The sequence below is a fragment of the Eleutherodactylus coqui genome, chromosome 4 (genome assembly GCF_035609145.1).
Source record: "Eleutherodactylus coqui strain aEleCoq1 chromosome 4, aEleCoq1.hap1, whole genome shotgun sequence".
NCBI lineage: Eukaryota > Metazoa > Chordata > Amphibia > Anura > Eleutherodactylidae > Eleutherodactylus > Eleutherodactylus coqui.
In genome coordinates, this window is record NC_089840.1 from 164,634,797 (window position 1) to 164,923,154 (window position 288,358).

At 47.2% G+C, this 288,358-nt stretch overlaps 1 protein-coding gene across 1 annotated transcript; it reads right to left on the reverse strand.

The window, feature by feature from the left end:
- Positions 1-14,361: 14,361 nt before the first annotated feature.
- On the reverse strand, positions 14,362-205,015 carry CXCL12 (C-X-C motif chemokine ligand 12). The gene is made up of 4 exons (XM_066600347.1): positions 204,926-205,015; positions 167,959-168,076; positions 166,499-166,585; positions 14,362-20,435 (listed from the first exon to the last, which is right to left on the reverse strand). Exons 1-4 carry the CDS (start codon positions 204,984-204,986, stop codon positions 20,420-20,422), a joined length of 282 nt encoding a protein of 93 aa, XP_066456444.1. The 5' UTR covers positions 204,987-205,015; the 3' UTR covers positions 14,362-20,419.
- Positions 205,016-288,358: the final 83,343 nt, after the last annotated feature.

Consider the following 288,358-nt stretch of genomic DNA (forward strand, 5'->3'; position numbering starts at 1 on the left):
AGATGAGGATGTCATCTGTTGAACCGCTAGAAGTGAGGGAACCTTTGGTGATGGTAATATGTGATCTGTAACCTTTTAGGTAATAATGTAACTTGCTATCTTTATACTTTGTTATGTAACATCTGCAACCTTTATGTTTTGTATATAGCTATTATCACTTGTATATAGATATTATCCTTTGTATATTAGATCCGATAGTTTACAAACGTAGGACAATTACTCATCACTATGCTCAATTATCATTTGGTTTTAATAAATTCTTATTGTTAACCCTTTTATAGTGTCTTACTCTCTTTAAAGCGTAATCTGAACTTAAGTCTTGCTCCTTGCAGCAATACAAGGCTATATAGGCAGTGGACTTTTTCCCCAAAATTGAGAAAAAATACTATATTTGGGCTGCCTGTGACCGTCTTCAGTTTACTGCGTGTCTGCTGGGGGTTGTAGTCGCTAATTAATACCCAGCTTTGTGCATAATTTTGTTCTGGCTGCACTGTGCTTTCAATAACCACAGTCATCCTCCAACAGGGAAATCCATATACAGGCTATATAGGCAGTGGGCTTTTTCCCAAAAATTGGGAAGAAATACTATATTTGGGCTGCCTGTGACCGTCTTCAGCTTACTGCGTGTCTGCTGGGGGTACTAGTAGTCGCTCATTAATACCCAGCCTTGCGCATAATTTTTTCTGGCTGCACTGTGCTTTCAATAACCACACTCATCCTCCAACAGGGAAATCCATATACAGGCTATATAGGCAGTGGGCTTTTGTCAAAAAATTGGAAAAACATACTATATTTGGGCTGCTGTGACCGTCTTCAGTTTCCTGCGTGTCTGCTGTGGGTACTAGTAGTCACTCATTAATATCCAGCCTTGTGCATAATTTTGTTCTGGCTGCACTGTGCTTTCAATAACCACAGTCATCCTCCAACAGGGAAATCCATATACAGGCTATATAGGCAGTGGGCTTTTTCCCAAAAATTAGGAAAAAATACTATATTTGGGCTGCCTGTGACCGTCTTCAGTTTACTGCGTGTCTGCTGGGGGTAGTAGTCGCTAATTAACACCCAGCCTTGTGCATAATTTTGTTCTGGCTGCACTGTGCTTTCAATAACCACAGTCATCCTCCAACAGGGAAATCCATATACAGGCTATATAGGCAGTGGGCTTTTTCCCAAAAATTGGGAAGAAATACTATATTTGGGCTGCCTGTGACCGTCTTCAGTTTACTGCGTGTCTGCTGGGGGTACTAGTAGTCGTTCAATAATAACCAGCCTTGCGCATAATTATTTCTGGCTGCACTGTGCTTTCAATGACCACAGTCATCCTCCAACAGGGAAATCCATATACAGGCTATATAGGCAGTGGGCTTTTTCACAAAAATTGGAAAAAATACAATATTTGGGCAGCCTGTGACCGTCTTCAGTTTACTACGTGTCTGCTGGGGGTACTAGTATTCGCTCATTAATACCCAGCCTTGCACATAATTTTTTCTGGCTGCACTGTGCTTTCAATAACCACACTCATCCTCCAACAGGGAAATCCATATACAGGCTATATCGGCAGTGGGCTTTTTCCCAAAAATTAGGAATAAAATACTATATTTGGGCTGCCTGTGACCGTCTTCAGTTTACTGCGTGTCTGCTGGGGGTAGTAGTCGCTAATTAACACCCAGCCTTGTGCATAATTTTGTTCTGGCTGCACTGTGCTTTCAATAACCACAGTCATCCTCCAACAGGGAAATCCATATACAGGCTATATGGGCAGTGGGCTTTTTCCTAAAAATTGGAAAAAAATATTTGGGCTGCCTAGGACGTCTTCAGTTTACTGCGGGTCTGCTGGGGGTACTAGTAGTCGCTCATTAATACCCAGCCTTGCGCATAATTTTTTCTGGCTGCACTGTGCTTTCAATAACCACAGTCATCCTCCAACAGGGAAATCCATATACAGGCAATATAGGCAGTGGGCTTTTTCCCAAAAATTGGGAAGAAATTCTTTATTTGGGCTGCCTGTGACTGTCTTCAGTTTACTGCGTGTCTGCTGGGGGTAGTAGTCGCTCATTAATACCCAGCCTTGCGCATAATTTTTTCTGGCTGCACTGTGCTTTCAATAACCACACTCATCCTCCAACAGGGAAATCCATATACAGGCTATATAGGCAGTGGACTTTTTCCCCAAAATTGGAAAAAATACTATATTTAGGCTCCCTGTGACCGTCTTCAGTTTACTGCGTGTCTGCTGGGGGTAGTAGTTGCTAATTAATACCCAGCCTTGCGCATAATTTTGTTCTGGCTGCACTGTGCTTTCAATAACCACAGTCATCCTCCAACAGGGAAACCATGTACAGGCTATATAGGCAGTTGGCTTTTTCCCAAAAATTGGGAAGAAATACTATATTTGGGCTGCCTGTGACCGTCTTCAGTTTACTGCGTGTCTGCTGGGGGTAGTAGTTGCTAATTAATACCCAGCCTTGCGCATAATTTCTGGCTGCACTGTGCTTTCAATAACCACAGTCATCCTCCAACAGGGAAATCCATATACAGGCTATATAGGCAGTGGGCTTTTTCCCAAAAATTGGGAAGAAATACTATATTTGGGCTGCCTGTGACCGTCTTCAGTTTACTGCGTGTCTGCTGGGGGTAGTAGTCGCTAATTAATACCCAGCCTTGCGCATAATTGTTTCCTGGCTCTGCTGTGCGTTCCGTAAGCGAAGTCAGCCTCCAACCACAGGCCAATAAGCGGCACATTTAATTACAGCGTTCAGTTTCTGCTCTGCTCGTAATACACCATGCTGAGCGGTAGGGGTAGTCCTAGAGGACCTGGACGCAGGCGAGGACGCGGAGGCCCAAGTCAAGGTGTGGGCACAGGCCGAGCTCCTGGTCCAGGTGTATCGCAGCCGACTGCTGCGCGATTAGGAGAGAGGCAAGTTTCTGGGGTCCCCAGATTCATCTCTTAATTAATCGGTCTACGCGGTAGACCTTTATTAGAAACTGAGCAGTGTGAGCAGGTCCTGTCATGGATGACAGAAAGTGAATCCAGCAATCTATTGACCACCCAGTCTTCTACGCCGTCCACAGCTGCAACTATGAATCCTCTGGCTGCTGCTCTTCCTTCCTCCCAGCCTCCTCACTCCATGAAAATGACACATTCTGAGGAGCAGGCCGACTCCCAGGAACTGTTCTCGGGCCCCTGCCGAGATTGGGCAGCAATGGTTCCTCTCCCACCGGAGGAGTTTGTCGTGACCGATGCCCAACCTTTGGAAAGTTCCCAGGGTCCAGGGGATGAGGCTGGGGACTTCCGGCAACTGTCTCAAGAGCTTTCATTAGGTGAGGAGGACGATGACGATGAGACACAGTTGTCTATCAGTGAAGTAGTAGTAATTTCAGTAAGTCCGAGGGAGGAGCGCACAGAGGATTCGGAGGAAGAGCAGCTGGACGAGGAGGTGACTGACCCCACCTGGTTTTCTAAGCCTACTGAGGACAGGTCTTCAGAGGGGGAGGCAAGTGCAGCAGTAGGGCAGGTTGGAAAAGGCAGTGCGGTGGCCAGGGGTAGAGGCAGGGCCAGTCCGAATAATCCACCAACTGTTTCCCAAAGCGCCCCCTCGCGCCATGCCACCCTGCAGAGGCCGAGGTGCTCAAGGTGTGGCAGTTTTTCACTGAGAGTGCAGACGACCGACGATCTGTGGTGTGCATGGTTTGTCACGCCAAGATCAGCCGGGGAGTCACCACCACCAGCCTCACCACCACCAGCATGCGCAGGCATATGATGGCCAAGCATCCCACAAGGTGGGACGAAGGCCGTTCACCGCCTCTGGTTTGCACCACTGCCTCTCCCCCTGTGCCCCAACCTGCCACTGAGATCCAACCCCCCTCTCAGGACACAGGCACGACCGTCTCCCGGCCTGCACCCACACGCTCACCTCCGCTGTCCTCGGTCCCATCCAGCAATGTCTCTCAGCGCAGCGCCCAGCCGTCGCTAGCGCAACTGTTTGACCACAAACGCAAGTACGCCGCCACACACCTGCACACTCAAGCGTTAAACGTGCACATTGCCAAATTGATCAGCCTGGAGATGCTGCCATATAGGCTTGTGGAAACGGAGGCTTTCAAAAACATGATGGTGGCGGCGGCCCCGCGCTACTCGGTTCCCAGTCGCCACTACTTTTCCCGATGTGCCGTCCCAGCCCTGCACGACCACGTCTCCAGCAACATTGTACGCGCCCTCACCAACGCGGTTACTGCCAAGGTCCACTTAACAATGGACACATGGACAAGCACAGGCGGGCAGGGCCACTATATCTCCCTGACGGCACATTGCGTGAATTTAGTGGAGGCTGGGAACGAGTCAGAGCCTGGGACAGCTCACGTTCTCCCACCCCCAGAATTGCAGGCCCCAGCTCGGTGCTGCTATCTGTGGCAGTGTATGCTTCCTCCACTAGACCACCCCCTCCTCCTCCTCCTTCTCCTACGCAACCTCTGTCTCGCAATCAAGATGTGTCAGCAGCAGCACGTCGCCAGCAGTCAGTGTTGCGCGGCGTGGCAGCACAGCGGTGGCCAAGCGTCAGCAGGCCGTGCTGAAACTACTCAGCTTAGGAGAGAAGAGGCACACGGCCCACGAACTGCTGCAGGGTCTGACAGAGCAGACCGACCACTAGCTTTCGCCGCTGAACCTCCAACCGGGCATGGTTGTATGTGACAACGGCCGTAACTTGGTGGCGGCTCTGCAGCTCGGCAGCCTCACGCACATGCCATGCCTGGCCCACGTCTTTAATTTGGTGGTTCAGCGGTTTCTGAAAAGCTACCCACGCTTGTCAGACCTGCTCGGAAAGGTACACCGAGTCAGCGCACATTTCCGCAAGTCCAACACGGACGCTGCCACCCTGCGGACCCTGCAACATCGGTTTAATCTGCCAGTGCACTGACTGCTGTGCGATGTGCCCACATGGTGGAACTCTACGCTCCACATGTTGGCCAGGCTCTATGAGCAACGTAGAGCTATAGTGGAATACCAACTCCAACATGGGCGGCGTAGTGGGAGCCAGCCTCCTCAATTCTTTACAGAGGAGTGGGCCTGGTTGGCAGACATCTGCCAGGTCCTTGGAAACTTTGAGGAGTCTACCCAGATGGTGAGCGGCGATGCTGCAATCATTAGCATCACCATTCCTCTGCTATTACTGGGTGTATACACTGCTCGACCCACGGTATAAGGAGAACCTTTCCACTCTCATACCCGAAGAGGAAAGGGGTTCGAGAGTGATGCTATACCACAGGACCCTGGCGGACAAACTGATGGTAAAATTCCCATCCGACAGCGCTAGTGGCAGAAGGCGCAGTTCCGAGGGCCAGGTAGCAGGGGAGGCGCAGAGATCAGGCAGCATGTACAGCGCAGGCAGGGGAACACTCTCCAAGGCCTTTGACAGCTTTATGGCTCCCCAGCAAGACTGTGTTATCGCTCCCCAGTCAAGGCTAAGTCGGCGGGAGCACTGTAAAAGGATGGTGAGGGAGTATGTAGCCGATCGCACGACCGTCCTCCGTGACGCCTCTGCTCCCTATAACTACTGCGTGTCGAAGCTGGACACGTGGCGTGAACTCGCGCTGTATGCCCTGGAGGTGCTTGCTTGCTAACCAAAGCGATTAATGGGTTTCACCTGCCCTCTTGGTTGGGCATGGGCAATTTTTCTGAGGTACATTAGTACTGTTGGTACACCAATTTTTTGGGGCCCTCGCCTACAGTGTAATCCTAGTAATTTTTATGGGCTTCGCCTGCACTCATGGTACAACAAGGTGTGTGGGGTTGGCCTACACTTTTGCTACATAAATGTAACTGGGGCCTTGTCTATACTGCAGCTACTGAAATGTAAAAGAGACTGTAATCTCCCTAAACTGCTGCAACGGGAATGTTACTGTGGCCTGTCTTGACTGCTACTACTACTGAAATGGAACTAATACTGTGCTCCGCCTATACTGCTGCTAGTGATATGTTACTGGGGCCTGTCTAGACTGCTACTACCACTGAAATGGAACTAATACTGTGCTCCCCCTATACTGCTGCTAGTGATATGTTACTGGGTCCTGTCTAGACTGCAACTACTACTGAAATGGAACTAATACTGTGCTCCCCCTATACTGCTGCTAGTGATATGTTACTGGGGCCTGACTAGACTGCTACTACTACTGAAATGGAACTAATACTGTGCTCCCCCTATACTGCTGCTAGTGATATGTTACTGGGTCCTGTCTAGACTGCAACTACTACTGAAATGGAACTAATACTGTGCTCCCCCTATACTGCTGCTAGTGATATGTTACTGGGGCCTGTCTAGACTGCTACTACTACTGAAATGGAACTAATACTGTGCTCCCCCTATACTGCTGCTAGTGATATGTTACTGGGACCTGTCCAGACTGCAACTACCACTGAAATGAACTAATACTGTGCTCCCCCTATACTGCTTCTTCGGAATTGTTACTGGGGTCTGTCTTGACTGCTACTACTACTGAAATGGAACTAATACTGTGCTCCCCCTATACTGCTGCTAGTGATATGTTACTGGGGCCTGTCTAGACTGCTAGTACTACTGAAATGGAACTAATACTGTGCTCCCCCTATACTGCTGCTAGTGATATGTTACTGGGGCCTGTCTAGACTGCTACTACTACTGAAATGGAACTAATACTGTGCTCCCCCTATACTGCTGCTAGTGATATGTTACTGGGGCCTGTCCAGACTGCAACTACTACTGAAATGAACTAATACTGTGCTCCCCCTATACTGCTTCTTCGGAATTGTTACTGGGGCCTGCCTTGACTGCTACTACTACTGAAATGGAACTAATACTGTGCTCCCCCTATACTGCTGCTAGTGATATGTTACTGGGGCCTGTCTAGACTGCTAGTACTACTGAAATGGAACTAATACTGTGCTCCCCCTATACTGCTGCTAGTGATATGTTACTGGGGCCTGTCTAGACTGCTACTACTACTGAAATGGAACTAATACTGTGCTCCCCCTATACTGCTGCTAGTGATATGTTACTGGGGCCTGACTAGACTGCTACTACTACTGAAATGGAACTAATACTGTGCTCCCCCTATACTGCTGCTAGTGATATGTTACTGGAGCCTGTCTAGACTGCTACTACTACGGAAATGGAACTAATACTGTGCTCCCCCCCCCCCCTATACTGCTGCTAGTGATATGTTACTGGGTCCTGTCTAGACTGCAACTACTACTGAAATGGAACTAATACTGTGCTCCCCCTATACTGCTGCTAGTGATATGTTACTGGGGCCTGTCTATACTGCTACTACTACTGAAATGGAACTAATACTGTGCTCCCCCTATACTGCTGCTAGTGATATGTTACTGGGGCCTGTCTAGACTGCAACTCCTACTGAAATGGAACTAATACTGTGCTCCCCCTATACTGCTGCTAGTGATATGTTACTGGGGCCTGTCTGGACTGTTACTACTACTGAAATGGAACTAACACTGTGCTCCCCCTATACTGCTGCTAGTGATATGTTACTGGGGCCTGTCCAGACTGCAACTACTACTGAAATGAACTAATACTGTGCTCCCCCTATACTACTTCTTCGGAATTGTTACTGGGGCCTGTCTTGACTGCTACTGCTACTGAAATGGAACTAATACTGTGCTCCCCCTATACTGCTGCTAGTGATATGTTACTGGGGCCTGTCTAGACTGCTAGTACTACTGAAATGGAACTAATACTGTGCTCCCCCTATACTGCTGCTAGTGATATGTTACTGGGGCCTGTCTAGACTGCTAGTACTACTGAAATGGAACTAATACTGTGCTCCCCCTATACTGCTGCTAGTGATATGTTACTGGGGCCTGTCTAGACTGCTAGTACTACTGAAATGGAACTAATACTGTGCTCCCCCTATACTGCTGCTAGTGATATGTTATTGGGGCCTGTCTAGACTGCTACTACCACTGAAATGGAACTAATACTGTGCTCCCCCTATACTGCTGCTAGTGATATGTTACTGGGGCCTGTCCAGACTGCAACTACTACTGAAATGAACTAATACTGTGCTCCCCCTATACTGCTTCTTCGGAATTGTTACTGGGGCCTGCCTTGACTGCTACTACTACTGAAATGGAACTAATACTGTGCTCCCCCTATACTGCTGCTAGTGATATGTTACTGGGGCCTGTCTAGACTGCTAGTACTACTGAAATGGAACTAATACTGTGCTCCCCCTATACTGCTGCTTGTGATATGTTACTGGGGCCTGTCTAGACTGCTACTACTACTGAAATGGAACTAATACTGTGCTCCCCCTATACTGCTGCTAGTGATATGTTACTGGGGCCTGTCTAGACTGCTACTACTACTGAAATGGAACTAATACTGTGCTCCCCCTATACTGCTGCTAGTGATATGTTACTGGGGCCTGTCTAGACTGTTACTACTACTGAAATGGAATTAATACTGTGCCCTCCCTATACTGCTGCTAGTGATATGTTACTGGGTCCTGTCTAGACTACAACTACTACTGAAATGGAACTAATACTGTGCTCCCCCTATCCTGCTGCTAGTGATATGTTACTGGGGCCTGTCTATACTGCTACTACTACTGAAATGAACTAATACTGTGCTCCCCCTATACTGCTGCTAGTGATATGTTACTGGGACCTGTCCAGACTGCAACTACCACTGAAATGAACTAATACTGTGCTCCCCCTATACTGCTTCTTCGGAATTGTTACTGGGGTCTGTCTTGACTGCTACTACTACTGAAATGGAACTAATGCTGTGCTCCCCCTATACTGCTGCTAGTGATATGTTACTGGGGCCTGTCTAGACTGCTAGTACTACTGAAATGGAACTAAAACTGTGCTCCCCCTATACTGCTGCTAGTGATATGTTACTGGGGCCTGTCTAGACTGCTACTACTACTGAAATGGAACTAATACTGTGCTCCCCCTATACTGCTGCTAGTGATATGTTACTGGGGCCTGTCCAGACTGCAACTACTACTGAAATGAACTAATACTGTGCTCCCCCTATACTGCTTCTTCGGAATTGTTACTGGGGCCTGCCTTGACTGCTACTACTACTGAAATGGAACTAATACTGTGCTCCCCCTATACTGCTGCTAGTGATATGTTACTGGGGCCTGTCTAGACTGCTAGTACTACTGAAATGGAACTAATACTGTGCTCCCCCTATACTGCTGCTAGTGATATGTTACTGGGGCCTGTCTAGACTGCTACTACTACTGAAATGGAACTAATACTGTGCTCCCCCTATACTGCTGCTAGTGATATGTTACTGGGGCCTGTCTAGACTGCTACTACTACTGAAATGGAACTAATACTGTGCTCCCCCTATACTGCTGCTAGTGATATGTTACTGGAGCCTGTCTAGACTGCTACTACTACGGAAATGGAACTAATACTGTGCTCCCCCCCCCCCTATACTGCTGCTAGTGATATGTTACTGGGTCCTGTCTAGACTGCAACTACTACTGAAATGGAAATAATACTGTGCTCCCCCTATACTGCTGCTAGTGATATGTTACTGGGGCCTGTCTATACTGCTACTACTACTGAAATGGAACTAATACTGTGCTCCCCCTATACTGCTGCTAGTGATATGTTACTGGGGCCTGTCTAGACTGCAACTCCTACTGAAATGGAACTAATACTGTGCTCCCCCTATACTGCTGCTAGTGATATGTTACTGGGGCCTGTCTGGACTGTTACTACTACTGAAATGGAACTAACACTGTGCTCCCCCTATACTGCTGCTAGTGATATGTTACTGGGGCCTGTCCAGACTGCAACTACTACTGAAATGAACTAATACTGTGCTCCCCCTATACTACTTCTTCGGAATTGTTACTGGGGCCTGTCTTGACTGCTACTGCTAATGAAATGGAACTAATACTGTGCTCCCCCTATACTGCTGCTAGTGATATGTTACTGGGGCCTGTCTAGACTGCTAGTACTACTGAAATGGAACTAATACTGTGCTCCCCCTATACTGCTGCTAGTGATATGTTACTGGGGCCTGTCTAGACTGCTAGTACTACTGAAATGGAACTAATACTGTGCTCCCCCTATACTGCTGCTAGTGATATGTTACTGGGGCCTGTCTAGACTGCTAGTACTACTGAAATGGAACTAATACTGTGCTCCCCCTATACTGCTGCTAGTGATATGTTACTGGGGCCTGTCTAGACTGCTACTACCACTGAAATGGAACTAATACTGTGCTCCCCCTATACTGCTGCTAGTGATATGTTACTGGGGCCTGTCCAGACTGCAACTACTACTGAAATGAACTAATACTGTGCTCCCCCTATACTGCTTCTTCGGAATTGTTACTGGGGCCTGCCTTGACTGCTACTACTACTGAAATGGAACTAATACTGTGCTCCCCCTATACTGCTGCTAGTGATATGTTACTGGGGCCTGTCTAGACTGCTAGTACTACTGAAATGGAACTAATACTGTGCTCCCCCTATACTGCTGCTTGTGATATGTTACTGGGGCCTGTCTAGACTGCTACTACTACTGAAATGGAACTAATACTGTGCTCCCCCTATACTGCTGCTAGTGATATGTTACTGGGGCCTGTCTAGACTGCTACTACTACTGAAATGGAACTAATACTGTGCTCCCCCTATACTGCTGCTAGTGATATGTTACTGGGGCCTGTCTAGACTGTTACTACTACTGAAATGGAATTAATACTGTGCCCTCCCTATACTGCTGCTAGTGATATGTTACTGGGTCCTGTCTAGACTACAACTACTACTGAAATGGAACTAATACTGTGCTCCCCCTATCCTGCTGCTAGTGATATGTTACTGGGGCCTGTCTATACTGCTACTACTACTGAAATGAACTAATACTGTGCTCCCCCTATACTGCTGCTAGTGATATGTTACTGGGGCCTGTCCAGACTGCAACTACTACTGAAATGGAACTAATACTGTGCTCCCCCTATACTTCTGCTAGTGATATGTTACTGGGGCCTGTCTAGACTGTTACTACTACTGAAATGGAATTAATACTGTGCCCCCCCCCCCTATACTGCTGCTAGTGATATGTTACTGGGTCCTGTCTAGACTACAACTACTACTGAAATGGAACTAATACTGTGCTCCCCCTATCCTGCTGCTAGTGATATGTTACTGGGGCCTGTCTATACTGCTACTACTACTGAAATGAACTAATACTGTGCTCCCCCTATACTGCTGCTAGTGATATGTTACTGGGGCCTGTCCAGACTGCAACTACTACTGAAATGGAACTAATACTGTGCTCCCCCTATACTGCTGCTAGTGATATGTTACTGGGGCCTGTCCAGACTGCAACTACTACTGAAATGAACTAATACTGTGCTCCCCCTATACTGCTTCTTCGGAATTGTTACTGGGGCCTGCCTTGACTGCTACTACTGAAATGGAACTAATACTGTGCTCCCCCTATACTGCTGCTAGTGATATGTTACTGGGGCCTGTCTAGACTGCTAGTACTACTGAAATGGAACTAATACTGTGCTCCCCCTATACTGCTGCTTGTGATATGTTACTGGGGCCTGTCTAGACTGCTACTACTACTGAAATGGAACTAATACTGTGCTCCCCCTATACTGCTGCTAGTGATATGTTACTGGGGCCTGTCTAGACTGCTACTACTACTGAAATGGAACTAATACTGTGCTCCCCCTATACTGCTGCTAGTGATATGTTACTGGGGCCTGTCTAGACTGTTACTACTACTGAAATGGAATTAATACTGTGCCCCCCCTATACTGCTGCTAGTGATATGTTACTGGGTCCTGTCTAGACTACAACTACTACTGAAATGGAACTAATACTGTGCTCCCCCTATCCTGCTGCTAGTGATATGTTACTGGGGCCTGTCTATACTGCTACTACTACTGAAATGAACTAATACTGGGCTCCCCCTATCCTGCTGCTAGTGATATGTTACTGGGGCCTGTCTATACTGCTACTACTACTGAAATGAACTAATACTGTGCTCCCCCTATACTGCTGCTAGTGATATGTTACTGGGGCCTGTCCAGACTGCAACTACTACTGAAATGGAACTAATACTGTGCTCCCCCTATACTGCTGCTAGTGATATGTTACTGGGGCCTGTCCAGACTGCAACTACTACTGAAATGAACTAATACTGTGCTCCCCCTATACTGCTTCTTCGGAATTGTTACTGGGGCCTGTCTTGACTGTTACTGCTACTGAAATGGAACTAATACTATGCTCCCCCTATACTGCTGCTAGTGATATGTTACTGGGGCCTGTCTAGACTGCTAGTACTACTGAAATGGAACTAATACTGTGCTCCCCCTATACTGCTGCTAGTGATATGTTACTGGGGCCTGTCTAGACTGCTACTACTACTGAAACGGAACTAATACTGTGCTCCCCCTATACTGCTGCTTTGGAATTGTTACTGGGGCCTGTCTTGACTGCTACTATTACTGAAATCAGCGGTTGGGCAGCATGTTACCCAGGAGAAGTGGCAGCGGAGTGTCATGCAGGCAGTGATTGTGCTTTGTTGGAGGTAGTTTGGTGCTTAGCTAAGGTATGCCTTGCTAATGAGGGTTTTTCAGAAGTAAAAATTATTGGGGGGGCTACTCTTGCCGCTATTGTGGCTTAATAGTGGGACCTGGGAACTTGAGATGCAGCCCAACATGTAGCCCCTCGCCTGCCCTATCCGTTTCTGTGTCGTTCCCATCAGTTTCTTTAATTTCCCAGATTTTCACAAATGAAAACTTTAGCAGAGCATAGGTCCCATACAAAAATGCTCGGGTCGCCCATTGACTTCAATGGGTTTCGTTACTCGAAACGAACCTTCGAGCATCGCGGGACGTTCGACTCGAGTAACGAGTACCCGAGCATTTTGGTGCTCGCTCATCTCTAATCAACACCAAAGTACTATACAAATAAGATGAAATGGTTGATTGTTGCAAGAGAAATACCCATAGCTGCTCCATTACAGAAATCCTGGAGAAAGGAAATGAAACGCACATTGAGGTGCCTCATTGCTCAATTGGTGGGTATTTTCCAGTATGTGGTTTTGACTTGACTTTCAGTTAGCTGACTTTACTTATGTGCAGTATTCAGCTATACCTGGTGAAGTTAAATACCAGGGCTTGGTCTAAAACGGTAGCGATCAACCTTATTCTGGTTCACTACCTATAATGCCTACGTACTCTACAAGACGTCCCAGGGAACGTACACTTTCCTGCAATTGAGCGTCTTCTGTTTGAGACCACGGCACCTAATCAAGCTTATGAGTCTTCGGAGGTGCGAAGGTTTACAGAGTGCTATTTCCTACACCCCATTCCTGCCATTAAGGTACAAAAATATCCCCCCAAAAGGTAGAATCATAGAATGGTTGACTTGGAAGGTACCTCCAGGGTCATAGGGTCCAACCCCCTGCTCAGTGCAGGATTTACTATATCATCCGAAACAGATATTTGTGCAGCCTCTGTTTGAACACAGGATGTTAGATTTGCAGCAAGCATGGGAGGAGGAGGGATACCCAATATTGTTGCCCCATGCATCCATCCCAACCACGCCTCCGTAATTACCCGTTTTGAGAAATTTTACACGGTTTTTCATTATTAATTTTATCTAAGATATAGATATTGCCAAAAATGTTGTAGGGATATTCTTTTTATGGAGTCAATTTATTTATTTTCTTCTGCACAAGTGTGCAATGGGGCCTGGATATGTATTCAGTTATGCCCTGAAAGTCAATGTGTGTTCCCTCCATTATAGGCCCAGCCATGTGTCCACTAAGCAGATAGGGGCTCCAATAGGGGTATTGCTGAACACAGAAGAACCACTAGGATACAATTTGAGGTGTATCTACTGAGTTTCCCTGCCTGTTTATACTTTTTTTTGTATGAACAAAAAAAAGTCTTGAAATTTACATATTTGTAAAAAATAAATATATTTTTTCACTTGTTTTATATTAAAAACTGTAGGATCAAAATTCTTACTTCACCTATAGATGAATTCATTAAGGGGTCTAATTTTTAAAATGGGGGTACTTATTGGGATATCTATCATTCTGACACCGATGAGCCTTTGCAATCTTGGCTTGGTGTAGGTAAACAAAATGCTCCAGAAAATGTTAATAATTAATGCTAACTTTGTACGTCTCTTAAATGATTAAAAACAAATGTACAGTGTGTTTGCACATATTTGACTTATTGCCATTGAAAATGTGGGAAAATGACAGATAACTATAACTTCAACTTATTTTTGCCTTAACATCATATAAATGATACAAACCACCAATCATGCTGATCAAATGTGAATTATTGTTTCTTAAACAGTCAAAGATAAGAAAATGCTTCTTTATTTGGTACATACCATACAAGTATAAGTGCACAGGTAAATATAAAAATTAAATGTATTTTTATATAAAAAGTATACAATATAGGTAGGAAAAGATTACAAAGATGGTGGGAGCTGCCGTTGTGCTACCAGGAGTCTTTGTTCACATTATCTGGGAAATCTAATGCATGGAACAATGCACACAAGGAGCAGAATGATTCTCTCTGTTGACACTTATGTGCAGGTTGGTACACGCAGAGCAAAAGTCCCACATCAGGAGTTCAGTGCAAAGTGATACAACATGTCTTCTCTGATGCCTGTAACTGTCACTTACATTGTACATCTGTTGGAACTAGATTTACTGTAAAGGCTGGTCAGCTGTCATTTCTTTCTAGTTAGTACAGTACATGGAAAACAACAATTCTGAAGCATCTTTCAGTACAACTCGGCACTGCGCTGTTACTCTCTTACTCTTCTTGGAAATAGGTCAATAAATTGACAATTGGCGATTACTGTTCTGCTTGTAAATTGTGGTGTGCCCCTGTATTCTCTGAAACTGTCCATTCCACAATATACTGACAAGAGGAATGGTTTCACCCAGTTGTCAACTTATTCATACATTCCAAGAAGAATGGCAGAGTTCTAAGTAGAGGTCTTCTACTGCTTGATCACAATGTGTTTACTAAAGTTGAAAATTTGACTTGAACAGACAAGACAGCTGAGGAGTTCTGTTTCATGAAACAGATGTATGGTCTCTGCAGGGCTGTTACTCTTCATGTCAACTATTATTTACTAGGGCTGAAATTCTCCGGAATTCCCTTCAGATTACTTTATGATACTTGGCTGCCATCTTTAGTGTCCTATGAACTTCATTATTTATAGCCGACAATATTTATTTGAATGTTTTAAACTTTCTGAACCTTTAAATACAATATTAATATTACTTGAACTATCAGCACAATTGTATTTTCTTATATGAGACTAGATAAGTAATATATATGTAACACTACACTACTTATGAGCTTGCATGCAAGAGATGGAGAACAATTTGCTCTGCATGTACCAACCAATATCTTAGGCCGGGTTCCCATATACCTGACCACCATTTGCCTTCTTTTCCTCTCCAGCGTTGTAGTAAAAAGTTGGGGGTTAAACTGATCCCACAACTGATCCCGTAGTTTCTATGGAACAATTCAAGCATCCAGCACATCAGATTTGATACCGGACACAACTGTAATATGGGGTCCCGGCCTTAGAGGATAAACTTGTGATTGGAATGGTTCACATTTATTGAGGTTACAGTGGATTCAGTAAAACACAGAAAATGAACATATTGCTATGGCAGTGCATTCTTTCCATAAATCCAGTGCTTTTTAGTATATTTTCAGGTTTATAACATGATTATGGCTTACAAGGTTTAGTAGAAATTGTTTACAATGGCAAACAAAGCATTTATATCCATGATTAACTGTATATTAGAGCATCAGAACCTACAGACATCACTACAGCAAGAGCATTCAGCTGCACCTCATCACATATTACTCGCATTGTAGTTCTTGGGGATATGAATATTTCAGACACCTTTTTTCTCAGAACTTTCATGTGAGAGGAGTATGAAAAGGATGGTAAACTTGTTTAGGGGTGAGCAGTTTACATAAACCACATAGAAATAAGACAATAATGGGTGAGAATTGGAGACTACATTTGGAACCTGCGTACAAGGGTCTGCACACCATGTCTGTAGTATTACTGCTCCAGGCTGTTCTTGTAATAGTTGTAGCATGTTATATGATCAAAGCCGTTTTTGCAGAACGAAAGTTGCTTTTTTGCTTACGCATCGGCATATTTTACTGTACTTTTTCCACACGCAAGGCATGTGCATTTGCGTGCTGCAAAAAAAATATGCATCGATTGAAATGGCTAATGTGTTCCTGATGTATTCTTTTTCCTGCGCAACTACGCAGTGTTTCACTTATCTCCTAGCATACTGCACATATTTGCACATCTCCAATGACTTCTATGGGGACTTTTGATGCAAAAATGTGGGGGTTTTTGCATGACTGAAATGCACAGGAAAATTCACACATGTGAACAAACGCATTGAAATTAATGGATTCTATGCACTACAAAATTGCACAAGCAAATTTTGCATTCACAATTGTGAGCAAATTTGCCTGTGTAAAGCCAGCCTTAGCCTGTACAATAAAGCCATGTGCATGGAGCATGTAGTGTAGCACACGGAGTGCCTACATGTTCATGCTGTGGTATGGTTATGTATGCCATGTACGGTACTATAGATATTCTCATCCAGAAGATAAGGATCCCTTCTTCTTACAAGAAACGATGGGGCGTTCTACAATCTCTGTTAGATTCTGTATAAATATGGCAGAAAGACAACTGTAGATGCTTCTATATGGAAAGGGAGTCTACATGGAAGCACAGGATTGCTTTATAGACCGTTATCAGTATTAAGGGTCTATACAATTTAGCACACATGGAGCCAAAATATGGCTTTACTGGTATTTGATATAGGGGAAGGAAGGGTACTCAGGTAAAGAATGTTAAGAAACTATGAATTAGGCGGTTTGCAAAATGTAGTTTCTGATACATTTCCAAAAGGAATGAAAAGAAAAAGTCTTTCATGAATTTAGTTCATATTAGAATTCTGGCTTTGGCTAAAATCAGTGACAGGAAGTCTAGAGAATGTCTGTCCCCACAATTACTACTTTATTTCAGACATCTTAGAAATATTTCTATGGAAATCTGTACAACATTTATGCTTACTAGTCTTCTAAAATGGAACTTACTGGCTGCTGAAAGAGTGAGCTGCTGTTTAACCCATTACAACTACAAGTAACACTGAGCACCACGTTTTATCTCACTCTCCTCTACATCAACGTAGAAGTACTCATATGCAATCAGTTTACATTTCCTGCTATGCATTGCCTCACAGGTATAGAAGGTAAAACAGCCAAAGGATCTTTACCCCTTCTCAGACTGATGACTTTTTACTTAAACCTATCCACAACACAAGTTTTATCTCCAGAAGTTCTTATTACAATCTGTCCTATACTTACATATCTTTGAATCAGCAGCCTGTGACAGAAGTACTAAATAATGGAAGTCAAATACATTACATAATTAGTGTTGGGCCACTAGCTATGTAATGTATATGACTTCCATTATTAAACAGCTGGCAGGTTTTTTTTTGTCAACTCCACCATAAACTTGGCCCGGTGTACAAGGTTTTCAGTGGTAAGTCAAGAGAAGAGTGGAGCGACTCCTATTATAGATGATATCCTAATATTCAAAATAGGTTTTGTAGAATAGTTTAGTAGGATGCTGCCAGTCCAATAACCATCACTGTAGGCAATGGGGCATAGAAATGCCTAATTGTAAGAAGGAAAAAATAATTGATCGTGCACACTACCCCTGTAATGTAAAGCACCTGAAAGCACAGGGATTAACCCAATTTCTTCTTTACTAATTAAATTAATGCCAGCACAAATAACGCATTTCCTTAGAAATGGCCAGAAAGAATACAAGATGTTACTGGAAATTCATGTCCTGTACTACCAGGGAAGAAGGAATGGTGGGTTTCCTATTTAAAAGACCTTAAAGGGGTGTTCCTAGTTCCCCAATTAAGATCGTTCATTCTATAATGAAGAGTTATACAGTTAGGTAGTATCTATGCATGAAATCTTCACAGTTTTCCATAGACTTGATTTTATATAATGGGAGACGTCATTTTGATGGAAATCTTAGATGAATACAAAGTTCATGGCTTATTACAGTTCAGAGGTGGTTCAGTGTAGGCCATGGATCAGCACAGATTCCTGGAGACAATTCACATGAGCGAATGAGTATCTAAAGAATGGGCGTTGTGTATTTGCATGCGCATCTGCGTATTTTATTGGGTTTTTTTGCATGCAAATCGTGCGCAATTGCGCCTGCAAAAAACACATACCACTGCTCTCTGTTTCATGAGTTCAAAAAGATCAATGTGCAGAAAAATAAAGCTTGCTGCATATTTTTATGCACAAATGAAATATGCACGTGCGAACAAACTGACTGAAATCAATGGGTTGTATCTTCTGGTGCATGTGCAAATTTTATGTGCGCAAACTTTTTGTGCCCAAATACATCCATGTGAATCGGCCTTAGACTAGATTTACTGTACAGTAACTGAAACAATGTGCTTTGAGAAGGCTCTATGGGTTTTCAGCCTCTGTTCCCAATTAAGTGATAGCAAACAAAGATCTTGGAAGTGGTGAGGAGCAGAGACAAAGGATTTGAAAAGGCGCAGAACGTTTTATTTTACAATAATTAATCTTTATTTGCATAAACTGGGCGACCGTTTTCAAGTGCAATCTATGAACCATGGCCAATGCCATGCACATGTCTCTCAGTGCAAACATAGTTATGATGTGAAAGAGGAACAGGGAATTGAATTGAAAAGTCTTGCTATTGAGTACCCATATTATCCCTGAAGTAACGATAGTAGTGTGAAACATTATTACAGCCTATTAATTGGAATGTCTACTTTCTGCTTTACTCGGGATCCCTTCACCAACCTTCAGTCACTTTCTCATTTCCATCTGATTTTAATTCTTTCTCCAGAAATAGATACTAGTGGAATGAAGAGCTGAGGCATTTGGGGGAAATACCGATAAGAAATGGGTTGCAAAATGGAATGCAACTAATGCTGATGAATTGCTAAAGGATTAAAAAAACGAATGAACAACAGATGCTAAGGATTACTATTGAGGCTTTGCATTGCTGGACTACCGTAAATATATATTTGTTCGTACTGCCAAAATCTAATGCATGTTCTTCGTTATTCGGTATCTCAGATTTTGTTTAATTAAAATAATGTAAGCCAAATTTATGGATTGATATCAATGTTTCCAATACTAACACTATTCACACCATCTGTTGTAACATGTATTAGGCCCATGCTAGTGAGTCCCTATAAGGCTGTGATTAGATGAGCGTGTTTTTTTGAGTGCCTATTTGCGCAAAAGTTGAAAATGCGTGTATGAGCAAAGTTTCATATGCACAGCGCATTAAACTTTGCCTGTTCACTGGAGCAGCTGCTCCACGAAGATCCCCTCATCACTGAACACTGTCACAATGTTCAGTGATGATGGGACTCTCTGCTGTGACAGCTGTGACAGCTCCAGCGAGTCTTCTCCCCAGCTCTCTTCTGAAGCATTTCTTCTGGTCGGGCATTTTAAAATCCCCGCCTCCTGGAAGTGCTGCCACTGATTGGCTGAGCGCAGGGACCAATCACAGCCATTCAATGGCCAAAAGCATCTTTTCAATGCCTTGCTGTAAGCAGTGGGGAAGCTATTCCGTGTGCAGGAGTTTCCATCAACTCCTACTCCCATAGAAGTCAATGGAAACTCTGGTAAAACGCGCACCTATGTCCTATCTTTTTTAGGTGCATGCTGTTTTGTGCTGCTAATTCCGCACAAATGAACGCTTCTATAAGAACCCATTTGTTCTTTTAGAAGTGGGTATTATACGCGCGCAAAACACACACTCGTCTGGCCGAGCCCTAAATTAGAATGGATCATTTGGCCTTTCTAGATGTTATCTGCCCCCTTGTCTGAGATATGATGTATGTAATATTACTGTTATGATTGAAATAAGGCCAATCATTTAATTGGACCAGAAAGACCAAAAATAACAGGTTTAAGTAACTTCTTCCTATTAAATATGCAAAGGGAAGGTTGGCAACAATGAAGGTATTTCTTGCTTTTCACTTTTTACTGATCTCCACCTTTTTAACCCTTTTCCCGATCATCCCTGTACAAGGCTTAAGTGCCATTAATGAAGAACAAAATTTTAAATCTTAACTTATCAGTGCAGCTGTCCAATCTGTTAACATTGTTGGATTGACAAGTATCAAGTGCCCATCTCTCTCACTATATATATAAAGTAGAAGCACAGTATGAAGTGGAGTACTGTGTGCAGTTGGAAGCATTTGGCATATTTGGAAGGGATCAGTGCGGGATAATACGGTTGACAAATGTCTTCTGAGCCGCACCTGAGGGAGAGTTTAAGTTTTCACCTTCCTGTTGGTAAAGAAGAAACAGTTGGTAAGAAAAGGATTATATCATATAAATGTTAATTAGGCAATGGCTACACATGTTATAGTAGAATTATATATTTTGCTCTTCTATTTATTTTTTTCAGTTTGACTCTGATTGATCTATAAGTGTGGATGCACATGTAACAATATTTTACACAATTTGCCACAGTGAATGTGCAACAAAATTCGGATTTGGAAATTGCCTTGCCATAGACTTTCAGTACATTTTACTGGAAAAGGTAAAGTTCGCAGCATATACCCAAGGTATCGCTATGCACTGTATGTTTTATCTTCTCAGCCTTACTAAATATTTGAGGCTATTTCCCTAAACACGCTATAAAGCCCGCAGTGCAATAATAGTCAGAGGCACCATATCCAGGATACACATTTGAACTCATGCTATTATTGTATTCTATGGCCGAGGGCATGGACTGCAGCCAAATCATAGCATTTGCCATCAGAAAAAATCCTAGTGTCATTAATGAGGATACTAATGGTAAACATTATTCTAACCTTTTCCATGAATATTGTATGATGGACCTAAACAAGAAAGGGACAACCCCCAATATGTACATAGTTTAAACTGCCTAATCTCTGTGACGTACATGAGCTGCAGTTTGCTATGAAGAGACACCTGCTGCAAACCACCATGATTGGAGCTAGCTGCAGTCACTGCTGTTTAATAACTTACATGCATTCTCAATGTTGACTGCAGTATGTAAGACGTACGTCGGCCACTGGGGGGGATGTCCCTATTCCTACTTATCATCACCCCCCACCCACCCCCGGAATGTGATTGCAGAGTGCCAATGGTTGCCATGGTATTCCTGGGCCAAGTGAATGCTCCCTGGGTTGCCATGTATTTTACCCTATTAAGCCCTGCCTATGTACTGTGTCCTACAAAAAATGATCAGTCACACACCTCTATCACTGTAAAAATAAAAAACTTATGACGCTCAGACTGCGGTGGCAAAAAAAATAGTTTGTATTTAATAAAAGGGTTTTAATTTTTTTAAGTAGTAAAACCTAAAAAAAAAATTATAAATGGAAGGTAGTTAAAGGGTTAAGCAATATTTTTCCATTAGTTCACATAAGAATTAAGAAACAATTTCTGCATTTTCCTTACAAATGGAAGTGATACAATTACTTCCTTATAAATTAAACATTTCCTGCATGTTTACATAAAGAGACATTCTATGTATGTATATATAGAAAATATTCACAGCTTACATAAATGTTCCAAGACAATAATATGCTCCGATCTAATGGTCTATTTCACAACACTGTGTGTGGTATCGTCTATAATATGACTGCAGTATGATTCCTTTTATAAATAGTTTCTATCCATTAAACAATGAAGTCACACAACTAAAAATAAGGCTCAAAGACAAAAGTAATCACATTCTATCATCTTTACAGTTAGCTGTGCTTCCAATAATGCAGAGGTGTCAAACTAATTTTCACCAAGGGCCACATCAGGCTTATGGTGACCTTCAAAGGGCCGATTGTAAGGCCGCCTGCAGACGGCTGGGTCGGATCCTGCTGTGAGAATTCTCGCAGCGGGACCCGACCCGTGCCCCTACAGGAACCAGCGCGGCACTCACTTGCTCCCGCGGCTCCGGCACTGTGATGTGCCAGCTGCCCCGCACAGAAATAAAGCATGCCGCGATTTCTTTTCTGTGCGAGATGTTGCGCAGACAAATCGCAGCCGTCTGCATAGGATTGCGTTTTCTAACGCAATCCTATGGCAGCTTTCACGGGCGGAAATTTTGCAGGAAATCCCGCCGCGGAATTTCTGCCTGTGTACAGGGGGCCTAAGACAGTATAGTTAGGGGTTGTTCACACAAGTGTATTTGCGTACATAATATGCAGTGAATAGAAGCCATTGATTTCAATGAGTCATTCACATGATGTATATTTTCACACAGCATGACCTATTTTGTTACATACTACACACCCCAATAGGTCATTGAAGTGAATGGGCCGTGCAAATACGTGGTGAATTCGCAGGAAACCTATGTATTCACTGCATATTTGCGCACCATTTCAGTGGGCCCATCTGCATTCCTTTGTACGTACGCAATTATACAGGCATAAGCGATTTATGATTGCGCAAATACGCAGCGTATTACAATACAATTACACCCATGTGAACGAGGCCTAATAGTGACCCTGATAGTGGCCCCAGTAAAAATAACGACCCCACAGTGGCCCAATTAGTAATATTAACCCCCATAACAATGTTATAATTATAAGCCCCCCTAGTAAAAAAGCTCCCCCCTCCGTAATAATATTAACCCCCTCAGTAATAAGCCCCCACCTCAGTAATAATAATAAGCAGCCTCCCCCCAGTAATAAGCAGCCCCCCCAATCATAACCAGCCCCCCAGTAATAACCACCCCTCACCCCAGTAATAACCCCCCAGTAATAACCAGCCCCCTCCCCCAGTAATAACCAACCCCCTCCCCCAGTAATAACCAACCCCCTCCCCCAGTAATAACCAGCCCCCCTACCCCCAGTAATAACCAGCCCCCCCAGTAATAAGCAGCCCTCCCCAGTGATAACCAGCCCCCCAGTAATAACCAGCCCCCCCGTAATAAGCAGCCCCTCCCCCAGTAATAAGCAGCCCTCCCCCCAGTAATAAGCACCCCCCAGTAATAAGCACCCCCCCTCAGTAATAATCAGCCCGCCCAGTAATAAGCAGCCCCCCAGTAATAAGCAGCCCCCTCCCCAGTAATAGGCAGTCCCCCCCCCAGTAATAGGCAGCCCCTTCCCCCATAATAGGCAGCCCCTCCCCCAGTAATAGGTAGCCCCCCAGTAATAGGCAGCCCCCACTCCATATACTTACTTTCTTCTGCCTGTCAGCGTCGCTCCCTCTCTGCTTGCCCTGAGCCCGGCGCACACTGACGTCAGTGTGTGTGCCCAGCAAGCTTCCTCCCCGAGTCCTCTCCTGCGGAACTAATGAGCAGGGGACTCAGGGAGGAGGATCCTGGCTGCACACTGACGTCAGTGTGCGCCGGGATCAGTGGCAACAGCGCGATTACCAACGGGGAGCTGCGGCACCCCAGCTGGTAATCGCTGCAGTGGTGAGCGGCGTCGGCACGCCACGAGCCACATAACACGAGGCAGTGGGCCGGATTCGGCCCGCGGGCCTTGTGTTTGACACATGTGCAATTATGTATGGAATGAGCGCTCACTGTGTATTACATAGGCATTCTCCAAATTGAAAGGTGAGAAAGAATAAAAACACAATTACAAATCTGTGTTTCTTCTGTTATGATAATAACAGTTGTAACTAACAATAAAGTAGACAAACTAGAAGTAATGATGTCTGAGGAAAACTAACAGGAATTACCTGGTTGGGTATAAAACTGTTACTGGGCGCTGAACTTACAGGGTTACAGTCTGTTTAGAAGGGACAGTAGAAAACAGAAAGGGGCAGGGGTTTGTCTTTATGTGAAATCCTGTTTAATAGCTGAGAGCTGCCCCTGATTGGTCCTTGCGCTGAGCCAATCAGAGGCAGCACTTACTGAATTCATGAATGGGTGAGTGAGAGCTGCCTCAGATTGGTGAGGGCTGTGACCAATCAGAGGCAGCCCATTCAGCAGGCGGGGATTTTAAATCCCTGGCTGCTGAATACTACACAGAGCAGTTCAGGAGAACTGCCGGCCAGCCGCGACTGAACTCCGGCTGCAGGGACAAGGTGAGTATATATATTTTTTTTATTTTTACACATTCTTGGATGTTTTTCAGGGAAGGGCTTATATTTTTAAGCCCTGCCCGAAAATTCATGCCGCGCTCGCCGGCAGCCAATTGCTTTCAATGGGGCCGGCTGTATTGCCGTCTCCATTGAATTCAATGGGCGAACATCGTTCTTCTCTGCCACAGCTGTTACAGCTGTGGCAGAGGAGAATGATCTTTGGAGTACATGTTCTCAATGGGGTCTGCTGCCGCCGGCCCCATTGAGCGCACTTATAGAACACAAGGAATCGCAGAACGCAGATTGGCGCAATCTGCGATTCCTCGTGTCCTATAATTTATCGGACATCCGCATAAAAAGCGGCCATGTGACCGATGCCATTGCAAAGCAATGGTTCTATATATGCGCAGATCGTGCGAAAAAACGCCCGTCTGACCAAGGGCTGAAAGTGTTGGCCCTTTAATAAATAATGCAGGAACAATTGTAGAGGGTGATGAGGAGAAAGCAAATCTATTTAAAAGCTTTTTCTCTAGTGTGTTAACAGTCTAAAGCCCCATTTACACTGAAAGATGATCGCTCAAAAAACGCTCAAACGACAGTTGGAGTGACATTTTTGAGCGATCATCTTTGTATAAACTCTGAAGTAGCTAATTAGCTATTTAAGAGTTAAATGAAGGCAGAGTGGGACACCACTGACATCTCTGAGAACAGCAGCTGCTTTGTGTATGCAAACAGCTGGTATCCTGCTGAGAAGTCTGAGTGGAATACCAGCTGAAAGCATGCTATCAGAAGTATCCCACTGAGAACTCAGCATGCAACGCTGATAAGAGTCATCACTGATTTTTAGCTTGCTAAAAATCAGCGATGAACTAATAGTGAACAAAAAGCGCACAATGGCAGCGCATTTAGACGCAACGCTGATTGCTCAAAAGATGGCTTTTGAGTGAATTTAGTGCAATAATCGTTGTGTCTAAATCGGCCTTAACCCAGGAAAAAGTGCAGAGCTATCTTAAAAAGATTAAAATAGACAAATTGCCAGTCCTGGTGGCATACACCCCCGGGTTCTAAAGGACTTAAGCAATGACTTGTTTCTTATATTTAGGGACTCTATAGTGACAGGGTCAGTTCCACTGGATTGGCGCATAGCAAATATTGTGATAATATTTAAAAACTAGAGATGAGCAAGCACCAAATGCTCGGGTGCTCGTTACTCGAGTCGAACTTTCCGCGATGCTCGAGAGTTCGTTTCGAGTAACGAACCCCATTGAAGTCAATGGGCGACTCGAGCATTTTTGTATATCGCCCATGCTTGCTAAAGTTTTCATTTGTGAAAATCTGGGAAATTCAAGAAAGTGATGGGAACAACACAGAAACGGATAGGGCAGACGAGGGGCTACATGTTGGGCTGCATCTCAAGTTCCCCGGTCCCACTATTAAGCCACAATAGCGGCAAGAGTGCCTCCCCCCCCCCCTCCCAACAATTTTACTTCTGAAAAACCCTCATTAGCAAGGCATACCTTAAGCTAAGCACCACACTACCTCCAACAAAGCACAATCACTGCCTGCATGACACTCCGCTGCCACTTCTCCTGGGTTACATGCTGCCCAACCCCCCCGCACGACCCAGTGTCCACAGCGCACACCAAAGTGTCCCTGTGCAGCCTTCAGCTGCCCTCATGACACACGCGGGCCTCATAGCCACACCACCCTCATGTCTATTTATAAGTGCATCTGCCATGAGGAGGAACCGCAGGCACACACCGCAGAGGGTTGGCAGGGCAGGCAGCGACCCTCTTTAAAAGGGGCGGGGCGATAGCCCACAATGCTGTACAGAAGCAATGAAAACTCCAATCCTGTGCCACCTCCGTCAGGAGCTGCAAACGTGGGCATAGCAATGGGGAATCCATGTGCCACACAGTATTCATTCTGTCAAGGTGTCGTATAGCTCAATCCACACTGCAAGGGGAAAGCCGTCAGCGCTCTGCCCCCTACCCAAGTCAGTCAGTGCCTTTGTGCCAGACAGGTCAAAAACCGCAATGGGAACTAAGTTTGCACCAACAGCATAGGTGGGTCCTAGGAAACCCAAGGCATGAACCAAAAATTGATTTGAGCGGCCAAACATGGCAGACTTGCACCGTGCCCACGGCATAGGCTTCGGCCCACAGATTCAGCAATCCTAGGCTGGAAGCGGACTTTCACTGCACCCAGGACATAGGCCTCTGCACAAACCCTCAGCAATTGCGTGCCTACAGCGGACTCCAATGCTAGCGTAGCTGTGCATGTCTCATTAGCGCTGTATTGATCCTGTAGTTTGTCCCAATGCAGTGCCCCGGATAGTAGAACTAATGTCAGATTAAATACAGGTGGGCTTCGGCCCACACTGCATGCCCCAGTCTGACCGGGGTTTTTAATACATAGACACAGGCAGGTACAAATCCCTAATGTGAAGTCCGTGTGGACCCAAAGCATGGGTGGCTCCCTGGAACCATAAACAAATCCCATTGCAGTGCCCTGGACAGCAGAGCTAACGTCAGATACAATATAGGTGGGCTTCGGCCCACAGTGCATGCCCCAGTCAGACTGGTAATATGTACCTTAACAGTAACCGCGTTGGTGGGAATGTGGTGGCGACTGCGTACCTAGTAGCGCGGTTTATTTAGTTGGTTTTCGGAATGTGGCCAGGATTAAGTGGGCCGTGGCGGGGGGATGGTGGGGGGGGCTCTCTTGTTGTGTCGTTAAAGGTGAAATTCTTGGACTGCCACCAGATGGACCAATGCACAGGTATTTGCCAAGAATGTTTTCATTGTTGGAGGAGAAGGGGGATGTTTTTGAGGCACTACATGTCCTCTCCACGTCTCCGTGGTTATATGCACCTTAACAGTAACAGCGTTGGTGGGAAATGGCCTCGCCGCCATCATGTCTTTGGAAAGCCTCCGTTTCCACACCCCAGTGACATAGCATTAGCAGCGGTATAGGCAGAGCCCAGAATTAGTAACATTTCAGCGGTAGCATTAGGGACAGGCCCCAGTAACATATCACCAGCAGCATTATAGGGGGAGCACAGTATTAGTTCCATTTCAGTAGTAGTAGCAGTCCAGACAGGCCCCAGTAAGAATTCCGAAGCAGCAGTATAGGGGGAGCGCAGTCTTAGTTCCATTTCAGTAATAGTAGCACTCAAGACAGGCCCCAGTAACAATTCTGAAGCAGCAGTATAGGGGGAGCGCAGTCTTAGTTCCATTTCAGTAATAGTAGCACTCAAGACAGGCCCCAGTAACAATTCCGAACCAGCAGTATAGGGGGAGCGCAGTCTTAGTTCCATTTCAGTAATAGTAGCACTCAAGACAGGCCCCAGTAACAATTCCGAAGCAGCAGTATAGGGAGAGCGCAGTCTTAGTTCCATTTCAGTAATAGTAGCACTCAAGACAAGCCCCAGTAACAATTCCGAAGCAGCAGTATAGGGGGAGCACAGTATTAGTTCCATTTCAGTAGTAGTAGCAGTCAAGACAGGCCACAGTAACATTCCCGTTGCAGCAGTTTAGGGAGATAACAGTCTCTTTCACATTTCAGTAGTTGCAGTATAGACAAGGCCCCAGTTACATTTATGTAGCAAAAGTGTAGGCCAACCCCACACACCTTGCTGTACCATGAGTGCAGGAGAAGCCCATAAAAATTACTAGGATTACACTGTAGGCAAGGGCCCAAAAAAATTGGTGTACTAACAGTACAAATGTGCCTCAGAAAAATTGCCCATGCCCAACCAAGAGGGCAGGTGAAACCCATTAATCGCTTTGGTTACTGTGGCTTAATTTATAACTAGGCCTGGAGGCAGCCCAGTTAAACGAAAAATTGGTTCAGGTGCAAGTTTCAATGCTTTAATGAGAATTGAAACGTATAAACATTGTTTACAAAAGTTATATGACTGAGCCTTGTGGGCCTAAGAAAAATTGCCCGTTCGGCGTGATTACGTGAGGTTTCAGGAGGAGGAGCAGGAGGAGGAGGATGAATATAATACACAGATTGATGACGCTAAAAGGTCCCCGTTTTTTAAGGATGATAGAGAACGATGCTTCCATCCGCAGGTGCAGCCTACGTATTGTTTATGTACTGCTGCTGTCCGCTGGTGGAGAAGAGAAGTCTGGGGAAATCCAGGCTTTGTTCATCTTTCTGAGTGTAAGCCTGTCGGCACTGTCAGTTGACAGGCGGGTACGCTTATCCGTGATGATTCCCCCAGCCGCACTTAACACCCACTCTGACAAGACGCTAGCCGCAGGACAAGCAAGAACCTCCAGGGCATACAGCGCGAGTTCAGGCCACGTGTCCAGCCTCGACACCCAGTAGTTGTAGGGAGCAGAGGCGTCACGGAGGACAGTCGTGCGATCGGCTACGTACTCCCTCACCATCCTTTTACAGTGCTCCCGCTGACTCAGCCTTGACTGGGGAGCGGTGACACAGTCTTGCTGGGGAGCCATAAAGCTGGCAAAGACCTTGGAGAGTGTTCCCCTGCCTGCGCTGTACATGCTGCCTGATCTCCGCGCCTCCCCTGCTACCTGGCCCTCGGAAACTGCGCTTTCTGCCACTAGCGCTGTCGGATGGGAATTTTACCATCAGTTTGTCTGCCAGGGTCCTGTGGTATAGCATCACTCTCGAACCCCTTTCCTCTTTGGGTATGAGAGTGGAAAGGTTCTCCTTATACCGTGGGTCGAGCAGTGTGTACACCCAGTAATCCGTAGTGGCCAGAATGCGTGTAACGCGAGGGTCACGAGAAAGGCATCCTAACATGAAGTCAGACATGTGTGCCAGGGTACCTGTACGCAACACATGGCTGTCCTCACTAGGAAGATCACTTTTAGGATCCTCCTCCTCCTCCTCCTCCTCCTCCTCCTCAGGCCATACACACTAAAAGGATGACAGGCAAGCAGCATGGATACCCTCAGCAGTGGGCCAAGCTGTCTCTTCCCCCTCCTCCTCCTCAACGCACTGAGATATAGACATGAGGGTGCTCTGACTATCCAGCGCCATACTGTCTTCCCCCACCTCCATTTCCGAACGCAAAGCATCTGCCTTTATGCTTTGCAGGGAACTTCTCAAGAGGCATAGCAGAGGAATGGTGACGCTAATGATTGCAGCCTCGCCGCTCACCATCTGGGTAGACTCCTCAAAGTTTCCAAGGACCTGGCAGATGTCTGCCAACCAGGCCCACTCTTCTGTAAAGAATTGAGGAGGCTGACTCCCACTACGCCGCCCATGTTGGAGTTGGTATTCCACTATAGCTCTACGCTGCTCATAGAGCCTGGCCAACATGTGGAGCATAGAGTTCCACTGTGTGGGCACGTCGCACAGCAGTCGGTGCACCGGCAGATTAAACCGATGTTGCAGGGTCCGCAGGGTGGCAGCGTCCGTGTTGGACTTGCGGAAATGTGCGCTGAGCCGGCGCACCTTTCTGAGCAGGTCTGACAAGCGTGGGTAGCTTTTCAGAAAGCGCTGAACCACCAAATTAAAGACGTGGGCCAGGCATGGCACGTGCGTGAGGCTGCCGAGCTGCAGAGCCGCCACCAGGTTACGGCCGTTGTCACATACGACCATGCCCGGTTGGAGGCTCAGCGGCGAAAGCCAGCGGTCGGTCTGCTCTGTCAGACCCTGCAGCAGTTCGTGGGCCATGTGTCTCCTATCTCCTAAGCTGAGTAGTTTCAGCACGGCCTGCTGACGATTGGCCATCACTGTGCTGCCACGCCGCGTGACACCGACTGCTGGCGATGTGCTGCTGCGGACACATCTTGATTGTGAGACAGAGGTTGCATAGGAGGAGGAGAAGGGTGGTTTAGTGGAGGAAGCATACACCGCCGCAGATACCAGCACCGAGCTAGGGCCCGCAATTCTGGGGGTGGGTAGGACGTGAGCGGTCCCAGGCTCTGACTCAGTCCCAGCCTCCACTAAATTCACCCAATGTGCCGTCAGGGAGATATAGTGGCCCTGCCCGCCTGTGCTTGTCCACGTGTCCGTTGTTAAGTGGACCTTGCCAGTAACCGCATTGGTGAGGGCGCTTACAATGTTGCTGGAGACGTGGTCGTGTAGGTCTGGGACGGCACATCGGGAAAAGTAGTGGCGACTGGGAACCAAGTAGCGCGGGGCCACCGCCATCATGTCTTTGAAAGCTTCAGTTTCCACAAGACTATACGGCAGCATCTCAAGGCTGATCAATTTGGCTATGTGCACGTTTAAAGCTTGAGCGTGCGGGTGCGTGGCGGCGTACTTGCACTTGTGCTCAAACAGTTGCGCTAGTGGCGGCTGAATGCTGCGCTGAGAGATATTGCTGGATGGGGCCGAGGACAGCGGAGGTGAGCGTGTGGGTGCAGGCCGGGAGACGGTCGTGCCTGTGTCCTGAGAGGGGGGTTGGATCTCAGTGGCAGGTTGGGGCACAGGGGGAGAGGCAGTGGTGCAAACTAAAGGCGGTGAACGGCCTTCGTCCCACCTTGTGGGGTGCTTGGCCATCATATGCCTACGCATGCTGGTGGTGGTGGCTCCCCAGCTGATCTTGGCGCGACAAACCTTGCACACCACAGTTCGTCGGTCGTCTGCACTCTCAGTGAAAAACTGCCAGACCTTTGAGCACCTCGGCCTCTGCAGGGTGGCATGGCGCGAGGGGGCACTTTGGGAAACAGTTGGTGGATTATTCGGTCTGGCCCTGCCTCTACGCCTGACCACCGCACTGCCTCTTCCAACCTGCCCTGCTGCTGCACTTGCCTCCCTCTCTGAAGACCTGTCCTCAGTAGGCTTAGCAAACCAGGTGGGGTCAGTCACCTCATCGTCCAGCTGCTCTTCCTCCGAATCCTCTGTGCGCTCCTCCCTCGGACTTACTGCAATTACTACTACCTGAATGATAGACAACTGTGTCTCATCGTCGTCGTCCTCCTCACCCACTGAAAGCTCTTGAGACAGTTGCCGGAAGTCCCCAGCCTCATCCCCCGGTCCCCGGGAACTTTCCAAAGGTTGGGCATCGGTCGCGACAAACTCCTCCGGTGGGAGAGGAACCATTGCTGGCCATTCTGGGCAGGGGCCCGGGAACAGTTCCTGGGAGTCGGCCTGCTCCTCAGAATGTGTCATTGTAATGGAGTGAGGAGGCTGGGAGGAAGGAGGAGCAGCAGCCAGAGGATTCAGAGTTGCAGCAGTGGACGGCGCAGAATTCTGGGTGGTCGATAGATTGCTGGATGCACTTTCTGCCATCCACGACAGTACCTGCTCACACTGCTCATTTTCTAATAAAGGTCTACCGCGTGGACCCATTAATTGTGAGATGAATGTGGGGATGCCAGAAATGTGCCTCTCTCCTAATCCTGCAGCAGTCGGCTGCGATACACCTGGATCAGGAGCTCGGCCTGTGCCCACACCCTGACTTGGGCCTCCGCGTCCTCGCCCACGTCCACGTCCTCTAGGCCTACCCCTACCCCTCAGCATGCTGTATTACCAGTAGTGCAGAAACAGAACGCTGTAATTAAATGTGCCGCTTATTGGCCTGTGGTTGGAGGCTGACTTCGCTTACGGAATGCACAGCAGAGGCAGGAAAGAATTTTGCGCAAGCCTGCTGTAACACTTAGCTGGTTGCGTATGAATTAGGACAACTACCCCCAGCAGAGACGCAGTACAGTCAGGACGGTCACAGGCAGCCCAAATAGATTTTTTTTCCCAAATTTTTTTGGAAAAGCCCACTGCGTATATAGACTGGATATGTCTTTCACTGTGCCTGCCTCACCACCACTACTGGCCGTGGACTATGTAAAATTACTGCAGACTGTTTCACTCTGGACAGGATGACAGCGGTGATGTAAGAGGCAACGCAGAGGCAGGAAAGAATTTTGCGCAAGCCTGCTGTAACACTTAGCTGGCTGCGTATGAATTAGGACAACTAGCCCCAGCAGAGACGCAGTACAGTCAGGACGGTCACAGGCAGCCGAAATAGATTTTTTTTTCCCAAATTTTTTTGGAAAAGCCCACTGCGTATATAGACTGGATATATCTTTCACTGTCCCTGCCTTACCACCACTACTGGCCGTGGACTATGTAAAATTACTGCAGACGGTTTCACTCTGGACAGGATGACAGCGGTGATGTAAGAGGCAACGCAGAGCCAGGAAAGAATTTTGCGCAAGCCTGCTGTAACACTTAGCTGGCTGCGTATGAATTAGGACAACTACCCCCAGCAGAGACGCAGTACAGTCAGGACGGTCACAGGCAGCCGAAATAGATTTTTTTCCCCAAATTTTTTTGGAAAAGCCCACTGCGTATATAGACTGGATATGTCTTTCACTGTCCCTGCCTCACCACCACTACTGGCCGTGGACTATGTAAAATTACTGCAGGACGCAATGCTCTGGACGCAATGCTCTGCACGGCCGATATACAAAAAAAAAATGTGCAACACTGCAAAAAGCAGCCTCAACAGTACTGCATACGGTCAGATGTGGCCCTAAGAAGGACCGTTGGGGTTCTTGAAGCCTAAAATCACTCCTAACGCTCTCCGTATAGCAGCTCCGGCATCAGCAGCACTTTCCCTGATCTTGTCAGAATGCATCTGTGGCGAGCCGCGGGAGGGGCCAATTTATATACTCGGGTGACACCTGATCTCGCCAGCCACTCACTGCAGGGGGGTGGTATAGGGCTTGAATGTCGCAGGGGGAAGTTGTAATGCCTTCCCTGTCTTTCTATTGGCCAAAAAAGCGCGCTAACGTCTCAGAGATGAAAGTGAAAGTAACTCGAACATCGCGTGGTGCTCGCCTCTAGTAACGAGCATCTCGAACACGCTAATACTCGAACGAGTAACAAGCTTGGACGAGTACGTTCGCTCATCTCTAATTGGCATCCAAATTTTACATACGGAATCTAATTCTCTCACTTCCTGATGTCATCTATATATATAAAATTGAATGTATGCGTGTGTGTCTGTCTGCGTGCGTGTCTATCTGTGTGTCTTTCTGTCTGTTTGTCCTTTATGCGCTACTACACCATTCATCCGATCACCATAAAACTTTAGGAAGTTGTTGAGTACACTCCGGGGAAGATTATAGGCATAGCAAATCTATCCTATGATAAATGGCGCGCGTGTGAGCGTCGTCGACAGTTACGCACCCCCCCCCCTCGTGTAGATCGTTCGATTTCCATCATTACAACTAAATCTCTCACTTCCCAATGTCGTAGAAACATGAAATTTGGCACAAGCATTGATTATGTCATAAATAGGAAAAGTTAATAGGTCCCAACTCGATTATTCAATTCTAAGCGCAAAAGAATTAGCGTCCAAATTTTACATACGGAATCTAATTTTCTCGCTTCCCAATGTCATAGAAACTTGAAATTTGGCACGAGCATTGATTATGTCATAAATAGGAAAATTTAATGGGTCCCAGCTCAATTATTCAATTCTAAGCGCCAAAGAATTAGTGTCCAAATTTTACGTACGGAATCTAATTTTCTTACTTCCTAATATCATTGAAACATGAAATTTGGCACGAGCATTGATTATGTCATAAATAGGAAAAGTTAATAGGTCCCAACTCGATTATTCAAGCCTAAGCGCAAAAGAATTAGCATCCAAATTTTACGTACGGAATCTAATTCTCTCACTTCCTGATGTCATCTATATATATAAAATTAAATGTATGTGTGTGTGTCTGTCTTCGTGCGTGTCTATCTGTGTGTCTGTCTGTTTGTCTTTTATGCACTACTACGCCATTCATCCGATCGCGATAAAACTTTAGGAAGTTGTTGAGTACACACCTGGGAAGATTATAGGCATAGTACAACTATCCTATGATAAATGGCGCGCGTGCGAGCGTCGTCGAACAGTTACGCCCCCCCCCCCCGTGTAGATCGTTTGATTTCCATCATTGCCACTAAATTTCTCACTTCCCGATGTCGTAAAAACATAAAATTTGGCACGAGCATTGATTATGTCATAAATAGGAAAAGTTAGTAGGTCCCAACCCGATTATTCAATTCTAAGCGCAAAAGAATTAGCGTTCAAATTTTACGTACGGAATCCAATTCTCTCACTTTCCAATGTCATAGAAACTTGAAATTTAGCACGAGCACTGATTATGTCATAAATAGGAAAAGCTAATGGGTCCCAACTCAATTATTCCATTCTATGCTCCAAAGATTTAGCATCCAAATTTTACGTACAGAATCTAATTCTCTCACTTACCGATGTCATTAAAACTTGAAATTTGGCACGAGCATTGATTATATCAAAAATAAGAAAAGATAATGGGTCCCAACTCGATTATTCCATTCTAAGCGCCAAAGATTTAGCATCCAAATTTTACGAACGGAATCTAATTCTCTCACTTACCGATGTCATTAAAACTTAAAATTTGACATGAGCATTAATTATGTCATAAATAGGAAAAGCTAATGGGTCCCAACTCGATTATTCAATTCTAAGCGCCAAAGAATTAGTGTCAAAATTTTACGTACGGAATCTAATTTTCTCACTTCCCAATGTCATAGAAACTTGAAATTTGAGACAAGAATTGATTATGTCATAAATAGGAAAAGTTAATGGGTCCCAACTAGATAATTCAATTCTAAGCGCAAAAGAATTAGCGTCCAAATTTTACGTACGTAATCTAATTCTCTCACTTTCCAATGTCATAGAAACTTGAAATTTGGCACGAGCATTGATTATGTCATAAATAGGAAAAGTTAATGGGTCCCAACTCGATTATTCAATTCTAAGCGCAAAAGAATTAGCGTCCAAATTTTACGTATGGAATCTAATTTTCTCACTTCCCAATGTCATAGAAACTTGTAATTTGGCACAAGCATTGAATATGTCATAAATAGGAAAAGTTAATGGGTGCTAACCCGATCATTCAATTCTAAGCGCCAAAGAATTAGCGTCCAAATTTTACGTACGAAATCTAATTCTCTCACTTCCCAATGTAATAGGAACTTGAAATTTGGCATGAGCATTGAATATGTCATAAATAGGAAAAGTTAATGGGTCCCAACTCGATTATTCAGTTCTAAGCGCCAAAGAATTAGCGTCCAAATTTTGCAAACGGAATGTAATTTTCTCAATTCCCGTTGTCATAGAAACAAAAAATTTGGCATGAGCATTGATTATGTCATAAATAGGAAAAGTTAATGGGTCCCAACTCGATTATCCAATTTTAGGTGCAAAAGAATTAGCGTCCAAATTTTACGTACGGAATCTAATTCTCTCACTTTCCAATGTCATAGAAACTTGAAATTTGGCACAAGCATTGATTATGTATTAAATAGGAAAAGTTTATGGGTCCCAACTCAATTATTCATTTCGACGCGCAAAAGAATTAGCATCCACATTTTACATACGGAATCTAATTTTCTCGCTACCCAATGTCATAGAAACTTGAAATTTGGCATGAGCATTGATTATGTCATAAATAGGGAAAGTTAATGGGTCCCAACTTGATTATTCAATTCTAAGCGCCAAACAATTAGCGTCAAAATTTTACGTACAGAATCTAATTTTCTCACTTCCCAATGTCATAGAAACTTGAAATTTGGCACGAGCATTGATTATGTCATAAATAGGAAAAGTAAAAGGGTCCCAACTCGATTATTCAATTCTAAGCGCAAAAACATTAGCGTCCAAATTTTACGTACAAAATTTATTTCTCTCACTTCCCAATGTAATAGAAACTTGAAACTTGGCACGAGCTTTGAGTATGTCATAAATAGGAAATGTTAATAGGTCCCAACTCGATTATTCAATTCTAAGTACAAAAACATTAGCGTCCAAATTTTACGTTCAAAATCTAATTCTATCACTTCCCAATGTCATAGAAACTTGAAATTTGGCACGAGCATTGATTATGTCATAAATAGGAAACGTTAATGGGTCCCAAGTCGATTATTCAATTCTAAGCGCTAAACAATTGGTGTCCAAATTTTACGTACGGAATCTAATTCTCTTACTTCCCGATGTAATTTGACACGGGCATTGATTATATCATAAGTAGGAAAAGCTAATGGGTCCCAACTCGATTATTTAATTCTAAACGCAAAAGAATTAGCGTTCAAATTTTACATGTGGAATTTAATTTTCTCACTTCCTGATGTCATATATATATATATATATATATATATATATATATATATATAAATGAATGACTGTCTGTCTGTTCTTTATGCATTACTACACTATTCATCCATTGTATGCGCAAAAGAATTAGCGTCCAAATTTTACGTACAGAATCTAAGTCTCTCACTTCCCGGTGTCATAGAAACATGAAATTTGGCAGGAGCATTGATTATGTCATAAATAGGAAAAGCTAATGGGTCCCAACTCGATTATTCAATTCTATGCGCAAAAGAATTAGCGTCCAAATTTAACGTACGGAATGTAATTTTCTCACATAGAAACTTAAAATTTGGCACGGGCTTTGAATATGTCATAAATAGGAAAAGTTAATGGGTCCCAACTCGATAATTTAATTCTCTGCGCAAAAGAATTAGCATCCAAATTTTACTTACGGAATCTAATTCTCTCACTTCCCGGTGTCAAAGAAACTCGAAATTTCGCAGGAGCATTGATTATGTCATAAATAGGAAAAGTAAATAGGTCTCAACTCGATTATTCAATTCTATGCACAAAAGATTTAGCGTCCAAATTTTATGTACGGAATGTAATTTTCTCACATAGAAACTTACTATTTGGCACGGGCATTGAATATGTCATAAATAGGAAAAGTTAATGGGTCCCAACTCGATTATTCAATTTTATGCGCAAAAGAATTAGCGTCCAAATTTTACGTATGGAATCTAATTCTCTCACTTCCCGGTGTCATAGAAACTCGAAATTTCGCAGGAGCATTGATTATGTCATAAATAGGAAAAGCTAATGGGTCCCAACTAGAGATGAGCGAGCACCAAAATGCTCGGGTGCTCGTTACTCGAGACGAACTTTTTGCGATGCTCGAGGGTTCGTTTCGAGTAACGAGCCTCATTGAAGTCAATGGGCGACCCGAGCATTTTTGTATATCGCCGATGCTCGCTAAGGTTTTCATTTGTGAAAATCTGGGCAATTCAAGAAAGTGATGGGAACGACACAGCAACGGATAGGGCAGGCGAGGGGCTACATGTTGGGCTGCATCTTAAGTTCACAGGTCCCACTATTAAGCCACAATAGCGGCAAGAGTGGGCCCCCCCAACAACTTTTACTTCTGAAAAGCCCTCATTAGCAATGGATACCTTAGCTAAGCACCACTCTACCTCCAACAAAGCACAATCACTGCCTGAATGACACTCCGCTGCCACTTCTCCTGGGTTACATGCTGCCCAACCCCCCCTGCACGACCCATTGTCCACAGCGCACACCAAATTGTCCCTGCGCAGCCTTCAGCTGCCCTCATGCCATGCCACACTCATGTCTATTTATAAGTGCGTCTGCCAGAGGAACCGCAGGCACACACTGCAGAGGGTTGGCACGGCTAGGCAGCGATCCTCTTTAAAAGGGGCGGGGTGATAGTCCACAATGCTGTACAGAAGCAATGAGAAATCCAATCCTGTGCCACCTCCATCTGGAGCTGCACACGTGGGCATAGCAATGGGTAACCTATGTGCCACACACTATTCATTCTGTCAAGGTGTCTGCATGCCCCAGTCAGACCGCGGTTTTTTATAAATAGTCACAGGCAGGTACAACTCCGCAATGGGAATTACGTGTGCACCCACAGCATGGGTGGCTCCCTGGAACCCACCGGCGGTACATAAAAAAATTTCCCATTGCATTGCCCATCACAGCTGAGGTAATAATGTCATGTTTAATGCAGGTGGGCTTCGGCCCACACTGCATGCCCCAGTCAGACTGGGGTTCTTTAGAAGTGGACACAGATGCATTTACAACTCCCTGTGGACCCACAGCATGGGTGGCTCCCTGGAACCCACCGGCGGTACATAAATATATCCCATTGCATTGCCCATCACAGCTGATGTTACGTCAGCTGTAATGCAGGTGGGCAAAAAATTAATTGGATTACACTGTAGGCGAGGGCCCCCAAAAATTGGTGTACCAACAGTACTAATGTACCTGAGAAAAATTGCCCATGCCCAACCGAGAGGGCAGGTGAAACCCATTAATCGCTTTGGTTTATGTGGCTTAATTGGTAACTAGGCCTGGAGGCAGCCCAGTTAAAATAAAAATTGGTTGAGGTGAAAGTTTCAACGCTTTAATGAGCATTGAAACGTATAAAAATTGTTTAGAAAAATTATATGACTGAGCCTTGTGGGCCTAAGAAAAATTGCCCGTTCGGCGTGATTACGTCAGGTTTCAGGAGGAGGAGCAGGAGGAGGAGGATGAATATTATACACAGATTGATAAAGCAAAAAGGTCCCCCTTTTGGATGGTGATAGAGAACGATGCTTCCATCCACGGGTGCAGCCTTCGTATTGTTTATGTATCGCTGCTGTCCGCTGGTGGAGAAGAGAAGTCTGGGGAAATCCAGGCTTTGTTCATCTTGATGAGTGTAAGCCTTTCGGCACTGTCGGTTGACAGGTGGGTACGCTTATCCGTGATGATTCCCCCAGCCACACTAAACACACTCTCTGACAAGACGCTAGCCGCAGGACAAGCAAGCACCTCCAGGGCATACAGCGCGAGTTCAGGCCACGTGTCCAGCTTCAACACTCAGTAGTTGTAGGGGGCAGAGGCGTCACCGAGGACGGTCGTGTGATCGGCTACGTACTCCCTCACCATCCTTTTACAGTGCTCCCGCCAACTTAGCCTTGACTGGGGACCGGTGACACAGTCTTTCTGGGGAGCCATAAAGCTGTCAAAGGCCTTAGAGAGTGTTCCCCTGCCTGCGCTGTACATGCTGCCTGATCTCCGCGCCTCCCCTGCTACCTGGCCCTCGGGAATGCGCCTTCGGCCACTAGCGCTGTCGGATGGGAATTTTACCATCAGTTTGTCCACCAGCGCCCTGTGGTATAGCATCATTCTCGAACCCCTTTCCTCTTCGGGAATGAGAGTGGAAAGGCTCTCCTTATACCGTGGGTCGAGCAGTGTGTACACCCAGTAATCCCTAGTGGCCAGAATGCGTGTAACGCGAGGGTCATGAGAAAGGCATCCTAACATGAAGTCAGCCATGTGTGCCAGGGTACCTGTACGCAACACATGGCTGTCCTCACTAGGAAGATCACTTTCAGGATCCTCCTCCTCCTCCTCTGGCCATACACGCTGAAAGGATGACAGGCAAGCTGCATCTGTACCCTCAGCAGTGGGCCAAGCTGTCTCTTCCCCCTCCTCCTCATGCTCCTCCCCCTCCTCCTCCTCCTCCTCTGGCCATACACGCTGAAAGGATGACAGGCAAGCAGCATCTGTCCCCTCAGCAGTGGGCCAAGCTGTCTCTTCCCCCTCCTCCTCATGCTCCTCCCCCTCCTCCTCAACGCGCTGAGATATAGACATCAGGTTGCTCTGACTATCCAGCGACATACTGTCTTCCCCCGCCTCCGTTTCTGATTCCAAAGCGTCTGCCTTTATGCTTTGCAGGGAACTTCTCAAGAGGCATAGCAGAGGAATGGTGATGCTAATGATTGCAGCATCCCCGCTCACCATCTGGGTAGACTCCTCAAAGTTTCCAAGGACCTGGCAGATGGCTGCCAACCAGGCCCACTCTTCTGTAAATAATTGAGGAGGCTGACTTCCACTGCGCCGCCCATGTTGGAGTTGGTATTCCACTATAGCTCTACGCTGCTCATAGAGTCTGGCCAACATGTGGAGCGTAGAGTTCCACTGTGTGGGCACGTCGCACAGCAGTCGGTGCACTGGCAGATTAAACCGATGTTGCAGTGTCCGCAGGGTGGCAGCGTGCGTGTGGGATTTGCGGAAATGTGCGCAGAGCTGGCGCACCTTTCCGAGCAGGTATGACAAGTGGGGGTAGCTTTTCAGAAAGCGCTGAACCACTAAATTAAAGACATGGGTCAGGCATGGCACGTGCGTGAGGCTGCCGAGCTGCAGAGCCGCCACCAGGTTACGGCCGTTGTCACACACGACCATGCCCGGTTGGAGGCTCAGCGGCGAAAGCCAGTGGTCGGTCTGCTCTGTCAGACCCTGCAGCAGTTCGTGGGCCGTGTGGCTCTTCTCTCCTAAGCTGAGTAGTTTCAGCACAGCCTGCTGACGCTTGCCCACCGCTGTGCTGCCACGCCGCATGACACCGACTGCTGGCGACGTGCTGCTGCTGACACATCTTGATTGCGAGACAGAGGTTGCGTAGGAGGAGGAGGAGGGTGGTTTAGTGGAGGAAGCATACACCCCCGCAGATACCACCACCGAGCTGGGGCACGCAATTCGGGGGGTGGGTAGGACGTGAGCGGTCCCAGGCTCTGACTCTGTCCCAGCCTCCACTAAATTCACCCAATGTGCCGTCAGGGAGATATAGTGGCCCTGCCCGCCTGTGCTTGTCCACGTGTCTGTTGTTAAGTGGACCTTGGCAGTAACCGTGTTGGTGAGTGCGCGTACAATGTTGCGGGAGACGTGGTCGTGTAGGCCTGGGACGGCACATCGGGAAAATTAGTGCCGACTGGGAACCGAGTAGCGCGGGGCCGCCGCCGCCATCATGCTTTTGAAAGCCTCCGTTTCCACAAGCCTATACGGCAGCATCCGTAGGCTGATCAATTTTGCAATGTGCACGTTTAACGCTTGAGCGTGCGGGTGCGTGGCGTCGTACTTGCGCTTGCGCTCAAACAGTGGCGCTAGCGACGTCTGGACGCTACGCTGAGAGACATTGCTGGATGGGGCCGAGGACAGCGGAGGTGAGGGTGTGGGTGCAGGCCGGGAGACGGTACTGCCTGTGTCCTCAGAGGGTGGTTGGATCTCAGTGGCAGGTTGGGGCACAGGGGGAGAGGCAGTGGTGCAAACCGGAGGCGGTGAATGGGCATCGTCCCACCTTGTGGGGTGCTTGGCCATCATATGCCTGCGCATGCTGGTGGTGGTGCCTCCCCAGCTGATCTTGGCGCGACAAAGGTTGCACACCACTGTTCGTCGGTCATCAGGCGTCTCTGTGAAAAACTGCCACACCGTAGAGCACCTTGACCTCTGCAGGGTGGCATGGCACGAGGGGGCGCTTTGGGAACCAGTTGGTGGATTATTCGGTCTGGCCCTGCCTCTACCCCTGGCCACCGCACTGGCTCGGCCTGTGCCCACACTCTGACTTGGGCCTCCGCGTCCTCGCCCGCGTCCACGTCCTATAGGCCTGCCCCTACCCCTCAGCATGGTGTATTAGCAGTAGTGCAGAAACAGAACGCTGTAATTAAATGTGCCGCTTATTGGCCTGTGGTTGGAGGCTGACTTCGTTTACGGAACCCCAGGAAATAATTTGGCGCACGCCTGCTGTAACACTTAGCTGGCTGCGTATTTATTTGGAGAACTAATACCCCCAGCAGACACGGACCCAGAACACTGAGCACAGTGACAGGCAGGCCAAATAGATTTTTTTCCAATATTTTTTTGAAAAGGACCACTGCGTATATTCAATATATAATATATGTCTTCTGGCCCTGCCTACACAATTCTGTCCCTGGACTGTGTCACGGAACTGCAGTGTTGCACTGTTATTAACTGCAACAGAGAGGTGATTTCAGAGCCAGGAAATAATTTGGCGCAAGCCTGCTGTAACACTTAGCTGGCTGCGTATGATTTTGGAGAACTACTACCCCCAGCAGACACGGACCCAGAACACTGAGCACAGTGACAGGCAGGCCAAATAGATTTTTTTCCAATATTTTTTTGAAAAGGACCACTGCGTATATTCAATCTATAATATATGTCTTCTGGCCCTGCCTACACACTTCTGTCCCTGGAGTATTACTGCAGGGCGCAATGCTCTGCACGGCTGATATACCAAAAAAAAAAAAATGTGCAACACTGCTAAAAGCAGCCTCCACAGTACTGCACACGGTTAGATGTGGCCCTAAGAAGGACCGTTGGGGTTCTTGAAGCCTACACTAACTCCTAACACTCTCCCTACAGCAGCTCCAACACGATACCACTGTCCCTCAGCTATGTCACAACGCATCTGAGGCGAGCCGCGGGAGGGGCCGATTTTTATACTCGGGTGACACCTGATCTCCCCAGCCACTCACTGCAGGGGGGTGGTATAGGGCTTGAACGTCGCAGGGGGAAGTTGTAATGCCTTCCCTGTCTTTCAATTGGCCAGAAAAGCGCGCTAACGTCTCAGAGATGAAAGTGAAAGTAACCCGAACATCGCGTGGTACTCGTTACGAGTAACGAGCATCCCGAACACGCTAATACTCAAACGAGTATCAAGCTCGGACGAGTACGTTCGCTCATCTCTAGTTGTTATCTCGATATATAAACCGAATGTATGTATGGCTGTCTGTCCGTCTTCGCAGCAACGTGCGACGGGTAAGCTAGTCTGCAATAAAACCTATTTATTCTTCTATCAATAATTAACCTGTTTTAAATATTTAGCATGTACATTTCAGCAGCTAAAATGCAGCTGACTAAAATACTTCTTTGGTAATTGTTAGAGACATGTTTTCACAACTAATGCTAATCTGTTAGCCCTTATCCAGTCTTTGATATGTAGCTAGTTAAGCACTAAGTAGTAACCTAAGAAAAAAGCAGGTAGAAGATGAGGAGGAATAAGAGGGATGTTGGGATTTGTAGTTTGGCTGGCACTCACATCTGCATAACACCTGACAAAGGAAAGACATAGGCCAAGGAGAAGGACAATAAGAAATGTAACCTGCCCATCATGTTTCATTGCTCTATCACAAATCACAAGATATTCTTCTCTTCTGATTCTGCCAAAATGCTAAAAATGAAGATTTTTTTATTCTCCAGTTTTGTTTTTCACTTGTACATATTATTTTATTTTTACCCAAATCATCCCTATTTAGAAAGTATTCCATGATTGACAATGCTGCCCAGAGTATCCCTTATTCCTTGAACAGGCAATTGAGGGTGTAAACTAGTGCATGAGAAACATAGTAACATAGTGTGTAAAGCTAAAAAAAGACAAATCTCCATTCAGTTCAACGTATTACTGATCCAGAGTAAAGCCAAAGAAAACATATAATGGAAAAAATTAATTCCTGACTCCAGTCTAGTAATAGGAATAATACCCAAATCACCAAACCTTCTGAGTAATAAGTGATACAACATGTAATATTGTAACACTCAAGAACGGCGTCCAGGCCCCTCTTAAACTTTTATCATATCACCATCACCACGTCCTCAGCAGAGAGTTACATAGTCTCACTGCTTTTAAAGTATAGAACCCCCTTATATGTCCATGTAGAAATCTTCTTTCCGTTCGATGTAGAGAGCGTGCCCTTGTTACAGTCCTGGTTATAATAGATGATGGGAGATCATATATATATATAGTTATTAGAGCGCCCCCTTGTTACAGTCCTGGGTTGGGGCACTCTAGTAACTCTATAGACATATTAGGGGTCAGTACAGAGATCTCTGCTATCATCTATTATACCCAGGACTGTAACAAGGGGGCGCTTTAATAACTATGTATAGATATATCAGGGGTCAATATAGAGATCTCTTCCTTCATCTGTTATACCCAGGATTGTAACAAGGGGGCGCTCTAATAACTATGTATAGATATATCAGGAGTCAATACAGAGATCTCTCCCATCATCTGTTATACCCAGGATTGTAACAAGTGGGTGCCCTTTACATATAGAGTAAAGAAGGTTTCTACACTAACATAGAAGGAGGTCTTTACTATAATAGCCGTGAGAATAGGGCTTCTACCTCATTTGGGATTTTGCCTTCCTCTAGATCAACACGGTGGGGTAATAGGCTGAACTAGATGGACATATCTCTTTTTTCAGCCTTACACACTGTGTTACTATGTTAATATGATGCTAGCATACAGAAAGCATGAAGAATTACACAGCTGCATAGATGAGACTGCTTTTTATAAGCCAGCATGTGGCAACCAGATGGGACTTGATATTATTAAAAAGTTGAACTTTTTCCCATAACTAAGCAAATTTAAACCTAAAATTAGGCAGCGGCCAACAAACTTGAGAGCTTGTTTTAAATAAGGGAGGAGAAAGGGGGCAAGAAAAAAATAGAATTTAATGAAGAGCTCGTAAATGGAGAGAATATGCCACATGCTAACTGATATGTCTCTGGTTGTTAGTTCAGCCCATAATTTGAAAGGAAATTGTATATCCAGTGTTACAATTACAGTATAGAAATATCTAAGGAACTGTAATCTATCCTTAAATACGGATTGTGTTTGGTTTCTGTGTAGTTACTAAAGAAAATAGATCCACAAATACATTTATTTGATAATGAAGGGGTGTTAAAGCCCTTTTACACGCTACGATTATCACTCAAGATTCGTCCAAACGTCCGAAAATGAGTGATAATCGTTACATGTAAAAGCAGGCACTTTTCGTTCGAACAATAGATTTTAGTTAAACTTAAAATCCATCCAGCAGCTGAAAGACTGACCAAATACATTTTATTTGAATGTGTTTCACTCATCTTTCAAAAGACTCCACAAAGTTCTTCCCACTGCATGTTTATACTAGCCAGGAGAACAATGCAATCTGCCAGCAACCCAGGAGGAGAACAATGCAGTCTGTTGGCAACTGCAAGGAGAACAATGTACTCTGCAGGCAACCATGTGGAGAACAATGCAATCTGCCAGCAGCTGTTTGCATAGCTGGGTGTGTGTTTAAACACACACTGGGCTCTGCAACCAACTCATACAGGTCCTTTTACATGTAAATGAAGATGATCAAGTGTTAATAGCCATTACACTTTATGCAGATAGATCGCTAAATCTTTCAATCCTTTGAAAAATTATTGTTGCGTGTCAAAGGGCGTTTAAAGGAGATGTCTCGAGGAAGCAGTTAATTTTTTTTTTTGCCCAGTCCCCCCCATTAAACACACATTACTAAGCCCCCCTGTAAATGACATTTCTAGCTGGTTCGTACTTACCGTTCCAGCGTTTCAGCAAGTTATAAAAGTTTCCTCAAGATGGCCGCCGGCTCTTTCCCCGTCGCTCGCTGCAGCCCGACGTGCGCGCTCCCGAGACGCCGCCAGCTGTGTCTCCATGGCAACCGGACGCATCGCAGCCGCCGACCAGACGCCCCGCAGCCGCCGACCAGACAGCAGGTAACCGGCGCTAGCCCCCGGCTCCCCAGCGCTAGCTCCCCCGGCGCAGCGACAGCCCCACCCATCGCAGCGACAGCCCCCCCGGCCTAGCGACAGCCCCCCCGGCCTAGCGCTAGCTCCCCCGGCGCAGCGACAGCCCCCCCGGCCTAGCGCTAGCTCCCCCGGCGCAGCGACAGCCCCCCCGGCCTAGCGCTAGCTCCCCCGGCGCAGCGACAGCCCCCCCGGCCTAGCGACAGCCCCCCCCATCGCAGCGACAGCCCCCCCGGCCTAGCGCTAGCTCCCCCGGCGCAGCGACAGCCCCCCCGGCCTAGCGACAGCCCCCCCGGCGCAGCGACAGCCCCCCCGGCCTAGCGACAGCCCCCCCCATCGCAGCGACAGCCCCCCCGGCCTAGCGCTAGCTCCCCCGGCGCAGCGACAGCCCCCCCCCATCGCAGCGACAGCCCCCCCGGCCTAGCGCTAGCTCCCCCGGCGCAGCGGCAGCCCCCCCGGCGCAGCCCGGCGCAGCGGCAGCCCCCCCCCGACCCATCACTTACCTGGGAGGCTTCTCGGGGCTGCTGGGCTGGGCTGGGCTGGTCTTCTCCGCTGGGCAGCTCCAGTTTCTGCACCTTCCTCTAACAGAGGATGGTGCAGAATGGCCGCTTCAGCGCGCTCCCGAGCAGTGACAGCTCGTCTGCGCATGCGCAGAAGAGCTGTAGCGGGGAGCACACTGAAGCGGCTCGTGCTGAATGGAGAAGACCGGACTGCGCAAGCGCGTCTAAAAAAGCAAGCTGCCAGCGAATTTAGACGGAACCATGGAGACGAGGACGCTAGCAACGGAGCAGGTAAGTGGAATAACTTCTGTATGGCTCATATTTAATGCACAATGTACATTACAAAGTGCATTAATATGGCCATACGGAAGTGTATAACCCCACTTGGTTTCGCGAGACCACCCCTTTAATAGATTAATTTAGAACTTTATTCCCTCCTAGAACATGAACAACATGTTAAATTTTTCAGATTATAAGAGCCAATTCACACGGACATAGTTTGGTGCAGTGTGTTGTATGTGCATTGCATAAATTGCATATGGCACCATTATAGCTAATGTAGCTATTCAGACGACTGATTTGTCATATGGACCAATGGTCCATGGGTAAATAAACATTGCATGTCATATTCTTGGCCATTTTCACAGATGAGGGTAGGACATGGCCTGTGAAAATGGCCGAGAATACGACATTCAATGTTTTTTTTCCCCAGGAACATCACGGACATAGACGCTGTCTGGGCGCTGTGCACTGAAAATTATCCCCCAGTCTGTATGGACACAACTCACATATGGCAGGAAAAAAAGTTTCAATAAAAAGTCCCCATGTTTTATATCCCATAGTCAGGGGGGCGGCTAGACTCCCCTGACTGATTCTTTAATGATCATGCACAGTACTTACAAAGGTATAATGATAATGCAAGTTCCAGCACTGACCTTGCTTCATCTGATTGGTCTCCTTTTACAATTAGTGCTGTCTCTCTCCAGGATTTAGAGCCACACTTAAACTGGAGCGTAACTGTCGGTAGCTGCCATCTTGTTTTAGTGGCACTTTGCTTACAAACACATTCACCGGGCTTTACTAGTAGCAGACCATAAAATTATTTCCTGGAGCTGTCTATGGCATCTGATGTCTTCCCTGGGCAAGCCCCCTGTGCCACAGAAGATCTTCCTCTCATAATCCATCGTCTGCAGCTCAGCACTGGGCAATATCCTCTTTCACAAGATATCGCCACAAGAAAATCACAGTGATATCGCACCAGTGGTCTGTGCGATATCGCTGCATATTCTCGCAGCGATATCGCGATTTTGTGGTGCTACATTTCTGCAAATATATATATTTAAGCCCTACCCCCAAAATAAGGCCTTGTTGCAGTAAAAAAAAAAAACACCCCAAAATAATACATCACCTCAAAAGCGCTGTCAGCTCCAGAGCTGGTCTCCTCTGCAGCAAGGGAACTTGTGTTTAGTCTTCTGACAGCCCTTCTGGGTTGGAGGATAAAACTCCTCGCCTCCAGGAATGGCTGGCTGTGATTGGTTCACAAGCGCAGTGGCTCAGCCAATCAGAGCCGACGCTTGATGAACCAATCACAGCCATTCAATGGGCTTCACATACATGCAATTTGTGTCCCACTTCTGGGTGCATTCAGACGTTGTGCAAATGCTGTTGAAAAACTGCAGTGGAAATGTTTGCTATTAAAGTAAATGAGATTAAAGCGAATCCTGTGCAGAAAAAAACTGCTGCTGATTTTTATCTGTAACTGTACGCAGTTTTGCTGTGTTTCCGCTAAGGAAATTCAGCAACGAAACCGCAGCCTTTTTGCAATGTGTAAATGCACCCTCTAGCTATATGCTGCAGGATCAGACAGCTTTGTACATTGTGTAGTTGTGGTCGAGTGGTTAAGGTGATGGACTAGAAATCCATTGGGATTTCCCCACGCAGGTTCAAAATTCTGCTGACTATGCTTACATGTGTCTGGGATGATTTTGTGGTCCTGCAGGGAGTTGGATTGGATGAACCTGGAGGTCCCTTCCTTCTGATTGTACAGAGACCCAGGTTGACACTGCAGGCTGAGTGCCATTCACTTCAATAGGACTCATGTGATAATGTACAGAGCTGTCTGCTTTCTGCAACTAAAAGCGAATCTTTTCATCCGAGTAGTCAGTTACTCGGAAAAAGTGGTGCTCGAGTGCAAAAACGCCATAAACGAGTAGGTTCGCTCATCTCTACCCGAGACCATAAAAAATACCCAACTGCTACTAAATCCTCTCCTAGGAAAAAATAATGTTCAATGTTCATTTGTTCATATTTTGTTTTAATTCTATAGAAATGATTGTTTTAAATAAAAATGCATTACTCTTAGGCCCAATGTCCACTTGCACACACGGATTCCACTGCTGAATCCCGCAGCGGAATCCCTGTGTGCCTGCAGACATTGGGAGAAAAATAGGTTTTCTTAGCATTTCGGCTCCCGCACGTATCTCCTCTGCGCCGGCCAGATCTTCTTTCTTCAGCATGGCAGATGCGTCCGGATGTGCCGGGGAGATGACGGACGCATGCGCAGTGCATTTTTTCTTTTTTAGAATATCCTGCTCTCCCGCGGAATCTGTGGCACAGCCAAAATGACAGCTGTGGCTGTGCCGCAGATATGACAGCTTCAATGGAGCATGCTGTGATTTTCTCACACAGCGTGCAACCCGCACGACGGGAGAGAATGGCATTGGCATTCTTTTAAATCATTTGCAGATGCTAATGCATCCCTTTGGGCAGCTTCAATTTGCTGATCTCCCGTGCGGGTGACCTGCGTTGATTCCAGAAATCAAAGCCACAAGTGGACATTGGACCTTATAGGAGTTGTGTGCATTATTTAGAAAAAAACTAATATTTTTTACATTTCTCATGTTATTTCGGGAACTTTTTGGAATTACCTATTAGGAAATTTAATTCAGTATGTTTTTAAACAATTGCTGGGGTTGCCTGGATGTGTCCACATAAATTTCTCTAAGAAATAATAAAATGGTCGAGATAGGGAAGAGTATACCGCTTTTGAACTAAACATTGTGTAATACATATACTATGTTCCAACTTTAAGGTATTGGAGTCGCCTAGCAGTTGTCCAAATGAGCTGAAGTGTTGCAAAGCCTGTTTTTTGTTGTTGATTGGAACAGGATTAAGGGGTGGGAGCAGCAAAAGTTTAACTTTCGGGAAAATTACCTATAGCTAAGCGCCGCCCGTCAGCTGTTTTTTTTTTCCCAAAGTAAAAAACCCAAATTTTGATAACCACTCTGGTCTGATATATGCTTCTCGAGTACTGGTGCCCAAAACTGTGCACAATATTCCATGCATGGTCTCACCAGTTACAAAGACGGGGAATACAGAAAGACAAAAGTACAAAAATTTCAGAACCACGGTTACATAGTAATCAGTTGATGGAAACAATATGCGTGAGGGTCCTGCACCAATTAGCTTACATACTACAACAGCAAGGGGAAAAGAGAGGAAGTTGATATTGTATTTTACGACTAGAGATGAGCGAGCACCAAAATGCTCGGGTGCTCGTTACTCGGGACGAACTTTTCGCGATGCTCGAGGGTTCGTTTCGAGTAACGAACCCCATTGCAGTCAATGGGCAACCCGAGCATTTTTGTATATCGCCGATGCTCGCTAAGGTTTTCGTTTGTGAAAATCGGGGCAATTCAAGAAAGTGATGGGAACGACACAGCAACAGATAGGGCAGGCGAGGGGCTACATGTTGGGCTGCATCTCAAGTTCCCAGGTCCCACTATTAAGCCACAATAGCGGCAAGAGTGCCCCCCCCCCCCTGCACTGTCAACATAAAGATCGTTCTCCTCTGCCATAGCTGTAACAGCTGTGGCAGAGAAGGACGATGTTTGCCCATTGAATTCAATGGAGTCGGCAATACAGCAGGTTCCACTGAAAGAAATGGGCTGCCGGCGATCGCGGGATGAATTGTTGGGAAGGGCTTAAATATATAAGCCCTTCCCTGCAATTCATCCAGAAATGTGTTACAATAAAATATATACCGTATATACCGGCGTATAAGGCGACGGGGCGTATAAGACGACCCCCCAACTGTCACCTTATACGCCGGGAATACAGCGGAGCAAAGAATAAAAATCATTACTCACTTCTCCTGGCGTTCTGCGGTGCTGCTGCAGGCTGTTGCTCCCTCCTGGTCCCCGGCAGAGCATTGCTTTCTGGACGCAGTGGTTGAAATCCCCGCCTCCAGAAACACACGTGCCTTCAGCCAATCACAGCCATTCAATGACATCATTGTCATTGGCTGTGATTGGCTGTGACATATTCTATGGTTAAAATGATAAATTCAGAATATTGTTGTTTCAGGTTAAAATTTCATAATACTTTTATGTTTTTAACTTTTGAACCATTTTACGTTATTTATTGGCCTTGAACTGTGTTGATGACAAAAATAACTGGATATATTGAGATGTTCTAAAACCTTTGACCAGTAGTGTAGTTTGGCTAGATCAAGAGGAGGAATTGTATAAGATACAACCACAAGCTATAGAATGACTTAGAAGAGAGAAGTTGCAGAAACCAACAATGATGACCATAAACTTGGTTCAAGCGATAGAGGGATAAATGAATTCAGGTAACAAAGCTAAACGAGCAGGAAGGAAGCGCAACCAAAAGGAAGCCTGGAGGGAACATTTCTTCTTCCGGTGTAGAGGGCCAGGGCATATCACTCAAGATTGCCCTGTCTGCTGGTGTTGCACCACTCTAGGGACCTGGCAATCTAGCGTCCACCCCATCCCCAATGCAGATGGTGAGAGCGGTTTTTATAATCCGACAGCATAAATAGAAATGGAGTAAACAAAGAAAGTGGCAAGCTGCAGGAGTGACGTATATACATGCCAGACATTCAAAAGTACTAATATGGGGGCGTGGCCTGGACGGCACCGATGGCGGACAGCTTATAGTGCGCTCCGCTTAAAATTCTCACCCACTGCAAAACCAAGCGACTCCAGAGGGAAAAGCAGCACCTAAAAGCTACCAGAAGAATCACAGTGGGCAGCGATGTCACGGAGGAGAGCAGTAAAACCGGGACCAAGGCGTCTAACTTATTTCTTCTTGGCACGCAGGGAAGAGGAGGAGAGGATAATGAAGGATGCGTCAAGCAGAGCAGGGAGCAGTGAGGAGACGGAGGCAGCGGGCTGGCGAGACCCTGCACAGAGAAGAGTCGGTAAGCGGGCTTCCTCCTGCCCTTCATCTCCCCAACACTTGCAACATCCACTATTAACAATAACACAGAGCGTACAGAGTGTGCAGGGGAAAGGTAAAATGGCCGCCCGTTAGCAAGATGAAGAAGGAGAACGGCTCAGACAGCACTGCACCAACTCCTCTATCCACTCAGCCAGAGCAGGGAGAAAGAAATATGGCCACAGATTCTCCCTCTTGTAGCCCAGAAAAAAGAAAACCAAAGAGAGAGGGAAACACACATGATCTCAACTTACAATATAATAGTGAAGAAGGAGACTCTTCTTATCCCATACTTAATGTTGAATGCACCAAACAGCCTCAGAAGTTTTCATTAGGGATATGGTGCTGGCCCTAAGAGGTTCCCTAAAAAAGGACCTAAATGAAATCAACACAAAATTTAACACTGCGATTACGAGTCTGGGTGACAGGGTGGACCACCTAGAAAACAAAACCAGTGAAATTACAAGCTCACACAATGAGCTTATTGACGCCCACTACATAAAGTTTAGAGGGATACCGGAAACAGTGAAACCGGAAGACCTCAACAAATACGCCCAAGATCTTATAAAAACCCTCCTACCAAACTCCAAACCAGAATAACACATCCTAGATAGAATTCACAGACTCCCTAAACCTCGAAATATCCCTGAAAATGCTCCCAGAGACGTGATCGCCAGAATTCACTTTTTCCACATCAAAGAGCATCTAATGAAAATTTCAAGAAATCTGAAGGAACTACCCCAACCATATGGCAACATTAAGCTGTATTCCGATTTTTCACAGACCACTATGTTAGCACGTAAAAAATTCCTACCCATCACTGCAGTGCTTAGAGAGCATAAAATCCTCTATGGATGGGGCTTCCCGACCAAACTAATTATAAATAAAGATGGAATAACCAACACAATTCCAACATACGAAGAGGGCATATCCCTGCTGGAAAAGTGGAGACTCCCCCTCCCTACGTTAACAGGGACGGTCCCAAAAACAAGCTCCTAGAGCTAACAAACACCCACTAACCCGCCGCTATCTGAAATGTTCTTACCAACCTCGATTACAATGGGGTTCCTCTGACCAAAAAAGAAGAAAGGGTGCCGCCTGATTATGGCTGAACTTTTTACACCCCAACACATGACCTCTTCGATATGGGCTTTGGTTGCCACCAAACCCCGAACAGGTCCGTTTCTGTTACACTATGACAAGTTGGCTACTTACTAGAGATGAGCGAGCACCAAAATGCTCGGGTGCTCGTTACTCGGGACGAACTTTTCGCGATGCTCGAGGGTTCGTTTCGAGTAACGAACCCCATTGAAGTCAATGGGCGACCCGAGCATTTTTGTATTTCGCCGTTCCTTGCTAAGGTTTCCTTGTGTGAAAATCTGGGCAATTCAAGAAAGTGATGGGAACGACACAGCAACGGATAGGGCAGGCGAGGGGCTACATGTTGGGCTGCATCTCAAGTTCACAGGTCCCACTATTAAGCCACAATAGCGGCAAGAGTGGGCCCCCCCCCTCCCAAAAACTTTTACTTCTGAAAAGCCCTCATTAGCATGGCATACCTTAGCTAAGCACCACACTACCTCCAACAAAGCACAATCACTGCCTGCATGACACTCCACTGCCACTTCTCCTGGCTTACATGCTGCCCAACCGCCCCCCCTCCCCCCCACAGCGCACACCAAACTGTCCCTGCGCAGCCTTCAGCTGCCCTCATGCCACACCACCCTCATGTCTATTGAGAAGTGCGTCTGCCATGAGGAGGAACCGCAGGCACACACTGCAGAGGTTGGCATGGCTAGGCAGCGACCCTCTTTAAAAGGGGTGGGGCGATAGCCCACAATGCTGTACAGAAGCAATGAGAAATAGAATCCTGTGCCACCGCCATCAGGAGCTGCACACGTGGGCATAGCAATGGGGAAGCTATGTGCCACACACTATTCATTCTGTCAAGGTGTCTCTGCATGCCCCAGTCAGACCGGGCTTTTTAATTCATAGACAAAGGCAGGTACAACTCCCTATTGTGAAGTCCCTGTCGACCGACAGCATGGGTGGCTCCCTGGAACCCACCGGCGATACACAAAAATATCCCATTGCATTGCCCAACACAGCTGAGGTAGTAATGTCGTGCTTAATGCAGGTGGGCTTCGGCCCACACTGCATGCCCCAGTCAGACTGGGGTTCTTTACAAGTGGAAACAGATGCATTTATAATTCCCTGTGGACCCACAGCATGGGTGGGTGCCAGGAAGCCACCGGCGGTACATAGAAATATCCCATTGCATTGCCCAACACAGCTGAGGTAGTAATGTCGTGCTTAATGCAGGTGGGCTTCGGCCCACACTGCATGCCCCAGTCAGACTGGGGTTCTTTACAAGTGGACACATGTAGGTTAAACTCCGTGTGCACTTACAGCATGGGTGGCTCCCTAGAACCCACCGGCGATACACAAAAATATCCCATTGCATTGCCCAACACAGCTGAGGTAGTAATGTCGTGCTTAATGCAGGTGGGCTTCGGCCCACACTGCATGCCCCAGTCAGACTGGGGTTCTTTACAAGTGGAAACAGATGCATTTATAATTCCCTGTGGACCCACAGCATGGGTGGGTGCCAGGAAGCCACCGGCGGTACATAGAAATATCCCATTGCATTGCCCAACACAGCTGAGGTAGTAATGTCGTGCTTAATGCAGGTGGGCTTCGGCCCACACTGCATGCCCCAGTCAGACTGGGGTTCTTTACAAGTGGACACATGTAGGTTAAACTCCGTGTGCACCTACAGCATGGGTGGCTCCCTGGAACCCACCGGCGGTACATAAAAATATCCCATTGCATTGCCCAACACAGCAGATGTAACGTCAGCTGTAATGCAGGTGGGCTAAAAATTCATTTGATTACACTGTAGGCGAGGGCCCACAAAAATTGCTGTATCAACAGTACCAATGTACATCCAAAAAATTGGCCATGGCCAACCAAGAGGGCAGGTGAAACCCATTAATCGCTTTGGTTAATGTGGCTTAAGTGGTAACTAGGCCTGGAGGCAGCCCAGTGTAACGAAAAATTGGTTCAAGTTAAAGTTTCAACGCTTTTAAGAGCATTGAAACATAAAAATTGTTTACAAAAATTATATGAGTGAGCCTTGTGGTCCTAAGAAAAATTGCCCGTTCGGCGTGATTACGTGAGGTTTCAGGAGGAGGAGCAGGAGGAGGAGGAATATTATACACAGATTGATGAAGCAGAAATGTCCCCGTTTTGGATGGTGAGAGAGAACGATGCTTCCATCCGCGGGTGCAGCCTACGTATTGCTTAGATATCGCTGCTGTCCGCTGGTGGAGAAGAGAAGTCTGGGGAAATCCAGGCTTTGTTCATCTTGATGAGTGTAAGCCTGTCGGCACTGTCGGTTGACAGGTGGGTAAGCTTATCCGTGATGATTCCCCCAGCCACACTAAACACACTCTCTGACAAGACGCTAGCCGCAGGACAAGCAAGCACCTCCAGGGCATACAGCGCGAGTTCAGGCCACGTGTCCAGCTTCGACACCCAGTAGTTGTAGGGGGCAGAGGCGTCACGGAGGACGGTCGTGCGATCGGCTACGTACTCCCTCACCATCCTTTTACAGTGCTCCCGCCGACTCAGCCTTGACTGGGGAGCGGTGACACAGTCTTGCTGGGGAGCCATAAAGCTGGCAAAGGCCTTGGAGAATGTTCCCCTGCCTGCGCTGTACATGCTGCCTGATCTCTGCGCCTCCCCTGCTACATGGCCCTCGGAACTGCGCCTTCTGCATGGGTCGAGCAGTGTGTACACCCAGTAATCCGTAGTGGCCAGAATGCGTGTAACGCGAGGGTCACGAGAAAGGCATCCTAACATGAAGTCAGCCATGTGTGCCAGGGTACCTGTACGCAACACATGGCTGTCTTCACTAAAAAGATCACTTTCAGGATCCTCCTCCTCCTCCTCTTCCTCCTCCTCAGGCCATACACGCTGAAAGGATGACAGGCAAGCAGCATGGGTACCGTCAGCAGTGGGCCAAGCTGTCTCTTCCCCCTCCTCCTCATCCTCCTCATGCTCCTCCTCCTCCTCCTCCTGAACGCGCTGAGATATAGACAGGAGGGTGCTCTGACTATACTGTCTTCCCCCGCCTCTGTTTCCGAGCGCAAAGCGTCTGCCTTTATGCTTTGCAGGGAACTTCTCAAGATGCATAGCAGAGGAATGGTGACGCTAATGATTGCAGCATCGCCGCTCACGACCTGGGTAGACTCCTCAAATTTTCCAAGGACCTGGCAGAAGGCTGCCAACCAGGGCCACTCTTCTGTAAATAATTGAGGAGGCTGACTCCCACTGCGCCGCGCAAGTTGGAGTTGGTATTCCACTATAGCTCTACGCTGCTCATAGAGTCTGGCCAACATGTGGAGCGTAGAGTTCCACTGTGTGGGCACGTCGCACAGAAGTCGGTGCACTGGCAGATTAAACCTATGTTGCAGTGTCCGCAGGGTGGCAGCGTGCGTGTGAGATTTGCGGAAATGTGCGCAGAGCTGGCGCACCTTTCCGAGCAGGTATGACAAGTGGGGGTAGCTTTTCAGAAAGCGCTGAACCACCAAATTAAAGACATGGGCCAGGCATGGCACGTGCGTAAGGCTGCCGAGCTGCAGAGCCGCCACCAGGTTACGGCCGTTGTCACACACGACCATGCCCGGTTGGAGGCTCAGCGGCGCAAGCCAGTGGTCGGTCTGCTCTGTCAGACCCTGCAGCAGTTCGTGGGCCGTGTGCTTCTTCTCTCCTAAGCTGAGTAGTTTCAGCACGGCCTGCTGACGCTTGCCACCGCTGTGCTGCCACGCTGCGTGACACCGACTGCTGGCAACGTGCTGCTGACACATCTTGATTGCGAGACACAGGTTGCGTTGGAGGAGGAGGAAGGTGCTTTAGTGGAGGAAGCATACACCGCCGCAGATACCACCACCGAGCTGTGGCCAGCAATTCTGGGGGTGGGTAGGACGTGAGCGGTCCCAGGCTCTGACTCTGTCCCAGCCTCCACTAAATTCACCCAATGTGCCGTCAGGGAGATATAGTGGCCCTGCCCGCCTGTGCTTGTCCACGTGTCCGTTGTTAAGTGGACCTTGGCAGTAACCGCGTTGGTGAGGGCGCGTACAATGTTGCGGGAGACGTGGTCGTGCAGGCCTGGGACGGCACATCGGGAAAAGTAGTGGCGACTGGGAACCGAGTAGCGCGGGGCAGTGCGGGTGCGTGGCGTCGTACTTGCGCTTGTGCTCAAACTGTGGCACTAGCGACGTCTGGACGCTACGCTGAGAGACATTGCTGGATGGGGCCGAGGACAGCGGAGGTGATGGTGTGGGTGCAGGCCAGGAGACGGTAGTGCCTGTGTCATCAGAGGGTGGTTGGATCTCAGTGGCAGGTTGGGGCACAGGGGGAGAGGCAGTGGTGCAAACCGGAGGCGGTGAACGGGCATCGTCCCACCTTGTGGGGTGCTTGGCCATCATATGCCTGCGCATGCTGTTGGTGGTGCCTCCCCAGCTGATCTTGGCGCGACAAAGGTTGCACACCACAGTTCGTCGGTCGTCAGGCGTCTCTGTGAAAAACTGCCACACCGTAGAGCACCTTGACCTGTGCAGGGTGGCATGGCGCGAGGGGGCGCTTTGGGAAACAGTTGGTGGATTATTCGGTCTGGCCCTGCCTCTACCCCTGGACACCGCACTGGCTCGGCCTGTGCCCACACCCTCACTTGGCCCTCCGCGTCCTCGGCCACGTCCACGTCCTCTAGGCCTACCCCTACCCCTCAGCATGCTGTATTAGCAGTGATTTGATTTCACAGGCAGGAAAGAAATTGGCGCAAGCCTGCAGGCCAAATATAATTTTTTAACTTTTTTTAAAAAGGAAAGGCCCACTGCCTCTAGTGAATGAATAATAAGTTTAATAACTGTGTTGCGGCCCTGCAAAAGTGTCACAGAACTTTACTGTTGCAGAGTTATTAACTGCAGCAGAGCAGGTATTTCCCAGGCAGGAAAGAAATTGGCGCAAGGCTGCACTCAACCGTAACTGGTTGCGTCTGATTTTTTTACGTTCTCCACGCAGCACACACGTACCCAGAGCCCTTAGGACTGACAGAGGCAGGGCAAATATACTTTCTTCCCTTTTGTTAAAAAAGAAAAGGCCCACTGCGTCTATTCAATGACTAATATAACTGTGTTGCGGCCCTGCAAAAGTGTCACAGAACTTTACTGTTGCAGAGTTATTAACTGTGGCAGAGCAGGTATTTCCCAGGCAGGAAAGAAATTGGCGCAAGGCTGCACTCAACCGTAGCTGGTTGCGTCTGATTTTTTTACGTTCTCCACGCAGCACACACGTACCCAGAGCCCTTAGGACTGACAGAGGCAGGGCAAATATACTTTCTTCCCTTTTGTTAAAAAAGAAAAGGCCCACTGCGTCTATTCAATGACTAATATAACTGCGTTGCGGCCCTGCAAAAGTGTCACAGAACTTTACTGTTGCAGAGTTATTAACTGTGGCAGAGCAGGTATTTCCCAGGCAGGAAAGAAATTGGCGCAAGGCTGCACTCAACCGTAGCTGGTTGCGTCTGATTTTTTTACGTTCTCCACGCAGCACACACGTACCCAGAGCCCTTAGGACTGACAGAGGCAGGGCAAATATACTTTCTTCCCTTTTGTTTAAAAGGATAGGCCCACTGCGTCTATTCACTGAATAATAAGTTTAATAACTGACACTGTGTTGCGGCCCTGCAAAAGTGTCACAGAACTTTACTGTTGCAGAGTTATTAACTGTGGCAGAGCAGGTATTTCCCAGGCAGGAAAGAAATTGGCGCAAGGCTGCACTCAACCGTAGCTGGTTGCGTCTGATTTTTTTACGTTCTCCACGCAGCACACACGTACCCAGAGCCCTTAGGACTGACAGAGGCAGGGCAAATATACTTTCTTCCCTTTTGTTAAAAAAGAGAAGGCCCACTGCGTCTATTCAATGACTAATAACTGTGTTGTGGCCCTGCCTACACAATTCTGTGCCTGTAGTATCAATGGAGGGTGCAATGCTCTGCACCGCCGATTTTGAGAAAAAAAAAAAGCAACAAAGCTAACAGCAGCCTGCACAGTACTCCACACAGTTAAATGTGGCCCTAAAAAGGACCGTTGAGGTTCTTGAAGGCTACACTCACTCCTAACACTCTCCCTGCCTAAGCACCACTTCTGTCCCTAATACCGGGTGCAATGCTCTGCACTGCCGATTTTGAAAAAAAAAAAAAATTAGCAACACAGCTAACAGCAGCCTGCACAGTACTCCACACAGTTAAATGTGGCCCTAGAAAGGACCGTTGAGGTTCTTGAAGGCTACACTCACTCCTAACACTCTCCCTGCCTAAGCACCACTTCTGTTCCTAATACCGGGTGCAATGCTCTGCACTGCCGATTTTGAGGAAAAAAAAAATTTTCTCCACTGCTAACAGCAGCCTGCACACACGTAGATGTGGCCCTAAGAAGGACCGTTGGGGTTCTTGAAGCCTACACTCACTACAAACACTCTCCCTACAGCAAATCCAATAGAACAGCACTTTCCCTCAGCTAACTCACAAGACATCTGAGGCGAGCCGCGGGAGGGGCCGACTTTTATACTCGGGTGACATCTGATCGCCCCAGCCACTCACAGCAGGGGGGTGGTATAGGGCTTGAACGTCACAGGGGGAAGTTGTAATGCCTTCCCTGTCTTTCAATTGGCCAGAAAAGCGCGCTAACGTCTCAGAGAGGAAACTGAAAGTAACCGGAACACCGCGTGGTACTCGTTACGAGTAACGAGCATCCCGAACACCGTAATATTCACACGAATATCAAGCTCGGACGAGTACGTTCGCTCATCTCTACTACTTACACATTGAAATCCGACAGTCATGTTTTCAATTGTTCAGTTCTACTTTCTTTCTTCTCTCTTTTTTCTCAAAACAAGAACCGGTCTCAGGATGGTTTCTACCCTATCGTTTTACACCACCGCTTTACTCAGATCCTATCAATGCTCTCTATTGGAGACAGTAATGAGGTACCAAAAAGCTTTGTCTCCAAATTCAAATGGACATAAACCTGCTATCCCTAAACGCAAGGGGGGCTAAATTCACCTTTCAAGAGATCGGCCTTATGGAGAGAGACTTCCATTTCCAAAGTGGATATTCTCTGTGTGCAAGAGACTCATTTTGCCCTAGAGAAAGTTTCTGCTATAACGCACCCTAGATTCTCCAGAATCTTCCTGGCTAATGCCACCAAAAAGAAAGCGGGAGTACTGATAGCTAGAGATGAGCGAACACCAAAATGTTCGGGTGTTCGTTATTCGGAACGAACTTCCCGCGATGCTCGAGGGTTCGTTTCGAACAACGAACCCCATTGAAGTCAATGGGCGACCAGAGCATTTTTGTATTTCGCCGATGCTCGCTAAGGTTTTCATGTGTGAAAATCTGGGCAATTCAAGAAAGTGATGGGAATGACACAGAAACGGATAGGGCAGGCGAGGGGCTACATGTTGGGCTGCATCTCAAGTTCACAGGTCCCACTATTAAGCCACAATACCGGCAAGAGTGCCCCCCCCCCCCTCCCAACAACTTTTACTTCTGAAAAGCCCTCATTAGCATGGCATACCTTTGCTAAGCACCACACTACCTCCAACAAAGCACAATCACTGCCTGCATGACACTCCACTGACACTTCTCCTGGGTTACATGCTGCCCAACCGCACCCCCTCCCCCCCACAGCGCACACCAAAGTGTCCCTGGGCAGCCTTCAGCTGCCCTCATGCCACACCACGCTCATGTCTATTTAGAATTGCGTCTGCCATGACGAGGGACCGCAGGCACACACTGCAGAGGTTGGCACGGCTAGGCAGCGACCCTCTTTAAAAGTGGCGGAGCGATAGCCCACAATGCTGTACAGAAGCAATGAGAAATAGAATCCTGTGCCACCGCCATCAGGAGCTGCACACGTGGGCATAGCAATGGGGAACCTATGTGCCACACACTATTCATTCTGTCAAGGTGTCTGCATGCCCCAGTCAGACCGGGCTTTTTAATTCATAGACACAGGCAGGTACAACTCCCTATTGTGAAGTCCCTGTCGACCCACAGCATGGGTGGCTCCCTGGAACCCACCGGCGGTACACAGAAATATCCCATTGCATTGCCCAACACAGCTGAGGTAGTAATGTTGTGCTTAACCCTTTCCAATCCAATTTGTATATGGTTTTCCTAGGGGGCTTACTCTTTTTCTGCCGTTATACAACGGCGCTATATGCTGGCTAAAGCCAGTACTGCATGAGCTGACACGTAGGATAGGCTCCGACAGCAGAGAGGCTGGCAATATACAGTAAGAGAACCCCGACGGACGTCTACCAACAACGGAGCTGTACAGCCTTAAACCCTAATGTCTTCACAGGTCACACAGTGGACTGGAAAGGGTTAATGCAGGTGGGTTTCGGCCCACACTGCATGCCCCAGTCAGACTGGGTTTCTTTATAAGTGGAAACAGATGCATTTATAATTCCCTGTGGACCCACAGCATGGGTGGGTGCCAGGAAGCCACCGGCGGTACATAGAAATATCCCATTGCATTGCCCAACACAGCTGAGGTAGTAATGTCGTGCGTAATACAGGTGGGCTTCGGCCCACACTGCATGCCCCAGTCTGACCGGGGTTCTTTACAAGTGGACACATGTAGGTTAAACTCCCTGTGGACCCACTGCCTGGGTGGGTGCCAGGAAGCCACCGGCGGTACATAGAAATATCCCATTGCATTGCCCAACACAGCTGAGGTAGTAATGTCGTGCGTAATACAGGTGGGCTTCGGCCCACACTGCATGCCCCAGTCAGACTGGGGTTCTTTAGAAGTGGACACATGTATTAAAAACTCCGTGTGCACCTACAGCATGGGTGGCTCCCTGGAACCCACCGGCGGTACATAAAAATATCCCATTGCATTGCCCAACACAGCTGAGGTAACGTCAGCTGTAATGCAGGTGGGCTAAAAATTAATTTGATTACACTGTAGGCGAGGGCCCACAAAAATTGCTGTATCAACAGTACTAATGTACATCCCAAAAATTGGCCATGGCCAGCCAAGAGGGCAGGTTAATGTGGCTTAAGTGGTAACTAGGCCTGGAGGCAGCCCAGTGTAACGAAAAATTGGTTCAAGTTAAAGTTCCAACGCTTTTAAGCGCATTGAAACTTATAAAAATTGTTCAGAAAAATTATTTGAGTGAGCCTTGTGGCCCTAAGAAAAATTGCCCGTTCAGCGTGATTACGTGAGGTTTCAGGAGGAGGAGCAGGAGGAGGAGGAGGAATATTAGACACAGATTGATGAAGCAGAAATGTCCCCGTTTTGGATGGTGAGAGAGAACGTAGCTTCCATCCGCGGGTGCAGCCTACGTATTGCTTACGTATCGCTGCTGTCCGCTGGTGGAGAACAGAAGTCTGGCGAAATCCAGCCTTTGTTCATCTTGATGAGTGTTAGCCTGTCGGCACTGTCGGTTGACAAGCGGCTACGCTTATCTGTGATGATTCCCCCAGCCGCACTAAACACCCTCTCCGACAAGACGCTAGCCGCAGGACAAGCAAGCACCTCCAGGGCATACAGCGCTAGTTCAGGCCACGTGTCCAGCTTCGACACCCAGTAGTTGTAGGGGGCAGAGGCGTCACCAAGGATGGTCGTGCGATCCGCTACGTACTCCCTCACCATCCTTTTACAGTGCTCCCGCCGACTCAGCCGTGACTGGGGAGCGGTGACACAGTCTTGGTGGGGAGCCATAAAGCTGGCCAGGCCCTTAAAGACTGTTGCACTGCCTGGGATGTACATGCTGCTCGATCTACGCACATCCCCTGCTACCTTGCCCTCGGTACTGCGCCTTCTGCCACTAGCGCTGTCGGCTGGGAATTTTACCATCTGCTTGTCCGCAAGGGTCCTGTGGTATAGCAACACTCTCGAACCCCTTTCCTCTTCGGGAATCAGAGTGGGCAGGTTCTCCTTATACCGTGGATCGAGCAGTGTGTACACCCAGTAATCCGTCGTGGCCAGAATGCGTGCAACGCGAGGGTCACGAGAAAGGCATCCTAACATGAAGTCAGCCATGTGTGCCAGGGTACCTGTACGCAACACATGGCTGTCGTCACTAGGAAGATCACTTTCAGGATCCTCCTCCTCCTCCTCCTCCTCAGGCCATACACGCTGAAAGGATGACAGGCAATCAGCCGGTGTACCGTCAGCAGCGGCCCAAGCTGTCTCTTCCCCCTCCTCCTCATCCTCCTCATGCTCCTCCTCCTCCTCCTGTACGCACTGAGAAATAGACAGGAGGGTGCCCTGACTATCCAGCGGCATACTGTCTTCCCCCGCCCCCGTTTCCGAGCGCAAAGCAGCTGCCTTTAAGGTTTGCAGGGAATTTCTCAAGATGCATAGCAGAGGAATGGTGACGCTAATGATTGTAGCATCGCCGCTCACCACCTGGGTAGACTCCTCAAAATTACCAAGGACATGGCAGATGTCTGCCAACCAGGCCCACTCTTCTGAAAGGAATTGAGGAGGCTGACTCCCACTGCGCCGCCCATGTTGGAGTTGGTATTCGACTATAGCTCTACGTTGTTCATAGAGCCTGGCCAACATGTGGAGCGTAGAGTTCCACCGTGTGGGCACGTCGCACAGCAGTCGGTGCACTGGCAGCTTAAAGTGATGTTGCAGGGTGGCAGCGTCCGTGTGGGACTTGCGAAAATGTGCACAGAGCCGGCGCGCCTTTACGAGCAGGTCTGACAAGCGTGGGTAGCTTTTCAGAAAGCGCTGAACCACCAAATTAAAGACGTGGGCCAGGCATGGCACGTGCGTGAGGCTGCCGAGCTGCAGAGCCGCCACCAGGTTACGGCCGTTATCACACACGACCATGCCCGGTTGGAGGCTCAGCGGCGCAAGCCAGCGGTCGGTCTGCTGTGTCAGACCCTGCAGCAGTTCGTGGGCCGTGTGCCTCTTATCGCCTAAGCTGAGTAGTTTCAGCACGGCCTGCTGACGCTTGCCCACCGCTGTGCTGCCACACCGGGCGACACCGACTGCTGGCGACATGCTGCTGCTAACACATCTTGATTGCGAGACAGAGGAGGAGGAGGAGGAGGGTGCTTTAGTGGAGGAAGCATACACCTCCGCAGATACCACCACTGAGCTGGGGCCCGCAATTCTGGGGGTGGGTAGGACGTGAGCGGTCCCAGGCTCTGACTCTGTCCCAGCCTCCACTAAATTCACCCAATGTGCCGTCAGGGAGATGTAGTGGCCCTGCCCGCCTGTGCTTGTCCACGTGTCCGTAGTTAAGTGGACCGTGGCAGTAACCGCGTTGGTGAGGGCGCGTACAATGTTGCGGGAGACGTGGTCGTGCAGGGCTGGGACGGCACATCGGGAAAAGTAGTGGCGACTGGGAACTGAGTAGCGCGGGGCCGCCGCCTCCATGATACTTTTGAAGGACTCCGTTTCCACAACCCTATACGGCAGCATCTCAAGGCTGATGAATTTTGCTATGCGGACGGTTAAAGTTTGAGCGTGCGGGTGCATGGCGGCGTACTTGCGCTTGCGCTCCAACAGTTGCGCAAGCGACGGCTGGACGGTGCGCTGAACTACACTGCTGGATGGGGCCGAGGACAGCGGAGGTGAGGGTGTGGGTGCAGGCCAGGAGACGGTAGTGCCTGTGTCCTGAGAGGGGGGTTGCATCTCAGTGGCAGGTTGGGGCACAGGGGGAGAGGCAGGGGTGCAAACCGGAGGCGCTGAACGGCCTTCGTCCCACCTTGCGGGGTGCTTGGCCATCATATGTCTGCGCATGGTGGTGGTGGTGAGGCTGTTGGTGTTGGCTCCCCGGCTGAGCTTTGGGCGACAAAGGTTGCACACCACTGTTCGTCGGTCGTCAGGCGTCTCTGTGAAAAACTGCCAGACCTTAGAGCACCTCGGCCTCTGCAGGGTGGCATGGCGCGAGGGGGCGCTTTGGGAAACACTTGGTGGATTATTCGGTCTGGCCCTGCCTCTACCCCTGGCCACCGCACTGCCTCTTGCAACCTGCCCTGCTGATGCCCTTGACTCCCCCTCTGAAGACCTGTCCTCCTGAGTAAGCGTTGCACACCAGGTGGGGTCAGTCACCTCATCGTCCTGCTGCTCTTCCTCCGAATCCTCTGTGCGCTGCTCCCTCGGACTTACTGCCCTTACTACTACCTCACTGCAAGACAACTGTGTCTGATCGTCATCGTCCTCCTCACCCACAGAAAGTTGTTGAGACAGTTGGCGGAAGTCCCCAGCCTCTTCCCCCGGACCCCGGGAACTTTCGAATGGTTGGGCATCAGTGACGATAAACTCCTCTGGTGGGAGAGGAACCGCTGCTGCCCAATCTAAGCAGGGGCCCGAGAACAGTTCCTGGGAGTGCTCCCGCTCCTGAGCAGGTGTTATTGTAGTGGAGTGAGGAGGCTGGGAGGAAGGAGGAGCAGCAGACAGAGGATTCGGATTGGCAGCAGTGGACGGCGCAGAACTGCGGGTAGACGATAGGTTGCTCGAAGCACTTTCTGCCATCCAGGACAGGACCTGCTCACACTGCTCATTTTCTAATAACCGTCTCCCGCGTGGACCCATTAATTGGGCGATGAATGTGGGGACGCCAGAAACGTGCCTCTCTCCTAATCGCGCAGCAGTCGGCTGCGACACACCTGGATCAGGAGCTTGGCCTGTGCCCACACCCTGACATGGCCCTCCGCGTCCTCGGCCGCGTCCACGTCCTCTAGGCCTACCCCTACCCCTCAGCATGCTGTATTACCAGTGATTTGATTTCACAGGCAGGAAATAAATTGGCGCAAGACTGCAGGCCAAATATAATTTTTTCCCTTTTTTGAAAAAGAAAGGCCCCACTGCCTCTAGTGAATGAATAATCTAAGTTTAATAACTGTGCTGTTTTCCTGCTAATGTGTCACAGAACGTGAGGGTAGCAGAGTTATTAACTGTGGCAGAGCAGGTATTTTTTTTCCCAATTAAGGAAAGCAAATGGCAAAGCCAGGAGTAAAACGTAGCTGGGTGCGTATGATTTTTAAAGGTGTCACACGCAGCCGACACGTGTCCACCGCCCTTAGGACGGACAGAGGCCGGACAAATAGAATTATTTTCCGTTTTTTGGCACCAAAAGGCAGCACTGCGTATATTCTATGAACATGAGAAGTTTAATAACTGTGCTGTGTCCCTGCTAATGTGTCACAGAACGTGAGGGTAGCAGAGTTATTAACTGTGGCAGAGCAGGTATTTTTTTTCCCAATTAAGGAAAGCAAATGGCAAAGCCAGGAGTAAAACGTAGCTGGGTGCGTATGATTTTTAAAGGTGTCACACGCAGCCGACACGTGTCCACCGCCCTTAGGACGGACAGAGGCCGGACAAATAGAATTATTTTCCGTTTTTTGGCACCAAAAGGCAGCACTGCGTATATTCTATGAACATGAGAAGTTTAATAACTGTGCTGTGTCCCTGCTAATGTGTCACAGAACGTGAGGGTAGCAGAGTTATTAACTGTGGCAGAGCAGGTATTTTTTTTCCCAATTAAGGAAAGCAAATGGCGAAGCCAGGAGTAAAACGTAGCTGGGTGCGTATGATTTTTAAAGGTGTCACACGCAGCCGACACGTGTCCACCGCCCTTAGGACGGACAGAGGCCGGACAAATAGAATTATTTTCCGTTTTTTGGCACCAAAAGGCAGCACTGCGTATATTCTATGAACATGAGAAGTTTAATAACTGTGCTGTGTCCCTGCTAATGTGTCACAGAACGTGAGGGTAGCAGAGTTATTAACTGTGGCAGAGCAGGTATTTTTTTTCCCAATTAAGGAAAGCAAATGGCGAAGCCAGGAGTAAAACGTAGCTGGGTGCGTATGATTTTTAAAGGTGTCACACGCAGCCGACACGTGTCCACCACCCTTAGGACGGACAGAGGCCGGACAAATAGAATTATTTTCCGTTTTTTTGCACCAAAAGGCAGCACTGCGTATATTCTATGAACATGAGAAGTTTAATAACTGTGCTGTGTCCCTGCTAATGTGTCACAGAACGTGAGGGTAGCAGAGTTATTAACTGTGGCAGAGCAGGTATTTTTTTTCCCAATTAAGGAAAGCAAATGGCGAAGCCAGGAGTAAAACGTAGCTGGGTGCGTATGATTTTTAAAGGTGTCACACGCAGCCGACACGTGTCCACCGCCCTTAGGACGGACAGAGGCCGGACAAATAGAATTATTTTCACTTGTTTTCCCACCAAAAGGCAGCACTGCATATATTCAATGAATAATAACTGTGTTGTGGCCCTGCCTATACAATTCTTTCCCTGCAGTATCAATGGAGGGTGCAATGCTCTGCAGAAGCGATTTTGAGAAGCAAAAAAAAATGCAGCACAGCTAACAGCAGCCTGGACAGTACTGCACACGGATAAATATGGCCCTAGAAAGGACCGTTGAGGTTCTTGAAGGCTACACTCACTCCTAACACTCTCCCTGCCTATGCAGCACTTCTGTCCCTAATGCCAGGTGCAACGGTCTGCAGAGGCGATTTTGAGAAAAAAAAAATTGCCACTGCTAACAGCAGCCAACACACAGCTATCAGTGGCCCTAATAAGGACCTTTGGGGGGTCTTGAAGCCTACACTAACTACCAATTCTTTCCCTACAGCAGCTCCGGTACAAACAGCACTGTCCCTCATCTAAATCACACGGCATCTGAGGCGAACCGCGGGAGGGGCCGACTTTTATGTTCGGGTGACACCTGATCTTCCCAGCCACTCACAGCAGGGGGGTGGTATAGGGCTTGAACGTCACAGGGGGAAGTTGTAATGCCTTCCCTGTCTTTCAATTGGCCAGAAAAGCGCGCTAACGTCTCAGGGAAGGAAGTGAAAATAACCAGAACACCGCATGGTGTTCGTTACGAATAACGAACATCCCGAACACCCTAATATTCGCACGAATATCAAGCTCGGAAGAACACGTTCGCTCATCTCTACTGATAGCCATAAAGCCATCTGTGGACTTCCAGCTTATCAAAGAAGTATCAGATACTGAAGGATACCAGGATACCTAATCCTGATCTGCAAAACTGAAGGTCTTCTCTTGACATTAGTCAACATATATGCTCCTAACTCCAAGCAACTAAAATTCCTGAATGGAGTGATGAAGAAAATAAAGAAAATTCAGCAGGGCAGTTTGCTCTTGTGTGGAGACTTTAATGTTACAGCAGACGATACTCTGGATACTAGCTTTCAGGGCAGAGGAAGGGGTTCGACTTTATCATCTTGGACCCATAACGCAAACCTGTTTGACTCGTTTAGATGTTTGAATGCTGACTCCAGGGAATACACTTTTTATTCTTTTAGACACAAATCATTCTTCATAATCGACATGTTTCTGGTGGACTTTTCAATACTAAAAAGAGTGAAGGAATCAAAAATTGGGACGACATCTTGGTCAGATCATGCCCCAATAACACTCAAACTGAAGCTAGGCCCTCAAATCCCATCTTTTGGAAATTGGAGAAACAACATATTCCTAATGAAGGAACCCAAGTTCCAAAAGAAAGTAGAAACAGCATTGGAAGAGTATCTTAAATTTAATGACTCCCCAGAGATGTGTCGATTCATCTTGTGGAACGCCCATAAATCCGTAATTAGAGGCGTTATGATCCAGCAGGGCTCTATCTATAAAAAAGAAAGGGACAATTTACTTAAAAATACCCTAACACAACTAGCAGATATAGAAAAAGAGTTATCTCAAAGCCCAACGATGGATTTACATAATAGTCTGGTTGAAACAAGATTAAAAGTACGAAACATTCTCTTAGACAAACACGAAAAAAAAACTAAAATATCTCAAATCCTCTTTTTATATTAATAATAGAGATGAGCGAACGTACTCGTCCGAGCTTGATACTCGTTCGAGTATTAGCGTGTTCGAGAAGCTCGTTACTCGTGACGAGTACCACGCGATGTTCGAGTTACTTTCACTTTCATCTCTGAGACGTTAGCGCGCTTTTCTGGCCAATAGAAAGACAGGGAAGGCATTACAACTTCCCCCTGCGACGTTCAAGCCCTATACCACCCCCCTGCAGTGAGTGGCTGGCGAGATCAGGTGTCACCCGAGTATTTAAATTGGCCCCTCCCGCGGTTCGCAACAGATGCATTCTGACATAGTTCAGGGAAAGTGCTGCTGGTGCCGGAGCTGCTATAGGGAGAGCGTTATGAGTTATTTAAGGCTTCAAGAACCCCAACGGTCCTTCTTAGGGCCACATCTAACTGTGTGCAGTAGTGTGGAGGCTGCTTTTTGCAGTGTTGCACATTTTTTTTTTTTTTTTTGTATATCGGCCGTGCAGAGCATTGCGTCCTGCAGTAATTTTACATTGTCCAGGGCCAGTAGTGGTGAGGCAGGGACAGAAGACATATTTAGTGTATATAGGCAGTGGGCCTTTCCAAAAACATTTGGGAAAAAAAAATCTATTTGGGCTGCCTGTGACAGTCCTCAGTGTACTGGGTCTCTGCTGGGGGTAGTTGTCCTAATTCATACACAGCCAGCTAAGTGTTACAGCAGGCTTGCGCAAAATTCTTTCCTGCCTCTGTGTTGCCTGTTACATCACCGCTGTATTCCTGTCCACAAGTGTACTGGGTCTTTGCTGGGGGTAGTTGTCCTAATTCATACGCAGCCAGCTAAGTGTTACAGCAGGCTTGCGCAAAATTCTTTCCTGCCTCTGTGTTGCCTGTTACATCACCGCTGTATTCTTGTCCACAAGTGTACTGGGTCTCTGCTGGGGGTAGTTGTCCTAATTCATACGCAGCCAGCTAAGTGTTACAGCAGGCTTGCGCAAAATTCTTTCCTGCCTCTGTGTTGCCTGTTACATCACCGCTGTATTCCTGTCCACAAGTGTACTGGGTCTCTGCTGGGGGTAGTTGTCCTAATTCATACGCAGCCAGCTAAGTGTTACAGCAGGCTTGCGCAAAATTCTTTCCTGCCTCTGTGTTGCCTTTTACATCACCGCTGTATTCCTGTCCACAAGTGTACTGGGTCTCTGCTGGGGGTAGTTGTCCTAATTCATACGCAGCCAGCTAAGTGTTACAGCAGGCTTGCGCAAAATTCTTTCCTGCCTCTTCTGTGCGTTCCGTAAGCGAAGTCAGCCTCCAACCACAGGCCAATAAGCGGCACATTTAATTACAGCGTTCTGTTTCTGCACTACTGGTAATACAGCATGCTGAGGGGTAGGGGTAGGCCTAGAGGACGTGGACGCGGGCGAGGACGCGGAGGCCCAAGTCAGGGTGTGGGCACAGGCCGAGCCAGTGCGGTGGCCAGGGGTAGAGGCAGGGCCAGACCGAATAATCCACCAACTGTTTCCCAAAGCGCCCCCTCGCGCCATGCCACCCTGCAGAGGCCAAGGTGCTCTAAAGTGTGGCAGTTTTTCACAGAGACGCCTGACGACCGACGAACAGTGGTGTGCAACCTTTGTCGCGCCAAGATCAGCTGGGGAGCCACCACCACCAGCATGCGCAGGCATATGATGGCCAAGCACCCCACAAGGTGGGACGAAGGCCGTTCACCACCTCCGGTTTGCACCACTGCCTCTCCCCCTGTGCCCCAACCTGCCACTGAGATCCAACCCCCCCTGAGGACACAGGCAGGAGTGCCTACCGGCCTGCACCCACACCCTCACCTCCGCTGTCCTCGGCCCCATCCAGCAATGTCTCTCAGCGCAGCGTCCAGACGTTGCTAGCGCAACTGTTTGAGCGCAAGCGCAAGTACGCCGCCACGCACCCGCACGCTCAAGCGTTAAACGTGCACATAGCCAAATTGATCAGCCTGGAGATGCTGCCGTATAGGCTTGTGGAAACGGAGGCTTTCAAAAGCATGATGGCGGCGGCGGCCCCGCGCTACTCGGTTCCCAGTCGCCACTACTTTTCCCGATGTGCCGTCCCAGCCCTGCACGACCATGTCTCCCGCAACATTGTATGCGCCCTCACCAACGTGGTTACTGCCAAGGTCCACTTAACAACGGACACGTGGACAAGCACAGGCGGGAATGGCCACTATATCTCCCTGATGGCACATTGGGTGAATTTAGTGGAGGCTGCGACAGAGTCAGAGCCTGGGACCGCTCACGTCCTACCCATCCCCAGAATTGCGGGCCCCAGCTCGGTGCTGGTATCTGCGGCAGTGTATGCTTCCTCCACTAAACCACCCTCCTCCTCCTCCTCCAACGCAACCTCTGACTCGCAATCAAGATGTGTCAGCAGCAGCACGTCGCCAGCAGTCGGTGTCGCGCGGTGTGGCAGCACAGCAGTGGCCAAGCGTCAGCAGGCCGTGCTGAAACTACTCAGCTTAGGAGAGAAGAGGCACACGGCCCACGAACTGCTGCAGGGTCTGACAGAGCAGACCGACCGCTGGCTTTCGCCGCTGAGCCTCCAACCGGGCATGGTCGTGTGTGACAACGGTCGTAACCTGGTGGCGGCTCTGCAGCTCGGCAGTCTCACGCACGTGCCATTCCTGGCCCATGTCTTTAATTTGGTGGTTCAGCACTTTCTGAAAAGCTACCCACACTTGTCATACCTGCTCGGAAAGGTGTGCCGGGTCAGAGCACATTTCCGCAAGTCCAAGACGGACGCTGCCACCCTGCGGACCCTGCAACATCGGTTTAATCTGCCAGTGCACCGACTGCTGTGCGACGTGCCCACACGGTGGAACTCTACGCTCCACATGTTGGCCAGACTCTATGAGCAGCGTAGAGCTATAGTGGAATACCAACTCCAACATGGGAGGCGTAGTGGGAGTCAGCCTCCTCAATTCTTTACAGAAGAGTGGGGCTGGTTGGCAGACATCTGCCAGGTCCTTGGAAACTTTGAGGAGTCTACCCAGATGGTGAGCGGGGATGCTGCAATCATAAGCGTCACCATTCCTCTGCTATGCCTCTTGAGAAGTTCCCTGCAAAGCATAAAGGCAGATGCTTTGCGCTTGGAAACGGAGGCGGGGGAAGACAGTATGTCGCTGGATAGTCAGAGCACCCTCATGTCTATATCTCAGCGCGTTGAGGAGGAGGGGGAGGAGCATGAGGAGGAGGGGGAAGATACAGCTTGGCCCACTGCTGAGGGTACCCATGCTGCTTGCCTGTCATCCTTTCAGGGTGTATGGCCGGAGGAAGAGGATCCTGAAAGTGATCTTCCTAGTGAGGACAGCCATGTGTTGCGTACAGGTACCCTGGCACACAAGGCTGACTTCATGTTAGGATGCCTTTCTCGAGACCCTCGCGTTACACGCATTCTGGCCACTACGGATTACTGGGTGTACACACTGCTCGACCCACGGTATAAGGAGAACCTTTCCACTCTCATACCCGAAGAGGAAAGGGGTTCGAGAGTGATGTTATACCACAGGACCCTGGCGGACAAACTGATGGTAACATTCCCATCCGACAGCGCTAGTGGCAGAAGGTGCAGTTCCGAGAGCCAGGTAGCAGGGGAGGCGCAGAGATCAGGCAGCATGTACAGCGCAGGCAGGGGAACATTCTCCAAGGCCTTTGCCAGCTTTATGGCTCCCCAGCAAAGACTGTGTCACCGCTCCCCAGTCAAGGCTGAGTTGGCGGGAGCACTGTAAAAGGATGGTGAGGGAGTACGTAGCCGATCGCACGACCATCCTCGGTGACGCCTCTGCCCCCTACAACTACTGGGTGTCGAAGCTGGACATGTGGCCTGAACTCGCGCTGTATGCCCTGGAGGTGCTTGCTTGTCCTGCGGCTAGCGTCTTGTCAGAGAGGGTGTTTAGTGCGGCTGGGGGAATCATCACGGATAAGCGTACCCGCCTGTCAACCGACAGTGCCGACAGGCTTACACTCATCTAGATGAACAAAGCCTGGATTTCCCCAGACTTCTCTTCTCCACCAGCGGACAGCAGCGTTACCTAAGCAATACGTAGGCTGCACCCGCGGATGGAAGCATCGTTCTCTATCACCATCAAAAACGGGGACCTTTTTGCTTCATCAATCTGTGTATTCTATTCATCCTCCTCCTCCTCCTGCTCCTCCTCCTTAAACCTCACGTAATCACGCCGAACGGGCAATTTTTCTTAGGCCCACAAGGCTCAGTCATATAATTTTTGTAAACAATTTTTATACGTTTCAATGCTCATTAAAGCGTTGAAACTTTCACCTGAACCAATTTTTATTTTAACTGGGCTGCCTCCAGGCCTAGTTACCAATTAAGCCACATTAACCAAAGCGATTAATGGGTTTCACCTGCCCTCTTGGTTGGGCATGGGCAATTTTTCTGAGGTACATTAGTACTGTTGGTACACCAATTTTTTGGGGCCCTCGCCTACAGTGTAATCCAATTAATTTTTTGCCCACCTGCATTAAAGCTGACGTTACATCAGCTGTGATGGGAAATGCAATGGGATATATTTATGTACCGCCGGTGGCTTCCTGGCACCCACCCATGCTGTGGGTCCACAGGGAGTTGTAACTGCATGTGTCCACTTCTAAAGAACCCCAGTCTGACTGGGGCATGCAGTGTGGGCGGAAGCCCACCTGCATTTAATCGGACGTTACCTCAGCTGTGATGGGCACTGCAATGGGATACATTTATGTACAGCCGGTGGGTTCCAGGGAGCCACCCATGCTGTGGGTGCACACGGAATTCCCATTGTGGAGTTGTACCTGCCTGTGACTATTTATAAAAAACCGCGGTCTGACTGGGGCATGCAGACACCTTGACAGAATGAATAGTGTGTGGCACATCGGTTCCCCCTTGCTATGCCCACGTGTGCAGCTCCTGATGGCGGTGGCACAGGATTATATTTCTCATTGCTTCTGTACAGCATTGTGGGCTATCGCCCCGCCCCTTTTAAAGAGGGTCGCTGCCTAGCCGTGCCAACCCTCTGCAGTGTGTGCCTACGGTTCCTCCTCATGGCAGACGCACTTCTAAATAGACATGAGGGTGGTGTGGCATGAGTGCAGCTGAAGGCTGCACAGGGACACTTTGGTGTGCGCTGTGGACACTGAGTCATGCGGGGGGGTTTGGGCAGCATGTAACCCAGGAGAAGTGGCAGCGGAGTGTCATGCAGGCAGTGATTGTGCTTTGTTGGAGGTAGTGTGGTGCTTAGCTAAGGTATGCATTGCTAATGAGGGCTTTTCAGAAGTAAAAGTTGTTGGGAGGGGGGGCACTCTTGCCGCTATTGTGGCTTAATAGTGGGGCCTGGGAACTTGAGATGCAGCCCAACATGTAGCCCCTTCTACGAATCCTGGTACAACCTCAATAGGGAACCATCTCTCCTGCAATCGTCTGAAAAAGAGATAAACCGCTTCCTGGCATCTATCCATCTCCCAAAACAAGACAGAACCCAACTTGACAAACTAAACGCTAAAATCTCTACACATGGAATACTTAAAGTAATTAACAACTCTAAAACAGAAAAAGCTCCGGGACCAGACAGGTTTACCAATGAATATTATAAAACCTTTAAAACCCAACTAGTCCCCCTGCTAACAGATGTCTTCAACAAAGCTATGATAACAGGATATCTCCCTCCGGAGATGTTACAAGCTAATATAGTAACAATCTCTGCGCAACAATGACACTAAATTCTATGCTAAAATAATAGCTCTACGACTTCTACAAATTACTGCCGATCTCATACATAGTGACCAAGCGGGCTTTGTCAAAGGGAGACAAACCTCGGATGCCACCAGAAGGTTGTTGGATGTACTGGAGGAGAGGGATGCCTCTCGAACGCCTTGTCTGCTTCTCACCCTGGATGCGGAGAAGGCGTTTGACAGGATTCATTGGGGGTACACCTTCTCGGTGCTGGAAAAGATGTGGTTTGAAGGAGCAATCCTAGGGGCCATCCAAGCGTTATATAATAAGTCCTAATTAATGGGGTTGTATCCAACTGGTTTAAAATCACAAACGACACGAGACAGGGGTGCCCCTTATCACCTACTTTATTTGTTCTAACTATCGAACCCCTGGCAGAAGCAATCCGCATGGAAAGCAAAATTAGGGGAGCCTCTCTCTCTCACAGACAACACAAAGTAGGTTTTTTTGCCGATGATGTGATCTTGATGTTGACATCCCCCTTAGAGTCTCTTAGAGCGGCTTCTGAGATACTAACCCACTTTGGAAGGATCTCATATTATAAAATTAATCCATTAAAAACCAAAATTCTAGCGATCAATATATCGTCTAAGCTTCAATCCAAAATTAGAGAAGAATTCCCATATGAATGGGAGCCACAAGGCACACAATACCTGGGAAAAACAATTACAACTTCCTCAGAACAAACTATGGCCCTTAATATCAACTCTTTGATAGACGAAATAGAACAGTGCCTAGGACACGATAATAGAGTAGAATTTTTATGGGTGGGACGAATCGTTATTTATAAAACGATGGTCCTCCCAAAAATCCTCTACAAATTTTTCACCATCACAACTAAATGTCCTACAAAACTCCTTAGGAGATTACAAAAACAACTACTGTCCTTTGTCTGGGGTAACAGGAAACCAAGGGTGGCAGCATCAATAATGTACAGCCCCAGGAGATTCGGGGGAATGGGAGTCCCAAACATAGAGGCATACTACAGAACAAATATTCTCATGCAATTAAGAGCTTGGTGTATCCCACACCCAGGGATTAGCTGGCCAAATATCGAACAAAGTACCCTAGGGAAAAAATCCTCACGCAACTTATTGTTAGCTACAGCCTTAGACCTAAAAATAGAGATTCCGGGAAACCCGTTTATAAATGTAGCCATTGATACTTGGAGGCATTTACTTCAAGTTTCTAGAAACCACTCCCCTAGAAAATCAGTTTCCGTTCCAATAGATATAGCGGAATTTTGGTCCACCAACCTAAGCACTCAAAGTTGGAGGATTAAAGGTATCAAATCACTAACAGATATAGTGGATAAAGGAAAACTGAAATCCTTCGAACAAATCAAATCTGAATACAATCTACCAAACAGAGAGTATTTTCTGTATTTACGAATTTGTAGTGTTTGGGCCTCACTCCCAACTCTAAAACTTTCACTCCCATCATACCTCCACAGATTCTTATTTGACCCCCCTCCTTACAAATTAAAATTCAAATTTGTATATGAGATCCTCTGTGAGGGAGATAAATCTGACTTTTATTCACACAAAAAAGCTCACCTTCTAAATTGGGAGAGAGAATTGGGACTCTCCTTCCCTGTTGACCAGTGGAACAGAGCGCACAAGTGGGTAACCAAGGCCTCATTGTGCGCTTCTCTAGTGGAGGTCCACTGCAAGGTTATTACAAGATGGTACAGATCCCCGGTTAGGCTTTCTGACTTCTTCTCCAACTACTCTAATAAATGCTGGAGAGAATGTGGAGGAAGAGGTACACTAATGCATATTTTTTGGAGCTGTCCCTCCATACGGTCAATTTGGCAGGAGTTTACTCTCCTCATCAAAAAATTAACAGAGATAAGAGTTAGCCTCTCACCAGAGCTAGCATTATTCCTAATAGGCATTAAGGAGATCCCAATAAGACATAGAAAACTGATCTCTCACGGTCTCCTCTCCATAAAACTATTAATAGCAAGGTACTGGAGAACGACCTGTATACCTACACTATTAGATCTAACACAGTTACTTTCAGAACACTGTATTTACGAAAAAATCTTTGCATATAGGAATGATACGTTGAAACAATATATGAAGACAATATATGAAGACTTGGGAGCCCTGGTTGGATCATTTTCAACTAGAGAATTTTAAGCCCTAGATTTGACTGAAGAGAGTTATTTGGTAGCGGAGTTTTCTTATATCCAGACTCCATTTATTCCCTCAATCTGGGGGACCAAACCCAAAGATTGAGGGTTTGGTCCCTTAGGGGCTCATAGGATGAAGCTTTAGGATCACGAAATAGGAACCTCAAAGATGTAAGACTGGTTCTTAAACTTTCCTTTTTTTTCTCGTTCCTTTCCTCCTCTTACTCTTCTCTTATATCTTTAATTACATTCAAAAGTTTATCCCTTTCTTTCTTCCTTTTTTCGAGATAATTAATGTTAATTATATCGAATCAATAATATTGAATGGCATAATGATTGATTCCTGCATTTAATGTTCTATCGTCAATGTATGATATTTTTCTTGCATGATATACGATGTTATACAAGATTTTCCTTCAATAAAAACCATTGAATGATAAAAGTACTAATATGAAAACTTGTAATATTGTCTGTAAATGTGTAAATGTTGGAGAAGATAACTAAATTATTCCTTCCGGTACAGGGCATAATTTTTTTTTACCAAACTATGTCTGCGAGCATTAAGAAATACTGAATAGATAAGTGCGTGGGAGGCTACTAACATTGTACTGATTTGTGGGAGAAAAGAAGCCTTTGCCAGCTATGAGATAAATGAAGGACAAAATGTGGTTTTCTCTCAGCGCTGATCCTCCTTTTTTTCTACATTTTGTCTTGACAATCTTTTTTACTGAATATTTTTGTTTCGATCATGAAGAATGTGCGGTTTTGATGTTTTTTCATTTGCTTTTGATTTGTTCATTAGTGTTTTTTTTTAATAAAAAGTTTTTTCATGAAAGTGTATATACGTGTGAGCAAAAGTGTATGTGTGTCTGATTTTTGTGTAAACCTTTAAGCTAGTTTCACATGGCTGAGCACAATATCAGGCCGTGAAACTCGTCCCGATATTGTGCTCCGGAATGTGCAATGTACCCGTGGATGAAAGGTATTTTTGTGTCAAAACGCCTTCCATCACTTCAGTAGAGTTGCAATCATCTGGCTGCTGGCATGGCTTGATAGGCAATCTGCAATGGCAGCCATGGGGGCTTTCAGAATGCCCCCGGCATCCATAGTAATCACACAACATCCCGCAATCTCACTGGCACACCCAAACATCAATTGGGTCATTTAAAATCTGCTGTGAGATTTGGCAACATTAAAAGTGTTAACAGCTCCACTCAGCGGTGCTACTGATCAGAACTGTTGCAGGTGGGTATCAGCTGTATGAAATAGCCGGCACCCACATTGTATTGAGTGATATCAACCCTCAGTCCTCCTCCATACAAACCCTGAATCTCCAGGATGTAAATGTATGCCCTGTAACATTAAGGGGTGAAGTGTTACATTTGAAGATGAAAGTGTAACAAATGAAGATATATGATGAAACAAGATTGTTCAGAGATTTATGTTGAATATATCCCAATAAATCATAAGGTTTGTTAGCCCTATGTGAACTTTTGTGAGATCTGTTGTTGCCATCAATTTTTAAGTGAGTGAATTTATTAAAAAATAAAATAGAAACTGTGTCCCCCTACCCCTCTGACATGTGCTCTATATTCTATTGTAAATAAAATATGGTTAGATTAAATTTCCAAATTATTGTACTCTTTTTTCCTTAACATGCATATAATTTAAACAGCGTCCCAATTTTTTTGATATTGCGGTTGTATATTGCTAATCAAAAAGCTTTGATGGGGGTCATGGCCTGACTGCACACTGCGATTGCTGCTCTCTTCTGATTGCTGACTCCCTTCTACTTTACTCTACAGCACACTCATAGGATACATACTCTGAGAGCTACGAATAGTAAGTGTCTGGCTTACTTCTTTGCTGCCCACAGCTTCCGGCAAGACACAGGGGCTAAGGCTTGCAGTTCTTCATTCCCTGGCAGCTCCCATAATAGTGAGGGTGCTCCGCTCCTATCCCCAGAAGGCTCACCTGGGCCTCTGGCAGTGCATGGCTCTGTTTCCCCAACAAATTGGGTGAGTAATAAAGGGCATGGGCACCAAATAAACATCTCCCCCCCCCCCCCAAGTCTGTCAAGATGGCACCAAAACATACATCTCCATCAAGAGCAGCTTATTCATCTAGACAAACAACATCCCAGGCTGGAGTAGTCTGTATCTCTCAATACCTGCTTCCAGAAAACTTGGAACCCCTACTAATGTTCCAACTTCCAATCATAGGCTTTCATCAAGAAGATGGTTACAAGAGGATCTATACAAAAATGCTTCAGGCCACCAATGTAACTATATCTAAACCAGGCAAGTTATCGGATTCCCCAGCAAATCTCAGGTCAATTACTTTGCTCATCTGTGATACCAAGATATATCCTAAATTATTAACACTGAGACTTCTCACAGTTTTTCCTTTTATTATACACTAGCTTACCCGTCGCGTGTTGCTGCGAAGACAGACAGACATACATTCTTTCGTTTTTATATATCTAGATAACAACCAATCACAGCGCAGCTTTCATGTTACCTCAGTGGTATAATATATAACAACCAATCACAGCGCAGCTTTCATGTTACCTTAGCAGTAAGAGAAATAACAACCAATCACAGCGCAACTTTTATTCTGCCTCAGCAATATAAAAAATAGCAACCAATCACAGCGCAGCTTTCATGTTACCTCTGCGGTATTATATATAGCAACTAATCACAGCGCAGCTTTCATGTTACCTCAGTGGTATAATATATAACAACGAACCGCAGCACAGCTTTCATGCAACCTCAGTAGTATAAGAAGTAGCCACCAATCACAGCACAGCTTTCATGCAACCTCAGTAGTATAAGAAGTAGCCACCAATCACAGCACAGCTTTCATGTTACCTCAGCAGTATAAGAAATAGCAACCAATCACCGCACAGCTTTAATTTTACCTCAGCATTCTGAATATCCAGCAATTGTCTTGCGAAACGTTCGGCGGATGCATCATTTTGTAGTTGAACACGCATCCCGTTGCTCGTAATGCCTTTTGCTTTCGTGCTTGAGATGGAAATCAAACGATCTTTGTCTGGGGGGCATAACTGTCGACGATGCTCGCACGCGCGCCACCTATCGTAGGATACGTGTACTATGCCTATAATCTTCCCAGGAGTGTACTCAGCAACTTCCCAAAGTCTCATGGCATAAAGGACAGACAGACAGACATTCATTTATATATATCAGGAAGTGAGAAAATTAGATTCCACATGTAAAATTTGGACGCTAATTCTTTTGCGCATAGAATTGAATAATCGACTTGGGACCCATTAACTTTTCCTATTTATGGCATAATCAATGCCCGTGCCAAATTTCAAGTTTCTATGTGAGAAAATGACATTCCGTACGTAAAATTTGGACGCTAATTCTTTTGCGCATAGAATTGAATAATGGAGTTGGCACCCATTAGCTTTTCCTATTTATGACATATTCAATGCCCGTGCCAAATTTCAAGTTTCTATGTGAGAAAATGACATTCCGTACGTAAAATTTGGACACTAATTCTTTTGCGCATAGAATTGAATAATCGAGTTGGGACCCATTAGCGTTTTCTATTTATGACATATTCAATGCCCGTGCCAAATTTCAAGTTTCTATGTGAGAAAATTACATTCCGTACATAAAATTTGGACGCTAATTCTTTGGCGCATAGAATTGAATAATCGAGTTGGGACCCATTAGCGTTTCCTATTTATGACATAATCAATGCCCGTGCCAAATTTCAAGTTTCTATGTGAGAAAATTAGATTCCGTACGTAAAATTTGGACGCTAATTCTTTGGCGCATAGAATTGAATAATCGAGTTGGGACCCATTAGCGTTTTCTATTTATGACATATTCAATGCCCGTGCCAAATTTCAAGTTTCTATGTGAGAAAATTACATTCCGCACGTAAAATTTGGACACTAATTCTTATGCGCATAGAATTGAATAATGGAGTTGGGACCTATTAACTTTTCCTATTTATGACATAATCAATGCTCGTGCCAAATTTCAAGTTTCTATGACATTGGGAAGCGACAAAATTAGATTCCGTACGTAAAATTTGGACGCTAATTCTTTGGCACTTAGAATTGAATAATCGGGTTGGGACTCATTACCTTTTCCTATTTATGACATAATCATGGCTCGTGCCAAATTTCAAGTTTCTATGACATTGGGAAGTGAGAGAATTAGATTCCGTACGTAAAATTTGGACGCTAATTCTTTGGCGCTTAGAATTGAATAAGTGAGTTGGGACCTATTAACTTTTCTTATTTATGACATAATCAATGCTCGTGCCAAATTTCAAGTTTCTATGACATCGCGAAGTGAGAGAATTAGTGGCAGTGATGGAAATCGAACGATCTACTTGGGGGGGGGGGCATAACTGTCGACGACGCTCGCACACGCGCCATTTATCGTAGGATAGTTTTACTATGCCTATAATCTTCCCAGGAATGTACTCAGCAACTTCCCAAAGTTTCATGGCGATCGGATGAATGGTGTAGTAGCGCATAAAGGACAAACACACAGACAGACAGACAGACAGACAGACGCATACATTCAATTTTATATATATAGATAATGATCAAGTGGGCTTTATGAAAGGCAGGTAAGATGGTACCAGGAGGATAATAAATCTCATTGCAAGAGCTGAGCTCTCTTGTATGCCTTCTCTGCTCCTTGCTTTGAATGTGGAGAAGGCACTCAACAGATCACACTTGGACTTCACATTTGCAACATTACGTAATTTAAAAAAATATATATATCTTTGAAGTGACACCAGCCTTTTATAGTTCCCCTTCTGCAAAAGTTATTATCAATGGTGTTGTCTCCAAATCATTCCAAATATCCAATGGAAACTGCCAAGGGTGTCCTCTATCGCCCCATTGCTATTTACTTTAGTAATGGAACCCCTCGTGGAACTGATTAGAACAAATATTAATATCAAAGATATTTCAACGGGACAAAGACTTCATAAAATAGGATTATTTGCAGATGATGTGATGGTAATATTATAAGACCAACTGCCATCTTTGGGAGTACCACATGATACCTTACTTCAATTCAGTTAAGTTTCCCATTATAAATTAACTATAAACACATCTCAAATTCTAGGAATTAACATTTCTGCTCCACTTAAAGACTTTATTCAACGAGCATTCCCTTTTCAATGGCAACCAAATGCTTGAATCTTATCTGGGAATAAAGCTTTACTACCCTCCATGCAACCTCGTTTCAGTCTATTTCCTACCATTGCTTTCTACCCTTCAAACAGAACTCAGCCTTCTCACTAAACACAAGCTGTCTTTAGTTTGCCACATTGTACTCTACAAAATGTTAATTTTCCCAAGAATCCTCTACTATTTTTGCACTATAATCATTCTCATTCCCTAATCAATCATAGCTAAATTTCAAAAATAGCTGTTGAGTTTTATATGGAATAACAAAAAAACAATGGAAGCTTCCACCATTATTTATCTCCACTGAAAACAAAGAGGTTTGGGAGTACCTAATTTATGGGTACCATTCTATAATTCTAAACCAATTCCAGCCCTGGGGCTCTAGCTGGCTCTCCTTGGAGAGTCATTTTAATGAAAATAGATAATTATGGTCACTATTGTTAGCCTCTACCATACCCAATCAAACTCCTGAGCTAAATCCCTCACTTAACCCTCTCCTAGGGTCTCCTTCCATGACTGCCTCTATTTAATCCTCACATTTTTGTTCTTATGGATTGGCATGCTCTGTCAAGAAAATAATAACCAACCTTTATATAAAGACCTTTGAATATTTTATCCCCAACGTATATATTGGCTAAAAAAGAGGTATCACTTCCATTTCGGACATTATAATTTATGGTGGAAGTAAAACCTTCTCAATACTAGGTGAACTATACAATATACCACTTAAGAAAGGAGCATATTTGGCTATATTTATGAAAGGCTTTAAGACCTTTTAGGCCACTCTCACACAGATGTTTTTTTCTGCAATTACTGCAGGATTTTGAACACCGCAGTAATCGTGGTAGACGCTCCCATTGATTTCAATAGCACCTCGCGGACATGTGCTCGAACGCGGACCTTTCCGGTACCGTGACTTTCAAGCCCTGTCTGTACTGTTCATTGTGTTTAGCGCACCTCATCAATGATGAGGTGTGCTAAAGCCACTATTAGAGGCAGGAATGCAGCCTCCGAAAACAAAACTGGAGACATGGGAGATTCCAAATGGGCATATTTTTTTAATTAGTAGAAGGATCTAGGTGGTAATATTTCCCTGGATTAGTGGTATACACTATCTGAATGCTCTAACAAGTCTTCTCTATGCGCTTCCCTTCGACAAGTACATTATAAATTCCTTACCAGATGGTACTATACCCCATTAAAGCTTGCAAATGTTTTCCTGATTCTACTAATCTATGCTGAAGAAACGGTGCACACATCAGTTCTATATATCACAACTTTTGGGACTTTCCCATATTCCTATATTTTTGAAAAGATGTGTTTTCCCTAAAAAAAGAAATTACAGGTGAAATCATTACTATGAATTAGAGATGAGCGAGCATACTCGCTAAGGACTCGCTCAAGCGAGTATTGTCCTTGGCGAGTACCTGCCCACTTGTGAGAAAAGATTTGGGTGTCGGCAGGGGGCAGGGAGCAGCGGGGGAAAGCGGGGTGGAATGGGGAGAGAGATAACTCTCTTTCTTCCCCCCGCTCACTCGCGCAACACACCACTCACCCCCGCCTTTTCTCACGAGCGGGCAGGTTCTCGCTAAGGACAATACTCGCTCGTGTATGAATCCTTCGCTAGTTGTACTGTTAGACATTAAATCAGTCTCCCCGTCTTCCAGAAAACTGACTTGTCACATTCTTCTCACTTCTAAATGTCTCCTAACTAGAAACTGAAAATCTACGACTATTAATGCTTTAATAACCAAGATCTCTGAACACAATGTATATGAAAATCTCCTTGCTATTTGAAATAACAATCTGCAGAATTATTATTTAATGTGATTTCCTTGGCTTCAATGTTTTTCTTTAGAACTCTGCCTTTCCTTAAGTTTTCTCTTCCCCTTACTTATCTTCCCTTATTATTAGAGATTCACGTTCTCTTATTTTAACTTCCAGAGGCTGATCCTCATAGACCAACATACCTCGCAGACCCAGAGGCCATTTTCAAGCTTCTAGGTGCCATAGCAACCCATTAGGACTCTACAATCACATTGCAGGGGTCCGATGGGTGAGAGGGGGAGCCCTTTCCCTCAGTCAGCTCTTTACATGCCACAGTCACATTGCAACAGCAGGGGTCGGCGGTTTCTTTAGTCCCCACTGTAAGAGCAAGTGCGGGGCTCTCATCCGACAGCTGGGCAACTGCTTCCCCTGGCATGGGATATCCATGCCAGACTTCTGAGGCAACACCATAAAAAGGTGTATGCATTAGAATAAGGCCACTTAATGGCTACAATCAAAAGGTGAATAGGCGGTCGTTAAGGGATTAAGGTATTAATTCTTAGCATCATAGCTCAAAACACACACTAGCAGCTCACTAGTTAACACATTTGAGTCCAGTAATACGAGTAGTGTTATAAGCTGCTGTTCTGAAAAGCTGCAGACTTGGCCTGAGCTATGATTTAACTCCACTAGTCCAGAATAGAATTCAAGAAATTCTTAATTACACACAAACTGGACACCTATTTTGTTGTTAGGCTTTTTAAGTGCAAATTTCTCATTTAACCTTATCTAATTTTCCAACAAAGAAATATTTAGCCTTAAAGCTAGCTCTACTGTTGACACTACATTCACAAGAGGGGAATAAGAATTTGGGTTTTTATAAAGAACTAGCTTACCCGTCGCGCATACATACAGACATACATACATTTGTTTTTATATATCTAGATAACAACCAATCACAGCGCAGCTTTCAAGTTACCTCAGCGGTATAATATATAACAATCAATCACAGCACAGCTGTCATGTTACCTCAGCGGTATAATATATAACAACGAATCGCAGCGCAGCTTTCATGTAACCTCAGTAGTATAAGAAGTAGCAACCAATCACAGCACAGCTTTCATGTTGCCTCAGCAGTATAATATATAGAAACTAGAGATGAGCGAACACGTTCGGCCCCGCCCCTTTTTCGCCCGAACACCGAACTTTGCGAACACTTCAGTGTTCGGGCGAAAAAGTTCGGGGGCCGCCGTGGCAGCGCGGGGGGGTGCGGCGGGGAGTGGGGGGGAGAGGTAGAGAGAGAGGGCTCCCCCCTGTTCCCCGCTACTGCCGCCCGCGCCGCCGCGCATCTCCCCGCCCCCCGGCGGCACCCGGACACTTACGCGCGAACACTGCAGTGTTCGGCAAAGCGGGTGTCCGGGTGCGGATGTGTCCGTAACGGACACGTTCGCTCATCTCTAATAGAAACCAATCACAGCACAGCTTTCATGTTACCTCAGCAGTATAAGAAATAGCAACCAATCACAGCACAGCTTTCATTTTACCTCAGCATTCTGAATATCCAGCAATTGTCTTGCGAAACGTTCGGCGGATGAATCATTTTGTAGTTGAACACGCATCCCATTGCTGGTAATGCCTTTTGCTTTCGTGCTTGAGATGGAAATCAAACGATCTTTGTCTGGGGGGCATAACTGTCGACGATGCTCGCACGCGCGCCACCTATCGTAGGATAGGTGTACTATGCCTATAATCTTCCCAGGAGTGTACTCAGCAACTTCCCAAAGTCTCATGGCATAAAGGACAGACAGACAGACATTCATTTATATATATCAGGAAGTGAGAAAATTAGATTCCACACGTAAAATTTGGATGCTAATTCTTTTGCGCATAGAATTGAATAATCGACTTGGAACCCATTAACTTTTCCTATTTATGGCATAATCAATGCCCGTGCCAAATTTCAAGTTTCTATGTGAGAAAATTACATTCCGTACGTAAAATTTGGATGCTAATTCTTTTGCGCATAGAATTGAATAATGGAGTTGGGACCCATTAGCTTTTCCTATTTATGACATATTCAATGCCCGTACCAAATTTCAAATTTCTATGTGAGAAAATGAGATTCCGTACGTAAAATTTGGACGCTAATTCTTTTGCGCATAGAATTGAATAATCGAGTTGGGACCCATTAGCGTTTTCTATTTATGACATATTCAATTCAGCGCTGAGCCAATCAGAGGCAGGTCTGACTCACACCCCCTTCACACCCACTGCCGGCCGCAGCGGCTGAACTCCGTCTGCCGGGACAAGGTAAGTATATATATATTTTTTATTTTAACACATTTCTGGATGAATTGCAGGGAAGGGCTTTTATATTTAAGCCCTTCCCGACAATTCATCCCGCGCACGCCGGCAGCCCATTGCTTTCAGTGGAACCTGCTCTATTTCTGGCTCCATTGAATTCAATGGGCAAACATTGTTCTTCTCTGCCACAGCTGTTACAGCTGTGGCAGAGAAGAATGATTTGTCTTCTATATGTTCTCAATGGGGTCGGCGCTTCTGCCGCCGGCCCCATTGAGCGCATATAGAGAGGAGAACAGGAATCGCAGATCGCAGATAGGTACGATCTGCGATTTCTGACTATGGCCTAAGAAGGACCGTTGGGGTTCTTGAAGCCTAAAATCACTCCTAACGCTCTCCCTATAGCAGCTCCGGCATCAACAGCACTTTCCCTGATCTCTGTCAGAATGCATCTGTGGCGAGCCGCGGGAAGGGCCGATTTATATACTCGGGTGACACCTGATCTCGCCAGCCACTCACTGCAGGGGGGTGGTATAGGGCTTGAACGTCGCAGGGGGAAGTTGTAATGCCTTCGCTGTCTTTCCATTGGCCAGAAAAGCGCGCTAATGTCTCAGAGATGAAAGTGAAAGTAACTCAAACATCGCGTGGTACTCGTCTCGAGTAACGAGCATCTCGAACACCCTAATACTCGAACGAGTATCAAGCTCGGACGAGTACGCTCGCTCATCTCTAATAACAACGAATCGCAGCACAGATTTCATGCAACCTCAGTAGTATAAGAAGTAGCCACCAATCACAGCACAGCTTTCATGTTACCTTAGCAGTATAAGAAATAGCAACCAATCACAGCACAGCTTTCATTTTACCTCAGCATTCTCAATATCCAGCAATTGTCGTGCGAAACGTTCGGCGGATGCACCATTTTCTGGTTGAACACTCATCCCGTTGCTCGTAATGCCTTTTGCTTTCGTGCTTGAGATGGAAATCAAACTATCTTTGTCTGGGGGGCATAACTGTCGACGATGCTCGCACGCGCGCCATCTATCGTAGGATAGCTGTACTATGCCAGTAACCTTCCCAGGAGTGTACTCAACCACTTCCCAAAGTCTCATGGCAATTGGATGAACGGTGTAGTAATGCATAAAGGACAGACAGACATTCATTTATATATATCAGTAAGTGAGAGAATTAGATTCCGTATGTAAAATTTGGACGCTAATTCTTTTGCGTTTAGAATTGAATAATCGACTTGGAACCCATTAACTTTTCCTATTTATGACATATTCAATGCCCGTGCCAAATTTCAAGTTTCTATGTGAGAAAATTACATTCCGTACGTAAAATTTGGACGCTAATTCTTTGGCGCATAGAATTGAATAATCGAGTTGCGACCCATAAGTGTTTCCTATTTATGACATATTCAATGCCTGTGCCAAATTTGAAATTTCTATGTGAGAAAATTAGATTCCGTACGTAAAATTTGGACGCTAATTCTTTGGCACATAGAATTGAATAATCGAGTTGGGACTAGAGATGAGCGAACGTACTCGTCCGAGCTTGATGCTCGGGCGAATATTAGCGTGTTCAGGATGCTCGTTACTCGTAACGAGTACCACGCGAAGTTCGGGTTACTTTCACTTTCATCTCTGAGACGTTAGCGCGCTTTTCTGGCCAATTGAAAGACAGGGAAGGCATTACAACTTCCCCCTGTGATGTTCCAGCCCTATACCACCCCCCTGCTGTGAGTGGCTGGGGAGATCAGATGTCACCCGAGTATAAAAGTCGGCCCCTCCCGCGGCTCGCCACAGATGCCTTGTGAGATAGCTGAGGGACAGTGCTGTTGGTGCCGGAGCTGCTATAGGGAGAGCGTTAGGAGTTAGTGTAGGCTTCAAGAACCCCAACGGTCCTTCTTAGGGCCACATCTAACTGTGTGCAGTAGTGTGGAGGCTGCTGTTAGCAGTGTTGCACTTTTTTTCCAAATCGGCCGTACAGAACATTGCGCCGTGCAGTAATACTACAGGGACAGAAGTGGTGGTTAGGCAGGGAGAGTGTTAGGAGTTAGTGTAGGCTTCAAGAACCCCAACGGTCCTTCTTAGGGCCACATCTAACCGTGTGCAGTACTGTCCAGGCTGCTGTTAGTTGTGCTGCATTTTTGTTTTTGCTTCTCAAAATCGCCTCTGCAGAGCATTGCACCCTCCATTGATACTGCAGGGAAAGAATTGTATAGGCAGGGCCACAACACAGTTATTATTCATAGAATATACGCAGTGCTGCCTTTTGGTGCAAAAAAACGGTGGACACGTGTCGGCTGCGTGTGCAACCTGTAAAAATCAGACGCACCCAGCTACGTTTTACTCCTGGCTTCGCCATTTGCTTTCCTTAATTGGGAAAAAAAATACCTGCTCTGCCACAGTTAATAACTCTGCTACCCTCACGTTCTGTGACACATTAGCAGGAAAACAGCACAGTTATTAAACTTCTCATGTTCATAGAATATACGCAGTGCTGCCTTTTGGTGCAAAAAAACGGAAAATAATTCTATTTGTCCTGCCTCTGTCCGTCCTAAGGGCGGTGGACACGTGTCAGCTGCGTGTGCAACCTGTAAAAATCAGACGCACCCAGCTACGTTTTACTCCTGGCTTCGCCATTTGCTTTCCTTAATTGGGAAAAAAAAAACCTGCTCTGCCACAGTTAATAACTCTGCTACCCTCACGTTCTGTGACACATTAGCAGGAAAACAGCACAGTTATTAAACTTCTCATGTTCATAGAATATACGCAGTGCTGCCTTTTGGTGCAAAAAAACGGAAAATAATTCTATTTGTCCTGCCTCTGTCCGTCCTAAGGGCGGTGGACACGTGTCGGCTGCGTGTGCAACCTGTAAAAATCAGACGCACCCAGCTACGTTTTACTCCTGGCTTCGCCATTTGCTTTCCTTAATTGGGAAAAAAAATACCTGCTCTGCCACAGTTAATAACTCTGCTACCCTCACGTTCTGTGACACATTAGCAGGAAAACAGCACAGTTATTAAACTTCTCATGTTCATAGAATATACGCAGTGCTGCCTTTTGGTGCAAAAAAACGGAAAATAATTCTATTTGTCCTGCCTCTGTCCGTCCTAAGGGCGGTGGACACGTGTCGGCTGCGTGTGCAACCTGTAAAAATCAGACGCACCCAGCTACGTTTTACTCCTGGCTTCGCCATTTGCTTTCCTTAATTGGGAAAAAAAATACCTGCTCTGCCACAGTTAATAACTCTGCTACCCTCACGTTCTGTGACACATTAGCAGGAAAACAGCACAGTTATTAAACTTCTCATGTTCATAGAATATACGCAGTGCTGCCTTTTGGTGCAAAAAAACGGAAAACAATTCTATTTGTCCTGCCTCTGTCCGTCCTAAGGGCGGTGGACACGTGTCGGCTGCGTGTGCAACCTGTAAAAATCAGACGCACCCAGCTACGTTTTACTCCTGGCTTCGCCATTTGCTTTCCTTAATTGGGAAAAAAAATACCTGCTCTGCCACAGTTAATAACTCTGCTACCCTCACGTTCTGTGACACATTAGCAGGAAAACAGCACAGTTATTAAACTTCTCATGTTCATAGAATATACGCAGTGCTGCCTTTTGGTGCAAAAAAACGGAAAATAATTCTATTTGTCCTGCCTCTGTCCGTCCTAAGGGCGGTGGACACGTGTCGGCTGCGTGTGCAACCTGTAAAAATCAGACGCACCCAGCTACGTTTTACTCCTGGCTTCGCCATTTGCTTTCCTTAATTGGGAAAAAAAATACCTGCTCTGCCACAGTTAATAACTCTGCTACCCTCACGTTCTGTGACACATTAGCAGGAAAACAGCACAGTTATTAAACTTAGATTATTCATTCACTAGAGGCAGTGGGGCCTTTCGTTTTCAAAAAAGGGAAAAAATTATATTTGGCCTGCAGTCTTGCGCCAATTTATTAGCTGCCTGTGAAATCAAATCACTGGTAATACAGCATGCTGAGGGGTAGGGGTAGGCCGCGGCCGAGGACGCGGAGGGCCAAGTCAGGGTGTGGGCACAGGCCGAGCTCCTGATCCAGGTGTGTCGCAGCCGACTGCTGCGCGATTAGGAGAGAGGCACGTTTCTGGTGTCCCCACATTCATCGCCCAATTAATGGGTCCACGCGGGAGACGGTTATTAGAAAATGAGCAGTGTGAGCAGGTCCTGTCCTGGATGGCAGAAAGTGCTTCGAGCAACCTATCGTCTACCCGCAGTTCTGCGCCGTCCACTGCTGCAAATCCGAATCCTCTGTCTGCTGCTCCTCCTTCCTCCCAGCCTCCTCACTCCACTACAATGACACCTGCTCAGGAGCGGGAACACTCCCAGGAACTGTTCTCGGGCCCGTGCTTAGATTGGGCAGCAGCGGTTCCTCTCCCACCAGAGGAGTTTATCGTCACTGATGCCCAACCATTCGAAAGTTCCCGGGGTCCGGGGGAAGAGGCTGGGGACTTCCGCCAACTGTCTCAACAACTTTCTGTGGGTGAGGAGGACGATGACGATCAGACACAGTTGTCTTGCAGTGAGGTAGTAGTAAGGGCAGTAAGTCCGAGGGAGCAGCGCACAGAGGATTCGGAGGAAGAGCAGCAGGACGATGAGGTGACTGACCCCACCTGGTGTGCAACGCTTACTCAGGAGGACAGGTCTTCAGAGGGGGAGTCAAGGGCATCAGCCGGGCAGGTTGCAAGAGGCAGTGCGGTGGCCAGGGGTAGAGGCAGGGCCAGACCGAATAATCCACCAAGTGTTTCCCAAAGCGCCACCTCGCGCCATGCCACCCTGCAGAGGCCGAGGTGCTCTAATGTCTGGCAGTTTTTCACAGAGACGCCTGACGACCTACGAACAGTGGTGTGCAACCTTTGTCGCGCAAAGCTCAGCCGGGGAGCCAACACCAACAGCCTCACCACCACCACCATGCGCAGACATATGATGGCCAAGCACCCCGCAAGGTGGGACGAAGGCCGTTCAGCACCTCCGGTTTGCACCCCTGCCTCTCCCCCTGTGCCCCAACCTGCCACTGAGATGCAACCCCCCTCTCAGGACACAGGCACTACCGTCTCCTGGCCTGCACCCACACCCTCACCTCCGCTGTCCTCGGCCCCATCCAGCAGTGTAGTTCAGCGCACCGTCCAGCCGTCGCTTGCGCAACTGTTGGAGCGCAAGCGCAAGTACGCCGCCACGCACCCGCACGCTCAAACGTTAACCGTCCGCATAGCAAAATTCATCAGCCTGGAGATGCTGCCGTATAGGGTTGTGGAAACGGAGTCCTTCAAAAGTATCATGGAGGCGGCGGCCCCGCGCTACTCAGTTCCCAGTCGCCACTACTTTTCCCGATGTGCCGTCCCAGCCCTGCACGACCACGTCTCCAGCAACATTGTACGCGCCCTCACCAACGCGGTTACTGCCACGGTCCACTTAACTACGGACACGTGGACAAGCACAGGCGGGCAGGGCCACTACATCTCCCTGACGGCACATTGGGTGAATTTAGTGGAGGCTGGGACAGAGTCAGAGCCTGGGACCGCTCATGTCCTACCCACCCCCAGAATTGCGGGCCCCAGCTCGGTGGTGGTATCTGCGGAGGTGTATGCTTCCTCCACTAAAGCACCCTCCTCCTCCTCCTCCTCTGTCTCGCAATCAAGATGTGTTAGCAGCAGCATGTCGCCAGCAGTCGTTGTCGCGCGGTGTGGCAGCACAGCGGTGGGCAAGCGTCAGCAGGCCGTGCTGAAACTACTCAGCTTAGGCGATAAGAGGCACACGGCCCACGAACTGCTGCAGGGTCTGACACAGCAGACCGACCGCTGGCTTGCGCCGCTGAGCCTCCAACCGGGCATGGTCGTGTGTGACAACGGCCGTAACCTGGTGGCGGCTCTGCAGTTCGGCAGCCTCACGCACGTGCCATGCCTGGCCCACGTCTTTAATTTGGTGGTTCAGCGCTTTCTGAAAAGCTACCCACGCTTGTCAGACCTGCTCGTAAAGGCGCGCCGGCTCTGCGCACATTTTCGCAAGTCCCACACGGACGCTGCCACCCTGCGCACCCTGCAACATCACTTTAAGCTGCCAGTGCACCGACTGCTGTGCGACGTGCCCACACGGTGGAACTATACGCTCCACATGTTGGCCAGGCTCTATGAACAACGTAGAGCTATAGTCGAATACCAACTCCAACATGGGCAGCGCAGTGGGAGTCAGCCTCCTCAATTCCTTTCAGAAGAGTGGGCCTGGTTGGCAGACATCTGCCATGTCCTTGGTAATTTTGAGGAGTCTACCCAGGTGGTGAGCGGCGATGCTACAATCATTAGCGTCACCATTCCTCTGCTATGCATCTTGAGAAACTCCCTGCAAACCATAAAGGCAGCTGCTTTGCGCTCGGAAACGGGGGCGGGGGAAGACAGTATGCCGCTGGATAGTCAGGGCACCCTCCTGTCTATTTCTCAGCGCGTACAGGAGGAGGAGGAGGAGCATGAGGAGGATGAGGAGGAGGGGGAAGAGACAGCTTGGGCCGCTGCTGACGGTACACCGGCTGATTGCCTGTCATCCTTTCAGCGTGTATGGCCTGAGGAGGAGGAGGAGGAGGATCCTGAAAGTGATCTTCCTAGTGAAGACAGCCATGTGTTGCGTACAGGTACCCTGGCACACATGGCTGACTTCATGTTAGGATGCCTTTCTCGTGACCCTCGCGTTGCACGCATTCTGGCCACGACGGATTACTGGGTGTACACACTGCTCGATCCACGGTATAAGGAGAACCTGCCCACTCTGATTCCCGAAGAGGAAAGGGGTTCGAGAGTGTTGCTATACCACAGGACCCTTGCGGACAAGCTGATGGTAAAATTCCCAGCCGACAGCGCTAGTGGCAGAAGGCGCAGTACCGAGGGCAAGGTAGCAGGGGATGTGCGTAGATCAAGCAGCATGTACATCCCAGGCAGTGCAACAGTCTTTAAGGGCCTGGCCAGCTTTATGGCTCCCCACCAAGACTGTGTCACCGCTCCCCAGTCACGGCTGAGTCGGCGGGAGCACTGTAAAAGGATGGTGAGGGAGTACGTAGCAGATCGCACGACCATCCTTGGTGACGCCTCTGCCCCCTACAACTACTGGGTGTCGAAGCTGGACACGTGGCCTGAACTAGCGCTGTATGCCCTGGAGGTGCTTGCTTGTCCTGCGGCTAGCGTCTTGTCGGAGAGGGTGTTTAGTGCGGCTGGGGGAATCATCACAGATAAGCGTAGCCGCTTGTCAACCGACAGTGCCGACAGGCTAACACTCATCAAGATGAACAAAGGCTGGATTTCGCCAGACTTCTGTTCTCCACCAGCGGACAGCAGCGATACGTAAGCAATACGTAGGCTGCACCCGCGGATGGAAGCTACGTTCTCTCTCACCATCCAAAACGGGGACATTTCTGCTTCATCAATCTGTGTCTAATATTCCTCCTCCTCCTCCTGCTCCTCCTCCTGAAACCTCACGTAATCACGCTGAACGGGCAATTTTTCTTAGGGCCACAAGGCTCACTCAAATAATTTTTCTGAACAATTTTTATAAGTTTCTTTGCGCTTAAAAGCGTTGGAACTTTAACTTGAACCAATTTTTCGTTACACTGGGCTGCCTCCAGGCCTAGTTACCACTTAAGCCACATTAACCAAAGCGATTAATGGGTTTCACCTGCCCTCTTGGCTGGCCATGGCCAATTTTTGGGATGCACATTAGTACTGTTGATACAGCAATTTTTGTGGGTCCTCGCCTACAGTGTAATCAAATTAATTTCTAGCCCACCTGCATTACAGCTGACGTTACCTCAGCTGTGTTGGGCAATGCAATGGGATATTTTTATGTACCGCCGGTGGGTTCCAGGGAGCCACCCATGCTGTAGGTGCACACGGAGTTTTTAATACATCTGTCCACTTCTAAAGAACCCCAGTCTGACTGGGGCATGCAGTGTGGGCCGAAGCCCACCTGCATTATGCACTACATTACTACCTCAGCTGTGTTGGGCAATGCAATGGGATATTTCTATGTACCGCCGGTGGCTTCCTGGCACCCACCCATGCTGTGGGTCCACAGGGAATTATAAATGCATCTGTTTCCACTTATAAAGAAACCCAGTCTGACTGGGGCATGCAGTGTGGGCCGAAACCCACCTGCATTAACCCTTTCCAGTCCACTGTGTGACCTGTGAAGACATTAGGGTTTAAGGCTGTACAGCTCCGTTGTTGGTAGACGTCCGTCGGGGTTCTCTTACTGTATATTGCCAGCCTCTCTGCTGTCGGAGCCTATCCTACGTGTCAGCTCATGCAGTACTGGCTTTAGCCAGCATATAGCGCCGTTGTATAACGGCAAAAAAAGAGTAAGCCCCCTAGGAAAACCATATACAAATTGGATTGGAAAGGGTTAAGCACAACATTACTACCTCAGCTGTGTTGGGCAATGCAATGGGATATTTCTATGTACCGCCGGTGGCTTCCTGGCACCCACCCATGCTGTGGGTCCACAGGGAGTTTAACCTACATGTGTCCACTTCTAAAGAACCCCAGTCTGACTGGGGCATGCAGTGTGGGCCGATGCCCACCTGCATTATGCACGACATTACTAGCTCAGCTGTGTTGGGCAATGCAATGGGATATTTTTGTGTACCGCCGGTGGGTTCCAGGGAGCCACCCATGCTGTAGGTGCACACGGAGTTTTTAACACATCTGTACACTTGTAAAGAACCCCAGTCTGACTGGGGCATGCAGTGTGGGCCGAAGCCCACCTGTATTACGCACGACATTACTACCTCAGCTGTGTTGGGCAATGCAATGGGATATTTCTATGTACCGCCGGTGGCTTCCTGGCACCCACCCATGCTGTCGGTCCACAGGGACTTCACAATAGGGAGTTGTACCTGCCTGTGTCTATGAATTAAAAAGCCCGGTCTAACTGGGGCATGCAGACTCCTTGACAGAATGAATAGTGTGTGGCACATAGGTTCCCCATTGCTATGCCTACGTGTGCAGCTCCTGATGGCGGTGGCACAGGATTCTATTTCTCATTGCTTCTGTACAGCATTGTGGGCTATCGTCCCGCCACTTTTAAAGAGGGTCGCTGCCTAGCCGTGCCAACCCTCTGCAGTGTGTGCCTGCGGTTCCTCCTCATGGCAGACGCACTTCTAAATAGACATGAGGGTGGCGTGGCATGAGGGCAGCTGAAGGCTGCGCACGGACACTTTGGTGTGCGCTGTGGGGGGGAGGGGGGGCGGTTGGTCAGCATGTAACCCAGGAGAAGTGGCAGCGGAGTGTCATCCAGGCAGTGATTGTGCTTTGTTGGAGGTAGAGTGGTGCTTAGCTAAGGTATCCATAAGGTATGCCATGCTAATGAGGGCTTTTCAGAAGTAAAAGTTGTTGGGAGGGGGGGGGGGGGCCCACTCTTGCCGGTATTGTGGCTTAATAGTGGGACCTGTGAACTTGAGATGCAGCCCAACATGTAGCCCCTCGCCTGCCCTATCCGTTTCTGTGTCATTCCCATCACTTTCTTGAATTGCCCAGATTTTCACACATGAAAACCTTAGCGAGCATCGGCGAAATACAAAAATGCTCTGGTCGCCCATTGACTTCAATGGGGTTCGTTGTTCGAAACGAACCCTCGAGCATCGCGGGAAGTTCGTTCCGAATAACGAACACCCGAACATTTTGGTGTTCGCTCATCTCTAATAAAAACCCCTCCTTTATAGAGATACATTATGAAAGCCTCACATCCCTTGTACAAGTAGTGCACATATAGACACCATCTAAGCCAACCTTTATGCCCATATTATAAATTGACTTGTATTTAGAGATGAGCGAGCACCAAAATGCTCGGGTGCTCATTGCTCGAGTCGAACTTTTCGCTTTGCTCGAGAGCTCGTTTCGAGTAACGAACCCTATTGAAGTCAATGGGAGACTCGAGCATTTTTGTATATGACCGATGCTCCGCATAGGTCTTCACTTGTGAAACTCTGGAAAACATTTGAAAGTCATGGAAACACCACAGAAATGGATAGGGAAGGGCAGGGGCAGCATGCAGGGCTGCATCTCAGGCTCCCAGGTCCCACTATTAAGCCACAATGGGGGCAAGAGTCTGCCCCCCCCCCCCGCCCCCCGCCCTAACAATTTTTACTTCGGACAAACCCTCATTAGCAAGGCACACCTTAGCTAAGCACCACACTACCTGCAACGAAACACAATCACTGCCTGCGGGTCACACCTCTGCCTCTTCTCCAGGGTTACATGCTGCCCAACCCCCCACACAACCCTGCGTCCAGAGCGCACACAAAAGTTTCCCTGCGCAGCCTTCAGCTGCCCTCATGCCACACGCTCGCTTCATAGCTACACCACCCTCATGTCTATTTCTAAGTGCGTCTGCATTGAGGAGGAACCGTAGGCACACACTGCAGAGGGTTGGCAGGGCCAGGCAGTGACCCTCTTTGAAAGGGGGGGGGGGGGGGGCGATAGCCCGCAATGAAGTTGAGAATCGATGATAAATTGACGTACCATCATCATTCCAATCCCGTGTCCCCTCTGTCGCAAAATGCTCAGGAGCCGCAAACGTGGGCATAAAGGGGACTCAGGTGCCAGCCCAGCATTTCTACACATCTCCACAATGCAGCAATACTCTGTGTGGGAAGTATGTGAGCGGGCCCTGGGTAAGGCTCGGTCCCAGCAAACACCTTGTGTGGCCCAAGGTGCCACTAGTGACATAGCAATGGGAAATCCATGTGTCCACACACTACTCATTCTGTTTGGGTGCCGGATACCTCATCGACTACGCAAGGGGAAAGCCATCTGCACTCTGCACCCTACCCAAGTCAGTCAGTGACTTTGTGCCAGACAGGTAAAACACCGCGATGGGAAGTCACTTACAGCATAGGCGAGTCCAAGGAACCCAAAGACAGTAATAAATATGAAAAAAATCAGAGTGCCCAAACATGGCAGACTTTCACTGTGCCAAGGACATAGGCCTCTGCACAAACCCTCAGCAATCGCGGGCATAGAGTGGACTCCGATGCTAGTGCAGCTGTGAACATCTCATTTCTGCAGTATCGCTCCTCTTGTTTGGCCCAAAGCCGTGCCCCGGATAACTGTGGTAACCTGGGAGAAAATACATATTGGCCTCGGCCCACAATTCAAGATCTTGACCGTACCGTGTTTTCGGTCGCTTTTAAATAAAGTTTTTATTAATGAATATATGGAACACCCAGAGCGTTCCATGTGATGTAGTTCTAATTGATACTACCAGTGACGTAATTGTGGGACAGGAGGGGTGTTTCCCACACCTCCTACCTTTCCCTAGGGAGCAACCTTGATTGCTGCTTTGAAAGCATATGGAAGCATTTCAGTAGACTATTTAAAGACCTGCTTTGTAATACTTGTATGTATGTTTATTTTTGAGCTTGAAAAAGGCGATTGTACTCGCCAAAACGCGTCGCTCGTATTTATGTAAATAAATTTAATTATATTTACACTTTTCATCTTTTATCCCGATGAGCGCAAAAGCAGCTTTTTTCTTTTACTATTGCCATCTATCAAGCACCGGACAGGTGCCTGTTTGCTGTGTACTCTTTTGCTGCTCTCCGTCATGCTGCGGATGTGGGAATAAAGGAACCTGTGCAAAGGCTTCCTGGACATCGGTGCCAACAGGGTTTATCAGGCTGATTTCCCCGTCAGGCACCAGGTGAGTGAATATTGGCTCATTGCATTATACTGTTTTAATCACCTGGCGCGTCCCTGACCTACTCTTCATAGGCAGACCCCTGTAACATTTCTGTAGCAGAAGTATAGGCAGACCCCAGTAACATTTCTGTAGTAACAGTATTGGCACACCCCAGTAACATTTCTGTAGCAGAAGTATAGGCAGATCCCAGTGCCATTTCTGTGGTAGAAGCATAGGCAGACCCCTGTAACATTTTTTGTAGCAGAAATATAGGCATACACCTGTAACATTTCTGCAGCAGCAGTATAGGCAGACCACTGTAACATTTCTGTAGCTGAAGTATAGGCAGCCCCCTGTACCATTTCTGTAGTAGAAGTATAGGCAGACCCCAGTACCATTTCTGCAATAGAAGTATAGGCATACCCCTGTAACATTTCTGTAGTAACAGTATAGATAGAGCCCAGTAACATTCCTGTAGCAAAGGTATAGGCAGACCCCTGTAACATTTCTGTAGAAGAAGTAGAGGCAGACCCCTGTAACATTTCTGTAGCAGAAGAATGGGAAGACCCCTGTAACATTTCTGTAGCAGCAGTATAGGCAGACCCCTGTAACATTTCTGTAGTAGAACTATTGGCAAACCCCAGTAACATTTCTGTAGTAACAGTATAGGCAGACCCCAGTAACATTTCTGTAGCAGAACTAAATGGAGACCCCTGTAACATTTCTGTAGTAGCAGTATAGGCAGACCCCTGTAACATTTCTGTAGCAGCAGTATAGGCAGACCCTAGTACAATTTTTGTAGTAGAAGTATAGGCAGACCCCTGTAAGATTTCTGTAGAAGAACTATTGGCAGACCGCTGTAAAATTTCTGTAGCAGCAGTATAGGCAGACACCTGTTACATTTCTGTAGCAGAGGTATAGGCAGACCCCTGTAACATTTCTGTAGCAGAAGTATAGGCACACCCCAGTAACATTTCTGTAGCAGAAGTATGGGCAGACCCCAGTAACATTTCTGTAGCAGCAGTATAGGCACACCCCAGTAACATTTCTGTAGCAGAAGTATAGGCAGACCCCTGTACCATTTCTGTGGTAGAAGCATAGGCAGACCCCTGTAATATTTTTTGTAGCAGAAATATAGGCAGACACCTGTAACATTTCTGTAGCAGAAGTATAGGCAGACACCTGTAACATTTCTGTAGCTGAAGTATAGGCAGACCCCTGTACCATTTCTGTAGTAGAAGTATAGGCAGACCCCAGTACCATTTCTGCGGTAGAAGTATAGGCAGACCCCTGTAACATTTCTGTAGTAACAGTATAGGTAGAGCCCAGTAAAATTTCTGTAGCAAAAGTATAGGCAGACCCCAGTAACATTTCTGTAGTAGAAGTATAGGCAGACCCCTGTAACATTTCTGTAGCTGAAGTTTAGGCAGACCCCTGTAACATTTCTGTAGCTGAAGTATAGGCAGACCCCTGTACCATTTCTGTAGTAGAAGTATAGGCAGACCCCAGTACCATTTCTGCGGTAGAAGTATAGGCAGACCCCTGTAACATTTCTGTAGTAACAGTATAGGTAGAGCCCAGTAACATTTCTGTAGCAAAAGTATAGGCAGACCCCAGTAACATTTCTGTAGTAGAAGTATAGGCAGACCCCTGTAACATTTCTGTAGCTGAAGTTTAGGCAGACCCCTGTAACATTTCTGTAGTAGCAGTATAGGCAGACCCCTGTAACATTTCTGTAGCAGCAGTATAGGCAGACCCTAGTACAATTTTTGTAGTAGAAGTATAGGCAGACCCCTGTAAGATTTCTGTAGAAGAACTATTGGCAGACCGCTGTAAAATTTCTGTAGCAGCAGTATAGGCAGACCCCTGTACCATTTCTGTAGTAGAAGTATAGGCAGACCCCAGTACCATTTCTGCGGTAGAAGTATAGGCAGACCCCTGTAACATTTCTGTAGTAACAGTATAGGTAGAGCCCAGTAACATTTCTGTAGCAAAAGTATAGGCAGACCCCAGTAACATTTCTGTAGTAGAAGTATAGGCAGACCCCTGTAACATTTCTGTAGCTGAAGTTTAGGCAGACCCCTGTAACATTTCTGTAGCAGCAGTATAGGCAGACCCCTGTAACATTTCTGTAGCAGATGTATAGGCAGACCCCTGTAACATTCCTGTAGCAAAGGTATAGGCAGACCCCTGTAACATTTCTGTAGCAGCAGTATAGGCAGACCCCTGTAGCATTTCTGTAGTAGAACTATTGGCAGACCCAAGTAACATTTCTGTAGTAACAGTATAGGCACACCCCAGTAACATTTCTGTAGCAGAAGTAAAGGGAGACCCCTGTAACATTTCTGTAGAAGCAGTATAGGCAGACCCCTGTAACATTTCTGTAGCAGCAGTATAGGCAGACCCCTGTAACATTTCTGTAGTAGAACTATTGGCAGACCGCTGTAAAATTTCTGTAGCAGCAGTATAGGCAGACCCCTGTTACATTTCTGTAGCAGAGGTATAGGCAGACCCTGTAACATTTCTGTAGCGGAAGTATAGGCAGACCCCAGTAACATTTCTGTAGCAGAAGTATAGGCAGACCCCAGTACCATTTCTGTAGTAGAAGTATAGGCAGACCCCTGTAACATTTCTGTAGCAGAAATATAGGCAGACACCTGTAACGTTTCAGTAGCAGCAGTATAGGCAGACCCCTGTAACATTTCTGTAGCAGCAGTATAGGCAGACCCCTGTAACATTTCTGTATCAGAAGTATAGGCAGACCCCTGTAACATTTCTGTACAAGAGGTATAGGTAGACCCCTGTAACATTTCTGTAGCAGCAGTATAGGCAGAGCCGAGTACCATTTCTGCAGTAAAAGTATAGGCAGACCCCTGTAACATTTCTGTAGCAGCAGTATAGGCAGACCCCTGTAACATTTCTGTAGTAGAACTATTGGCAGACCCCAGTAACATTTGTTTAGTAACAGTATAGGCACACCCCAGTAACATTTGTGTGGTAAAAGTAGAGGCGGACCCCAGTAACATTTCTGTAGTAAAACTAGAGGGGGACCCCAGTAAGATTTATGTAGTAAAAGTATAGGCAGACCCCTGTAACATTTCTGTAGCAGAAGTGAAGGCAGACCCCAGTAACATTCCTGTAGCAAAGGTATACGCAGACCCCTGTAACATTTCTGTAGCAGAAGTATAGGCAGACCCCTGTAACATTTCTGTAGCAAAAGTATAGGCAGACCCCAGTAACATTTCTGTAGCAGCAGTATAGGCAGACCCTAGTACAATTTTTGTAGTAGAAGTATAGGCAGACCCCTGTAAGATTTCTGTAGCAAGACTATAGGCGAGCCCCTGAAACATTGGTGTACCATGTGTGTAGGTGAAGTCTGGAAAAATTAGTTAGATAACAGTATAAGCGAGGGCCAGAAAAATTAGTCTACAAAGAGTACAAGTGTACGCTGAAAAATTTATCAACCGAGAGAACAGGTGAAACCCAGAAATATTTTTTAAAGTTACAGCTCGCTGTTGCTTAATTTGCAACAGAGCCAGGAGACAGCTCAGTGAAAAAAAATGGTTTCTGGTAAAGTATTAATAATTTTGAAACTTTGAAAAATTGTAAAAAAATTGTAAGCAGAGCTTTTTGGGCCGCAGAAAAATTGGCAGTTCAGCGTGATGACATGATGTTTTAGGAGGAGGAGTCTGAGGAGGAGGACTAATATCCAAAAGTGATTGACAAAGGTAATTCCCCTTTTTTTCCGGTGATAGAGAATGCTTATTTATCCGGTTGCAGCGAAAAGAATCTTTAGGTACCTCTGCTTTCCGCCGCTCGAGAAGAGAAGTCTGGGGAAATCCAGGCTTTGTTTATCTTTATGAGTTTAAGCATGTCGGCACTGGCAGTTGACAGGTGGGTACGCTTATCCGTTATGATTCCCACAGCTGCACTAAACACCCTATCTGACAAGATGTTAGTGGCAGGACAAGCCAGCACCTTCAGGACGTACAGCGCAAGTTCGTGCCACGTGTCCAGCTTTGACACCCAACAGTTGTATGGAGCAGAGGCATCCCGGAGGACGGTGGTACGATTCGCTACGTACTCCCTCACCATCTTTTTACAGTGCTCCCTCCGACTTAGCCTTGACTGGGGCGTGGTGACACAGTCTTGCTGGGGAGCCATAAAGCTGGCAAAGGCCTTGGAGAGTGTTCCCCTGCCTGCGCTGTACATGCTGCCTGATCTCCACGCCTCCCCTGCTACTTGGCCCACGGAACTGCGCCTTCTGCCACGAGCGCTGTCAGATGGGAAGTTTAGCATCACTTTTTCCACCAGGGCCCTGTGGTATTGCATCATTCTCATACCCCTTTCCTTTTCGGGAATGGGAGTCGAAAGGTTCTCCTCGTACCGTGGGTCGAGAAGGGTGTACACCCAGTAATCCGTGTTTGCCAGAATGCGTTTAACGCGAAGGTCACGAGAAAGGCAGCCTAACAGGAAGTCAGCCATGTGTGCCAGGGTGCCAGTACGCAAGACATGGCAGTCCTCACTAGGAAGATGACTTTCAGGATCCTCCTCCTCCTCCACAGCCCATATACGCTGAACAAATGAGAGGCAGGCAGCATGGGTACTCTCTGCAGTGTGCCCAGCAGTCTCTTCCCCCTCCTCCTGCTCCACCCCCTACTCCTCCTTATCCAAAACGTGCTGAGATATAGACATGAGGGTCATCTGGCTATCAAGCAACATACTGTCATCCCCCGTCTCCTGCTCCAATGGCAAGGCGTCGGCGTTTATGCCTTGCAGCGAACTTCTCTGCACGCATAGCAGCGGGATGGTAACGCTAATGATTGCAGCATCGCCGCTCACCACCTGGGTAGACTCCTCAAAGTTTCCAAGGACCTGGCAGATGTCTGCCATCCAGGCCCACTCCTCGGTAAAGAATTGGGGAGGCTGACTACCACTATGCCGCCCATGTTGGAGTTGGTATTCCACTATTGCTCTACGCTGCTCATAGAGCCTGGCCAACACGTGCAGCGTAGAATTCCACCGTGTGGGAACGTCGCACAGCAGTCGGTGCTCTGGAAGATTAAACCGATGTTGCAGGGTCCTCAGGGTGGCAGCGTCCGTGGTGGACTTGCGGAAATGTGCGCAGATGTGGGGCACCTTGCCGAGCAGGTCAGACAAGTGCGGGTAGTTTTTCAGAAACCGCTGAACACCAGATTGAAGACGTGGGCCAGGCATGGCACGTGCGTGAGGCTGCCGAGCTGCAGAGCCGCCACCATTTACGGCCCTTGTCACACATGACCATGCCCGGTTGGAGGCTCAGCGGCGAAAGCCAGAGGTCGGTCTGCTCTGTCAGACCCTGCAACAGTTCGGGGGCCGTGTGTCTCTTGTCACCTAAGCTGAGTAGTTTCAGCACAGCCTGCTGACGCCTGCCCACCGCTGTGCTGCCGCACCACACCAACCGCTGGCGACGTGCTGCTCACACTTCTTAATTGAGAGGTAGAGGTTGCGTAGGAGGAGGAGGAGGGGGAAGGTTTAGAGGATGTGGCATAGACCGCCGCAGATACCAGCACCGAGGTAGGACCCGCTATTCTGGGTGTGGGTAGGATGTGAGCGGTCCCAGGCTCTGTCTCGGTCCCAGCCTCCACCAAATTCACCCAATGTGCCATCAGTGAAATATAGTGGCCCTGCCCGCCATTACTTGTCCATGTGTCTGTGGTTAAGTGAACCTTCCCAGTAACCGCGTTGGTGAGGGCACAATTTATGTTGCAGGAGACATGCTGGTGTAGGGCTGGGACGGCACACCAGGAAAAATAGTGGCGACTGGGGACCGAGTATCATGGGACCGCCACTGCCATCAGGTTTTTGAAAGCCTTCGTTTCCACAAGCCTGTACGGCAGCATCTCCAGGCTGATTAATTTGGCAATGTGCACGTTTAAAGCTTGTGTGTGCATGTGCGTGTCGGCGTATTTGCACTTTCGCTCCAACTCTTGTGCTAGCAACAACTGAACGCTGCGCTGAGAGATATTGGTGGATGGGGTCGAGGACAGTGGAGGTGAGGGTGTGGGTGCAGGCCGTTAGGCGCTCGTGCCTGTGTCCTTAATGGGGGGGCTGGATCTGAGTGGCAGGTTGGGGCACAGGGGAAGAGGCAGTGGTGTGACCCGGAGGCTGTGAATGGCCTTCGTTGCACCTTGTGGGGTGCTTGGCCATCATATGCCTGTGCATGCTGCTAGTGGTGAGGCTGGTAGTGGTGGCTCCCCGGCTGATCTTGGTGCGACACAGGTTGCACACCACTGTTCGTCAGTCGTCCTCGCTCTCACTGAAAAACATCCACACCCTGGAACACCTTGCCCTCTGCACGGAGGCTTGGCGCGAGGGGGTGCTTTCGGAAACAGTTGGGGGATTCTTCGCTCTCGCCCTGCCTCTACCCCTGGCCACCCCACTGCCTCTTTCAACCTGCCCTGCTGCTGCACTTGCCTCCCCATCTGAAGACCTGTCCTCAGTAGGCTTAGCAAACCAGGTGGGGTCAGTCACCTCATCGTCCAGCGGCTCTTCCTACGAATCCTCTGTGCGCTCCTCCCTCGGACTTACTGCCCTTACTACTACCTCCCTGATAGACAACTGTGTCTCATCATCATCATCCTCCTCACCCACTGAAAGCCCTTGAGAAAGTTGCCGGAAGTCCCCAGCCTCATCTCCCGGACCCCGGGAACTTTCTAAAGGTTGGGCATCGGTCACGACAAACTCCTCAGGTGAGAGAGGACCCATTTTTCTCACTCATGTCAGGGACCCGAGAACAGTTCCTGGGAGTCTGCCTACTCATCAGAATATGTCATTTTCATGGAGTGAGGAGGCTGGGAGGAAGGAAGAGCAGCAGCCAGAGGATTTGGAGTTGCAGTCCCTAAGCCGGGAGTAGTGGACTGCGTAGAAAACTGGGTGGCCGATACATTGCTGGATGCATTTTCTGCCATCCACGACAGGACCTGCTCACACTGCTCTGTTTGTAATAAAGGTCTACCACGGGGACCCATAAATTGTGCTATGAAGCTGGGGACCCCAGAAACTTGCCTCTCTCCTAATCCCGCAGCAGCCGGCTGTGATTCACCTGGACCAGGAACTTGGCCTGTGCCCACACCCTCACTTGGACGTCCACGTCCTCGACCCTTACCCGTGCTCCTTATCATGGCGGATTACAAATAGAGCAGGGCCCAAATAAATTACCCCACTGTACAGCACTGACAACTGGGCCTTAATTCAGCGCACACAGAGACTTGTAGATAGCGGAGGCTCTATGCTGTGACTAGGAAAAAAGTAACCCGCTGTTTTGCGCTGATACCTAGGGGTAATTTACTGCTCGCAGAGACTTGTAGATTATAGAGGCTGTGTGAAGTGGGAGAAGACTGTAAAGCCAGTGGATAGTGCTGGTAACTGTGGCGATCTCAACCCCTATCAACGGAAATGGTATTGTGAGACACTCTGCACAGCGGCTGAGCTGAAATACTTTGCAGTGTCCCCGGTAATATTGCAGTACTGTTTAGCGGTGAGACCGCTGTTTAATTCACTGCAGACAGAGAACACTATAAATAAGTATGGAATTATTTGCGTCCACATTCACGGTGAGAGTGGTATTTTAATGCAAACTCCAGCCAGAATAAAAAAAATTACAGAAGGCTGCACACAGGCCTAGCTGCTCAGTAGTATAATGGAAGCACTACAACTCCCATCAGCCACCCAGTAAAATGCACACGGTCAGATGTAGCCCTAAGGCCTTAGTCACACGGGCGTTTTTTCACGCGATTTGCGGATCGCATGACGGATGCGCATCTGCAAATCGCGTGACCGGTGCGCGCAAGTCGCCCGCAAATCGCCCGAAAATCTGCTCCTAGCCGCGTTTCATTAGAAACGGGCCGGAGCTGTCCAGCGCATTGCATTCAATGGAGACGGCAATAGAGCCGGCTCCATTTAAAGCAATGCGCTGCGGGCGAGCCCGGGATGAATTGTCGGGAAGGGCTTAAATATATAAGCCCTTCCCTGCAATTCATCCTAAAATGTGTAAAAATAAAAAATATATGTATACTTACCTTCTCCCGGCAGCCGTCCTGCAGTGGGTGTGAAGGGGGTGTGAGTCAGACCTGCCCCCTGATTGGCTCAGCGCTGAGCCAATCAGAGGCATGTCTCACTCACACCCATTCATGAATTCATGAATGGATGTGAGTCAGACCTGCCCCTGATTGGCTCAGCGCTGAGAGGCAGCAGTCACTCACCCATTCATGAATTCATGAATGGGTGTGTGAGTGAAACCTGCCTCTGATTGGTCAGGGCTGTGACCAATCAGAGGCAGATTATTCAGCAGGCGGGGATTTTAAAGTCCCGCCGGCTGAATAGTGCCGAGAAGCAGTTCAGGAGAACTGACAGCGGCCGCGGCTGGACTCCGGCTGCAGCGGAAAGGTGAGTATACAATTTTTTTTTATTTTAACACATTTTAGGATGAATTGCAGGGAAGGGCTTATATATTTAAGCCCTTCCCGACAATTCACCCCGCGCACGCCGGCAGCCCATTGCTTTCAATGGAGCGGCTGTATTGCCGGCTCCATTGAATTCAATGGGCAAACATCGTTCTTCTCTGTCACAGCTGTTACAGCTGTGGCAGAGAAGAATGATTTGTCTTCTATATGTTCTCAATGGGGTCAGCGCTGCTGCCGCCGGCCCCATTGAGCGCATATAGAGAAGAGAACAGGAATCGCAGATCGCACATAGATGCGATCTGCTATTTCTGTTCTATAATTTATCGGACGAGCGCATAAAAAGCGCTCATGTGTCCGATACCATTGCAAAGCAATGGTTTTATAAAATCGCCGGACGCATGCGCATGCGCAAATCGCGGCTAAAAACGCCCGTCTGACTAAGGCCTAAGAAGGACCGTTGGGGTTCTTGTAGACAGGATCCTACACTATCACTTTCCCTATCTCAGCAGTACTTTCCCTATACTCTGTATAATAGATTGCAGACTGAGAACGCTATAGCTGTAATGGCCTGCACAGCCCGAGATGAAAAATAGAAAAGACTGGAAGCCAGAAGCAGCCGGAAACAAGCAACCGTAGCACTGCAGCCCCCTCTAGCAATCAGTGGGGTTTTAGCAGCGGGACTTCCACTGATCAATGTCCCTATGACATGTCAAAAGTTCTCAGAAAATTTTGGTACAATTTAAGTAGTCCTCTGCATGTACTGCTACTAATAAAATGCAGGTTTCTCCTAAACGTCTGTACAGATCCACACAGACGACATATCACTGCAATCAGTGTGATAGGCTCTACCCCATGCTGCCCGCAGAGAGGAATGCAAAAATATGATGACAGAGACTCTTTATGGGTACGTTCACATGTAGCGGAAAATGCTGCCGCATCATTTTCACGTCAAAAATCGCATTAACATCTTCACTACTAGTACAGATACATCGAAGATTTCACCCTTTCAATGAAAGGGGAGAAGTTTGCTGCAAATTCACCCCAAAATCTACATCCAAATCCGTACCATCATGTATGTTCATGAAGCAGAATTCACTGAAAAATTTTCTATGTGAATTCCACCTAAAAAAAAAAGCATCGAAATCCACATTTCTGCATCAAGAAGTGACATGACGTGGAAACTCATGTAAGTGCTATTTTCTGCATTGAAATTCCGCATGTCGAATTTGCCCATTTACAGAACAAATTCTGCATGCGGATCTCTGCCAAAAACCACGGCAAAAGTCTACATATTTTTATGCAGTTTTGAGGCGGAAATCCCTGTGGAAAGTTCCACAGAGTTTCTACCTTGTTAACTTACCCTAAGGGTAAGGTCACAGGAAAACCACACAGACGTGGTTTTACTACAAATCACTTTCAAATAGATTGTTAATAACCACACAGGTTTACGGGCAAAACTGTTGTTCACCTACACAGCCATTAACAAGCAATCTGAAAACTGTGCTGTTTTACCATAAATTTGTATGTTAACGTCATTCTCGGTCATGCCGTGGCCATTACGTACCACTAATCCCCACCCGACACTTTCTCTTTATACTCATGTATGTCGGTGGAGACGGAGACACCCTGTCATTGAAGCGTATGAATAATGTGGCATCTTCCAATTTATGAAGAGGTCAGCCACTAGAATGATTTTCTGGGGGTCCCCGGACGCCCCAGTTGACACTTGATTTACTATACTTGGTAGAGTTCTCGGTGGAAAGTTTAGCTCATTCCAAGTTTTGCGATGGATCCGTGGATCTCTATGTATGTACGAGTGACAGATGTGAGCTTGTCTACGAAATGGAGACTTTTAGACTTTTTGCAAACTTGCTGCATTTTCCATCAGCTTTTTTTTCTAGCCAAAACCAGAAATGGATCTAAAACAAATCCAAATACACAATCTCAAATAAGAAAAACGCTCACCTCCAAATACACAATTGTTGATTCCAAAATGTGAACAAGATCCTATCCCCACATTACAGTCTTGGCTATAGGGAACACAGAACTTGGGGTCACACCTTGTCCTGAAGGGGCCCAACAGCTCTTTACAACGTATGAAGTTGTGAATATTAGAATGGCATATGATTGTCTGCAGCCTTCTTACTGATTTTGCATCAGGGCTATGGAGATTCAAACTGGAATTCTTACCAGAATGGAGATTATTGTACTTAAATTCATTTTCTTTCTATTAAAAATGATTTTGTTGTTTTTTGTGACTCTGCATTCAGATTTAGAAGACACATTTATATACATGATGTAATTTGACACATTCAAACTAAGGCTGGGTTCACACGGGACGGATTTGCTGCGGAAATTCCATGCAGAATTTTCTGTGTGGCAAATCCGCCCGCGGCTCCTAATCCCGGGATTAGCCAGTCATGTGGACGAGATTTTGCAAAAATCTTGTGCACATGGGGCGGCCAATCTGTTGCGGCAAAGCTGGGTGGAACCGGCGATGCGGCGTGGAATTTCAAGTCACAGCATGTCATTTCTCTTTTTTTTCCGCTGCGGCCTCTCTCCTCTCTATGCGGCCGAACCACTCCAAAACCCATGGCAAAATGTCGCGGGCTTTGAAGCTGTGCTTATCCTGCAGAAATCTCACAGTTTTTTGGTGTGGCCAAACCGCAAGATTTCTGCGGCATTTCCGTCCTGTGAGAACCCAGCCTAAGGAGGAAATTTACTAAGACTGGTATCTCCAACGCCGGTCTCAGTATGATTTCCCCCCTGTGTAATATATAAAGAGCTATACGGCTCTTGATGTATTAGGTGCATCTCAGTACCTCTTTGTAGTGTATGTTAGCGCGAGTGGGTCCTGTGCAGGAATTTGCAACTTTTTAACTTCAGAATTTTGGCATGAAAGCTTTCAGAAAGTTCCCTCCTAAGTCCATTAAACCTACCCAATGTTTTCATAAGTTTAATTGAATTGAAGTACTTACAGAAACGTAGTCCACTATATCATGTAATTAATGTGGTTTCATCTAGTCTTAATGCTTGAAAAGTTTAAGACTCTTGTGATTTAGGCTCAGTGGTTAGCATTGTTGCCTTGCAATGCTGAATTTCTGGGTGTGTTACTGACCAAGGACAACATCTACATGGAATTTGTCTATTCTCTCCGTATTTGTGTTGGTTTGCTCCAGGTGCTCCACTGTCCTGTTACACTCCAAAAAACATCTAATTGAGATTCCAAGCAGGAAACTATGGACCATATAATAAGCACAGAGGATTAGCAAAGTTCTACTGTATTAAACAATACGTGTAACAAGAAAGCTCAGTCATTCCTGAGGTTGGGTTCACACGTAGCAGTAGCATGTTACACGGCTAATTACTGTAGTGAAAAACCATTCACGTTTTACCATTTATTACCCTGTTTTGCTAGAAGTCAAAGTCTGACCTTCTAACATGACTTTACTTGTGAATGACGAGGAGCAAAAATTCCCAGTCTACATAGTGATCTTTTCCATCTGGAGAAGACTCTGATTTTGGCTTATATTCTCATTCATGTTACAAGGACTGTTAAAAGTTTTGACTTTGACTTATAGGGAAGCTGTCTTCCAATAGCAGTGCTGTTAAGCCTTGTACCGTCTACCTTTTGGAAACCAAGTTTCCCAGAGGAGCATTGCATAGCCTATGCCTCCTCATGCCTCCTTTCATCTATTGCATGCAGGCTGGTAGCCCGCCTTCTAATACCTAGGACTGGGACTGTTATGGTGGTAATTATGTCTGTGGTTGTGTGAATTTTACAGGTGGCGGACATTTTTTGACATGTTTCACTTGCAAAATTGTGTCATGGCTAGCCACATCAAAAAACACAACAGTTTGCAGTATAATGCACAGGAGTTTTGCCATGCTGTAAGCACATAGCTCGCTATTCAGGATCCAGCCCAAATAACCGGAAAAGAACAAACCAGGGAAAATGCATCTTCCTCTGTAGCTGATGGCCTTTTGTTTCCAAGGACTCTCCAGTTGTTGTTATGTACGGAGTTTATTACATGAGCATCGCTCCTGAAAGCTGCTATTAAGGCATGATTTGATTGAAGGCTTGTGATTCGGCTTTGGAAATGAAGATCTGTCCGTGATGTTCATTCTGCTTCATCTTGCAAGGCTGTTGTCATTATTTTGAGTGTGGATATTTTGATTGTGGCTGACTATACAGTTAAAGGGGTTGTCTCGCGCTGAAACGTTTTTTTTTTTTTTTCCATAGGCCCCCCGTTCAGCGCAGGACAACCTCAAGGGATGTGTTAAAAAAAAAACATATTACTTACCCGAATCCCCGCTCTGCGACGTCTTCCTTCTTCCTTCTTCTTCCTTCACCAAGATGGCCGCCGGGATCTTCACCCACGATGCACCGCGGGTCCTTTCCCATGGTGCACCGTGGGCTCTGTGCGGTCCATTGCCGATTCCAGCCTCCTGATTGGCTGGAATCGGCACACGTGATGGGGCGGAGCTACAATGACCAGCTCTCCGGCACGAGCGGCCCCATTCACCAGGAAGAAGACCACACAGCGCAAGCGCATCCAAAAAAAGCAAGAAGCAATTAGACGGATCCATGGTGACGGGGACGCTAGCAACGGAGCAGGTAAGTGAATAACTTCTGTATGGCTCATATTTAATGCACGATGTACATTACAAAGTGCATTAATATGGCCATACAGAAGTGTATAACCCCACTTGCTGCCACGAGACAACCCCTTTAAACTTCTTACTAATTATACAGACATCAAGGCAAGAATTTACAAAGAAAAATGCAAAATCATCAACAACCAAAAATGAAATGAAGGGGATTCCATAGAGCAGAATTCTGTTGTCTGGCTTAGTAATCAAACATTACGCAACACTTATCCATCAACAATCCAGGTATGGCTTCTTAGCGCGTTACATCACACCATTTCGCTATATTACTGAAAATAGACCAATAAACTAGCAATTACCATTCTCCTTCTCAATTGGACAGCTCTCTACCCGCCCTGACCAGATAGTTGTAGGAACCTCTCAGTGAATATGGGGAACGGGAACATCTAGTTGTCAGTTTATTCCCAATAGAAATAATAGAAGAATGGCACCACAAAGAGTTCTATTCAAAAGAGTTGCTCCATAATTGATATTTTATTGGAAATATGAGCAATCATTGAAATGACAGTAATGAGAAGTCCTCTGTAATATCTACTCTTAGAATTCTGTGAAAAAGTAAAGACATCCCTTGCAAGGTTTGTGATCATAGTACGTACACATATGTAAGCAGCATCTTTCCAGGGGGTATGCTTACTTTTTTGCATGACTGTACAATACAATGCTGCAGTAATTGTGCCAGATTAAGGGAATAGTCATAAGCACAGCAGGGCACAATCATAAAACTGCCAGTCTGTTAAATGGAACTGACAAAAGCACACGCAGGTACGGCGCTATCAACAGGCATTTGAATGTCATTTTCTGCATGTTTTTCCCATGGCAGACAGTTTTCCATTTGTAGTTTGTTTTAAGTGTGACCCAAATTGATAAAATAAGTGCAACTAATAAAAAAAAGTATTAGGGGCCTTTTACACGAGACAAGATAGGCTACCCAGTACACCGCAAGCCGAAATACGCAGGAAACCTGCATACTCGCAAAAGCAATGAGATTGTGTGCATTCTTTTTAAGGGCATGACTACATTACGTATTTACACGAGACAGAAGACAGCCAATGGGCAACAAAACTCTGGGCCACAGCGTATTCCAGCCCATCAGTACACTGTGTATCCGCATACACCCCCAAGGTGGTGAAAGTTATGGGGGTCTTGTTTAGGTCATTAGCATTGTAATAATTATAATTGTTTAGTAAATATTGCTTTCTGATGCTTTAGATGCATCTTATTCTGTCTTACAGACATTGTCTTGGGTTTAATTGAAAATTAACTGGCTGGTTATGAAAGTGTTAAGCTCGTTCAAAAGTCTTAGTAGCACATCATATAGAACCAGGACCAGGTGTTCCTGCAAGTCTCTGTTACTGTCCTGTATGTGATGTTATAACTAAATGCCTGTGACCTCTGCAGCCAATGAGCTGGCAGTAACTGGCTGCATTAGTCACATGTTAGGCCTTGTTCACATGAGCGTTATTTTGCACGCATCCATGCTGGTCACAGTGCTCAGCCAATCACAAGCAGCGCTCAGCCATTCATTTAATTCAACAGAATTCATCAGACACAGCCCTTTCAGAGAGAGCTTCAGTACAGTGCAGGGAAGCCAAGCAGCTAGATGCACTGAGCCTGACAACGTCGGAGAGGTGAGTATATTTTTTAAATTTTTTCTACACAAGCTAGGGATGATTTTCAGGGAAGGCGTTATATTTTAAGCCCTTCCCTGAAAATCACTGCAGTGGTTGCCGGCATCCCATTGCTTTCAATGGGGCCGCCAGCAGCCCCCAACTTATTTTGTTAATTTCTGACATTGAACTCCTTGAATGGGGTTGTCCCACTTCAAGCTGTTTTGCTGCAGGAAGCAGACAGCTCCATACATTTACAGTGGCCCAAGTTAGCACTGCAGGAGTCCCATTCATTTCACTAGGATTCAGTCTGCAGTGAAGGGATTGTACAGTAAAATACGAATATTTGCTGATAATACAAAACTGCTTAAAGAAATTAACACGAGAAAGGACAGAATGCGGTTGCAAATGGATCTGCATATGTTGGGGGCAAAAAAGTGACAGATGAGGTTTAACACTGATAAATGTGAGGTTCTGCACATGGGTAGAGGAAATGCATGTCACCATTACACACTAAATGGGAAACCACTGGGAACACTGACATGAAAAAAGACTTGGTGATTTTAGGTAACTGTAAGCTTAACTAGAGCAACCACTGTCAGGCAGCTGCTACCAAGGGAAGTAGGATCATGGGGTGCATCAAAATAGGTCTAGGGGCGCATGACAAGAACACTGTTCTTCCTCTTTACAAGTCACTGGTCAGACCACACATGGGATATTGTGTTCATTTTTGGGCACTGGTACTCAAGAATACATATCAGAGCTTGAGCAGGTACTAGGGTGGACATAAATTAATAATTGGAATGGGCGGACTGCAATACTCAGAACTGTGAGTATAGCAAGGGGCATCTTCTACGTCTAGAGGAAAAAAGTTTCTACACCAACATAGAGGGCGGTTCTTTACTGTTACAGCAGACTATTTTTTCCCTAAAATTAGGAAAATTGGCTTCTACTTCATTGGGTATTCTTGCCTTGCTCTGTATCAACATTGCAGACTGTTAGGCTGAACCGGATGGACAAGTATTTTTTTAGCCTTATATACATTGTTACTATGCAGTACCAACTCAGGGCACTGTGCAATATATATTAAGCTGCCTGTTTCCTCCAGCAAATCAACTAGAAGTGGGACAAGCCCTTTAATGGAATAGTGACCCAATTTTTGTGAATATTAGTAGTGATTATACTGTCACTTGATGTACTATGTAGACTGCACATTTTAAGCAAGAAAAGAGTAATACTAGATATGTATAAGGGTATGGTCTCATTTAGTGGTCATCACATGGTCAGGTCATGTCTTGGTTGTATCCGTGATGCAGTCAAGAGCCCTGCCAGTGATGCAAGTCCAAGCAGTTTGCAGATTATTTAAGTGTTCAATGGCTGTAGGTTATTAATGTTCAGCAATTAACAATGAATACCTAGTGCACAATTAACCCCTCGAGTACCACGCCCGGAAATTTTCCGGGACGAGCTCCACTGCCCATAGCGATATAGCCCAGAAGATTTCCGGGCTATGTATCACTATGGGAGCTGCAGAGCACAATGCCACAAGCGGTGACATTGTGCTCTGCCTGAACAGACCCACACAGAGGAGTTCAGAATTTTGAAATAAGAAGCAGGAAGATATTGCCGATCTGCCGGCAATCTCCCGCCTTTAATTTTAAACTCCTGCACTAGTTTGTATATAGGTTGCCATAGAGACCATCGGCTTGTCAGAAGCAAGCCGATGGTCTCTGTGGCAGGGAGAGCTGGTGTTTGGCTGTCAGAGGACAGCCAGGCACCAGCTCTTACAGCTGAGATCAGAGAAAACCTCTGATCTCTGCTGTGTTAACCCTTTAAATGCTGCAGTCTATGTGACTGCAGCATGTAAGGGGCTGTCACCATTGGATCCCCGGAATGTGATCAGGGGGTCCTGATGGGTCTCTGTGAAAGTCCCGTAAAGGGACAAAAAAAAAAGTTTAAAAAAAGTTTTAAAAAAAGTTAAAAAAATTATTAAAAAAATAAAAACAAAAACACTTGTCTCCCTTTACTTTGTAAAAAATTAAAAATAACATTACACATATGGTATCCCTGCATCATAATGACACAGAGAAGGAAGTTAGTACATTATTTAACCCCTTAATGACACAGCCCCTTTTTTTCTTTTTTCCCCATTTCTTTTTTTCCTCCCAGTTTAAAAAATCATCACTCCTTTATTTATCCATCGACGTCACTGTATGAGGGCTTGCTTTTTTGTGGGATAAATTGTATTTTTCAATGGTGCTATTTACCATACCATATAATGTTCTGAAAAAACTTTTACAAAATTCTAAGTGGAGTAAAATGAAAAAAAAATGACATTCCGCCATTTTTCGGTGCGTTTTGTTTCTACGGCACACAAACTGCAACAAAAGTGACATGATAACTTTATTCTATGGGTCAGTAGTAGTACGATTGCTACAATACCAAACTTGTATAGTTTTTTTTTGCTGTAGTACTTGTATTTTTTTTCAAAGACATTTACTTTTTAAAAATTATTTTCTGCTGCATCTTCTGCGCACAATAACTTTTTTATTTTTCCATCGACATACTTGAGAAAGGGCTTATTATTTGCGGTATGTCCTGTAGTTTACGTTATTGCTAATTCTGAATACATACGACTTTTTGATTGCTTTTTATTGCATTTTTTTTCTGGGAGACAGGGTGACTGAAAAAGTCCATTTGAGGCGTTCTTTTTTTTTTTTCAGACTACGTTCACCGTGTGGGGAATAATAATGTACTACTTTGATAGATTGGACATTTACGGACACGGTGATACCAAATATGTATTTTTCTTTTATGATTTACATTTTTTTATTATAGATATGGCAAAAGGAGGATGATTTTAACTTTTATTACTTTTTTTTAGGTGTGAAAAAGTCGTGAAAAAGAAAAAGAAACTATTACAATTTGGTATTGGCATAATCGTACTGGCCTGTAGAATTACATCAATATATTATTTATACTGCTCAGAGAATGCAGTGAAAAATAAAAATAAAAAACATGCCAGAATTACAGATTTTGTTAATCTTGCCTCTAGAAAAAATGGAATAAAAAGCTAGCAAAATTTTACATGCTCAAAAAAAATTAGATAAATGAAGACTGGAGTTCATCCCACAAAAAACACGGCCTTCTAGAGCTCTGGCAATGGAAAAATAAAATGATACGGCTCTTGGAATGTGGCGACAGAAAAGCAAACCTTTAAGAAAAAAAATGTTTTTAATGTACAAAAATAGCAAAACATTAAAAAAAACTGTATAAACTTGGTATTGCCGGAATCGTGTTATCACATTATTTATTCTGCACACTGAAAACATGAAATCGAAAAAACAAATGGCAGAATTTCTGTCTTTTTCCCCAATCTCCCTACAAATTTTTTTTACAAAAGTTATGCAATACATTATATATACCCAAAAATGATGCCATAAAAAAGTACAACTTGTCCCGCAAAAAACAAGCCCTCATATGGCTGTGTCAATGGAAAAATGAAAAAGTTATGGCTCTTGGAACGCGACTTCAAAATTAGTTGAAATTAAATGATTAGACCATTTAAAAAACCTGCCCTGGTGGGTCTGACAGGGGGGTAAAAAATCTGCCACTTAAGGGGTTAATTCTTTTACAAGCACCACAGACTTGAACAGCTCTCAAAAACTTTGCTACTGCAACCAAAATAGGCATGGATGCACTGCAAAAGCCATGCGGCACTGCACCCTTAAAAAGACATAAAACATCTGGAGAAGGTTCGGGAATTTAGAGGATTATTATTTTAATATAAAAGTCTGGTGGAAGGGTTCTGGTTCTACTTATAGAGAGCACCACAAAGGTGTAGGGAGTCTTATATAAGCCAATGCAATTATTGCTTGGTTTATATCCCTAGTCATATTACAAGGCCTGTGAAAAGTCAGATATTGACTCATAGGGTAACTGCTATTACAATAGTTTGTGCTTTGTAGGAATATTACTCATTTGCAAGGCATTGTGCAAAAAAACCAACAAGAATTGTAACCAATTATGGACGCAGAATATTTATTTATTTTTTGCTTCTCCTCCCAACTTAAAAAAATCTGAAATAATTTCATAGCTGTCTGTGGGCTTGTTGTTGTTTTTTGTAGGAAGAGTTGTATTTTACATTGGTACTATTTAATGTACCATGTAATGTACCATATACTGGAAAACTATTAAAAATTTATAAGTGAAGAAATAGAAAAAAATGCAATTTAGCAATCTTTGGGGGGGGGGGGGGAGTGTTCTATTTATGGCATATAAACTGCGACAAAAATGACATAACTTTATTCTGTGGGTCAGTACAATCATGACAATACCAAATTTATTTAGGTTTTTACTGTACTATTTTTAAAAAATAAAATATCTTTAAAGAAAAAAAAACAGAAGAGGAGCAGAAATATTATATTGCAAACATAAGTCAGCGTGCGAGCTGTATTCTAGTGTACTGTCTTCTAGAGTGTGCTGTGTCTTTTGATTAGGGATAAAAGTCATTTACTGCTTATCTATTTGAATTTTTGCACATATTACTGGGTGACAGAAGGAAGGGTAGAGAGAAGAGATCCAGGGAGACTAGTCCTGAACTGACACACGCCAACATGTTTGCAAAGTTGGAAAATGAGGGGGATGCCATTACAGGGTTGGCACTGCTGCAGCACAGCATGCCCTCTGACTGCCAGGGAGATCACTGTTCCTGGCACTAATGACAAAGTTAGAGGTACATGGAAGGTCCTTTAAAATAATGTCATGGAACTAGGATATAAGCTTAGGGCAACAACCTCCACAGTAGTATTTTCTGAAATACTACCTGTACTACGTGCCACACCAGAAAAGCAGCAGGAAATTAGGGAGTTAAACAAGTGGCTCTAGAGTTGGTGCAGGAAGGAGGGGTTTGGGTTCCGGGAAAACTAAGCTGACTTTGCTGTTGGCTACAGGCTCTACTGTAGGCATGGGCTGCATCTCAATGGGGAGGGGCAGCTGTGCTAGAGGAGAGGATGGCTAGAAAGTTGGAGGAGTGTTTAAACTAAGGAGTGTTAAACTAGGGGAGGGCAACCAGAGTAATAAGTTAAAAGACAGTGTAGACAGTGACCCGAGACTAAGTAACGGAAATTAGGGGTGGAGAGGTGGGAGGGGTTAGTAACTGCAGAACAGTTAGTAGGGATACACTTAAATTAAAGAAGGACCAAAACCTACTTAACTGTAAGGTGATATAATGCTGGATGTCTGACCAATAAGGGGACTAATGCTAGAAGTCTGACTAATAAGGTTTACGAACTAGAAGCAATGGTGTCTGAGGAAGACTGCAACATAGTGGGAATAACGGAGACCTGGTTGGACTTTACCTGTCCGGATATAAACTGTTAAGCGGAAACCTGCGGATCTCATAAAGGTAACAACTTCCAGTCCATAACTAAAGGTAATTACCTTACCCAACTTGTACAGGATTCAACTAGAGGGATGGCCATTTTGGACTTAATATTAACCAACAGACCTAACAGAATAACAGGGGTGCAGATTGGGGGCACCTGGGAAATAGCTACCATAATATTATACATTTCAACTTGTCTTTCAGGAGGGAGTTTTATTGGGGAGCTACAAATATACTAATCTTTAGGAAGGCAAAGTTCTATCAGCTCAGAGAGGTCCTTAACCTTATTGATTGGGACAATGTCCTCAAAAATTAGAGTACGGACAATAAATTGAAAACATTTAAAAACATCCAAATTACTTAATGTGAATGATTCATACCTTACAGACTAAGGGCTCTTACCCACGAGCACATAAACAGTAATGGCAATTTTACGCCTGCTCCATATAAGCGCCTGAATGGGCGTTTTTCCGCGATCATGGCCAGCGATTTCTCATCCATTCACACAACCACAAGCGTCATTTAAAAAAAAAAAAAAAAACACCACACCCTGGAAAACCCTCTCTCTGCCAAAATCCTCAGGATGCCTTCCAGTGCCTATATAGAGGCACCTGTAAGCTTTTCACACCATTGGAGGCTGCAAAAATGCCTCCCCCTCCCTTCTCTTTCTCTGCTCCCATAGGAGTCTATAGGACCCGCCGGCGTAAATTGGTCAAAACATAGTTCCAGAACTATGTTTTGGCTGAACATATATGCACTGGCTGCATATATGTTCTATTTTTTGTGCTGCTGGCGTATTTATGCACCATATAATTGCCTGTGTGAACGACTGCATTGGAAACCAATGCTTTACATGGGTACCGTATATGCGTCTGGGTGTGAAAACACGGTGTATATGCGCTCGTGGGAATAAAGCCTTAGAAATAGGAATAAACCAATGTGGCTTAATAAAGATGTAAAGGGGGCAACAAACAGCAAAAAGAAAGTGTTTAGGCTACTAAAGCAAGAAGGTAGTGAAGAAGCACTAAAACCTATAAGGAAGAAAAATAAATTGTGCAAAAATCAGATAAAAGCAGCAAAGATGGAGACAGAGAGACTTATTGGTAAGGAGAGTAAAACTAACCATAAAACTAACCATAAACTGTTCAACTATATAAATAGTAAAAAGATTAATACAGAAATAATGTACGAAAAATTGTAAAGGGTGATGAGTAGAGATGAGCAAGCACCAAAATGCTCGGGTGCTCGTTACTCGGGACGAAATTTTCGCAATGCTTGAGGGTTCGTTTCGAGTAACGAACCCCATTGAAGTCAATGGGTGACCCGAGCATTTTTGTATATCGCCGATGCTCGCTAAGGTTTCCATTTGTGAAAATCGGGGCAATTCAAGAAAGTGATGGGAACGACACAGCAACGGATAGGGCAGGCGTGGGGCTACATGTTGGGCTGCATCTCAAGTTCCCAGGTGCCACTATTAAGCCACAATAGCGGCAAGAGTGGGCCCCTTCCCCCCCCCAACAACTTTTACTTCTGAAAAGCCCTCATTAGCCATGCATACCTTAGCTAAGCACCACACTACCTCCAACAAAGCACAATCACTGCCTGCATGACACTCCGGTGCCACTTCTCCTGGGTTACATGCTGTCCAACCCCCCCCCCCCCCCTGCCACCGCCATCAGGAGCTGCACACGTGGGCATAGCAATGGGGTACCTATGTGCCACACACTATTCATTCTGTCAAGGTGTCTGCATGCCCCAGTCAGACCGCGTTTTTTTATAAATAGTCACAGGCAGGTACAACTCCGCAATGGGAATTCCGTGTGCACCCACAGCATGAGTGGCTCCCTGGAACCCACCGGCTGTACATTAATGTATCCCATTGCAGTGCCCATCACAGCTGAGGTAATGTCATGTTTAATGCAAGTGGGCTTTGGCCCACACTGCATGCCCCAGTCAGACTGGGGTTCTTTAGAAGTGGACACATGCAGTTACAACTCCGTGTGGACCCACGGCATGGGTGGCTCCCTGGAACCCACCGGCGGTACATAAATATATCCCATTGCAGTGCCCAACACAGCTGATGTAACGTCAGCTGTAATGCAGGTGGGCTAAAAATTAATTGGATTACACTGTAGGCGAGGGCCCCCAACAATTGGTGTACCAACAGTACTAATGTACCTCAGAAAAATTGCCCATGCCCAACCAAGAGGGCAGGTGAAACCCATTAATCGCTTTGGTTAATGTGGCTTAATTGGTAACTAGGCCTAGAGGAGCCCAGTAAAAATAAAAATTGGTTGAGGTGAAAGTTTCAACACTTTAATGAGCATTGAAACGTATAAAAATTGTTTACAAAAATTATATGACTGAGCCTTGTGGGCCTAAGAAAAATTGCCCGTTCGGCGTGATTATGTGAGGTTTCAAGAGGAGGAGCAGGAGGAGGAATATTATACACAGATTGATGAAGCAAAAATGTCCCCGTTTTTGATGGTGATAGAGAACGATGCTTCCATCCGCGGGTGCAGCCTACGTATTGCTTAGGTATCGCTGCTGTCCGCTGGTGAAGAAGAGAAGTCTGGGGAAATCCAGGCTTTGTTCATCTTGATGAGTGTAAGCCTGTCGGCACTATCGGTTGACAGGCGGGTACGCTTATCCGTGATGATTCCCCCAGCCGCACTAAACACCCTCTCTGACAAGACGCTAGCCGCAGGACAAGCAAGCACCTCCAGGGCATACAGCGTGAGTTCAGGCCATGTGTCCAGCTTCGACACCCAGTAGTTGTAGGGGGCAGAGGCGTCACCGAGGACGGTCGTGCGATCGGCTACGTACTCCCTCACCATCCTTTTACAGTGCTCCCGCCGACTCAGCCTTGACTGGGGAGCGGTGACACAGTCTTGCTGGGGAGCCAGAAAGCTGTCAAAGGCCTTAGAGAGTGTTCCCCTGCCTGTGCTGTACATGCTGCCTGATCTCCGCGCCTCCCCTGCTACCTGGCCCTCGGAACTGCGCCTTCTGCCACTAGCGCTGTCAGATGGGAATTTTACCATTAGCTTGTCCGCCAGGGTCCTGTGGTATAGCATCACTCTCGAACCCCTTTCCTCTTCGGGTATGAGAGTGGAAAGGTTCTCCTTGTACCGTGGGTCGAGCAGTGTGTACACCCAGTAATCCGTAGTGGCCAGAATGCATGTAACGCGAGAGTCACGAGAAAGGCATCCTAACATGAAGTCAGCCATGTGTGCCAGGGTACCTGTACGCAACACATGGCTGTCCTCACTAGGAAGATCACTTTCAGGATCCTACTCCTCCTCTTCTCCTCCTCCTCCTCCTCCTCCTCCTCCTCCTCCTCCTCTGGCCATACACGCTGAAAGGATGACAGGCAAGCAGCATGTGTACCCTCAGCAGTGGGCCAAGCTGTCTCTTCCCCCTCCTCCTCATGCTCCTCCCCCTCCTCCTCCTCCTCAACACGCTGAGATATAGACATGAGGGTGCTCTGACTATCCAGCGACATACTGTCTTCCCACGCCTCCGTTTCCGAGTGCAAAGCGTCTGCCTTTATGCTTTGCAGGGAACTTCTCAAGAGGCATAGCAGAGGAATGGTGACGCTAATGATTGCAGCATCCCCGATCACCATCTGGGTAGACTCCTCAAAGTTTCCAAGGACCTGGCAGATGTCTGCCAACCAGGCCCACTCTTCTGTAAAGAATTGAGGAGGCTGACTCCCACTACGCCGCCCATGTTGGAGTTGGTATTCCACAATAGCTCTACGCTGCTCATAGAGCCTGGCCAACATGTGGAGCGTAGAGTTCCACCGTGTGGGCACATCGCACAGCAATCGGTGCACTGGCAGATTAAACCAATGTTGCAGGGTGCGCAGGGTGGCAGCGTCCGTCTTGGACTTGCAGAAATGTGCGCTGACCCGGCGCACCTTTCCGAGCAGGTATGACAAGTGTGGGTAGCTTTTCAGAAACCGCTGAACCACCAAATTAAAGACATGGGCCAGGCATGGCACGTGCGTGAGGCTGCCGAGCTGCAGAGCCTCCACCAGGTTACGGCCGTTGTCACACACGACCATGCCCGGTTGGAGGCTCAGCGGCGCAAGCCAGCAGTCGGTCTGCTCTGTCAGACCCTGCAGCAGTTCGTGGGCCATGTGCCTCTTCTCTCCTAAGCTGAGTGGTTTCAGCACGGCCTGCTGATGCTTGCCCACCGCTGTGCTGCCACGACGCGCGACAACGACTGCTTGCGACGTGCTGCTGCTGACACATCTTGATTGCGAGACAGAGGTTGCGTAGGAGGAGGAGGAGGGTGGTTTAGTGGAGGAAGCATACACCACCGCAGATACCACCACCGAGCTGGAGCCCGCAATTCTGGGGGTGGGTAGGACGTGAGCGGTCCCAGGCTCTGACTCTGTCCCAGCCTCCACTAAATTCACCCAATGTGCCGTCAGGGAGATATAGTGGCCCTGCCCACCTGTGCTTGTCCACGTGTCTGTTGTTATGTGGACCTTGGCAGTAACCGCGTTGGTGGGGGCGCGTACAATGTTGCGGGAGACGTGGTCGTGCAGGGCTGGGACGGCACATCGGGAAAAGTAGTGGCAACTGGGAACCGAGTAGCGCGGGGCCGCCGCTGCCATCATGCTTTTGAAAGCCTCCGTTTCCACAAGCCTATACAGCAGCATCTCAAGGCCGATCAATTTGGCAATGTGCACGTTTAACGCTTGAGCGTGCGGGTGCGTGGTGGCGTACTTGCGCTTGCGCTCAAACAGTGGCGCTAGCGACGTCTGGACGCTGCGCTGAGAGACATTGCTGGATGGGGCCGAGGACAGCGGAGGTGAGGGTGTGGGTGCAGGCCAGGAGACGGTAGTGCCTGTGTCCTCAGAGGAGGGTTGGATCTCAGTGGCAGGTTGGGGCACAGGGGGAGAGGCAGTGGTGCAAACCGGGGGCGGCGAACGGCCTTCGTCCCACCTTGTGGGGTGCTTGGCCATCATATGCCTGCGCATGCTGGTGGTGGTGGCTCCCCAGCTGATCTTGGCACGACAAAGGTTGCACACCACTGTTCGTCGGTCGTCAGGCGTCTCTGTGAAAAACTGCCACACCGTAGAGCACCTTGACCTCTGCAGGGTGGCATGGCGCGAGGGGGCGCTTTGGGAAACAGTTGGTGGATTATTCGGTCTGGCCCTGCCTCTACCCCTGGCCACCGCACTGGCTCGGCCTGTGCCCACACCCTGACTTGGGCCTCCGCGTCCTCGCCCGCGTCCATGTCCTATAGACCTACCCCTACCCCTCAGCATGGTGTATTACCAGTAGTGCAGAAACAGAACGCTGTAATTAAATGTGACGCTTATTGGCCTATGGTTGGAGGCTGACTTCGCTTACGGAACGCCAGGATATAATTTTGCGCAAGCCTGCTGTAACACTTAGCTGGCTGCGTATGAATTAGGAGGACAACTACACCCAGCACAGACCCAGAACACTGAGGACAGTCACAGGCGGCCCAAATAGATTTTTTTCCCCAAATGTTTTTGCAAAGGCCCACTGCCTATATACACTGTATATGTCTTCTGTCCCTGCGTCACCACTACTGGCCCTGGAGTATGTAAAATAACTGCAGACTGTTGCACTGTGGACTGGAATACAGTGGTGATGTAACAGCCAACACAGAGCCAGGAAATAATTTTGCGCAAGCCTGCTGTAACACTTAGCTGGCTGCGTATGAATTAGGAGGACAACTACACCCAGCACAGACCCAGAACACTGAGGACAGTCACAGGCAGCCCAAATAGATTTTTTTCCCCAAATGTTTTTGGAAAGGCCCACTGCCTATATACACTGTATATGTCTTCTGTCCCTGCGTCACCACTACTGGCCCTGGAGTATGTAAAATAACTGCAGACTGTTGCACTGTGGACTGGAATGTGATGTAACAGCCAACACAGAGCCAGGAAATAATTTTGCGCAAGCCTGCTGTAACACTTAGCTGGCTGCGTATGAATTAGGAGGACAACTACACCCAGCACAGACCCAGAACACTGAGGACAGTCACAGGCAGCCCAAATAGATTTTTTTCCCCAAATGTTTTTGCAAAGGCCCACTGCCTATATTCAATAAATATATGTCTTCTGTCCCTGCCTCACAATATATGTCTTCTGTCCCTGCCTCACAATATATGTCTTCTGTCCCTGCCTCACCACTACTGGTCCTGCACTATGTATAATTATTGCAGGGCGCAATGCTCTGCACGGCCGATATACAAAAAAAAAAAAATGTGCAAGACTGCAAAAAGCAGCCTCCACAGTACTGCACACAGTTAGATGTGGCCCTAAGAAGGACCGTTGGGGTTCTTGAAGCCAAAAATACTCCTAACACTCTCCCTATAGCAGCTCCGGCACCAACAGCACTTTCCCTCCTCTATGTCAGAACAAATCTGTGGCGAGCCGCGGGAGGGGCCGATTTTTATACTCGGGTGACACCTGATCTCGCCAGCCACTTACTGCAGGGGGGTGGTATAGGGCTCGAACGTCGCAGGGGGAAGTTGTAATGCCTTCCCTGTCTTTCTATTGGCCAGAAAAGCGCGCTAACGTCTCAGAGATGAAAGTGAAAGTAACTCGAACATCGCGTGGTACTCGTCACGAGTAACGAGCATCTCGAACACGCTAATACTCGAACAAGTATCAAGCTCGGACGAGTACGTTCGCTCATCTCTAGTGATGAGGAGAAAGCAAATCTAGAACTTACCTCCAAATAGAAGCTGATCAGCTTCTATGAAGAGGTAAGTTCTAGAATGGATTGAGGACAGTCATTAGATCATTACTTTCCCTAAGGCTTTAGGCAGAAAAGTGGCAGGTGAGGTTTAGCATTAATAAACGTAAGGTTCTGCACATGGGGGAGAGGAAATACATGTCACCATTACATGTCACAATTACACACTAAATTGTAAACCACTGGGGAACACTGACATGGAAAGGGACTTGGGGATTTTAGTCAACTGTAAGCTTAACTGGAGCAACCAGTGTCAGGCAGCTGTTGCCAAGGCAAAAAGGATTATGGGGTGCATCAAAAGAGGTCTAGGGACACATGATAAGAACATTTTTTTTCCCTCCCTACAAGTCACATGGAATACTGTGAACAGTTTTGGGCATCGGTACTCAAGAAGGACATATCAGAGCTTAAGCGGATACAAAGGTAGGCAACTAAAGTGATGCATAGAATGGTTGGACTACAATACCAAGAGAGGTTATCAAAATTGGGGTTAAAAAATGACTGCTGAGGAGTGCTCTAATAGCTATGCATAGATATATCAGGGGAAAGTACAGAGATCTTGCCTATCATCTATTTTTACCAAAGACTGTGATTGTAACAAGGGGGTGCTGTAATAACTATGCATAAATAAATCAGGGGTCAGTACAGAGATCTCAACTATCATCTATTTATACCCAGGACTGTAACAAGGGGGCACTCTAATAACTATATATAGATATATCAGTGGCCAGTACAGAGATCTTTCCCATCATCTATTTATTCCCAGGACTGTAACAAGTGGGCGCTCTAATAACTGTGTATAGATATATCAACACATTACAGAGATCTCTCCCATCATCAAAATACTAACAACCACCTGTCTGTGAGTGACTGTGTGAGTTAAATGTGATGATGTTACCATCATGTGATCAGTCACCGGGGCTCTAAGCTCCGCCTCTGATCACATAACGCTGATATCATCACAGGTCCTAAAACATGCAGAGCCTGAAGCAACCGTGTGCTTACAGGAACTGGTGATTGATCACATGATGGTGACATGTGATCACATGACAGGTCATGTAAGCACAAGTCTGCTGACCAGCTCTGCAGGTTTAAGACCTATGACCAATTCCAATCCCTTTTCATTACATTATATTAATTATGTTATTATTTTCCTATGCTACAATGTGCTTATTTTACTATGCTACTATGCTTACTATGGTGGTCACACCAAATATTGATTAGATGTAGGTTTATTTTTTGTTCATTTATTTTGCATTTTGTTACTATGTTACTATTAACCTTTCTTTTTTAAAAATCATTCTTACTTTGCAGCATTTTTCCATACATACCTAAAACTTTTACACAGTCCTGTTTTTGCTGTAATGCAGAAGAAAAGCTTTCTGTATGAAGGGATACATAATTGAGTGGTTTTATATTCAGTGTTAGGACTCCTGCACACTGCGTTTTTCTTGCGCACTTTTTCACGCGATATTGCTGCGTTTTTTTTAATGCAATTGTCAATGGGACTTTCTAATGTTAAAAACACATTGCACAAATATTGCAAAGCACCAACTTGCGATGCGTTTTTAACATTAGAAAATCCCACTGAAAATCGCATGAAAAGAAACGCAGCGATATCGCGTGAAAAAAACGTGCAAGAAAAACACAAGTGAGCAGGAGCCCTTAATGTTATGTGTGTTCATTAGCTATTTCTTTGTATGCCATGATTTTCTTCAAGCTCGTGAAATATGCAACAGGTTTCTGGCAGTTGAATACTTTTGTAAACCAATAACATGACTTGTTAAAATAATGAGCATGCCACGAATGCTTGATATGTGACGGTCGCACTTCTGTAGTCCTCGACCATCAGGAAAATGGGGGTCCCACAGCCACCATACCGTAGTTTACATAAAATATAAAGGAGAAGGTGGCCCTCCATTGCGGTCTACTCTCAACTGAATTCTGTGGAAACTGCAGAGGGCATACATCAGGGACATGGGCCCCCTGCTTCTAATACTTGAGGGTCCTGTAGGGAAGACTTGCACCTACCATGACTTTATAACAATAAAAGTGTTGAAAAGAGAAACATCTCTTTGAAATAAACAAACATATAGTTATGTGATGAATTGTACACAGTGTATGTCATAAAATATGTATATATCAGCCTCCTCAGAGAATATATGAAATTTTTCCAAGAGGTACTGAAAGTTGATCTAGGAAGATTTCCTCCTATCTTACAACTATTTTTATCTCCCATGGTGTGATGAGTTATGAAAAACACCATCTAGCAGACATGGCGGTGCATGCAACCGAGAAGATCTACTTTTACAATATAGATATTACTTGTAGCGAGCTGACAATGTGTATCCTGTAGAGATGAGCGAGCACCAAAATGCTCGGGTGCTCGTTACTCGGGACGAAATTTCCGCGATGCTCGAGGGTTCGTTTCGAGTAACGAACCCCATTGAAGTCAATGGGCGACCCGAGCATTTTTGTATATCGCCGATGCTCGCTAAGGTTTTCATTTGTGAAAATCGGGGCAATTCAAGAAAGTGATGGGAACGACACAGCAACGGATAGGGCAGGCGAGGGGCTACATGTTGGGCTGCATCTCAAGTTCACAGGTCCCACTATTAAGCCACAATAGCGGCAAGAGTGCCCCCCCCCCCCCCCCGCACTGTCAGCATAAAGATTGTTCTTCTCTGCCGCAGCATTAACAGCTCTGGTCGATTTTCGGGCGATTTTCGGGCACCAGTCACGCGATTTGCGGCTGCGCATCCGTCATGTGATCCGCAAATCGCGCAAAAAAAACGCCCGTCTGACTAAGGCCTTAGTCAGACGGGCGTTTTTCGCGCGATTTGCGCATGCGTCCGGCGAATTTTTATCGGACACATGAGCGCTTTTTATGCACTCGTCCGATAAATTATAGAACAGAAATCGCAGATCGCACCTATCTGCGATCTGCGATTCCTGTTCTCTTCTCTATATGCGCTCAATGGGGCCGGCGGCAGCAGCGCCGACCCCATTGAGAACATATAGAAGAGAAATCATTCTTCTCTGCCACAGCATTAACAGCTGTGGCAGAGAAGAACGATGTTAGCCCATTGAATTCAATGGAGCCAGCAATAAATACAGCCGACTCCATTGAAAGCAATGGGCTGCCGACGATCGCGGGATGAATTGCAGGGAAGGGCTTATATATTTAAGCCCTTCCCGACAATTCATCCCGCAATCGTCGGCAGCCCATTGCTTTCAATGGAGTCGGCTGTATTGCTGGCTCCATTGAACTCAATGGGCTAACATCGTTCTTCTCTGCCACAGCTGTTACAGCTGTGGCAGAGAAGAATGATTTCTCTTCTATATGTTCTCAATGGGGTCGGCGCTGCTGCCGCCGGCCCCATTGAGCGCATATAGAGAAGAGAACAGGAATCGCAGATCGCAGATAGGTGCGATCTGCGATTTCTGTTCTATAATTTATCGGACGAGTGCATAAAAAGCGCTCATGTGTCCGATAAAAATTCGCCGGACGCATGCGCAAATCGCGCGAAAAACGCCCGTCTGACTAAGGCCTTAGTCAGACGGGCGTTTTTTCGCGCGATTTGCGGATCGCATGACGGATGCGCAGCCGCAAATCGCGTGACTGGTGCCCGAAAATCGCCCGAAAATCGACCGGAGCTGTCCAGCGCATTGCATTCAATGGAGCCGGCAATACAGCCCGCTCCATTGAAAGCAATGCGCTGCGGGCGAGTGTGGATGAATTGTCGGGAAGGGCTTAAATATATAAGCCCTTCCCTGCAATTCATCCAGAAAAGTGTTAAACTAAAAAATATATATATATATACTGACCTGCTCCCGGCCGCCGGAGTTCCGCGCGGCCGAACTGCAGTGGGTGTGAAGGGGGTGTGAGTCAGACCTGCCCCCTGATTGGCTCAGCGCTGAGCCAATCAGGGGGCGGGTCTGACTCACACCCCCTTCACACCCACTGAGTGGGTGTGAGTGAGACCTGCCTCTGATTGGCTCAGCGCAGAGCCAATCAGGGGGCAGGTCTGACTCACACCCCCTTCACACCCACAGCAGGACGGCCACGCGGAACTCCGGCTGCCGGTAGCAGGTCAGTATATATATATTTTTTAGTTTAACACTTTTCTGGATGAATTGCAGGGAAGGGCTTATATATTTAAGCCCTTCCCGACAATTCATCCCGCAATTGTCGGCAGCCCATTGCTTTCAATGGAGCGGGCTGTATTGCTGGCTCCATTGAACTCAATGGGCTAACATCGTTCTTCTCTGCCACAGCTGTTACAGCTGTGGCAGAGAAGAATGATTTCTCTTCTATATGTTCTCAATGGGGTCGGCGCTGCTGCCGCCGGCCCCATTGAGCGCATATAGAGAAGAGAACAGGAATCGCAGATCGCAGATAGGTGCGATCTGCGATTTCTGTTCTATAATTTATCGGACGAGTGCATAAAAAGCGCTCATGTGTCCGATAAAAATTCGCCGGACGCATGCGCAAATCGCGCGAAAAACGCCCGTCTGACTAAGGCCTTAGTCAGACGGGCGTTTTTTCGCGCGATTTGCGGATCGCATGACGGATGCGCAGCCGCAAATCGCGTGACTGGTGCCCGAAAATCGACCGAAAATCGACCGGAGCTGTCCAGCGCATTGCATTCAATGGAGCCGGCAATACAGCCCGCTCCATTGAAAGCAATGCGCTGCGGGCGAGTGTGGATGAATTGTCGGGAAGGGCTTAAATATATAAGCCCTTCCCTGCAATTCATCCAGAAAAGTGTTAAACTAAAAAATATATATATATATACTGACCTGCTCCCGGCCGCCGGAGTTCCGCGCGGCCGAACTGCAGTGGGTGTGAAGGGGGTGTGAGTCAGACCTGCCCCCTGATTGGCTCAGCGCTGAGCCAATCAGGGGGTGGGTCTGACTCACAGCCCCTTCACACCCACTGAATGGGTGTGAGTGAGACCTGCCTCTGATTGGCTCAGCGCAGAGCCAATCAGGGGGCAGGTCTGACTCACACCCCCTTCACACCCACAGCAGGACGGCCGCGCGGAACTCCGGCTGCCGGTAGCAGGTCAGTATATATATATTTTTTAGTTTAACACTTTTCTGGATGAATTGCAGGGAAGGGCTTATATATTTAAGCCCTTCCCGACAATTCATCCCGTGATCATCGGCAGCCCATTGATTTCAATGGAGTCGGCTGTATTGCCGGCTCCATTGAATTCAATGGGCTAACATCGTTCTTCTCTGCCACAGCTGTTACAGCTGTGGCAGAGAAGAATGATTTGTCTTCTATATGTTCTCAATGGGGTAGGTGCTGCTGCCGCCGGCCCCATTGAGCGCATGTAGAGAAGAAGGACCGTTGGGGTTCTTGAAGCCTAAAATCACTCCTAACACTCTCCCTATAGCAGCCCTGGCATCAACAGCACTTTCCCTCAGCTAAGTGAGAACGCATCTGTGGCGAGCCGCGGGCCGGCAGATTTTAATACTCGGGTGACACCTAATCTCGCCAGCCACTCACTGCAGGGGGGTGGTATAGGGCTTGAACGTTGCAGGGGGAAGTTGTAATGCCTACCCTGTCTTTCTATTGGCCAGAAAAGCGCGCAAATTTCTCAGGGAAGAAAATGAAAGTAACTCGAACATCGCGTCTCGAACACCCTAATACTCGAACGAGTATCAAGCTCGGACGAGTATGCTCGCTCATCTCTAGTATCCTGGAGTCTGGGACTTAATAGACATAATAAAGGCAGTTTGCAGTGTTTACTTGCTAGTAAATTGCATACAATAATTATGCATTCATTCACGGGTGTACATAGAAGGGAGGCCACATAGCAAAAATTTAAATTGGGTCCGTTCTAATGTAGGTTGATGTCTGTACACTTGTGTGCCAACATTATAGGATTTATGGAGAAGGGCTTGCTGCACAAGTCATCATCCATTTAAATTCACTCTTTAGGAGCTATATAGCCACTAGATGGGCTTCATCTATTGCATTTAATGGGAGGCCAGAGTGATGTGGTCAACCCAGGTCACTGTGCTATGGTCAGTGCTTTCTGCTTCCTCTGCTGACAATACCAGGCATCAGCTGATCGGCAAGGATCTGAGTGGCAGGTTCCTGCATTTCTTTTATTGAATTTCAGTCATAAATAGACAAACTAAAAAGTTTCCTGAAAAACCCTTTAATTCTTATAGAGGGAATTGCAAACTTATTTGTAGTATCGTATCTACGTAATAAGCTTGGTCCTGGTATCATCTCTATGTAGTAAATGTTAGGATTATTTTAGAACTTTAGGTCAGTTTCAGATGAGCATATTGTAATACGTGCGTAAAATGGATCCGTATTACAGACATGTTACAGATGACATTACAACTGTATATTATCAGTATTTCAGCACTATTTGCCTCTGTATGTTTTATTTTTAAATAGACAAAGAGAAATCCATATTTGCCCAATAGAAAATAATAGCAATATGGAGGCAAAAACTGAAAAAATAGGTCATGTTGTGTTTTTAAAAAATGGTCATGAAAAATTTGTCTATAGGAATACATACATAGATTTACATTCTCTGTACTACAGTCCATAAAATGGACCAAATATGGAGCTAAAATATACTCATCCAAATGCCACAGTAGACTCGTCGGGGAGGCACACAATTTTTTCATACAGTTCTGGGCCCTTACTAGTCTTAAACCACTCCTACTGTCTACCTATTGTCTAAAGAGAATTTGGTTCAAAGCATTAACAATAACCTACAAGGCTGTCCGCAGTCTGTCCTCTGCATATACCACTGACCTAATCTTCCAGTAGCTCCCTTACCATAATCTGCAATCCTCACAATGCTCTCCTCTTGTCGCACAGTTGCCCCTGGAACTTGCTTTTTTCATGACTTCTCTATTTGATGAGCGAGCCAAATTATCACTTTTCTGTATTTTAAAACTGCACAACTTAAAAAGTAGCATTAATATGCAACAATAATAATAAAACAACATAATACAAATGACTAGAGATGAGCGAGCGCACTCGTCCGAGCTTGATGCTCGTTCGAGCATTAGGGTGTTCGAGATGCTCGTTACTCGAGACGAGCACCACGCGGCACTCGACTCCATTACATTTCCTTCCCTGAGAAATTTGTGCCCTTTTCTGGCCAATAGAAACACAGGGAAGGCATTACAACTTCCTCCTGTGACGTTCCAGCCCTATCCCACACCCCTGCAGTGAGTGGCTGGCGAGATCAAGTGACCCGCGAGTACTTAAATCTGCCCCGCCGGCGGCTCGCCACAGACACACGCTAAGAGAGATCAGGGAAAGTGCTGCTGCTGCTGCTATAGGGACAGTGTTAGCGTCTTCAAGAACCACAACGGTCCTTCTTAGGGCCACAGCTCACCTCGTGCATTACTGTTGTGGCTGCTGTGAGCAGTTTTGCACAATTTTTTTTTTTATGTATATCGGGCGTGCAGGCTATAGCGTTCTCAGGCTGCAGTCTGTACTTGAGTATAGGGGCAGTATTGGTCAGGCAGGAACAGTGGTAGTGTAGAATCCTTTCTACAAGAACCCCAACGGTTCTTCTTAGGGCAACCTGTGACCGTATGCATTTAACTCCATGGTTGCTGGGAGTTGTAGTACCTCAGTATTGCACAGCAGAGCCTGCATGCAGCCTTCATTTAAACATTTTTCTGTCCACACTTTGCGTTGCGTCAGTTTAGTCTGCCTCTAAGTGTATGCCAAGAAACCACACATTTTCTACAACGCTCTGTGTTATACATGTGCTGTCTCACAAGTGCACGGTGTGCCCGACGCCCATAGATTGAAAGTGCAATACACACTGCATAGCCTCAGCCTGCATTGCATAGAAAAATAAGGAGATTTTTAAAAAAATTCCTTTTTACGGCTACTGGAGACCCAGTGCATCTGCCTGCGTGGCCTGTGGAACTTATCGTCCATCCAAACTGCATAGTTCACAGCTAGGCCTAAGTGCAGCCTTCATTTAAACATTTTTCTGTCTGCACTTTGCGTTGCCTCAGTTCAGTCTGCCTCTAAGTGTACGCCAAGAAACCACACATTTTCTACAACACTCTGTGTTATACGTGTGCTGTCTCCCGACGCCCATAGATTGAAAGTGCAATACACACTGCATAGCCTCAGCTTGCATTGCATAGAAAAATAAGGAGCCTTCCTTATAAGTTATCTCTGCCTTCATTTTGCGTTATATTACCGCTGGCAGCCACCAACTGCGCGGCAATAATTCACAAACATTTTTACACCGCTCTGTCTCTGCTCGACTCTTAATCCAGCATGCTGAGGGCTAGGGGTAGGGGCAGAGGACGTGGACACGGTCGCGGTCGAGGATGCAGAGTCCCAAGTGAGGGTGTGGGCAAGGACGAGTTCCTGGTCCAGGTGAATCGCAGCCGGCTGCTGCGGGAGTAGTAGAGAGGACAGTTTCTGGGGTCCCCAGCTTCATATCGCAATTTTTGGGTCCACGTCGTAGACCTTTATTAAAAAATGAGCAGTGTGAGCAGGTGCTGTCATGGATAGCAGAAAGTGCATCCAGCAATCTATTGACCACCCAGTCTTCTACGCCGTCCACTGCTGCAACTCTGAATCCTCTGGCTGCTGCTCCTCCTTCCTCCCAGCCTCCTCACTCCATGAAAATGACACATTCTGAGGAGCAGGCAGACTCGCAGGAACTGTTCTCGGGCCCCTGCCCAGATTGGGCAACAATGGTTCCTCTCCCACTTGAGGATTTTGTCATGACCGATGCCCAACCTTTGGAAAGTTCCCGGGGTCCAGGTGATGAGGCTGGGGACTTCCGGCAACTGTCTCAAGAGCTTTCAGTGGGTGAGGAGGACGATGACGATGAGACACAGTTGTCTATCAGTGAGGTAGTAGTGAGGGCAGTAAGTCCGAGGGAGGAGCGCACAGAGGATTCGGAGGAAGAGCAGCAGGACGATGAGGTGACTGACCCCACCTGGTGTGATAAGCCAACTGAGGACAGGTCTTCAGAGGGGGAGCCAATTGCAGCCGCAGGACAAATTGGAAGAGGCAGTGGGGTGGCCAGGGGTAGAGGCAGGGCAAGAGCAAATAATCCACCAGCTGTTTCCCAAAGCGCCCCCTCGCGCCATGCCAGCCTGCAGAGGCCAAGGTGCTCAAAGGTGTGGCAGTTTTTCACTGAGAGTGCAGACGACCGACGAACTTGTGGTGTGCAATGTTTGTCGCGCCAAGATCAGCCGGGGAGCCACCACCACCAGCCTCACCACCACCAGCATGCGCAGGCATATGATGGCCAAGCACCCCACAAGGTGGGACGAAGGCTGTTCACCGCCTCCAGCTTTCGCCACTGCCTCTCCCCCTGGGCCCCAACCTGCCACTGAGATCCAACCCCCCTCTCAGGACACAGGAACGACCGTCTCCTGGCCTGGACCCACACCCTCACCTCCGCTATCCTCAGCCCCATCCAGCAATGTCTCTCAGCGCAGCGTCCAGCTGTCGCTAAGAGAATCGTTGGAGCGAAAGCGCAAATACGCCGCCACGCACCCGCACGCTCAAGCTTTAAATGTCCACATAGCAATATTGATCAGCCTGGAGATGCTCCCCTACAGGCTGGTGGAAACTAAGGCGTTCAAAAACATGATGGCGGTGGAAGCCCCGCGCTGCTCTGTCCCCAGTCGCCACTATTTTTCATGGAGTGCCGTCCCAGCCCTGTACGGCCACGTCTCACGCAACATCGTACGCACACTCACGAACTCGGTTACTGGCAAGGTCCACTTAACAACGGACACGTGGACACTCACAGGCGTGCAGGGCCACTATATCTCCCTGACGGCACTTTGGGTGAATTTAGTGGAGGCTGGGACCGAGTCAGAGCCTGGGACCGCTCATGTACTACCCACCCCCAGAATTGCGGGCCCCAGATCGGTGCTGGTATCTGCAGCGGTGTATGCTTCCTCCACTAAACCTTCCTCCTCCTCGTCCAACGCAACCTCTACCTCGCAATCAAGACTTGTCAGCAGTAGGAGGTCGCCAGCAGTCGGTGTCGTGCGGCGCGGCAGCACAGTGGTGGGCAAGCGTCAGCTGGCCGTGCTGAAACTACTAAGCTTAGGAGAGAAGAGGCACACGGCCCACGAACTGTGGCACGGTCTGACAGAGCAGACCGACCGCTGGCTTTCCCCACTGAGCCTCCAACCGGGCATGGTCGTGTGTGACAACGGCCATAACCTGGTGGCGGCTGTGCAGCTCGACAGCCTCATGCATGTGCCATGCCTGGCCCACATCTTTAATTTGGTGGTTCAGCGGTTTCTGAAAGGCTACCCACACTTGTCGGACCTGCTCGGCAAGGTGCGCCGGGTCAGCGCACATTTCCGTAAGTCCAACACGGACGCTGCCACCCTGCGCACCCTACAACATCGGTTTAATCTGTCAGTGCACCGACTGCTTTGTGACGTGCCACACGGTGGAACTCTACGCTTCACGTTGTCCCGGCTGTATGAGCAGCATAGAGCTATAGTGGAATACCAACTCCAACATGGGCGGCGAAGTGGGAGTCAGCCTCCTCAATTCTTTACAGAGGAGTGGGCCTGGATGGCAGATATCTGCCAGGTCCTTGGAAACTTTGAGGAGTCCACCCTGATGGTGAGCGGCGATGCTGCAATCATTAGTGTCACCATTCCCCTGCTATGCCTGTTGAGAAGTTCCCTGCAAAGCATAAAGGCTGATGCTTTGCGGGCGGAAACGGAGGTGGGGGAAGACAGTATATCACTGGATAGTCAGAGCACCCTCATGTCTATATCTCAGCGTGTGGAGGAGGAGAAGGAGGAGGGGGAAGAGCCTAAGGAGGAAGAGACAGCTGGGCCCACTGCAGATGGTACCCATGCTGCTTGCCTCTCATCCATTCAGCGTGTATGGCCTGAGGAGGAGGAGGATACTCAAAGTCATCTTCCTAGTGAGGACAGCCATATGCTGCGTACAGGTAGCCTGGCACACATGGCTGACTTTATGTTAGCATGCCTTTCTCGTAACCCTCGTGTTAGACGCATTCTGGCCACTACTGATTACTGGGTGTACACACTGCTTGACCCACGGTATAAGGATAACCTTTCCACTCTCATTCCTGAAGAGGAAAGGGGTTTGAGAGTAATGCAATACCACAGGGCCCTGGTGGACAAACTGATGTTAAACTTCCCATCTGATAGCGCTAGTGGCAGAAGGCGCAGTTCCGTGGGCCAAGTAGAAGGGGAGGCGCGGAGATCAGGCAGCATGTTCAGCGCAGGCAGGGGAACACTCTCCAAGGCCTTTGCCAGCTTTATGGCTCCCCAGCAAGACTGTCTCACACCTCCCCAGTCCAGGCTGAGTCGGAGGGAGCACTGTAAGAAGATGGTGAGGGAGTACGCAACCGATCGTACCACCGTCCTCCATGATGCCTCTGCTCCATACAACTACTGGGTGTCAAAGCTGGACACGTGGCCCGAACTCGCGCTGTATGCCCTGGAGGTGTTGGCTTGCCCTGCGGCTAGCGTCTTGTCAGAGAGGGTGTTTAGTGCAGCTGGGGGAATCATCACGGACAAGCGTACCCGCCTGTCAACTGACAGCGCCGACAGGCTTACACTCATAAAGATGAACAAAGCCTGGATTTCCCAAGACGTCTCCTCTCCACCAGCAAACAGCAGCGCTACCTAAAGACCTTTGTCAATCTATGTATGATATTCGTCCTCCTCCTCTGCCTCCTCCTCCTGAAACCTCACGTAATCACCGCAAATGTGCAATTTTTCTGTGTGCCAAAAGGCTCATATAACTTTTCTAAATAATATATATCTGTTTCAATTCTCATTACAGCATTGAAACTTCCACCTGAACCAATTTTTATTTTGACTGAGCTGCCTCCAGGCCTAGTTAAAAATTAAGCCACAGTACGCTATTGGTGTATACTAGAGATGAGCGAACACCAAAATGTTCGGGTGCTCGTTATTCGGAACGAACTTCCCGCGATGCTCGAGGGTTCGTTTCGAACAACGAACCCCATTGACGTCAATGGGCGACCAGAGCATTTTTGTATTTCGCCGATGCTCGCTAAGGTTTTCATGTGTGAAAATCTGGGCAATTCAAGAAAGTGATGGGAATGACACAGAAACGGATAGGGCAGGCGAGGGGCTACATGTTGGGCTGCATCTCAAGTTCACAGGTCCCACTATTAAGCCACAATACCGGCAAGAGTGCCCCCCCCCCACCCCCTCCCAACAACTTTTACTTCTGAAAAGCCCTCATTAGCATGGCATACCTTTGCTAAGCACCACACTAGCTACAACAAAGCACAATCACTGCCTGCATGACACTCCGCTGCCACTTCTCCTGGATTACATGCTGACCAACCGCCCCCCCTCCCCCCCACAGCGCACACCAAAGTGTCCCTGCGCAGCCTTCAGCTGCCCTCATGCCACGCCACACTCATGTCTATTTAGAAGTGCGTCTGCCATGAGGAGGAACCGCAGGCACACACTGCAGAGGGTTGGCACGGCTAGGCAGCGACCCTCTTTAAAAGTGGCGGGGCGATAGCCCACAATGCTGTACAGAAGCACTGAGAAATAGAATCCTGTGCCACCGCCATCAGGAGCTGCACACGTGGGCATAGCAATGGGGAACCTATGTGCCACACACTATTCATTCTGTCAAGGTGTCTGCATGCCCCAGTTAGACCGGGCTTTTTAATTCATAGACACAGGCAGGTACAACTCCCTATTGTGAAGTCCCTGTGGACCGACAGCATGGGTGGGTGCCAGGAAGCCACCGGCGGTACATAGAAATATCCCATTGCATTGCCCAACACAGCTGAGGTAGTAATGTCGTGCGTAATACAGGTGGGCTTCGGCCATACTGCATGCCCCAGTCTGACCGGGGTTCTTTACAAGTGGACACATGTAGGTTACACTCCCTGTGGACCCACTGCCTGGGTGGGTGCCAGGAAGCCACCGGCGGTACATAGAAATATCCCATTGCATTGCCCAACACAGCTGAGGTAGTAATGTCGTGCGTAATACAGGTGGGCTTCGGCCCACACTGTATGCCCCAGTCAGACTGGGGTTCTTTAGAAGTGTACAGATGTATTAAAAACTCTGTGTGCACCTACAGCATGGGTGGCTCCCTGGAACCCACCGGCGGTACACAAAAATATCCCATTGCATTGCCCAACACAGCTGAGGTAGTAATGTCGTGCATAATGCAGGTGGGCTTTGGCCCACACTGCATGCCCCAGTCAGACTGGGGTTCTTTAGAAGTGGACACATGTAGGTTAAACTCCCTGTGGACCCACTGCCTGGGTGGGTGCCAGGAAGCCACCGGCGGTACATAGAAATATCCCATTGCATTGCCCAACACAGCTGAGGTAGTAATGTCGTGCGTAATACAGGTGGGCTTCGGCCCACACTGCATGCCCCAGTCAGACTGGGGTTCTTTAGAAGTGGACACATGTATTAAAAACTCCGTGTGCACCTACAGCATGGGTGGCTCCCTGGAACCCACCCGCGGTACACAAAAATATCCCATTGCATTGCCCAACACAGCTGAGGTAACGTCAGCTGGAATGCAGTTGGGCTAAAAATTAATTTGATTACACTGTAGGCGAGGGCCCACAAAAATTGCTGTATCAACAGTACTAATGTACATCCCAAAAATTGGCCATGGCCAGCCAAGAGGGCAGGTGAAACCCATTAATCGCTTTGGTTAATGTGGCTTAAGTGGTAACTAGGCCTGGAGGCAGCCCAGTGTAACGAAAAATTGGTTCAAGTTAAAGTTCCAACGCTTTTAAGCGCATTGAAACTTATAAAAATTGTTCAGAAAAATATTTGAGTGAGCCTTGTGGCCCTAAGAAAAATTGCCCGTTCAGCGTGATTACGTGAGGTTTCAGGAGGAGGAGCAGGAGGAGGAGGAGGAATATTAGACACAGATTGATGAAGCAGAAATGTCCCCGTTTTGGATGGTGAGAGAGAACGTAGCTTCCATCCGCGGGTGCAGCCTACATATTGCTTACGTATCGCTGCTGTCCGCTGGTGGAGAACAGAAGTCTGGGGAAATCCAGCCTTTGTTCATCTTGATGAGTGTTAGCCTGTCGGCACTGTCGGTTGGCAAGCGGCTACGCTTATCTGTGATGATTCCCCCAGCCGCACTAAACACCCTCTCCGACAAGACGCTAGCCGCAGGACAAGCAAGCACCTCCAGGGCATACAGCGCTAGTTCAGGCCACGTGTCCAGCTTCGACACCCAGTAGTTGTAGGGGGCAGAGGCGTCACCAAGGATGGTCGTGCGATCCGCTACGTACTCCCTCACCATCCTTTTACAGTGCTCCCGCCGACTCAGCCGTGACTGGGGAGCGGTGACACAGTCTTGGTGGGGAGCCATAAAGCTGGCCAGGCCCTTAAAGACTGTTGCACTGCCTGGGATGTACATGCTGCTCGATCTACGCACATCCCCTGCTACCTTGCCCTCGGTACTGCGCCTTCTGCCACTAGCGCTGTCGGCTGGGAATTTTACCATCAGCTTGTCCGCAAGGGTCCTGTGGTATAGCAACACTCTCGAACCCCTTTCCTCTTCGGGAATCAGAGTGGGCAGGTTCTCCTTATACCGTGGATCGAGCAGTGTGTACACCCAGTAATCCGTCGTGGCCAGAATGCGTGCAACGCGAGGGTCACGAGAAAGGCATCCTAACATGAAGTCAGCCATGTGTGCCAGGGTACCTGTACGCAACACATGGCTGTCTTCACTAGGAAGATCACTTTCAGGATCCTCCTCCTCCTCCTCCTCCTCAGGCCATACACGCTGAAAGGATGACAGGCAAGCAGCCGGTGTACCGTCAGCAGCGGCCCAAGCTGTCTCTTCCCCCTCCTCCTCATCCTCCTCATGCTCCTCCTCCTGTACGCGCTGAGAAATAGACAGGAGGGTGCCCTGACTATCCAGCGGCAAACTGTCTTCTCCCGCCCCCGTTTCCGAGCGCAAAGCAGCTGCCTTTATGGTTTGCAGGGAATTTCTCAAGATGCATAGCAGAGGAATGGTGACGCTAATGATTGTAGCATCGCCGCTCACCACCTGGGTAGACTCCTCAAAATTACCAAGGACATGGCAGATGTCTGCCAACCAGGCCCACTCTTCTGAAAGGAATTGAGGAGGCTGACTCCCACTGCACCGCCCATGTTGGAGTTGGTATTCGACTATAGCTCTACGTTGTTCATAGAGCCTGGCCAACATGTGGAGCGTAGAGTTCCACCGTGTGGGCACGTCGCACAGCAGTCGGTGCACTGGCAGCTTAAAGTGATGTTGCAGGGTGCGCAGGGTGGCAGCGTCCGTGTGGGACTTGCGGAAATGTGCGCAGAGCCGGCGCGCCTTTACGAGCAGGTCTGACAAGCGTGGGTAGCTTTTCAGAAAGCGCTGAACCACCAAATTAAAGACGTGGGCCAGGCATGGCACGTGCGTGAGGCTGCCGAGCTGCAGAGCCGCCACCAGGTTACGGCCGTTGTCACACACGACCATGCCCGGTTGGAGGCTCAGCGGCGCAAGCCAGCGGTCGGTCTGCTGTGTCAGACCCTGCAGCAGTACGTGGGCCGTGTGCCTCTTATCGCCTAAGCTGAGTAGTTTCAGCACGGCCTGCTGACGCTTGCCCACCGCTGTGCTGCCACGACGCGCGACACCGACTGCTGGCGACATGCTGCTGCTAACACATCTTGATTGCGAGACAGAGGAGGAGGAGGAGGAGGGTGCTTTAGTGGAGGAAGCATACACCTCCGCAGATACCACCACCGAGCTGGGGCCCGCAATTCTGGGGGTGGGTAGGACATGAGCGGTCCCAGGCTCTGACTCTGTCCCAGCCTCCACTAAATTCACCCAATGTGCCGTCAGGGAGATGTAGTGGCCCTGCCCGCCTGTGCTTGTCCACGTGTCCGTAGTTAAGTGGACCGTGGCAGTAACCGCGTTGGTGAGGGCGCGTACAATGTTGCGGGAGACGTGGTCGTGCAGGGCTGGGACGGCACATCGGGAGTAGCGCGGGGCCGCCGCCTCCATGATACTTTTGAAGGACTCCGTTTCCACAACCCTATACGGCAGCATCTCAAGGCTGATGAATTTTGCTATGCGGACGGTTAACGTTTGAGCGTGCGGGTGCGTGGCGGCGTACTTGCGCTTGCGCTCCAACAGTTGCGCAAGCGACGGCTGGACGGTGCGCTGAACTACACTGCTGGATGGGGCCGAGGACAGCGGAGGTGAGGGTGTGGGTGCAGGCCAGGAGACGGTAGTGCCTGTGTCCTGAGAGGGGGGTTGCATCTCAGTGGCAGGTTGGGGCACAGGGGGAGAGGCAGGGGTGCAAACCGGAGGTGCTGAACGGCCTTCGTCCCACCTTGCGGGGTGCTTGGCCATCATATGTCTGCGCATGGTGGTGGTGGTGAGGCTGTTGGTGTTGGCTCCCCGGCTGAGCTTTGCGCGACAAAGGTTGCACACCACTGTTCGTCGGTCGTCAGGCGTCTCTGTGAAAAACTGCCAGACCTTAGAGCACCTCGGCCTCTGCAGGGTGGCATGGTGCGAGGGGGCGCTTTGGGAAACACTTGGTGGATTATTCGGTCTGGCCCTGCCTCTACCCCTGGCCACCGCACTGCCTCTTGCAACCTGCCCTGCTGATGCCCTTGACTCCCCCTCTGAAGACCTGTCCTCCTGAGTAAGCGTTGCACACCAGGTGGGGTCAGTCACCTCATCGTCCTGCTGCTCTTCCTCCGAATCCTCTGTGCGCTGCTCCCTCGGACTTACTGCCCTTACTACTACCTCACTGCAAGACAACTGTGTCTGATCGTCATCGTCCTCCTCACCCACAGAAAGTTGTTGAGACAGTTGGCGGAAGTCCCCAGCCTCTTCCCCCGGACCCCGGGAACTTTCGAATGGTTGGGCATCAGTGACGATAAACTCCTCTGGTGGGAGAGGAACCGCTGCTGCCCAATCTAAGCAGGGGCCCGAGAACAGTTCCTGGGAGTGTTCCCGCTCCTGAGCAGGTGTCATTGTAGTGGAGTGAGGAGGCTGGGAGGAAGGAGGAGCAGCAGACAGAGGATTCGGATTTGCAGCAGTGGACGGCGCAGAACTGCGGGTAGACGATAGGTTGCTCGAAGCACTTTCTGCCATCCAGGACAGGACCTGCTCACACTGCTCATTTTCTAATAACCGTCTCCCGCGTGGACCCATTAATTGGGCGATGAATGTGGGTGACACCAGAAACGTGCCTCTCTCCTAATCGCGCAGCAGTCGGCTGCGACACACCTGGATCAGGAGCTCGGCCTGTGCCCACACCCTGACTTGGCCCTCCGCGTCCTCGGCCGCGTCCACGTCCTCTAGGCCTACCCCTACCCCTCAGCATGCTGTATTACCAGTGATTTGATTTCACAGGCAGCTAATAAATTGGCGCAAGACTGCAGGCCAAATATAATTTTTTCCCTTTTTTGAAAACGAAAGGCCCCACTGCCTCTAGTGAATGAATAATCTAAGTTTAATAACTGTGCTGTTTTCCTGCTAATGTGTCACAGAACGTGAGGGTAGCAGAGTTATTAACTGTGGCAGAGCAGGTATTTTTTTTCCCAATTAAGGAAAGCAAATGGCGAAGCCAGGAGTAAAACGTAGCTGGGTGCGTCTGATTTTTACAGGTTGCACACGCAGCCGACACGTGTCCACCGCCCTTAGGACGGACAGAGGCAGGACAAATAGAATTATTTTCCGTTTTTTTGCACCAAAAGGCAGCACTGCGTATATTCTATGAACATGAGAAGTTTAATAACTGTGCTGTTTTCCTGCTAATGTGTCACAGAACGTGAGGGTAGCAGAGTTATTAACTGTGGCAGAGCAGGTATTTTTTTTCCCAATTAAGGAAAGCAAATGGCGAAGCCAGGAGTAAAACGTAGCTGGGTGCGTCTGATTTTTACAGGTTGCACACGCAGCCGACACGTGTCCACCGCCCTTAGGACGGACAGAGGCAGGACAAATAGAATTATTTTCCTTTTTTTGCACCAAAAGGCAGCACTGCGTATATTCTATGAATAATAACTGTGTTGTGGCCCTGCCTATACAATTCTTTCCCTGCAGTATCAATGGAGGGTGCAATGCTCTGCAGAGGCGATTTTGAGAAGCAAAAAAAAATGCAGCACAGCTAACAGCAGCCTGGACAGTACTGCACACGGTTAAATATGGCCCTAGAAAGGACCGTTGAGGTTCTTGAAGGCTACACTCACTCCTAACACTCTCCCTGCCTATGCAGCACTTCTGTCCCTAATGCCGGGTGCAACGCTCTGCAGAGCCGATTTTGAGAAAAAAAAAATTTGCCACTGCTAACAGCAGCCAACACACAGCTATCAGTGGCCCTAATAAGGACCTTTGGGGGGTCTTGAAGCCTACACTAACTACCAATTCTTTCCCTACAGCAGCTCCGGTACAAACAGCACTGTCCCTCATCTAACTCACACGGCATCTGAGGCGAACCGCGGGAGGGGCCGACTTTTATGTTCGGGTGACACCTGATCTTCCCAGCCACTCACAGCAGGGGGGTGGTATAGGGCTTGAACGTCACAGGGGGAAGTTGTAATGCCTTCCCTGTCTTTCAATTGGCCAGAAAAGCGCGCTAACGTCTCAGGGAAGGAAGTGAAAGTAACCAGAACACCGCATGGTGTTCGTTACGAATAACGAACATCCCGAACACCCTAATATTCGCACGAATATCAAGCTCGGAAGAACACGTTCGCTCATCTCTAGTGTATACTGTTACTACTGTAATTTTACTAATACTGGGCTCTACCCATAATGCTTCAACGGAAATGTTACTGGGGCAGGTCTATACTGCTATAACAGAAATGTAACTAATAGTGGGCTCTGCCCATACTGCTTCTACAATAATGTTACTGGGGTCTGACTATACTGCTACTACTGAAATGTTACAAATACTTTGCTCTTCCTACACTGCTGCCAGGGAAATGTTTATCTGCTGCTTTGCTCATACTGCTTCTACGTTACTGTTACTGGGGTCTGTCTGCACTGCTGGAACTGAAATGTGACTGGGGCATGTCGCAACTGATACTACTGAAATGTTACTGGGGTCTGTCAATACTGCTGGAACTGAAATGTTACTGGGGTCTGTCTAGACTTATACTACTGAACAGTTACTGGGGTCTGTCTGTACAGATACTAGAGATGAGCGAGCACCAAAATGCTCGGGTGCTCGTTACTCGAGTCGAACTTTCAGTGATGCTCGAGAGTTCGTTTCGAGTAACGAACCCCATTGAAGTCAATGGGTGACTCGAGCATTTTTGTATATCGCCGATGCTCGCTAAGGTTTTCATTTGTGAAAATCTGCAAAACACAAGAAAGTGATGGAAACGACATAGAAACGAATAGGGCAGGCGAGGAGCTACATTTTGGGCTGTATCTCAAGTTCCCAGGTCCCACTATTAAGCCACAATAGCGGCAAGAGTGAGACCCCCCCCCCCCACTGTCAGCGTAAAGATCGTTCTCCTCTGCCACAGCTGTAACAGCTGTGGCAGAGAAGAACGATGTTAGCCCATTGAATTCAATGGAGCCGGCAATACAGCCGACTCCATTGAAAGCAATGGGCTGCCGGCGATCGCGGGATGAATTGTCGGGAAGGGGTTAAATATATAAGCCCTTCCCTGCAATTCATCCAGAAATGTGTAAAAATAAAAAATATATATATACTTACCTGGTCCCGGCAGATGGAGTTCAGCGCGGCAGGCTGCAGTTCTCCTGAACTGCTCTAAACAGCTGTGAGTAGTATTCAGCAGCCGGGGATTTAAAATCCCTGCCTGCTGAATGAGATACCTCTGATTGGTCACAGCCTGACCAATCAGAGGCATCCATCACTCACACACATTCATGAATTCATGAATGGGTGAGTGAGGGCTGCCTCTGATTGGCTTAGCGCAGGGACAGCTGAGAGCTGCCCCTGAGCCAATCAGAGGTAGCCCTCACTCACCCATTCATGAATTCATGAATGGGTGTGAGTGAGGGATGCCTCTGATTGGTCAGGCTGTGACCAATCAGAGGCATCTCATTCAGCAGGCGGGGATTTTAAATCCCCGGCTGCTGAATACTACTCACAGCTGTTCAGAGCAGTTCAGGAGAACTGCAGCCTGCCGCGCTGAACTCCGTCTGCCGGGACCAGGTAAGTATATATATATTTTTTATTTTAACACATTTCTGGATGAATTGCAGGGAAGGGCTTATATATTTAACCCCTTCCCGACAATTCATCCCGCGATCGCCGGCAGCCCATTGCTTTCAATGGAGTCGGCTGTATTGCCGGCTCCATTGAATTCAATGGGCTAACATCGTTCTGCCGGGACCAGGTGACTATATATATATTTTTTATTTTTACACATTTCTAGATGCCGGCAGCCCATTGCTTTCAATAGAGCCGGCTGTATTGCCGGCTCCATTGAATTCAATGGTCAGTGCTCGTTTAATCGAGACGAGTACCGCGTGGTGCTCGTCTCGAGTAACGAGCATCTCGAGCACCCTAATACTCGAACGAGCATCAAGCTCGGACGAGTATGCTCGCTCATCTCTAACAGATACTCCTGAAATGTTACTGGAGTCTGTGTATACTTATGCAAATGAAATGTTAGTGGGGTCTGTCGTCACTGCTGCCAATGAAATGTTACAGGGGTTTGTGCATACTCTTACCACTGAAATGTTAATAATTCTCGGCTCTGCCTATACTGCTGCTACTGCAATGTTACAGGGTAGTGGAAACGGAGGCTTCGCAAAGACATGATGGTGGCAAGGCCGCGCTACTAGGTTCCCCAGGCGCGACAAATTTGCAGCGACGCGGTCACTGGTAAGGTGCATATAACCACGGACACGGGGACAGGACACGTACTGCCTCAAAAACTTCCCCGTCCTCCTCCTCCAACAATGAAAACATTCTTGGCAAATGCTTTCACAGTGGTCCGTCTGGCGGCAGTCCAAGAATTTCACCTTAAATGACACAATTAGAAAGCCCCCTACCACGGCCCACTTAATCCTGGCCACATTCCGAAAACCAACGGAATAAAACCGCGCTAATAGGTCCACAGTCACGACCACTATCCCACCAACACGGTTACTGGTAAGGTGCATATAACCACAGACACGGGGACAGGACACATACTGCCTCAAAAACTTCCCTGTCCTCCTCCTCCAGCAATGAAAACATTCTTGGCAAATGCTTTCGCAGTGGTCCGTCTGGCAGCAGTCCAAGAATTGCACCTTAAACGATACAATAAGAAAGCCCCCCACTACGGCCCACTTAATCCTGGCCACATTCCGAAAACCAAGGGAATAAAACCGCGCTAATAGGTCAACAGTCGCGACCACTATCCCACCAACGCGGTTACTGGTAAGGTGCATATAACCACGGACACGGGGACAGGACACGTACTGCCTCAAAAACATCCCCGTCCCCCGCCTCCAACAATGAAAACATTCTTGGCAAATGCTTTCGCAGTGGTCCGTCTAGCGGCAGTCCAAGAATTTTACCTTAAACGACACAATAAGAAAACCCCCCACCACGGCCCACTTAATCCTGGCCACATTCCGAAAACCAACGGAATAAAACCGCGCTATTAGGTCCACAGTCGCGACCACTATCCCACCAACGCGGTTACTGGTAAGGTGCATATAACCACGGGGACAGGACACGTACTGCCTCAAAAACTTCCCCGTCCCCCGCCTCCAACAATGAAAACATTCTTGGCAAATGCTTTCGCAGTAGTCCGTCTGGTGGCAGTCCAAGAATTTCACCTTAAATGACACAATAAGAAAGCCCCCTACCACGGCCCACGTAATCCTGGCCACATTCCAAAAACCAACGGAATAAAACCGCGCCAATAGGTCTACAGTCGCGACCACTATCCCACCATTGCGGTTATTGGTAAGGTGCATAAAACCACGGACACGGGGACAGGACACGTACTGCCTCAAAAACTTCCCCGTCCTCCTCCTCCAGCAATGAAAACATTTATGGCAAATGCTTTCGCAGTGGTCCGTCTGGCGGCAGTCCAAGAATTGCACCTTAAACGATACAATAAGAAAGCCTCCCACTAAGGCCCACTTAATCCTGGCCACATTCCGAAAACCAAGGGAATAAAACCGCGCTAATAGGTCAACAGTCGCGAGCACTATCCCACCAGCGCGGTTACTGGTAAGGTGCATATAACCACAGACATGGGGACAGGACACGTACTGCCTCAAAAACTTCCCCGTCCCCCGCCTCCAACAATGAAAACATTCTTGGCAAATGCTTTCGCAGTGGTCTGTCTAGCGGCAGTCCAAGAATTTCACCTTAAACGACACAATAAGAAAGCCCCCCACCACGGCCCACTTAATCCTGGCCACATTCCGAAAACCAACGGAATAAAACCGCGCTAATAGGTCCACAGTCGCGACCACTATCCCACCAACGCGGTTACTGGTAAGGTGCATATAACCACGGACACGGGGACAGGACATGTACTGCCTCAAAAACTTTCCCGTCCCCTGCCTCCAACAATGAAAACATTCTTGGCAAATGCTTTCGCAGTGGTCCGTCTGGCAGGAGTCCAAGAATTTCACCTTAAACGACACAATAAGAAAGCCCCCCACCACGGCCCACTTAATCCTGGCCACATTCCAAAAACCAACGGAATAAAACCGCGCTAATAGGTCCACAGTCGCGACCACTATCCCACCAACGCGGTTACTGGTAAGGTGCATATAACCACGGACACGCGGACAGGACACGTACTGCCTCAAAAACATCCCCGTCCTCCTCCAACAATGAAAACATTCTTGGCCGAAGCCCACCTGTATTTAATCTGACGTTAGCTCTGCTGTCCAGGGCACTGCAATGGGATCTATTTATGTACCGCCGGTGGGTTGCAGGGAGCCACCCATGCTGTCGGTCCACACGGACTTCACATTATTGAGTTGTACCTTCCTGTGTCTATGCATTAAAAACCCCGGTCAGACTGGGGCATGCAGTGTGGGCCGAAACCCACCTGCATTTAATCTGACGTTACCTGAGCTGTGCTTGGCACAGCAATGGGATTTATTTATGTACCGCCGATGGCTTCCTGGGACCCACCCATGCTGTGGGTCCACACGGACTTCACATTAGGGAGTTGTACCTGCCTGTGTATACTTATAAAAAAACCCAGTCTGACTGGGGCATGCAGTGTGGGTCGAAGCCCACCTGCATTTAATCTGACGTTACCTCAGCTGTGCTGGGCAATGCAATGGGATTTATTAATGTACTGCCGGTGGGTTCCAGGGAGCCACCTATGCTGTCGGTCCACACGGAGTTGTAACTGCATGTGTCTACTTATAAAGAACCACAGTCTGACTGGGGCATGCAGTGTGGGCCGAAGCCCACCTGCATTTAATCTGACGTTACCCCAGCTGTGCTGGGCACTGCAATGGGATTTATTTATGTACTGCCGGTGGCTTCCTGGGACCCACCCATGCCATGGGTTCACACAGACTTCACATAGGGGATTTGTACCTGCCTGTGTCTATGTATTAAAAATAGAGATGAGCGAGCACCAAAATGCTCAGGTGCTCGTTACTCGGGACGAAATTATCGCGATGCTCGAGGGTTCGTTTCGAGTAACGAACCCCATTGAAGTCAATGGGCGACCCGAGCATTTTTGTATTTCGCCGATGCTCGCTAAGGTTTTCATGTGTGAAAATCGGGGCAATTCAAGAAAGTGATGGGAACGACACAGCAACGGATAGGGCAGGCGAGGGGCTACATGTTGGGCTGCATCTCAAGTTCACAGGTCCCACTATTAAGCCACAATACCGGCAAGAGTGGGCCCCCCCCCCCAACAACTTTTACTTCTGAAAAGCCCTCATTAGCAATGCATACCTTAGCTAAGCACCACACTACCTCCAACAAAGCACAATCACTGCCTGCATGACACTCCGCTGCCACTTCTCCTGGGTTACATGCTGCCCAACCCCCCCCCCCCCCCCCCGCACGACAGTGTCCACAGCGTACACCAAATTGTCCCTGCCCAGCCTTCAGCTGCCCTCATGCCACGCCACCCTCATGTCTATTTATAAGTGCGTCTGCCACAGGAAAAGCAGGCACACACTGCAGAGGGTTGGCATGGCTAGGCAGCGACCCCCCCCATAAAAGGGGCGGGCCGATAGTCCACAATGCTGTACAGAAGCAATAAGAAATCCAATCCTGTGCCATCTCCATCTGGAGCTGCACACGTGGGCATAGCAATGGGGAACCTATGTGCCACACACTATTCATTCTGTCAAGGTGTCTGCATGCCCCAGTCAGACCGCGGTTTTTTATAAATAGTCACAGGCAGGTACAACACCGCAATGGGAATTCCGTGTGCACCCACAGTATGGGTGGCTCCCTGGAACCCACCCGCTGTACATAAATGTATCCCATTGCAGTGCCCTGGACAGCAGAGCTAACGTCAGATGAAATGCAGGTGGGCTTCACACTGCATGCCCCAGTCAGACTGGGGTTCTTTAGAAGTGGACACATGCAGTTACAACTCCGTGTGGACCCACAGCATGGTTGGGTACCAGGAAGCCACCGGCGGTACATAAAAATATCCCATTGCATTGCCCAACACAGCTGAGGTAGTAATGTCGTGCTTAATACAGGTGGGCTTCGGCCCACACTGCATGCCCCAGTCTGACTAGGGTTCTTTACAAGTGGACAGATGTAGTAACAACTCCCTGTGGACCCACAGCATGGGTGGGTGCCAGGAAGCCACCGGCGGTACATAAAAATATCCCATTGCATTGCCCAACACAGCTGAGGTAGTAATGTCGTGCTTAATGCAGGTGGGCTTCGGCCCACACTGCATGCCCCAGTCAGACTGGTAATATGTACCTTAACAGTAACCTCGTTGGTGGTAATGTGGTGGTGACTGCGGACCTGGTAGAGCGGTTTTATGTAGTTGGTTTTCGGAATGTGGCCAGGATTAAGTGGGCCGTGGCGGGGGGATGGTGGTGGTGCTCTCTTGTTGTGTTGTTAAAGGTGAAATTCTTGGACTGCCACCAGACGGACCAATGCAAAGGTATTTGCCAAGAATGTTTTCATTGTTGGAGGAGGAGGGGGATGTTTTGGAGGCACTATGTGTCCTCTACACGTGTCCGTGGTTATATGCACCTTAACAGTAACAGCGTTGGTGGGAAATGGCCTCGCCGCCATGTCTTTGTGAAGCCTCTGTTTCCACACCCCAGTGACATACCATTAGCAGCGGTATAGGCAGAGCCCAGAATTATTAACATTTCAGCGGTAGCATTCGGGACAGGCCCCACTAACATATCACTAGCAGCAGTATAGGGGGAGCGCAGTCTTAGTTCCATTTCAGTAATAGTAGCACTCAAGATAGGCCCCAGTAACATTCCCATTGCAGCAGTTTAGGGAGATAACAGTCTCTTTCACATTTCAGTAGCTGCAGTATAGACAAGGCCCCAGTTACATTTATGTAGCTAAAGTGTAGGCCAACCCCACACACCTTTCTGTACCATGAGTGCAGGCGAAGAACTTAGAAATTACTATGATTACACTGTAGGTGAGGGCCCAAAAAAATTGGTGTACCAACAGTAGTAATGTACCTCAGAAAAAATTGGCCATGCCCAACCAAGATGGCAGGTGAAACCCATTAATCGCTTTGGTTAATGTGCTTAAGTGGTAACTAGGCCTGGAGGCAGCCCAGTTTAACGAAAAATTGGTTCAAGTTAAAGTTTCAACGCTTTTAAGAGCATTGAAACGTATACAAATTGTTTAGAAAAATTATATGAGTGAGCCTTGTGGCCCTAAGAAAAATTGCCCGTTCTGCGTGATTACGTGAGGTTTCAGGAGGAGGAGCAGGAGGAGGAGGAGGAATATTATACACAGATTGATGAAGCAGAAATGTCCCTGTTTTGGATGGTGAGAGAGAACGATGCTTCCATCCGTGGGTGCAGCCTACGTATTGCTTAGGTATCGCTGCTGTCCGCTGGTGGAGAAGAGAAGTCTGGGGAAATCCAGGCTTTGTTCATCTTGATGAGTGTTAGCCTGTCGGCACTGTCGGTTGACAGGCCGGTACGCTTATCTGTGATGATTCCCCCAGCCGCACTAAACACCCTCTCTGACAAGACGCTAGCCGCAGGACAAGCAAGCACCTCCAGGGCATACAGCGCTAGTTCAGGCCACGTGTCCAGCTTCGACACCCAGTAGTTGTAGGTGGCAGAGGCGTCACGGAGGACGGTCGTGCGATCGGCTACGTACTCCCTCACCATCCTTTTACAGTGCTCCCGCCGACTCAGCCTTGACTGGGGAGCGGTGACACAGTCTTGCTGGGGAGCCATAAAGCTGTCCAGGGCCTTAAAGACTGTTGCACTGCCTGTGCTGTACATGCTGCTCGATCTCCGCACCTCCCCTGCTACCTGGCCCTCGGAACTGCGCCTTCTGCCACTAGCGCTGTCGGATGGGAATTTTACCATCAGCTTGTCCGCCAGGGTCCTGTGGTATAGCAACACTCTCGAACCCCTTTCCTCTTCGGGAATGAGAGTGGAAAGGTTCTCCTTACACCGTGGGTCGAGCAGTGTGTACACCCAGTAATCCGTAGTGGCCAGAATGCGTGTAACGCGAGGGTCACGAGAAAGGCATCCTAACATGAAGTCAGCCATGTGTGCCAGGGTACCTGTACGCAACACATGGCTGTCTTCACTAGGAAGATCACTTTCAGGATCCTCCTCCTCCTCCTCCTCCTCCTCAGGCCATACACGCTGAAAGGATGACAGGCAAGCAGCATGGGTACCGTCAGCAGTGGGCCAAGCTGTCTCTTCCCCCTCCTCCTCATCCTCCTCATGCTCCTCCTCCTCCTCCTGAACGCACTGAGATATAGACAGGAGGGTGCTCTGACTATCCAGCGACATACTGTCTTCCCCCGCTTCCGTTTCCGAGCGCAAAGCATCTGCCTTTATGCTTTGCAGGGAACTTCTCAAGATGCATAGCAGAGGAATGGTGACGCTAATGATTGCAGCATCGCCGCTCACCACCTGGGTAGACTGCTCAAAGTTTCCAAGGACCTGGCAGATGTCTGCCAACCAGGCCCACTCTTCTGAAAATAATTGAGGAGGCTGACTCCCACTGCGCCACCCATGTTGGAGTTGGTATTCCACTATAGCTCTACGCTGCTCATAGAGTCTGGCCAACATGTGGAGCGTAGAGTTCCATCGTGTGGGCACGTCGCACAGCAGTCGGTGCACTGGCAGATTAAACCTATGTTGCAGGGTGCGCAGGGTGGCAGCGTCCGTGTGGGACTTGCGGAAATATGCGCAGAGCCGGCGCACCTTTACGAGCAGGTCTGACAAGCGTGGGTAGCTTTTCAGAAAGCGCTGAACCACCAAATTAAAGACGTGGGCCAGGCATGGCACGTGCGTGAGGCTGCCGAGCTGCAGAGCCGCCACCAGGTTACAGCCGTTGTCACACACGACCATGCCCGGTTGGAGGCTCAGCGGCGCAAGCCAACGGTCGGTCTGCTCTGTCAGACCCTGCAGCAGTTCGTGGGCCGTGTGCCTCTTATCTCCTAAGCTGAGTAGTTTCAGCACGGCCTGCTGACGCTTGCCCACCGCTGTGCTGCCACGACGCGCAACACCAACTGCTGGCGACGTGCTGCTGCTGCTGACACATCTTAATTGCGAGACAGAGGTTGCGTTGGAGGAGGAGGAGGAGGAGGGTGCTTTAGTGGAGGAAGCATACACCGCCGCAGATACCACCACCGAGCTGGGGCCCGCAATTCTGGGGGTGGGTAGGACGTGAGCGGTCCCAGGCTCTGACTCTGTCCCAGCCTCCACTAAATTCACCCAATGTGCCGTCAGGGAGATGTAGTGGCCCTGCCCGCCTGTGCTTGTCCACGTGTCCGTTGTTAAGTGGACCTTGGCAGTAACCGCGTTGGTGAGGGCGCGTACAATGTTGCGGGAGACGTGGTCATGCAGGGCTGGGACGGCACATCGGGAAAAGTAGTGGCGACTGGGAACTGAGTAGCGCGGGGCCGCCGCCGCCATCATACTTTTGAAGGACTCCGTTTCCACAACCCTATACGGCAGCATCTCAAGGCTGATAAATTTGGCTATGTGGACGGTTAACGCTTGAGCGTGCGGGTGCGTGGCGGCGTACTTGCGCTCCAACACTTGCGCTAGCGACGGCTGGACGGTGCGCTGAGAGACATTGGTGGATGGGGCCGAGGACAGCGGAGGTGAGGGTGTGGGTGCAGGCCAGGAGACGGTAGTGCCTGTGTCCTGAGAGGGGGGTTGGATCTCAGTGGCAGGTTGGGGCACAGGGGGAGAGGCAGCGGTGCAAACCGGAGGCGGTGAACGGCCTTCGTCCCACCTTGTTGGGTGCTTGGCCATCATATGTCTGCGCATGCTGGTGGTGGTGAGGCTGTTGGTGGTGGCTCCCCGGCTGATCTTGGCGCGACAAAGGTTGCACACCACTGTTCGTCGGTCGTCAGGCGTCTCTGTGAAAAACTGCCAGACCTTAGAGCACCTTGGCCTCTGCAGGGTGGCATGGCGCGAGGGTGTGCTTTGGGAAACAGTTGGTGGATTATTCGGTCTGGCCCTGCCTCTACCCCTGGCCACCGCACTGCCTCTTCCAACCTGCCCTGCTGCTGCCCTTGCCTCCCCCTCTGAAGACCTGTCCTGAGTAGGCGTTGCAAACCAGGTGGGGTCAGTCACCTCATCGTCCTGCTGCTCTTCCTCTGAATCCTCTGTGCGCTCCTCCCTCGGACTTACTGCCCTTACTACTACCTCACCGATAGACAACTGTGTCTCATCGTCATCGTCCTCCTCACTCACTGAAAGGTCTTGAGACAGTTGCCGGAAGTCCCCAGCCTCATCCCCCGGACCCCGGGAACTTTCCAATAGTTGGGCATCAGTGACGATAAACTCCTCTGGTGGGAGAGGAACCACTGCTGCCCAATCTGAGCAGGGGCACGAGAACAGTTCCTGGGAGTCTTCCCGCTCCTGAGCATGTGTCATTGTAGTGGAGTGAGGAGGCTGGGAGGAAGGAGGAGCAGCAGACAGAGGATTCGGATTTGCAGCAGTGGACGGCGCAGAACTGTGGGTGGACGATAGGTTGCTCCAAGCACTTTCTGCCATCCACGACAGGACCTGCTCACACTGCTCATTTTCTAATAAAGGTCTCCCGCATGGACCCATTAATTGTGCGATGAATGTGGGGACGCCAGAAACGTGCCTCTCTCCTAATCGCGCAGCAGTCGGCTGGGATACACCTGGATCAGGAGTTTGGCCTGTGCCCACACCCTCACTTGGCCCTCCGCGTCCTCGGCTGCGTCCACGTCCTCTAGGCCTACCCCTACCCCTCAGCATGCTGTATTACCAGTGATTTGATTTCTGAGCCAGGAAATAAATTGGCGCAAGCCTGCTGTTAAACTTAGCTGGCTGCGTATGATTTTTTTTACGTTCTCCACCCAGCACACACGTACCCAGAACGCTGAGGACTGTCAGAGGCAGGCCAAATAGAATTTTTTCCCTTTTTTTTTAAAGGAAAGGCCCACTGCGTATATTCAATCAATAATAAATGTGTTGTGGTCCTGCAAATGTGTCACAGAACTGCAGTGTTGCAGTTATTAACTACAGCAGAGCGGTGATTTCCCAGGCAGGAAATAAATTGGCGCAAGCCTGCAGGCCAAATAGAATTTTTTCCCTTTTTTTTAAAGGAAAGGCCCACTGCGTATATTCAATCAATAATAAATGTGTTGTGGCCCTGCAAATGTGTCACAGAACTGCAGTGTTGCAGTTATTAACTACAGCAGAGCGGTGATTTCCCAGGCAGGAAATAAATTGGCGCAAGCCTGCAGGCCAAATAGAATTTTTTCCCTTTTTTTTAAAGGAAAGGCCCACTGCGTATATTCAATCAATAATAAATGTGTTGTGGCCCTGCAAATGTGTCACAGAACTGCAGTGTTGCAGAGTTATTAACTACAGCAGAGCGGTGATTTCCCAGGCAGGAAATAAATTGGCGCAAGCCTGCTGTTAAACTTAGCTGGCTGCGTATGATTTTTTTTACGTTCTCCACCCAGCACACACGTACCCAGAACGCTGAGGACTGTCAGAGGCAGGCCAAATAGAATTTTTTCCCTTTTTTTTTAAAGGAAAGGCCCACTGACTATATTCAATCAATAATAAATGTGTTGTGGCCCTGCAATGTGTCACAGAACTGTAGTGTTGCAGAGTTATTAACTACAGCAGAGCGGTGATTTCCCAGGCAGGAAATAAATTGGCGCAAGCCTGCAGGCCAAATAGAATTTTTGCCCTTTTTTTTAAAAGGAAAGGCCCACTGCGTATATTCAATCAATAAAATATGTCTTCTGGCCCTGCCTACACAATTCTGTCCCTGGAGTATTACTGCAGGGCGCAATGCTCTGCACGGCCGATTTGGAAAAAAAAAAAAAAGTGCAACACTGCTAACAGCAGCCTCCACAGTACTGCACACTGTTAGATGTGGCCCTAAGAAGGGCCGTTGGGGTTCTTGAAGCCTACACTAACTCCTAAAGCTCTCCCTATAGCAGCTCCGGCACCAACAGCACTGTCCCTCAGCTATCTCACAAGGCATCTGTGGCGAGCCGCGGGAGGGGCCGACTTTTATACTCGGATGACATCTGATCTCCCCAGCCACTCACTGCAGGGGGGTGGTATAGGGCTGTAACATCACAGGAGGAAGTTGTAATGCCTTCCCTGTCTTTCAATTGGCCAGAAAAGCGCGCTAACGTCTCAGAGATGAAAGTGAAAGTAACCCGAACATCTCGTGGTACTCGTTACGAGTAACGAGCATCCCGAACACGCTAATATTCGCCCGAGCATCAAGCTCGGACGAGTACGTTCGCTCATCTCTAATTAAAAACCCCGGTCAGGCTGGGGCATGCAGTGTGGGCCGAAGCCCACCTGCATTTAATCTGACGTTACCTCAGCTGTGCTGGGCACTGCAATGGGATTTATTTATGTACCGCCGGTGGCTTCCTGGGACCCACCCATGCTGTCGGTCCACACGGAGTTGTAACTGCATGTGTCTACTTATAAAGAACGCAAGTCTGACTGGGGCATGCAGTGTGGGCCAAAGCCCACCTGCATTTAATCCGACGTTACCTCAGCTGTGCTGGGCACTGCAATGGGATTTATTTATGTACCGCCGGTGGCTTCCTGGGACCCACCCATGCTGTGGGTCCACACGGACTTTACATTAGGGAGTTGTACCTGCCTGTGTATACTTATTTAAAAAAAACAGTCTGACTAGGGCATTCAGTGTGGGCTGAAGCCCACCTGTATTTAATCTGACGTTAGCTCTACTATCCGGGGCACTGCATTGGGACAAACTACAGGATCAATACAGCGCTAATGAGACGTGCACAGCTACGCTAGCATTGGAGTCCGCTGTAGGCCCGTGATTGCTGAGGGTTTGTGCAGAGGCCTATGTCCTGGGTGCAGTGAAAGTCCGCTTCCTGCCTAGGATTGCTGAATCTGTGGGCCGAGGCCTATGCCGTGGGCGTGGTGCCAGTCTGCCATGTTTGGCCGCTCAGATCAATTTTTCGTTCATTTCTTGGGTTTCCTAGGACGCACTTATGCTGTTGGTGCAAACTTAGTTCCCATCGCGATGTTTGACCTGTCTGGCACAAAGACACTGACTGACTTGGGTAGGGGGCAGAGCGCAGGTGGCTTTCCCCTTGCAGTGTCGATTGAGCTATGTGACACCTTGACAGAATGAATACTGTATGGCACATGGATTCCCCATTGCTATGCCCACGTTTGCAGCTCCTGACGGAGGTGGCACAGGATTGGATTTCTCATTGTTTCTGTACAGCATTGTGGGCTATGGCCCCGCCAATTTTAAAGAGGGTCGCTGCCTGGCCCTGCCAACCCTCTGCAGTGTGTGCCTCCGGTTCCTCCTCATGGCAGACGCACTTATAAATAGACAAGAGGGTGGTGTGGCTATGGGGCCAGCGTGTGGCATGAGGGAAGCTGAAGGCTGTGCAGGGACACTTTGATGTGCGCTGTGGACACTGGGTCGTGCGGGGGGGGGGGGGGGGGTTGGGCAGCATGTAACCCAGGAGAAGAGGCAGCTGTGTGTCCCGCAGGCAGTGCTTGTGCTTAGTTGGAGGTAGTGTGGAGCTTAGCTAAGGTGTGGCTTACTAATCAGGGTTTGTCCGAAGTAAAAATTGTTGGGGGGGGGGGGGCACTCTTTCCGCTATTGTGGCTTAATAGTAGGACCAGGGAACCTGAAATGCAGCCCAGCATGTTGCCCCTCGCCTGCCCTATCTGTTTCTGTGTCGTTTCCATCACTTTCTTGGGTTTTGCAGATTTTCACAAATGAAAACCTTAGAGCATCGGCGATATACAAAAATGCTCGAGTCGCCCATTGACTTCAATGGGGTTCGTTACTCGAAACGAACCCTCGAGCATCGCGGAAAGTTCGTCTCGAGCAACGAGCACCCGAGCATTTTGGTGCTCGCTCATCTCTATTACCTGACTTAAATTCTGAATATTCATACTAATGGCAATAATTAAGAATTAAAAAAGACATTTTTTGCTAAAGGCACAAAGGCACTGCCGTCTTGTCCATGTGCTGTTTCTGTTATTGCAGTTTATCCAAATTTCCACATTCACGTCAATAGGGCTGAGTTCCAGAACCAGTCAAAGCCCATGGACAACAGTGATGTGTTTTAGGGGAAATTGTTATACATATATATATATATATATATATATATATATATATATATATATATATATATATATGTAGTCATTTTTTAATAATTCCATTAAGAAAACTTAAAAAAGTGCCGCATTAACAGAATACAATTTTTAATAGCAAAGACTACAAACAAATAACTTATTAGCTCTAATAGCAAATTCATGGATAAGTTAGTGAAGCGCTGTTAAAGAATAGGCATAGGTTGAGTAGAAACTTGTAAGAGAGAGAACATGTATTAAATCTGATGGAGTTTTCAGGATTGAATAGGCAGACAAACTTTTAAAAGCATGAGGCAAGAATTAAAAATAAACAATTTATTTTATTTCTGACACAAAGTATCAAAATGAATAATGTGCATTTTTTCTTTCATTTCCATACAAATATAAAAAAATATATATAACAAGGATAACAGTCGAAGAATAATCTGATTAAAAAAGATTATACCTATTTAGGAAGAAAGCAAAGGTCAGAAGCTGCACTGAGTACAACAATCTTGAATAATGGGGTTTCTCTGTTTATTTCATGGCAATGTGATTCTTTATGACTTAAATTCACTCTGCAGCGCTGCTATCTGCGCTGATCTTGGCGCACATTGTGACGTAAGTGTGCAGCCGGAATCCTCCTCCCCCTCCCCCGACAACTCCTACTTGGTTCTGCGAGAGCAGGGGGAGGAGGTGTCCAGCAGCACACTGATGTCAGTGTGCACCTGCGATCAGTGCTGCTGGAGGGTGCGCCGGGCAGAGGAGGGGCGGCGCTTCCACGAGGAGGGGGGGAAGGATGTGGGTCTCGGGGGTGGAAATGGGGGGCCACTGTGGGATGTCACTATTATACTGGGGCAGCTGTGGAATGTCACTATTACAAAGGGGGCCGCTGTGGGGTGTCACTATTACACTGGGGGCTGCTGTGGGATGTCACTATTACATAGGGGTCCACTGTGGGGTGTCACTATAGCAAAGACTACAAACAAATAACTTATTAGCTCTAATAGCAAATTCATGGATAAGTTAGTGAAGCGCTGTTAAAGAATAGGCATAGGTTGAGTAGAAACTTGTAAGAGAGAGAACATGTATTAAATCTGATGGAGTTTTCAGGATTGAATAGGCAGACAAACTTTTAAAAGCATGAGGCAAGAATTAAAAATAAACAATTTATTTTATTTCTGACACAAAGTATCAAAATGAATAATGTGCATTTTTTCTTTCATTTCCATACAAATATAAAAAAATATATATAACAAGGATAACAGTCGAAGAATAATCTGATTAAAAAAGATTATACCTATTTAGGAAGAAAGCAAAGGTCAGAAGCTGCACTGAGTACAACAATCTTGAATAATGGGGTTTCTCTGTTTATTTCATGGCAATGTGATTCTTTATGACTTAAATTCACTCTGCAGCGCTGCTATCTGCGCTGATCTTGGCGCACATTGTGACGTAAGTGTGCAGCCGGAATCCTCCTCCCCCTCCCCCGACAACTCCTACTTGGTTCTGCGAGAGCAGGGGGAGGAGGTGTCCAGCAGCACACTGATGTCAGTGTGCACCTGCGATCAGTGCTGCTGGAGGGTGCGCCGGGCAGAGGAGGGGCGGCGCTTCCACGAGGAGGGGGGGAAGGATGTGGGTCTCGGGGGTGGAAATGGGGGGCCACTGTGGGATGTCACTATTATACTGGGGCAGCTGTGGAATGTCACTATTACAAAGGGGGCCGCTGTGGGGTGTCACTATTACACTGGGGGCTGCTGTGGGATGTCACTATTACATAGGGGTCCACTGTGGGGTGTCACTATTACTACTGGGGTCCGCTGTGGGGTGTCACTATTATTACTGGAGGCCGCTGTGGGGTGTCACTATTATTACCGTGGGCCACTGTGGGTTGTCACTGTGATACTGGAGGCCACTTTGGGGTATAACTGTGATACTGAGGGCCACTGTGAGGTGTCACTGTGATACTGGGGGCCACTGTGGGGTGTCACTGTGATACTGGGGGCCGCTGTGGGGGGGGGCACTGTGATACTGGGGGCCGCTATTGGGGTGTCACTGTGATACTGGGGGCCGCTATTGGGGTGTCACTGTGATACTGGGGTCCACTGTAGGGGGTGGGGGTCACTTTGATACTGGGGGCCGCTGTGGGGGGGAGGGTCACTGTGATACTAGAGGCCGCTGTGTGTGTGTGTGGGGGGGGGGGGTGAGGGGGGTCACTGTGATACTGGGGGCCGTTGTGGGGGGGTCACTGTCATACTGGGGCCGCTGTGGGGTGATACTGGGGGCTGCTGTGGGGTGTCTCTGTGATGCTGAGGGCCGCTGTGGGGGAGGGGTCACTATTACTGCTAGGGGGGCACTATTATTACTGGGGGCCGCTGTGGGGTGTCACTATTATTACCGTGGGCCACTGTAGGTTGTCACTGTGATACTGGAGGCCACTGTGGGGTATAACTGTGATTCTGAGGGCCGCTGTGAGGTGTCACTGTGATACTGGGGGCCGCTGTGGGGTGTCACTGTGATTCTGGGGGCCGCTGTGGGGGGGCACTGTGATACTGGGGGACGCTATGGGGTGTCACTGTGATACTGGGGGCCGCTGTGGGGGGTCACTTTGATACTGGGGGCCGCTGTGGGGGGGAGGGTCACTGTGATACTAGGGGCAGCTGTGTGTGTGTGTGGGGGGGGGGTCACTGTGATACTGGGGCCGTTGTGGGGGAGGGTCACTGTCATACTGGGGCCGCTGTGGGGTGATACTGGGGGCTGCTGTGGGGTGTCACTGTGATACTGAGGGCCGCTGTGGGGAAGGGGGTCACTATTACTGCTAGGGGAGCACTATTATCACTGGGGGCCGCTGTGGGATGTCCCTATCATTGCCAGGGCCGCTGTGGGGGTCACTATTATCGCTGGGGGGAGGTCACTATTATCGCTGGGGCCAGTGGGTGGGTCAGTATTATCGCTGGGGCCACTGGGAGGGGGGTTGATCACTTATCGCTGGGGCCGCTGGGAGGGTCACTATTATCACTGGGGTATGTTTACATGTGGCGGAAATGGGCAGGTGTGTTTCAAAATAGATAGTGTGCAGATTTTGACTGCTTTTTGGATGCGGAAATGCTGCAGAATTTTCCACAGAAATTTCCGCTGAAGACATTCTGCAGTATTTCTGCGTTCAAAAATCAGTCAAATTCTGCATGCTGTCTATTTTGAAGCAGCCCTGTCCTTTTTAGAACGATGGGGGTAAAATAGTACGGCATGATAAGCCCCGCACCCTGACGTGTTGACACTTCGCAGTAAATAAGTGGATTTTGGGTTGCAGTTTGGGCACTAGGTCTCTAAAAGGTACGCCATTACTGGTATATACCATATTTTCAGAGTATAAGATACACTTTTTAGCAAGACAAAATCTTGCTAAAAATGGCCTGCCTCTTATACAACAAAGATCAGCATCTTGCAGGTCCTGAGCAGAGAGAAGCACAGCACTGCAGTAGAGCATTGTAAAAGAGGTCTCACAGACCTTTCTAATGTCATGATCATGTGACCAGATGTGTGGAAGGGGTCATCTGGCCCCCCAGGAAATCAGAGCTGGAAATAGATTTTTACACTAGCAAATGCATTTTCTTTATCTACTGTTAAACAGAGTTGTTTTTGTGTGGCTGCGCTTTGTGTGTATGCAGCAGTGTTGTGTGTGTGTGTAGCAATGTTGTGTGTCTAGCAGTGCTGTGCTGTTTGTAGCTGTATCATACAGTGAGTACAAAATTCTTAAAGGGCTTTTCAAAGTAAACTTTTTATAAACTCTGCTGGCTACTCTGAAAATTAATTAAAAGGTATACTCGACCCTTCTGGGTCTCTGCAGCTCCAGTGCTGCATCTTTGTCTTTCCCAGCAGCACTCTGTTTGCAGGCTGCAGTCAGCTTGTTTGCAGAATGTTACAGGCTGCTGTAGTCAATCAGGGACCTCAGTTGTCCACCTCGGAGATTTGTGATTGGCTGCAGCAGTCTGTGCAGTTGTGTTCACAGACTGATGTTGTAGCTTGCAACAGATCCGGTAGGTTGAATGGAAATGCATTTTTGGAGCTGTGGGCAACCTGGACAGGCGTACATAGGCTGTTTTGGACATGGCCAACACCATTTAAAAAACATATTCAAAAAATTGAAATATAAAAAAACCACATACAGTAAGGCCCCCTGTCCACGGGCGTGATTTCACCAGCGCCAAATTGCTGGTGAATCACGCCATCTGAAGCTTTCCATAGGGTTGCTATGGAAAGCCCTGCCCCCTGCCAACGAGCGGAGAATCATTGCGATTCTCCGCTCGCGGCCGGCAATTCGCAGTATGCTGCAAATTGCCGCGATTCTCAGCATGCTGCAAATTGCCGCGATTCTCAGCATGCTGCAAATTGCCGCGATTCTCTGTAGTCAGCCTATCTCTCAGATAGGCTGATAGCGGAGATCCGTCGGACGGCTCCTGCTCCCGGGCGGTGGCTTACGCGGCGGAGATCCGCTGCAGAATACCGCAACGCCCGTGGACAGGGGGCCTAAAGCAAAAAATTAAAGCAGGATAATCAAGCACGTTAATCAGACATTTAAATAGCAAAATATAATGATGTGTCCACGTGCGTCATTGTAATTTGTTTCCATGTTCAAAAGATGATTACACAGTAAGTTTAACAAGCACGGACTTTTAGCTATTAACCCCCTCACCCACACTAGAATACCAAGAAAGGAGGCGATACCCTAGACCATCAAAGTACTCATATTTAACCCTCCACACCACCAGGGGAATTTTCATTAGTGTGAAATCTTTTTCCTGCTTTTTGTTGTCTGAACCTGGGGTGTTTCTTATAGTCTGAAAAATATGGTAAGTCTACAATTCATGTCCCTCTGATAAATATTTATGATTCAGATTTCAATTGATCTAATGAAATGTTAAATTATTGGACTTTGACCTACGATCCAATGATCAATATAAAAAGACTGGGATCAGGAAGAAAAGCAAGTATCTTGAATTAGAAACATTTCTATGTGGCTGCTAATCATCTGGTTCATTATTGCAAATACTTTGCTGTTTAGGGTCTAGCCCCTTTGTTGCTAGAAAACCTAACTGCACATTACAATTTGGCACTTGAGGTGTTAAGAGGCCCTAACCACTCTTTGGTTCCTGGTAGTCTAACCTCACATAATGCTCTGGGGCAGCTAATTTATGCACCTCTTAGGGTTTCTGGTGTCTTAATTAATGCAAGCCCTCATACAGGAGCTTACATATCCTGTAGCAAGGTCAGGGCCAGCAGAGAGACAAAAAGCAGCTGATGTACTGAATATCTCACTAGAGGCGAATGATGGGGGGAGTATAGTTCATTCCACAAGGTTGCACAGGATTTATTTATATGTAGAGGCAGGAAGGTAAGGGAACAACAGGGGTTGCGTAGAAGTCAAGGGAGACTAACCAGATGTCCTTTACTCATTACAAGTAATTTTCTTCTAGGGTTGCCCAAACATTACAATGCACAAGCCTTGCCATGCTGTAGATGCAGGTGGTGTTTGAAAGTAAAAAACAAGTATTTTCATGTGAACCTAAACAAAATCCAGTATATCAGCAGTACGGTTAATTCATATTAAACGTGGACGCAAGTGGAGGAAATTTGGTTTATGAAATCAATGGCACTTTTGCCATGCAGATTTTTATTTTTATTTTAAAGAAGATGCACTCATGCTTAAACCCATTATCAGATTGCAAATTCTCGCCTCGACTTTTATACTTTTGATAACAGAACACTTGTTACATAGACATCTGATCCATAGATACAATTCAGATTGGTGCAATGTGGAAAAAGGCTCTCTGCTTGTAAAGGGAGGGATTCCAATCAATCTAACTGACCTGTGAAGATGTAGTCTACAGATGATGTTACAATATGTATGTCATAAAGCTATAATGCTTCCTTATAGTTAGGACATTTGCCTTCTAAAACAAAAAGTTATGGAAGACAAAAGGATTGGCTTACAAAAAGTACTGAATTCCCCTTTGCAGATTGTTAGTAGGGGTCTTTAGGCCAATGCAGAAAGGCATTTCTCCAGAATGCAGGAAACTGTCTCTTCTGCTACCTATAGGTGTATACTATAGTCAATGACCCTTCAACAGCCTTGAAATGACCTGCCACATTTTCATGAATAAAGATACATAAAGTTTCCTCTTCAATAGATAACTACAACAATTTACAATTGTTAAAAGCAGAGGAATGCAGAAAAATGCTAAGGTGATTTGCTTGTCTGTAAAATTAAACTTATACATTTTAAGGACTGAGTGGACAGCTTTGTTTTCAGGGATGCATACATGAACAAAACATTAAATCCAGAAACTAATTAAAATGTTCTAAGGCGGTAGAGTTTGGAAATCTATTCCAAGTTCATTTGCAGGTTTTCACTTCATGACTCAAGTCTTCCTTAGTAGCCAGGAGATTTAGGGCTTATGCACACAGGTCTGGCCGTGGTGTTCCTGAGAAATTCAGGCAACACGCATCAGACAAACACAAGGATACCAATCCGTGTTTGGTAAGATCTCCGTGAAGCCTGCACATTGCGCGTTATACTCTCAACCATTTAAACAGACAATATTGGTCATGTAGCAATTTTTTGTACACAAACCATTGGTGTAAAATTAATAGCCACGTGCTATGTGTGGAATACACGGATGGCAAACGGATAGAAAATACACCAGTATGAATAGGCCCTAAGGCCTCCTTCCCACGAACGGCTTTACGCTGCGTAAATTCGCGGCAAAAATCCGCTGCGTTGCCCCCTGCTATTAGGTTCTATTGAACCTAATAGCTCAATGCTCACGATGCGGAATTCCACCGCGGAATTTCGCACCGTGAAATCTCCCGTCGTCACCCGCAGCATGTTCTATTTGCCGCGGGTGTACGCGCTGACGGCTTTTTTCATTGCAGTCAATGGAAGCCGTCCATTCACTCTATCTCCCGCTGTAACCAGCGGAAGATAGCGTAAAAAACCGCTTTCCCGCCTACCGGCTGCGTCATGTGACGCGGTGGGCGTGTCACATGACGCGACGGCGGTGGGCGGGGAAGCGTCTTCACGCTATCTTCCGCTGGTAAGTATGGGGTCTCTGGGGGGGCGCCGTGACGGGCTTCACTGCGGAATATTCCGCTGTGGAGCCCATCACACTCGTGTGAAGCCGGCCTAAGACTATGATAGAAAAACTGATGAGTAAATCAACCGTATATTAAAGGATGCAAACAGTCTGGTGCTCAAAACTGATATGTAAGGGTAGTTTTGCATTGGGCAACCATGACTAGTTGCTGCAGCAAGTTGTTAGAGTACAAACAACTTGCTCGTGTGCTTTTACACACAGCGATTGTTCATGATCATTGCTGCTGAAGCCCACACTTTCATGCAAGGTTTATTGGCTCTATAAGGACAGAGCTGTGACCTGTAACTGTACTACAGCTGCAGTCCAGACAAAATCAGCAGCATGTCAGTAGCAGACAGCTGAGTGCAAAGATGTACAATCCACAATACCTGGAAGCCTCAGGTGCAGAAAATCCAGAATTCAACTGGACAGCATTTTGGATGCAAAATAAAGTATACTTCAGTCCTCCATAGAGCAACGTTTCGACACTAAATTCTTGGTCAAAGACAATTGTGCTTGGAAAAGACCTTGTTGTCAAAACGTTGCACTATGGAGGATTAAAGTGTTCTGTATTTTGCACACAAATTCTGTCCTGTTGAATTTTATTTATAGTTTAGTCAGTCTTGAATGTAAGGTAGTCACAGATTACAACTCCATCTTAATGTAGATCAGCTAAAAAGCTACGAAAGAGCAATATCAGAGCAAGAATATTTAGCAGGTGACCATTCCCTGCAGGTACTGACTTACATATTAATTTTGAGCTCCAGACTGGAGGGTTGCTTTAAGTAATCATTACGACTAGAAGCTTGGAGATATCACTTATTGTGTAGATGGAAATTAAAGGAGGTGGGAGAAGCTTAGTGTTAAGCAGAATTTCAACCTTTAAGAGCGGTATTGCGGAGACTAGGCAAGATTTTCAAAATTTCCCTGTCGTTTTCACTTATTGCCATTATTCTTAATGCCCATGGGAATAATCAAGCTAAACTGCAGTACCTTTTTTGCTGAGCTGTGCCATCACTGCTTTCCAGTCGGCTTCAGGTTCCAATATTCTTATTTAAAATGGCCACCAGGGAGCGCAAAAACTACATTTCCCACAATACCCCACTGCCAGTACCACAGAGTGCGCATTCACAACTGTACACACTGTGTCATCAGAATATGAAGGCACTAAGCATGTCTGACTGGTAACACAGCGGAGTGTACAGGATGTAACTATTGGATACCAATGGAAAGCAAAGCCAGGGAGGGGGTCACAGGGAAAGCCATATCTCTGCAGCTTTGTAAGACAAGTTATACTATTATGCTGCAAAATTACATGTGATCGCCTGAAGAAGAAAAGAATGGTCACTTTGAATTGCTGGAATATCCCTTTAATATGTTATTAGGTCAACTCTTCAGATAGGAGTTCAAAATGTAAAATAATACCTAAAAAGGACGATTACCTACCATTTATATTTTTCCTCAGCTCTTGCCTTTGGCTGCTTTGTAGCTCATCTCTTTTAGGAAAGAGCTGTGATATTTGAACAATGCCTATTCTAAAGTAGTCTGTGACACACACCCTGTGTATTCATTGGTTTAGGCTGCCGCGGAGGCAGTCTGAACTAGTGATGAAACAGGAGGCATGTCCCAGACTACTTCACATTATCACAGTGTTGTCCTAATACAGCTGAACTAACATAATGCAGTCAAGCAACTAGATTGGAGGGAAAAGAAATAGCAACTAGTCATCCTTTATACAGTAGGTACTTACTTACATATCAATTTTAAGCACCTAATTGGAGAGTCACTTTAACCCATTATAATATCAGGATATACCTGTCCCATATGCTATTTCAGATTTTTGCAATTTGAAAACAGTTTAACGTCAATAAATTGCAAACTTTTGGCAGTTAAATAATTCAGTGCGTTTGTTTACTACTAAGTACAATCAGATAGATAGATAGATAGATAGATAGATAGATAGATAGATAGATAGATAGATAGATAGATGACGGGTTTATGTTTGATCTTTACATATGTGAGTTGCTTAGAGACTCTGGGTTTAGATTAGGATTTTAAATGAATGATAAATGAAGTGCTAAAAATGTAATACGGGACAATAGTGTCAAATTAAACTTTCCCATTGCTAAAGCGGCCCTTCCTGTCTGATAACAGTAGGCTCAGACAACTACAAAGCAGCAACTGTATTTGTATTATGGCACAAGCCAATGAAACCAGTGTTTTGATGCAGGTTAAATATACTCAAAACCCTAGAGGCAACTGGAATGGGAATGTTTTTGAGTAGGCTGAGAAGAAAAGCACCAGATGCTAATAATATTTCTGTGAACCTCAAAATCCAAGATGTAGGCAGCTGGTAAATCTAATTTTGGGGGGGAAAATCAAACTGTACAGTTATCAACTCTATTTCTTCTAAATGCATGAAACATCTTTATGTCCCAATGACACATTTAGGGCCAGTATGAAAGCAGTAACTGTAGACTACATTGTATAATAGTAGCATCTATAAAACAAAGATATAGCACTAAGTGCAAGATATGTTCCACCCTCCATTCATCAAAATGCAATAAAAAGGACTATATTAAATAAAATATTCCATATGTGCATGTGTATATAGATAAATAGATGGATAGAGCAATGTTACTAGTCTGATCAATAAATACCACAAATATAATGTGTTACTCTCTAGTTATCTAATTAAAAAAGTATAATAGATTTCAAACCAATGCTGTCTTAATCTTGCAAAATGAAGCTTCAAAAATGTAGCTTGCTATTTTTCGAGGCTCCGAAGGACAGTGGATGTGTTAAATGCTTCTCATCAGGATGTGTCAGCATTGGAAATTAAGCCCACTCAGTCTTGGGGCCACTTGGTGTTTCTTACAAAGATCAGCACCAGATACATTACAAGATTCCAGGTATAGGAGTACCCATGAAGATCGTGTCTTAACACATTCATGCCGGGAGTGGAAGCGGCACATCTGCTTACTTGGTCAAAGCTTTTTCCAGGTACTCCTGGATCCACTTAATTTTAGGGTCCAAGCAAATCTGTTTACCATTGTGCTTAAGACGGGCCCTGTAAGAGAAGATACAACTAGGTAAGAGAGAATGCCGCAGGTTGGCTGATATATAGGTGACAGAATCTATATGATTCCATATTAGTACACAGGTAAGTGTAATAAAAATCTATCATATGGAACCATATGTAAGGTCCTAATATTCTTTTTTGGAGGTTCCGTGACTACAATATATTCTTTGAGAGAACATCTGTTTTGGGTTCTCTAAAGAAGAAGTAACATTTAGGGTCACATACAGTACATGAACAGTTTCTAAAAAAAGGAGTATAATAAGTGTTGTACAGAGGATTTTATGATGTTACATCTCTTGGGAGTCTTTACAGAGACATGTTCATCTGGTGAACCTTCCCAGCAGCATTCTGTCATTTTGCATGGGAAACCCCTTCTACTAACTGCTTGTTTTACAAGTTGCAATGACACAAATTATCGGAGTGTTGCATGCTGACTGCTCTCATGGTTTGTGTTTGTAACTTGGCATCGGAGGCGTAAGCCACAAGTCCCCTATACTGTTGATAGCAAGGGTGTGTTTGACCATATAAATATTCTCCTATTAGCTAAAGTGGATAGACTCAAACATTTGTTAGCCATTTCTTTTTCAATGTACGCCACAAGTATTCATTATCTTATACCTATGATATACTGAAAGTGTGGTATTGCGGCACTACTGCTTGGCATCCTAGAAGCCTGACACGATGAAAAATAGTCAGTTTTTCACTTGAAAAGGCTTGGAATCTTCCCCATGTTCCCTCTTCTAGGATCCTATAAACGAGTATTCCGGGCACAGACTAAAATTTTAAAATCTAATGTCCATCTGCACAACAAATCATTTTGTAAGGGGCTTTACCCGGTCTAGCTTATTTCTTCATCTCTTATGTCACGTGACCCTTCGCCTGAGAAATATCTCCACTTCCTGACATTTTGTCCACATTTGCTACTTCCTCTCCTGTCCTTAGTCTCCAACATCCTGTGAGCAGTGCACGATGGGAGGACAGGAGCGAAAGCTTTGCACTGTATTGCTCATGTACAGTTCAGTGTACTGGGAGGTTCTGTCCATCTGCTTCAGCAGCTTTTTCATGCACTCTGAATGAGAGGAAGGTTGGTGCTGGTAAGTTGTCGGACCTGTGAGCTGTGGGTGGAGCTATAGTACTGGCCGGTAAACAAGCTTTGTGCATGCTGGGAGTTGTAGGTAACACTCTGCTGTTGTGTTTACTGCAGATGTGATCCATGTAAACACAGTGGTTGATCAGCAGCTGCACGGGACAAAGAAGAGGGTCCAGAACGGCGGATAAATGCTAAAGGGTGCCGCTACTTAGCTGGACCTCCTAGATTTCAGCATTTTAAGAATGTCCATGAGTTATTAGTTTGTACTTACACAATCTGCAGAGAGCAGTTGGTGGTGGAGAGAATCTTCAGGTGTTTGATGTTGCTCTTGGCCACATTACTTTCAAAGTATCTACAGGGACATCGGTAAGTCAAGCTGACTGGTTTCTCTGTGAGGACAAAACAAACATTCAGAGTAAACTCCCTGCATCGAGAACAGGCATTACAAGACAATGTGTCATTTTATCATTTAACATTTTATCTGTTGTAAAAACTGTCACAATTATTGTAGTATCATTATTCATGTAATGTGAGTAACAAAGATACAAAAGAAGGGTGGAGCAAGACGCAAAGAGAATGTTTGGAATGATATGGTATACAGCTGAGTGGTCCAAGCAGGGTATGCAGAGCACAGCTAGAGCGCTGTCTTCTGCAGACTCCTGCTGTGTTCACGGAGTGCTCAGCTGGTATAAAGCTAAGAGCTCCAAGTGCAGTATACAGAAGACAGCTGAACCGCTTGTCTTCTGCATACTCCTGCTGTGTTCTCTGAGTGGGATACCAGCTGAAGCAATATATAAACAATTATAATATCAGGATATACCTGTCCCATATGGTATTTCAGATTTTTGCAATTTGAAAACAGTTTAACGTCAATAAATTGCAAACTTTTGGCAGTTAAATAATTCAGTGCGTTTGTTTACTACTAAGTACAAACAGACAGATAGATAGATAGATAGATAGATAGATAGATAGATAGATAGATAGATAGATAGACTCATTGTTAAAAGACAACTATGAGCAAATCGTTAACGAAAACTGCACAATGGCCGCGTGTTTAAACCCAACGATTCTCGCTCCAAAGGCGTTTTTGAGCGAGAATCATTGGGTCTAAATGGGCCTTAATCCAGCCGAACTGATGAAGGGGCTCAACCTCGACATGCATATTCACTTGCTGGTTCTGTATATTATTAAATAAAAAAGAAGTGCTTTTACTATTGCATCTTAGACCTTTAGCGTTCAACTAGCTTGGAGTGTTACGCCTTTACCAACAGTATTTTACTACATTCTCTTTCGCTTTATTCATATAATAGCTTGAAAAGAAATCTAAAGAAAAAGTGTAGACCGTAGATTATAGGCGTATCTGTCTGTTTAGACGCCATATTAAATTATATGAAAGATATAAGTTCACTAAGTAACTAATCTGATATTGAAAGAGTAAAGCCCCATTTAGACGGGATGAATGCCGTGAAAACTGACTCACAGCAGGGCGGCAGGAGCAGATTTCAGTTCTCGCTCCCCCCGGCTCTCTCTAATCAGTTAATATAGTGGCCGTTCAATACTTAACGGCTGCTATTTACACTGCACTGTCATAGTTAATCTTTCACTGTGGAAATTCTTGTCTCTTAAAACATAACCTTTATTCAATAACAACTTTAAAACTCGTAAACAACCTGACGCTCAAACACCAAGTATTAATCCAGACACTTGTCAGGTGTAGGAAAAGCCTAGAGTAGTGCAGAAGGGGCTCTTCCGAAGAGGAACATTTATGCGAATAGACGAAATGTACTTGTAACATACTGTGATCAATTGACCGCGCAAGGCTATGTCATTTCCGCTACAATAGCTAATCAAGGATGGTGACACTGCTTCTTTGCAGTTTATTTTCATGTTGAGGGGGAGCTGGGTTGGGTTCTGTTAAGTAGGGGTCATCAGAGACAGAATCCAGCCTTCTAGCAGGAGTTATGTAACTTAACCTCTCTCTCTCTATCTGCATTTTTTTGCGGATTTTAGTACTTTTGGTGTACTACCTATTGAGGTGTACTACCTATTGCTATGCAAATATATTCAGAATCTAGTACTTTGCTCACAGTAGGAAGGATAGGTTCCTGATGAAAATACGCTATTGTGGCAGAAACTCGTTGAACCTCGCTATTGATTTGAAAAAATACCATGTCAAACCTACTAATAGACCTATGTTAGGCAGTTGAGGTTATTCCAGTAGGTGCTAAAATCAATCAGAATAATCTGGATATAGCTGTGCCTTGCTGCTATTTCTATTAATATAATTGATTGGGTCAAAATGAATGGGTCTAAGATAGTGAAACGCTGTTTCACTAATATCAAATTAATTTAATATAGCAATGACTCACCTATTTTTGAATTCTATGAGCAGTGCAGGATTGGAGAGAAGCATTGAATATTTATGCGAATGACATAGCCTTGCGCGGTCAATTGATCACAATACGGTACAAGTACATTTCATTTATTCGCATAGATGTCCCTATGCGAATAGATGAAATGTACTTGTAACGTTATGTGATACAGAGGCGAGTATAAGCTGTTTTGTTATGTTTTGACATGGGAAAGACAGATTAAAAAAAAATATTAACTCAGACAAACCCTTTAGTTTAAAACAGTTTGTGTCCTCTCGAGGGTTTTGTGATGGAAAATCTGCAGCTGCCTGCTCATTTTACATAGAATGAGTCAGTGATATCGGAGTATCTCTTTTTTTCATTCTGAAAAATTTCAAACACCCTGTACAATTATTTCAGGTAAGAAAAAACCTTTTCGCCGTTTATAACTACGAGCTATTCAATTTTAATACATTTTATTGAATATTTGGATAAAAAAACAAGATACTGAAGAATGAATAATGCAAGAGTTTCCACTGAGTGATACTTGTGCGCATTAGAACAGTAGACAATATAACTACATATGTAGTCTGGGAGAATAATCATGGAGCGTATAAAAAGGGCATTAAAGTGGGTGTCCTGAGATGTCTTACCTAACTAAGTGAATCAAAGTGAAATCATATTGGGGGATGAGGGTAGAAAAGTAGAAGAAATAATAAAAGCAGAGTCAAAACTGGTCAGATAAATGAGGGCTCTCGATGAGTGACTTCCAAAATGATGGATCACTTTTTTGGCATGCTGTAATCTGCCAGCGTCTGTTGCGAATGGTCATCTGCATTTTCTTCCAAACGATGGTTGCCCAAGATGGCCAAAGTCAGCCATTTCAGGTGACTTTCATCTCACATATATGGGCAGCTTTAGGGTGGCACAAATCACTTCCAAACGATATGTAATTCCTGCCCACAAAGGAAAATCACTATTACCGATTAGGGCAGAAATATTAATAAAACATAACTCAAGCTAACTTACTCATGTTTTATTAACATTTCTGCCCTAGTCAGTGACAGCAGCTTTTGGGTGGCCCTACACATTAGATAACTGCTGATCTTGCCTGACACCCCCATACACACGCACCCTCGGCTCAGCTGAGCATGCATGTGCTCTGAGAATAAAGATTTCTTCCCAAAAAAAAAAAGGTTTGGGGAGCTTAAAGGGGTTGTCCCGCGCCGAAACGGTTTTTTTTTTTTTTTTAAACCCCCCCCCCCCCCCCCGTTCGGCGCGAGACAACCCCGATGCAGGGGTTAAAAAAACCACCCGCACAGCGCTTACCTGAATCCCGGCGGTCCGGCGTCTTCATACTCACCTGCTGAAGATGGCCGCCGGGATCCTCTGTCTTCATGGACCGCAGGGCTTCTGTGCGGTCCATTGCCGATTCCAGCCTCCTGATTGGCTGGAATCGGCACGTGACGGGGCGGAGCTACACGGAGCTACACGGAGCCCCATTCAGAAAAGAAGAAGACCCGGACTGCGCAAGCGCAGCTAATTTGGCCATCGGAGGGCGAAAATTAGTCGGCACCATGGAGACGAGGACGCCAGCAACGGAGCAGGTAAGTATAAAACTTTTTATAACTTCTGTATGGCTCATAATTAATGCACAATGTACATTACAAAGTGCATTATTATGGCCATGCAGAAGTGTATAGACCCACTTGCTGCCTCGGGACAACCCCTTTAACTCTCGGATTCTTATCTGCTCTGACATCTGCTGTCAGTGGAGTGTCAGGAGACCCCCACACAATTGAATCATAAAATCATAAAGTGGTAGAGTTGGAAGGAACCTATAGGGTCATTGAGTCCAACCCCCTGCTCAATGCAGGATTCACTAAATCTTCCCAGACAGATATTTGTTCAGCCTTTGTTTGAGCACTTCCATTGAAAGAGAACTCACCATCTCCCGTGGTAACCTGTTCCACTCATTGATCACCCTCACTGTCAGAAAGTTTTTTCTAATATCTAATTTGTGTCTCCTCCCTTTCAGTTTCATCCCATTGCTTCTAGTCTTTCCAAATAAGAATAGTGCTGATCCCTCTGCACTGTGCCAGCCCTTCAGATATTTGTAAACAACTATTACGTTTCCTCCCAGCCTTCTTTTTTACAAGCTAAACATTCCCAGATCCTTTAACCATTCCTCATAGGACATGTTTTTTAGACCACTCACCATCCTGGTAGCTCTTCTCTGAACTTGCTCCAGTTTGTCAATGGCTTTATTAAATCAGCATGCCCAGAACTGGACATAGTATTTCAGATGAGGTTTGAGTAAGGAAGCGTAGAGGAGGATAATTGCCTTATGTGATATAGACTCTATGCTTCTTTTAATACATCCCAAAATCGTATTTGCCTTTTTTGCTGTTGCATCGTGGACTCATGTTCAATCTGTGATTTATTAATATACCAAAAAGTCTTTCACATGTGCTGCTGTTTAGCTCAATTCCTTCCATTATGTATGTACTTGTTTTCATTTTTCTTGCCCGCTGTAGGATCTTTCATTTCTCCTTGTTAAATACCATTCTGTTAGTCGCCACCCACTGTTCAAGCTTGTCTAGATCTTTTTGAATCCTCTCTTCTCTAGTTTTAGCAATACCTTCTGTGTCGTTCGCAAATTTGATCAGTTTTCCCTAAATTTCCTCCTCCAGATATAAGAATGCTAAACAACACTGGGCCTAGGACAGACTTCGTAGTACCCCACTTGCCACATTCTTTCAGTTGGATGTGTAGCCATTTATGATCACTCTTTGAGTACAATCACTGAAATGATTTTAAAATGTTAGTCTCTGCCCACAAACCCTTTTAACATCAAGACTTACAGAACAACATGTTGCAGAGCTGTACTAGTCTATTCATGGCTTCCAGAAAAAGCACTAAAACCAAATGGTTCTGATTATATTTTGTCATAGCTTCAATGTCAAATCTACAGCATCAGTAATGTAGGTTTCCAAAAACATCAAATGGTAACTTTTCAGAAACAGCATTTGAGGGACACAACAAGTGGGTGGAAAAAAAAAACATCTGGGTCATTCGATTCTAGTAAATCGCAGCAAGATTTTAGCTGGCAGCTACTTAATGCTTTCAATGATGGGTGTTCATAACTACACAAGATAATGGGGCAGATAAATCAGCACTTAGCTGCCTTGTTCTAGTTAATAGAATGGTTTTCAACCTCAGGCTATGAAGACATTTATTTTGGGAGGCAAGGAAGCTAAATTGACTAAAATAGAATGGAATTTTAACAGCAGAAAAGGGATTAACCTCTTTTGTGCTAGATGGACCTAAAGTACAGGTCTTAATGTTCTCCTAGAAAATAACACTACCAATTAATACTACACAACCTGAAAGCACATGATGTCATGCTCAACTTTTTAAACCTAGTCTGATTAATTGATCTATAGATCCTCCAAAGGGGTTGGTGGGGCAGAGACATGTGAAAATGTACGTGTAATATATATATATACCCAGTGGAAAAAAGATAAAAGAAGTTGTTGTCAGAATCGCATTCAAAAGCACATGAGTGATTATAATATCAGAGAGAAATGACAATTTTTTGCAGAAAACTGACCCTTTGAGAAGAGGCTCTAGTATCCTGTTGTACTGCCTCTAGCTTGGATACAAGATGTGATATGGGTGGGCATCGAGGCATACAGGTTCTGTATGATATCCTGTGGCATATCGGTCTACATTTGCTGTAACTGAATCTCTAGATCGTGAAAGCTTGTAGGCTGTGGAATTTGGCATCCCAGATGGTCCCATACATGTAATATTGTTGATAAATCTGACGACTGTGCAGGCCACGGAAGTGTGACAATGTTGTGTAGGTATTCCTGTGACCCCCTTGTGTGTGCAGCTGAGCATTATCCTGTTGGAAACTGCCTCTAGGAAGCCCTGTCATGAGAGGCAACCAATGTGGCTGCAGGATGGCCTGAACATTTCACTGATCTGTCACTGCCCCTCGTACCACTACTAGGAGTGACTGACTGTCATATATGATGGTCACCCAGACCATCACACCAGCAGTTGGGGCAGTGTGCGGCTCCACCACAAAGGCAGGTTTAGGTCACTCACCCCAAGGTCTCCAGACACGAACTCAGCCATCATCAGTGAACAAACTAAACCAGGATTCATCACTAAAGTCAACCCAGTTCCACTCTCTAACAGTCTAGTTGGTTTGTTCATGACACCACTGTAAATGGAGACATTAGGTGTCAAAGGTAGTAAACTTAATTAGCACAGTGAGACCAAATGTGCTTCAGCCAAGTGCCTAGAAATGGTTACGACAGACACAGATTCCTGTAATAATGGTGCCACCTGTCTCTGTATGGACAACAAAACAGTTAGAGTTGTTCGTGCTTGTCAGATGATCAGACACTCCTCTCTACTGGTGGTCTATCAAGGACAACCTGAGCTTAGTCGCCTTGTGTGCCCTCACATATCCACTCATCCCTACACCTCCCAACAATAGTCTGGTTGTATTAACCCAGGTGGTCGACAATTTGTCGATATAACTATTCAGCTTCTCTAATTCCAATAATGCGCACCTTCTCAAACTCTGATAACTCAGATAATGGGAAAAATCTCCTTGATTGTGTTGTAGAGGTGTCTAGTGATTAACAAACTCTACACAAGCTGAAAAATAGGTTCCTACACACAAGGAGCCTCTGAGAGCCTTTATATAGACCAAAGGTGGAACCACTTTTATGGCTTCAGGTGTCATCTGATCACAACACAACTCTAATCATTTGCATATCCACTTGAGATGTAACCTGTATGCTGATTTTGGCAGGAAAATGACAACTCCTTTTAGTGGATTGATTTTTAAAAAAATAAGGCCTCATGTCCACGGGGAAAATCAGATCCGCTACGGATTCTCCATGTAGAATCCGTAGCGGGTCCCTCCTGCCCCGCGGACATGAGGGCTGAAAATAAGAATAAATGAGAATAAACTCACCTCCCATCCGCTCCGTTTCTTCTCTTCGCTGCGGCGTCATCTTCTCTCGTCGCGGCCGGATCTTCTTTCTTCGGCTCGGCGGATGTGCAGGATGACGTCGGTGACGTGTCCCGTGCATGCGCCGTCCCGAAGCAAAATGATCCGACCGCGACTGAGAGAAGATGGCGCGGCGCCGAAGAGAAGAACCGGAGCGTGTGAGTAAAATATGATTTTTGTCTCCCGCGGATCCGGACGGCTTCCATAGGCTTCAGTAGAAGCCCGCGGGAGCCGTCCCCGCGGGAGACCCGCATGAAAATGGAGCATGGTCCAGATTTTTTCATGCTCCATTTTTTTTAAAATCACTTTTATTGATGATCCGCGGGTATTTATCTACCCGCGGGTGGTCAATGCATCCCTATGGGGTGCGGATCCGCGCGCGGGAGAAGAGTTAAAATCCGCTGCGGATTTTAATTCTTATTTTCCCCGTGGACATGAGGCCTAAGAGTGTATATATAAATATTATCATAGACAAGTAAAAACCTGACTTTATAGCAGGGTGTTTAAGGTGAGAACAACCTTTATGGCTGCAATGAGGTCCTTAGAGAAAAGAGGCCCAGACTATGTTGATCTCATCTCCATTGCTATGAGAGATCAAAGATGTATGTAGAACTCCCCTGAAAACTGCACTGTTAGCTAGCAAAGTGTGGGGGAAATTAAACAAGGGTCATAGAAAGGGGATAAAGAGGGAAACACCAGGTCCTTTTGTCCTAACAAGCAAAACAACATTTAGGGGGCTCAAGTTTGATCTTTATCAAGAGGCCCCATCTTTCTCTGTGTGCCAATAGTCCATTTGAGAAGTAATTGATCTTCACAATGAATGTGATAACACTACAGAAGCATGATTTCAAATAGGTAAGCGCTATAACAAATGGAAGGCAAAAAAAAGTTGTGTTTATTCACATGATCATTCTGATTTCAGTTACTCTTGTTTTTATAATTGCCTTAAGAAATATTTTTAGTTTCATAGATATGAATGACAGCATTATATAATACAAACAATAGTTGAGTAGCAGGATTTTTACAGCTCCGTGAGCAATTATCAAATAGATCAAATTATTTATTTATGGGCAATATAATAATAATCTTTATTTGCATAGCGCCAACTTATTCTGCAGCGATATGAATGCAAGTGGCCATTAATAGAAACTAAAGTGATTTACACTGTGCATTTCTAAGACCATGTGGTTTTCTCCAGGGTGAAAAGAACCATTAAAATGAGAACTAATTAATCATTCAGTAGCATGCCACAAATGCAGGAACCATAGGGTAAATCTATTACCTTTGGTGGGTATTAAGTATACTGTAAGTGATGTTTCTGCCAATGAGGCCTAAGAATTCTTGTAAACCAAAGTACAATTCTGGTAACAAGTGTCCAGGGGCAGAGTAATGTATAGATTATGTTCTCACTCCAATATATAATCTAAATTTAGCATCAAGTGGTAGTGCATTAAGAAGGTTATATATGTATGATATCATTACTCTGTTTGATATGTTTAAAGACAATATCATAGAATCCTAGAATGGAAGAGTTGGAAGGGACCTCCACAGTCATGAAATCCAACCCCCTGCTTAATGGAGGATTCACTAAATAATCCTAGCCAGCCTCTGTTTGAAGACTTTCATTGAAGGAGAACTCACTCCTCACCCCCTCCTCGTGGTAACCTGTTCCACTCATTGATCACCCACGCTGTCTAATATCTATCTGTGTCTCCTCCTTTTCAGTTTCATCCCATTGCTTCTAGTCTTTCCTTGTGCAAATGAGAATAGGGCTGATCCCTCTGCACTGTGACAGCCCTTCAGATATTTGTAGACAACTATTAAGTCTTCTATTAGCCTTCTTTTTTACAAGCTAAACATTCCCAGATCCTTTAACCGTTCCTCACAGGACATGATTTGCAGACTGCTCACCATCCTGGTAGCTCTTCCCTGAACTTGCTCTAGTTTGTTGATGGCTTTTTAAAACTGGGGTGCCCCGAACTAGACACGGTATTCCAGATGAGGTCTGACCAAGGAAGGATAGAGGGAGATGCTGCTGTATCACACTTTTGACTCATGTTCAGTCTATGATCTATTAATATATCCAAGTCTTTTTTACATTACTACTCTGAGTAAAATCACTTAGTCAGTTGTTAATCCACGAAACAGTTGCCTTGTCAATCCCCATATTTGTTCATTTTTTTAAATAAGGATGGTATGAGATACTTTGTCAAATGCTTTACCAAAGTCAAGATATATGATGTCTACCGCATTTACCTGATCAACCCAGTCTGTGATTTGTCAAAGAAGGAAATTAAATCTATCTGGCACAACTTGTTTGTCACAAACCCACGCTGGCTTTGGTTAATTACTCCATTCTCATTCAATTACATACTGTATAATAATTTGTTCAAAGTTCTTCCATGGTCTAGAAGTCAGGCTCACAGGTTTGTAGTTTCCTGGGTCCACTTTCTTCTCTCTTTTGAAAATAGGTACAATATTTTCCCTTCTCCAGTTTTTTGGGACTTCTCCTGTTTTCCAGGAATTTTCACGGATTCCATCGAGTGGTTCAGCAATTACTTCTGCTGATTCTTTTAGTATCCTAGGATGTAATTCATCTGGACCTTGAGACTTGAATTCATTTAAGATAGCTAAGTGCTTCCTCACCATCTCTCTGCTTACAGATAGCCTGCATTCTTTTATTCCCCCAATAGCACAGGGAAGATCAGCCGATGTTACATCTACTTTCTGAGAGCAAACAGATACAAAATAGGAATTTAAAAGTTCTGGCTTCTCAACATCATTTTTAATCAATTTACCATTTTCATCCTCTAAACATTCTATAGCATTTTTGACTTTTCTTTTGCTTTTGACATATCTCCAAAATCCAAAATCCTTTTTTATTGGTTTTAACCTCTGTTGCAAGCCTCAATTCATTATTAGCTTTAGCTTTTCTGACACTTGCCCTACATTTTCTGCAGATGGCATTATATTCTTCTTTAGATATTCCCCCCTCTTTCCATTTGATAAACATAGTTTTCTTTCTTTTTAGTATACGTGTAAGTTCTGTGTTCATCCATCCTGGTCTCTTTAAATGCTTTTGATTCTTCATTATTTTAGGGATTGTTAACGATTGTGCTTTGAGAATCTCAATTCATAAAATTTCCCACCTACAGGAGCTCCCATGATAATATAATGTGTTCTAATCTAAGCAGCTAACAGATCAATAGCCAAAGCAAATAGGGCCAGAGAAAGCATGCAGCCTTGACATACTCCACAAAACAATATTAAACCTAGCTGTTTGAATAGAAGGAAGTTTCAGAGAAGCCCATGATCTCCTATTTTCTCAAAAAAAAAATGATAAAAATAGTGTCAGAAAAGCCTATCAAAGGCATTCTTAATTTCAAAAGACAATGGAGAAAGCGGGATATGCGTATTATTAACCCAACGTACAATGTTAAATAATTATCGAACATTGTCTGAAGCTTGGTGACCTGTTATAAAGCCTACTTGGCAGAAATAAACCAAGAATGGCGGGGGGCAATTTGGGTGAAACACTAATCTTAAGAAATATGTTTAGGGAGATTTTTTGTCTGTATGTAATATGTAAACACAAACTGATAATCTGAAAACATCTGGAGCCAGAAAAGACAATATTTGCTGGTTATCTGTTAGCAGACAAGTCTATTGATCATAAGTCTTTCATTATGAAATATCTACATTGGGAAAATAGTTTGCAGAGATAAAATTAAATGTTGCAATATTTTTTATTCCTTATATGAGAAACAGGGGAAGATTTCCCATGAGTGACCTGACTGTAAGTGAGCTGATATAGATCCACAGCTTTGCCTTCTCAAACTTTCACAGGAAAGTTAATTGAACTGTAGACATCTTTTATATCAACCACTCAGTAGTAGAACATGCTCCAAGTGTAAGCATTTCCAAATGGGACTGTAAACAGACTTGAAGTGCCGTAAAATACAGTATTCTGTTTAAACCCAGCACTTCGTAACATATTTATTTGTAATTCTTGGAACACAATCTTATATGTTGCATGAGTTTTCATTTATTTTCTTTTGAAAAGTTTACTTAAAAAGAAGGGCTGTAAAGGATGTCTGCCTTTCTTTAGGATTATAGTAGTAGATTCTCATATAGTTTACTAAATTCAAACCTTTTATATGAAGCTACACTTAACATCTGGTATATAAATCCATATTTTATCAGCATTGTTTAGTTAAACTGTACAACCTACTAATTATGGGACAGCATACACAATTTTTTCCCCATTTTTCAAAGATAAAAATACTAGTATTATTTTAGTATGAGTTAATGAATAACATCAAAAACACAAAATCTTATATTAATTAACATTTCACAATAAGTGTGAAAAAAACCTTCAAAGAGTAACTCGTATGTTAGATTTAAATTTTATAAAATATTAAAGTGTTTTTCTCGTGTTGATAATAGATAATAGAGAACACTAACAGCACCAACTCTGGTTCTGGCAGTCCCAGTCATTCATTTTCCCTGTAGTGGCCAGTGCAGGGAAAATGACCAGCTGACAGCAGCTTCAACTCTTATGAGAATTAATGTTTGTCATTTTGCCACACTGTGCAACCCTACTGATTTAATGCAGGATGAAATTACAAGCTACTGATATAAAATAAAGATTTCCAACTGTTCTTTTAGTTGGCTATTATACTAAGCTCTATGAGATGAAGGCATCTGAGAAGTTTCTACTTGTTACTGTTTATTTTTTTTAAAGTTATTTCTTTCTTGAAATTTTTTAAAATTAATTACCATAACAAAATAAACTTGAGAGGTAGCAGCCTGGGTATAAAACAAAGACTCGGTAGACATATCACAATATGGGAACAACGGGTGTTAAAGACAGTGTGCACATTTGAAATAATTGCATGCATGTAAAAAAAAAATTTAAAAATAGGAGTAAAGTGTCCACCATCACTGAGTAACAAAGAAAGAAAAAAGAAACAGAAAGAAGCAGGGGTTGAACAGATCAAAACAACAGACCATATTGTCTTCCCCATCACATGGGCCTGACACAAGCAACGCAGCTCTGAAAAAAGAAAATGTAGGAAATGTGTAAATTATGTGGGGTTTAAGCCAAATATTCCATCCAAGGTGCTCAGTAAGAAAATGAGGAAGTATTAGTAATGTATCTATAAGAATATAGTTCCTACAAATGATACACAAGATTAATGGAGGTAATAATTTTTCGAGATGCAAGAAAGATGGGAGATAATAACTGAATAAAAATATGGGAGTTTATCTGTAGACAAAAACCAAAGAGTCGGTGCCAGGTCCAGGGCCACAAAATGATGTGATTCAATATAAACAAAATCAAAAATCATATTCCAAAAAGAACAAATGACAAGGAGGGACCACCATATATGAAAGTAGGGACCCTTGAGTCCAAATCCTACAAAACACGTTTAACCCCTAAAGTGACGAATAGAGATGAGCGAGCGTACTCGTCCGAGCTTGATGCTCGTTCGAGTATTAGGGTGTTCGAGATGCTCGTTACTCGAGACGAGCACCACGCGGTGCTCGACTCCATTACATTTCCTTCCCTGAGAAATTTTCACGCTTTTCTGGCAAATAGAAACACAGAGAAGGCATTACAACTTCCTCCTGTGACATTCCAGCCCTATCCCACCCCCCTGCAGTGAGTGGCTGGGGAGATCAGATGACACCCGAGTATTTAAATCTGCCCCGGCCGCGGCTCCCCAAAGATACACGCTGAGAGAGATCAGGGAAAGTGCTGTCTTGCTGTAGCTGCTATAGGGAGAGTGTTAGGTCTTATTTTAGTCTTCAAGAACCCCAATGGTCCTTCTTAGGGCCACATCTGACCGTGTGCAGTACTGTTGAGGCTGCTTTTAGCAGTGTTGCACAATTTTTTTTTTTTTTTTTGTATATCGGGCATGCAGACCATAGGGTCCTCAGTCTGCAGTCATTTTACAGAGTATAGGGGCAGTACTGGTGAGGCAGGGACAGTGGTACAGGGAAAGAGGTATACTGGCTATATAGGCAGTGGGCTTTTTCAAAAAAATTGGGGAAAAATACTATATTTGGGCTGCCTGTGACCGTGTTCAGTTTACTGCGTGTCTGCTGGGGGTAGTAGTCGCTAATTAATACCCAGCTAAGCATTACAGCAGGCTTGCGCATAATTGTTTCCTGGCTCTGCTGTGTCTGTTACATGATCGCCGTCATCCCGCCAGAGGGAAACAGTATACATATATACGCTGCAAACAGTGTCTGTCTCGTTTTTCACCTCACCATTTTAAAAAATTGAAGCAAAATACTTAAGGCCTACCACTGGCCTTTGGCCACTTGACTGGTTCTGCGCTGTGAATTCCAGTAGCTCAGTCATATGCACCTAGGTCTCACTACAGGCTTGCGAATAATTGTTTCCTGGCTCTGCTGTGTCCGTTACATGATCGCCGTCATCCCGCCAGAGGGAAACAGTATACATATATACACTGCATACGGTGTCTGTCTGGTTTTTCACCTCACCATTTTAAAAAATTAAAGCAAAATACTTAAGGCCTACCACTGGCCTTTGACCACTTGACTGGTTCTGCGCTGTGTATTCCAGTAGCTCAGTCATATGCACCTAGGTCTAACTACAGGCTTGCGCATAATTGTTTCCTGGCTCTGCTGTGTCTGTTACATGATCGCCGTCATCCCGCCAGAGGGAAACAGTATACATATATACGCTGCAAACAGTGTCTGTCTGGTTTTTCACCTCACCATTTTAAAAAATTGAAGCAAAATACTTAAGGCCTACCACTGGCCTTTGGCCACTTGACTGGTTCTGCGCTGTGAATTCCAGTAGCTCAGTCATATGCACCTAGGTCTCACTACAGGCTTGCGAATAATTGTTTCCTGGCTCTGCTGTGTCCGTTACATGATCGCCGTCATCCCGCCAGAGGGAAACAGTATACATATATACACTGCATACGGTGTCTGTCTGGTTTTTCACCTCACCATTTTAAAAAATTAAAGCAAAATACTTAAGGCCTACCACTGGCCTTTGACCACTTGACTGGTTCTGCGCTGTGTATTCCAGTAGCTCAGTCATATGCACCTAGGTCTAACTACAGGCTTGCAAATAATTGTTTCCTGGCTCTGCTGTGTCCGTTACATGATCGCCGTCATCCCGCCAGAGGGAAACAGTATACATATATACGCTGCATACGGTGTCTGTCTGGTTTTTCACCTCACCATTTTAAAAAATTGAAGCAAAATACTTAAGGCCTACCACTGGCCTTTGGCCACTTGACTGGTTCTGCGCTGTGAATTCCAGTAGCTCAGTCATACGCACCTAGGTCTCACTACAGGCTTGCGCATAATTGTTTCCTGGCTCTGCTGTGTGCTCCGTAAGCGAAGTCAGCCTCCAACCACAGGCCAATAAGTGGCACATTTAATTACAGCGTTCTGTTTCTGCTCTACTCGTAATACACCATGCTGAGGGGTAGGGGTAGGCCTAGAAGACGTGGACGGGAGTGAGGACGCGGAGGCCCAAGTCAGGGTGTGGGCACAGGCCGAGCTCCTGGTCCAGGGGTATGGCAGCCGACTGCTGCAGGATTAGGAGAGAGGCACGCTTCTGGGGTCCCCAGATTCATCTCATAATTAATGGGTCCACGCGGTAGACCTTTATTAGAAACTGAGCAGTGTGAGCAGGTCCTGTCGTGGATGGCAGAAAGTGCATCCAGCAATCTATCGTCCACCCAGTCTTCTACGCCGTCCACAGCTGCAACTCTGAATCCTCTGGCTGCTGCTCCTCCTTCCTCCCAGCCTCCTCACTCCATGAAAATGACACATTCTGAGCAGCAGGCAGACTCCCAGGAACTGTTCTCGGCCCCCTGCCAAGATTGGGCATCAATGGTTCCTCTCCCACCGGAGGAGTTTGTCGTGACCGATGCCCAGCCTTTGGAAAGTTCAAGGGGTCTGGGGGATGAGGCTGGGGACTTCCGGCAACTGTCTCAAGAGCTTTCAGTGGGTGAGGAGTACGATGACGATGAGACACAATTGTCTATCAGGGAGGTAGTAGTAAGGGCAGTAAGTCCAAGGGAGGAGCGCACGGAGGATTCGTAGGAAGAGCCGCTGCACCATGAGGTCACTGACCCCACCTGGTTTGCTAAGCCTACTGAGGACAGGTCTTCAGAGGGGGAGGCAAGGGCAGCAGCAGGGCAGGTTGGAAGAGGCAGTGCGGTGGCCAGGGGTAGAGGCAGGGCCAGACCGAATAATCCACCAACTGTTTCCCAAAGCGCCCCCTCGTGCCATGCCACCCTGCAGAGGCCGAGGTGCTCAAAGGTGTGGCAGTTTTTCACTGAGAGTGCAGAAGACCGACGAACTGTGATGTGCAAGGTTTGTCGCACCAAGATCAGCCGGGGAGCCACCACCACCAGCCTCACCACCACCAGCATGCGCAGGCATATGATAGCCAAGCACCCCACAAGGTGGGACGAAGGACGTTCACCGCCTCCGGTTTGCACCACTGTCTCTCCCCCTTTGCCCCAACCTGCCACTGAGATCCAACCCCCCTCTCAGGACACAGGCACGACCGTCTCCCAGCCTGCACCCACACGCTCACCTCCGCTGTCCTCGGCCCCATCCAGCAATGTCTCTCAGCGCAGCGTCCAGCCGTTGCTAGCGCAACTGTTTGAGCGCAAGCGCAAGTACGCCGCCACACACCCGCACGCTAAAGCATTAAACGTGCACATTGCCAAATTGATCAGCCTGGAGATGCTGCTGTATAGGCTTGTGGAAACGTAGGCTTTCAAAAACATGATGGCGGCGGCGGCCCCGCGCTACTCGGTTCCCAGTCCCCACTACTTTTCCCGATGTGCCGTCCCAGCCCTGCACGACCACGTCTCCCGCAACATTGTACGCGCCCTCACCAACACGGTTACTGCAAAGGTCCACTTAACAACGGACACGTGGACAAGCACAGGCGGGCAGGGCCACTATATCTCCCTGACGGCATATTGGGTGAATTTAGTGGAGGCTGGGACTGAGTCAGAGCCTGGGACCGCTCACGTTCTACCCACCCCCAGAATTGCGGGCTCCTGCTCGGTGGTGGTATCTGCGGTGGTGTATGCTTCCTCCACTAAACCACCCTCCTCCTCCTCCTCCTACGCAACCTCTGTCTCGCAATCAAGATGTGTCAGCAGCAGCAAGTCGCCAGCAGTCGGTGTCGCGCGACGTGGCAGCACAGCGGTGGGGAAGCGTCAGCAGGCCGTGCTGAAACTACTCAGCTTAGGAGAGAAGAGGCACACGGCCCACGAACTGCTGCAGGGTCTGACAGAGCAGGCAGACCGCTGGCTTTCACCGCTGAGCCTCCAACCGGGCATGGTTGTGTGTGACAACGGCCGTAACCTGGTGGCGGCTCTGCAGCTCGGCAGCCTCACGCACGTGCCATGCCTGGCCCACGTCTTTAATTTGGTGGTTCAGCGGTTTTTGAAAACCTACCCACGCTTGTCAGACCTGCTCGGAAAGGTGCGCTGGGTCAGCGCACTTTTCCGCAAGTCCAAGACGGACGCTGCTACCCTGCGGACCCTGCAACATCGGTTTAATCTGCCAGTGCACCGACTGCTGTGCGATGTGACCACACGGTGGAACTCTATGCTCCACATGTTGGTCAGGCTCTATGAGCAGCGTAGAGCTATAGTGAAATACCAACTCCAACATGGGCGGCACAGTGGGAGTCAGCCTCCTAAATTCTTTACAGAAGAGTGGGCCTGGTTGGCAGACATCTGCCAGGTCCTTGGAAACTTTGAGGAGTCTACCCAGATGGTGAGCGGCGATGCTGCAATCATTAACGTCACCATTCCTCTGCTATGCCTCTTGAGAAGTTCCCTGCAAAGCATAAAGGCAGACGCTTTGCACTCGGAAACGGAGGCGGGGGAAGACAGTATGTCGCTGGATAGTCAGAGCACCCTCATGTTTATATCTCAGCGTGTTTTGGAGGAAGAGGAGGAGGGGGAGGAGCATGAGGAGGAGGGGGAAGAGACAGCTTGGCCCACTGCTGAGGGTACCCATGCTGCTTGCCTGTCATCCTTTCAGCGTGTATGGCCTGAGGAGGAGGAGGAGGAGAAGGAGGAGGAGGATCCTGAAAGTGATCTTCCTAGTGAGGACAGCCATGTGTTGCGTACAGGTACCCTGGCACACATGGCGGACTTCATGTTAGGATGCCTTTCTCGTGACCCTCGCGTTACACGCATTCTGGCCACTACGGATTACTGGGTGTACACACTGCTCGACTCACGGTATAAGGAGAACCTTTCCACTCTCATACCCGAAGAGGAAAGGGGTTCGAGAGTGATGCTATACCACAGGACCCTGGTGGACAAACTGATGGTAAAATTCCCATCCGACAGCGCTAGTGGCAGAAGGCGCAGTTCCGAGGGCCAGGTATCATGGGAGGCGTGGAGAACAGGCAGCATGTACAGCGCAGGCAGGGGAACACTCTCCAAGGCCTTTGCCAGCTTTATGGCTCCCCAGCAAGACTGTGTCACCGCTCCCCAGTCAAGGCTGAGTCGGCGGGAGCACTGTAAAAGGATGGTGAGGGAGTACGTAGCCGATCGCACGACCATCCTCCGTGATGCCTCTGCTCCCTACAACTACTGGGTGTCGAAGCTGGACACGTGGCCTGAACTTGCGCTGTATGCCCTGGAGGTGCTTGCTTGTCCTGCGGCTAGCGTCTTGTGAGAGAGGGTGTTTAGTGCGGCTGGGGAAATCATCACGGATAAGCGTAGCCGCCTGTCAACTGACAGTGCCGACAGGCTTACACTCATAAAGATGAACAAAGCCTGGATTTCCCCAGACTTCTCTTCTCCACCAGCGGACAGCAGCGGTACCTAAACAATACGTAGGCTGCACCCGCGGATGGAAGCATCGTTCTCTATCACCATAAAAAAAACAGGGACCTTTTAGCTTCATCAATCTGTGTATTATATTCATCCTCCTCCTCCTGCTCCTCCTCCTGAAACCTCACGTAATCACGCCGAACGGGCAATTTTTCTTAGGCCCATAAGGCTCAGTCATATTACTTTTGTAAACAATGTTTATACGTTTCAATTCTCATTAAAGCGTTGAAACTTGCACCTAAACCAATTTTTATTTTAACTGGGCTGCCTCCAGGCCTAGTTACAAATTAAGCCACAGTAAGCTAAGCGATTAATGGGTTTCACCTGCCCTCTTGGTTGGGCATAGGCAATTTTTCTGAGGTACATTAGTACTGTTGGTACACCAATTTTTTTGGGCCCTCGCCTACAGTGTAATCCTAGTAATTTTTATGGGCTTCACCTGCACTCATGGTACTGCAAGCTGTGTGGTGTTGGCCTACACTTTTGCTACATAAATGTAACTGGGGCCTTGTCTATACTGCAACTACTGAAATGTGAAAGAGACTGTTATCTCCCTAAACTGCTGCAACGGGAATGTTACTGTGGCCTGTCTTGACTGCTACTACTACTGAAATGGAACTAATACTGTGCTCCCCCTATACTGCTGCTTCAGAATTGTTACTGGGGCCTGTCTAGACTGCTACTATTACTGAAATGGAACTAAGATTGTGCTCCCCCTGTACTGCTGCTTCGGAATTGTTACTGGGGCCTGTCTTGAGTGCTACTATTACTGAAATGGAACTAAGACTGTGCTCCCCCTATACTGCTGCTTCGGAATTATTACTGGGGCCTGTCTTGAGTGCTACTATTACTGAAATGGAACTAAGACTGTGCTCCCCCTATACGGCTGCTTTGGAATTGTTACTGGGGCCTGTCTTGAGTGCTACTATTACTGAAATGGAACTAAGACTGTGCTCCCCCTATACTGCTGCTTCTGAATTGTTACTGGGGCCTGTATTGAGTGCTACTATTACTGAAATGGAACTAAGACTGTGCTCCCCCTATACTGCTGCTTCGGAATTATTACTGGGGCCTGTCTTGAGTGCTACTATTACTGAAATGGAACTAAGACTGTGCTCCCCCTATACTGCTGCTTCGGAATTGTTACTGGGGCCTGTATTGAGTGCTACTATTACTGAAATGGAACTAAGACTGTGCTCCCCCTATACTGCTGCTTCGGAATTGTTACTGGGGCCTGTCTTGAGTGCTACTATTACTGAAATGGAACTAAGACTGTGCTCCCCCTATACTGCTGCTTCGGAATTGTTACTGGGGCCTGTCTGGACTGCTACTACTACTGAAATGGAACTAATACTGTGCTCCCCCTATAATGCTGCTAGTGATATGTTACTGGGGCCTGTCCCTAATGCTACAGCTGAAATGTTACTAATTCTGGGCTCTGCCTATACCGCTGCTAATGCTATGTCACTGGGGTGTGGAAACGGAGGCTTCCCAAAAACATGATGACGGCGAGGCCATTTCCCACCAACGCGGTTACTGTTAAGGTGCATATAACCATGCACACGTGGAGAGGACACGTAGTGCCTCAAAGACATCCCCCTCCTCCTCCAACAATGAAAACATTCTTGGCAAATACCTTTCCATTGGTCCGTCTGGTGGCAGTCCAAGAATTTCACCTTTAACGACACAACAAGAGAGCCCCCCCACCATCCCCCCACCACGGCCCACTTAATCCTGGCCACATTCCGAAAACCAACTAAATAAAACCGCGCTACTAAGTCCGCAGTCGCCACCACATTCCATCCAAAGCGGTTACTGTTAAGGTACATATTACCAGTCTGACTGGGGCATGCACTGTGGGCCGAAGCCCACCTGTATTGTATCTGACGTTGGCTCTGCTGTCCAGGGCACTGCAATGGGATTTGTTTATGTACCGCCGGTGGGTTCCAGGGAGCCACCCATGCTGTCGGTCCACACGGAGTTGTACCTGCCTGTGTATACTTATAAAGAACCCTAGTCTGACTGGGGCATGCAGTGTGGGCCCAAGCCCAGCTCTATTTAAACTGACATTAACTCTACTATCCGGGGCACTGTATTGGGACAAACTACAGGATCAATACAGCGCTGATGAGACGTGCACAGCTACGCTAGCATTGAAGTCTGCTGTAGGCACGCGATTGCTGAGGGTTTGTGCAGAGGCCTATGTCCTGGGTGCAGTGAACGTCCGCTTCCAGCCTAGGATTGCTGAATCTGTGGGCCGAGGCCTATGTCGTGGGCATGGTGCAAGTCTGCCATGTTTGGCCGCTCAGATCAATTTTTTGTTCATGTCTTGGGTTTCCTAGGACCCACCTATGCTGTTGGTGCAAACTTAGTTCCCATTGCGGTGTTTGACCTGTCTGGTACAAAGGCACTGACTGACTTGGGTAGGGGGCAGAGCGCTGACGGCTTTCCCCTTGCAGTGTGGATTGAGCTATGCGACACCTTGACAGAATGAATACTGTGTGGCACATGGATTCTCCATTGCTATGCCCACGTTTGCAGCTCCTGACGGAGGTGGCACAGGATTGGAGTTCTCATTGTTTCTATACAGCATTGTGGGCAATCCCCCCAACCCATTTAAAGAGGGTCGCTGCCTGGCCCTGCCCACCCTCTGCAGTGTGTGCCTCCGGTTCCTCCTCATGGCAGATGCACTTATGAATAGACATGAGGGTGGTGTGGCTATGAGGCCAGCGTGTGGCATGAGGGCAGCTGAAGGCTGCGCAGGGACACTTTGGTGTGTGCTGTGGACACTGGGTCGTGCAGGGGGGTTGGGCAGCATGTAACCCAGGAGAAGTGGCAGCGGAGTGTCATGCAGGCAGTGATTGTGCTTTGTTGGAAGTAGTGTGGTGCTTAGCTAAGGTATGCCTTGCTAATGAGGGTTTTTCAGAAGTAAAAATTGTTGGGAGGGGGGGGGGCAGTCTTGCCGCTATTGTGGCTTAATATTGGGACCTGGGAACTTGAGATGCAGCCCAACATGTAGCCCCTCGCCTGCCCTATCCGTTTCTGTGTCGTTCCCATCACTTTCTTGAATTTCCCAGATTTTCACAAATGAAAACCTTAGCGAGCATCGGCGATATACAAAAATGCTTGACTTCAATGGGGTTCGTTACTCGAAACGAACCCTCGAGCATCGCGGGAAGTTCGACTCGAGTAACGAGCACCCGAGCGTTTTGGTGCTCGCTCATCTCTAGTTGGGACCCATTAACTTTTCATATTTATGACACAATCAATGCCCGTGCCAAATTTCAAGTTTCTATTACACCAAGAAGTGAAAGAATTAGATTCCGTGCGGAAAATTTGGACGCTAATTCTTTTGCACTTAGAATTGAATAATCGAGTTGGGACCCATTAACTTTTCCAATATATGACACAATCAATGCTCGTCTCAAATTTCAAGCTTCTATGACACCTGGAAGTGAGAGAATAAGATTCTGTACGTAAAATTTGGACGCTAATTCTTTTGCGCTTAGAATTGAATAATCGAGTTGGGACCTATTAACTTTTCCTATTTATGACATTATCAATGCTCATGCCAAATTTCATGTTTCTACGACACCGGGAAGTGAGAGAATTAGATCCCGTACGTAAAATTTGGACGGTAATTTTTTTTCGCTAGAACTGAATAATCGAGTTGGGAGCCATTAGGTTTTCCTATTTATGACATAATCAGTGCTCGTGCCAAATTTGACGTTTCTATGACACCGGAAAGTGAGAAAATTAGATTCTGTACGTAAAATTTGGACACTAATTCTTTTGCGCATAGAATTGAATAATCGAGGTAGGACCCATTAGCTTTTCGTATTTATGACATAATCAATGCTCGTGCCAAATTTCACGTTTCTATGATACCAGAAAGTGAGAAAATTAGATTCCGTACGTAAAATTTGGATGCTATTTCTTTTGCGCATAGAATTGAATAATCGAGTTGGGAGCCATTAGCTTTTCCTATTTATGACATATTCAATGCTCGTGCCAAATTTCACCTTTCTATGATACCGGAAAGTGAAAAAAATTACATTTCGCACGTAAAATTTGGACGCTAATTCTTTTGCGCATAGAAGTGAATAATCGAGTTGGGACCCATTAGCTTTTCCTATTTATGACATAATCAATGCTCGTGCCAAATTTCACGTTTCTATGACACCGGAAAGTGAGAAAATTAGATTCCTTACGTAAAATTTGGACGCTAATTCTTTTGCGCTTAGAATTGAATAATCAAGTTGGGACCCATTAGCTTTTCCTATTTATGACATATTAAATGCGTGTGCCAAATTTTAAGTTTCTATGACATTGGGAAGTGAGAGATTTAGATTATGTACGTAAAATTTCGACGCTAATTATTTTGCGCTAGAATTGAATAATCGAGTTAGGACCCAATTATTTTTCTATTTTGGAGATACTCTATGCTTGTGCCAAATTTCATGTTCCTATGACATCGGGAAGTTGGAGAACTTTTGGCGAGTCAGTCAGTGAGTGAGTGAGTGAGTGAGTCAGTCAGTCAGTGAGTGAGACAGTGAGGGCTTTCGTCTTTATATATAAAGATGGTCATTTGTAGAGATGAGCGAGCACCAAAATGCTTGGGTGCTCGTTGCTCGAGTCTTACTTTCCGCGATGCTCGAGGGTTCGTTTCGAGTAACGAACCCCATTGAAGTCAATGGGCGACTCGAGCATTTTTGTATATCGCCGATGCTCTCTAAGGTTTTCATTGGTGAAAATCTGCAAAACCCAAGAAAGTGATGGAAACGACACAGAAACGGATAGGGCAGGCGAGGGGCAACAATTGTTACTTCGGACAAACCCTCATTAGTAAGACACACCTTAGCTAAGCACCACACTACCTCCAACTAAGCACAAGCACTGCCTGCGGGACACATCGCTGCCTCTTCTCCTGGGTTACATGCTGCCCAACCCCCCTGCACGACCCAGTGTCCACAGCGCACACCAAAGTGTCCCTGCGCAGCCTTCAGCTGCCCTCATGTCACACACTAGCCTCATAGCCACACCACCCTCATGTCTATTTATAAGTGCGTCTGCCATGAGGAGGAACCGGAGGCACACACTGCAGAGGGTTGGTAGGGCCAGGCAGCGACCCTCTTTAAAAGGGGCGGGGCGATAGCCCACAATGCTGTACAGAAGCAATGAGAAATTCAATCCTGTGCCACCTCCGTCAGGAGCTGCAAATGTGGGCATAGCAATGGGGAATCCATGTGCCACACAGTATTCATTCTGTCAAGGTGTCGCATAGCTCAATCGACACTGCAAGGGGAAAGCCATCTGCGCTCTGCCCCCTACCCAAGTCAGTCAGTTTCTTTGTACCAGACAGGTCAAACACCGCGATGGAAACTAAGTTTGCACCAACAGCATAGGTGGGTCCAAGGCAACCCAAGCCATGAACAAAAAATTGATGCGAGCGGCCAAACATGGCAGACTTGCACTGCACCCTTGACATAGGCCTCGGCCCACAGCTTCAGCAATCCAAGGCAAAAAGCGGACTTTCACTGTACCCAGGACATAGGCCTCTGCACAAACCCTAAGCAATCGCGGGCCTACAGCGGACTCCAATGCTAGCACAGCTGTGCACATCTCATTAGCGCTGTATTGCTCCTGTAGTTTGTCCCAATGCAGTGCCCCGGATAGTAGAGCTAACGTCAGATTAAATACAGGTGGGCTTCGGCCCACACTGCATGCCCCAGTCAGACTGGGGTTTTTTATAAATAGTCACAGGCAGGTACAACTCCGCAATGGGAATTCCGTGTGCACCCACAGCATGGGTGGCTCCCTGGAACCCAACGGCGGTACATAAATATATCCCATTGCAGTGCCCTGGACAGCAGAGCTAACGTCAGATTACATACAGGTGGGCTTTGGCCCACACTGCATGCCGCAGTCAGACTGGGGTTCTTTATAAGTAGACACAGGCAGGTACAACTCTGTGTGGACCGACAGCATGGGTGGGTCCCAGGAAGCCACCGGCGGTACATAAATGAATCCCATTGCATTGCCCTGCACAGCTGAGGTAACGTCAGATAAAATGCAGGTGGGCTGCAGCCCACACTGCATGCCCCAGTCAGAATGGGGGTTTTTATAAGTAGACACAGGCAGGTACAACTCCCTAATGTGAAGTCCGTGTGGACCGACAGCATGGGTTGGTCCCAGGAAGCCACCGGCGGTACATAAATAAATTCCATTGCATTGCCCAGCGCAGCTGAGGTAACAACAGATTAAATGCAGGTGGGCTTCGGCCCACACTGCATGCCCCAGTCTCACCGGGGTTTTTAATACATAGACAGCCAGGTACAAGTCCCTAATGTGAAATCCCTGTGGACCCACAGCATGGGTGGCTCCCTGGAACCCACCGGCGGTACATAAATATATCCCATTGCAGTGCCCTGGACAGCAGAGCTAACGTCAGATTGAATACAGGTGGGCTTCGGCCCACACTGCATGCCCCAGTCAGACTGGGGTTCTTATAAGTAGACACAGGCAGGTACAACTCCGTGTGGACTGACAGCATGGGTGGGTCCCAGGAAGCCACCGGCGGTACATAAATAAATCCCATTGCATTGTCCAGCACAGCTGAGGTAACGTCAGATTAAATGCAGGTGGTCTTCGGCCCGCACTGCATGCCCCAGTCTGACCGGGGTTTTTAATACATAGACATAAGCAGGTACAAATCCCTAATGTGAAGTCCCTGTGGACCCACAGGATGGGTGGCTCCCTGGAACCCACCGGCGGTACATAAATGTATCCCATTGCAGTGCCCTGGACAGCAGAGCTAACTTCAGATTAAATGCAGGTGGGTTTCGGCCCACACTGCATGCCCCAGTCAGACTGGGGTTTTTAATACATAGATACAGGCAGGTACAAATCCCCTATGTAAAGTCCCTGTGGACCAACAGCATGGGTGGCTCCCTGGAACCCACCGGCGGTACATAAATATTTCCCATTGCAGTGCCCTGGACAGCAGAGCTAACGTCAGGTTACATATAGGTGGGCTTCGGCCCACACTGCATGCCCTAGTCAGACTGGGTAAATGTTTTTTGGGCCATGTACGTGGAACACCGCGATGGGAACACTTAGTGCACCCACTGTATGCACCGACCCCTGTAATACTGCTGTAGCTAAGGTATACGCACACCCCACTAACAGTTATTTTCCAGAAGTCTAGGGAGACCCTATGAACACTTCTGTAGTTACAGTATAGACAGACCCCAGTTACATTTCAGTAGCTGCAGTATAGGCAGAGCACAGTATCAGTTACATTTCAGTAGTAACGGTATCGACAGACCCCTGTAACATTTCCGTAACAGCAGGATAGGCATAGCCCAGTATTAGTGGGATTTCAGTAGTAACAGTATAGACAGATTGACAACACCTATGTGGAAAAGCTAGTACTTTCTAAGACTAGAGAGGGGCATTTGATTGCAATGAAAAGGATACTCAAGCTACTGAAAGTCTGCACTCCTTCTCATCTCAAGCTGGAAAATGGAAAGGCTACATTCCTATGGTTTCCGTTGTCCATTTCATTTGAAGCAGTATTGACAGACCCCAGTAACATTTCATTTCCAGCAGTGCAGATAGACCCCAGTAACATTTCAGTAGTATCATTAGGACAGGCCCCAGTAACATTTCTGTAGCAACAGTATAGACAGACCCCAGTAACATTTCATTTACAGCAGTATTGACAGACCCCAATAACATTTCAGTAGTAGTAACAGTATAGAAACACCCTATTAACCTGTACGTTGAAGCAGTATGGGCAAAGCTGCAGATTCACATTTCCCTTGCAGCAGTGTAGGGAGAGCATATTTTATTTGTAACATTTCAGTACTAGCAGTATAGTCAGACCCCAGTAACATTAATGTAGAAGCAGTATGGACAAAGCAGCAGATTCACAATTTCTTTGCAGCAGTGTAGGGAGAGTACAGCATTTGTGACATTTCAGTAGTAGCAATATAGTCAGACCCCAGTACCATTAACGTAGAAGCAGTATGGACGAAGCAGCAGATTCACATTTCCCTTGCAGCAGTGTAGGGAGGGCACAGCATTTGTAACATTTCAGTAGTAGCAGAATAGACTGGCCCCAGTAACATTTACGTACAAGCAGTAGGGGCAAAGCAGCAGAAAAACATTTCCCAGGCAGCAGTGTAGAGAGAGCTTAATATTTGTAACATTTCTGTAGTAGCAGTATAGGCAGGCCCCAGTAACATTTACGTACAAGCAGTATGGACAAAGCAGCAGATTCACATTTCCCTTGCAACAGTGTAGGGAGAGCACAGCATTTGTAACATTTTAGTAGTAGCAGTATAGTCAGACCCCAGTAACACTTACGTAGAAGCAGTATGGGCAGAGCCCAGTTTAAGTAAAATTACTGTAGTAACAGTATACACCAACCAAGGTAACATTTCAGAAGCAGAAGTATCGGCAGACCGAAATTACATTTCTGTTGCTGAAGTATAGTCAGACCCCTGTAGCATTACTGTGGCAGAAGTATAGGTAGGCAGAACAGAGTTATATTTCTGTAGCAAAAGTGTAGGCCAACCCGAGACACAGTGGTGTAGCATGAGTGCAGGCGAAGCCCATAAAAATTACTTTGATTACATTGTAGGCGAGGGCCCGAAAAATTGGTGTACTGACAGTACAAATGTACCCCAGAAAAAATTGCCCATGCCTAACCCAGAGGGCAGGTGAAACCCATTAATCGCTTAGCGTACTGTGGCTTAATTTTTAACTAGGCCTGGAGACAGCCCAGTCAAAATAACAATTGATTCAGGTGGAAGTTTCAATGCTTTAATGAGAATTGAAACAGAAATAAATATTATTTAGAAGTTATATGAGCCTTTTGGCCCACAGAAAATTAGCCCGTTCGCGGTGATTACGTGAGGTTTCAGGAGGAGGAGCAGGAGGAGGAGGACGAATATCATACACAGATTGACAAAGGTCTTTAGGTAGCGCTGCTGTCCGCTGGTGGAGAAGAGAAGTCTGGGGAAATCTAGGCTTTGTTCATCTTTATGAGTGTAAGCCTGTCGGCACTGTTAGTTGACAGGTGGCTACGCTTGTCCGTGATGATTCCCCCAGCTGCACTAAACACCCTTTCTGACAAGACGCTAACCGCAGGGCAAGCCAACACCTCCAGGGCATACAGCGCGAGTTCAGGCCACATGTCCAGCTTTGACACCCAGTAGTTGTACGGAGCACAGGCGTCATGGAGGACGGTGGTACGATCAGCTACGTACTCCCTCACCATCTTCTTACAGTGCTCCCTCCGACTCAGCCTGGACTGGGGAGGTGTGACACAGTCTTGCTGGGGAGCCATAAAGCTGGCAAAGGCCTTAGAGAGTGTTCCCCTGCCTGCTTTGAACATGCTGCCTCATCTATAATAATAATCTTTATTTGTATAGCGCCAACTTATTCCGCAGCGCTTGATCTCCACACCTCCCCTTCTACTTGGCCCTCGGAACTGCGCCTTCTGCCACTAGCGCTGTCAGATGGGAAGTTTACCATCAGTTTGTCCACCAGGGCCCTGTGGTATTGCATCACTCTCAAACCCCTTTCCTCTTCGGGAATGAGAGTGGAAAGGTTCTCCTTATACCGTGGGTCAGGCAGTGTGTACACCCAGTAATCCGTAGTGGCCAGAATGCGTCTAACGCGAGGGTCACGAGAAAGGCATGCTAACATAAAGTCAGCCATGTGTACCTCTACGCAACATATGGCTGTCCTCACTAGGAAGATCACTTTCAGGATCCTCCTCCTCCTCCTCAGGCTATACACGCTGAATGGATGAGAGGAGAGCAGCATGGGTACCCTCTGCAGTGGGCCCAGCTGTTTCTTCCTCCTCATGCTCCTCCCCCTCCAAAACGCGCTGAGATATAGACATGAGGGTGCTCTGACTATCCAGCGACATACTGTCTTCCCCCGCCTCCGTTTCCGAGCGCAAAGCGTCTGCCTTTATGCTTTGCAGGGAACTTCTCAAGAGGCATAGCAGAGGAATGGTGACGCTAATGATTGCAGCATCGCCGCTCACCATCTGGGTAGACTCCTCAAAGTTTCCAAGGACCTGGCAGATGTCTGCCAACCAGGCCCACTCTTCTGTAAAGAATTGAGGAGGCTGACTCCCACTACGCTGCCCATGTTGGAGTTGGTATTCCACTATAGCTCTACGCTGCTCATAGAGCCTGGCCAACATGTGGAGCGTAGAGTTCCACCGTGTGGGCACGTCGCACAGCAGTCGGTGCACTGGCAGATTAAACCGATGTTGCAGGGTCCGCAGGGTGGCAGTGTCCGTGTTGGACTTGCGGAAATGTGCGCTGACCTGACGCACCTTTCCGAGCAGGTCTGACAAGCGTGGGTAGCTTTTCAGAAAGCGCTGAACCACCAAATTAAAGACGTGGGCCAGGCATGGCACGTGCGTGAGGCTGCCGAGCTGCAGAGCCGCCACCAGGTTACGGCCGTTGTCACACACGACCATGCCCGGTTGGAGGCTCAGAGGCGAAAGCCAGCAGTCGGTCTGTCTGCTCTGTCAGACCGTGCAACAGTTCGTGGGCCGTGTGCCTCTTCTCTCCTAAGCTGAGTAGTTTCAGCATGGCCTGCTGACGCTTGCCCAACGTTGTGCTGCCGCGCCGCGTGACACCGACTGCTGGCGACGTGCTGCTGTTGAAAGTCTTGATTGCGAGGTAGAGGTTGCGTTGGAGGAGGAGGAAGGTTTAGTGGAGGTGGCATACACCGCCGCAGATACCAGCACCGATCTGGGGCCCGCAATTCTGGGGGTGGGTAGTACATGAGCGGTGCCAGGCTCTGACTCGGTCCCAGCCTCCACTAAATTCACCCAATGTGCCGTCAGGGAGATATAGTGGCCCTGCCCGCCTGTGCGTGTCCACGTGTCCGTTGTTAAGTGGACCTTGCCAGTAACCGAGTTGGTGAGGGCGCGTACAATGTTGCGTGAGATGTGGTCGTGCAGGGCTGGGACAGCTCACAGTGATAAATAGTGGCGACTGGGGACAGAGTAGCGTGGGGCTGCCGCCGCCATCATGTTTTTGAACGCCTCAGTTCCCATCAGCCTGTAGGGGAGCATCTCCAGGCTGATCAATTTGGCTATGTGGACATTTAAAGCTTGAGCGTTCAGGTGCGTGGCGGCATATTTGCGCTTTCGCTCCAACGATTCTCTTAGCGACAGCTGGACGCTGCGCTAAGAGACATTGCTGGATGGGGCCGAGGACAGCGGAGGTGAGGGTGTGGGTCCAGGCCAAGAGATGGTCATGCCTGTGCTTGGCCATCATATGCCTGCGCATGCTGGTGGTGATGAGGCTGGTGGTGGTGGCTCCCCGGCTGATCTTGGCGCGGCAAAGGTTGCACACCACTGTTCATCGGTCGTCCGCCGTCTCAGTGAAAAACTGCCACGCCTCAGAGCACCTCGGCCTCTGCATGGTGGCTTGGTGCGAGGGGGGTGCTTTGGGAAACAGTTGGTGGATTATTCGCTCTTGCCCTGCCTCTACCCCTGGCCACCCCACTGCCTCTTCCACCCTGTCCTGCGGCTGCAATTGCCTCCCCCTCTGAAGACCTGTCCTCAGTTGGCTTATCACACCAGGTGGGGTCAGTCACCTCATCGTCTAGCGGCTCTTTCTCAGAATCCTCTGTGCGCTCCTCCCTCAGACTTACTGCCCTTACTACTACCTCCCTGACAGACAACTATGTCTCATCGTCATCGTCCTCCTCACCCACTGAAAGCTCTTGAGACAGTTGCCGGAAGTCCCCAGCCTCATCCCCCGGACCCCGGGAACTTTCCAAAGGTTGGGCATCGGTCACGACAAACTCCTCTGGTGGGAGAGGAACCATTGATGCCCAATCTCGGCAGGGGCCCGTGAACAGTTCCTGGGAGTCTGCCCGCTCCTCAGAATGTATTATTTTCATGGAGTGAGGAGGCTGGGAGGAAGGAGGAGCAACAGCCAGAGGATTCAGAGTTGCAGCAGTGGATGGCGTAGAAGACTGGATGGTCGATAGATTGCTGGATACACTTTGTGCCATCCACGACAGGACCTGCTCGCACTGCTTGGTTTTAAATAAAGGTCTACGACGTGGACCCAAAAATTGTGGTATGAAGCTGGGGACCCCAGAAACTGTCCTCCCTCCTACTCCCGCAGCAGCCGGCTGCGATTCACCTGGACCAGGAACTCGGCCTATGCCCACATCTTCACTTGGAACTCCGCGTCCTCTACCCCTACCCCTCAGCATGGTAGATTAAGAATCGAGCAGAGACAGAGCGGGGTAAAAATGTTTGTGAATTATTGCCGTGCAGTTGGTGGCTGCCAGCGGTAATATAACGCAAAATGAAGCCAGAGATAAATTATAAGGAAGGCTGCACGCAAGCCAAGCTGTGCACTTTGCCGTTTGGATGAACGGGAAGTCCCACAGCCCACGCAGGCAAATGCACTGGGTCACCGTCAGCTGTAAAAAGGATTTCTTTTAAAATTTCCTTTTTTTTCTCTGCAATGCAGGCTGAGGCTATGCAGTGTGTATTGCACTTTCAATCTATGGGCGTCTGACACACCGTGCACTTCTGAGACAGCACGCGTGTAACACAGAGCAGTGTAAAATATTTGTGGTTTCTTGGCAAAGACTTAGAGGCAGACAGCGCTGACGTTACACTAACTGTGGACAGAAAAATATTTACACGAAGGCTGCACACAGGCTCTGTTGTGCAATACTGAGGTACTACAACTCCCAGCAACCACGGAGTTCAATGCACACGGTCACAGGTAACCCTAAGAAGGACCGTTGGGGTTCTTGTAGACAGGATTCTACACTACCACTGTCCCTGCCTGACCAATACTGCCCCTATACTCAAGTACAGCCTACAGCCTAAGAACGCTATAGCCTGCACACCCGATATACATTAAAAAAAAAAATAGTGCAAAAGTGCTCACAGCAGCCACAACAGTAGTGCACTAGGTGAGCTGTGGCCCTAAGAAGGACCATTGGGGTTCTTGTAGAAAGGATTCTACACTACCACTGTCCCTGCCTGACCAATACTGCCCCTATACTCAAGTACAGACTGCAGCCTGAGAACGCTACAGCCTGCAAGCCTGATATACATAAAAAAAAGTGCAAAACTGCTCACAGCAGCCACAACAGTAATGCACGAGGTGAGCTGTGGCCCTAAGAAGGACCGTTGTGGTTCTTGAAGACGCTAACACTGTCCCTATAGCAGCAGCAGCAGCACTTTCCCTGATCTCTCTTAGCGTGTGTCTGTGGTGAGCCGCGGGCGGGGCTGATTTAAATACTCGGGGGTCACTTGATCTCGCCAGCCACTCACTGCAGGGGGGTGGGATAGGGCTGGAACGTCACAGGAGGAAGTTGTAATGCCATCCCTGTGTTTCTATTGGCCAGAAAAGGGCGCAAATTTCTCAGGGAAGGTAATGTAATTGAGTCGAGTGCCGCTTGGTGCTCGTCTCGAGTAACGAGCGTCTCAAACACACTAAGGCCTCCTTCCCACGAACGGATTTCCGCCGCGTAATTCGCGGCGAAAATCCGCTGCGTTGCCCGCAGCTATTAGGTTCTATTGAACCTAATAGCACAATGCTCACGATGCGTAATTCCACCGCGGAATTACGCACCGCGATTTCTCCCGTCCTCACCCGCAGCATGCTCTATTTTCTGCGGGTGAGGACGGGCTGTACGCACTGACGGCTTCCATTGCAGTCAATGGAAGCCGTCCATTCACGCTATCTCCCGCTGTAACGAGCAGGAGATAGCGTGAAAAAACGCTTTCCCGCCCACCGCCGAGCGTCATATGACGCCAAATGACGCGGTCCGGCCGCGTCACGTGACACGGCCGGCCGTGCACGTGACACGGCTGGTGACGCGAGGGCGGTGGGGGCGGTGACGGGCGGTGACGCGGCGGCGGTGGGCGGGGAAGCGATTTCACGCTATCTCCCGCAGGTAAGTATAGGGGCTCTGGGGGGCGCCGTGACGGGCTTCACAGCGTAATATTACGCTGCGGAGCCCGTCACGCTCGTGGGAAGGAGGCCTAATACTCGAACGAGCATCAAGCTCGGACGAGTGCGCTCGCTCATCTCTAGTCACTTGTATTATGTTAAGTTTTATTATTATTGTTGCATATTAATGCTACTTTTTAAGTTGTGCAGTTTTAAAATACAGAAATGTGATAATTTGGCCTGTCACATTGTATTTTCAGAGAGAGGTGTAAAGAACATGACACATAAAGAAGCTTTGTATTACATTACAAGCACTGGAATTTGGAAATTAAATACAAGCTCAGTCAATCTAGACACCAATGGATGCAGACTCACGTTAGCCACAATTATCCAATTTAAATGTCACTCTATCTCTGGACACTCTGCAGTTCTCCACTTTTTAGATGTCACTACAGCTAGATCAGTTTAAACCTATGGGCTCACCAGAACTAAAGATGTGTGCTGCATGGAAGGAGAAGGGTTCAGTTTAACTTTGTGCCCTCATAGAGGCCTTTCCAACCAAACATAAAATCTCTTGTTTTCATAGGAATTCCAGAGCTCCATATCTCAAATAGATCTTCTGGCATTAGTTCTACAAAGTGAACCCTCGGTTGATGATAGAGGCCTTGGACTTTCCTTTGGGATGTTTTTTGAAGCTGAGAAGCGCCTCACTTCTAAAGATGAACTCCAATACTTATTAGTCACAGCAGACAAGAATTGTTCAGTTTTCTTAATAAGTAGCATCTAGGTATTCAAATGTCAGCGGTAGGTCACACATTCTGAAATCTTTGACCCTCTAAATGCTATGCTTTACCGAATGTCTCTAGGGTAACATTAAGGGTGGATTCACACACAGAATTTTAGGAAAAATGAGGCATTTTTTCTGTCATTTTTCAACACTCCTTTTTGGCTGGATGTTAGCTGGAAGTCAATAGGGAAATACTAAATGCACTACAAACTGTGCATTTTTGGTGGCTTTTGTATACCCTGAACACTTTGGGGGCCATTTTTAGCAATCATATCAGGCTGTAGGTTCAGTATTTAGATTTTTCTAAAGGACATAAAAACACCAGAAAAAAATGCATGTAAAAAATGTGTGAATAACGAAAAACCCCACCCAAAAAATACCAGTAAAAATGGCTGTACCAGTTAACAAAATACTGGCTGTTTTTTCATGCATTCTTTATGGTAAAAAAAAATATCACAAAAACTGTATGAAAGAAATGTAAAAGTAATAAGTACGGATATTAGAGAGTATAAACTGGTGGACAGGAACTTGGATATTTGCACTACAAAACTGCATCTTCTTCAGTAGTTCCTTTTATCTACTCTGATCCTTTATCTGCAATTGCTTCCATATCCACTTTTACTCTGTTGTTTGTTCTTAGCGATGGAAAGCTTGTAAAATATAATACTATACGAGTTCCTTAAATGGAGGGGGCGACACACTGTAGCAGCAGGCTTCTTCTAGAACACAGGAGAGTGTCCAATACTACAATGCTAGTAAAGATCACCTGTACTTATCAGATAATAGCAGAATATGAATTGATAACAACACAATCCTTTAATACATAGGACTTGTTGTGAGCCCGTACTATTGTTAAAGAAAACCCCATTTTAAGAACAGGATTCTGCATGGATTTATATTTGCAAATTAATCTAAACTAGTGTTTTTGGTAAAATAGAGGAAAGCAAACAGAAAATAACCACAAAAGGATCTTTAATATTTCCATGAACATAACTGGAAAATACTAATATGATATTGTACAACTTTAACACGGAAAACAAAGTATCTGGAATAAAAAGTGTAAAAGATCCCAACACTGAATTAAACAATAATATCTTATGTCCCATCTGAATAATTACATATTCCATGTGCTGTGTTATAGTGTAAAATATCAAGTTAGTTGCCTGCAGTTACAAATTGCTGAGTACAGAAAGTGCACAATGCAAGAAGGCAGAGAAAATCCATTAGAAATTAGTGTATAACAGGGTCTTTGTTACAAGTATGTAAGGGGGAAGGGGTACAGCAGTGCACAGTGTGTGTGTATATATATATATATATATATATATATATATATATATATACACACACACACACACACACTTGAAAATATCTAACTATACAGATAGATAGATAGATATAGATAATGTGTCCATTTATATGCATGCAAACACACAGATTTATGGAGGTACACTGAGGTGCAGACTTTTTGATACAAATGATTGCTGAAGGCCCCCTAGAATTGATCCTATTCTAGAAAGGCAACATATATAAATGATAATAGACATGGACTAGGCACACATGTTTTGGGAACGTTCCTGATCTGTCTCTAGGTTTATCTGATCCCACACAAATATACAGAGGGATATAATTGAATTTGTGTCTGGCTGAAGTCAGTGTTGTCTGCGATTAGAATATGTATACATATAGATAGTAACATAGAGGAGATAAGGAACAGGGGTGGTCAGCAACACTCATTATAGAAAATATCTCAAGCCACAGGTCCCTGGATGCTAATAGCCCTTAAAACGTCCAGGCAGCATAATCACTACATGTGAATAGAGAGCTTATTGTCAGACACTGTCCTACCCGTACATGATGCAATAAAATAGAATTCATAATCGATTCCGAAGCTTCATATAGGACTTATTGTGGAGCCAGTGTCTCTTAGAAAGTTTTGCACAGTAGTACCATAGTGTGTGAGGCTGAAAAAAGACATATGTCCATCCAGTTCAGACTGTTACCCCACAATTTTGTTTTGGGTTACTAATTATTAGCATAGCTATCTAAATGAGCATACAGTTTTATAATTGGTATAATATGTCCTCCTTTAACTATGGGGACGTTAGTGCTTGAACGAACAGAAGAGTAAATGTATTACTGTACTGTATAACATACTGTATAATAGTTTGGACAACTATATATATATGTGTATATACTAAAGAAAGAGAGCATGATAGATTAGCGTTCTAGTTGCAATGGTCAACACTTTTCCGTTTAAGAAGGAGGTTCTTTGAGGCTCAATTCTTCAATTAGGGAGAATAACTCCGCTATCATAAGGGAAACTAAAATAATTTAGTGTATTTATTAATCAAAGTAATACAACTGATTAGATAATTATTATTTGCTGCAATTATGGTACTACAGTTTTAACATTGTATTGTAATATTCAAAATGCTGCCATTTCACGCACATCGGTCAATAAACTGTTGTTTTCAGACTCCAAAAATAGAAGGTTGCTAAAATATTGAGAACTTGTTAATAAATAAATGAATCCTGACACGGGTCCGAGGTTCCTTTGTACTCACCTCATTAGGACACATGACATGTGAATATATAGTATCATGCTGTAAAAATCTGGCAGCATTTATAATTGAAACTATCATTCTCTAACAGATCAGAGAGGTGATAAGGCCATTGGAAATGTTAACATTTTAGTTGATGGGCTGAGTAAGAAGCCTAACTAGCATAGATACATTTACATTTTCCAGATGTTGTGCACTGATATAACAACCACCAGATCCAGCATGGTTAATCTGCCCATGCTCATCAGAGGACAGGATCTATGGACAGTCACATACCCTCTTGGACTGTGGCTTCTTTTATCTTTCTATGCTAACGATGTTTTTGGTTCTCTTTTTCATGGAAAATAATTAGATGTGCTTTTCTAAAGTCCCAAACAAACTCCTGAGTATTTTTACATGAGAAGAAGCCCAGAGACAAGAGGGAGCTGACTGCCTGAAAGTACAAGATTAAGAGTGATGTTCAATGCAGAACAAAAGGTACAAATGACATTGTGATCATGAAAAATCCAGGTGTCCCAAGGCACAGTTCAGGTGTCCCTAGGGTATATGTACATTGCTATTGAATCCACCAGGCTATATATAAATACCAACCTACAGTGTAGTGTTTGAATGCATATGCAAGTAATTTGTCTTGCCTCAAGAAATATCTGATATATCTAAAGTTTAAAATAAGAACAGACCTACTGGAAGTAGATGCTATCAATAAAAGCTTTAGCACTAATACTAGTACAGAGTAGGAGAATAATATATACTGTCATTTAAACAGCTGGATTTGAAAAGAACAGTTCTACAGTTATAAAGTTTTACTACACCAATCAATATCACTATTGACAACAGCCCGGGGTCATTATGTCCTTGTCTACAAATATCAGGACTCTGTAATCATTTAATGGCTAATTAAAAACAAGTTATGACAAAGTATTCTTGCACACCTGGAATTAGACCTCTTGACCATCAGACAGCATAATCAATAGTTTAGGTGTACCCTTCTCAACCAAGACTTATTTTGAGTAAATGAGACAAACACTTTCTGATTCAAAAACTTTGAACTACAAGGTTGGAGGGCAATGTTTGTTATGAAGGCACATACATCAATTAGGTCCCCACTGTGTGGCACACATTCCAAACATTAAACTTTTCACGGATCTATTTTGTTATCCCCCTTTAGTAAGAGGCTGGAATTGTCTGGGAACTTTTCATCTTAGTACTATACTGATGTCTGAGTTAGTTGTTGAATTTTGGAGTTTATAGATGCACAATTTAAGTAGACCCCAATACTTTATACAGTTTACATGAAAAAAACCGTATTCTTTGAAACAATCTACAAACCTGACAGACCTATTCACTAGCACTTCTAGTATAAATCTATACTATAAAATGGCAGGGAAAGAAACACACAAGGAACATCTGTGAAGCACATAGTGAGATGCCTATACAATGTAACGTTGGCACAGTAACACACCTGCAAAAAGCCACATATGAGAAAAGCCTGCCACAAGCCACAAACAGCAACATCTCCTATATCACACTCTGGAAACATTACAAATCTTAGCAGATGCTACCTATTCATGTAAAACCAGCTAGAATCTGGAAATTAGCAGAACCCAATACAAGAATCTGGCAGATACCCTTTATCATGAAGAGGGGTCAATGCTGCACCCACCTTCAGAGGAGCAGATAATCCCCAGAAGTAAGGTGAGGAGAGCGAGGTGCCTGGGGTCCATGCTGCAGAGAGATGTCTTCTGTAGGGGAGTAGGTTGGAGAGTGAGCAGTTCTCAGTGTGAGCCGCCTGGGAGTGCAGGGCTGGGGGTGGGGAACTCCTAGTGATTTATCACCTCTGGCATGTTATTACATCCTTCCTCTATTAAAATAGTTGGATGTAAATCAGCAAAGCTCTATTTCACTATAGGTAGGTTATCTGCTAATAGCGCACATTATTTCAGCTGCACAACGTTCTTCAATACTATTGTTTTGTGATTTGTCTCCTATGGAATGATTTAATTTGTGACGGGGACTGGTGGGGTTGGGGTGCTGAGCTGGACTGATTTTCATCTGTAACATATTAGTTGTAAATGCTTTGTGTTGTTGGAACTGTTCTCTTGTTACCTAGACTGACTTCCCTAGTTTTGGTCTGCTAGGATGTATGCTGTGTACCTCTACAGCCGATGCTCAGGATGCCTTAGTTCTGGCACATCTAAGGGGCTGTTGCATCACATTTTTGCCATTCATGGAGCAGATACATTTTGAAAAATACCAAAAAATAAGCACTATGGGTAGTGTACTTTATAACTAGCTGTGGTATTATACATTATGTCAAAAAAAAACAAAAGCTTGGGTTTCACTGACTATTCTCTCTTCAGGTATTAGATACATATTTTATGTATACACAGTACTGTGCAAAGGCAGGTTGAGGAGAATGCTGCAAAGTAAGAATGTTTTCAAAAATACAAGTGTTCAAAGATTATTTTTGTTAATTAACAAAATACAAAGTGAATTAATAAAGGAGAAATGTAAATCAAATCAATATTTGGTGAGACCACCCTTTGCCTTAAAAATAGCATAATTTCTTCTAGGTACACTTGCACACAATTTTTGAGGGAGAGAGAGAGGGCTCCCCCCTGTTCCCCGCTGCTACCCCCCGCACCGCCACGCCTCTCCCCGCCCCCCAGCGCCCCCCGAATATTTGCGCGCGAGTACTGAAGTACTCGAAAATGGCGGTACTCGGGTGCGTAAGTACTCGTAACGAGTACGTTCGCTCATCTCTACTCTTCAGTCCTGACCATCTGTTGCCATTTTTCTACACCCCAGTTCCTATGTTTTCGTGCATAGTTGAGTTACTTGGCTTTGTTTTTATGTCAAAGGTATGGCTTGTTGGACACAATTTTTCCATGAAGACTTCTTCTGGCTAGACTTTTTTGAACAGTGTGTAACTGGGGTCTCACTGGTTTATGCCAGTTCTGAACTGATGGCACTGTTCGGCACCTTCTGATTTTGAAGGGAAGTTAGCATGATGTGTCTTTCATCTACTGCACTACATTTGCTTGGCTGATTGCTGTGTTGAAGGTCTTCAACATCACTCTTTTTTTTGGTGCTTCTTCAAAAGCACTTGAACAGCACATTTTGAAACCAGAGTCTGCTTTAGGGCGCATTCACATGAGTGTGTGCGTGTGCGTACAAAGGTGCGCACAAAACCACGCATCTATTAGAACCATTGGATCCCTATGGTGTGTTCACATGTCCATGTTTTGCAGGCGTGAAAATGCACGGTCCTGAAAAACATAGGACATGTGTGCACCATAGGTCGGTGGTGCATGTCAATATTCCCCGCGGGGAGTCCCCTCATCACTGAACACTGTGACAGGACTGTCACAGTGTTCGATGACAAGGGGACTCCTCGTGGGGAGTAAAGAATCCCTGCGACTTCTTTGCTTGGTCCCCGGCAGTGTAGTGTTGTTCTTCGAAGGGGATTCCTTGGATGTGAAATTCCTGGATGCTGTCACATCCAGGAGTTTCACCCTGTGGTCAATGGGGCCGGCGGCAGCGGCCCCATTAGCAACATACAGAAAAGGTTGCGATTCTCTGCTACAGCTGTGACAGCTGTGGCCGAGCATTTCTTCATCTCCGCGGAGAGTCCCCTCATCACTGAACACTGTGACAGCACTGTCACAGTGTTCAGTGAGAAGGGGAATACCCCAGCTGTGGCACTGAGCGCGATGTTTTCTCATTGCTTTCAATGGGACTGGACCTTCTACAGCCCCATTGAAAGCAAGTGCCTGCCAGCAAGCCCTGCAGGGATTTTCGGGGAAGGGCTTTAAATTTAAGCCCTTCCCTGAAAAATCATCCCTAGAATGTGTTAAAAATAAAAAAAATATATGCTCACCTCTCCGCAGCTACCGGGGCTCAGGTGCGTCCAGCCACATCTTCTCTCTGCACTGCTCTGAATCTCTTTCAGCAGACGGGAATTTAAAATCCCCGTCTGCTGAAAGGGCTATAGCTGATAGGCTGAGCGCTCAGCCAATTACAGGCAGCGCTCAGCCATTCATTGAATTCAATCAGATACAGCCCTATTTAAATCCCCGTCTGCTGAAAGAGATTCAGAGCAGTGCAGGGAGAAGACGCAGCTGGACATGCCTGAGCAGCTGCGGAGAGGTGAGTATATATTTTTTTATTTTTAACACATTCTAGGGATGATTTTCAGGAAAGGGCTTATATTTAAAGCCCTTGCGCGAAAATCACTGCAGGGCTTGCCAGCAGCCAATTGCTTTCAATGGGGCTATTTGAAGGCAATGGGCACAGACCATTCATGCGTGTTTGTGCACATACGTGGGTGTGCGGTTTTCTGCACACCTATGTACGCACACGTTTCTGCAAATGCACCCTTAAAAGTTTTGCCAGGGAAAGACCTTGCTGTTAAAGTATTACTACCTTGCATCTTACTGCTGTGTTCAGTGTTGCTATGGTGTAAGACCTGTGACATGAAATGGTCTTCCACAACTTCCCAAATATTAATTTGATTTAAGGCCCTTTAACACAGAAAAAAACAACCAACGATTAAATTACGAATGATAACTTGATCGATATTTGTTCACTGTTCATTTTATGTGACATGCACGTGTAGATTTTGGTTAGTTTAAAATTTGTCTTACAAAAGGTTTCAAAACTAGAAGGGGGTTCTTTACTGTAAGAGCTGATGGTGAATTCGATAAAAGAGTACAAGAGGGGCCTGGATGCCTTTCTTAAGTGTTACAATATTACATGTTATATCACTGATTACTCAGAAGGCTTGGTGATCCAGGATTATTCTGATTCCCAGACTGGAGTTAGGAAGGAATTTTTTCCCTTAAATGGGAAAAATCGACTTCTACTTCAGTGGGGTTTTTTGCCTTCCTCTGGATCAACATTGGGGGATAATAGACTTTACTGGATAAACACGTGCCCTTTTTGAGCTTTCATACTATATTAAATTTGTATGTTTTCTCATTTGTTAACTCCTTAAGGATGGCCACTTTTTTGCATTTTCATTTCTGTTTTTTCCTCTCTACTTTCAAAAAATCCTAACCCTTTTATTTATCCATCAACGTAGTTGTCTGAGGGCTTATTTTTGGCACGAGGAGTTGTATTTTCCTATCCACCAATACTTTCCAAAAAAACACAAGACTAATTTATACACTCCTTTTAGATAACATGTTCCTAGAGAGAACCAGGCACTTCCTAAAATGGGAAAGAGACCTAACAAGCCAGTTCCATATTAGCAAATCGCTCTAAAGTTGGCTACTAAATCTACGGCATGCGTTTCACACCACAAACAATATTTCAGATTACTTCTAAGGTGGTACTACACCCCGGACAGACTTGCATATTTCTTCACTGACACCTCACCTTTATGCTGGAGAGGCTGCGGGCTTAGGGGCACGCTTTGCATATCTTTTGGAGCTTCCCACTAATTTCTAGTCTGTGGGGTTCCATCTCTTGAAATCATTCTCCCCTTCATCAAAAAAATAAAAGAGTTGTATTTTTCAATGATACTGTTTAATGTACCATACTATAAGCTGAAAAATCTTTTAAAAATTTAAAATGGAGTGAAATGTAAAAAAAAATGCACAATTCTGACATCTTTTGGGGTTGGGGGGGGGGGTGTCTTGTTTCCTTGTTTCTATGGTGTACACACTGGAACCATATTGGCAATGCGCCAATCCAGCGGTACAACCCCAGTCTCATAGTGTCCATAAATACAAGAAATAGTGGTCTAGCTATCTCGTCACTTAGTTTCCTTAGAACCCCTGGGTGTATTTCATCCGGGCCCTGCAATTTATCGATTTTGATCATCCTTAACAGGCTGTACTCTTCCTCCTGTGTTAGGCATCCAATATTTAGTGGGGGTTTGTTTTATTCCCCTGCATATTGTGTGGCATTTCATTTTCATTTGTGAATACACTAGTAAAAAAAGATTAAATAATAGATTTGTCTTCCCCCTATTGTCTTCTATGCTTTCTCTTGCATTATTTGTTAGTGGGCCAGTGCTTTCAGTGCAAATTCTTTTACTGTTTATACAATTGAAGAATAGTTTAGGATTATTTTTGCTTTCTTTGGCAAACAGTCTTTCTGCCTCTTCCTTACCAATTTTGATCTTCTCTTTACATATTTTGTTTTTTTTCCCTGTATGATTTTAGCGCTTCTTCGCTGCCTTCTTGTTTTAATAGTTTAAACGCTTTCCTTTTTTCGTTTATTGCCCCCCTAACAGTCTTGTCGAGCCACATTTGTTTCTTTCTACTTGTATTTCTTTTATTTTTAAGTCCGCCTGCACACGAGTGGAAATTCCACGGCGGGATTTCCCACGGAATTTTCGCCCCTGGAAGCTGCCATAGGATTGCGTTAACAAACGCAATCCTATGCAGACGGGCGCGAATTTGGCCGCGCAAAATCTCGTGCGGCAAACAAATCACGGTATGCTCTATTTCTGTGCGGGTCTTGCAGAGCCCCACACAGAAACGTCACTCACCAGCGGCCGGCCCCGCTCTGCGCATGCGCCGCCTGCCCGGTAGCTGGCACATGAAAGAGCCGGGGCTGCGGGAGAGGTGAGTGCCCGCGCTGCTCTCTGCAGACGCTCGCGTCGGGTCCCGCTGCAAGAATTCTCGCAGCCGGATCCGACCCTGCCGTCTGCAGGCAGCCTAAAGGGTATAAACTGCTCACATGAAGTCATTTGTTGTCTGTACTGTTATTTATGAGGATTTTGTCCCAATTAATTTTACAGATAGTAGTTCTGAGCTGATCAAATTTTGCTTTACTAAGGTTTAGAATTTTTGTCACTCCCTGGTAAGGCTTCTTGTTAAATGACAGCTGGAAATTAATTATATTGTGGTCACTATTTCCCAAGTGTCCCTGCACCCCTGTGATTCTGTCCGGTTTGTTAGTTAATAGTAAGTCCACAGTGGCCTTCCCTCTAGTTGGCTCCTGCACAAGTTGAGTAAGGTAGTTATCTTTAATTGTTCTCAAGAACTTATCACCCCTATGAGATTTGCAGGTTTCGTCTTCCCATATTATATCCGAATAATTAAAGTCCCCCATAATAATTACTTCATTGCGGTTTGAAACCTCTTCTATTTGCCTTAATAATAAGGTTTCACTTTTTTCTGTTGCTTTTGGTGGCCTATAGAATATCAGTATTTTGTTATTTTTTATTTATTTTACACAAACCAGGGATGATTTTCAGGGAGGGGCTTATATTTCAAGCCCTTCCCTGAAAATCACTGCAGGGGTTGCCGGCAGCCCATTGCTTTCAATGTGGCCGCCAACAGCAGCCGCGGCCCCTTTGAAGGCAATGGGCGTGGACCTGCATTCACACGTGTTTGTGCATGTATGTGGGTGCGTGGTTTTGTGCGCACCTATGTACGCACACGCTTGTGCAAATGCGCCCTTCACGCTTATTGTAAGCTTTGAGGTCTGGTGGGCAGTCCTTTCAGTGATTGACAACTATGTGTGGATGACTGTGTATAACTAAATATCTATCAATCACTGGTAAGGCTGATCACTGGACTTCTAATGCCCCATTTACACGCAAAGATAATCACTCAAAATTCGTCAGAAGCTGACAGTTTTTAGGGATCATTTTGCATTAGCTACTAATGGGCTAAGCTCCGCCATGTCCCGCCCACTCCCATTGCTGGCTAAGGACAAGGGGTGGGAGCTTAGCTTCGCCCCTGTCCCACCCACTCCCATTGCAAAATGCTTGAAGGTGAGGATAGAGGCAGAGAGCCAGTGAGGGGGAGGGAAGGGGGGACTGCTCAGAATGAAGAGTATATCGGCCGGCCCTTAAAACTCCTGCGATATACGCTCGGGCAAGTAAAGCCTTAGTTGTTGTCAGTGGTGGGTCATTTTCTTTTTGTATATATTTTCTTTACTTATTTTTATAACTATTTTTTTAACATCTGTGTCCCAGATGACGTCATAGACCTCTGGGGGTTATTCACATTGTCTTTTCTTTTCTAAATTTCATACTTTTCCACTGTAGCTGGTGCATCCATAGAAGCCACAGTTATAGGGGGAAACATCACATGCTGGAAATAAAGCCCAAGGCCAAGTGCTGTATATTTACCGCGCTCGGTCCTTAAGGGGTTAATAGCAAACTATTTCCCAAAAAAAAACTATATTCTAATCTGCTTCGCTTTTGTTCTATAGTAATTAGAGATGAGCAAACGTACTCGGATAGGCACTACTCGTCCGAGTAATGTGCCTTATCTGAGTACCGCTGTGCTCGTCTTGAAAGATTCGGGGAGCTCCGCTGCTGACAGGTGAGTCGCAGCGGGGAGCAGGGCAGAGCGGGCGGGAGAGAAGGAGAGAAAGATCTCCCCTCCGTTCCTCCCCGCTCTCCCCTGCAGCTCCCCGCTCCGCAGGGCGTCCCGAATCTTTCAGGACGAGCGGGGAGGTACTCGGATAAAGCACATTACTCGGACGAGTAGTGCTTATCCGAGTACGTTCGCTCATCTCTAATAGTAATGTCAAACTGACAGATTCCATTTAAAGGGGTTGTCTGGTTAGCAGACAACCCTGCTTCAATAAAGCATCCTGCATTAAAGGGGTTGTCCCGAGGCAGCAAGTGGGTCTGTACACTTCTGCATGGCCATAATAATGCACTTTGTAATGTACATTGTGCATTAATTATGAGCCATGCAGAAGTTATAAAAAGTTTTATACTTACCTGTTCCGTTGCTGGCGTCCTCGTCTCCATGGTGCCGACTAATTTTCGCCCTCCGATGGCCAAATTAGCCGCGCTTGCGCAGTCCGGGTCTTCTGCAGTCTTCTATGGGGCTCCGTGTAGCTCCGTGTAGCTCCGCCCCGTCACGTGCCGATTCCAGCCAATCAGGAGGCTGGAATCGGCAGTGGACCGCACAGAAGAGCTGCGGTCCACGGAGGAAGAGGCCATCTTCAGCGGTGAGTAGAGAAGTCACCGGAGCGCGGGGATTCAGGTAAGCGCTCCGGTGAGCTTTCTTTACCTCCCTGCATCGGGGTTGTCTCGCGCCGAACGGGGGGGGGGTTGAAAAAAAAAAAAACCCGTTTCGGCGCGGGACAACCCCTTTAAAGTAATATACTTCCCACTCCACCGCCACAATCCAGCAATGCAGCTTCGACTTGGTCCCAAGGTTTGTTGTAACAGATTATGTCACAGGAAATCAGGTAACTGAGAGGCTGCAGCGCAATGTTCCTGAACTCCTAGCATCATGGCGCGCCGGTGCCAGGAGATCAAGCGGTGATGCTGCAGCCTCTCATTGATTGCATCAGTTACCTGAATTCCCGTGATACAAACTATCTCAGCAATTGTCTGGACTGCAGAGGGCAGTAGTGCTGGATCCTGGCAGCGGGGTAAGTTTAGTTCAGGGTATTGCTTTAATACTGGTATCCCTATTAAAGCGGGTTTGTCTGGTAACCAAGCAAACCCTTCAGCTGACAGAATGCCATAGGTGCATCCAACATGGCAATGGGCTCTTGCAAAACCATTACTGCAGATGAATCTTCTGACATCCAGACCTTGCTTGGAAAAAGGCCTCACAAGGTTGGTGGAAACCGCGAAAGCCTCGACCCTAATCCCTGCAATAGTGGAGGCTCCCAAGGGGAAGTCAAAGTTAAGAGAACTGTATGAATTCCCAGTTGCCAGAAACCTTTAAAAACAAAATAAAAATTAACAATTACATTTTGAAAAAAAAAAGTTTTCCATGAAAGCAAGTTTTGGACTTGGTTTGGATATTCTGTATAAGTATTTCAGATTGCTTTATATATTTATAAAATACAGTTACTACAAGACAAGATGGCTAGATCTTAAAATACATCACTACAACGCTGATCGCAGGGTCATAGGAGTTGTTCCTGAGGGGGTCTACCGTGCCACAAATGGGGTATGTGAGAATTGGGCAAAGCACATCCAGAATGACATAAAATGAATGGATTTTTATCTAGCAAAAAAAATAAATAAATTGTCAGGATAATTTAACCCCTTAATGATTTCTGCTGGACAAGTTGTATTCCATGATGGTATTATTTTTATCATTTTTCTTTTGTTTTGAGTAAAACAATTAACATCATAAAAGTTATTTTTAACAGAGGCTGAATAAACAGAATTTGTAGTGCAAAAAGCCATCTGATATAATAATATAAATAGCATCTGCTGTGATTTTTTTGCTGCCAAAAAAAAACAGCAGCAAAAAGAACAGAAATAAACCCTGTGTTTTTGCAAAAAAGAGGGGTAAAATATACATTAAAAGCCACTTGTTACATGTAGAGTTTCTCACGGATTTTGGCGCAGATGCAATATGGAAAAAAGTCAATGTTACACAAATCTTAACGGCCCCCAAACTGGTTTCAGTTAGTTTATGGGTTAAACTACTTGAACTATATAAAGCAGAGGCTATCAGGGCTACTATTCTCTGTGTGCTTCATTCTTTTTATCATTGTTTTGTAACATTTTAGTGGCATTTTGGCAGTCTGTAGTGTTTGCTAAAAAGTATTTAATTTTTTTCTGACTTTTTTCTCAATATGCTTCTTAATATGACTTCAAAATCACCAGGAAAAAAAAGCTCAAACTCCTGCTGTGTTACATTGTGAAATACATAACAAAAACCTTGTGAGAGAAGCCTGAGAGCAGTTCATAACCCGGCATATAGGTATCTGCAAACAACATGGAACAGTCTACATTCCCCTGAGCAACTTAAGGTGCAAAGCAAAATATTACAACTTCCACACCTTTATAACTGTAGACATATTGATGCACATTTACCCATAATCAACTGCAGCACATACTGATGATGAGCATATCTGTTGAGGAGTATGACATATGTATCAGTCGTCGACATAATGATGTTTGGTATATCCCAGATGTCAAAAACGGTTTGTAAGTAAGTGCAACGTTTTGTCTTCCATGGAGCTGGATATGTACAGCGCGTATGACACCATTTGTTTCAATACAATTACCCCAGAGAGCGGTCTTAAATGCAGTGACAAATCCTCCATGTACAATATTATTAGTAGCTACCACATATAGCAAACATTGTGTGAAACCTTTTCCCCTCTTAGAATCCTTTCTTAGCTTTGGCTATAAAATTCTGTGTAGGACTATTTAGAATGTGCATATTAAGCCCCATTAAGACAAGTCAGAGTGGAGGAAGACATTGCCAAACACATGTGGCACCACTGGCCTGAAGAAAAAATTACTAGAACAGGAGGTAAAATAAAGCATGACCGGTTGTCTCCAAGAATAGCCTCTCTCGTGGACTGCTCCACAGAGCTTCTCTCATAGAATGCACCCAAGGCTCCTCTCAAAGACTGCTCCTTAGGGCACTCTCTTAGACTGCTCCTCAGAGCTTCTCTCTCATAGACTGCTCCTCAGGGTTCCTCTCTTACAATGCACCCAAGGCTCCTCTCAAAGACCTTTCCTCAGAGCTCTTCTCTTTTAGACTGCTCCTCAGAGTTCCTCTCTTAAAATGCACCCTAGGCTCCTCTCAAAGACTGCACCTCAGAGCTTCTCTCTCTTACACTGCTCTTCAGAGCTCCTCACATAGAATGCACCAAAGGCTCCTCTCAAAGACTGCTCCTTAGGGCACGCTCTCTTAGACTGCTCCTCAGATCTCCTCTCTCATAGACTGCTCCTCAGAGCTCCTTTCTTAGAATGCACCCAAGGCTCTTCTCAAAGATTGCTCCTCAGAGCTCCTCTCTTAGAATGCACCGAAGACTCCTCTCAAAGACTGCTCCTTAGGGAACTCTCTCTTAGATTGCTCCGTGGGCCCCCTCATTACCTTCCACATCAGTACATAGAAGTCCCCTTCTTTTCTGTTCTCTTGTGACTATAATGAAAAAAGAAGGTCCAACAGATGCTTCTCCAATTCCAGTTTTGCTCAGTCTGAGTCAAAGCAGCCCCTTTCTATATCTGAGCCCCTGTGCAGGCAGTATATATTTATATGTATGTAGGTGTATATTGTGATAACATGCCAAACAAAAGGTGAAGCAGCATTAGGTGGCCAGCAGCACATGATTACAAGCAGTCACAAGCATCCATGGTGGCTAATGGCCACATGATTTGGCTGTGAAATCCTTGGCCATTAGCCACTGTGGGTCGGCAGGGTTTTGGTTGCATATCCTAAAAGAGCTTTGCAGGCTCTTCTCTTTACTTGCTGCCAGTGTCATCAAACATTCTCTGAGTGCCTGTTTGAAAATGAGATATTACCAGCTACTAATGGATTAATGGAGTATTTTTGAAAAGCAGTGCTAGAAAACAGATGTTTTACCAAATAACCACAGCTGCTCTACTACCAAAGAGTTTTTAAGAAACTTTCTCATGTCCTTTTCAGCAGCATCTTGGATCCTGCAATATTTGCAGGCCACTTGCTTGCACTGAAGAGCGACCTCATCAGCGGCCTCAAGGAAGATCCAAGCTGTCCTCTGGGATCAGTGGTTATTGCAATAAGTTGCTAATCCCTACGTAGCACCAGGAGCCTGGTGGTGCCTTGCACTGTTCTTTAGGGCTATCGCAAGCAGATGGTACCTTCTCTCTCCCCTGGCCTATCCTCCTGACTATGCCATGTTTTAGACCCCCATAAGTAGCAAGAGTGGGGTCTAAGAGGTTAGGAATGGGCATGGAGGAGGCCACCAACGTGGCAAGGCTCTTATCTGCCTCTGCTGGGTGCTGAAGTCTTTGTGGCCCCTGGTGGTCCAAATACTGATTAGTAGACCAGTCGCAGACCTCCTGGTGTGGTACTCACTAAAATAAATCATATGGTCATTGCACGCTAGTAATTCTAATACCTTTGGCAACAACAGGAACAGTGTTCAGAATGAGGGTGCAGCTCTCAGTTTCTTGATCTGAGTTATTGGTCCTAGCTAGAGATGAGCGAGCACCAAAATGCTCGGGTGCTCTTTACTCGGGACGAAATTATCGCGATGCTCGAGGGTTCGTTTCGAGTAACGAACCCCATTGAAGTCAATGGGCGACTCGAGCATTTTTGTATTTCGCCGATGCTCGCTAAGGTTTTCATGTGTGAAAATCTAGGCAATTCAAGAAAGTGATGGGAACGACACAGCAACGGATAGGGCAGGCGAGGGGCTACATGTTGGGCTGCATCTCAAGTTCACAGGTCCCACTATTAAGCCACAATACCGGCAAGAGTGGGCCCCCCCTCCCAACAACTTTTACTTCTGAAAAGCCCTCATTAGCATGGCATACCTTAGCTAAGCACCACACTACCTCCAACAAAGCACAATCACTGCATGCATGACACTCCGCTGCCACTTCTCCTGGGTTAGATGCTGCCCAACCCCCCCCCCCCCCCCCCGCACGACAGTGTCCACAGCGTACACCAAATTGTCCCTGCCCAGCCTTCAGCTGCCCTCATGCCACGCCACCCTCATGTCTATTTATAAGTGCGTCTGCCAGAGGAAAAGCAGGCACACACTGCAGAGGGTTGGCATGGCTAGGCAGCGACCCCCCCATAAAAGGGGCGGGCCGATAGTCCACAATGCTGTACAGAAGCAATGAGAAATCCAATCCTGTGCCACCTCCATCTGGAGCTGCACACGTCGGCATAGCAATGGGGAACCTATGTGCCACACACTATTCATTCTGTCAAGATGTCTGCATGCCCCAGTCAGACCGCGTTTTTTTATAAATAGTCACAGCCAGGTCCAACTCCGCAATGGGAATTCCGTGTGCACCCACAGCATGGGTGACTCCCTGGAACCCACCGGCGGTGCATAAAAATATCCCATTGCATATCACAGCTGAGGTAATGTCGTGCTCAATACAGGTGGGCTTCGGCCCACACTGCATGCCCCAGTCAGACTGGGGTTCTTTACAAGTGGACAGATGTAGGGTAAACTCCGTGTGCACCTACAGAATGGGTGGCTCCCTGGAACCCACCGGTGGTACATAAAAATATCCCATTGCATTGCCCATCACAGCTGAGGTAATGTCGTGGTTAATGCAGGTGGGCTTCGGCCCACACTGCATGCCCCAGTCAGACTGGGGTATTTAACAAGTGGACAGATGTAGTAACAACTCCCTGTGGACCCACAGCATGGGTGGGTGCCAGGAAGCCACCGGCGGTACATAAATAAATCCCATTGCATTGCCCATCACAGATGAGGTAATGTCGTGGTTAATGCAGGTGGGCTTCGGCCCACACTGCATGCCCCAGTCAGACTGGGGTTCTTTACAAGTGGACAGATGTAAGTTAAACTCCGTGTGCACCTACAGCATGGGTGGCTCCCTGGAACCCACCGGTGGTACACAAAAATATCCCATTGCATTGCCCATCACAGCTGAGGTAATGTCGTGGTTAATGCAGGTGGGCTTCGGCCCACACTGCATGCCCCAGTCAGACTGGGGTTCTTTACAAGTGGACAGATGTAGTTACAACTCCGTGTGGACCCACAGCATGGGTGGCTCCCTGGAACCCACCGGCGGTACATAAATATATCCCATTGCAGTGCCCTACTCAGCAGAGCTAACGTCAGATACAATACAGGTGGGCTTCGGCCCACACTGCATGCCCCAGTCAGACAGGTAATATGTACCTTAACAGTAACCTCGTTGGTGGTAATGTGGTGGTGACTGCGGACCTGGTAGCGCGGTTTTATGTAGTTGGTTTTCGGAATGTGGCCAGGATTAAGTGGGCCGTGGCGGGGGGATGGTGGTGGTGCTCTCTTGTTGTGTCGTTAAAGGTGAAATTCTTGGACTGCCACCAGACGGACCAATGCAAAGGTATTTGCCAAGAATGTTTTCATTGTTGGAGGAGGATGGGGATATTTTGGAGGCACTATGTGTCCTCTACACGTGTCCGTGGTTATATGCACCTTAACAGTAACAGCGTTGGTGGGAAATGGCCTCGCCGCCATCATGTCTTTGTGAAGCCTCTGTTTCCACACCCCAGTGACATACCATTAGCAGCGGTATAGGCAGAGCCCAGAATTATTAACAAGTTAAAGTTTCAACGCTTTTAAGAGCATTGAAACGTATAAAAATTGTTTAGAAAAATTATATGAGTGAGCCTTGTGGCCCTAAGAAAAATTGCCCGTTCGGCGTGATTACGTGAGGTTTCAGGAGGAGGAGCAGGAGGAGGAGGAGGAATATTATACACAGATTGATGAAGCAGAAATGTCCCCGTTTTGGATGGTGATAGAGAACGATGCTTCCATCCGCGGGTGCAGCCTACGTATTGCTTAGGTATCGCTGCTGTCCGCTGGTGGAGAAGAGAAGTCTGGGGAAATCCAGGCTTTGTTCATCTTGATGAGTGTAAGCCTGTCGGCACTGTCGGTTGACAGGCGGGTACGCTTATCTGTGATCATTCCCCCAGCCGCACTAAACACCCTCTCTGACAAGACGCTAGCCGCAGGACAAGCAAGCACCTCCAGGGCATACAGCGCGAGTTCAGGCCACGTGTCCAGCTTCGACACCCAGTAGTTGTAGGTGGCAGAGGCGTCACGGAGGACGGTCCTGCGATCGGCTACGTACTCCCTCACCATCCTTTTACAGTGCTCCCGCCGACTCAGCCTTGACTGGGGAGCGGTGACACAGTCTTGGTGGGGAGCCATAAAGCTGTCCAGGGCCTTAAAGAGTGTTGCACTGCCTGTGCTGTACATGCTGCTCGATCTCCACACCTCCCCTGCTACCTGGGCGTCGGAACTGCGCCTTCTGCCACTGGCGCTGTCGGATGGGAATTTTACCATCAGCTTGTCCGCCAGGGTCCTGTGGTATAGCAACACTCTCGAACCCCTTTCCTCTTCGGGAATGAGAGTGGGAAGGTTCTTCTTATACCGTGGGTCGAGCAGTGTGTACACCCAGTAATCCGTAGTGGCCAGAATGCGTGCAACGCGAGGGTCACGAGAAAGGCATCCTAACATGAAGTCAGCCATGTGTGCCAGGGTACCTGTACGCAACACATGGCTGTCTTCACTAGGAAGATCACTTTCAGGATCCTCCTCCTCCTCCTCCTCAGGCCATACACGCTGAAAGGATGACAGGCAAGCAGCATGGGTACCGTCAGCAGTGGGCCAAGCTGTCTCTTCCCCCTCCTCCTCATCCTCCTCATGCTCCTCCTCCTCCTTCTCAACGCGCTGAGATATAGACAGGAGGGTGCTCTGACTATGCATCGACATACTGTCTTCCCCCGCCTCCGTTTCCGAGCGCAAAGCATCTGCCTTTATGCTTTGCAGGGAACTTCTCAAGAGGCATAGCAGAGGAATGGTGACGCTAATGATTGCAGCATCGCCGCTCACCACCTGGGTAGACTCCTCAAACTTTCCAAGGACCTGGCAGATGTCTGCCAACCAGGCCCACTCTTCTGAAAATAATTGAGGAGGCTGACTCCCACTGCGCCGCCCATGTTGGAGTTGGTATTCCACTATAGCTCTACGCTGCTCATAGAGCCTGGCCAACATGTGGAGCGTAGAGTTCCACCGTGTGGGCACGTCGCACAGCAGTCGGTGCACTGGCAGATTAAACCGATGTTGCAGGGTGCGCAGGGTGGCAGCGTCCGTGTGGGACTTGTGGAAATGTGCGCAGAGCCGGCGCACCTTTGCGAGCAGGTCTGACAAGCGTGGGTAGCTTTTCAGAAACCGCTGAACCACCAAATTAAAGACGTGGGCCAGGCATGGCACGTGCGTGAGGCTGCAGAGCCGCCACCAGGTTAGGCCCGTTGTCACACACGACCATGCCCGGTTGGAGGCTCAGCGGCGCAAGCCAACGGTCGGTCTGCTCTGTTAGACCCCGCAGCAGTTCGTGGGCCGTGTGCCTCTTATCTCCTGAGCTGAGTAGTTTCAGCACGGCCTGCTGACGCTTGCCCACCGCTGTGCTGCCACGCCGCGCGACACCGACTGCTGGCGACGTCCTGCTGCTGCTGACACATCTAGATTGCGAGACAGAGGTTGTGGAGGGGGAGGAGGAGGGTGCTTTAGTGGAGGAAGCATACACCGCCGAAGATACCACCATCGAGCTGGAGCCCGCAATTCTGGGGGTGGGTAGGACGTGAGCGGTCCCAGGCTCTGACTCTGTCCCAGGCTCCACTAAATTCACCCAATGTGCCGTCAGGGAGATGTAGTGGCCCTGCCCGCCTGTGCTTCTCCACGTGTCCGTTGTTAAGTGGACCTTGGCAGTAACCGCGTTGGTGAGGGCGCGTACAATGTTGCGGGAGACGTGGTCGTGCAGGGCTGGGACGGCACATCGGGAAAAGTAGTGGCGACTGGGAACTGAGTAGCGCGGGGCTGCTGCCGCCATCATACTATTGAAGGACTCCGTTTCCACAACCCTATACGGCAGCATCTCAAGGCTGATAAATTTGGCTATGTTGACGGTTAACGCTTGAGCGTGCGGGTGCGTGGCGGCGTACTTGCGCTTGCGCTCAAACACTTGCGCTAGCGACGGCTGGACGGTGCGGTGCGAGACATTGGTGGATGGGGCCGAGGACAGCGGAGGTAAGGGTGTGGGTGCAGGCCATGAGACGGTAGTGCCTGTGTCCTGAGAGGGGGGTTGGATCTCAGTGGCAGGTTGGGGCACAGGGGGAGAGGCAGCGATGCAAACCGGAGGCGGTGAACGGCCTTCGTCCCACCTTGTGGGGTGCTTGGCCATCATATGTCTGCGCATGCTGGTGGTGGTGAGGCTGTTGGTGGTGGCTCCCCGGCTGATCTTGGCGCGACAAAGGTTGCACACCACTGTTCGTCGGTCGTCAGGCATCTCTGTGAAAAACTGCCAGACCTTAGAGCACCTTGGCCTCTGCAGGGTGGCATGGCGCGAGGGTGCGCTTTGGGAAACAGTTGGTGGATTATTCGGTCTGGCCCTGCCTCTACCCCTGGACACCGCACTGCCTCTTGCAACCTGCCCTGCTGCTGCCCTTGCCTCCCCCTCTGAAGACCTGTCCTGAGTAGGCGTTGCAAACCAGGTGGGGTCAGTCACCTCATCGTCCTGCTGCTCTTCCTCAGAATCCTCTGTGCGCTCCTCCCTCGGACTTACTGCCCTTACTACTACCTCACCGATAGACAACTGTGTCTCATCGTCATCGTCCTCCTCACCCACTGAAAGGTCTTGAGACAGTTGCCGGAAGTCCCCAGCCGCATCCCCCGGACCCCGGGAACTTTCCAATGGTTGGGCATCAGTGACGATAAACTCCTCTGGTGGGAGAGGAACCACTGCTGCCCAATCTGAGCAGGGGCCCGAGAACAGTTCCTGGGAGTCTTCCCGCTCCTGAGCATGTGTCATTGTAGTGGAGTGAGGAGGCTGGGAGGAAGGAGGAGCAGCAGCCAGAGGATTCGGATTTGCAGCAGTGGACGGCGCAGAACTGTGGGTGGACGATAGGCTGCTCGAAACACTTTCTGCCATCCACGACAGAACCTGCTCACACTGCTCATTTTCTAATAAAGGTCTCCCGCGTGGACCCATTAATTGTGCGATGAATGTGGGGACGCCAGAAACGTGCCTCTCTCCTAATCGCGCAGCAGTCGGCTGCGATACACCTGGATCAGGAGTTCGGCCTGTGCCCACACCCTCACTTGGGCCTACGCGTCCTCGGCCGCGTCCACGTCCTCTAGGCCTACCCCTACCCCTCAGCATGCTGTATTACCAGTGATTTGATTTCCCAGCCAGGAAATAAATTGGCACAAGCCTGCTGTTAAACTTAGCTGGCTGCGTATGATTTTTGTTTAAGTTCTCCACCCAGCACACACGTACCCAGAACGCTGAGGACTGTCAGAGGCAGGCCAAATAGAATTTTTGCCCTTTTTTTTAAAGGAAAGGCCCACTGCCTATATTCAATCAATAATAAATGTGTTGTGGCCCTGCAGTGTGTCACAGAACTGCAGTGTTGCACTGTTATTAACTGCAGCAGAGCGGTGATTTCCCAGCCAGGAAATAAATTGGCGCAAGCCTGCAGGCCAAATAGAATTTTTGCCCTTTTTTTTTAAAGGAAAGGCCCACTGACTATATTCAATCAATTAATAAATGTGTTGTGTGGCCCTGCTGTGTGTCACAGAACTGCAGTGTTGCACTGTTATTAACTGCAGCAGAGCGGTGATTTCCCAGCCAGGAAATAAATTGGCGCAAGCCTGCAGGCCAAATAGAATTTGTGCCCTTTTTTTTTAAAGGAAAGGCCCACTGACTATATTCAATCAATTAAAAATGTGTTGTGTGGCCCTGCTGTGTGTCACAGAACTGCAGTGTTGCACTGTTATTAACTGCAGCAGAGCGGTGATTTCCCAGCCAGGAAATAAATTGGCGCAAGCCTGCAGGCCAAATAGAATTTTTGCCCTTTTTTTTTAAAGGAAAGGCCCACTGACTATATTCAATCAATTAATAAATGTGTTGTGTGGCCCTGCTGTGTGTCACAGAACTGCAGTGTTGCACTGTTATTAACTGCAGCAGAGCGGTGATTTCCCAGCCAGGAAATAAATTGGCGCAAGCCTGCAGGCCAAATAGAATTTGTGCCCTTTTTTTTTAAAGGAAAAGCCCACTGACTATATTCAATCAATTAAAAATGTGTTGTGTGGCCCTGCTGTGTGTCACAGAACTGCAGTGTTGCACTGTTATTAACTGCAGCAGAGCGGTGATTTCCCAGCCAGGAAATAAATTGGCGCAAGCCTGCAGGCCAAATAGAATTTTTGCCCTTTTTTTTAAAGGAAAGGCCCACTGACTATATTCAATCAATTAATAAATGTGTTGTGTGGCCCTGCTGTGTGTCACAGAACTGCAGTGTTGCACTGTTATTAACTGCAGCAGAGCGGTGATTTCCCTGCCAGGAAATAAATTGGCGCAAGCCTGCTGTTAAACTTAGCTGGCTGCGTATGATTTTTTTTACGTTCTCCACCCAGCACACACGTACCCAGAACGCTGAGGACTGTCAGAGGCAGGCCAAATAGAATTTTTGCCCTTTTTTTTTAAAGGAAAGGCCTACTGCCTATATTCAATCAATAAAATATGTCTTCTGGCCCTGCCTACACAATTCTGTCCCTGGAGTATTACTGCAGGGCGCAATGCTCTGCACGGCCGATTTGGAAAAAAAAAAAAAGTGCAACACTGCTAACAGCAGCCTCCACAGTACTGCACACGGTTAGATGTGGCCCTAAGAAGGACCGTTGGGGTTCTTGAAGCCTACACTAACTCCTAACACTCTCCCTACAGCAGCTCCAACACGATACCACTGTCCCTGATCTCTGTCACAACGCATCTGAGGGGAGCCGCGGGAGGGGCCGACTTTTATACTCGGGTGACACCTGATCTCCCCAGCCACTCACAGCAGGGGGGTGGTATAGGGCTGGATCATCACAGGGTGAAGTTGTAATGCCTTCCCTGTCTTTCAATTGGCCAGAAAAGCGCGCTAATGTCTCAGAGATGAAAGTGAAAGTAACCTGAACATCGCGTGGTACTCGTTACGAGTAACGAGCATCCCGAACACCCTAATATTCGCCCGAGCATCAAGCTCGGACGAGTACATTCGCTCATCTCTAGTCCTAGCGACTGCACGGGAAAAATAAATATTTGAAAAATAAATCTGTACTGCGCACTTTCGACAGCGGCTCTTCGCGACCATCCGCAGTTCAGGTGAAGAGAAAAAGAGAAAGTTACGCGGGGGCGCTGGCTGCTGTCATGGTCGGATTCTGCATGCAGAATCTGGCTCTGCCATGTGCAGGCAGTTTACGAGTTTATATCCACAAGGACTGGATTCCTACGGATTTTCCACAATAGATATAGTAGTAACAAACTGGAGGAGATTTAGCAAATGCCATTGACACACTGAAGAAAAAAAGATCTTTTTGTGGATTCGTATTTTTTTATGGCTCCCATGGAAAATAATGGGAGATTCTAGAGCAGTATCGCCCAAGAACATGACATGCTGTGATTTTTTGATCTCACACCATCAGTAACAGTGAAAAATCGCTCATGTACATTAACCCATTAAAATCAATGGGTTATTTTCCTGTGCAAGTTCCTTCCATATTGCTGTCGGATGGAACTCCAAAGTAAAAATTGTTCATGTAAACACACCGTTTAGAAGAATGGGCTGAAATCTACTGCAAATCCATAGCAAAACCATTGCAGATTCTTTCTGCTAAGGTTACACGTCATCGATGCAGCCTTGATGTTTGTAGATTTTTTTAATGATTGTTTAGTTTTTTTGTGTGTGGGATTTTTTCTGTGCGATCTGGGTGGACAATTTTGTGTTGAACCAGTACAATATTGAGTCCAGTTGCTTGTTCCTTGCACTCTGCAGGTATCCATCTGCCTATTTATTTTCACTAATAAGGCGACCTCCTGCCAGGACAGATGCACAGACGCACTGTGACACATGAATAAGCACTGTCAGAGGTTACGGTAATGCTCTGTGGGACAGTTTGCCATGATTTGCTGACGATGACAGGTTGAATCACCCCGCAAGGAATGATAGTTAAGCATTACAGTACGCTCTGTCTGCAGGAAAAAAATAATTTGTAAACTTGAACAAGTTTTCTAACAAAAAAAAGAAAAATTCACAATTAAATGCATAACGCTAAATTGTTTAGAGAATTTGTTAAACATAAAATATACTGAGCAGCAGGACAAGTGAGGCTGGTCTCACATCTGCGTCGGAACCTCCGGCCGAAAATTTTGTCACAGGTCTGTCTGAAGATAACGGGAAAAAAAGCGCTGCATGCTGCCCTTTCTCTTCCATCCAAATGCCAGCCAGCGGGCTGTTTTTTTTACTCTCCCTGAGGACGCCGCAAGGCGAAACATGTCGGGGCGGCTATAGATTAGATTTTAATAGGGTTTTGGTGGTTCTGATTTATTGGCCTTCCAGGCCTATGTTTCAGTGTGTATATGCACAGTTACACACGATACTAAAAATTAATGACTGCTGGTCACATTTTATTTCCTACAACCATTTGCCCCTTTATTTTAAATATCATTTGATGTTGTCTTTGTCTTTTTTGAATAATAAAGTATTTACATTATATTTATGGGGATATTACCTATGGGGATTTTTTACCTTTGGCAATTAGAATTGTGTTTATATAACCCAGAGTATCTCTAGGGCAATTTCATAATATACTCTAAGATATAGCACATGCCTAGTGCAGGTCCATTCTCAAAAGGGTTTACACATTACCGCTCTTCGCAGAATAGGGAATAACGTGCTTATCAATCTCCAGAATGGGACTGTCACCAGAGGAATCACTGTGAATGGATTGCTGGTTAAGCATGTGCGGTTAGTGTGCAATTATTTAATTGGCACTGACAGAAATAGCTGAGCAGATGCTGCTCGCCTATTTCCAAAGTCCAACTGAAAGTGAATGGAGCGCTATTGCACTTTCCCGAGCAGCGCTCTGTTCACTCTTCTCCTCTGTAACTCACAGTGATGAGGACGAGGGACATAGGGAGGGGGATAAGCTACAAATGCTGCTGACCTGTGGAGAAACCACAACGTTTACTGCACGAGCCTTATGGATGGAGTGTTAACATTTTAATATGGTGCATAAAAAATCATTGCGGAATTTACGGTAGAACTGACATAACATTTAAACGGTTTTAAATCCGTAGCATGTCACCTGTTTGACAAAGCGTTTGTAGCGTCGCTATGTGCATGACGCCTTAGTGGTAAAACAAGACAACCGTAGAACGTAATTTATTACTATGCAAGACAAATGTCTGGGAATGCTGGAAATATTTCAAATAATAGAAATGGTCGTCTGTGTAAAGAAAATGTTAATATTGTAGAAAATGTCTTTTCTGACGAGCCCAATTGCAAAAAGAACCAAATTGAAATGGTGGTTGTATCGTCAGGACACATTTATACCGACGGCCAGATCAATATATGTTTGACATGCTGATTACAGATATGTTTAATAAACTACTGGAGAATCTTCAGAAGTAGAAATAAGCCTAGAAATGGATAATGTGCTGATAAAATGTCTTCATGTCGGAGCATTCTGTAAAATAGCTTGAGTCCACAATACAGTATGCATTAAACAGATACAGTTCACACCGGGCCTCCTAGCTTGAGGAGGTCCAAAAGGCCCTTATGTCACACGTGAAGACTCCGGTGTTAGAACTGGCGCACAGATGTCTTAAGTTGGAATTGCTTATGCAATCTTTGTGGCAGTTTTTTGAGCAAGACAGTGGATATAACAGACAGGTATCAGCCTTCCCTTTATACTTGTTCGTCTTTGTGGATCCACTTCTGGCTTTGGCTCAAAAAACCTCATCAGAGACTGTCAAAAATACTATGAAGGAACCCCGCTAGAACATCGCAGACACCTATTTGTGCGAACAAGAAAAATTTATTTTCTCAATAAGATGCATAATATTCTAGCTGACTGTCACTTAGAATGCTAGACAGGTGTGATGGTTACATTCTCAAGGAGATGGGAAATGCTTACTGGTCACACTGGGTGGGCACAGTCAGAACACATGTACAGTTTCTGATGAGAACTGGTGGTCAGCTTGTGTGAAAGATGGCCAGTGGCTATTGCCAAAACCTTCCCTGCCACTTTGGGTCCAAGTAGGCTACCCCCTACCGCAGCTCGTTCCTGCTGCTTGTGACACTCCGGTGCTACGTCGCTACTGGTTTCCAGAATCACCTTGACCTGACTCAGCTGCAGGCATATACTTTGCATGCCAAACCCACTTCACCATTCCAGAATGTGGTTCCTTTTCCACATTCAAAACATGTTGAAAACATATAGTACATTAAATGGTACTATTAAAAAAATACAACTCATCTCACAAAAAACAGGCCCTCGTATAACTATAACAAAAAAAAGTTATGGCTCTTAAAAAGCATGGATGAATAAGCAAAAAGGGAAAGCCAAAAAATGATTAGTCATTGAAGGGTTAAGCAAGCTTCACCAACAATCAGTTGATCACCACAACTCCATTCATCATTACCCCTGGCTGGGAGAAGATGTGACAAGCCAAACATTTACTATGCAATATTTTCCACTACAGGTGACATATAGAATTACAGGACGTAGCACTCATTCCAATGAATGGGCATCTCTGGCATACATGGCTGTCTGGAGTGAGGAACCTCCCTCCTTCACATTATAAGAACTGATTTGGCATAAGTTATTATCAAGTTATTTACTTGGAACAACTCCTATAAGTTATGTTATGCCATTTTACTTGTGTTTTACCCCCTGTAGCAGTGGAAGCCAGCGGCCATATGTGAGGGACACACAAGGCAGTAGAGCATTACTTGGCTTTCAGGCAAGAATGTAAAGCATGATTCATAACTAAAAATATCTGTATGCATCACTCTGTCAAACTGCCTTGCAAAGCTGGCCTCGTAGGAGCAGCTCATTCTGCATGCAGGAGACTGGCTGCGGATTCTGGTGGTGAGCCCGGCTGGTGACCCTGCATACCTCCCTTAGCTGTACGCTGAATGACCATGGAGGCCCACAGGCGGTCATATGCAGTGCAGTTTTTTTATTTGTTTGTTTGTATTTCCCGCACCACTGCTTAGTGATGACGTGGGTACTCTCAGCCCATACGCAATGCTAATATGGTGTTACCATGTGGCGGTTGCGGCTCCTCTCGAGGCGGTGGTGTGCTGGGTCCCGCGGTCGGAGCGCATCCACCCGACTTGTGCTCCGGCTGCCGGGGGCGCGGGTGCCGGGCTGGCGTGGTGCTGGAGGCTCGCGGTGTGGTGCGTGCGCTTGGTAGTCCTGCACAAACTCTTTTTTTGTGTGCTATGGGGCGTTGGCTGTCTCCCTCTCTCCGTCTCTGGGCGCAGGCTTCTGTTTAAAAGTCTGGCAGTGATTGCAATCACTGCCAGTTATTGGTTTCCCTCAGGTTGCTAGCTAGTCTTCATCTGTAGGTCTCCTGCCTCTGTAAGCTTGTCTGCTATTTAGTTACCATCTGCCAGGTTGTTCCATCTGCCTCGATTCTATCAGTATTGTTTCGTGTTGGTTTTTTTCATCTGCCTGTCCTGTCAGTAGTCTACCCATTTCATCTAGGTACGTCAGCGCTACTTCTCGGTCCCTAGATAGCATAGGGACTGCCGCCCATTTGCCCGCCTGGGGTTAGCCAGGAGCAGAGGCAAGTAGGCAGGGACAGGGGTTGCGGGTAAGATGCAGGGCAACCTGGGCTGGCATATCCAGGGTAGATTACTGTAACATTATAACTGGCTCTTAAAATTGCCCAGCAGGTTTTGTTTTTACTCTCCAATGGAGGCCATGAGTACCCTCGTAAGTCAGTTGCAGGAGTTAGTGGTCGTGATCCAAGACCTGTCTGGTCGTATGGTGGCCCAGGAGCAGCAGGAGTCAGTGCATGTTTCTGCTGCCCCCTCCATTCCTGAGCCCAAGTGTCCTCTTCCGGAGGTATTTTCAGGGGAGAGGAGCAAGTTTTTCGTTTTTCAGCAGGCATGTAGATTGTGCTTCCGGATGCGGCCCTGCTCATCTGGCTCAGAGCTCCAGAATGTGGGATTAATTATGTCCTTACTTCGGGGTTCCCCCCCAGACATGGGCCTACTCCTTACCCAAGAATACGGCTTGGTCGCAGTCAGTTGATTTGTTTTTTCGGGAACTTGGAGGTATTTTTGATAAGCCGGACCATGCGGGGGTTGGCAGTATCTCATCTTATGTCCTTTCGTCAGGAGCAGCAGTGGGTAGAGGACTATTGCTCTAAATTTAGACAGTATGCTGGTGAAACCTCTTGCACTTAAAGGGGTTGTCTCGCGAAAGCAAGTGGGGTTACACTTCTGTATGGCCATATTAATGCACTTTGTAATATACATCGTGCATTAAATATGAGCCATACAGAAGTTATTCACTTACCTTCCCTGCGCTGGCGTCCCCGTCTCCATGGCTCCGTCTAACTTCAGCGTCTAATCGCCCGATTAGACGCGCTTGCGCAGAAGGGTCTTCTGCTTTCGGCTCGGTTCGGCATCAGCAGCGCTTTGGCTCCGCCCCCTTCTACGCGTCATTGCGTAGCTCCGCTCCGTCACGTGTGCCGATTCCAGCCAATCAGGAGGCTGTCTTCCACGACTTCCTGGGGGTATTCTTGATCATATATCTCGATGACATTCTGGTGTATTCCCCAGACTGGAATTCTCATGTGTGGTGCCTGAGGCTGGTTCTGACCCGTTTGCAGCAAAATAGAAAAGTACTGCGATTTTTTTTCCATTTTTGGAGTATGCAATTCATATCCGCGAGTGTGAAGGAAAAATTGAAACTGCATGTCTTTTAATATCTGCTTTTTAACGCGGATCATCCGCGCGGACGGCCTGCAATACAAATCCACTCGTATGAGCCTAGCCTTATAGTGTTGGTGCGTCTTCTCTAGATACAAGAATTGTAAAGTCAGCCACGACATAAGCATTTCAGTTTTAGGCTACCTTCAGACAGTCTTTTTTTGGTGTCTTTGAGGTGAAAAAAAAAAGCCTGAAAAACCCACACATTTTCGACCAATGGTTCGGTTTATTTTACTGACAACATTTATCTAGAAAGTTATGTATATGAAGCCATGAAGCCCTCACATGGTTTGCTTCATCTGTCTACTACATAGGCAGTACAGCGGGGCAGCGAGATAGGGATCTGTCTGCATCCAGCCAGTAGAAGGCTCTCAGACAATGCATACCACAGACTGTTTTCATTAAAAACCAATTAAGTGTTTTTGCGTAAATGAGGAAGCATCTGAAAAACAATGTACTACAAAACTTGGAAGCAGTTTATAAAGGGGGTCTGTAATATTGCATGTAAGTCAGACTATGTCGACAATTACTGTACATTAAAATTCCTTGGAATTAGTAAATCACGGACGGATTACTTGAAAAAAAAAATGTGATTCATAACCAACACATATTAAACAATAATGAATAAAAATGAAACAGAAAACGGCTCTGCACTTTATATGAACTTGATTTTTTTATTTCCAATTATTTCTATTGAAAAGCAATGGTTCGAGTATTCACATTGTAAACATGAAACTTTTTCTCAGTACTTGTGCGCCTCCCCTTTTGAGTTTTCAAGTACTCAACATAGGGAAAGAAGGTGTGGCAGATGGAAGGGAAGGGAGAAGGGGTCGCGGAGGTACATATTTAAAGAGGATAATAGACCCACTTCTCCAATCATTATGTAGGTTGAAGTATCGGTTTAGAAGCACCTTCTTTTTGCTGTTACAGTTTGTGAATGGTAGATTGGCCGACTCCGGTTGGGGAATAATAATAATCTAGCCAGGGTTGCCATATTTCTATAGTACATATAGATTCTCAAATGAGCAATGATCCTGATATCATGTTGACAATTGTCAGCCTCTATGTTCAATAGAAAAATGGCTATGTGTGGGTTTTGGACTATATCTGTGTTGGTAATTTTTTTATTAAATGAAACACTGAGTTCCATAGGTGCTTTAAGCACCCACAGCTCCAGAACACATGAAGGAGCATACTCCTATGTCCACAGGCTCTCTAGCATGTGCCAGGAGTCCCTATGAGTTAAAGGGGTTGTCCCGCGAAAGCAAGTGGGGTTATACACTTCTGTATGGCCATATTAATGCACTTTGTAATATACATCGTGCATTAATTTTGAGCCATACAGAAGTTATTCACTTACCTGTTCCGTTGCTAGCGTCCTCGTTTCCATGGTGCCGTCTAATTTCAGCGTCTAATCACCCGATTTGACGCGCTTGCGCAGTCCGGTCTTCTCCCTTCTGAATGGGGGCGCTCGTGCTGGAGAGCTGCTCCTCGTAGTTCCGCCCCGTCACGTGTGCCGATTCCAGCCAATCAGGAGGCTGGAATCGGCAATGGAATGCACAGAGCCCACGGTGCACCATGGGAGAAGACCTGCGGTCCACCGTGGGTGAAGATCCCGGTGGCCATCTTCGCAATGTAAGTAAGAAGTCACCGGAGCGCGGGGATTCGGGTAAGTACTATCCGTTTTTTTTTTTAAACCCCTGCATCGGGTTTGTCTCGCGCCGAACGGGGGGGCTATTGAAAAAAAAAAAAAAAACGTTTTGGCGTGGGACAACCCCTTTAAGTAGACAGCCTATGAGGGGAGTGATACCATCTTGTGATCACATCGTAGTAGACTTCAAGTAGGATAGCACAAAATGTAGACCTATTAGTCCATGTGAATGCATTGAACCCCTTTGTGGAAGTGTCATATTTAAAGGAGTCGTCAGACCACGCAGAGTAAAATTTTTTTTTATAATAATAATGCTTTCCTTTCACTAAGCATTGTAAAATACAGCATACATGGGTTCAAAACGTCAGGCATATTAGCTATGATGTCTGTTTCTTACTTTGTAATTTAATGTTTTAAGCAGCTTTCAAAGATGGCACCGTTGTGCTGCATCCCACAATGCCCTGCACTTCTCCCCACTGTGTGCTCGCTCCTGATTATGGCAGGACACACTGAACTGAAAAGCAGGGTCTCCTGGCCCCACCCCGCTCCCACCCACCTCGAATTAAGCTAACTGTCCGTCTCTCCTGTCCCTGCCTAAGCCCTGCTCACCTCCATTGAACTGAATGGCTAACAATGCTATGAAAGGGCAGCATTAGCAGCGCTGCCCATTAATAATAATGTTGACTATTCAACTTTAGTACCACGTTTCGGACTGCACCCGAATGGCACCACAAAACCGCACCCAAACCAACAGTGCCCCCCCCCATAGGATCCCCAGCAGGAATAGTGCCCCCCAATGGCATCCCCAGCAGCAACAGTGCCCCCCCAATAGCATCCCCAGCTGCAGCAGTGCCCCCCTGAATAGTAACCACAGCAGCAATAGCGCCCCCCACCAATAGTAACCCCAGCAGCATCAGTGCCCACCCAATAGTAGCCCAAGCAGAAATAGCGCCCCCCCCCAATAGCAGCCCCAGCAGCAAAATTGCCCCCCAATAGCATCCCCTGCAGCAACAGTGACCCGCAAATATCATCGCCAGCAGCAACAGAGCCCCCAATAGCATCCCCAGCAGTAACAGTGCCCCGCAAATAGTATCCCCAGTAGCAACAATGCCCCCCAATAGGATCCACTTTACAGAGGCAGTAAGGTCCCAATTACTTAAAGGAGATGTCCCGAGGCAGCAAGTGGGGTTATACACTTCTGTATGGCCATAATAATGCACTTTGTAATGTACATTGTGCATTAATTATGAGCCATACAGAAGTTATAAAAAGTTTTTTACTTACCTGCTCCGTTGTTAGCGTCCTCGTCTCCATGGAGCCGACTAATTTTTGGCCTCCGATGGCCAAATTAGCCGCGCTTGCGCAGTCCGGGTCTCCTGCAGTCTTCTATGGGGCTCCGTGTAGCTCCGTGTAGCTCCGCCCCGTCACGTGCCGATTCCAGCCAATCAGGAGGCTGGAATCGGCAGTGGACCGCACAGAAGAGCTGCGGTCCACGGAGGAAGAGGCCATCTTCAGCGGTGAGTAGAGAAGTCACCGGAGCGCGGGGATTAAGGTAAGCGCTCCGGTGAGCTTTCTTTACCTCCCTGCATCGGGGTTGTCTCGCGCCGAACGGGGGGGGGGGTTGAAAAAAAAAAAACCCGTTTCGGCGCGGGACAACCCCTTTAATCAAGCTCACTTTTAGGACCCAAAAATATAAATTCATAAAAATTAACTTTTAATAAATATTGCTTAAAAACCTTATGGACACACAAACAAAACAAAAAAAATCCACTATCTGGTAGGGAATGTGAAATTGTATCATACAGTAACACTTCAAGATCAGTATCGATCTTGGATGTTTTCTTTATTATGTCTTTTATGTCCAAAAGATAGCTCTTTTTTGGGGGGGTTTCTTGGTTTTAATGTTCCAAAAAACCTATGTATTTTTTCCGAACCTGAACATGATGTCGTAATCAGCCGGAATCTACATGCAACTCATATAGTCCAATGTATAATAGACACGAGATGTTTTTATGTACAGAATAGACCTTGTAATTGCCCAGATGTTTTTATGTACAAAATAGACCTTGTAATTGCCCTACGCGTTTCGCCCACTGCGTGGGCTCCTCAGGGGCTCAAGTATCTCCTGGGATGATTCCCTGGAGAAAGGTTATCAGTCATCAACTGAGTATAGAAAATTGTTTATAGATTAGGACTATAATCCATTAGAGGCAATGAGTAAGTATAGGTAAGGTACTGTATTGAATTAGCACCCCACTATGAGGAGTGATCGCTGCAGTAATTCCTCCTAAGCTGATATGCGGTACTTGATAGCCTAATAATATTTCCTAGAGGAACAGTGCCCAGTTATCACTTAGAGTGATGTCTTGGTCAATACCCAGATAGTCTGCGCACTAAAAAAAGTTCCCCAGGTAATGCATCGCTGTCTATTAGATCCTTTTAGTAGGTGAGTTTTGATATACTCAAAAGCTATCAATAGAATAGCTCCCACTAAATAGGGTTTTTCTGCAGTCAGGCAAATTCTCAGCCTAGTGAAGGGTTGTAAGATTTAGCATTAGCAGCGCTGCCCATTAATAATAATGTTGACTATTCAACTTTAGTACCACGTTTCGGACTGCACCCGAATGGCACCACAAAACCGCACCCAAACCAACAGTGCCCCCCCCCCCCCATAGGATCCCCAGCAGGAATAGTGCCCCCCAATAGCATCCCCAGCTGCAGCAGTGCCCCCCTGAATAGTAACCACAGCAGCAATAGTGCCCCCCACCAATAGCAGCCCCAGCAGCAGCAGTGCCCACCCAATAGTAGCCCAAGCAGAAATAGCGCCCCCCCCCCAATAGCAGCCCCAGCAGCAAAATTGCCCCCCAATAGCATCCCCTGCAGCAACAGTGACCCGCAAATAGCATCCCCAGCAGCAACAGAGCCCCCAATAGCATCCCCAGCAGTAACAGTGCCCCGCAAATAGTATCCCCTGTAGCAACAATGCCCCCCAATAGGATCCCCAGCAGCAACAGTGCCCCCCAATAGCATCCCCAGCAGCATCAGTGCGTTCTCAATAGTAGACCCAGCCGCAATAGTGCCCCCCAATAGTAGCCCCAGGAGGATCACTGCTTCCCCAATATTAGCCCAAGCAACAATAGCAGCTCCAGCAGCACTAGTGCCTCCTAATAGCAGCCCCAGCAGTAACAGTGCCCCCCAATAGTAGACCCAGCAGCAACAGTGCACCCCAATAGCATCCCCAGCCGCAACAGTGCCCCTACAATAGTTGCCCCAGCAGTAATAGTGGCCCCACAATAATTAACCCCAGCAACAGTGCACCCCAATAGCTTCCCCAGCCGCAACAGTGCCCCTCCAATAGTTGCCCCAGCAGTAATAGAGGCCCCACAATAATTAACCGCAGCAGCAACAGTGCCCCGTAAATAGCATCCGCAGGAAAAATAGTGCCCCTCAATAGCATCCCCAGCAGCAACAGTGCCCCCCAACAACAACCCCAGCAGCAACAGTGGACCCCCAAATAGCAACAGTGTCCCCCAAATAGCATTGCAGCAGCAAAAGTGACCCCCCAATAGCATCTCCAGCAGCAACAGTGCCCCCCCCAAAGCATCACCAACAGCAACAGTGCACACCAATAGCATTCCCAGCATCATTAGTGCCCCCTAATAGCATCCCCAACAGCATCAGTGCCTTCCCAAGAGTAGCCCCAGCAGCAATAGTGCCCCCCAATAGTAGCCCCAGCAGCATCAATGCCCGCCCCAATAGCAGCCCCAGCAGCAATAGTGCCCCCAATAGTAGCCCCAGTAGCAACAGAGCCCCCAATAGCATACCCAACAGCAACAGTGCCCCTCCAATAGTTGCCTCAGCAGTAATAGTGACCCCAATAATTAACCCCAGCAGCAACAGTGCCCCCCACTAACATCCTCAGTAGCAACACTGCCCACCACTAGTTGCCCCAGCAGTAATAGTGACTCCCAATAATTGCTCCAGTAGTGATAGTAACCCCCAATAATTGTCCCAGCAGTAATGGTGATACCTAATAATTGCCCCAGCAGTGATAGTAACCCCCAATAATTGTCCCAGCAGTAATGGTGATACCTAATAATTGCCCCAGCAGTAGTGGTAATCCCCAATAATTGCTCCAGCAGTTATAGTGACCCCCAATAATTCCTCCAGCACAAATAGTGACCCACAATAATTACCACAGCAGGAATAGTTACCCCCAATAGTTGCCCCAGCAGTAATAGTGATCCCAATAATTGCCCCATCAATTATAGTGACCCACAATAGTTGCCCCATCAATAATAGTGACCCCCAATAGTTGCCTCAGCAGTAACAAGGACCCCAAATAGTTCCCCCAGTAGTAATAGTGACACCACCCGCCCCCCGACACTACTCCTAGTAGTAATAGTGACACCACCCTCCCCAAGACACAGCCCCTAGTAGTAATAGTGACACCACCTGCCCCCTGACACTGCCCCCAGTAGTAATAGTGACACCACGCACCTCCCAACACTGCTCCCAGTAGTAATAGTGACACCACCCATCCCCCTGACACTGCCCCCAGTAGTAATAGTGACACCGCCCACCCACGACACTGCCCCCAGTAGTAATAGTGACGCTGCTCGCCCCCAACACTGCCCCCAATGGTAATAGTGACACCCCCCACCCCGCCGATAATGCCCTTAGTAGTAATAGTGACACCACCTGCCCCCTTACACTGCCCCCAGTAGTAATACTTACCCTTCAGCTGATGACAGTTGACCAGGGGACATGACAAGAAAAGAAGACCGGCCAGAGAATTTCTCGGATCCAGGAATGATGGAATGGTAAGCATAGAGGGGGGCACTCCTGTAGGTAAGTATATAACTTCTGTATGGCTCATTTACAAAGCACACAGTATATTACAAAGTGCTTTGTAATGGCGATACAGAAGTGCTTACATAAAATTGTCATGGCCGGACAACCTCTTTAATTCCTTCTCCCAGTTTAGTAAATTCTGTATGTTCTGGTTTCCTCCCTGTAATGAAGATATTATATATAAATTTTAGGCTAAGACTGAAGGGAGTGGGATTGAACAGGAATTTATACAGAAATACTGGCAGGGACATTTCTTGCGTAACAAGGCGCTTTAAAATACTTTCAATTTGGGAGTATTTAAAGAAGTGCCTTGTTAATAACCCATACTCCCCTCCCAGAACTCCAAGATATTTCATTTTGCCATTTAGCAATAGACCCGAAATCAAGGCTATTTCAATCTCCCTCCAAGTCCCCACTTCCAGCCCCTCTGCAAAATATTCCATCACCTCAACGGGTAAAGATTAGAGATGAGCGAGCACCAAAATGCTCGGTGCTCGTTGCTCGAGTCGAACTTTCCGCGTTGCTCGAGGGTTCGTTTTGCGTAACGAACCCCATTGAAGTCAATGGGCGACTCGAGGATTTTTGTATATCGCCGATGCTCGCTAAGGTTTTCATTTGTGAAAATCTGGGCAATTCAAGAAAGTGATGGGAACGACACAAACGGATAGGGCAGGCGAGGGGCTACATGTTGGGCTGCATCTCAAGTTCCCCGGTCCCACTATTAAGCCACAATAGCGGCAAGAGTGCCCCCCCCAACAATTTTTACTTCTGAAAAACCCTCATTAGCAAGGCATACCTTAGCTAAGCACCACACTACCTCCAGCATAGCACAATCATAGCTGCATGACACTCCGCTGCCACTTCTCCTGGGTAACATGCTGCCCAACCCCCCCACACGACCCAGTGTCCACAGCGCACAACAAAGTGTCCCTGCGCAGCCTTCAGCTTCCCTCATGCCACACGCTGGCCTCATAGCCACACCACCCTCATGTCTATCTATAAGTGCGTCTGCCATGAGGAGGAACCAGAGGCACACACTGCAGAGGGTTTGCAGGGCCAGGCAGCGACCCACTTTAAAAGGGGCGGGGCGATAGCCCACAATGCTGTACAGAAGCAATGAGAACTCCAATCCTGTGCCACCTCCGTCAGGAGCTGCAAACTTGGGCATAGCAATGGGGAATCCTTGTGCCACACAGTATTCATTCTGTCAAGGTGTTGCATAGCTCAATCCACACTGCAAGGGGAAAGCCCTCAGCGCTCTGCCCTCTACCCAAGTCAGTCAGTGTCTTTGTGCCAGACAGGTCAAACACCGCGATGGGAACTAAGTTTGCACCAACAGCATAGGTGGGTCCTAGGAAGCCGAAGACATGAACAAAAAATTGATCTGAGCGGCCAAACATGGCAGACTTGCACCGCGCCCACGACATAGGCCTCAGCCCACAGCTTCAGCAGTCCTAGGCAGGAAGCGGACTTTCACTGCACCCAGGACATAGGCCTCTGCACAAACCCTCAGCAATCGCGTGCCTACAGCGGACTCCAATGCTAGCGTAGCTGTGCACGTCTCATTAGCGCTGTATTGCTCCTGTAGTTTGTCCCAATGCAGTGCCCCGGATAGTAGAGCTAACGTCAGATTAAATACAGGTGGGCTTTGGCTCACACTGCATGACCCAGTCAGACTGGGGTTCTTTATAAGTAGGCAGGTACAACTCCGTGTGGTCCGACAGCATGGGTGGGTCCCAGGAAGCCACCGGCGTTACATAAATAAATCCCATTGCATTGCCCAGCACAGCTGAGGTAACGTCAGATTAAATACAGGTGGTCTTCGGCCCACACTGCATGCCCCAGTCTGACCAGGGTTTTTAATACATAGACACAGGCAGGTACAACTCCCTAATGTGATGTCCGTGTGGACCCAAAGCATGGGTGGCTCCCTGGAACCCACCGGCGGTACATAAACAAATCCCATTGCAGTGCCCTGGACAGCAGAGCTAATGTCAGATACAATACAGGTGGGCTTCGGCTCACACTGCATGACCCAGTCAGACTGGGGTTCTTTATAAGTAGGCAGGTACAACTCCGTGTGGACTGACAGCATGGGTTGGTCCCAGGAAGCCACCGGCGTTACCTAAATAAATCCCATTGCATTGCCCAGCACAGCTGAGGTAACGTCAAATTAAATGCAGGTGGGCTTCGGCCCACACTGCATGCCCCAGTCTGACGGGGGTTTTTAATACATAGACACTGGCAGGTACAAATCCGTAATGTGAAGTCCCTGTGGACCCACAGCATGTGTGGCACCCTGGAACCCATCGGCGGTACATAAATGTATCCCATTGCAGTGCCCTGCTCAGCAGAGCTAACGTCAGATACAATGCAGGTGGGCTTCGGCCCACAGTGCATGCCCCAATCAGACTGGTAATATGTACCTTAACAGTAACCGCGTTGGTGGGAATGTGGTGGCGACTGCGGACCTAGTAGCGTGGTTTTATTTAGTTGGTTTTCGGAATGTGGCCAGGATTAAGTGGGCCGTGGTGGGGGGATGGTGGTGGGGGCTCTCCTGTTGTGTCATTAAAGGTGAAATTCTTGGACTGCCACCAGACGGACTGATGCAAAGGTATTTGCCAAGAATGTTTTCATTGTTGGAGGAGGAGGAGGGGGATGTTTTTGAGGCACTACGTGTCCTCTCCACGTGTCCGTGGTTATATGCACCTTAACAGTAACCGCGTTGGTGGGAAATGGCCTTGCCGCCATCATGTGTTTGGGAAGCCTCCGATTCCACACCCCAGTGACATAGCATTAGCAGCGGTAGAGGCAGAGCCCAGAATTAGTAACATTTCAGCAGTAGCATTAGGGGCAGGTCCCAGTAACATATCACTAGCAGCATTATAGGGGGAGCACAGTATTAGTTCTATTTCAGTAGTAGTAGCAGTCAAGACAGGCCACAGTAACATTCCCGTTGCAGCAGTTTAGGGAGATAAGTCTCTTGCACATTTCAGTAGTTGCAGTATAGACAAGGCCCCAGTTACATTTATGTAGCAAAAGTGTAGGCCAACCCCACACACCTTGCTGTACCATGAGTGCAGGCAAAGCCCTTAAAAATTACTAGGATTACACTGTAGGCGAGGGCTCCAAAAAATTTGTGTACCAACAGTACTAATGTACCTCAGAAAAATTGCCCATGCCCAACCAAGAGGGCAGGTGAAACCCATTAATCGCTTTGGTTACTGTGGCTTAATTTGTAACTAGGCCTGGAGGCAGCCCAGTTAAAATAAAAATTGGTTCAGGTGCAAGTTTCAACGCTTTAATGAGAATTGAAACGTATAAACATTGTTTACAAAAGTAATATGACTGAGCCTTGTGGGCCTAAGAAAAATTGCCCGTTCGGCGTGATTACGTGAGGTTTCAGGAGGAGGAGCAGGAGGAGGAGGATGAATATAATACACAGATTGATGAAGCTAAAAGGTCCCCGTTTTTTAGGGTGATAGAGCACGATGCTTCCATCCGCGGGTGCAGCCTACGTATTGTTTAGGTACCGCTGCTGTCCGCTGGTGGAAATCCGCTGGGGAAATCCAGGCTTTGTTCATCTTTATGAGTGTAAGCCTGTCGGCACTATCAGTTGACAGGCGGGTACGCTTATCTGTGATGATTCCCCCAGCCGCACTAAACACCCTCTCTGACAAGACGCTAGCCGCAGGACAAGCAAGCACCTCCAGGGCATACAGCGCGAGTTCAGGCCACATGTCCAGCTTCGACACCCAGTAGTTGTAGGGAGCAGAGGTGTCACGGAGGACGGTCGTGCGATCGGCTACGTACTCCCTCACCATCCTTTTACAGTGCTCCCGCCGACTCAGCCTTGACTGGGGAGCGGTGACACAGTCTTGCTGGGGAGCCATAAAGCAGTCAAAGACCTTGGAGAGTGTTCCCCTGCCTGCGCTGTACATGCTGCCTGATATCCGCGCCTCCCCTGCTACCTGGTCGTCGGAACTGAGCCTTCTGCCACTAGCGCTGTCGGATGGGAATTTTAGCATCAGTTTGTTCGCCAGGGTCCTGTGGTATAGCATCACTCTCGAACCCCTTTCCTCTTCGGGTATGAGAGTGGAAAGGTTCTCCTTATACCGTGGGTCGAGCAGTGTGTACACCCAGTAATCCGTAGTGGCCAGAATGCATGTAACACGAGGGTCACGAGAAAGGCATTCTAACATGAAGTCCGCCATGTGTGCCAGGGTACCTGTATGCAACACATGGCTGTCCTCACTAGGCTGTCCTTACTTTCAGGATCCTCCTCCTCCTCCTCAGGCCATACACGCTGAAAGGATGACAGGCAAGCAGCATGGGTACCCTCAGCAGTGGCCAAGCTGTCTCTTCCCCCTCCTCCTCATGCTCCTCCCCCTCCTCATCCTCCTCAACGCACTGAGATATAGACATGAGGGTGCTCTGACTATCCAGCGACATACTGTCTTCCCCCGCCTCTGTTTCCGAGCGCAAAGCGTCAGCCTTTATGCTTTGCAGGGAACTTCTCAAGAGGCATAGCAGAGGAATGGTGACACTAATGATTGCAGCATCGCCGCTCACCATCTGGGTAGACTCCTCAAAGTTTCCAAGGACCTGGCAGATGTCTGCCAACCAGGCCCACTCTTCTGTAAAGAATTGAGGAGGCTGACTCCCACTACGCCGCCCATGTTGGAGTTGGTATTCCACTATAGCTGTACGCTGCTCATAGAGCCTGGCCAACATGTGGAGCGTAGAGTTCCACCGTGTGGGCACGTCGCACAGCAGTCGGTGCACTGGCAGATTAAACCGATGTTGCAGGGTCTGCAGGGTGGCAGCGTCCGTGTTGGACTTGCGGAAATGTGCACTTACCAGGCGCACCTTTCCGAGCAGGTCTGACAAGCGTGGGTATCTTTTCAGAAACCGCTGAACCACCAAATTAAAGAGGTGGGCCAGGCATGGCACGTGCGTGAGGCTGCCGAGCTGCAGAACCGCCACCAGGTTACGGCCGTTGTCACACACGACCATGCCCGGTTGGAGGATCAGCGGCGAAACCCAGTGGTCGGTCTGCTCTGTCAGACCCTGCAGTAGTTCGTGGGCCGTGTGCCTCTTCTCTCCTGAGCTGAGTAGTTTCAGCACGGCCTGCTGGCGCTTGGCCACCGCGGTGCTGCCACGCCGCGCGACACGGACTGCTGGCCATGTGCTGCTGCTGGCACATCTTGATTGCGAGACAGAGGTTGTGTAGGAAGAGGAGGGTGGTTTAGTGGAGGAAGCATACACCTCCGCAGATACCACCACCGAGCTGTGGCCCGCAATTCTGGGGGTGGGTAGGACATGAGCGGTCCCAGGCTCTGACTCGGTCCCAGCCTCCACTAAATTCACCCAATGTGCCGTCAGGGAGATATAGTGGCCCTGCCCACCTGTGCTTGTCCACGTGTCCGTTGTTAAGTGGACCTTTGCAGTAACCGTGTTGGTGAGGACGCGTACAATGTTGCGGGAGACGTGGTCATGCAGGGCTGGGACGGCACATCGGGAAAAGTAGTGGCGACTGGGAACCGAGTAGCGGGGGCCGCCGCCGCCATCATGTTTTTGAAAGCCTCCGTTTCCACAAGCCTATACAGCAGCATCTCCAGGCTGATCAATTTGGCTATGTGCACGTTTAAGGCTTGAGCGTGCGGGTGCGTGGCGGCGTACTTGCGCTTGCGCTCAAATAGTTGCGCTAGCGACGGCTGGACGCTGCGCTGAGAGACATTGCTAGATGGGGCCGAGGACAGCGGAGGTCAGCGTGTGGGTGCAGCCCGGGAGACGGTCGTGCTTGTGTCCTGAGAGGGGGGTTGGATCTCAGTGGCAGGTTGGGGCACAGGGGGAGAGGCAGTGGTGCAAACCAGAGGCGGTGAAGGCCTTTGTCCCACCTTGTGGGGTGCTTGGCCATCATATGCCTGCGCATGCTGGTGGTGGTGAGGCTGTTGGTGGTGGCTCCCCGGCTGATCTTGGCGCGACAAACCTTGCACACCACAGTTCGTCGGTCGTCTGCACTCTCAGTAAAAAACTGCCACACCTTTGAGCACCTCGACCTCTGCAGGGTGGTATGGCGCGAGGGGGCACTTTGGGAAACAGTTGGTGGATTATTCGGTCTGGCCCTGCCTCTACCCCTGGCCACCGCACTGCCTATTCCAACCTGCCCTGCTGCTGCACTTGCCTCCCCCTCTGAAGACCTGTCCTCAGTAGGCTTAGCAAACCAGGTGGGGTCAGTCACCTCATCGTCCAGCTGCTCTTCCTCCGAATCCTCTGTGCGCTCCTCCCTCAGACTTACTGCCCTTACTACTACCTCACTGATAGACAACTGTGTCTCATCGTCATCGTCCTCCTCACCCACTGAAAGCTCTTGAGACAGTTGCTGGAAGTCCCCAGCCTCATCCCCCGGACCTCGGGAACTTTCCAAAGTTGGGCATAGGTCACGACAAACTCCTCCAGTGGGAGAGAAACCATTGCTGCCCAGTCTGGGCAGGGGCCCGAGAACAGTTCCTGGGAGTCTGCCTGCTCCTCAGAATGTGTCATTTTCATGGAGTGAGGAGGCTGGGAGGAAGGAGGAGCAGCAGCCAGAGGATTCAGAGTTGCAGCTGTGGACGGCGTAGAAGACTGGGTGGTCGATAGATTGCTGGATGCACTTTCTGCCATCCACGACAGGACGTGCTCACACTGCTCAGTTTCTAATAAAGGTCTACCGCGTGGACCCATTAATTGTGAGATGAATCTGGGGACCCAAGAAACTCGCCTCTCTCCTAATCCCGCAGCAGTCGGCTGCGATACACCTGGACCAGGAGCTCGGCCTGTGCCCACACCCTGACTTGGGCCTCCGCGTCCTCTCCCCCGTCCACGTCCTCTAGGCCTATCCCTACCCCTCAGCATGGTGTATTACGAGTAGAGCAGAAACAGAACGCCGTAATTAAATGTGCCGCTTATTGGCCTGTGGTTGGAGGCTGACTTCGCTTAGGGAACGTACAGCAGAGCCAGGAAACAATAATACGCAAGCCTGTAGTGAGACCTAGGTGCATATGACTGAGCTACTGCAATTCACAGCGCAGAACCAGTCAAGTGGCCAAAGGCCAGTGGTAGGCCTTAAGTATTTTGCTTCTATTTTTTTAAATGGTGAGGTGAAAAACCAGACAGACATTGTATGCAGCATATATTATGTATACTGTTTCCCTCTGGCGGGATGACGGCGGTCATGTAACGGACACAGCAGAGCCAGGAAACAATTATGCGCAAGCCTGCTGTAACGCTTAGCTGGGTATTAATTAGTGACTACTAACCCCAGCAGACACGCAGTAAACTGAAGACAGTCACAGGCAGCCCAAATATAGTATTTTTCCCCAATTTTTTTGAAAAAGCCCACTGCCTATATAACCAGTATACCTCTTTCCCTGTACCACTGTCCCTGCCTCACCAGTACTGCCCCTATACTCTGTAAAATGACTGCAGACTGTGGACGCTATGGTCTGCACGCCCGATATACAAAAAAAAATTAAATTGTGCAACACTGCTAAAAGCAGCCTCAACAGTACTGCACATGGTCAGATGTGGCCCTAAGAAGGACCATTGGGGTTCTTGAAGACGAATATAACACCTAACACTCTCCCTATAGCAGCTACAGCAAGACAGCACTTTCCCTGATCTCTGTCAGCATGCATCTGTGGCGAGCCGCGGGCAGGGCAGATTTAAATACTGGGGGTCATCTGATCTCCCCAGCCACTCACTGCAGGGGGGTGGGATAGGGCTGGAATGTCACAGGAGGAAGTTGTAATGCCTTCCCTGTGCTTCTATTGGCCAGAAAAGCGCGCACATTTCTCAGGGAAGGAAATGTAATGTAGTCGAGCACCGTGTGGTGCTCGTCTTGAGTAACGAGCATCTCGAACACCCTAATGCTCGAACGAGCATCAAGCTCGGACGAGTACGCTCGCTCATCTCTAGTAAAGATATATTTTTCCTAGGTTGATACATACTGGAAGTGCATCCCAAAGGGAGAGAGGAAAGGCTGGCAGGCACTGCCAATAGTAGGTTCCGGGTGGATCTTTTACCCATCATGTTCTTCCCTATTGAGAGCCAACTGATATTCTCCACTGGAAAACACTTGCTTAAATTGCTTAATTAGATTTGTCAGATGGTACGCTGTGATATTTGGAACACCCAACCCTCCTCTTTCCCTCAGGGAGTTCAATATTGAGGCCGCTGCCCTAGGTCTTTTGTTATTCCAGGTAAAGGATAACATCTGCCTTTAACGCTTGAAGATTTTGCGGTGGATTGGGGATCGTAAAAGAGAAGGTGTAAAAGATTTTTGGTAGGATCATTATTTTGTAGATAACTATTCTCCCCAACCATGAGTGCTCCGTCAAGGTAAAGAGATCTGTGTGTCTTTGTGTAGCAAAAACACACTTCTTTCTTCTGTGGTAGTAGTTTAATGCCTAGATAAGGAATTTCCCTCTCTTCCCACGAAAAGTGGAACTCTCTACCAATCTGGACTTTTAATTGGTTGGATACGTTTAGAGCCAATATTTTGGCTTTCTTGTACTTGACTCTGTAGTAAGAGATGCGGGAAAATGAATCTATCAATCTTGTAACCTCTCATAGGGAGTTGAGAGAATGAGATAATGACAACGTCATCCGCAAAGAGGCCTATTTTATGTTGTCAGGAGGAAATAGGAATACCCTGTATACTCTTGTTCATTCTTTTCAGTATAAACAGTTATGGGGACAGCGGACATCCCTGTCATGCACCATTAGTGATCAAAAACAGACTTGATAATACTCCGTTAATTAGTACCCTAGCGGATGGGATCGAATATAGGGACTAGATCGATCTGAGTATTTCCTCTCTAAAGCCAAATTTTTGTAGGGTTGAAAAGGCATACCCCCAATAAATTTTGTTGAATGCCTTCACTGCATCCAGGGTAAGGATCAGAGAAAGAGCTTGACTTTCCACAGCTCCATGTAATAGATCCACAGTTTGCCTAATAGCATCTGACATCTGCCTGCCGTGCACAAACCCCACCTGGTCATTGTATATTAATGACGGAATAATTTGGAGAACATGCTAAAGCTTTGGCATATAATTTTATATCACTGTTCAGCAGCGAGGTGGGTCTGAAATTCTCTGGTGTTATAGTTGGGTTTCCTGGTTTGGGGATTGCCACCACTGTAGCTCAAAGCTTTTCACTAGAGATGAGCGAACGTACTTGTCCGAGCTTCATACTCGTTCGAGTATTAGCGTGTTCGAGATGCTCGTTACTCGTAACGAGTACCACGCGATATTCGGGTTACTTTCACTTTCATCTCTGAGATTTTAGCACGCTTTTCTGGCCAATTGAAAGACAGGGAAGGCATTACAACTTCCCCCTGCGACGTTCAAGCCCTATACCACCCCCCTGCAGTGAGTGGCTGGCGAGATCAGGTGTCACCCGAGTATAAAAATCGGCCCCTCCCGCGGCTCGCCACAGATGCATTCTGACAGAGATCAGGGACAGTGCTATCTTGTTGGAGCTGCTATAGGGAGAGCGTTAGGAGTATTTTAGGCTTCAAGAACCCCAACGGTCCTTCTTAGGGCCACATCTAACCGTGCGCAGTACTGTGGAGGCTGCTTTTTGCAGTGTTGCACTTTTTTTTTTTTGGTATATCGGCCGTGCAGAGCATTGCGCCCTGCAGTAATACTCCAGGGCCAGAAGCGCTTAGGCAGGGACAGAAGACATATTATTGATTGAATATAGCCAGTGGGCCTTTGCAAAAAAATTTGTGGGAAAAAATTTTTTTGGGCTGCCTGTGAGTGTCCTCAGTGTTCTGGGTCTGTGCTGGGTGTAGTAGTTCTCCAAATTCATATGCAGCCAGCTAAGTGTTACAGCAGGCTTGCGCAAAATTATTTCCTGGCTCTGTCTGGGCTCTGAAATCACCGCTGTATTGCAGTTCACAGTGCAACACTCTGCAGTTCTGTGACATACCCTAGGGCCAGAAGTGCTTAGGCAGGGACAGAAGACATATTATTGATTGAATATAGGCAGTGGGCCTTTGCAAAAAAATTTGTGGGAAAAAATCTATTTGGGCTGCCTGTGAGTGTCCTCAGTGTTCTGGGTCTGTGCTGGGTGTAGCAGTTCTCCAAATTCATACGCAGCCAGCTAAGTGTTACAGCAGGCTTGCGCAAAATTATTTCCTGGCTCTGTCTGGGCTCTGAAATCACCGCTGTATTGCAGTTCACAGTGCAACACTCTGCAGTTCTGTGACCTACCCTAGGGCCAGAAGTGCTTAGGCAGGGACAGAAGACATATTATTGATTGAATATAGGCAGTGGGCCTTTGCAAAACAATTTGTGGGAAAAAATCTATTTGGGCTGCCTGTGAGTGTCCTCAGTGTTCTGGGTCTGTGCTGGGTGTAGTAGTTCTCCAAATTCATACGCAGCCAGCTAAGTGTTCCAGCAGGCTTGCGCAAAATTATTTCCTGGCTCTGTCTGGGCTCTGAAATCACCGCTGTATTGCAGTTCACAGTGCAACACTCTGCAGTTCTGTGACATACCCTAGGGCCAGAAGTGCTTAGGCAGGGACAGAAGACATATTATTGATTGAATATAGGCAGTGGGCCTTTGCAAAAAAATTTGTGGGAAAAAATCTATTTGGGCTGCCTGTGAGTGTCCTCAGTGTTCTGGGTCTGTGCTGGGTGTAGTAGTTCTCCAAATTCATACGCAGCCAGCTAAGTGTTACAACAGGCTTGTGCAAAATTATTTCCTGGCGTTCCGTAAGCGAAGTCAGCCTCCAACCACAGGCCAATAAGCGGCACATTTAATTACATTTAATTTTCTGCACTACTGGTAATACAGCATGCTGAGTGGTAGGGGTAGGCCTAGAGGACATGGACGCGGGCGAGGACGCGGAGGCCCAAGTCAGGGTGTGGGCACAGGCCGAGCCAGTGCGGTGGCCAGGGGTAGAGGCAGGGCCAGACCGAATAATCCACCAACTGTTTCCCAAAGCGCCCCCTCGCGCCATGCCACCCTGCAGAGGTCAAGGTGCTCTACGGTGTGGCAGTTATTCACAGAGACGCCTGACAACTGACAAACAGTGGTGTGCAAACTTTGTCGCGCGAAGATCAGCTGGGGAGGCACCACCATCAGCATGCGCAGGCATATGATGGCCAAGCACCCCACAAGGTGGGACGAAGGCCGTTCACTGCCTCCGGTTTGCACCACAGCCTCTCCCCCTGTGCCCCAACCTGCCACTGAGATCCAACCCCCCTCTGAGGACACAGGCACTACCGTCTCCTGGCCTGCACCCACACCCTCACCTCCGCTGTCCTCGGCCCCATCCAGCAATGTCTCTCAGCGCAGCGTCCAGACGTCGCTAGCGCCACTGTTTGAGCGCGAGCGCAAGTACGCCGCCACGCACCCGCACGCTAAAGCGTTAAACGTGCACATTGCCAAATTGATCAGCCTGGAGATGCTGCCGTATAGGCTTGTGGAAACGGAGGCTTTCAAAAGCATGATGGCGGCGGCGGCCCCGCGCTACTCGGTTCCCAGTCGCCACTACTTTTCCCGATGTGCTGTCCCAGCCCTGCACGACCACGTCTCCCGCAACATTGTACGCGCCCTCACCAACGCGGTTACTGCCAAGGTCCACTTAACAACAGACACGTGGACAAGCACAGGCGGGCAAGGCCACTATATCTCCCTGACGGCACATTGGGTGAATTTAGTGCAGGGTGGGACAGAGTCAGAGCCTGGGACCGCTCACGTCCTACCCACCCCCCGAATTGCGTGCCCTAGCTCGGTGGTGGTATCTGCGGCGGTGTATGCTTTCTCCACTAAACCACCCTCCTCCTCCTCCTACGCAACCTCTGTCTCACAATCAAGATGTGTCAGCAGCAGCACGTCGCCAGCAGTCGGTTTCGCGCGGCATGGCAGCACAGCGGTGGGCAAGCGTCAGCAGGCCATGCTGAAACTACTCAGCTTAGGAGAGAAGAGTCAGACGGCCCACGAACTGCTGCAAGGTCTGACAGAGCAGACCGACCGCTGGCTTGCGCCGCTGCCGCTGAGCCTCCAACCGGGCATGGTCGTGTGTGACAACGGCCGTAACCTGGTGGCGGCTCTGCAGCTCAGCAGCCTCACGCACGTGCCATGCCTGGCCCATGTCTTTAATTTGGTGGTTCAGCGCTTTCTGGAAAGCTTCCCACACTTGTCATACCTGCTCGGAAAGGTGCGCCATCTCTGCGCACATTTCCGCAACTCCAAGACGGACACTGCCACCCTGCAGACCCTGCAACATCGGTTTCATCTGCCAGTGCACCGATTGCTGTGCGACGTTCCCACACAGTGGAACTCTACGCTCCACATGTTGGCCAGGCTCTATGAGCAGCGTACAGCTATTGCGGAATACCAACTCCAACATGGGCGGCGTAGTGGGAGTCAGCCTCCTCAATTCTTTTCAGAAGAGTGGGCCTGCTTGGCAGACATCTGCCAGGTCCTTGGAAACTTTGAGGAGTCTACCCAGATGCTGAGCGGGGATGCTGCAATCATTAGCGTCACCATTCCTCTGCTATGCCTCTTGAGAAGTTCCCTGCAAAGCATAAAGGCAGACACTTTGCAATCGGAAACAGAGGCGGGGGAAGACAGTATGTCGCTGGATAGTCAGAGCACCCTCATGTCTATATCTCAGCGCGTTGAGGAGGAGGGGGAGGAGCATGAGGAGGAGGGGGAAGAGACAGCTTGGCCCAGTGCTGAGGGTACAGATGCTGCTTGCCTGTCATCCTTTCAGCGTGTGTGGCCAGAGGAGGAGGAGGAGGAGGAGGATCCTGAAAGTGATCTTCCGAGTGAGGACAGCCATGTGTTGCGTACAGGTACCCTGGCACACATGGCTGACTTCATGTTAGGATGCCTTTCTCGTGACCCTCGCGTTACACGCATTCTGGCCACTACGGATTACTGGGTGTCCACAATGCTCGACCCACGGTATAAGGAGAGCCTTTCCACTCTCATTGCCGAAGAGGAAAGGGGTTCGAGAATGATGCTATACCACAGGGCGCTAGTGGACAAACTGATGGTAAACTTCCCATCGGACAGCGCTAGTGGCCGAAGGCGCATCTCCGCGGCCCAGGTAGCAGGGGAGGCGCAGAGATCAGGCAGCATGTACAGCGCAGACAGGGGAACATTATCCAAGGCCTTTGCCCGCTTTATGGCTCCCCAGCAAGACTGTGTCACCGGTCCCCAGTCAAGGCTGAGTTGGCGGGAGCACTGTAAAAGGATGGTGAGGGAGTACGTAGCCGATCGCACGACCGTCCTCGGTGATGCCTCTGCTCCCAACAACTACTGGGTGTCGAAGCTGGACACTTGGCCTGAACTCGCGCTGTATGCCCTGGAGGTGCTTGCTTGTCCTGCGGCTAGCGTCTTGTCAGAGAGTGTGTTTAGTGTGGCTGGGGGAATCATCACGGATAAGTGTACCCACCTGTCAACCGACAGTGCCGACAGGCTTACACTCATCAAGATGAACAAAGCCTGGATTTCCCCAGACTTCTCTTCTCCACCAGCGGACAGCAGCGATACCTAAACAATACGTAGGCTGCACCCGCGGATGGAAGCATCGTTCTCTATCACCATCCAAAACGGGGACCTTTTTGCTTCATCAATCTGTGTACAATATTCCTCCTCCTCCTCCTGCTCCTCCTCCTGAAACCTCACATAATCACGCCGAACGGGCAATTTTTCTTAGGCCCACAAGGCTCAGTCATATAATTTTTCTTAACAATTTTTATACGTTTCAATGCTCATTAAAGCGTTGAAACTTTCACCTCAACCAATTTTTATTTTTACTGGGCTGCCTCCAGGCCTAGTTACCAATTAAGCCACATTAACCAAAGCGATTAATGGGTTTCACCTGCCCTCTTGGTTGGGCATGGGCAATTTTTCTCAGGTACATTAGTACTGTTGGTACACCAATTTTTTGGGGCCCTCGCCTACAGTGTAATCCTAGTAATTTTTAGCCCACCTGCATTACAGCTGACGTTACATCAGCTGTGTTGGGCACTGCAATGGGATATATTTATGTACCGCCGGTGGCTTCCTGGCACCCACCCATGCTGTGGGTCCACAGGGAGTTGTAACTGCATGTGTCCACTTCTAAAGAACCCCAGTCTAACTGGGGCATGCAGTGTGGGCCTAAGCCCACCTGCATTAAACTTGACATTATTACCTCAGCTGTGATGGGCAATTCAATGGGATATATTTATGTACCGCCGGTGGGTTCCAGGGAGCCACCCATGCTGTGGGTCCACAGGGAGTTGTAACTGCATCTGTCCACTTCTAAAGAACCCCAGTCTGACTGGGGCATGCAGTGTGGGCCGAAGCCCACCTGCATTAAACATGACATTATTACCTCAGCAGTGATGGGCAATGCAATGGGATATATTTATGTACCGCCGGTGGGTTCCAGGGAGCCACCCATGCTGTGGGTCCACAGGGAGTTGTAACTGCATCTGTCCACTTCTAAAGAACCCCAGTCTGACTGGGGCATGCAGTGTGGGCCGAAGCCCACCTGCATTAAACATGACATTATTACCTCAGCAGTGATGGGCAATGCAATGGGATATATTTATGTACCGCCGGTGGCTTCCTGGCACCCACCCATGCTGTGGGTCCACAGGGAGTTTTAATTGCATGTGTCCACTTCTAAAGAACCCCAGTCTGACTGGGGCATGCAGTGTGGGCCGAAGCCCACCTGCATTTAATCTGACGTTAGCTCTGCTATCCAGGGCACTGCAATGGGATACATTTATGTACAGCCGGTGGGTTCCAGGGAGCCACCCATGCTGTGGGTGCACACGGAATTCCCATTGCGGCGTTGTACCTGCCTGTGACTATTTATAAAAAACCGCGGTCTGACTGGGGCATGCAGACACCTTGACAGAATGAATAGTGTGTGGCACATAGGTTCCCCATTGCTATGCTCACGTGTGCAGCTCCAGATGGAGGTGGCACAGGATTGGATTTCTCATTGCTTATGTACAGCATTGTGGACTATCGCCCCGCCCCTTTTAAAGAGGGTCGCTGCCTAGCCGTGCCAACCCTCTGCAGTGTGTGCCTGCGGTTCCTCTGGCAGGCGCACTTATAAATAGACATGAGGGTGGCGTGGCATGAGGGCAGCTGAAGGCTGGGCAGGGACAGTTTGGTGTGCGCTGTGGACACTGGGTCGTGGGGGGGGGGGGGGTTGGTCAGCATGTAACCCAGGAGAAGTGGCAGTGGAGTGTCATGCAGGCAGTGATTGTGCTTTGTTGGAGGTAGTGTGGTGCTTAGCTAAGGTACGCATTGCTAATGAGGGCTTTTCAGAAGTAAAAATTGTTGGGAGGGGGGGGCACTCTTGCCGCTATTGTGGCTTAATAGTGGGACCTGGGAACTTGAGATGCAGCCCAACATGTAGCCCCTCGCCTGCCCTATCTGTTGCTGTGTCGTTCCCATCACTTTCTTGAATTGCCCAGATTTTCACAAACGAAAACCTTAGCGAGCATCGACGATATACAAAAATGCTCGGGTCGCCCATTGACTTCAATGGGGTTCATTATTCGAAACGAACCCTCGAGTATCGCGAAAAGTTCGTCTCGAGTAACGAGCACCCGAGCATTTTGGTGCTCACTCATCTCTACTTTTCACCCAAGATCTTGTCTTTGTTCAGAATTTCATTAAAGCTCCTGACCAGATATTCTGTTAGATGGGAGTCAAACAGTTGATAATATTCATTTGAGAACCCTTTGGCCTTGTCTTTTTTTGAGATTTTAATAATTTTTAAGATTTCCTGGTGCAACATAGGTAGGTTTAAAAAATCTAATTGTTCCTGCTTAAGGGAGGGGAGGTTAATTGAGGAGAGAAATGCTTCTCTCTAGGTTGAAATAGTAATGTTTAAAGGCTTCAGCTATTCTGTGGGGATGGTAGATTTTGTGTTTTGAGGTGGGAGTAATTAGGAAAGGGTGTAGTATTTCTGATGCTGGGTTTAGAGCCGCGCGTGTAATAGCATAGAGGTCCAGAGAGTTATCAGAGGAGAGCCAAAGGTCAGTATTGGCAGGTCTCAGTTTGCGTTATAAAGAAGGAGGCGGGTATCATAGTCAGGAGGAAAGCCAGAGGTCAATATTTGTAGGTCTCAGTTGAATTTGCAGAGGAGTAGGCAGGAGAGGAGCTGGACTAAGGCTGTGCAGCACAATAATTACGCACTGGTGCAGTGGCAGGGTCAGGCTTTTACAATGAGCCTATTTAGGAACAGAAGCAGGGTCAAGACAGGGGCAGAGTTTTCAGAATCTAGGAACAAGGCAAAGGGCTGGATGGCTCTATAGAGACAGCCAGCACCCGCATTATATGGAGCGAGATCACCCTGTGATCTCTCTTCATACATACCCCAAAGCTACAGGATGTAAATATACACCCAGCAGCACTTGGGGGTTAAAATGCGGATGCCAATGAACTTGCAAATTTGACTCATAACCAATAAGTTAGGGAATGGGTAAGGGTTGTTTAGTTTCCTCACCAGTGGGTAACAACCTGAACTACTGTGAAGGGACATTTTGTTAGGGCCAAAAACTCTGGCCATCTTGGTAAGTAGGCCCTTATCTAATATTGCTATGGGAACCATTTGAGAGTTTCTGATACATGGTAGCAAAACCTGCTTAGCTGTTTCTGTAACTCTAGAACACCACAGCCTACCACATTCAAGCACGCTAGCGACATGGAGGTTAGAACTAGAGATAGCACCCACGTGTATCAGACTCCCATGCAAAATCCTTGGCTATACCAACATATTCCACTGTGTTTTACAACTGGAGATGTGACAAACAAAGGCAAAATGACAAGTTATCAAAACAAATGAACAAACAGTGAGACCAGAAGAGAGAGGTGTCTTCCCATTAGGGCTTATTTCACCAGTACTGATTTTCACAAATCTCAACGATATGCTATGGAAAGAATCTACACAGGATACGTGCAGGAATCAAGGGGGCTATCCAGGCTTTACAAATTGCTGCAAATACAGGGTGTCCTAAAAAATGTATACACACGTTGAATGATTAGAAAAAGTCAATGTTTATTAACACACAGTTCATTCATACAAAAAAGAGTAATTTTTTTTGTATTTTTGCCAATGTCTGTTTTCAAACTGATTCCCGTTCTGGTCCGGGCCCTGCTGATAACGTAAACAATGGAATCTCTAACATCAAAAATCATTTCATTTGGCATCTCTGCATATTCTTGTTCAATGGCTGCCCTCAATTTGTTGACTGTTGCTGTAATTTTTTAAGTATCCCAACAAATAAAAATCTATAGTTTATGGTTCATTTGTTTGTCATTCATATTTTTCCTTGCAACCTAAACTGATACCCTACTGGTTATTCACCCTAGCATGCTTACTAGTCCATCAATCACCCAACCACAGCTCAGGTATTGGGTAGCTAGTTGGTGAGCTTTTAGCAGACCTGAAATTGGCAAAAAAGTCCTCTGCATGGGTTGGCTGGGAGTAGCTGGTTTAAGAAAGAGGTATTAGGGAGTAAACTGAGAATACTAAGTGAAGATGAACTGTTAGAAGAGGAAGCAAGATCTGAGAGACAGTGTGGTGGGAAGGAGAAAGTGTAAGCACAACAAGGAGTATTGTGTTAATAATAGAAAGGAGGAAGGAATCAGTTTATGTAGAGATAGAAGAAGAAAGTGTAGTACCCCAGAATTGGGGTCCCACAGCACTGCTATTACTACCTCATGTAAAGTGTAGATATATATATATATAGATATATATATTTGTAAATGTGTGTAAATATGTAAAATAATGGGTATATCACAATGGGTAAATCGTCAGTAATGGATTAATTTTTCGCAGTTACCCCTAGCTAGCCTGGGATTGGATAGAGAGATTTCCCCTAGCTTAGGGTGGACGCACACTTGCGATATTTTCTCTCTTGCGCTGCAAGAGCACAAGAAAACTCTCGCCTCGCAGAGCAAGAAAGAGGCCTGTATAGAACCTTCATATCGCAAGTGGTTTCAATGGGGCCAGCGACAGCAGCACTAGCCCCATTGAAAACATAGGGAGAATGCCGCGGACTTCTGCCACAGCTGTGACAGCTGTGACAGCTACGGCAGGAGTCCACGGCATTCTATTCTATTGCTTTCAATGGGATCGGCAGCAGCAATGGGATCCCATTGAAATCAATGCTTTCTGCCAAGCCCCGCAGAATGATTATCGGGGGAGGGCTTGAAATATAAGCCCTTCCCCGATAATCATCAATAAGTGTAAAAAAATTAAAAAAATTATTATTCACCTCTCCTGCACTCAGCCGCGTCCTCCTGCTGGCTCCCCAGACTGCTATGAAGCTCTTTCAGCAGTCGGGGATTTAAAAATCCCCGCCTCCTGAAAGGGCTGTGCAGATTGGCTGAGGGCTCAGCCGATAGCAGCTACTGCTTAGCTATTGGCTGAGCGCTCAGCCAATCACACATAGCCCTTAGATATTCATTCGGTCCCCGCGGGGATGAAGGAAACTCCTGCCACAGCTGTCGCAGCTGTCACAGCTGTGGCAGAAGTCCCTGGCATTCTCCATCTCTTTTCAATGGGGCTAGCGCTGCTGCCGCTGGCCCCATTGAAGAGACTGACAATATGTCAGCGAGATGCCGATATCCCAGCGTCATTATGATTTTTTTCTCGCACTGCGATGTGAGACTTTAACTTTAGTCGCAGTGGAGAAAAAATCGCCAGTGTGTGTCCACCCTTAGGATAGGTTGAGGAGAAATATATAAAAGGTAGAAAGTGGGCAGGGTTAGTCAGTCCATTCTACTAATCTAGCCAGCTCAGAAGAGTCTGAAGGAGACCGGGTAGAAGGAGAAAGCCTCTGAGAGTCATCCCAGAGCCAGTGCAGTGGAAAAGAAACATCAAGTGTGAGTACTAACAAGCCACATTTATGTTGGAGAGTTGACAAAGGACAGAAATATAGAGGGAGAGAAGAGAAACAGAAGACCAAAGGAGACAGAAGCAAGTCAGTAACTAATCTGCAAAACGCTAGTAAAAGCCAGGGATAAAGGCCATAAGTGCTTTACTGCAATGTGTTGCCACAGCCCCATGAGAAAGTGTTTCAATGCAATTTCTACTAATGTAATTCCAAGTCATCAACTGCTTCAAGTCAATGTGATTCCACAGTGACTGCAAGTGAATGTAAATTGTGTTTATCTACTGCAAGGTCCATAGTCCCTTCGCTTCCTGCAATAAAGAGTTAAACTGTTCATCATCTAAAGTCTGCTTCCTAGGTCTCTTCCCCTTATCGATATACTGCACTGGGGTAACACACTTAACGCTCTAGGAGCAAGGACTACTACCCTCATTATTGTTTATTTCTCCAACTTTAATATTTATTATTTTTCTCTGGAATGGGTCACTACTAGAGATGAGCGAGCATACTCGTCCGAGCTTGATGCTCGTTCGAGTATTAGGGTGCTCGAGATGCTCGTTACTCGAGACGAGCACCACGCGGTACTCGTCTCGATTAAACGAGCACTGACCATTGAATTCAATGGAGCCGGCAATACAGCCGGCTCCATTGAAAGCAATGGGCTGCCGGCGAGCACGGGATGAATTGTCGGGAAGGGCTTAAATATATAAGCCCTTCCCTGCAATTCATCCAGAAATGTGTAAAAATAAAAAAAAATATATACTCACCTTGTCCCGGCAGAACGATGTTAGCCCATTGAATTCAATGGAGCCGGCAATACAGCCGGCTCCATTAAAAGCAATGGGCTGCCGGCGATCGCGGGATGAATTGTCGGGAAGGGCTTAAATATATAAGCCCTTCCCTGCAATTCATTCAGAAATGTGTAAAAATAAAAAAGTATATATACTCACCTGGTCCCGGCAGACGGAGTTCAGCGCGGCCGGCGGCAGTCCTCCTGAACTGCTCTGAACAGCTGTGAGTAGTATTCAGCAGCCGGGGATTTAAAATCCCCGCCTGCTGAATGAGCTGCCTCTAATTGGTCACAGCCTGACCAATCAGAGGCAGATCTCACTCACACACCCATTCATGAATTCATGAATGGATGAGTGACTGCTGCCTCTCATTGGCTCAGCGCAGGGACCAATCTGATTGACACTCTTTTCAGTACACCGGATGTTAAGTCTTTTTTACACAAATATGAAAGCACTAACAAGCATTTAATTTAGTTGAAATTACATTCAATAACGTTACGAGAATACTACATGGCAAACAGGATCCCCAGGGGGCTACGACCGAATACACGTCCAACTTTGTTTTCGGATAATGAAGCATTCCTTCAGAAGTTTACTGGTATTGCAAATAAATTTGCGTTCGACGTAATATTGCTTAATCTAGAATTTTTGCAAGAAGAAATTGCACACACTACGACCACCTTAACAACACTGGAAAATGATATGCAGACCTTGTTCTCTACTATTGAGTTGAAGACTCAAATGGAGAAAATTAATATAGCCGTACAGAAATTTAAAAATGATGTAGAATCTACAAAAAGAAGCAAATGGGCACGGGATGAGCAGGACTATCGCACAGGCCGTGTATACAATTGGCAGCAGATTAAAGAAACCTCACAGGGTGGTCCATCTTCTAAACGTACACCAAGACGAAGACAAAGATTGGGACGTCCTAGACTGGGGTGGTCTTCAGCTGGCTCGGACTCTGCAGACGACACAATACGACCTAATGTGGGAAGTAATGTGCCCTCTTCTAGTTCTTTTTTTAGGACAATGTCCACCAAGGAACTCCAGCAAGTTCCAGCCCCCTACCGTTGACGCCTCTATTGATACTTTCTCCAAGTTGGTGACAAGGGATATTGCTACTTTACGAGCTCGTCAGTTTCGTCATCAAGCTAAATTGAATATTTCTCCAGTGGAGTTACGGGAGGTGAGGAGATTGAGTAAGGATAAGGAGATAACTATAAGATTGGCAGACAAGGGAGGAGCAATAGTGGTAATGGACACCTCCTATTATCACGAGGAGGTTATAGCACAGTTAAATGATCAGAATGTTTATGAAAATCTAGCTTCAAATCCCATGTCACATTCATTGTCTGAATTGAGAAACACATTGGAGGAAGCTCTTACATCCAATATCATTGATAAACAACTGTTTGATTTCTTGTTGCCTACCCACCCTTTGATGCCTCATCTCTACACTTTACCAAAGATCCATAAGCACCCCGAACGTCCTCCGGGACGTCCAATAGTATCGGGGAAAGGATCTTTGTATAACAACGTATCCCGTTTTCTGGATAAAATTCTTAACCAATTTGCCAGAGCCGCCGATTCTTATATCAAAGATACCTCCGATTTTTTAATTAAATTACAGGGTCTATCTAGAGTAGATAATGTGATTCTCGGCTCGTTTGATGTGTCGTCCCTCTACACGATTATCCCCCATGAAAGGGGGTTGGGGGCAGTACGGCACTTTCTGTGTGGATCTCACTTGGCCAACAAAAGTATTGAGTTCATATTGGCGCTCCTCTGGCTGGTTCTTTCCAACAATTTTTTTACATATAACCAACAATTTTTTCGTCAAAAACGCGGTACGGCGATGGGGTCAAATATGGCCCCATCGTACGCCAATTTGTATATGCGATACGGGGAGGAAGTTCTTCTATGTACCTCCCCATCCTGGACCAAAGTCCAGGTTTGGTGGAGGTACATAGATGATATTTTTGTCATTTGGAGTGGTACCGCGGAGGAGTTATCTGCTTTTCATGACGAGTTGAATAATGTGTTACCTGAGCTCAATTTCACTCTGACGTCATCTAGCACTGCAGTACAATTTCTTGACGTTATGGTCATTAGACAAGGTGATTCACTTATAACAGATCTATACAGCAAACCAACCGATAGAAACAATCTGCTCAATTACTCAAGTTACCATCCACCTGCCATGGTTAAGTCGCTACCATGGAGTCAGATGATACGAGTACGTCGGGTTACAGATGATGCGTTTTTTGACTCCCGATTGGAAGCTATGTGCAATAAATTCTTACGGAGGGGTTATCCTGGTCCGGTGATTGCACAACACAAGCAACGTGCGGCGTTACTAGATCGGGCACAAACTTTGGCCCCAACGCCTAAATCCCGTGGGAATATTCGCATTCCCTTCGTATCTACATTTGACACCTATAGCAAAAGCATCAAGCAAATTATTTATAAACATTGGCATTTGCTGGCTGCGTGCCACCCGGACATTAGTGAGTTCACATCCCCACCAATAATGTCCTATAGACGAGGTCGTAACTTGAAGGACCAGCTGGTGCGAACTGGAGATCAGACAACTAGGTTGGGCCAACAACAAACATTGTTGCCGGTGAAAAACGGCAATTTTTCCTGCCTTGGATGTGCATCCTGTGGCAATGTGGTAAAAAGAAGTCACTTTACCCACCCCCGAACAGGCAAACGTTACCCCTTTCAAGGATGGTTTAGCTGTTGGTCCACCTATGTAGTCTATATTATTACGTGTCCTTGTGGTCTGGTCTATGTAGGAGAAACAATCAATGAAGTACGTAAGCGCATAGCCAGCCACAAAAGCACCATACGAACTAAGAAAATAGATCTTCCAATTCCAAGACACTTCGAGGAATTTGGACACAAGGTGAACCAACTACGTTTTAGGGTTATTGATGCGGTGAATATAAATAACAAGGGTGGCGATCGTGAACGACGACTCAAACTTTTGGAGGCGAGGTGGATATACGAGTTGAACTCACTAACCCCGGAGGGGCTGAATATAGAATACAACCCCCTGCTTTACACTCTGGGATAAAATATCTTTTCAACATTATGCTAATAGAATTTTGCTTGTTGCTTGCATAATTGACAAATATTTGCGTTAATATTAGTAGTGATTTTAATAATAAAATTTCCTTTTATGTTTTTTGTTATACACAACAGATGGAGGACCCATGGACGGACCGCAGATATGAGATATGGACACGATTGTTTCATCTTTTTGGTGTCTTATCCGTTGTTTTTTCTGCCTTTTGTTTGATGGTACTCCTCATGTCTATCCATTCGGTGGGAACTAGATGTATTTAAAAAAAAAATAAAAAAAATTTTCTAAAAATTTTTTTTCTAAAAATAATTTTTTCTTTTTCTAATAATAATTGAATCCGCTATTGTGGTTGAAAAATTTAATTGTAATAAAGCAGGTATAAATGTAATCACTGGGTTATGGCTCTCTGTATCCTGTCTCCACTACGATCTATATATGGTGATCGACCCTATAAATGCCTTGTCATCTTTGCATAAGGGACAAATATGCAGAATCTTGGTGTGAATAAGCATTCTAAACATAGATTGAGACATAAGCATTTTCACAAATTTATAAAGGGTGATTCAATATCGATCTCAGGAAGCCTTATCAGCAGGGTTTACATAATATTAAAAGTGTACGCGGGGTTAACACTACAGCATATTAGATTCGGACATTGAGGGCATAGTAGGTCTATTCTGGGGTGCGCATGCGCAAATTATTTGGTTAGCGCTGCCAGTCACCTAGGCAACAGTTGACATGTCTGTGCGGGCGCCCGGGGAATTGTATCATTTGCGCATGCGCTATATACGTCGGGGCTGATTAGCGCTTGCTTTCCTAGCCTTACAATCTCCTTTTAAAGATGAATCGTAGACCCCAGCATTTGCGCACAGCAGTAAGAGAGAGTTCATTTCCCCCTCCCGTCCTGCAAATATAATGTGGAAGCAGGACACGGCCTTGCAGTGATGTAATCAGTGGCGGCCCTGCAGTGATGTAATCAGTGGCGGCCCTGCAGTGATGTAATCAGTGGCGGCCCTGCAGTGATGTAATCAGTGGCGGCCCTGCAGTGATGTAATCAGAGAGGGACAATGAAGCCATGAATACATCGAGCGGATTACAACATGAGGAGGAACAGCTGAAGCAGCAGTCCGGTCCGTCCTACCACAGGGTCTGTTTTATATCTGTCTTGTGTTTTTAGCAATGTCATATATATGTCGGGCTTTTGTATTGGGTAAGGGGTGTGTCTTGTTTGCATATAAGTATGTGTTTGTGTATTGTGTCATTGAACTTGACAAAGACCACAAGTTGGTTGAAACTTTGTTTTATGCTTGAGGAATTAAAGCGTTTGAAATAATTTCCGTGGATGCTGCTTCACCTCTATTACACATTCACCGAAGTGTCAGGCGCTTTTTTTATTTGCACTTGTTGTGCAGTCACACGATCCTAAAATTAGCACATATAGTGCGGCCCCATTGAAAGCAATGGGAGAAGATGCACTCCTCTACCACAGCTGTGACAGCTGGGGCAGGGGACCTCTTCATCCCCTTCGGGAGTCACTTCATCACAGAGCACTGTGACAGCACTGTCACAGTGTTCATTGAGGAGGGGACTCCCTACAGGGATGAAGGAGTCCCCTGCCCCAGCTGTCACAGCTGTGGTAGAGGAGTGCATCTTCTCCGTATATTTTCAATGGGACAGGAGCACAATACTATCCCATTGCTTTCAATTGGGCCGGCGCTACTACCGCTCCTTTGAAAGCAATGGAATGAAGGCAAACACTGCAGCTATGATTTTTGGGTAGGAGTGGGGGCTTGAAATATAAGCCTTACCAAGAAAATCATCCCTAGCTGCAGAAAAGAAAAATAATTATACATCACCTTAGAAGTGCTGTCATCTCCAGCGTATTTTTCCTGGTCCCCGCACTGCACTTCTAGCTGGAGATCTAAAAATCCTCGCCCCCTGAAAGCGCTGCCTCTGATTGCTGAATGCTTTGACCAATCAGAAGCTTGAAAAAGACCCACTGGACGGGTCGAAACGTCGCTGGTTACCATTTTAAAATGGAGGAATAAAGAATTTATATTTTTTTTACTCATCTCAATGCTGCCTGGACTACACATTCTTACTTCACCAATCAGAGGCAGCACTCAGCCATTCAATGCCAGAGACCTGGAGAGAAGATGCACCAGAGCTGACAGCGCTTCTAGTTGATGTATTATTATTATTATTATTATTTTTTACCTGTTTATTTAAGGGCTTTAACAGTAGGATTTAAGTAGAAAGCTTAACCCTTTCGTGACCAAGGGTCATTGATGCTCCTGCATCCAGGTCACATTCTGCAGTTCTGGTTACCTCATTGAAAAAAAACGTTTTTATTATTCAAGTAACGTATCGAATTTTCCAGATAGTAAGACCTCCCCTGATAAAAAAAGACCCACACCAACTTTTGGGAGAGGCTTGAAATATAAGCCCTCCCCTAAAAATAAGCCCTAGCTTAACTACATGTTTAAAAAAAAACAATACGCACCTACCGCCAATGTTTCGGTCCTCGCACTTGCCTCTGTCGCTGCTGCAAGATGCTACATCCTTCTTCAAGCCGAAAGAGCAGTTCTTCCTGGAAGCGAGGCCTTCAGGAAGCTAATGCTCTGATTGGATGTCACTGAATGGCTGTGATTCGTTAATCGACCGCCAGCTCTCATTGGCTGACGTGGCGCTCGAATAACCAATCAGAGCATTAGCTTCCTGGAAGCGGGCTATTCAAGCCCCATTTACAGGAAGAACTGCTCTGTCGGATTAAAGGAGGACGCGGCAGCCTGCAGCAGAGACGGAGATCAGCGCAGGGACCGGAACGTCTGTGGTAGGTGAGTATTATTAGAAATCCCCCCAAAAATAAGACACTGTGCCTCTTTTGAGGCAAAAATTATTATAAGACAGTGTCTTATTTTTGGGGAAACACGGTATCTACATGAGGATTTGTTTTTTGCTGGATGAGTTGTATTTTTCAATGATACCATTTTATGTACCATATAATATATTGGAAGACTTTTAAAAATTCCCAAAAAGCAAAACGGGAAAAAAACTATTGCACCTTTTTTTTTTGAAGAGTGGAGGAGATGTTACTTTTATAGTATTCCTGGTGCAGTAAAAATGACACTTTGACTTTTTTATGTGAGGCAGTATGAGCACTGCGGTACCAAATTTACATAGTATTATTCTATATTAATACTTACAAAAAAATAAAATGCTTTAAAAAAAAAAACAATTGCTTATGCTATTATTCAACCTTCATAGTTTTTTTTTGTTTTTTTCTATGATAGAGCTGTGTGCAGTCCATTTTCTTTGCAGGGCTCCCTGTAGTTTGAAATGGTACCATGTTGAGGAACATAAGACTTTTTGATAGTTTTTTCTTTAATTTTTCTTAGAACAAGCTTGATGGCCAGGAGTTCATGATCACCAATGCTGTAACTTTTTTTTTTTACAGGGGTGAATGGTTCCTGTCAGATACATTTTTCAAGCAGGGCATATAGGTGGTTTTCTGACACTCAATGTATAGTCACACATGTTCTCAATGAGAGGAATTGTCAGAAGAGAACACAAAGATATAATCCAAATAAACCATCATGCAATCAGAAGAGGTATTAAAAGATGTTGCAGACAAACTCTAAAGTGATGCAAGAACATTATAACATCTGAAAGTCATTATTAAATATTAATAAGACCCATTACTGAGTATTGCACACAGTCATCCTCTTATCAAACTCACTGATGTCCATTAAATTACAAGCACCACTAAGGTCCTGTTTCAATGAAAACATGTGTTCCTTGTAGCTGATTAAATAGTCCAAAAATTTGGGCAAGAGGGGTGTAGCCTGGCAACAAGAGAGAATGGCCCAGCTCCTACACTACTGAAGCTTTTCAGCAATTTCCACAGCTCCAGACCTTACAAAACTGGCTCTACTCACGGATTCTACATCTAAGATACCACGGAAGAGGAGAAGATCCAGTGCTAGACTAGAGAAGTTGATCAACTTATACTTCTCCCAATCATCGTTCTGGGCAACACTATTTAAAAAAGATCAACAGATTATCCTGCTCTACTCTTCCTTACTCAGACCTTATCTGGAATACTGTGTCCAGTTCTGGGCAACCCAATTTATAAAAGACATAGACAAGCTGGTGTAAGTTCAGAAAAGAGTTACTAGGATGGAGAACGGTCTGCAAGCCATGTTCTATAAGGAACGGTTAAAGGATCTGGGAATGTTTATCTTGCAGAAGAGAAGGCTGAGAGGAGACTTAAAGGGGTTGTCCCGCGCCGAAACGGGTTTTTTTTTTCAATAGCCCCCCCGTTCGGCGCGAGACAAACCCGATGCAGGGATAAAAAAAAACAACTGGGTAGTACTTACCCGAATCCCCGCGCTCCGGTGTCTTCATACTTACCTTGCAAAGATGGCCGCCGGGATCTTCACCCTCGGTGGACCGCAGGGCTTCTGTGCGTTCCATTGCCGATTCCAGCCTCCTGATTGGCTGGAATCGGCACACGTGATGGGGCGGAGCTACGAGGAGCAGCTCTCCAGCACGAGCGCCCCATTCAACACAGAGAAGACCGGACTGCGCAAGCGCGTCTAATCGGGGGATTAGATGCTGAAAATTAGATGGCACCATGGAGACGAGGACGCTAGCAACGGAACAGGTAAGTGAATAACTTCTGTATGGCTCATAATTAATGCACAATGTGCATTACAAAGTGCATTAATATGGCCATACAGAAGTGTATACCCCCACTTTGTTTCGCAGGACAACCCCTTTAATGGCTGTCTACAAATATCTGAAGGGCGGTTACAGTGGGTTACAGCCCTATTCTCCTCTGCAGATTGAAAGATTAGAAGCAATGGGATGAAACTGAAAGGGCGGAGACACATTAGATATTAGCTAGTGAAGGGGGATCAATGAGTGGAACAGGTTGCCATGGAAGGTGGTGAATTCTCCTTCAATGGAAGTTTTCAGAGGCTGGACAGACATCTAAAGAAGAATATAATGCGGTCTGCAGAAACTGTAGGGTAAGTGTCAGAAAAGCTAAAGCTAATAATGAATTGAGGCTTGGAACAGAGGCCAAAAGCAATAAAAAAGGATTTGGGGGTAATGTCAAAAGCAAAAGAAAAGTCAAAGATGCTATTGGATGCTTACAAGAAGAAAATGGTGAATTGGTTAAGAATGATGTTGAAGGCTGAACTTTTAAATTTCTTTTCTGAATTGCTGAGCCACTCGCCATAATCTTTGAAAATTCCTGGAGAATGGGAGAAGTCCCAGAAGATTGCAAAAGGGCAAATGTTGTCCCTATCTTCAAAAAAAGGAAGAAGGTGGATCCAAGAAACTACAGACCTGTGAGACTGACTTCTATATCTGGAAAGATCTTTGAACAAATTATTAAACAGCATGTATGCAAGTACTTAAATAAAAATGGAGTAATTAACCAGAGTCAGCATGGGTTTGTAACAAAAAAGTCATGCCAGACAAATCTAATTTCCTTCTATGACAGAATCACCGACTGGGTTGATCAGGAAAATGTGGTGGATACAGTATATATTGACTTCAGTAAAGCATTTGACAAAGTATCTCATACCATACTCATTAAAAAAATGACCAAATATGGGATTGACAAAGCAACTGTTAGGTGGATTCACAACTGGCTGAGTGATCGTACTCAAAGAGAGGTCATAAATGGCTGCACATCCAAGTGGAAGAATGTATCAAGTGGGGTACCACAAGGCTCTGTCCTAGGCCCAGTGTTCAACATTTTTATAAATGATCTGGAGGAGGAAATTGAAGGGGAAATTGATCTAATTTACCAACGACACAAAGCTAGGAGCGATAGCTAACACTTGGGAAGAGAGAGAGAGAGTATTCAAAAAGGTCTAGAAAAGTGTGAACAGTGGGCGGCGACTAGCAGAATGGTATTTAACAAGGAGAAATGTGAAGTCCCACATCTGGGCAAGAAAAATGAAAAAAGCACATACAAAATGGTAGGAATTGGGCTAAGCAGCACATGTGAAAAAGACGTGGGTATACTAATAGATCAAAGACTGAACATGAGTCAACAGTGTGATACAGCAGCCAAAAAGGCAAACAAAATTCTGGGATGTATTAAGAGAAGCATAGAATCTAGATCACGTGAGATAATTACCCCCCTAAATACATAGACAAACTGGAGCAAGTTCAGAGAAGAGTTACCAAGATGGTAAGTAGTTTGCAAATCATGTCCTATGAGGAACGGTTAAAGGATCTGGGAATGTTTAGCTTGCAAAAAAGAAGGCTGAGAGGTGACTTAATAGCAGCCTACAAATATGGGAAGGGCTGTCACAGTTCAGAGGGATCAGCCCTATTTTCATATGCAGAAGGAAAGACTAGAAGTAATGGGATGAAACTTAAGAGGGGAGGAGACACAAATTAAATATCAGAAAAACCTTTCTGACAGTGGGGGTGATCAATGAGTGGAACAGGTCACCACGGGAGGTGGTGAGTTCCCCTTAAATGCAAGTGTTCAAACAAAGGCTGGATAAATAGCTGTCTGGGATGATTTAGTGAATCCTGCACTGAACAGGGGGTTGGACCCGATGACCCTGGGGGTCCCTTCCAACTCTACTATTCTAGGATTCTTTGATTCTATGAAATCATAAAAGTAAAGAGGTCACAACTCAATCATTCAATGCTAAGTGCAAAAATATTATGACCCCTGTGTAATGTACCAAATCTAATTCTCTAACTTCCCGTTGTCGTACAAGCATGAAATTTGGCACGAGCATTCTATAGGTCCTAAATAGGAACAGTAAAGGCATCACAACTTGATTTTTCAATGCTAAGTAGAAAAGTAAATGCACCACTATGTAATGTAACTTCCCAGTGTAGTACAAGTGTAAAATTTGGCACAAGCATTCTTTACATCCTGAATAGGATAAGTAAAGAGGTCACAAATTAATTTTTCAAGCTAAGTGCAAAAGTAAATGTACCACTATGTTAAGTAACTTCCCGGTGTTGTACAAGCGTGAAATTTGGCACAACAATCTAACTGACCTCTGTATGCATATACTGAGGATAATCTACCTCACCTCTATGTGTATATACCGAGAACAATCTAACTGACCTCTATGCGCATATACTGAAAGGCTGTAAAGTACGTAAGGAAGCGGCCATGAACTGCAGGGATGGAGCATACCTTTAAGGCTAAGAAAGGGCTGCAATCTCCAGTCTGGGGTTAAATTTGAATAAAAGGGGTGTTACCTTTAAGAGTAAAAAGTGGGGAGAGTGGGAGGGGTGGCACATTCTGCAGAGGGACATTGGTACCTGCAGTTTAAGGAGAATCTAACGCTTCACTATGGAGGGCCCTCAAAAATTATTACAGGGACCTAGGGTCCAAGCTCAGGGCGAGGACCTCCAGGGTAGTTTTCTCGGAAATACTACCTGTACCTAAAGCCACACTAGAAAGGCAGCAGGATCTTAGGGAGGTAAACAAGTGGCTCCGGAGTTGGTGTCAGAAGGAGGGATTTGGGTTCCTGGAGAACTGGGCTGACTTTGCTGTCGGCTACAGACTCTACCGTAGGGACGGGCTGCATCTTAATGGGGAGGGTGCAGCTGTGCTGGGGGATAAGATGGCTAGAAGGCTGGAGGAGTGTTTAAACTAGGGACTGGGGGGAAGGGTAAAATGAGAAATAGTGGGGTAGCCAGTGTAACTAGCGATCCGGGTCCAAGCAAAGGGAATGGGGGTCGAGCTGGGGGTGGGGTTAGTACAGTTAGAACTGATAGATCAGCCATAAGTACGAATAGCAACAAAACAAATTTAAAAAACAAAAAAAATGATATAAATTGTATGACCACGAATGCACGAAGTCTGATTAGTAAAGTGGGTGAGCTTGAAGCGAGAATGACTGATGAAAATTATGATATAGTCGGAATTACGGAAACGTGGCTTGATGATAAGTGCGATTGGGCGGTGAATTTGCAGGGGTACAATCTCTTCAGAAGGGACCGAAGGAACCAGAAAGGGGGAGGGGTATGTCTGTACGTCAAATCGAACTTGAAGCCGAGGCTACGGGAGGATATAGGGGTAGGAGACGAACAGGTGGAATCTCTGTGGGTAGAAATACAGGGAGGAAAAAATAACAAAATCCTGATAGGGGTCTTCTATAGACCACCAAAAGCAACAGAAGAAGCTGAAAACTTACTATTAAGGCAGATAGAAGAGGTGTCAAAGCGCAAGGAAGTAATTATCATGGGGGACTTTAATTATCTAGATATAACATGGGAGAAGGAAACCTGCAAATCTCACAGGGGTGATAAGTTATTGAGAGTAATTAAAGACAATTACCTGAACCAACTTGTGCAGGAACCAACAAGAGGGAGGGCCATTCAGGACCTAGTACTAACCAACAAACCGGAACGTATAAAGGGGGTGCAGGTTGAGGGGCACTTGGGGAACAGTGACCACAATATAATCAACTTACAGCTGTCAATCAATAGGAAGCCTTATCAGGGAGCGACAAAGAAACTAAACTTTAGTAAAGCAAAATTTGATGAGCTTAGAACTACTATCGGTAACATTAATTGGGACAACATCCTCAAAAATAACGGTACAGAGGACAAATGGGAAAAGTTTAAAAGGATCCTAATCACCTCATGTGAGCAGTTCATTCCCATTAAAAATAAAAGAAACTCAACTAAAAGGAAACCAATGTGGCTCGACAAGACGGTAAGAGGGGCAATAAACGAAAAAAAGAAAGCGTTCAAGCTAGTAAAGCAACAAGGCAGCGAAGAAGCTCTAAAACCATACAGGGAAAAAAAACAAAATATGCAAAGATAAGATCAAAACTACTAAGGAGGAAGCAGAAACACGGATCGCCAAAGAGAGCAAAAACAACCCGAAGCTATTTTTCAACTATATTAACAGCAAAACGATTTGCAGGGAGAGCACTGGCCCTTTAACAAATACTGCAGGAGAAATCATTGATGATGATGAAGGGAAAGCAAATCTAAACAGTTTCTTCTCAAGTGTATTCACAAACGAAAAGGAAATGCCACACGAGATGCAGGGGAATAAAATGAACCCCTCACAAAATATCTCATACCTAACGCAGGAGGTGCGGAAGCGACTAAAGAAGACTAAAATTGATAAATCGCCGGGCCCAGATGGATTACACCCAAGGATACTAAGGGAACTAAGTGATGAGATAGCTAGGCCGCTATACCTAATATTTCTAGACACTATCAAGACCAGTGTAGTACCATTGGATTGGCGCATTGACAACGTGGTTCCAATTTACAAAAAAGGGAGCAAAAGTGAGCCTGGTAACTACAGGCCAGTAAGTCTCACTTCAGTAACGGGAAACATTTTCGAGGGGATTCTGAGAGACGCCATCGATGAGTACCTCAAGGAGAATAAGGGAATAACTCCTCACCAGCATGGGTTCATGAAGGGTCGCTCATGTCAGACAAATCTGATCAGTTTCTACGATGAAGTAAGCTCTAAGCTGGACCAGGGAGAATCTATTGATCTCGTATATCTGGACTTCTCTAAAGCCTTTGACACCGTGCCACATAATAGGCTAATATACAAAATGAGGCAGCTCGGACTGGGCGAAAACGTGTGTAAGTGGGTAAAAAATTGGCTCAATGATAGAAAGCAGAGGGTGGTAATAAATGGTTCGTACTCTGATTGGACCACAGTCGCTAGTGGGGTGCCACAGGGTTCAGTATTAGGCCCCACTCTGTTCAACATATTTATCAATGACCTGATAGAGGGGCTGCACAGCAAAATATCAATATTTGCAGATGACACAAAATTATACAATATAATTAATGCAACGGAGGACAATGTGCAGCTACAAACGGACCTAGATAAGTTGGGGGCTTGGGCAGAAAAATGGCAAATGAAGTTCAATGTTGAAAAATGTAAGACTATGCACATGGGCAGGAGAAACGGATGTCACCAATATTCACTTAATGGGGTACCACTAGGGAAAAGTGATATGGAAAAGGATCTGGGGGTATTAGTGGATAGTAGATTAAACTGGAGTAACCAATGCCAGTCAGCTGCTACAAAGGCAAATAAAGTCTTGGGGTGCATTAAAAGAGGTATAGGGGTGAAGGATGAGAACATTATCCTTCCATTATATAAGGCACTTGTCAGGCCTCGCATGGAATACTGCGTACAATTCTGGTCACCGGTGCTCAGGAAAGATGTCACAGTGCTTGAGGGGATTCAAAGAAGGGCAACTAAACTAATACATGGAATGACGGGACTGAAATACCCAGAGAGGCTATCCAAATTGAGATTATTTACTCTAGAAAAAAGACGGCTAAGGGGTGTTCAAATAACGATGTATAAATACATGAGGGGACAATACAAGGATCTCTCCCAAGATCTGTTTACACCCAGGACCACGACGGTAACAAGAGGACATCCGCTACGATTAGAGGAAAGTAGGTTTCATCTCCAACATAGAAGGGGATTCTTTACTGTAAGAGCAGTTAGACTGTGGAACTCTCTGCCGGAGGAAGTGGTGATGGCAAAATCAATAGAGGAGTTTAAAAGGGGACTTGATGTCTTTCTGGAGAGGAAGGATATTATACGTTATAAATCTTAGGTTAATTGTTAATCCGGGTATACAGGCAGGTAGGAACTATTAGGGGTTGATCCAGGGAACAGTCTGATTGCCATTAGGGAGTCGGGAAGGAATTTCTTCCCCAAAAGGGCTAATTGGCTTCTGCCCTTGTTTTTTTTTTTGCCTTCCTCTGGATCAACACAGGAGAATAGACAGACTGGACTAGATGGACATTATCTTCATTCAGCCTTACATACTATGTTACTATGTTATGTTACTATGTGTATACATATTTTATTCCTCGGTTCCACTGAAGTAACCACGACTTCATGTAAATTTTCTGTGCAAACAGGTAATCACTAGAGATGAGCGAGCACCAAAATGCTCGGGTGCTCGTTACTCGAGTCGAACTTCCCGCGATGCTCGAGGGTTCGTTTCGAGTAACGAACCCCATTGAAGTCAATGGGCGACCCGAGCATTTTTGTATGGGACCTATGCTCCGCTAAGGTTTTCATTTGTGAAAATCTGGGAAATTCAAGAAAGTGATGGGAACGACACAGAAACGGATAGGGCAGGCGAGGGGCTACATGTTGGGCTGCATCTCAAGTTCCCAGGTCCCACTATTAAGCCACAATAGTGGCAAGAGTGGGCCCCCCCAACAATATTTACTTCTGAAAAACCCTCATTAGCAAGGCATACCTTAGCTAAGCACCACACTACCTCCAACAAAGCACAATCACTGCCTGCATGACACTCTGCTGCCACTTCTCCTGGGTAACATGCTGCCCAACCGCCCATTTCAGTAATAGTAGCAGTCAAGACAGGCCCCGGTAACAATTCCGAAGCAGCAGTATAGGGGGAGCATAGTATTAGTTCCATTTCAGTAGTAGTAGCAGTGTAGACAGGCCCCAGTAACATATCACTAGCAGCAGTATAGGGGGAGCACAGTATGAGTTCCATTTCAGTAGTAGTAGCAGTCTAGACAGGCTCCAGTAACATATCACTAGCAGTAGTATAAAGGGAGCTCAGTATTAGTTCCATTTCAGTAGTAGTAGCAGTCTGGACAGGCTCCAGTAACATATCACTAGCAGTAGTATAAGGGGAGCACAGTATTAGTTCCATTTCAGTAGTAGTTGCAGTCTAGACAGGCCCCAGTAACTTATCACTAGCAGCAGTATAGGGGGAGCACAGTATTAGTTCCATTTCAGTAGTAGTTGCAGACTAGACAGGCCCCGGTAACATATCACTAGCAGCAGTATAGGGGGAGCACAGTATTAGTTCCATTTCAGTAATAGTAGCAGTCAAGACAGGCCCCAGTAACAATTCCAAAGCAGCAGTATAGGGGGAGCACAGTATTAGTTCCATTTCAGTAGTAGTTGCAGACTAGACAGGCCCCAGTAACATATCACTAGCAGCAGTATAGGGGGAGCACAGTATTAGTTCCATTTCAGTAATAGTAGCAGTCAAGACAGGCCCCAGTAACAATTCCAAAGCAGCAGTATAGGGGGAGCACAGTATTAGTTCCATTTCAGTAGTAGTAGCAGTCTAGACAGGCCCCAGTAACCTATCACTAGGAGCAGTATAGGGGGAGCACAGTCTTAGTTCCATTTCAGTAATAGTAGCAGTCAAGACAGGCCCCAGTAACAATTCCGAAGCAGCAGTATAGGGGGAGCACAGTATTAGTTCCATTTCAGTAGTAGTAGCAGTCAAGACAGGCCACAGTAACATTACCGTTGCAGCAGTTTAGGGAGATAACAGTCTCTTTCACATTTCAGTAGTTGCAGTATAGACAAGGCCCCAGTTACATTTATGTAGCAAAAGTGTAGGCCAACCCCACACACCTTGTTGTACCATGAGTGCAGGCGAAGCCCATAAAAATTACTAGGATTACACTGTTGGCGAGGGCCCCAAAAAATTGGTGTACCAACAGTACTAATGTACCTCAGAAAAATTGCCCATGCCCAACCAAGAGGGCAGGTGAAACCCATTAATCACTTTGGTTACTGTGGCTTAATTTGTAACTAGGCCTGGAGGCAGCCCAGTTAAAATAAAAATTGGTTCAGGTGCAAGTTTTAACGCTTTAATGGGAATTGAAACTTATAAACATTGTTTACAAAAGTAATATGACTGAGCATTGTGGGCCTAAGAAAAATTGCCCGTTCGGCGTGATTACGTGAGGTTTCAGGAGGAGCAGCAGGAGGAGGAGGATGAATATAATACACAGATTGATGAAGCTAAAAGGTCCCCGTTTTTTATGGTGATAGAGAATGATGCTTCCATCCGAGGGTGCAACCTACGTATTGTTTAGGTACCGCTGCTGTCCGCTGGTGGAGAAGAGAGGTCTGGGGAAATCCAGGCTTTGTTCATACTTATGAGTGTAAGCCTGTCGGCACTGTCAGTTGACAGGCGGGTACGCTTATCCGTGATGATTCCCCCAGCCGCACTAAACACCCTCTCTGACAAGACGCTAGCCGCAGGACAAGCAAGCACCTCCAGGGCATACAGCGCGAGTTCAGGCCACGTGTCCAGCTTCGACACCCAGTAGTTGTAGGGAGCAGAGGCATCACGGAGGACGGTCGTGCGATTAGCTACGTACTCCCTCACTATCTTTTTACAGTGCTCCCGCCGACTCAGCCTTGACTGGGGAGCGGTGACACAGTCTTGCTGGGGAGCCATAAAGCTGGCAAAGGCCTTGGGGAGTGTTCCCCTGCCTGCGCTGTACATGCTGCCTGATCTCCGCGCCTCCCCTGCTACCTGGCCCTCGGAACTGCGCCTTCTGCCACTAGCGCTGTCGGATGGGAATTTTACCATCAGCTTGTCCACCAGGGTCCTGTGGTATAGCATCACTCTCGAACGCCTTTCCTCTTCGGGTATGAGAGTGGAAAAGTTCTCCTTATACCATGGGTCGAGCAGTGTGTACACCCAGTAATCCGTAGCGGCCAGAATGCATCTAACGCGAGGGTCACGAGAAAGGCATCCTAACATGAAGTCAGCCATGTGTGCCAGGGTACCTGTACGCAACACATGGCTGTCCTCACTAGGAAGATCACTTTCAGGATCCTCCTCCTCCTCCTCCTCAGGCCATACACGCTGAAAGGATGACAGGCAAGCAGCATGGGTACCCTCAGCAGTGGGCCCAGCTGTCTCTTCCCCCTCCTCCTCATCCTCCTCATGCTCCTCCTCCTTCTCAACGCGCTGAGATATAGACAGGAGGGTGCTCTGACTGGGTGATCCAGCGACATACTGTCTTTCCCCGCCTCTGTTTCCGAGCGCAAAGCATCTGCCTTTATGCTTTGCAGGGAACTTCTCAAGAGGCATAGCAGAGGAATGGTGACGCTAATGATTGCAGCATCGCCGCTCACCATCTGGGTAGACTCCTCAAAGTTTCCAAGGACCTGGCAGATGTCTGCCAACCAGGCCCACTCTTCTGTAAAGAATTGAGGAGGCTGACTCCCACTACGCCGCCCATGTTGGAGTTGGTATTCCACTATAGCTCTACGCTGCTCATAGAGCCTGGCCAACATGTGGAGCGTAGAGTTCCACTGTGTGGGCACGTCACACAGCAGTCGGTGCACTGGCAGATGAAACCGATGTTGCAGGGTGCGCAGGGTGGCAGCGTCCGTGTGGGACTTGCGGAAATGTGCGCAGAGCCGGCGCAGCTTTACGAGCAGGTCTGACAAGCGTGGGTAGCTTTTCAGAAAGCGCTGAACCACCAAATTAAAGACGTGGGCCAGGCATGGCACGTGCGTGAGGCTGCCGAGCTGCAGAGCCGCCACCAGGTTACGGCCGTTGTCACACACGACCATGCCCGGTTGGAGGCTCAGCAGCGCAAGCAAGCGGTCGGTCTGCTTTGTCAGACCCTGCAGCAGTTCGTGGGCCATGTGCCTCTTCTCTCCTAAGTTGAGTAGTTTCAGCACGGCCTGCTGACGCTTGCCCAACGCTGTGCTGCCGTGCCGCGCGACACCGACTGCTGGCGACGTGCTGCTGCTGACACATCTTGATTGCGAGACAGAAGTTGCGTAGGAGGAGGAGGAGGAGGGTGGTTTAGTGGAGGAAGCATACACCACCGCAGATACCACCACCGAGCTGGGGCCCGCAATTCTGGGGGTGGGTAGGACGTGAGCGGTCCCAGGCTCTGACTCTGTCCCAGCCTCCACTAAATTCACCCAATGTGCCGTCAGGGAGATATAGTGGCCATTCCCGCCTGTGCTTGTCCACGTGTCCGTTGTTAAGTGGACCTTGGCAGTAACCGCGTTGCTGAGGGCGCGTACAATGTTGCGGGAGACGTGGTCGTGCAGGGCTGGGACGGCACATCGGGAAAAGTAGTGGCGACTGGGAACTGAGTAGCGCGGGGCCGCCGCCGCCATCGCCATCATACCTTTGAAAGCCTCCGTTTCCACAACCCTATACGGCAGCATCTCCAGGCTGATAAATTTAGCTATGTGCACGTTTAACGCTGGAGCGTACTTGCACTTGCACTCCAACACTTGCGCTAGCGACGGCTGGACGGTGCGCTGAGAGACATTGGTGGATGGGGCCGAGCACAGCGGAGGTGAGGGTGTGGGTTCAGGCCAGGAGATGGTAGTGCCTGTGTCCTGAGAGGGGGGTTGGATCTCAGTGGCAGGTTGGGGCACAGGGGGAGAGGCAGCGGTGCAAACCGGAGGCGGTGAACGGCCTTCGTCCCACCTTGTGGGGTGCTTGGCCATCATATGTCTGCGCATGCTGGTGGTGGTGAGGCTGGTGGTGGTGGCTCCCCGGCTGATCTTGGCGCGACAAAGGTTGCACACCACAGTTCGGCGGTCGTCTGCACTCTCAGTGAAAAACTGCCAGACCTTTGAGCACCTCGGCCTCTGCAGGGTGGCATGGCGCGAGGGGGCGCTTTGGGAAACAGTTGGTGGATTATTCGGTCTGGCCCTGCCTCTACCCCTGGCCACCGCACTGCCTCTTCCAACCTGCCCTGCTGCTGCACTAGCCTCCCCCTCTGAAGACCTGTCCTCAGTAGGCTTAGCAAACCAGGTGGGGTCAGTCACCTCATCGTCCTGCTGCTCTTCCTCCGAATCCTCTGTGCGCTCCTCCCTTGGACTTACTCCAATTACTTCTACCAGAGTGATAGACAACTGTGTCTCATCGTCATCGTCCTCCTCACCCACTGAAAGCTCTTGCGACAGTTGCCGGAAGTCCACAGCCTCATCCCCCGGACCCCGGGAACTTTCCAAAGGTTGGGCATCGGTCACGACAAACTCCTCCAGTGGGAGAGGATTCGGAATTATTGCTGCCCATTCTGGGCAGGGGCCCGAGAACAGTTCCTGGGAGTCTGCCTGCTCTTCAGAATGTGTCATTGTAATGGAGTGTGGAGGCTGGGAGGAAGGAGGAGCAGCAGCCAGAGGATTCAGAGTTGCAGCAGTGGACGGCGCAGAACTCTGGGTGGTCGATAGATTGCTGGATGCACTTTCTGCCATCCACGACAGGACCTGCTCACACTGCTCAGTTTCTAATAAAGGTCTACAGCGTGGACCCATTAATTGTGAGATGAATGTGGGGACGCCAGAAACGTGCCTCTCTCCTAATCCCGCAGCAGTCGGCTGCGATACACCTGGATCAGGAGCTCGGCCTGTGCCCACACCCTGACTTGGGCCTCCGCGTCCTCGCCCGCGTCCACGTCCTCTAGGCCTACCCCTACCCCTCAGCATACTGTATTACCAGTAGTGCAGAAACAGAACGCTGTAATTAAATGTGCCGCTTATTGGCCTGTGGTTGGAGGCTGACTTTGCTTACGGAACGCACAGCAGAGGCAGGAAAGAATTTTGCGCAAGCCTACTGTAACACTTAGCTGGCTGCGTATGAATTAGGAAAACTACCCCCAGCAGAGACGCAGTACAGTCAGGACGGTCACAGGCAGCCCAAATAGATTTTTTTTTTTTGGAAAAGCCCGCTGCCTATATAGACTGTATATGTCTTTCACTGTCCCTGCCTCACCACCACTACTGGCCCTGGACTATGTAAAATTACTGCAGGACGCAATGCTCTGGACGCAATGCTCTGCACGGCCGATAAACAAAAAAAAAAAAAAGTGCAACACTGCAAAAAGCAGCCTCAACAGTACTGCACACGGTCAGATGTGGCCCTAAGAAGGACCGTTGGGGTTCTTGAAGCCTAAAATCAATCCTAACACTCTCCCTATAGCAGCTCCGGCATCAGCAGCACTTTCCCTGATCTCTGTCAGAATGCATCTGTGGCGAGCCGTGGGAGGGGCCGATTTATATACTCGGGTGACACCTGCTCTCGCCAGCCACTCACTGCAGGGGGGTGGTATAGGGCTTGAACGTCACAGGGGAAGTTGTAATGCCTTCCCTGTCTTTCTATTGGCCAGAAAAGCACGCTAACGTCTCAGAGATGAAAGTGAATGTTACTCGAACATCGCGTGGTGCTCGCCTCTAGTAACGAGCATCTCGAACACGCTAATACTCGAACGAGTATCAAGCTCGGACGAGTACGTTCGCTCATCTCTAGTAGGGACCTCCCAATCTCTTTGCAGAACCACTCTAAAAATCAAGCAGGTCAAATTAGAGCATATAAAAGAAAACATATAAACAGTCAACATAAGCATTAGCATTTGTTATGAATAAGAGTCGCCACATCCACGTAACTTGGAATATGGGTGAAATAAAGACCAGAAATATAGTTCCTTCTCCATGTCAGCCTCATTCCTCAGTCTCCTCCTGATGCATGTGTCTTCTAGCTTCCTCCGGGGTGTTAAAGCCGTGGGATCTGCTGCCCTCTTGGACATAAAGTTTTGCTGGGTACAGCAGCTAAAAGCGGGTATTTCTTTCAGGAGGGATTTGAAATATTGGAGTAAACAGCTTCCATTTTTATGAAACTGCCACGGAAAACTCCTGGAACACTAGGATCTTCACCCCCTGAATTTGCAGTTACCCTTGATGTCTGTACACTTGTAAAATGATTTCTTTCATTGCCCAATGCATGTATTTAGCTATCACCGGGCAGGTTCGGGCTCTGTCATTGTTGCGTCCGTCTCTAGGTGGTCTAATGCAGTGGGCTCTTTCTATTGTTAGAGGATCGGCAGGCATATTGAGCTGGAGAGCCTGTGGGAGATCCATAGTCAGATACGTTATGAATTGGTTGTTGGTTACTGATTCTGGTATCCCAACAAAATGTAGATTATTGCGACGATGTCTATTTTCTAGGTCGTCAATCTTTTCTCAGAGCATTTCAGTCTCTGACTCACTTCTTTGCAACGAGGTCTCTAGAGTTGAGATGGTGTGTTCTATATTTTGAGTTTTGGTCTCCACTTCAGTCAACCTTTGAGTGCTGTCCGTAATTTGTGACAGCAACAAATTTAAGGATTTATGTGGTGTTTCCAACTTGCTGTCGAATAAAGGGAGAAGTATTTTTGACACCTCCTGTGCCACTAAAGTCGCCTGCGCCACCTCCATGTTGTCAGATGTTCCAGCTGGTGATGGAGGGGCCTGCGAGGAGGAAGTGTCCATGTCCTCCAATTGGGGATCGACATAGCCATGGGACGGGGCAAAATGGGTTTTGGAGGGGAAATAAATTGTTGAAGTCCTTTGTGTTCTTTTTCCTTAACTATTTTAGATGGTTTGCCTTTTTTCCGGTTGTTGCTGCTTTTCCAGATCCAGCTGTCATGTTGTTCATGTCAGGGTACCCGTGCTGCATTCGTTCAAGTATCTGTCCATATTTGGACTTTTCCAGGTCCAAAGATTTCACGGGTTACATACACAAAGGTCAAGAATTTCGCTCAGTCTCCAAGATCAGTGATGATTTAGTAGCAGATTAGTGATATGGATGTGGCGTCTCATCTGATGGTTATGCAGTGCCCATCTGCGTTCGTAGCACCCTGCGGGATTGAAACATGGCCAGCATTTTCCCTGATTTTTGGTGGCTCAATTTGCTCTATTATGCTGTATTTTTTTGTTGGTGTGTTCTCAAGTTATCGACAGTCCAGAGCAGTGCTAGTCGTTGGGGCTGTAACGGAAGCTGATGTAGCCCAGGATGGATCACCACCTCTGCGGGTCTTTGTGGCTTACTGTGGTGTACTTGGCATTTGTCGGCCATGTGCGCTCCCCTCCCTGTCAGCTCCTAACTGCCATGCCGGACTGCCAGCTAGCGATGCTCGTGCGGTGTGTGGTCAGTAAACAGGGCTGCGATGATGGTAATTACGAAGCCCTGGCGAGTTTGTGGCTGCCTCGTGGGTATAAGTATCTGTGGTGGTAGCCGACACAATCCACCAGGGAAATAATTGAGTCTCTACTGTATCTGCGGCAATCGGAGACACAAGCTGTAGTCCTGCAGCCCACTGGGTCTTCCCCAAGTAGCAGTGTGGCAGCTGTGACAGACTGTGTGGGGGGTTTCCCCTGCGGCAGGTGGGAGATACGACAGTTCTTCTTTTTCATCTTCTCTCTTTCCTCCTTTCCCCTATTCCTTTGTCCTCTCTTCCCCCTCCGCCCCTTGCAGGTGCCAAAGGGCCAGGCAGCCTGTGGGCTGGAACCAAATCTATACCATGGTCTTCAGTTCCGCTAGGCCATAGCAGGACAATGGCTGCGCCGTGGGAGTCTGAGGGTGGCGGAGAGCTGAAGACCACAGGAGGTCTGTAACTTTAAGAAGTATGGGGATTGGGTGGCCGAATACTCACCACGCCTCTGGTGCCCGGGACTTCAGACCACGGCTCCAGAGACAGCCAGGCCATGTCTGGGCAGCAGTATGGAAAAGGCAGGTCTGTCCGTAAAGGTGAGCAGGGTCCTCCGGATAGTGTGCAGGTATCGCAGGCTTCCATCCCTCCCCCGGGACACCGGGTGAGCTATGCCACATGTGCTGCGGACAGGAATTTTGGTTGCAGCTCTGCTCTCAGCTGTGCTGCAACCTGTCAGAGTTAGTGTCGCAGGGAGTTAGGTCAGGGGTCGCGGTAGGGTACAGCTTACCGGAATCCCCTGCTGCAGATAAAGTCTCGGAAGTTGGAGTAGCCTGGTCCCTTCAGTGACCGATGTGCTCTGGGTCTTGCGTCTCTGCTCCAGGTACGGCTGGGCCTCACTGGCAGGTCAGAGTGGGAGCTGTAGTTATGTCTCCAGTGGGGTGCTGGGGGGCTTCCCCAAAGCAAGAAGGGGGAATAGCAATCCCCCACAGATGCTGCAGGGCACTGAAGAGGTCCCGATATCTCTGGGGCAAGAAGGTAGCGCAAGAGAGCTCTGTGGGAAACATCCTACTCCTTCGGTGTCCAGGGGAGGAGTCAGTCCATACCATCTTATAGGGCTAAGGGCAAAAACCAGGGGACCCCACAGACTCCGCACCCCAGTGTAGCTAGCACAAAGCAAATTATAGCCTTTTGATCAACATTCATAGAAAGGATTCTATAACATACTATGAATTATTAATTTACTAAATAATGACATTCGCTTGAAATAACAGTTCACACTTGAAGTTGAATCGTTTCAAGAATCACAATGACTATGTGGTTTGTGTTAATTGATATTACACAGATAAACTATATATATGCTAACATTCTGTATGTAAAATTTGTCATGTGACATTGGTATTTTATTTTCTAAAATTTAGAATTACTTGTTCTTCCCCGCCATATGCCATTAATATACAGTATGATTGAATTGTTGAAAGAAGATACATTTTTCTACCATATTTGTTCAAATTTACTTAATTGTAGCAGAATTGGCATTTTCTAAAATTGATGAAGTCGAAAGTTTGGAGCTTTCCCCAGCAAATACATTAAACCTAAACAAAAAATTTAGATGTGAATGGTGTCTTACTGATGAGGCTTCGGATTGTAAAGCGGTAGGCATTAGAGATGAGCGAGCGTACTCGTCCGAGCTTGATACTCGTTCAAGTATTAGGGTGTTCGAGATGCTCGTTACTCGAGACAAGCACCACGCGGTGCTCGACTACATTACATTTAGTTCCCTGAGAAATTTGCGCGCTTTTTTGGCCAATAGAAACACAGGGAAGGCATTACAACTTCCTCCTGTGACATTCCAGCCCTATCCCACCCCCCTGCAGTGAGTGGCTGGGGAGATCAGATGACACTCGAGTATTTAAATCTGCCCCGCCCGCAGCTCCCCACAGATGCATGCTGAGAGAGATCAGGGAAAGTGCTGTCTTGCTGTAGCTGCTATAGGGAGAGTGTTAGGTGTTATATTCGTCTTCAAGAACACCAACGGTCCTTTTTAGGGCCACAACCGACCATGTGCAGTACTGTTGAGGCTGCTTTTAGCAGTGCTGCTGCACAATTTTTTTTTTTTTGTATATCGGGCGTGCAGACCATAGGGTCCTCAGTCTGCAGTCATTTTACAGAGTATAGGGGCAGTACTGGTGAGGCAGGGAAAGAGGTATACTGACTATATAGGCAATGGGCTTTTTCCCAAAAAGTGGAAAAATATACTATATTTGGCCTGCCTGTGACTGTCTTCAGTTTACTGCGTGTCTGCTGGGGATAGTAGTCGGTGATTAATACCCAGCCTTGCGCATAATTGTTTCCTGGCTGCACTGGGCTTTCAGTAACCACAGTCATCCTCCAACAGGGAAATCTAAATACAGTGTATATCAGAGGCAGTGGGCTTTTTCCCAAAAAGTTTAAAAATATACTATATTTGGCCTGGCAGTGACCGTCTTCAGTTTACGCCGTGTCTGCTGGGGGGAGTAGTCGGTGATTAATACCCAGCCTTGCGCATAATTGTTTCCTGGCTCTGCTGTGCGTTCCGTACGCGAAGTCAGCCTCCAACAGGGAAATCGAAATACAGCATATATCAGAGGCAGTGGGCTTTTTCCCAAAAAGTTTAAAAATATACTATATTTGGCCTGCCTGTGACTGCCTTCAGTTTACTGCGTGTCTGCTGGGGGGAGTAGTCGGTGATTAATACCCAGCCTTGCGCATAATTGTTTCCTGGCTCTGCTGTGCGTTCCGTACGCGAAGTCAGCCTCCAACAGGGAAATCTAAATACCGCTTGTCCATTCTCTATATAAAAAAATCTAAGACTAACACACAGCCCATATTTGCCCCCCTTAAACCTGGGAATTATCCATGTCTCAATTGTGTTGCATGTAGCAACATGGTGAAGGGAGATCGCTTCTATCATGCACGTTCAGGTGCCATGTTTAGAATTTTAGATCACTATACATGTCTTTCCTCTTACGTAATATATTTAATTACATGCCCTTGCGGGCTACAGTATGTAGGGGAAACGATCCAAGAAATAAGATGTAGGATCGGACAACATAAAAGTACCATACGTACTAACAAACTTGATCTGCCCATCCCGCGCCATTTCCACGATATCGGTCATTCTGTATCACAATTGAAATTTCGTGTAATCGATGGAGTGCCTCCATCAATTAGAGGTGGTGACCAGGTTAGTGTACTGAAGAAAAAAGAATTACGCTGGATCCATTTATTAGATACATTAACCCCTAAGGGTCTGAACCAAGAATATGACTGTGGCCCATTCTTGTAACCAGCTATATCCTGTATCAGCATCTTTCTCCTGTTATATATATTTTTTTTAAATGTGGATTTTAATTGTATTTTTTTGTCTTGTCATAGATATTACGTGGTCTCTCCGACATGGCGACCTCCGTGCCCACCTCATGTCTCATCAATTTATTTACATATATGCATTATATGCTGTTTGATATTTGATATATAAATTGCATTTAGTCAATTTTTGCATATCTGTACAGTATCTAATGGATAATGTGTATCTGGATGTACCCATCGTGGTAGATTACCATTATTGGGTATAACAAATTACGAGCATAAATGCCTTTATGAATATCTATATGTCTTACTACTGATTTGGACATGTGTGGCAGTACTTTGGAGCGATCTCCTAATAGATTTCCTAAATATAGTGGTTCCTTGTTGCAATAATGAGGTAATATTTCCTTTTGGAGGCTCTGTTGTCTGCCGTCCATGTACAATAAAGTTTGCTGAAAGTCCCTGGACAATAACGTTTGCTGAAAGTCCCTGGACAATAAAGTTTGTTGAAAGTCCTTGGACAATAAAGTTTGTTGAAAGTCCTTGGACAATAAAGTTTGTTGAAAGTTCCTGGATCAATAGGAACTATCTCTGATGCTGCACAGCTGCAGTGAAGTGAATGGAGACGCTGGACTAACACAGAGGCGCACCATGGCAGTAATTACATACAACATGTGCAGGAGGAGGAGAGATCACGGCAAGACAGGTTGTGCTTGGATATGTGATTAAATGTTTTGGTATATATATGTGCAGTGTATGGGGGGGGAATGCATACTTGAAAAAGACGCAAGTCGAAACGTTGTATTACCATCTGTGAAGGAAATAAAAGGAAAAACCATCTTGAAATCACCGTGTATGCTGCCATTGCTTTATATTTCACCTTGGAACTTTTGGATCTGATCGGGCCAGGATCTGTAAGGTGGCTCTTGCATTTGTGTGTCCGTCCCTTCCGGGTGTTTAAACGTGTGCTGCTGACATCCATCTACATACAGTGTATATCAGAGGCAGTGGGCCTTTTCCCAAAAAGTTTAAAAATATACTATATTTGGCCTGCCTGTGACTGTCTTCAGTTTACTGCGTGTCTGCTGGGGGGGGAGTAGTCGGTGATTAATACCCAGCCTTGCGCATAATTGTTTCCTGGCTCTGCTGTGCGTTCTGTAAGCGAAGTTAGCCTCCAACCACAGGACAATATGCGGCACATTTAATTACAGCGTTCAGTTTCTGCTTTACTCGTAATACACCACGCTGAAGGGTAGGGGTAGGCCTAGAGGACGGGGGCGGGGACGCGGAGGCCCAAGTCAGGGTGTGGGCACAGGCCAAGCTCCTGATCCAGGTGTATTGCAGCCGACTGCTGCGGGATTAGGAGAGAGGCAAGTTTCTGGGGTCCCCAGATTCATCTCACAATTAATGGGTCCACGCGGTAGACCTTTATTAGAAACTGATCAGTGTGAGCAGGTCCTGTCGTGGATGGCAGAAAGTGCATCCAGCAATCTATCGACCACCCAGTCTTCTACGCCGTCCACAGCTGCAACTCTGAATCCCCTGGCTGCTGCTCCTCCTTCCTCCCAGCCTCCTCACTCCATGAAAATGACACATTCTGAGGAGCAGGCAGACTCCCAGGAACTGTTCTCGGGCCCCTGCCAAGATTGGGCAGCAATGGTTCCTCTCCCACCGGTGGGGTTTGTCGTGACCGATGCCCAACCTTTGGAAAGTTCCCGGGTTCCGGGGGATGAGGCTGGGGACTTCCGGCAACTGTCTAAAGAGCTTTCAGTGGGTGAGGAGGACGATGACGATGAGACACAGTTGTCTATCAGTGAGGTAGTAGTAATTTCAGTATGTCCGTGGGAGGAGTGCACAGACGATTCGTAGGAAGAGCAGCTGGACGATGAGGTGACTGACCCCACCTGGTTTGCTAAGCCTACTGAGGACAGGTCTTTAGAGGGGGAGGAAAGTGCAGCAGCAGGGCAGGTTGGAAGAGGCAGTGCGGTGGCCAGCGGTAGTGGCAGGGCCAGACTAAATAATCCACCAACTGTTTCCCAAAGCGCCCCCTCGCGCCATGCCACCCTGCAGAGGCCGAGGTGCTCAAAGGTGTGGCAGTTTTTCACTGAGAGTGCAGACGACCGACGAACTGTGGTGTGCAAGGTTTGTCGCGCCAAGATCAGCCGGGGAGCCACCACCACCAGTCTCGCCACCACCAGCATGCGCAGGCATATGATGGCCAAGCACCCCACAAGGTGGGACGAAGGCCATTCACCGCCTCCGGTTTGCACCACTGCCTCTCCCCCTGTGCCCCAACCTGCCACTGAGATCCAACCCCCCTCTCAGGACACAGGCACGACCGTCTCCCGGGCTGCACCCACACGCTCACCTCCGCTGTCCTCGGCCCCATCCAGCAATGTCTCTCAGCACAGCGTCCAGACGTCGCTAGCGCAACTGTTTGAGCGCAAGCGCAAGTACGCCGCCACGCACCCGCACGCTCAAGCGTTAAACATGCACATAGCCAAATTGATCAGCCTGGAGATGCTGCCATATAGGCTTGTGGAAACGGAGGCTTTCAAAAACATGATGGCGGCGGCGGCCTCGCGCTACTCGGTTCCCAGTCGCCATTCCTTTTCCGATGTGCCGTCCCAGGCCTGCACGACCTTGTCTCCCGCAACATTGTACGCGCCCTCACCAACGCGGTTACTGCCAAGGTCCACATAACAGACACGTGGACAAGCACAGGCGGGCAGGGCCACTATATCTCCCTGATGGCACATTGGGTGAATTTAGTGGAGGCTGGGACCGCTCACGTCCTACCCACCCCCAGAATTGCGGGCCCCAGCTCGGTGCTGGTATCTGCGGCGGTGTATGCTTCCTCCACTAAACTCTCCTCCTCCTCCTCCTCCTATGCAACCTCTGTCTCAAGATGTGTCAGCAGCAGCACGTCGCCAGCAGTCGGTGGCAGCACAGCGGTGGCCAAGCGTCAGCAGGCCGTGCTGAAACTACTCAGCTTAGGAGAGAAGAGGCACATGGTCCACGAACTGCTGCAGGGTCTGACAGAGCAGACCGACCGCTGGCATTCGCCGCTGAGCCTCCAACGTGGCATGGTCCTGTGTGACAACGAACGTAACCTGGTGGCGGCTCTGCAGCTCGGCAGCCTCACGCACGTGCCATGCCTGGCCCACGTCTTTAATTTGGTGGTTCAGCGGTTTCTGAAAAGCTACCCACGCTTGTCAGACCTGCTCGGAAAGGTGCGCCGGGTTAGCGCACATTTCCGCAAGTCCAACACGGACGCTGCCACCCTGCGGATCCCGCAACATCGGTTTAATCTGCCAGTGCACCGACTGCTATGCGACGTGTCCACACGGTGGAACTCTACGCTCACCATGTTGGCCAGGCTCTATGAGCAGCGTAGAGCTATAAATAAAAATAAATCTTGGTATTTGTATAGCGCCAACTTATTACGCAGCGCTTTCAGGTAATTATTACTTATTACCCCCTCACCAAGCTGAGTTCTCTTTTTACTGACCTCGGAAGGATGGAAGGCTGAGTCAACCTTGAGCCGGCTACCTGACGCATGTGGGGATTGAACTTGCAACCTTCAGGTCGTAGGCGAGAGCTTACACTCTGCGCCACACAAGGCTCATATAGTGGAATACCAACTCCAACATGGGCGGCGTAGTGGGAGTCAGCCTCCTCAATTCTTTACAGAAGAGTGGGCCTGGTTGGCAGACATCTGCCAGGTCCTTGGAAACTTTGAGGAGTCTACCCAGATGGTGAGCGGCGATGCTGCAATCATTAGCGTCACCATTCCTCTGCTATGCCTCTTGAGAAGTTCCCTGCAAAGCATAAAGGCAGATGCTTTGCGCTCGGAAACGGAGGCGGGGGAAGACAGTATGTCGCTGGATAGTCAGAGCACCCTCATGTCTATATCTCAGCGCGTTGAGGAGGAGGAGGAGGGGGAGGAGCATGGGGAGGAGGGGGAAGAGACAGTTTGGCCCACTGCTGAGGGTACCCATGCTGCTTGCCTGTCATCTTTTCAGTGTGTATGGCCTGAGAAGGAGGAGGAGGATCCTGAAAGTGATCTTCCTAGTAAGGACAGCCATGTGTTGCCTACAGGTACCCTAGCAGACAATGCTGACTTCATGTTAGGATGCCTTTCTCGTGACCCTCGCGTTACACGCATTCTGGCCACTACAGATTACTGTGTGTACACACTGCTCGACCCACGGTATAAGGAGAACCTTTCCACTCCCATACCCGAAGAGGAAAGGGGTTCGAGAGTGATGCTATACCACAGGACCCTAGCGGACAAATTGATAGTAAAACTTGCATCCGACAGCGCTAGTGGCAGAAGGCGCAGTTCCGAGGGCCAGGTGGCAGGGGAGGCGCGGAGATCAGGTAGCATGTACAGTGCAGGCAGGGGAACACTCTCCAAGGCCCTTGACAGCTTAATGGCTCCCCAGCAAGACTGTGTCACCGCTCCCCAGTCAAGGCTGAGTCGGCGGGAGCACTGTAAAAGGATGGTGAGGGAGTACGTAGCCGATTGGACGACCGTCCTCCGTGACGCCTGTGCTCCCTACAACTACTGGGTGTCGAAGCTGGACACGTGGCCTGAACTCGCACTGTATGCCCTGGAGGTGCTTGCTTGTCCTGCGGCTAGCGTCTTGTCGGAGAGGGTGTTTAGTGCGGCTGGGGGAATCATCACGGATAAGCGTACCCGCCTGTCAACTGACAGTGCCGACAGGCTTACACTCATAAAGATGAACAAAGCCTGGATTTCCCCAGACTTCTCTTCTCCACCAGCGGACAGCAGCGGTACCTAAACAATACGTAGGCTGCACCCGCGGATGGAAGCATCCTTCTCTATCACCATAAAAAACGGGGACCTTTTAGCTTCATCAATCTGTGTATTATATTCATCCTCCTCCTCCTGCTCCTCCTCCTGAAACCTCATGTAATCACGCCGAACGGGCAATTTTTCTTAGGCCCACAAGGCTCAGTCATATTACTTTTGTAAACAATGTTTATACGTTTCAATTCTCATTAAAGCGTTGAAACTTGCACCTGAACCAATTTTTATTTTAACTGGGCTGCCTCCAGGCCTAGTTATAAATTAAGCCACAGTAACCAAAGCGATTAATGGGTTTCACCTGCCCTCTTGGTTGGGCATGGGCAATTTTTCTGAGGTACAGTAGTACTGTTGGTACACCAATTTTTTGGGCCCTCGCCTACAGTGTAATCCTAGTAATTTTTAAGGGCTTCGCCTGCACTCATGGTACAACAAGGTGTGTGGGGTTGGCCTACACTTTTGCTACATAAATGTAACTGGGGCCTTGTCTATACTGCAACTATTGAAATGTGAAAGAGACTGTTATCTCCCTAAACTGCTGCAACGGGAATGTTACTGGGGCCTGTCTAGAGTGCTACTATTACTGAAATGGAACTAAGACTGTGCTCCCCCTTTACTGCTGCTTCTGAATTGTTACTGGGGCCTGTCTTGAGTGCTACTATTACTGAAATGGAACTAAGACTGCGCTCCCCCTATACTGCTGCTTCGGAATTGTTACTGGGGCCTGTCTTGAGTGCTGCTATTACTGAAATGGAACTAAGACTGTGCTCCCCCTATACTGCTGCTTCGGAATTGTTACTGGGGCCTGTCTTGAGTGCTACTATTACTGAAATGGAACTAAGACTGTGCTCCCCCTATAATGCTGCTAGTCATATGTTACTGGGGCCTGTCCCTAATGCTACCGCTGAAATGTTACTAATTCTGGGCTCTGCCTATACCGCTGCTAATGCTATGTCACTGGGGTGTGGAAACGGAGGCTTCCCAAAGACATGATGGCGGCGAGGCCATTTCCCACCAACGCGGTTACTGTTAAGGTGCATATAACCACGGAGATGTGGAGAGGACACGTAGTGCCTCAAAAACATCCTCCTCCAACAATGAAAACATTCTTGGCAAATACCTTTGCATTGGTCCGTCTGGTGGCAGTCCAAGAATTTCACCTTTAACGACACAACAAGAGAGCCCCCCCACCATCCCCCCACCATGGCCCACTTAATCCTGGCCACATTCCGAAAACCAACTAAATAAAACCGTGCTACTAGGTCCGCAGTCGCCACCACATTCCCACCAACGTGGTTACTGTTAAGGTACATATTACCAGTCTGACTGGGGCATGCACTGTGGGCCGAAGCCCACCTGCATTTAATCTGGCGTTAGCTCTGCTGTCCAGGGCACTGCAATGGGATTTGTTTATGTACCGCCGGTGGGTTCCAGGGAGCCACCCATGCTTTGGGTCCACACGGACTTCACATTAGGGATTTGTACCTGCCTGTGTCTATGTATTAAAAACCCCGGTCAGACTGGGGCATGCTGTGTGGGCCGAAGCCCACCTGCATTTAATCTGACGTTACCTCAGCTGTGCTGGGCAATGCAATGGGATTTATTTATGTAACGCCGGTGGCTTCCTTGGCCTACCCATGCTGTCGGTCCACACGGAGTTGTAACTGCATGTGTATACTTATAAAGAACCCCGTTCTGACTGGGGCATGCAGTGTGGGCCAAAGCCCAGCTGTATTTAATCTGACATTAGCTCTACTATCCGGGGCACTGCATTGGGACAAACTACAGGATCAATACAGCGCTAATGAGACGTGCACAGCTACACTAGCATTGGAGTCCGCTGTAGGCACGCAATTGCTGAGGGTTTGTGCAGAGGCCTATGTCCTGGGTGCAGTGAAAGTCCGCTTCCAGCCTAGGATTGCTGAATCTGTGGGCCGAGGCCTATGCCCTGGGCAAGGTGCAAGTCCGCCATGCTTGGCAGCTCAAATCAATTTTTGGTTCATGTTTTGGGTTTCCTAGGACCCACCTATGCTGTTGGTGCAAACTTAGTTCCCATTGCGGTGTTTGACCTGTCTGGCACAAAGGCACTGAGTAACTTGGGTAGGGGGCAGAGCGCAGATGGCTTTCCCCTTGCAGTGTCGATTGAGCTATGCGACACCTTGACAGAATGAATACTGTGTGGCACATGGTTTCCCCGTTGCTATACCCACGTTTGCAGCTCCTGACGGAGGTGGCACAGGATTGGAGTTCTCAATGCTTCTGTACAGCATTGTGGGCTATCGCCCCGCCCCTTTTAAAGAGGGTCGCTGCCTGGCCCTGCCAACCCTCTGCAGTGTGTGCCTCCGGTTCCTCCTCATGGCAGCCGCACTTATAAATAGACATGAGGGTGGTGTGGCTATGAGGCCAGCGTGTGGCATGAGGGCAGCTGAAGGCTGCGCAGGGACATTTTGGTGTGCGCTGTGGACACTGGGTCGTGCGGGGGGTTGGGCAGCATGTAACCCAGGAGAAGTGGCAGCGGAGTGTCATGCAGGCAGTGATTGTGCTTTGTTGGAGGTAGTGTGGTGCTTAGCTAAGGTATGCATTGCTAATGAGGGTTTTTTTAGAAGTAAAAATTGTTGGGAGGGGGGGCACTCTTGCCGCTGTTGTGGCTTAAAAGTGGGTCCTGGGAACTTGAGATGCAGCCCA

Excerpts from the sequence above, each read along its gene's own strand:
- CXCL12 (XM_066600347.1), bottom strand. The coding sequence starts at position 204,986 with ATGGACCCCAGGCACCTCGCTCTCCTCACCTTACTTCTGGGGATTATC. Across the intron at positions 168,077-204,925 it reads GATTATCTGCTCCTCTGAAG|AGAAACCAGTCAGCTTGACT; the intron begins GTGGGTGCAGCA and ends TTGTCCTCACAG. Across the intron at positions 166,586-167,958 it reads AACTGCTCTCTGCAGATTGT|GGCCCGTCTTAAGCACAATG; the intron begins GTAAGTACAAAC and ends CTTCTCTTACAG.